The sequence below is a fragment of the Ursus arctos genome, unplaced genomic scaffold (assembly GCF_023065955.2).
Source record: "Ursus arctos isolate Adak ecotype North America unplaced genomic scaffold, UrsArc2.0 scaffold_31, whole genome shotgun sequence".
NCBI lineage: Eukaryota > Metazoa > Chordata > Mammalia > Carnivora > Ursidae > Ursus > Ursus arctos.
In genome coordinates this window covers 23,038,850-23,327,207 of record NW_026622997.1, presented here as the reverse complement: position 1 = coordinate 23,327,207, position 288,358 = coordinate 23,038,850, and the positions used below count along the sequence as shown (strand labels likewise).

Sequence of the window (288,358 nt, the reverse complement as noted above, 5' to 3'; positions counted from 1 at the left end):
TGAGACAAGGTGAGGTCAACGACTGGTATTATCAACCACAGCTGACTCGGGTTCGTTTCTAGCCTCGTGGGGGCCAAGCCTCACCACGAGGGTGAAGACAGGAGGCATGGAGGAAGGGAATGAAGGAGAGAAAAGGAGAAAGGGGAGAGACCTCCGGGCCACACTTCTTTCTAGTATCAACAAAAAGAGAAGCCGCATACTGACCTAAATCATCTCTCAAAGGCGCTTTATAAATTACAGGGACAAAGGGAGGGGGTGGCGGGTGGCCTGGGAATCCTACAGACACCCTACCCTCTGACCCGCCCCCCTCCCCCTCCAGCACAAGGGAAGGAAGACAGAAAACAGAGCTCAACTCGGCCATTGGAGAGAAGCCCCCCCTCCGCCTTTCGATCGCCCATCCATCGGCCCCCTAGGAAAAAAATACACGTAAACACCATACCCACCCCCTGGGGCGGACACTCCCGGCCCGAGGTTCCTAGAACCGGAGGCCGGGGCATTTACTTAGTTAGATTTTTCTTGCTTACTCATTTCCCTCAAGCACCCAACCCCCCGTTCCCACTCCAAAACCCCGCTCAACAGCCTACCCCCACGGCTTCAGCCCCCAACAGAATCCGGTGTCCCCGCGGCGGCGGCAGACCCCGAGCCGTCCCGGTCACTAACCTGCTGCTGTAAGGGCATTTCCGAAACCAGCCTGGCTCCGGGGGAGGTGGGGGGGGCCGGCTGGAGAGGGGGCCCGGAGGGCCGAACAGACCGGCGGCGCCGGGCGAGGGCGGGCGCCCGTGGCGGGAGGGGGGGTTAGGGAGAGCAGAAGGAGGGTGGCCGTGCCGGGGGCGGGTGCGAGGGCGCCGGGACCGTCCCAGGCCAGGGAGCCGGCGAGCAGGAGGAAGTGGGTGCCCCCCTCTCCCCCTCCAGCGCCCCCTCCCGCCGCCGCCTCCTCCCCAGTCACAGGCGCGTCCTCCGCGCACGTGTGCGAAACGTCACCGGCGGGTCCCGGGGAGAGGGACAGACCCAGGCGGCGGGACGGGAACACGGCTGCCCCCGCCCTCCGTCGCCGGGGGGCGGGGAGGGGGACAGGGCGGGGAAGGAAGGGGCAAGGGGAGAGGCGGGTCAAGGGCAGGCCCGGGGCCCGGCGAGGAAGGCCCGGGCGCTCGGGCCACGCGGGCGCCGCCGCTGCCACCGCCAGGATGCGCCCAGGCCGGGGCGCCTGCCCGCGAGTCCCTCACCCCCAGACAGCCCACGCCCCAGCTCGCACTCGGCTTCCAGCCCCACCTCCCCCGCCACCCCTCTCCGCCTCCCCCAGCCCCTTTGTTGCCGGGAGTTACAGATCCCAAAATGTGTCAAGCGCAGCATGGCAGAGCCCCTGCGCCCCGAGCACGCCTTAGGGACCCCCGGCAGCCAACGGGCCTCGGAGGCCGGCGGGGGGCGATCACCCCAACAGTCCCCCGGTTTCCAGCCCCCGGAGTCCCCCACTCCCCAGTTCACTACTCCCTCCCCCACCCCCTTCTCCATCCGGGGCGTGACCCCTTCCTACGCCCGAGAAAGAGGAAGCTTCGAGTTGGAGGGGAGGGGAGGGTGGGGGTAGGGAAAAGTGCAGGAAAAGAAGGGGGGGCCGCGAAAAGTTTCAGAGTGTTTGACGTGGTCCGCGCCAAGGCAATCCCCGCTGCCCCGCGCGCCTGGCGGAGCCCCCCGACCCTCCGGGCGCTGGCGGGGAGTGCACTAGTCTAACAATAAAGCTGTGTTGGAGGGGCAGCCGCCAAGGCCCACGACGCTCGGCCCCGCGCTGTTCCGGGGCGGCCCGCAGCGCGCCCACCACCCCGCGCGGTGCGATCCCACCTCCCGCCCGGGCTGGGGACGGTGGGAACGGGAGGGCATTACCGGAGGGCCGCCGCCGCCGCCGCCGCTGCCGCCGCGTCCCAGCGCTGGTGGCTGCTGCAGCAGCCCGGCTCTGCTGGAGGGTCCGTGCGGCGTGGTGTAGAGGAGGCTGCCGGCGGTCTGCTCCGCGCCGGGGGCACTGGGGAGGAGGGGGCCGGCGGCGACGGCGCCGCTTTGGAGGGAGGAGGAACAGGAGGTGGTGGAAGTGTTCGTAGTGAGGATCTGGATGTACGCGCCCGGGGCGGCAGCAGCGGCGGCGGCGGCGGCGGGGAAGCCGGGGCTGGCTAGCAGTGCCCTTTTGTCCATGGAGGCTGCAGCGGCGGCGGCGACGACAGCCGCCCCCTCCCCACCCCCGGCGGTCACCAGGTACTGCTCCAGGGCGGGCTGGATCCCCTTTCTCATCTCTCGCTCCTGCTCTTTTTATTGCTATGGTATATTAATGTATTGTTTTCAATTTCTTTATTATTTGCAGCCGGAGTTTCCAAGTCTCTCCTCCTTCTCTCCTCCCCTCCCGGCGCTTCCGAGCCCCTTCTCTCTCTTTTCTTTTTATTTTTCCGCACCGCGCGGGCCCCGGGGGCCAAAAATAATCGGGGCTCTGGAGAGAGGAGGGTCCCGGCCGCACGGATATCGGGCCCCGAGGGGGGATGGAGGCGTCGGGGGCGGCCGATGCAACGGATTGCGAGGCGGCGGCAGCAGCCCGGGTGCTGCGGCCGGCAGCTGAAAAATGGCTCCAGGAAGCTGCTGCTGACAATGAATGAAGGGATACGGTTTACGCGCCAAGGTCCTCCCGCGAAACTCAGATTTCCCGCCGGCTTTTCAAACCATATTTGCATATCCCCGCCCTTCAACCCGCCGAGGACCGTTCCCACAGCCCATTGGGCCTCTGCCTCCTTACTTAAGTCCCAATCGCGGCGCAGGGCCGCGACTTGCTGGTTTCCATTGGCTACCGTGCATCACGGTTACCGGGGCGACAGGGGCTCTATTTGCATAGGCCTCCTTGACTGGCTGGGGGAAAGCAGAGTTTTTTAGGAGGTGGGGCAAAGCCTTTCCTTCTCTCCCACGGAAAGCCACGCCTTGTCCAAGCTCCGCCCGGTCCCCGCCCGCACGCCGGGCGGGGGCTGCTGACCTGGGCAGGCGCTCAGCGCCCCGCAGACTCAGTGTGGATCTAGTCTGGAGCGCAAGTTTCGCTTTTGGAAATTGTCAAGGTGACCAAGGGGACACTTGCGGGAATTCTCTTTCCTTTGGCCAGTCAGTGTAATAGATGTACACGAGCTGGAGATTCTCCCAAATATGTTCCAAAGGCAAGTTGGACCATGCGGACGATGCCTGGCAGGTGGGAACTGAGCCCTTTAAATCGTGGGTTTCTCTTTTCCTGAAATCCAACCAATGCGGCAGCGAGAGCTGATCCCGAGGCCCAGGCTGATAGACAGAAGCATGTGGGCAGACGGGATCGTGGGGGCAGAAGGTTCGACTGACGTGATTGCGGGCACCACTTGAGTTAGCATTCCAGATCCTTCCTGGTAGCTTCATTATTAGCCTGGATGGGGTTTAAGTAAAAATTAACTCTGGAACGTTTTGAGCGAAACCTTACCACGAGTATTGGTTTGAGTCCAGCGGACACCCCCCGCTGACCCAGAAGCACCCAAGGCAGTTAATCAGGGCTAACCTAGGACTGATCTGCGGGTTTCTAATCCGCCAAGCAGTAATCCGAAGAAGTACACGCTTCCCACGATGACGTCTTGCTCCTAGCAAACGCTGCACGCCCAGGCACCACCGCTTTACAATCTCGGTTGCCTACCAAGTTCTCTGGCTGAAAGCGAACGCGATGATCCAGACTCATTCCAAAACATTTTAAACGACTTTTTTTTTTTTTTAGTAAACCAGAAATCGTCTCCAGAAGTCTATTAAATTATTGTCAAATTGACTTCTGTATTGATGCAACTGTTCATGGGTTGAGGATTGCTTCTGTGAGGCTGAACAGGAAAAGGGACCCCTGCAGGAATGTGGGGAAAGGTGTACGTGTCAGTCGTCATTTACAATTCCAGTCACCGAGAATTGTACAAAATAGCCGCTAAGCTGGTGTTCACCGGGTGATGAGGGTTGCGATTCTTCATGCCCTGATGCAAAACTTAATAATTGTTACTTATTATAATAACTTCCAAAAAGTCATATACTCAGTATTATGAAAGGCCTGGCCAGATATGTCCGTTGAGGCTCGTACTCCTTAATACTTCAGTCCTGTTACCTAGTCTGGAACAGGACGAGCTAAAAGTACCGTTAAACCCGGCACCGGGCTCAGGAATGTTTTGGTCTTGCATGCAAGCGAGTTGAGGACACATGGTCAAACATTTATTGACAGTCATAAAACTGACACTCTCTTTAGGGCGGATTAGGTGGTACTCAGAGGGCATCGATTCCTTTGGACTAGAGGCATAATGTGTAAGCGGTTCCTTGATCTTGTTGCTCCGATGTTGCTTTTCATCGTGGGTCACTACTGCGAACCCTAGTACTGCTAGGTGGATATTACCACCTGTAGAATATCACTGGCAGCATGCTTTGGGTGGTGGCCGTGAGGGTGGTCGGGGAGTCGTGACAGCCCTGCATTTTTAAAATTAGAGACAAGCCCAGGATTTGGAACTGTGTACAAAATCCTGGCTAGAGCTCCTCGCGAGTGATTATATTAAGATGAATGTGACAGTCACAAAGGAGTGTGTTCACAGTCCAGATCACACCTGTGATTCTGGTTTAGAAAGCTCTGACATACTCATTCTACTTTCGCCAAGTTATGTTTTTAATGTACGGTATTTGGTAGAAAACAAATGTTTCGACATTTTAGGTCTCGTGACAGAAAATAAGATGCTAAAATTTGAGGCAGGCTATTGATTTGTGGAGAGGCAGCGTGTTTTAGTAGAAAGATAATGGGCTTTGGAGCCACTTACTAGTTATATAACTTAAATCGTTAAAAGCCGGTTTTCTCATCTGTTCAGTGGGAACTGACATTGCAATGCCCATAACACAAGGTCATGATGAAAAGAGGCAATAAGAAATGTGAAGTGCGGGCATATAGCATAGCAGGTGCTCAATAAGTGGAAGCTATTTATGATTCTGTTTATTTGTGTGACTGTGCTTTGTAGGTCTGTGTGGTCCGGTCTGACTCCCAGCCTCAGACCTTCCCTATTGCCCTTGGATGTCCACTTGCTGCGGTAGTTTAACTCTGTCCCAGAGTAGGAGCACCGTCATGTCCTGGTTCTTAGGGATTCTAGAATCCTGACTCACAAGTTCAAGGTAATAACATAAAGTCAGCTCTGCTGCTCATCCCACTCCCATCTCAACTGTTATCGGCTCCTGGCTGGTTCCTAAGTCTGAGCTTTCCTGTCCTTCCCTTGGAGGTTAGACTGAGCTAGCCCCAGAGCCAGACTGCTCTTGCCAATCACCACCCCCTTTCTCGTGCTTTTACAGTGGCCCAGGCAGCTAGTTGTGACAAAATGGGCCTGGATAGTTGGGTTGAGTGGTGGCCCCTCAAAAAAAAAAAAAAAAAAAAAAAAAAAAAAAAAAAAAAAGGCGTGTCTTTATCCTTATCCCTAGAAGCTGTAGTGTGAACTTATTTGGGAAAAGGATCATTGCAGATGTAACTAAGAAGAGAATCTCAAGATACGATCCTTCTGAATTACCTGGGTGAGCCCTAAATCCAATGACAAATACCCTTATAAGAGACACCCAGAGGAAAGACACAGAGGAGGAGAGGCTTTGTGAAGGTGGAGGCAGAGGTTGGAATGAGCAGCTGAAAGCCAAGAAATGCCAACAGCCACCAGAAGCCAGAAGAGGCAAGGAGTAGAATCTTCCATAGAGCCTCTGGAGGGAGCAGAGCCCTGCCAACCTCTAGATGTAGGACTTCTGGCCTCGAGACCTGTGATAGAGTACATTTCTGTTGTTTGGAGTTTCCCAGTTTGCGGTAATTTACTATGGCAGCCCTGGGGGACTAATTCATCTGTTAGCCTGCCTACCCGAATCTCAAACCTCTTCTCTGCTACTCACCTTGGTTTGTGCTGCTGCCAAGAGACCATTCCTTGCTGGACACCAATGACACTAATTGTCAGCTCGGGCTAGAGCCCCTGTGGAAGACTTTTCAAAGTATGACTTGTTGCAGACTTATCCAAGGAGTTTGTAGAAATGCACATTCCTGAGCTGTCCCCAGTCCTAATGAGTCGGAATCCTTTGAGGCAGGGCCCGAGAATCTTATTTAACAAGTCCCTCCAGGTGATTTCTTCAAGCACTAGAGGAAGAGCCAGAGTCAGCTGCATGACTTTGGACTTCTTCCCATCATTTCCTATTCTAGCTACAGCTGGTGGTGCAACTCCTGGGCCTAAATGCCTTGATGGGCGTCTCTCATCCTCCTGCCCCTTCTCATCCTGCTGGTTAACATAACAAGCTCTGCATTCCTGTTCACCCACGTACACACACACACACACACACACACACACACACACACACACTATATGTATAAAGCTGGATGTTATAATCTTCTCTAAAAGTCTTCATTTTCAATTTCAAAATACAATTTTGCCAACGTCCATCAGCCCAATATACATAATTCCCAAGAAACAGGACTATTAAACAGTTTTGTGGCAATTCAATATTAAATCTTCAGATAGAAAAACTGTAGGTTCAGGAAACTAAAGAGACTGCTCATAAACCCAGAGAGTCCTTGGAGCAGTGAAAGTTTAAATTGTGCCTCTAATCCCAGTTCAGCCAAGTCTGGTTTTTAGCTTTAAAATGGGAGGGTCTGGAGAAGACTAGTTTAAGAATTTAAGGCTTTTGTAGTGCAATTCAATTAGTTGCCCGCGTAGAAATAACATTCTCTGTTTTATCTTCCTGGTTAGGAAGAGCATGTCCTTAAGCCATTAGCACATCACATGCTAATAACAAAATCTCTAGGTGCTTATCCTAGAAAATTGACCATTATAGTTATTATAGATGGTGGTTTAGATACCAGCGTAGTTTTGTCTTCAGCTCTTTGTCCAGGAAGGTACTGTTTGGATAGAGCTCTTGCGGTTTTTATTTATTTATTTATTTAAAAGATTTTTTTTTTTTTTAATGATTTTTTATTATATTATGTTAGTCACCATACAGTACATCCCCGGTTTCCGATGTAAGGCTCGATGATTCATTAGTTGCGTATAACACCCAGTGCACCATGCAATACGTGCCCTCCTTACTACCCATCACCAGTCTACCCCATTCCCCCACCCCCCTCCCTTCTGAGGCCCTCAGTTTGTTTCTCATAGTCCATAGTCTCTCATGTTTCATTCCCCCTTCTGATTACCCCCCTTTCTTTATCCCTTTCTTCTCCTACCGATCTTCCTAGTTCTTATGTTCCATATATGAGAGAAATCATATGATAGTTGTCTTTCTCTGCTTGACTTATTTCACTTAGCATTATCTCCTCCAGTGCCGTCCATGTTGCAGCAAATGTTGAGAACTCGTTCTTTCTGATAGCTGAGTAATATTCCATTGTATATATGGACCACAACTTCTTAATCCAGTCATCTGTTGAAGGGCATCTCGGCTCCTTCCACGATTTAGCTATTGTGGACATTGCTGCTATGAACATTGGGGTGCATATGGCCCTTCTCTTCACTACGTCTGTATCTTTGGAGTAAACACCCGATAGTGCAATGGCTGGATCATAGGGTAGCTCAATTTTTAACTTTTTAAGGGACCTCCACACTGTTTTCCAGAGTGGCTGTACCAACTTGCATTCCCACCAACAATGCAGGAGGGATCCCCTTTCTCCACATCCTCTCCAACAATTGTTGTTTCTTGCCTTGTCTATTTTTGCCATTCTAACTGGCGTAAGGTGGTATCTCAGTGTGGTTTTGATTTGAATTTCCTTGATGGCTAATGATTTTGAACATTTTTTCATGTGTCTGTTAGCCATTTGTATGTCTTCATTGGAAAAGTGTCTGTTCATATCTTCTGCCCATTTTTTGATTTGTTTATTTGTTTCTCGTGTATTGAGTTTGAGAAGTTCTTTGTAGATCTTGGATACCAGTCCTTTATCTGTAGTGTCATTTGCAAATATATTCTCCCATTCCGTGGGCTGCCTCTTAGTTTTTCTGACTGTTTCCTTGGCTGTGCAGAAACTTTTAATCTTGATGAAGTCCCATAAATTCATTTTATCTTTGGTTTCTCTTGCCTTTGGGGATGTGCCATGAAAAAGGTTGCTTTGGCCGATGTCGTAGAGGTTGCTGCCTACGTTCTCCTCTAGAATTTTGAAGGATTCCTGTCTCACATCGAGGTCTTTCATCCATTTGGAGTTTATTTTTGTGTATGGTGTGAGATAGTGGTCAAGTTTCATTCTTTTGCATGTAGCTATCCAATTTTCCCAGCATTCGAGAGACAGAGAGAGACAGTGAGAGTGGGGAGGGGCAGAGGGAGAGGGAGAAAGAAGCAGAAGCAGACTCTGCACTGAGTGCAGTGCCCGACTCCTGGGCTCGATCCCAGAACCGGAAGATCACGACCTCAGATGAAACCAAGAGTCAGATGCTTGATGGATTCAGCCACCCAGGTGCCCCTAGAGTTCTTGTGTTTTTAAATAGACCTAGGATGGGGCACCTGGGTGGCTCAGTGGGTTAAGCATTTGCCTTCTGCTCAGTTTGTGATCCCAGCGGATCCTTGGGATCCCCGGTCAGCGGGGAGCCTGCCTCTCCCTCTCCTTCCGCCCCTCCCCCTACTCATGCTCCCCCCCCCCCCCCGGCAAATAAATAAATAAAATAAATAAATCTAGGATGAACTTCTGGCACAGAGCATGGCTCTCAGTCACTTCTAGTGAATCTGCATGTCTGATTGGAGTCCAGGAATGTGCCTTATTATAAACAGGGTACTTGTGATGCAGACAGTCCACAGAATCCACCTCGAGAAACACCCACAGGCATCCATCCGTGACCTAGCAACCTCTGCCTTATACACTGGCTTCTTAGGCAACTGTGACACCGACCGAAGTCCCTTTTGTATGCTCCATCCTGATCACAGCCCCCTGCCTCCCACCAAAAGTTAACCATTGGCCTGATATTTTTAGTCTTCACTTCCTTGTATGTTTTTATAAAGTTTAATCACCCAAATATGCATCTTTAGAAATTATAGTTTCATCTTGCCCATTTAAAGAAAATGTTGATATGCCTTATAAGTCTCTTTAAATCTATGGTTCCTCATCCATCCTTTTATTTTCTTACGATTTATGTCGAAGCAGGGAGTGGGTTGAATGGTGGCCCCTTCTACAAGATGTGTCCCCTGGGACCTTTGATTTTGACCTTTGACTTTATTTAGAAAAATGGTCTTTGCAGAATTATTAAGGTAAGGATCTCAAGATGAGATGGCCTTGGATTAGGATGAGCCCTAAATCCAATGTCAGTTATTTTGTAAGAGAAGAGAAGAGAAACGTAGAGGAGATACGGGGGCAGAGGCAGAGAGTGAAATGATGTGTCCACAAACGAAGGCACACCAAGGACTGCCCACAGTCACCAGAAGCTGGGAGAGGGACATGGGGTAAATGCTCCGTCAGGAGCCTCCAGAAGGAAACAACCCTGCCGCCATCTTGATTTCAGACTCTGGCCTCTGGAACTGGGAGAGAATAAATTTCAGTTGTTTTAAGCCTTCTCGTTTGTGGTCCTTTGTTATAACAGCTCCAGGAACTCATTCAAAGACTTTGGGCCTTTTAACCTCATGGCCGGAATTTGGCAGAATGCACAGCCATGGTGCAGTTCACCATGCTGCTCTGTCTCCCGCATTTCCTGCAGATTTTGCGGCTCCATCCACAGTAGGGGCCAGACTCAGGTTTGATTCGTTTGGCAAACCTGAGGCATGCAATGCCACTTTGTCCCTTGTTCTGTGACCTTAAAATCATTCACGCTCCTTATTTTCTTTTTCCCATGATTTTTGTCCTCAATACTTTTCTGTATGTGAAATTTGTTTTCTTGGACTTGAGTGAGAAGGGTTCAGATAAGCTTGTCTGTCTTCACAGAGCTCCATCTTCCATTGTTGTCCTGAGGGTGGAGGCTTATTTTCTGAGATTTCCTTGTTGTGTCCCCTCCACCCCTATCTCAGTCTAGTGTGGACCTTCCCTTTCCTTCTTCTGCCTTGTCCCTGTCCTGGTCAGTTTTTGTTTTTGTTTTTTTCTTTTTTCAGAGAGAGAGCGCATGTAAGCAGGGTGGGAAGGGGTGTGGGAGAGAGAATTTTAAGCAAGCTCTTCGCCCAGTGCAGAGCCCAACTTGGGGCTCAGTCTCATGACCCTGAGATCATGACCTAACCTAAAATCAAGACTTGGATGCTTAACCGACTGAGCCACTCAGGCGCCCCCTTCCTGGTCAGTTTTGATTCCGTCCTAGCACTTCCTGCTTGGTGTCTCCCCATCTTAAAAGGGAACTCTGAGGCTTTTCAGAAGCAGAGGCTAGGCTGTTTCTGTGCCTCCAGACCATCCATCCTACCACTGTCCTTGCTCTCACTTACTCCTCGGGGGTAGAAGCCCCCACAGTTTCAGCTGTCATTTCCACATCACTCTGCTCACAGCTCTGTGAAGCTCTGTGAGCTCTTTGGGAGTTCTCCTGTTCACAGGTCCAACAGACACTACCCTATTCTTTCTTCCTCCCTTCCCCCATCTATCTTTCTTTCTTTCTTTCTTTCTTTCTTTCTTTCTTTCTTTCTCTCTCTCCCTTTCTTTCTTTCTTTCTTTCTTTTTCTTTATTTCTTTCTTTCTTTCCCCCTCTCTCTTTCCTTTTCTTTCTTTCTTTCTTTCTTTCTTTCTTTCTTTCTTTCTTTCTTTCTTTCTTTCTTTCTCAGACACAGGTGCTGATACCACACAGCTCTTATGGCAATTGGTCTGTTCCCTCTCATTTGTATTTTGGGACTCATGGGGTTACTCTGTCACCAAATTTTGTCATAAACATTGCTCATGGGTTTCTGGTTTTCCTATCTAGATGTCCTTTCTGGTTTCATACGGGGGTAAGGAGAGATTGAAGAACAGTGCTCCCTCATCACCATCTTCAATTTACCTTTCCTTTTTTTTTTAAGTTTATATTCCAGTTTTAGTTAACATACAGTGTTATAATACTTTCAGCTATACAATATAATGATTCAACAAAACCCATCACCCATTTCACCCACCCCCCCACCCCTCTGGTAACCACCAGTTTGTTCTCTATGATTCAGAGTCTGTTTCTTAATTTGTCTATTTCCTCTTTGCTCATGTTGTTTCTTAAATTCCACGTATGAATGCAATCAGAGGGTATTTGTCTTTCTCTCACCAACTTATTCTGCTTAGCATTATACTCTCTAGCTCCATCCATGTTGTTGCAAAAGGCAAAATTTCGTTCTTTTTTATGGCTGAATAATATTATCTCTCTCTCTCTCTCTCTATATATATATATATACTGCATCTTTTTTTAAAGATTTATTTATTTATTTTAGAGAGAGAGAGAGAGAGAGAGAGTGTGAGCAGGGAGAGGGGCAGTGGGAGAGCAAAAGAAGTAGACTCCCTGCTGAGCACAGAGCCCGACACAGAGTCTGTCTCTCGATCTGGAGATCATGACCCGAGCGGAAATCAGGAGTCGGATGCTAAATTGACTGAGCCACCCAGGCACCCCCATACCACATCCTCTTTATCCATTCATGTATCAGTGGACACTCGGGCTGCTTCCATAGTTTGGCTATTGTGGATGATGCTGCTATTAACATAGGGGTGCATGTATCACTTTGAATTAGTTTTTTTGATAGTCTTTGGGTAAATATCCTTAGCTTTCCCTTTAATCAAATTTATTTTGAATCCACCACGTTGGACTGTCATGAAAACAATGCCATGCAGCCACACATTTCCATAAGCATGAAGGGAAAGGAACGTTAGAGCTATTTCCTTTCCAGGTTATCTGATAGAACTTGAAAAAACAAGCTGAGGAAGAGAAGTGGAGTCAAGAAACTTAATTTTATTTTAGGCAGTGACTCCAGTGAGATCTAGAGTAGGAGGAAGCAGAGGAACACAGCTACCTTTCTACACTTGGTAGCCTGGTTGTACCTCTTTCTTGTGGGTTTTAAATAGGGAACGTTGTTGGCAGTGCATCACAAATGGGTCTGTGGGCAGAAAATGACGTTTTCTTTTCCACCTTGGTTTCCTTGACAGCATTCCCTCTCGTTTCCCATTCTACCCTCCTGACTTTCCAGAACTCTGTGATGGCTTCCTTCTCTTCATTCTTCTCTTAAAAATCTCTTTTCAACTTTCTCCTCCTCCTATTCTATACATTCTCCCTAGACAATATTTTTTAAATAATTATTATAATAAAATATATACAACATAATATTTATTGTTTTAACCACTTGTAAGTGTACAATTCAGTGACATCAAATACATACCATGTTGTGTAACCATCACCACTATCTATACCCAAAGCTTTTTAATTATCGCCAACAGAAACTCTGTACCCGCTAAATAATAACTCCCCATCCCCCACATCTCCCAGTGCCTGGTAATCCCCAGGGTCTTTGTGAATTTGACTACTCTAGGTACCTCATATAAGTGGAATTCTATAATGTTTGTCCTGGGTCTGGCCTGTTGCACTTAGTGTAATGTTTTCAAAGTCCATCTGTCTTGTATGAGATAGCAAAAGCTCATTCCTTTTCGTAGGCTGAATAACATTCCATTGGATGTATAGACCATATTTTGTTTATCCATTCATCTATTGATGGACTCTTGGGTTGCTTCTACCTTTTAGATATGGTAAATAACGTTGCCATGACCTGAGTCTACAAATATCTGTTCGGGTCCCTGCTTTTAGTTCTTTGGGATACATAACTAGTAGTGGAATTTCTGAGTCTTATGGTCATTCTATGTTTAACTTTTTGGGAGGCTTCCTGGACAGTCTTGACTTTAACTGTAACTTCAGCTTCAGACTAGATGGTGTTGTCCAATAGAAGCTGCTACAAGGATGGAAATGGTCTATGCTTCTGTACTCTCAGATACGGTAGCCATCAGCTACATATGGCTAATGATCACATGACATGTAGCTAGTGTGATGAATGAACTGCCTTTTCAAGATTTATTTATTTGTTTTGCAACGCAGTATTATTAACCGTAGTCACTGTGCCCTACGTTGCATCCTCATGACTTGTTTATTTTATACCTGAAATTTGTACCTTTGGACCCCCTTCACCCATTTAGTTAATTTAAATTCAAATTTATTTTTATTTTTTATTTATTTTTATTTATTTATTATTATTTTTTAAGTAGGCTCCACACCCAGCATGGAGCCCAATGCAGGGCTTGAACTCACGACCCTGAGATCAAGACCTGAGCTAAGATCAAGAGTCAGACGCTGAACCCATTGAGCCACCCAGGTGCCCCTAAATCCAAATTTAAATAGCCGTGCATGGGCTAGTGAATCAGATAAGATATACTTGCAGGCTGTGGCTTTTCCCAATTCTCTATCTCCAGCTTGGCCATTTTTCCCAAGTTTCAAGCATGAAACTTTCACTGTAGTTCCACTAACATATCCTCAATTCACATGGTCTTTACCTCTTTTGTGAGCTCTTGCTGCAGACTCCAAATTTATTTCTTAATGTGAAATCGGCATCAAACTCCAGTCAGTTCTACTGCCAAGATGATCTTGTCTCCTCTATCTCAGACACTTTAATTGGATCTAGACTACCTACATGGGCAATGAGATCTAAGTGAAGTTTCTAGAATGTCAATCCAACCAACTTTGTCTTTCTGAGGCTCCCCATGACCTGAGGGATTAAGCAAGACTGAATTTCTTGTCTCAGCCTACAGGGTCTCAGGTTCTCTCTCTAGTCTCACCTCACATCATTTTCCCACAGGTGACAACACTCCAGCCACACCACACCACCTGGAGTGCCTCAGATGCTCTCTCCCACTTCCATGAGGGCTACAGCTGTCTGCTTAGGAATGCCTGTCCCTTTCTGTCAAAGTTGTACACTGTTACTCACCTCTGAAGACTCAGCTCAGGGAACACCTCCTCTGCGTAGCCTCCTTAGAGCCAATGTTTTCATTCATCCAATAAATGTTGATTGAGCACCTACTTTGTGCCAGACTCCAATTTAGAGACTGTGGCTGTAAGTGAGAAACGGGTAGACTTAAAGGTATCTTCTCCAGGCTTGAAGGTAGAGGCTAGCTGATAGGGAATAATAACGGTAGAATTATAATTATATATAATGATAGTACATAACAAGTCTGCGATGTGAGGCAATACATGGTGCTATCAAAACACCACAGAAGGACACCTCACCTGGGCTTAGGGGAGAATTCAGGGAAGGCTTCCTGGAGGAGAACATAGAGGAATGAGTAGGAATTATTTAGGAAATATAGAATGGGAGTGGGGAACATGAATGTATGGCTTCTCGAAGGAACTGGAAGTGGTTCAGCAGGGGATTGTGGAGGACCTTTATAGACCAGGATCAAGACATTTGGAGTGTATCCTGAGGGCGATGAGAAGTCATTGAGGCAATGTGTGACATGATAAGATCTGGTCTAAGAAGGACTCCTCTGGCTGCAGTATGGGGAATGTATTGGAGGAACCAGGACAATGGGAATGATCTAGGTCAGCGAACCATGGCTCCAGGTCAAATCTGGCCCATAGTCTGTTTTTATACACCCTGCAATTGAAGAATGATTTTTAGCTTTTTATATTTTTGAATGGTCGAAAATTTTCAAAAGAATATATCCAATGACACATGAAAAATTAAATGGAATTCAAAGTTCAGTTTTTGTTAATAAAGTTTTATTAGAGCATCACTAAGCGCATTTGTTTTCATACTGTCTATGCCTGCTTTGGGGCTCCAAGGGCAGAGTTGAGTAGTTGCAACACAGTTTAACCCACAAAGCTGGAAAGATTTGTCTGGCCCTTCACAGAAAAGGTTGGCCAACCTCTGATCCAAGTGAGACATAGTAGTGAATTAGACCAGACAACCCAGGCAGATCGAGACGTCTCCTCTTTTCCATAGCATGTAACTTAAAATGATAATCTATTGATTTCTTATTTTCTTTTTTTTTCCCTTCCACTAAACTGTGAACATCTTGAGAGTAGATATTTTTTCTTCATTTAACTTTGTCTTTGGTACTTAGCCCACTGTACTTGCTTGGTAAATGTTTGCTGGAGAGATAGATGTATGTGGATTTACACGGGTGTGACGCTCTCGTGTAGACATACAGAAAGCATCTGCTGCTGTCGTTTGCTGACCCCTATTCCTCACTGCCAGGAACCATGTGATTTCGTTGCAACTGAGCCCTTTTACCCCCACTCTAGGGGGAGGAATGTGATCCAGGCCTGTCGAGTAAGTCTTTTTTAGGTCTTCGCTTTTATTACTTGGAAACTCATAGGGCCATGTTTCCCTTCATTTAGTATTGCCTAGAGTTGACCTTAACCTTCATCCTGTCCCAAACTGGTGGGATATCCATGAGGAAAAGTGAAAGTTTATCCCTCCGGCTACTTACTAGCTCTGTTCTTGTATGGTTTGCATGCACACACGTGGAACGTAATGTCAAGGGTGAGCGGGTGGATTAGAGTGTCCTGTGTGCTCTTTGGAATGCCCTTGGGTGGAGAAGGAGTGCTAAGAGAAGCAAACAGGGAAAGGAAAAGAAGAGCAAATGCAAAAAGTGCAAGGCAAGTGGAGGAAAAGAGAGAGGTACAATGTAGACCTGTGGCAGGGCTATGGACAATTGCCTCAAATGCCATTTATTTGCACATGTGAAATCTAAGAGGAGCGGTAGGTCCTCTGGAAGGAGTATTCATATTTTTAAGACATTGGGTATGATTTACGAGATATAAAAATATCTTAGTTTGTGAGCACTTTACAGATGATGAAGCCTTCTGCTTTTACATTAAAATATTTTAATTTTACGAGTAGTATATGGATACATTCTTGTTCAAAGTTTAACAAATATTTTATATATATAAAATATACATTCACAATAAACAGTGAGGCTATGTAGTTCCACCCTGTGTAATACGTAGGTGTTTTTACCCTCTCTAACACAGAAGACGACAGATGTATCATCTCGAGTCAGATGGCAAAGCTGAATTTCTCAGATGTTCATACTCTTGATTCTGTGATCTTTCTACCTGCCCTGACCCTCTAAAGGGGAGCCCAGTGGCCTATAGACACAGCTCTGAAAATGGAACATGAGTCTAACCTGAGTAGCCAGCTTCTCCTGAGAGCAATACCTGGTTTCCAAGTCATTCTCAAGTAAAATCACAGATCCCAAATGTTATGGGTTGAATTGTGTCCCCCTAAAAAAGACACGTCCAAGTTCTAAGCCCTGACATGTCAGAATGTGACTCCATTTGGAAATAGGGTCATTGCAGATATAATTAATTAAATTAGATGAGGTCATACAGGAGGAGAGTGAGCCCTTAATTCAATATGACCAGTGTCTTTTTAAGAAGATGGCCATATGAAGACACAGAGACATGGGGAAAATGTTCCTGTGGTGATGAGGGCAGAGATTGGGGTGTGTAGCTACGAGCCAAGGAATGCCAAAGATTGCCAGCCGACTACCAGAAGGTAGAAGAGACAATGAAGGATTTCCCTACTGTTTTAAAGAGGAGCACAGTCCCAACACCATCTTGATTTCAGACTTCCAGCCTCCAAAACTGGGAGACAACACATTTCTGTTGTTTTTAAGGTGCAAAGTTACAGCAGCCGTAGACACCACTACACCAGGTAAATTCTACATAACAGAGGGAAAAGCCTTTGCTAACAACCTAGTCATAAAAAGTGATCCTATGCTTTTGGTCTGGGTGACATTTTCTGTTTATATCTTAAGTCGCTCAAAACAAAGCAGAAGCTCAGAAAATGCCAGAAATATTATGATTTTTATCTTTCAGTTACTCAATGAGGATTTAAGAGGTCAAAGAAAAAGAATATGTCCTTGGTTTAAGAGCAAATAGTCAGTATTTAATCCCCGAGGTTATTTTCCTCAACATCTTATTATAAATTTTTTTTTAACTCTGAGGTTATTTTGTTGGAAACATAAAAAGAAATACTAACACATTATTGTTATATGAGAACCTTTTCAACTTAAGCGATGGCAGGAAATTTATAAAACATGAATGCTATTTGAAGTATATATTAATTTTTTCCTCTCCTGTGGAAGAGGCTTGCAAGAAGGTCACTGAATTTTTTTCATTGAGCTAGTTTTGTGCTGGGGATGACCTATATGTAATAGTATGAGGCGAAGGTCCTTCCAGTTTTAATATATCTCCTATCCTTCCTACCTTGACCTAACATTCCTTCCCTTAGAGTCATTTCTTTGGGCTAGAGAACAAAGGTGAGGGGACTGGCTTTAGAGATTGTAATAACTCAGACACCCGAGAGAGGCAAAAGATGAGGGTTTAGAGTTTCCATGGCCCTTGTCCCATTGGCTGGTGAGCATGGAACAGTTTACTTGATCTGCTAAAATTTAGCAGCAATGTCAAAGAATCTGGATTGGAGAGGTTCATTTTGGTGGTGGAGAAGGCACAGTAATAAGAACATGGAAGGTTGTTGGAGAGACCAGTAGGCTCCTTGTGTGCACAACGTCCTTATGTGGATCATGTCCTTCAGTGGATGACATTCTTACCTGGACAACATTCTTACTTGGACAGTGGTCCTTCACTATCTGGGAAGGTCATCCTCTCCCTTGGGCTAGCCAGCTTTAGGAGTGATGTTCTGGAGCAGTTAAGAATGAAGGTCCCCCTGCCAAGGAGCAGTTGCAACCGCGCCATTGATGAATGGAGGTGGGGATGGGTAAGAATACTACCTTCAGACCCTAGCGAGGAGGCAGGACGCGCGGTGGGCCTTGAGTAACAGTATTCTAGGAGCAGAAAGATGGGAGTTGGTGCTGATGAGCAAGCCCAGAAGAGAGAGAACAGGAAGAACAAAGGAGAAAAGGACACTCAGAGGACCACCTTCCCTTTAGATGGTTTTATCTAGGGCTAACCTTTTTCATCCTGCCCAAACCTGGCGAGATATCCACCAGGAACAGTGAGAAGTTGATCCCTCTAGGTACCCACTAGTCCTGTTCTTGCAACACACACACACACACACACACACACACACACAAACACACACACACTGTGTTCGCTCTGAGGCAGTCATCATTTTGGCTGTGGACTACAAGAGGAGATAATTTCCCTGTCACTTTTAACATCCTTCCTTCTCTTTTCAGCTGACTGCGGGGAGAGGGTGAGCCTTACAGAGCTGCCCTCACAGGAAGCTGGATAGGCTTCTTGAGAATGAGGACCTTGTTTTGTACGTTCAGGAATGTCTCCAGAAATATTTGTGGATTGATTGATTATGTCTACACAACCCATCAAATCAAATCTACCCAAGGTATGTCCATATAAACATCCTGCTCTGAGACCTATTTCTGACATGTCATATTGAATATAAAACAGAAGGAAATAAAGCCAGGGAACCAGCACATGTTCCGCAGACGTTCTTGTGTTCTGCACCGCCTGCTTCAGGACCAATGGCAGAGATAGGTGGGGACTAATATACTGCAGATGAGTGAACGTTGAAATCCGTGTTTGCAAATAAATAGAAATGACTTTCTGGAGGGAAGAGAAGGTGGTGGAAAGGGGGTGGAGTAAGAAAGAATGCATAGAATTATGGGAGGAACATCTGGTTCAGTTAAAGAATAAAACCTAGAAAAACAAAACCTGGGGGCCCGGATGTTCAGCTTATGTTGACGATAGCTTCATAAGAGCTGGGACTTTGTCCTTTTCCACAGCAGAGACCTGGGATATCATGATTTATAACAAGAAATGTGTATTTGGTCTTTGTCCCTGTTTCTGTCACAGAGCTCCCATTCAGGCCCACCCCTTGACCTCAGGGTGGGGAGAGGGGCTGCAGGTTGAATCAATCACCAGTGGTCAATGATTTAATCAAGCATGACTAAGTAACGAAGCATCTGTAAAAACCCAAAAGAATGGGGTTTGGCGAGCTTCTAGGTTGGTGAGCATGTGGGGATTTGGGGAGAGTGGGGGGCCTGGACAGGGCATGGAAGTTCCGCACCCTTCCCCTACACCTTGCCCTACACATCTCTTCCATCTGGCACTCCCTCGGTTACATCCTTTTATAATAAACCAATATTCTAGTAAGTAAAATGTTTCCCTGAGTTTTGTGAGCCGCTCTAGCGAATTAATGAAACCCAAGGAGGAAGTTGTTGGAACCTCAAATGTAGAAGCTGGTTGGTCAGAAGCACAGGTGACAACCTGGGTTTGTGATGGGCATCTGAGGTGGGGCAGGGCAGGGGCAGCCCTGTGGGACTGAACCCCTTCTCCCCAGCCACGCTGGAAGTGGGTGTACACCCTTCTAAGACCCTAATGCCCACAACAGGCATACAATAAATATTTGTTGAAGGAGCGGAAGAAACTCTGGAAACAATTTCCTGGTTATGAGGAAACCCGTTAGACCCATGGTTTTTTAAATCAAAGGGTTGTTTTGTTTTGTTGTTTTAGATGTTGAATTCTCTCTTCAAACAACATCTTGCTGAATGTAAATAATGGGACAGCCGCACTTGAATGCAAGTTCAAATGGGATGTCCAGTGATGTCATCCAAGCCCCTCCCCCAGTCTGCCCTCTTCATTCCAGACGCTCCAATTCACTAGACCTGGGGAGAAGCAGAGCTGGGTGTTGGGGGGGCGGGGCGGTTGCAGAGCCAGGTTTGGAAGGTGCAGCTCCAAGGCTCCCCTGGGCACTAGACTGGATGCCCACGAGAGCAGGGAGTCTACACCTTGTATCCCTCACAACTCAAGGGCCACATTCACCGGAAGTGCCAACACTCTGTTCCCTGCTTCTCCTACCACAGCTGCAGGTCTGTGGTCTTCCAAGCTTCCCTCAGAGCTGATTTTGGATTCCAAGGATTGTTGGCGTCATCATAGACACTCAGTGAATGTCCATTGATGTAGTCTAGCATTCTTCGGAAAATTTGGGGACAGGGCAAAAAGGTTTTTTTTCTTCTCTTCATCCAGATAGAGTTTTCTCCCTTTGAGATGTCTCTTCCTGACATTTTTCTTCACAGCATCCCAGTGGATGGGGAAAGACAAGCATTTCTTTCCCTTATTTTATAGATAGGGAAACCAACTAGAAAAATGTATCCGTTTACTCCTTGCCCAAAAGACAATTCAAAGCAGAGCTGGGACTGGCTTCCATGGACATATTTACAGTGATTGGCTCTCCTTAAGCCATAAAAATGAAGATCTTTTCTCACAAGAGTACATTAGAATCAGCCCTAATATAAATGTCTTCTACTCCACAGATAGCTGGTAATGTATGATTATGATACGATCTCATGATTTTGTTCAGCAACAAACACCATCTTATATTTTATTTCAGAGATGATAAACTTTACAATCAGATAATGTTATTTTATTCACTTTGGGTCCCTCAGCCCCTTTCAAAATACTACTTAGACTTTTCCTATCAGCAGTATTTATATACTGCATTTCCCATTTATTTTCATCAAGCCTGTTCTCTCAGGATTCTAAGAAGCTTCCTTTGTGACTGAATTCCTCTATTTCCTCTCCAGCACCTACTAAAGAACAGACCTCCTCTGGAAGGCACAACATTTAATGTATTAGCTTACACTCTGTTTCTCAGACTTTTCGAGATAACCTTGAAAGGGCATCCGCTCTATGGCGTTCTCTAATGAATATCATGGGAACGTGCACGTTTTGACCCAAACCACGAGAGGAGCTCCTTTGGAAGTTATCCCAGATTTGGGTCTGCGGGATCATAAGAATGAGTTTATTTATGGACAATGATTATGTGAAATCTTCTGTAAAAATACAGAAAATTCTAATCATTGCCTTACTCTCGAGCATCTCTCCTCAATCTGAGCATAATTTCTTTCAGTTTTGATCAGGATGTGTGATGCATAACTAATGGGCTTCCCACCGCCATCTGGCAGACTGTGTAAGTTCACAGCTCACACTACGGCAGAAGCAATACCACAAGCCAAATTTAAAGTAAAAGTGGGCTACAGGACAGTTCAGTCTGTAAGAATGAATTCTCATGTAGCTCCGGAAATTTTGTTGGTGGGACAACCGTTTGTAAATAGTGTGTAAATTTCCATAGCCTTTGGATAGGTCCTTTCCCTGTACTGACCAAGGTAGATCTGAGCTTCCAAATTGTTTTACCTAAGAAAAATTTGCTTATTTGTGGACTTTCAAAGCTTTCTTCCATTTGAATCGCTCATTCATCACTAGTTAGAAAACAATTTAATTATATTAGGAGGGTGAATTCTGAGGACTTTCTATGCTCATGTATATTAACCAATATACAAAATTGTATTTACAAATAAGAATTATAGGAAAACACTGTGATTGACTTGCTTGACACTATTGTCCCTTTCAGTCACTCTTCACCTCAAGGTGGGTCGCTACAGTGCTTCTGAGTAACAGAATAAAGGAAGACACTGGCAACCTCAATTATTTTCAGGGTAATTTATGCTCTTTATAATTCTTGCATGATTATCATTTTTTCACTTAAGAAATACTGACTGCCGGGGGGCCTGGGTGGCTTAGTCAGTTAAGCGTCTGACTCTTGATTTCAGCTTGGGTCATGATCTCAGGGTCGTGAGATCGAGCCCCTGTGTCACGCTCCGTGCCGGGTGTGGAGCTTGCTTGAGATTCTCTCTTCCTCTCCCTCTGTTTCTCTCTCTCTCTTAAAAAGGAAAAAAGAAATGCTTACTGCCATGTCTTTTTCACATTATCCTATTCCCAGGTCAGAACCTATCTTTCCATGGCATTCACTTATGCTCGTTGTGACTGTAACTCGAGCAAGCCAACTTGCATTTGCTTAGACTCCAAGGAGCAGTCGAGTAACTATTTCGTTGATTCTAAACTTCACATTACAATTTTTAAAAATATCTCTGCAGTAAAATGAGTCTAACACTTGATAGCACATTATGGTTTAACTGCAGGCGTATTTACATAACATACATGCTAACAAACTGGTGCTTCTTTTACTTGCCGGGGCCTTAAACTTGATCCTATAGGGAAGTCACGAGGAGGTTGCAATGCAGTGGAGTCTCTGGAACTACTTGAACCAGAAGCTCAAACCCTACTGGAACTTTCTGTCCAACTGTCTTCCCTCATTTGGGTGGGCTGCCTTTCTCTCGCTGCAGACTGCCTTCCTCGGCATGCGAGACCCAGGACTACCCACAGCCTCTTCGTTTCATATCTTCTGGGTTCCACGGACTGAGACACAAATTCAAAACTACCACTAAAGGCACTCCTTGTCTTAATTCCGGTCAGATGCCTGTCCCGAGATCAGTCACATTTGGTGGAAGAAACGTAGTTGTGAAAGAATCATAAGGAGAATAAATGAATAAGAAAGGTGCTCTAGGTAGCTCTAGGAGGGCTGGTGGGGAGTGCACTTGTCAGGAGCAGAGAAGTCAAGTCCGGTGTGGGGGGAGATGATGCCACTGATATCTACCACTGTTATATCGATATTAGCAGATGATCAATTACTTCTCTTCGAGAATGTGAATCTTTACTGGTCCCGTTCTGCTCTTTGTTCTCTTCATAGCTGGAGTCTCTGGTTCTCACCCTGCTCTCATGTTTAGGACAAATTGCAAGAGGGAAAAATTCAGGAACAATAAAGATATGTCTAGATCACATCTTTTTCTCCCCCCTTATTCACAGAGGGCCAAACTCTATGGAATCCCTAGGGAGAAAAAGTGTGTGCGCTTGTAGCGGAATCCGCCGTTTGTATGGAATGTACTCCAAACTCTTCTGGATTGTACCGCAGAGGCAAGCAAGCTAAATACCCATTTCTCAGGCTCCTTTGCAAGTAGCTTCCACCAGAAACTTGGAAGGTGGCATGAACAAGATGAACTGGCAGCCCATCGGGAGCTAGGATCCCGTGGCGGACACAGATGTTTGGAGAGCCACTGACACAACTGTCTGCTGTCCCATATGCTCTCAACAGCAGCCAAGAGGTTCCCTGGTGTCGGACAGGCTCCTAGTGTGGTTGGGTATTTCTCCTGGTGACATTCTTCCTGGCTGTGCGGCTTGGCAAACTTCTTCCTGGCCCTCTTGGAAATTCTATAAACCCAGATAGCAAACGATAAATCCATATCTGTTGAAACTAGCTCACGTGGATTCTGCCGTCTGCCACTCAGATCCCTGACTGATACTCTCGCCCTGTCAGCAAGAACTTTAGAATTTTTCGTTTCATCACAAAAATACTTAAAATGGGGTCTACCGGAGAAGTAGTCATATGGAACCAACTTTCTAACCTTTTATCCTTTGCACCCACATTTGAGCTCATACAGTATGTTCACCCACATTATCTCATAAGAGATGGACAGAAATGCATAATCCTCTATTATTATTGAAGATATAGGAAAACAGACACCCTTCCTTAGAGAAACACATGCTTAAGGACATATTTTCTGGAGACCAATTTACTAATCCATGACTTTGGTCAAGCTGTTGGACTTGTTTATGCTTCCATTTCTCAATAAAATGTAAAAAGAAGACAGAAGTACCTGTCTTAAAGGTCTGTTTTAAGGAACAAACTAAGCAATCCGTGCAGAATATTTGGCAAGTTTGCCTTGGGTACAATAAACTGTCAGTCAACACTGGCTATCATATCATTTACCTTTGCTGAGTATAAATCAGTATATCCTTATTGGAGGACAATTTGGCAGTATCTTTCAAACTGTCTATGTACTTTGGCTCAGCAGTTGTACTTTGTATCTAACCTACAGAAATACACTTGCCAGAATGTTCTTCAGTGGGGGATATATGTATTGTCCATTGATTCAACAAATATTTATTGAGGACTGAAGTTCGCCCAAACCATTCCAGGTGCTGAAAGTTAAAACTATTAAATCATGGAGTAGTCTACGCAGCATGACTGATGCGTGTTAGACAGTTATCTGTACCTGTGTGCAGATGTCTCCTGGGCTGAGGTCGCCTCTGCCAGGTGGTAAAGAGGTCTCAAGCTGGCTCTCCTCAGACCACCCCGTATGGATGCAGGGGCTTGCCTTCCCACGTCACCACCCCTTATGTATCCTGGCTCCATCTTGGAGGTCTATAAATGGCCTGAACGTTTGGAAAGGGCAAAGTTGTAAGGCGCGACCAGCCACCATATCTGCTGGACAACTGATGGCTCTCCAGCTGGCTGCTGTGTATAGAAAGCCCTTGCCACAGAACGACCAGAGGAACAACCAGAGTGTTTGGTGGCTCTGTTGACTCAGATAGCTGCGGGATCATCCGCAGGCGGTACCGCAACCCCCAGGAGTGCTCTGCTGCACCCAAGGGAGGAAGGTGGAGTTTCTCCTCTTGTATGGATGTGCTTGCTTCGTGTCCTGCCCTCGTCCTGACTCACACAGAGCCCCTGTCACATCCTGTCCCTCCTGTCACCCCACTTCCTAGCCAGTCTCTGGTGGCAAAGAAGTTGGCCTTTTCATGCATTCTATTTCCAAACTACTGTTTGCTGCAAATATTTCAGCGCTCTGATTTGGACACATAACACCAAGATTTGGGAATTGAGGATACTTTTATTTCAGGTTTTTGGAATTCACAGCTTTGACCATGTGTCATCTTGTTTCCTGCAATGCCCTGGCCTCGTTGTCGTGCTTTAATGCTGTGTGTACATGGGGAGTATGACCAAAAGAGTAAAAAAAAAAAAAGAAAACACAAAAAAAACCCCAAGAATTACGAAAAAGACCCCATCAGAAATAACAACAACAAATATGGAGGACAAAACCACACTGATTAATATACCAAAATAGTATTTCACCACCCATAGAAGAAAATCCAGGAAACCAGCCCGGCTGTTAGTGGGATTCACCTGTGAGGAATGGAGGGGGATTGATAGTGAGGTGAAAGCAGACCACTTTCACTCTGAAAATTTCTTTTGGTTTCTTTAGATTATTTATAGACATATTTTGATGATATCTTTTGGGGGGCTCCTGGGTGGCTCGGTTGGTTAAGCGTCCAACTCTTGATTTCAGCTCAGGTCATGATCTCAGGGTGGTAGGATCGAGCCCCATGTCGGGTTCCAAGCTGGGTGTAGAGCCCACTTAAGCTTCTCTCTTTCCCTCTGCCCCTCCCTGCTCTCATGCTCTCTCTCTCTCAAATAAAAAAAAAAAAAAGGTTTCTTTTGTAATTAAAATTAATGATAAAACACAACAGTTTCCCATTCGTGCCACAGTGTTTGGATCTCGGGGCTGGTGTCAGGTGTATGGGTCCTGTGCTTCTCACCCCTTTGAACTTCTCCTCTTCTCACTGTTCTTACACCCAAATCCAGGCCACCCTCCTTCCCCTGGCCTACTCAAGATGCCTCTCAGAGCTCACCTCCTCAGGAAGTCTTTCCGGATTTCTTTCACATTGTCTCCTCCAGCCTGGGCTGTCTTCAGTCTCCACAGACCGTCGTACTACAAGGATAGAAACTGTGTCTCATTCATGCCTAGGACTCCAGATCCTAGCACAATGCCGGACACGTGGGAGTGTTCAGTACAATGTTTATTTGAATTCTGTTCCTGCATCCAAGCCAGAGAATTGCTGTCCTGACATACTATAAATATGTGCAGATGCAAAAAAAAAAAAAAAAATTCTAACATCAACTGCACTTTCCCTGCAGACTCACAGTTCTTTTCTCTATATCTTCCATATCTCGTCTTTCACATCAATGGTTCCAACCTTCCTCACATTCCAAAGGCGAACTTCTAAATTTACCAGGAAGATTCAGACCCTCCCCTCTTCCCTCTAGTCCTAACCAATTATGAGTCGCCCTGTTGAGACTCATCCCCCACCTGTGCTTTTGGAAGCACCTCCTTCTACCTCCCCTTGAGCCTATGTTCAAGGAGTTCATTCATTACCACCAGTTTCTGTTATCTCGGACATAGTTGGGCATGACTTGGCAAACTGCAGCAAGATGACACATTCATTGGTTCGACCGTTACTGAGCACCTACTGTATGCCAAGTGCTATGCTGGATGTGAGGCTTCAGAGATAGATAAGAGGCTGTGTTTGTGCTTGTAGCGGTTAGAATCCCATCAGAAGAGAGATGGCACTTCGTATTGGGTCATTTGAGGAGAACGTAGACAGAGTTTAGAGAAGCCACGTGGGATAGAGTAGTCCCCTAAGGCTAGTAATAGTGGAAGTTACCATCCTTAGTCCTGAAAGGGGGGAGGATGGGAGGCATAGCTGCCGGACCATGGGAAATAAAGAAGTACCAGCAAGCTACGTAAAGGGGCTTCCCGACAGTGTGGCCTTTGGTCAAGGACACAGTCAGCTGATGGCAACCTGGCGAGGAGGGAGCTGGGGAATAAATACCTTGACTTCACTCTCCTTACCCTGCAGTGCCCTTTCCCAACCAATTGGAAGCCAGTGGAAGAGGAAGCCTGTTGATGCAGTCTATACATGGGCCTCCTGGAGCAGAGCAGGAAGGAGGAGGGTAGAGTGGACCTGGATGAGCAATAAAAGGTATTCTGTGAGTCTTCAAGGAGATCAGTATCTAACAGAAATAAAAACAGGTGCTTATAATACAGCATGGGATGTGATGGAGTAACTGTATAGCATACACTGGTGTGATTACTATATGCCAGGCATTATTCTGCATGACCTAAAAAAAACCTCTACCATGTACAAAGTACTGGAGAAGGAAACTAGTCTGGAAGGATCAGATAAGATTTTTGGAGGAAGCAAAGTAGAAATGAGTCCTAGAGTATGGGTGTGAGATAATCGGGTGGGGCTTGGTTTAGGGAGGGGGCGAGAACAGAGCCACAGAGAAATAAAATAGTGTGATTGGAACCTCATGAAGTTCATTGTTGAGGTTGGGGAAGGGAGCATGAAGGCCATATTGAAGAGGGAACCAAGGGTTGGATGATGGAAGGCCCGCGTAAATTTTATCCAGTGGATGATGGGCAGCTAATGGACAACTTTTTTTCATTGAGATATAATTGACACATAGCATTGTATTAGTTTCAGGGGTACAACATAATGATTTGAGATTTATATATATTGTGAAGTGATTGCCATGTAAGTCTAGTTAACATCCATCACCATACACAGCTACAAATTCTTTTTCTTATGATAGAGCTTTTATGATCTACTCTCTTAGTAACTTTCAAAAATGCAATGCAGTTACTATAGTCACCATGCTGTACACTACATCCCCATGACTTATTTATGTTACCATTGGCAATTTCTCTCTTTTGATCTGCTTCACCATCTGACCGCCCTCCCCCCTTTCTGGCAACCACCAATCTGTTCTCTGTATCAATAAGCTTGTTTTTTGTTTTTGTTTTTTGGACTACACCTATAAGTGAGATCGATGGTATTTATCTTTCTGTGTCTGACATTACACTTACCATTATACCCTCTAGATCCATCCACGTTGTCACAAATGGCAACTTTTCCTTCTTTTTTATGGCTGAGTAATATTCCATTGTACATAGATACCACATCTCCTTTACCCATTCACCCACTGATGGACACTTAGGTTGTTTCCATAGTGTTCCTGGATGAGGGGCGGCAGATGGATGGTTTTCAACAAGACAGTGAAATGGTGATCTTGGCCATCAGGTGACTCTGAGACTGTGGGAAGCATGGATTTGAGGGAGGCAGGACCAGAGATGGGGAGATCGATGACAGAAGACCACAGTGATGGTGGAAGAGAGAGATGATGTGGCAGGAACCCAGGCTGGAAAAGGGGTGGTGCACATGAGGAACGCGGAGGAACCAAAGTGGCAAGTCTCAGGGATCGGACATGCAGGTTGGAGGGCAAGGAGTTATCAAAGTTGACACACAGGTGTCCAGCTTGGGTAATTGTCAGATGATGGTGAGTTCGGCAGCACATTGCTTTATAAAGGGGAGAAGGAAGGGTTGCGTTGGGTCCGAGGGACATCCAAGTGAAATTGTTTAGCAAGTAATTGAAAGACAGAGAAAGAGTCTAAACTGCAGGAAGAGATTTGGGAATCAAGCAGGGACTGATGGCTGTGGGATCCAAAGGGACCTTTTTTCTAAAGGAATATAAGTTTCAAGAGGCTTGATACTTGGACACTTTTAACTCGCCCCTTCCTTCTTGCAACTCTACTGTCGTGGCTTCCGTGAACTTGTTTTCCCCTGGTCTTTCTTGTTTTGTCCCTCTGCTTCTTTCCTCCTATGATGTACCTTCACCTTCTGCCCTCTAAACATGCCCACACCTAAACTACTTAGAGACCTGTTGTGTTTCTTTTTTTTTTTTTTTTAAAGATTTTATTTATTTGTTTGACAGAGAGAGACAGCCAGCGAGAGAGGGAACACAAGCAGGGGGAGTGGGAGAGGAAGAAGCAGGCTCACAGCAGAGGAGCCTGATGTGGGGCTCGATCCCATAACGCCGGGATCATGCCCTGAGCCGAAGGCAGACGCCCAACCGCTGTGCCACCCAGGCGCCCCCACCTGTTGTGTTTCTAAATCATAGTAGCTCTTACTGACTTGTTCTAAATTCCATCTAAACACTCATGACTGCCTCAGGCGTGGCCGCAGAGGCTCCCAAGATGTGAGATCATTTCCCGCCTCAAGTCTACGTGCCTTGGGGAGGGCGTTTTAACTGTGCCAATATAACTTTCAGCCACTGTCCTCCATTCGAGGGCACTTGGACTCTCCCCTTTCTTCTCTTCACAATTAATACCCTTACATGCACCAGCAGCTGGGTGTGCCATAGATAAAGCAATAATGGTGATGATGACGGTGATCAATAAATATTTATAAGTAATAGATCATTGGAGGTAGAACCATAATCAAGTCCTACCCCTCCTATCCTCCCAAGTTTTCCATACATGCATACATTAAAAATTTAGAGAAGGATCAAGGAGCAAATAAGACAGAGGGGGTGAAGTGGGAGGGAGAATGTCACATTTGGGCCAAATGGTTTTGCTGCCTGCATGCTGCAGACGTTTCATGTTTCCCCCCAGCCAGGGGGGGCCCTTGCCCTTCTTTCCTATTCGTGATTTGGGAAGTTTGATACAATGGAGGTGCTTTCTTGAAGCTTTCAAAGCCCATCATCCTTCTCATGTGGGGATTACTTCAGGGCAACCAGCTCTAGCGTACGAGACACTGAGTCCAGATAGAAAGCTTCTAAATCACTGGTTTGTAGGCCAGATGGCTCCTCTGGAAGCAATATTGGGGCTTATTATTGAGCTGACTGTTAGTTGACGGAATATTATACTCCCCACCGTAAACTAGTGACTACCAGACAGATACCTCCCTTCAGGAATTCATTACAATACATGGCCTATTCTGCCTCCTGTTAATTTAATCTGCAATCCACCATGCGTCATGTTAGTATGCTCTGATAGAATATGGATGACTTCCACGCTTATGTAACTTCTGGTTGAGTCCTTTCTGCTCCAGCCATGCTTATTCGTGAGTCATAATTGTGTCTGTGTGAAAACGCTGCTGTAAGCCGTGTGCGCCTGTGTGGGTGTTTTATGTATGGGTGTAGTCTAGCCCGGGAAGCTAAACCTGTCGGTGAAGGGATTTTCACTTACGTGCGAGAACGATCTGAGCACTTAATAGAAATCAGATTAATTTCAACTGGTTATTTACATGTAAAGTAAGGTTTGTAAGCAAAAGAAAATGTAACCAGATGGCAGGCCCTTTGCTCCCCGCCCCAGCTGCTCTCTGGGGGAGAGGCGTGGACAGCAAAAATCAAAGAATTCTTCTCCCAGGCTGGGAAGTTTGTGGTCAGTTCTCCTGTCTACCTGGTAAACAAAAGGGGCTTCTCCAGCCCTAGAAGAAGAGCAAAACGTTCTCTCTCTTTTTTTGAGCGAAAGCTAGCACGTAGTATAATAGGTAAGAGGATAGAGTCTGGACCCAGAGCCCTCGCTGGCTGTGTGTGCCCGGCGAAGTTCGTAAAATGGGATGATAATAGTGACTATCTCATAGGGCTGCTGTAAGGATTAAATAACTTGATACATTAAAAAAAACTTGGTACCTAGCCCAGTGGTACTCAAATCTCTGTCTTCTCTCTGAAGGGTTCGGCAAGGGTCCTCAGCCTGGAGCTGGGCCCCTGGCTTGAATCACACGAAGGAATATGGACCCAGACCTCCGGAGCCGGGCCTTAAGAGGATGGGTATCCTCTCACTGACTCTCTTCTCTTTGATCCCTTCTCTTGAAGGCCCTGATCACTGGATGGCTCGGTCTCGTCCTTGAGCCTCTGCTAAGGGCAAGTCTTTCTTTTACTGGAGTCAAGTGTTCACGCAGGCCGCGGTGTGTTTGGCTTTTGTTAGACTCTGTTCTTTCCACCCCCACACCACCCCCAGCCCCGCGGGCCCCGGTGCCTCTTTTCATCTTGCTCAAGTTCGGGCAGCTCTGTCAAACCCCCTGTTTGCTCTGATGGAGTGTGGGTGACTTCGTGACTGCCTTCCCAACTTATCTGAGACCAGTTTGTTTTCCCCAAAGTGCTATAATTGGCAGGCTTGGTGTTTCCTGTTTTTCTGTGCCCCGCGGGCATGGTAGGGGGGCTCAGCGGGCTGCTGTGCGCGCTCTTCAACAGAAACCCGGAGCTCTGGGTTTGTTTCTATTTCAGAGAGTTCATTCCACCTGGTGGATTCTATTTCCACGGGCTTCGGATGCCTCCTGCCATTACAGGGGCAGCCCTAAAGCTTTCCCACCCGTGCCATTCCCGTTGAATGTTTCACCCGATCGTCATTCCCTGCCATCAGGAAAGAGAGAGACCACCGCATGGATGGGCTGTTTGCTGATGGGAGGGTTGATGACAATGCTTAGCATTTTGTGACCTCAGAGAGAAGGAGCTGGGGTTGGGAGCCTTAACAACTTGCAGCCCCGGTAAGCTCCCAAGTCTTGTGTCCTTCTGAAGTACCTTTTTTGAGGTTGACGGCATGGGAGTGTGCTTCTCTCCTCCTTTGACTGCTGCTGGGGAATTTCTGGAGGACTCGCTTTTACTTTTTTCCCATTATTTCTTTAGGCATTAGCTATGAGGCAGCTTCATTGCTCCAGTCGTCCAGAAGTTCTATTTTTCCCTTTAAATAGGAATGAGACCTATTGCATATGCAGTAGAAACCCTGACCTCATCAGGCTATACCCTATTTGCCTCTTTCCTGGCCTGGCTTCTTTCTTTACGGGGCTCCACACACAAGCCAGCCACACTTCGGCATGAGCCATCTGGTCAAACGGCTCCGTGCGTTATCTCCAGCTTTCAGATCTGTCCCCGGTGACCAGGGTCGTGGTGGAGCAGAGAATCATTTCAAGTGTGCCCTACAAACAGATTTGCTATAACCAGCCACAGCAGTTGGCCTCCCTCAAGAGCGTTGAGGTAGTAGAGAGATGACACCATGGGCTTTAGAGAAACACAGCTTCGGTTCAACTTCCGTCTCCAGCACTTAGTAGCTAGCCGTGCAAACTTCAACAAGTCACTTCATTTCCTGGGCATCAATTTCCTCATCTGTAAAATGGGATGATAGCAATTCATCATACCTGCCTATTAGAGTTCTGTGAAGCTTAAATGAGTGATTACGGGTGATGTGTTTAAAATAGTGCCTAGCTCTGGCGCCTGGCTGGCTCGGTCAGGAGAGCATGCGACTCTTGATCTCGGGGTCATGAGTTCAAGCCCCACATTGAGCAAAGAGCTTACTTCAAAAAAAAAAAAAAAAGGAAGGAAAGAAAGAAAGAAAGAAAATGGAGCGCTTGGCTGGCTCAGTGGAAAGAGCATGTAACTTTCCTCTCATGAGTTTGAGCCCCACATTGGGTGTAGAGATTACTTAAATAAATAAATAAGTTAAAAATAAAATAACCTAGTTCCTAGCTCATTTGGGATGTAGTAGCTACAATCTCCTTTTCTATTCCGTTGGTGTTGACGGTCTGACCTAGCTGTTTCCGGCAAGTCCTGGTCTTCGTTGACCAAGAGGAGCAAACATACTTTTATTGAGGAAGAGTGATGTCGAAATAGAACAGCTCTGCTGATAAAGATAGGCGTAGGAAGGGGAAGAGACGGAATAAAAGTGGGAATTACAAAGTGGGTGATGGGCACTCGGGTGTTTTGTTCATATACTATTTTCTCATTTCTGTCCATATTCATTGTCCATAGTAAAAATCTGCAAACAAAACGAGAGGTGCACTCGGAGCTGTACCAGTGTGGATGAAGTGCAGCGAGCTGGGCGCTCTCCTAGGATCTGGGTGGGAAGCCAGATTGCTACAAGCCGCCCGGAAAACAGGGACAGGATATATTAAGAACCCTAGAAATGTTTGTTCTAGTTACTATTGCTGCATGAAAAATTACCCGGAAATTAGAGTTGAAATTTTTTTATTTTTATTGTTTTATTTTTAGGTTTTATCTTATTTTTATCATTAAAAATATTTTTATTTTGATTATTTTATTTTTATTATTAAAATTTTTATTTTATTATTTTATTACTTTATTTTTATTTTATTATTTTATTTTATTTTCTATTATTTTATTTTTATTATTTTATTTTATTATCTTATTTTTTATTATTAAAATTCTTTATTATTAAAAAAAAAAGGCAAGAACAAAAACAAAAACCTGTATCATTTTATGAAGTTCATAGATTCTGTGCATCAGGATTTCAAACAGTAGGGATGGACAGTCTGTTCCATGGCATGTGGGGCCTCAGTGGGTAAGACCTAAAGGCCGGCGGGTGAGGGTGACTCAGCAGCTTGAGCTGGAATCTTCTGAAGGTATGTTTACTCACAAGTTTGGTGCCTAGACTGGTGTAAGCCAAAGAGTAGTGCCTTGCGGGACCCCCGTGTGGGTTGGCCTCCTCTTGGCACGGGGGCCTTGTGGTTGTCTGCATGGTTACGTGGTGGCTTAGGGCTCCAAAGGTGAGTGCTCCGGCCATCAAAGTTCAGAGGTCGCACAGCCTCACTTCTGCTCAGTCTGTTGGTTCAAGTTGTCACGAGCCTGCCCAGACCCAAGGAGAGGGAAATAGACTCCAGCTCTCTCTGGCAGGGGTGCCAGAGATTTGGGGGTCCCGTTTCAAAACTGCCTCTATGTTTATGTCTTCTGATCCAGTGATTTCACTTCAAGGAATTTATCTTAATGAAATAATTCAAGGGGCGCCTGGGTGGCTCAGTCGTTAAGCATCCGCCTTTGGCTCAGGGTGTGATCCCAGAGTCCTGGGATCGAGCCCCACATCAGGCTCCTCCGCTGGGAGCCTGCTTGTTCCTCTCCCACTCCCCCTGCCTGTGTTCCCTCTCTCACTGGCTGTCTCTCTCTCTCTCTCTGTCAAATACATAAATAAAATATTTTTTTAAAAAAAGAAATAATTCAAAATGTGAACAAAGTTTTGAGTGTAAATATGTACACATACACATATATAATATATTTCAGTATAATTTATAATAGTGAAATATTAGAAACAAACCTAATGACTCACAATCGAAAAAGAATAAATAAATGTTGGCAAACCACAAAGATCACGTAAAACCTTTAAATAGTGATAGTTATAGGGGAGGTGTCCATATTTTAATTTAAAACGATGAATGTAGGATTCATTCTGTATACAACATTTAATCTAAAATGTTTTTAAAAATCTAAATTGCTAAAAATTGCATAGACAAAGGCAAGAGGGAAACATATTAAATATTAACGATAACTATCTCCCAGCAGCAAGATTATGGGCACTGTAAATTTTTTTCTTTATCATTTTCTGCTTTTCCAAAAATTTCTGCAATTTGCATGTATTGCTTTTGTAATTACAAAAAGATATTCTAATTTATTGGATGCATTAAAAAAATAATAGTGACTCTTAACCATTATGCATGTTATATTAAACGGAAAAAATACTTGCGGACTTGATTAAATCTTGCCTTTATATCACCAAGCATACACCCGCTGGGACCAAAAAGGGGGAGGGATGTACTGAATAGTAGCAGTATTGGCAGCATTTTTCTGAGTCCAGCTTAGCCCCACCTAGGCCTCTTCCCTCACCCTGTCCCCTCCATTTTTGGGACTGAGAGAAGTTCTCCTCTCTGCTCAGAGTACCTAAGATCTGACAAGAGAGTATGTGTTAGACACAGGACATTTGCACCTTCCCTATCTGTTCAGTGAGCAGATGACAGGACCAGGAAGCAGAACCCCAGCCCCCAACCCCAGCTAGGAGTTTTCCTCTGCAATGAACTCTGGTTCTTCAGTAAGTCTGGCTTTTTTTCTAGGACACATCCTCCTTTCTACCCCACATGCAGAAGTCCTTCTATGCCCAGATCCTGCTACCCCTTTCCCTGGGCCTCAGGAAGTCCTCTGCTCTCCTGAGCACCTGCTCGGCATCCCTCTCCAAGGGCTGCAAACTGTCTGCCCTAGAGTCCCATCACCTCTTTTCATTCCCACCATGCCTGTTACACCTGCCAGCGAGCTGATGAGATTGGTTGTTAAGTGAACATTTGTGTCTAGGCTCATCAGAGGACATCTCTGGAACCCGTCTGCCTGAAATCTGTTGCTTCCAATAACGCTCAGTCGGCTACCTTTGCTCCCATCTCAGCCGCCACCCAGATGACTGTACTTGGTTCCAGCAGTACCCAGTGGCTCAGGTGAACCTCCCGTGATGACCAATGCCATCTTTCTTTCCCCAAGGCTACAGCCCCTTGGGACCCATCAATAAATGTAACAGATGGATAGCCCACCACGCAGTGTAGCCCCAGATGTAGTTTTCCCATAATCTTCATAATATATTACTTGTTTAAAAAGATCTCCAACATTTAATCAGTTAATACATTCAGTAGACAACACTTGAACTATACTGGCTCCAAAGCGATGTATTAGCACGGGTATTATCTTTATCATAGTCTCCTGGGTGGACTCACTGGTAATAGGGCTCTCATTTTAATATTAAATTCCTCAGGATAGTTTTAAAAACAGTTTAAGTAATCAAAATTACTCATATTTTGTTTTAGATCACCTAGATTTAATACCACTGGGCATTTTAGCATAACACGAAATTGTCTTCTGTGTGTTACCGGAACCAGCTGTCGGTGTCCTTACTTTCTGGTTTGTTTGATATTATATGAACAGAGGATTAGGGAGAGAGAGACGAAATATAGTTTAGGATAGAAAAGGAAATGGTTTATGATGCAAACTCTGACTAATATGGTTAAATCATTTGATCCTCTTAAAGGCTTTGCAAATCGGGAAGGATTTTATTCTCTATTCCAACCCAATTTCGACTACGAGTTGTTTATACACTCAAACAAACAAAGTGTCATCTTTGGTACTTGTCACTCACAAATATTTTAGTTCTTCTGAAGACATGGTAAGGTGCATGGCAGGGTTCATGCTTTGGTGATAGTTTGACCATGAGACTTACATTGGCTGATGACCTGTGAGTAGAAGTAACAAGATGTATCGCTTCTGGGTGAGGCTTCGGAAAGTCGGGTGTACTTTGCCACCTTTTATGCCCCTGCTGGGTTGAAATGGAGCTTTTATCACCCTGGTTCCCAAGTGTCTAGATGAGCTGAGTCTCCCCAACCTGCATTAGACGTGTAGTGGGATGGAGAAATGTACTTAGGAAGCCACTGAGCTTTCAGAATTGTCTGTTATTGGAGCATAACTGAATCCACCATGACTGGTAATATAGGTAGCGAACTAGCTGATGGGTAGGTGTGTATGTATGTAGACAGATATACAGAGAGATAAAAATTTAGATATTCTGGTAGGAGTTGTTCATGGGTAGGAAAGAAGGTCTAGAAATTATGACTCCAAAATTCCTACTCTAACATTGACTAATTAGTCTGCTGGTCACTATCTTTGTTTACAATTCATTTGAATCTCCTTACTCTGAGTTAAAATTATATTTCAATCCTGTCGCTATTTATTTAGAGTTTTTACAAGGTATTTTCAGTGGGGGGGGGGGAGGCAAATTGCAATGCAGGATATGCAGTATGGCTCAGTTTTTGCCAAGAAAAAAATTATGTCTGATTAGAGAGATGTCTGGAAGGCTATATACAAAAATATAAACTGTAGGGGGAATACAGGTGATTTTCATTTTCTTTGTATATGTTTTCTACTTAAAAAATATAAGCACCTGTCATGAGCATCTATTACTTTTTTGTTCTAATCAGTGTCCATTACTTTGGAAAAATACCCTGCCTTTGGTCCATGTGATTCTGGATGTCCTGAGAGCTAAGAATTCTCCCTTCCCACCTCCCTGCCTCCCTGCCCCACCCAGCATGAAGGTGAATACCTATCATCTTGACTTGGCCAGTCACATGCTTTCCTGGAAACTGAATGTCTGTACATACACATTGGATGGTTTGGGGAGTTGTATCATCTGGTGGGAATGTCAAAAAAAGAACCTTGGGAACTTCTTTGGTTTCTTCTTTCTTGAGGTTTTAGGAGTTACTTTAATTTTAGGGTTATGCAGTTTCTTCGGTTCATCTTGTGTTGTTTTTTTTTTTTTAATTTTATTTCAAGTAATTTCTATGCCCAACGTAGGGCTCGAACACATGACTCCAAGATCAAGAGTCATATACTCTTCCTACTGAGGCAGCCAGGTGCTCCTGTTCATTTCATCTTTGGTTTCATCTCTGGTCTGCATTGATTTGGGGGGTTTGCAATGAAACTATTTTTACTAACAAAACGTGTATTACTTGTTTGGTTTAAAAGATTAACAAGATACAACATAAAGAATAAATTGGTTTTGTCCTCTTGCCCATGAAGAGTTAAGTCACAGAAAGTTTTTGGGCTTTTTATTCTTGCTTCTTTCAAGCCGGCAGTGATTATTAGCAAGCTTCTTTTAAGAATGAACAAGACATTTATAATCAGCTAGCGCTGGATGTATGTGTGTGCATGCTTGTGTGTGTGTGGTGTTACATGATAACTGGAACTTAAGCTGAACTTATGTGAACTCAGACACACTGGAAATGTGTGAGTCAAGGTCATACAGGCATGGGTGTGCGATGGTGAGAATGGTGGGTCAATATCCTTCCATTCTAGCTAGTCACCCACCGTTTCATCCACACCTGCTAGTTATATTATATGAACATATTATTTCTGGCTCCTTTCATGTAGTGACTTGGACCGCCCCAAGCAATGGGCCACCCTTCCTAGCAATTTGGTCCTATGCTCTCTAGTACTTTTTATATAAAAGCTCTTCCAGGGTTAGTATTTCCTCTCTCATTCCCCATTCACTAAATATTTGTTGAGCAATTGCCGTGTGCCAAGAGATATACTATTTGCTAGGGATCTAAAGTAAGACAAAACTTTGTCTTAAGCCTCCAGCTTCATAAGGACCATGGGAAACATAACTAGACTCCTTAGGAAGCCAACCAGGATAACTCTGGAGACTCCCCAAACCTGAAGTCCGCTCCACACCCCCACTTCCAGCAGTCTGGTAGTCATTCATGGTTCCAAAATTTCTGGTTCTCCTCCTTTAGAGCTCACGGTACCATTGCATTTCCCTCCGTCTTGAAGTTAAGAGCAGCCATGCGACTTGCTTTGACCAATAAGATGTGAATCGAAGTAACCTGTGTCACTTCTGAGAAAAAGCCTTGATGAGCAAGTACATGGTTTTCTGTCAGTGACTGGCCATGTTCCACACAGTAGGGCTCTATTAGCCTGAGTTCCATGATAAGGGTGATTTGGAATAGAGCCCCCGACACTGACCCAAGATAAACGATTAAGTAAACATGAAAAACCTTTGTTGTTTTAAGCCACTGACTTTGAGAGTGTTTATTACCTCAGCAGAACCTAGCCTTTCCTGACAGAGACAGTGGACATCTCCCAGACCTGGCATGACGTTTTGTGGCCCTGAGGCAGGCTATCTAGTCTGCGTTGGGACTGGGGGTCCCAGGTGACCTGCAACACTAAATGAACGAAGGTGATACTGGACTTAGTCCAGCTGGGATTCCCAGAGGCAACAGTCCTTTCCAGTTGAGTAATTCCCCCTTTGCTTCAAAGGGGCCACCTCCCTGTGCCATCAGTCTTTGAAATAGTAAAACCCAAGGGCAGACCTACTTAGCAAAAGTAGGTCCATACCTGGTGAAAAGAAAGGGACCACCCCTGAGAATCAGGATTAAGACTGTCTGTAACAAAACAGACCTGAGGAAGGTGGGCAAGCTGGCGTGCCCCGCTGAGCGTCTGTAATCTTGAAATCTGGGCTTCCCGCTTCCCTCTGCATTTAGAAGCAGTGGCTGAAGCCACTTCTGAGATGTATTTCGACAGAAAAAAAAATGGTGCGGACATCACCAGACATTAAGAAAATGCAACATAAAATAGCACAATGATCATTTTCTTCTGTTATTAATTTGGCGAGATATTTTAAAGGCCCTGTGCTGGCAAGAGTGATGTCAATTGCTACAGTCTTTCTGCAGATTGATAAGGTAGCAGATATCAAAAGCTTTAAAAATAATAAAATAATAATAATAAAAGAAAAAGCCTTAAAAACATGTATGCTCATTAATCCCTTCTTGCGTGGTAATAGAATTTTTAGCTGAGCTACTCAGAATCAAGATGATATTCCCAGCTTCCCCTGCAACTGAGAATGAGCATATGAGTAAGTTCTGGCTAATGGGATGACAGCAGGAGGGATGTGGTGACCTCCACGTTGAGCTATGAAAGGCCAGAAGCGAGGTCTCTTGTTTCCCCCCCTTTTCTTTGTCCTGCTGTCTGGAATCCAGATCGCTTGGACAAGAGCATCATCTAGGGATTCCAAAGTCGCAAGGTAGAAAGAGCCTGGGTCCTCGATATCATGGAGAAAAAAACCCACCATCCCAGCTCTGACATTATCCCAGATACAAATACACATACATCAATTAAGTCCCAGCATGTCACACGTGTGGCCAAAAATATCCTAACTAATGCAGCAGAATCCCTACTTTTGGAGATTTATCCTAAGTCAATAATTGAGGATACGTGTAAAGATTTAAGCAACAGTGAAATTTATCACAGACCTTATGTGAAAGTTGCAAATAAGCTACTAGTGGCTTGGTTAAAGAAATGATACTTTATTTATAATAATTTATTATAGTTTACAATGGAATACTAGGATGCCATTCAAAATTATTACGTATAAGAATATTTATTGATGTAGAAAAACATCTATTTTTTTTTTTTTACCTGCACAGGTAGGATGAGGAAATGATTGCCCGTGTAAATAATCTCAGCTTTTCCCTCTCTCCACCTGCAAAGAATTCTAACTGAGCCCCGCAGGTTTCTCTCTCTCTCTCCTTCTTGGTGGAAGGACGTGTCTTGCCAGATGAGCTTTCTCAGGCTTCTGTCTTGAGAACTGAGAGGAAAGAAAAAGGGGGAGAAAGATATGAGGCACGTTGGTTAGGGCTAGGAGGATATTTTCCGAAGGGTTTTGAGAAAGGAGAGGTGAGCTGTTGCATGTGGGACAGTGGGTGGGAGAAGAAAAAGAGGATTTTGAAAAGTATGTCTGTGGACCATATGCCTCTTCAAGGTATTTGCGCTGAAATTATTTCAAGCTGCTATGAAATGCAGGCATTGAACCCTGGGATCTCTCTATCATGGGCATAGAAATGGGTCCTGAAGATATATACCAAACGCCCAGGGTTTTAAATTTTTGGCTTTTGTTTTTTAACCAGCTTTTCCTCTGGGTGAGTAAAATCCACCTTCTGCTTTTCAGTTTTCTGCTAGTACTTCTCCATTTGTAATTAAAAACAAATGCTTAGATTTACTTTTTTTAAGTGGTTGCTGAGCCTTGCTCATAGAAGCGGAAACACAAATTCATCCTGTCCTTTTTCTTTAGCACAGGGAGAGGTGAGGGGAGAGGAGGAGGTAAGTTCCCACCTTCCCTGTCTCCATCTCTCAGCAACACACACTCCTATCTGCTGGAATTGACCACATGCCTTCCCCCGCAGGCCCTGGGCTGGTTAGAGTCGGGTTGGGGGGGCATGTCCACAGTTCCCTAACCACCCGGTGGTGGAGAGGATGAGGGAGCTTGGTAGGAGTCCACTGCTTTGTTTCTGGGATGATGGGACCATGAACACTGTCCCGGGTATCTACGTAGACCCTCTCGCTACCTCACCAAATCCTCCCCCTACCCAACAGACTTTCTGCTCCAATTCCTGGTTTTTATTTTTGGCAGGACTCAAACTCAGCCTGTTGGAAATCTGGTCACCATGACTCTTTCTAGAAAAGGAATAAACTCAGCCTCTGGAATTCTTGATCTATAGCCGTGACACATATCTGATGGCTTGAAAATGATGGCTTCACAGAACATTCTGGTGCCCCTTTGCCCAACTTCAGGGAATACCTATGAGAGGCAATGGGGGAGGTCCCAGGTTCTGGTCATCTCAACGGAGAAAGGAAAGAGAGAATGGTGTTTTGTTAGTCCACGTCAGTGAGAGTTGATTAAATCCCATGCTTGACTATTTTTAGCTACCCATGTCCCCAGTGAGACATTCTGAAGTCTTCTGGGCAGCTAGAAAGATAGAATATAAAGACTATGGCAGGAACACTTGTGCACTGTTGGTGGGAATGCAAATTGGTACAGCCACTGTGGAAAACAGTATGGAAGTTCCCCCAAAAATTAAAAATAGAAATATTATATGCACTACTGGGTATTTACCCAAAGAAAACAAAAACACTAATTCAAAAAGATATACGCACCCCTATGTTTATTGCTGCATTATTTGCATTTGCCAAGGTATGGAAGCAGCCCAGGTGTCCATCGATAGATGAATGGATAAAGACGTGATACATACATATCACACGTGTACAATGGAATCTAAAAAAGCCACAGAAAAGAACAAGATCTTGTCATTCATGACAACATGGATGGACCTAGAGGGTATTACGCTAAGTGAAATAAGTCAGGCAGAGAAAGACAAATGCCTTATGATTGCTCTTACATGTGAGATATAAAACACAAATGAGTAAGCAAATAGCAGAATTAGACCCATAAATACAGAGAACAAACTGACAGTTGCCAGAGGGGACCTAGGTGGGGACTGGGCGACATGGGTGAAGGGGACTGGGAGTTGCAGACTTCCAGTGATGGGATGAGTAAGTCACAGAAACGGAAGGCAGAGCACAGAGAATAGAACCAATATTGTAACAGCATCGCATGGTGACAGATGCTAGCTACCCTCGTCGTGAGCGTAGCCTGACACATAGAGTTGTTGAATCACTATGTTGTGCACCTGAAACGAATGCTACATTGTGTGTCAACTGTACTCAGATTAAAAATTTAAAAAGAGGGTGGCAACCAAGGTTATTCCATCTATAGAGGATCTCCTTTAACTGGCTGCATTTTTTAGAGACTTCCTACCAAGGCTTCATTCCATGAAGGGTGTCCCAGAGATTGACCCAGAGCTTACTCTATGGGTGCAATTGTAGTTCTGGGGGAGATGGAAGGATGAACGAGAGAATCCGTAATTACCGTGGAAGGAATATTCCAGCAGGTCATATGGAAAGTATTAGTCAGCGGTGGGCCACGAACCTGCCCAGGCATCCGGGTGACATGTGGTCTGGGTCCTGAGTCACCGACTGCCAGCTCTGCTCATGCACTTAAGTGTCAGGGCGCAGGGGCTGGGGAGAGGACCCACAGACCCTAACAGCACGGTTTTATTATTTTTTTCTATGAGATTAACATTTATTTATTTATTTATTTATTTATTTATTTTTTAATTATATTATGTTAGTCACCATGCAGTACATCCCCGGTTTCCTATGTAATGTTCAATGATTCATCAGTTGCGTATAACACCCAGTGCACCATGCAATACGTGCCCTCCTTACTACCCATCACCAGCCTATCCCATTGCCTCACCCCCCTCCCCTCTGAAGCCCTCAGTTTGTTTCTCAGAGTCCATAGTCTCCCATGCTTCATTCCCCCTTCTGATTACCCCCCCTTTCTTTATCCCTTTCTTCTCCTACCGATCTTCCTAGTTCTTATGTTCCATAGATGAGAGAAATCATGTGATAATTGTCTTTCTCTGCTTGACTTATTTCCCTTAGCATTATCTCCTCCAGTGCCGTCCATGTTGCAGCAAATGTTGAGAACTCGTTCTTTCTGATAGCTGAGTAATATTCCATTGTATATATGGACCACATCTTCTTAATCCAGTCTTCTGTTGAAGGGCACCTCGGTTCCTTCCACGCTTTGGCTGTTGTGGACAATGTAACAGCACAGTTTTAATGAGGATCTGTAGGAGTCTCTCTGGGTTTGCAGTCATTCCACAGGGCTGGAAAATTCTCCAGACGGAGAAAGCCCCTGTCTTGATGACCCCTTGAAGACGGGTCCCTGTTATGACAACACGTGCCATGTCACTTAAAAAACAGAACAGAATGCCCTTGAAGATCCATGGGTAATAAAAGTCCAGGTTGTTTCTTGGCCCTGCACATGAATGGGTAATGCGAGCAGAATGCTTTTTTAAGCAGGACTGTCTGTATTATTTGCAGGAATCAGTGCAAAATAAAAATGAGGCCCCTTGTTGAAAAATCATTAAGAATTTCAGGACAGAAACAGATTCAATCAAACACGGAGTCCTTCTAAGCACGAGGCCACTCTCTAAGTGGTACGGCCATGAAGCCTGCTCTGTTTTAAAAATTCCCAAGAGAGTCTTCGAGATTGGCTGAAGACGGAGAGGGCCAAAGCGGGTTGAGCTGTAACAATAATTGCTGAGGTCGTTCTCTCTCCTGCTTCCATCTCTATGGGTTTACTAGGTATTTCCTCATGGACCGTAACATTTGCCCAAAGGCAAATTCGCCCCCCAGCTACCAATTCATTTCCCTCATTTTCTTCACAGCCGAACTTCTCAGAAGACCAGACTATAGTTACTATTTCTACTTTTATTCCGATTAGACAGTTGGTGATGGTTAAAAACCAAATTTTATCCTCCACCAATCTACCAAATCTTACCAGTAGGGCTTGCGTGTGTGAGGTAGGGGTGCTTCTCACCACAAGTGACAGATAACCTGGCATTCAGCGTAGAGACCAACAGGAGTGTATTAATTTTTCTTACATTCCAGGAGGTCTGGAGATAGACAGTTGCAGATGTTGGTTTAACAGACCGACCACGTCAAGATCAACATCGCGCTTTCGCCACACGCTTGTAAGGATTCCCTCACTCCCGCCCTGCTCAGCTAGACCCAAGGCTGGAAGCAGAGAGAAGGAGTAACGCCAGCCATATCCTCAGTCCAGATGTAGACCAAACCGCCCGAAAACTAAGTGGCCTCAAAACAACCATTTTGTTATGCTCACAGATTCCGTGGCCTGGGAGTTTGTACGGAGCACGGTGGGGAGAGGTCGTCCTACTCCACCATGTCTGGGGGCTCAGCTGGGAAGACTTACAGTCTCGATTCAATCATGGGGCTGCAATCGCTGAGACATGTCCTCGCTCCCCAGCTTCGTAGTGGGTGCTGTTGGCTGGAACCTCCACCGTGCCGTCATCCGGCACATCTAGACCCAGTCTCCCCACGGGGTCTCCTGGCATAGGCTGGTTTGGGCTTCCACACAGCACGGCCACTGGCTTCCAGAAGCAAGTACACCAAAGGAAGAGGTGGACACGCCTGGCATTTTTATGAGCTAGCCTCACACGTCACAGTGTCACCTTCACTGCACTCTGTTGGCTCTGTCTAAAAAGCACCTCACTCCGGGATCAAGGGAAGAGGACACGGACTCTACTTCTTCCTGGGAGGAGTTCTACAATCACATCATTAGAAGAGCACCGCCGGTGGGAGATACTTTTGTGGCCATCACTGAAAAATACAATCGACCCCAAACCCTTTTATTAAGAAAGCGCCACTTTCCCAGAAACCAGCAAAGTGACACTTTTATCTCATTGAACCCATCTATGTCACGTGGGCTCTTAGTTGGTGGGGAGGGTGAGAAAGGGAGCATTTGACTTTCAAGTCTACTTAGTGGAAGCTGGTGTGGGGGAGGGGAAGGGATGATTGTTAGGTAGGCATCAGCCAAGTCTGTCACACTCACGCCCACGCCAGCTTCAACCACTCCCTCCTCTCTGCTCTTTGTTCTTCACACAGGCTTCTAGATTGCACCTATAAAATTTTTACTGCATTTATTTATTTGTTTCTTTCAGCTATATTCCAAGCCCTTTATATGCAGACTGTGAATTATTCGTCTTAGCGTCTCCAAGGTCTATTGCTCTGCCTGGCACAGAGGAACATTTAATACAACTCTTCCTGAAGAAATGACAGGTGAGGTTCTAGAATTTCCTGAACAGAGTAACTTCCGGACAGATGGTTTGGGTCGAAGATTACGAGTAGTTTTAATGGAAAGACAGAAAGAAGTCCATCTCCTGTACCCATGATAGCTAAGTAGCCTGGTGGCTTACAGATCACAAAGGAAGGACCCAAAGGTCTAGAAGATACTTTTGAATAATAATACTCCTCCCTTGTTTTATATAAAGTGGTTTTACCAACATCATCCTATTTGTTTCTCATAACCACTTTGAAAATTCAGAAGGGCAGATATTCCCATTTTGTAAAAGTATCTCAGATTTAGGCTAAGTGACTTGTTCAGGCTAATATGTGGAGGAAAGCATGGTAATCTCTTTTTAAATTAACCACACATACAGTTTAAGTCTGGAAGGCTGTGTGATGCAATCAAAGCACTTACTGCCTACTTAGAGTTGGCTCTAATTGCGGTGCAGTTTCTGAAAATAACCACGAAGTTTAAAATTACAAGTTTACATACACACATCGAATATATATATATGTGTATATATATATATACACATATATATAGGCATTAGGATACACACACACACACATACGCACATAGAAATATATATAAAACCAAGTACCATTTACCTTGAAGTTATTTGACAGGGTTATGTAAAACGATATTCTAGAAAAATAGCTATGATTTTCCTTAAACATAATTTTCTCTCAAAAGTTAGGGTAGAGTGATGCCTGTTTGCAAATTTGGTTTCATCCAATTCTTGAATGTCTGGCTTCTAGCCTTGGCAGTGGTGGAGACCTGTAAGAACAATAGTGTCTCTCAGGAAGAAGGAGTGGGACAGAGCTGTGAAGGGTATTAACTCAGCACCACGTCCTCGTCTCTGCCAAGGGGCTAGGAAGCGTCCTCCCGAGCAGAGCCGAGGAAAGGAACAAAAGCTACCCAGGGTCATCCTAAAAATGTTCGTGCATTTCCCTAGGAGATAATCCCCACTCTGTGTAAGTTCAAACAAGGGATCTGGAAGTGGAGGCACGAGAATGATGGTTACCAGAAGGATGCCTCGGGGTTAATCATGGAGGAAGTAAGCGAGGTACCTAGGACCAGGTGAGTCAGTATTCCGTAGGCTCTGTTTGAAGAACAAGGGCTTAAAAATCTATACGTAGAGTCATTACTATTCCAAACAAATCACTTGGATCTTTACCATCGCAATCCAATCATTCAGAGTGAACGTCATGATGGCTCTCCACATTTCTTTTTTTTTTTTTTTTTTTTAAATGATTTTTTATTATATTATGTTAGTCACCATACAGTACATCCCCGGTTTCCGATGTAAGGCTCGATGATTCATTAGTTGTCTCCACATTTCTTTTACAGTATTTATCGTGGTGCTCCTGTGCGAGAGTATCCGTATATCAACCCTCACAGTTCCAGGACTGGGGGCTGCAGGGCTCGTGGTGGACGGGGACGTGTCTTATTTATCTTTGCGTCTAGCAGAGGCTCCGCACATGGCTTCGTACTTAGTAGCTCAGTAAATGTTGTTTGAATTGAATAGTTCTGTGTGGAGGCTACTAAGGCAGATAATAGAGAGCAGGTCCTTGACTTAATTAGGTTCAATCAATATATCATAAAATTCCTGGGGAAATTCAATTACAGGTCCAGGCTCTGAAGGTAAGAGCAGTGTCTAAAATGGCCAGGAGTATTATCTATCTCTTTTGGCATTCAGAAGAACTTGACCCCCATATACCAGTGCCTGCGGGAAGTCAAACAAGGATCTGGCTGGCAATTTAAGGGGCAGCCTTAAAATGCTTGAAATGCATTTTCAAGAATGCTCCATGCTTTTGGCTGCTTTTTAGGAGTAGCAATCTCCAACAAAAAAAGGATATTCCCTGTAGACCAGATCCTGGGTATGGCATAAAATATAATTACCAGTACCCAGAAGTCAGGCACGTCACATGCAGAATATCTTTATGCCCCTGACGGATGCTTATTATAATGTTGCATGACAACCATGATAAGGGTGAGTGACCCTTGAACCAGCTGGCAAATACAAAATCACTTTGCGTTCTCAGAAAGCCCTGGGTGGATGACAATGGCTCAGACTCCTGTCTTCTTCCTTATTTGAGCGTGACGACCCCGGGCACCTGAATGTTAGGTCGAAGTTTAAGAGTGTGCTTCACTAGAACTCAGGTTCGCTACCAGCTCCTAATCTTGCGGCATCTGGCTGATGGCAGATCAGACAGCCACCCCCTTCTGTTGGGGTCTTCACCATGGCATCAACTCTTACCCCTGAAAGTGGCCTGCATACTCCAAGCTTGTTACCCCAGCCTGAACCTCTGATCTGAGCTCAATTCCATTCAGTAATTCATTCCAAGTTGATTCACTGAGCATCTCCTAGGTGCCAGATAGTCTCTTTGGTGCTGGAGATAGAATAAGACGTGATTTCTTCCCTTAAGGAGCTTGCAGACTCCTAGGGAGACAGAAAAGCCCATATTCATGATATAGGGTTATCAGGGCTACAAAAAAAGCATAGCCGGAGGGGCACCTGGGTGGCTCAGTTAAGCACCTGACTGCTTGGTTTTGGCTCAGGTCATGATCTCAGGGTGGTGAGGTTGAGCTCCATGGCGGGCTCCATGCTGGGCGTGGAGCCTGCTTACGGTTCTCTCTCTCCCTCTCCCTCTGCCTGTACCTCCTCTTTCTCTTACAAAAAGCAAACGAACAAAACGAAGTAAAACAAAAACCCATAGCCGGAGGATTCTAGAAGCACCGGAGTTGAGGATGGGACTTTCCATAAGAGACGACCTCCCAAGTGGTCATTTCCACCTGCCTAAGACTCAACGTTTTAAATAAAGAATTCATAACTTTCTCCAAAACTTTCATCGCAGGCTGCCTGGGTGGCTCAGTTGGTTGAGTGACCAACTCTTGATTTTGGCTCAGGTCATGATCTCAGGGGTCATGACACTGAGGCCCACATCCGGCTCCGTGCTCAGCAGGAAGTCTGCTGGAGATTCTCTCCCTCTACCTCTGCTCCGCACCCCCCCCCACTCACATTCTCTCTCTCTCCCTTTCTCTCTCAAATAAATAAATAAAATATTTTAAAAAACCCTTTCATTGTTTCCTAATTTTTTTGCACTTTGGTACATAGTGCTACTATTTATTTCCCCTCGTGATTTAAGTTTAAAACCGGTGTTTGTATTCTTTCCCCCCACACCCTCCCCAAGAGCCATCAGCTGTTAGGTATTGCCAGTCCTTCCTGCATTTCAGGTCCCCAGAGCCCTAGGTACGGTAATGACCGGAGCCTTTGTTTTTTGCCTCTCCATCTCACAATCCCAAACACCTGGTGTTGTCAAAGTTAAAAACCCAAACAAGCTAACTAGCTTCAGCCACCCACTCGTCCACACCCCACCACCTCGCTTGCGGCTTACGGACCTAGCCCAGCAGCTAGCCCGGGCTTGCCGAGATGGTCACCCTGGATATGTGCCTGGCAACTGGCTGGCTTGATCATGTGGCTTGAAGGTGAAGGGGGCAGGAGGGAGAAAACGCCTCCGCAAACCGGGGAACCGGTATGCAGTCCATGTGCGTGCGTCCCACATAAAGAAGCAGGAGGGGACAGGAGGTACCTAGCAATTCCCGGGAAAGCCAGCCCGGAAGCAGCAATGACCCCAGGGACAAGACGCCCAGGTAAAGAGCAACGTAATTGTATTCATTTGCTGTGGCTGTTGTAGCAAATTACCATAAACCTGTTAGCTTACAGCAACAGAAATTTATTCCGTCACAGTTCCGGAGACCCAGAAATCCGAAATCAGTGTCAACAGGGCCGCCCGCTGTCCGGAGGCTGGAGGGGAGAATCCGGTCTTCCCTCTCCCAGCTTCCAGCGGCTTCTACTCCTTGGCTTGGAGCTGCCCCGCTCCCATCTCTGGCTCCGCGGTCCCACTGCCTTCGCCTTTTCTGTGTGTTTTCACCCTCTGCTTCTCTCTCATAAAGAAACATGTGGTTGCATTTAGGACCCATCCGGATAATCCAGGATTATCCCTCCATGTCAAGATCCTTAATTTAGTCACATCTGCAAAGACCTTTTTTGCCACATACAGTAATGGCCACAGTTTCCAGAGATTAGAGTGTGGATAACTTTATTTTATTTTATTTTATTTTATTTTATTGTGGTGTAGGGGAAGGCATTATTCAGCCTACTGCAGTGATAAAGTAAATTCGAAATCATGATCCCGGTATATACATCTGACCTCATGGTTATTTTAGGGCCAGAGCTGGGTTCTGGCAATGCGGATGAAGCACAGGGTATTTCTTTCCAGGGAAACAGCATGAGCAAAGGCCCCGGGGCAGCTGTGAGGATGTAGGGAAGAGAACAGGGACTAGGCCAACTGTACCAGAAATGTCATGTGTATTTTGTCAGAGTGCGTGCTCAGACTGACTATATAATTAAAGAGGGATGAAATAACATAGGAGTGGGTGCAGTCGGGGGCTGCTTCCGATAGAGGGAGAACGTTGTTGCTTCCTGCACGGGAAATGGCGTCTTGGAAGCCTTGTTGTAGGAGGACCCGTCTGCTCTCTCCTTGTAGAGGCCACTCCCTTCCTAACTGAGAAGCTGTATGCAGTAGCTTAAATTAATGGTCCATGTGCCCAAATGCCATCTCTGGACACCACCTCAGACATTCCTCTCCATATGTTACTAACACGTGGAACCTTAGACAAAACTGTGAATAAAAGCTAATCTCTACCACAGCCCACCTGGTCCTTTATGATTTGGCCTCTGGATGCCTCTTCAACACCAATTCCTATTTTTCTCATGCCCCACTGGCCCCGTTTCAGTTCTCTGAAGATGTCTAACTCATTCCTGCAAAAGGATTTTCGAATGTGCTGGGTTTTGTTTTTTTTTTTTCTCCTTCCAAATGGTCTTCCCACCCTGTGCAGGACTGGCCCTATCTCATCCTTCTAATCCTACCCTCAATGCCATTGTTTCCAGAAGATCCACTCCGGCCATCCTATTTGAAGTAGGTTCTCCATCACTGGCCCAGTCAGCTTCCTCGCAGCTCTCATCCCCATTTGTAATGGCGTGTATTTATTCTCGTACGTGGTTCATGTCCGCCTCCTACTCTTCATGAGGGAAAACCATTGCTGTGCCATCATGCACTCGGCAGTGTTTACTGAGCACTTGCAATGTGTCGGGGGCTGTCGCAGATGCTGGGAGACAGCAGGGAACAAAAAGGCGCCATCCCTGTTGGCAGAGGGCTCCCCTTCCTGGGGGCAGGCAATAAACGTGTGAATCTACAACATACCAGGTGGTGATGAGCGCCAGGAAACAAAATCCAGCAGGATAAGGGGATACAAAGGCCTGGGGCAGAGTGCTGCTTTTTTTTTTTAATTTATTTTTTTTTTTTAGATTTTGTTTATTTATTTATTAGAGAGCATGAGCAGGGGGAAGGGCAGAAGGGGAAGGAGAGGAAGAGAGAATCTCAAGCAGACTCCATGCGAGCCTGGACACCCATGAGGGGCTCAGTCTCATGCCCCTGAGATCATGACCTGAGCAGAAACCAAACATCGGATGCTTAACCGACTGAGCCACCCAGGTGCCCCCAGAGTACGGCTTTGACATCTGAGCAGAGAGAAACCTGAAGGGAATAAGGGAGCAAGCCATGCAGATATCTGGGAGACGCGTTTTCTGCAGAGACAAGAGCAAATTCAAAGCCTCTGAAACAGGAGCAGTTTGGCCCATGTGCTCAAGGAAAGCAAGGAGGCCAGAGTGGCTGCACTGAGACCCCAAGGGAGAGCATGGTGGCCTGGGAGATGTAGCAGATACTTTGGATTTCGCTTGGAGAGACACGGAAGTTGTTGCAGGTTTCTGAGCAGTGGGATGATAGGCTACAGCTTACATTTTTCAACAGTTGCTCTGGCTTTTGACCTGAGAATAGACTGTAGGGGAAGGCAAGAATAGCAGCAGGGAGACCCATCAGGAATCTATCGCAAAAATCCCCCATACGCGATGGCAACGGCTTGACCCAAGGGAGTAGAGGTTGGGATGCAGAGAGCGGTCAGAATGTGGATATTTTGAAGGAGAGCTGATAGGACTTGCTGACAGATTAAAAGTGGGATGTGAGAGGAAGAGGAATCAAGGATGATTCAATTTTTTTTTTTAACCGGAAGGATGCATTCTAAGTAGTCCAAGTTGGAGCAGATTTTGGAGGAGAAACCAGAACTTAGCTCTGGATATGTGACATCTGAGACGCCTGGGAGACAGCCAAGTGGAAATGTTGGAGAGAGAGGGATGGGTTTATGAGTCTGGGGTGCAAGCGAGAGGTTGGGACCAGGCCAGGTCAAGAAGATGAGGTGTTCTCCGCACACGGATTGTACTTATAGCCCTTGGAACAGAGCAGTAACCTGGGGACTTTGCGACAGTTAAACAGATGAGGTGTGAAAGGGGATGCCCATATTCAAAGATCAGGGCCAGTAGGAGCTAGTGAAGAGGATGAAGGACCTGACGGTAAAATGGGAAGAAATAATCTAGAGTCATGTCTCAGGCCCACGTGAAGCAAGCTTTTCAAGAAGGAAGGAGCCATGGGCTCATCCAATGTGGCAGACAGAGTCACTCATCAGTTTTGTTAGCTCTTCTCGCCAATGCTGGGGATATAGTCAGTGTCACATAAATGTGCGTTGAATGAATAAAGAGATGAGCTGAAGCTGGTGTCCTTATTAATCTAACGAAGGACGAACTTTCTAGTTTCAGAGGTGGAGGCAAAATGGGTTTTTTGATCTAGAAGAGAGGGTCTTCACACAGAGTTCTGAGCTAAGACAGAGAAGCACAAGATGCTTCAGGGAGACCCTATCCCTCCCTAGCACCAGCTGGGGAAAATACAGGGAGTTAAGAGTTTCTGCTTCTCAGGGATGGTGCCTGGGTGGTTCCATTGGTTAAGCATCTGCCTTCGGCTCAGGTCATGATCCCAGGGTCCTGGGATGGAGCCCCATGTCGGGCTCCCTGCTCAACGGGGAGTCTGCTTCTCCCTCTCCCTCTCTGCCCTGCTCATGCTCTCTCTCTCTTTCAAATCAATAAATATAGTCCTAATAAAAAAGAGTCCATTTCTCAACACAGGGAGGAACCGTAATGTGGTGATGGGGGGAAGGACTAGGAGAGCTTCTCAACTAAGTGAGGGTAAGTGTCTGACGAGAAAAGAGACAGCACTTCCCTGATGAATCCAACAAGGGGAAAGGGAATGTTCAGTGATCTTCGCCTAGAGCCATCACCCTCCCTCTTGCCACAGAAGCTGACCCCTTTGTGACCAGCCAATTGACAAATCATAGTGCGGGTGGCCAGACCCTCAGGAGCTGGGGCCCCTCGAACAAAACTGACTCATCAATTTGCCTAAAACAATGCTGTCCCATACAAATATCATGTGAGCCATGTATGGAATCTAAAATGCTTAGCAGTCCCATCAAAAAGTTTTTTTTTAAAAAGTGGAATTAGTGTTAATAATATATCTTATTTAAGCCAACATATCCCAAGTATGATCATTCCAATAGGTAATCAACGTACAAAGTATCAAAGAGACATTTTACATTCTTTTTTTTTTTTTAAAGATTTTATTTATTTATTTGACAGAGAGACAGCCAGCGAGAGAGGGAACACAAGCAGGGGGAGTGGGAGAGGAAGAAGCAGGCTGCCAGCGGAGGAGCCTGATGTGGGGCTCGATCCCAGAACACCGGGATCACGCCCTGAGCCGAAGGCAGACGCTTAACGACTGCACCACCCAGGCACCCCAGACATTTTGCATTCTTTTCCCCTTTTGTCACGAGTCCTTCAAACCTGGTGTGTATTGTACACCGACAGCACATCTCAATTCAAACCCGCCACATCTCGAGGGCTCGGGAGCCATGTGTCGCTAGGGGTTCCCATATATTGCCCACTACTGGTCAACCACATGGGAAGCCAGCCACACACATGTATTTCCAATGCACTACTGGTGCTGAAAGCCGAAGTGGCCTTAGCAGCTCTATGTCCATGGCTCACAGGTATTAGCTTCTTCAGGGGAGGCTGGAGACCAAAGGGAGAAGATCCTGGCAGTTGGGGCCCCAGGGAGGGGAAATTGTGCACGCACTGTCCCTCTCCCTACCTTTCTAAGACCATCTTTCCCATATCTAGATGCCTGTAGTAAACTAGCTCCTGTGAAACACCAGTGTCAGCAGAAAGAAGACAACAAACACTGTGTGAGCTTCTACCTTTTCCTGATTCTTTCCCAAGGCTTCATAGTCCTAAAAATGCTCCCTCTCCTTCCCTCGCGCTGGTTGCCTTGTGTCTGGGGAAGGTCAGGACCCACATGAGTCCTCTGGGGGAGTAGCAGGCTCTCAGCAGATGGAAGCCTGGACGCATGAATTAGGAGTGAGTGACCCAGTGTGTTCCATGTCCTCCAACGCTTACATTTAAACAGTTATGCTTGGGGAGAAGGATATTTCATTCAAAGAAATGAATTTATAATGGTGGAATTTTAGGTACCATGGATCCTCAATCTAAGGAGAGGAGATATTTTTAGGATGACAGTGTCCACTGGTGTCAGTGTAATGAGCCACTCGGTTGTCTAATCCCATGTTTTCTGCAAGGGGTGTATTTGGACCCTGCCTGTAGGCTCAGTGTTCTTTGAGCTCAAAATGAGGGCCAGTAAGTCAGCACCTCACAGCTTGTCCTTCTCTGCACCTGAACACCTGTTTTTAGAAGTCAAGCCCTTGCTTTTTCCATAGGACCCAGGCCACTCCTAGTCCCTGCCTGTGTCAGCACCACCCAGGTTTCAACCGGCAGCCTGAGAACCATCCGTTCTCCCATGGTAATCTGGGCCAGCCTGGCAGTGTAAGAAAAGTCCTCCTTGCCTCCCTCCCTGTAGGTGTGGTTTGGATGTAGCCTTCATGGTAGTAATAGTTCTGTTTATGGGGCATCTATAATGGCGGTGGGCACCGAGGGAGCTTGGTGCTTCACACACATGACGTCACCTAATCTTCACGCAACCGTGCCAAGTACATGTTGTTATCCCCATCTTAAAGATGAGGCAACCACAACCCAGAAATATTAATTAACTAGCTGATGATCTCACAGCCAGCTAATGGTAGGATCAAGATGACAACCCCAACTCATTTGAGTCCAGAGCACAGAGCAAATCCCACCACCACACGGTCTTGCTGCCCGGGCTGATATCCAGTAGGGCTGGGGTAGGTCCAGCACGTTCAAGTTCTCCTTCTCCCCTCACGTGCATGTGCCTTATCTCTGTGGCTGTACTCCCGTCCTGGATCCTGACTTTTTCTCCTGGGACCGAGGCTCACCCGGACCCCAGTCTACTTTGTTGAGACCCTTGCATCCTGCCCCAGGACTCACCTACCTCCTGTCCCCCGGGGCTGCACCTGTTCCCTCCGGCTGCTACATGGAGTCTTGTGAATCGTGGACCCCCCCTCCTACTTGACTAGCTTCATGATCCTGACCTGGAGATGGTTGCTGCCATGTACAATCCGCTCCTCTTTAAATGGCTCACGCCCATGTATGTCAGCCCATGATGGGACTGCTCTATGTGAGACCCCCCTCGGGGCTCACACTTTGTCATGAAATTGCTATGAGAGGTGTCCCGTGTTCCCTGACCCTCCACTCTTCACCCCGTTTGCCTCATTTCATGATCTCCCGTTGGACTCTAACTCAAAACCGAGTCTCAGTCAAACTCCTGTTTTATGACCCAGGGTTGGATTTGCTAAGATTTCACATGATTCCCAGGCTCTGCCTTCAACCTTGCGTCCTGTAACCGCTGCTGGGAAGCTGTCCCGGGCCCCGTGACCTACCCTCACTTGTGGGATTGGCCCCAGTGGATTTTGCTTGGCTTCTACCTATCAGAGGAGGCAGGGACCGGGCTCCTGCTGGCCGATTTGAACACCGGCACTGACCCATGTCAGACCCTTGTTTGTGGTTTGGACAGCTGGCTCGTCTCCTTGGGGCCATGCCCAAAACCAAATGAATCCCTCTAGCATGGTCGCTGCCAATGTTCAGCTCATTCTTCCAGTGCTCACCCACCGCTGAGATCCTCGCATGTCCCGTAGCCAAATCAGCCCAAAGCGCAGCGTCCACTTTCCCCTGACTTTCAGACTGCTGTGCCCTGTTCTCGCCTCAGGACTCCCTTTCCCTAGAGCTAGAGACTGCGTGGGCTTGCCAGGACCCAACGCCTAGCCCTCCCCCACCACATGCCCTCACTGCTGTCGGTCCGTCCACATAAGGGACCTCGCTGACCCCAACTGCCTGCCTGGACTGCTGCCGCGTGCTCCCCTGCTGGCGGCCATCCAGCTGGCCAGACACCCACCCAGGCTCAGCCCCTGCCTCCCTGACACTCACCGCCTCATAACCCCTGTTGCTCCAGTCATGGGTTCCACGCGCTGGTCTGTCTGGGGTCTGGTATGGCCCATTCCTCATCTGGCCTCTCTCCCTGGCTCTGATGGTCCAAATCCAATTGCCAAGAAGGGACGGCCAACCTGCAGGACAGAGCACCTGGGACCTGCCTGTGGCTCTTCTCATTCATCTCACAGCACCCGCCCTTCCCCACACACTGGCTTATATTGATTTCGAGAGGCTTCATACGTGTACATCATCTCCTCGATTAGGTTTTGAGCTCCTTTAGGTTCATAACCGTGTCTTATCCTGAACTAATGTAATAGATATCGAGCCCTTATTGAGTCTTTAGCCCTGTGCTGGATCCCAGGGTAGGGGGCAGTGGGTAGAGGGGGGGCGCGAGTGCAGCATCATGAATCAAAAAGAAGCCTTATAACCGGGATATGCCTTTGAAAAAAAATTTGCCCTTGACGCTTGTATCTGAGGTCAGCACTGGACTGCAGAACTTGCTGCTGATCTTGACCTTGTATCCAAGTTAACTGTTCCCTTGGTATATGTTCGATACCCTGTGCGTACCTTTGATTTGAACCCTTCATCCATGTGACTCGGTCCCTTCATGGCTGAGGTGGAGAACAGGTGTCTGGAAGAGAGATCCATTGGTTTGAGAAGCTGCGAGACGGTCAGGTTCTTGCTCTGTGCAGGGTATAATGTGTAAGAGCTGCCTGTTCCGGGATTGCTCCACAGGCTAGCAAGAGTCCTGACCCAGTTGTCGTTTTCGTCTTGCCGGTCTGACAGGATTGGGAAGGTCCAAGCCTTAGGACCCACTTTCCTTTCCTATTCCATGTTTTAATGCCAGCACATGGTGGGTTGTTAATTGCCTGGAGCTGGAAAATGGTTTGCATTTACGACAGTAAACGTATTCATACTTTTAATTTATGTAAGGTTTTTGTACACAGTTCTCAATTCCTTAAGAGATGACAACAAATTTTGGTTCGTTCCTGTCATGTGAGAACATTAGGCCCCAGTACTGCGTCACTGTGTGTGGGAAATAAAGTGCTGTAGCAGAAAAGAAAAAGAAAAGAAAAGAAAAGAAAAGAAAAGAAAAGAAAAGAGGCCTTATATATAAAGAGGTCATGTGATTGATCCTCCAAATGGGGAGACTTTTAAGAATGAAAGCGGTCCTAAGAATAATTAGTGAAGTGAACTGGTCTCCAGCAAATGCAAACCAGGGCTATCATGAGAAACTTGCAGGCTCAGTGCACTGAGTCGGCTTGTGTGCAAGGTCTGGTGAGTGGCAGTGCCAGGCTCCTGCCTCCCGGCTCTTGCTGTTTCTCTTGTCTTTCATTTCAATCTTTGCCCTTTGTAAATCTGTAATCTAGTAACAAACATACAAGAATCAGAAAAAAAAAAAAAAAAAAGCAGACAATGTACGTCAATTAAGTGCCAGTAAGTGATACAGGGAAGCACTTTTCAGATGGTGTTCTAGAATACCCCAGTGCTTCTCAGGCTGTCCACAGAGGGATGACAGGGCCGCCACAGCCCCACTTCTACCTCCCAGAGTCCCTCTGCTTAGATCTGCTTTCCATATTGGCTTCGGCTGGATTTTTGTCCTCGATGAATTTTATGGCCTTCAAAAGCGTGGAATCTTTTGGTAGACAATACAGAGAATGCAAATCAGAGGAGGGAGAAATTCTGCTTGTGTCCATAGGCTTTTAGAAGCCAGGGTACTTAAGCCAGGGCTTAAAAGATGGGCGTAATTTAGATACTTCTTTTTTTTTTTTAAAGATTTTATTTATTTATTTGACAGAGACAGAGACAGCCAGTGAGAGAGGGAACACAAGCAGGGGGAGTGGGAGAGGAAGAAGCAGGCTCCCAGCGGAGGAGCCTGATGTGGGACTCCATCCCAGGATCCCGGGATCACGCCCTGAGCCGAAGGCAGACGCTTAACCGCTGTGCCACCCAGGCGCCCCGTAATTTAGATACTTCTAATGTACTTCCAACCACATCCAACTCGATATTGTGATCAAAACTGTTGTTTAATAGATACTAGTTGACGTTTTGGGCCTCATGTACACACAAACACAGTTTGTGGTTTAAAAAAAAAAGGACTCTGATCATAGCTAACCAACATGACCTCATATTTTTTTCTTCCATTCCTGTTTCCTGAATCATTCCACAACCTCACTCTTCCTACCTTACTCCTAAGACACGTTGGGCATCGCTGTTCCCGAGAATGATAGTTTGAGGATCTTTCTCTAGTAGCAGTGCCCACTTTCCCCAACATGAAGGAATCCGGTTGACTTGCTTCCCAGTGGTCGTGATGGCTGTGTGATGGGGTGTCATGGCACTGCTTGTCCACAGGCAGGCGGGCTGGTGGGGGTCAGTGACGCAGGGCTGGTTATGAGTCTGATTGCAGCTGACTCCCACCCATAGAACACCATGGCCTTGGCCCCATTCACACAGGAAATGGCATTGCTAATGAGCTCCTTCCATGCTGTGACACCAGCAAGCTGCTCAGCCGGGAATGCGTGGGGCTCTATCCACCTGTAGCAGACTGAGCCTGGAGGGACGCGTGGGACGCTCACAGCAAAGACGGGCTAGTGGCAGCTGCTAGTAATTCCAGCTGCTTGGCTGGATGTAAGGAAGTGCAGATGGGCCACAGGGCTTTCCTACACCAGACAGAGGAGGAGATGGAAGAGAAACTGAGTTTCGGTCATGTCCAAGTCCTTATGGCTTGGCCGCCTAGAGTCACGGTGGTGTCAAAGGACACCTAATAAGCTTCAGTTCTGGTTCAGTCTTTAGTGGGAGATTTTTTTTTTTTCCTATGTGTCTTAACCCTGGAGCCTCAGATTAGATCACTTGCAAAAATAGTTAAGTCCAAGTTCATCCCATCTACAAAGGTTTTCTATTTAAGAAGAGGTAACCAGTGCAGTTCTCTAATCTTCAAAGATCCACCACTCCCTCTCTGTGACCCTGGAGGAGGGGGAAGGAACTCTGCCTCCCTCCTCTTTGTAAAGATAGGAAATCAATTCTCTCCTTTCTTACAAAAGCATAAAGCTCTACCACATGCAGACCAGAGAACCAGACTGTCTGTACTCATTCAAATTATAAACGGACACCTGGTGACTTGCTACTTAGTGCCTGATATATACCAGTATACATAAAATAAACAGAACACTCGGCAGAGGTCAAGTTATTGCCCACCATTAGTGACAAATTGCCTTGAATACTCTCTCACACACACGGGGGCAATTAATAGCCTTATTTATTTATATTTTAAGATTTTATTTTTAAGTAATCTCTACACCCACCGTGGGGCTTGAACTTACAACGCCGAGATCAGGAGCTGCATGCTTTTCTGACTGAGTCAGGCAGGCAACCCTAGCCTTATCTATTTTTAAACATACCTTCAGATAGTTGCTATTCATGGAGTATAATAAGCACTTTACATACCTCATCTTGTTTTGGCTTCCCCTGGATGCGAGGAAGTGGGTATCATCAGCACCGTTTTACAGGTGCAGAGACAAGCACAGGAAATCGAATGACTTTCTCAAGTCAGCAGAGCTCAACCCTGAATCCACATCTCTACAAAGCCCACTCTCTCAACCAACATGCTCTAGCCTCCTATCAACAGCTTAATCAAATATTGACTCTTTATTCTCAGGATTTGGTTTTCCCAATACTTTTTTGATTCGGGAGACAGCTCCTAGAAGACCCTGCATCCTAGAAGGTAATTAATGCTAAATAAATGCTTCCCCTCTTGGAACTTGTGATATGTTTAAAGAACAAATGATATGATCAGGAAAGTGTCGGTATTTAGCGCAAGCCATAGGCATTGTTGCGAACATTTTTTATTGCCCGTCAAAAGCATATCTAAACCCCAAAGATTCAACGTTTCTCTCGCCTCACTGTGACAAGGCATTGCAAAGACATTTCATTATAACCCCTTAGGGAAGTTACACTCCTGGGAAATGAATAGTTACTTAACACTGGCTAAAAAAATAAATAAATTTATCAAACTTAGACTTACATCAAGGTAGGGCAGACACATGCCTCCTGGAAATCCGTGCTGAATAGAATCAAACCTGTAGGGGCACCTGGGTGGCCCAGTGGTTAAGCGTCTGCCTTCGGCTCAGGGCGTGATCCCGGCGTTATGGGATCAAGCCCCACATCAGGCTCCTCCGCTGGGAGCCTGCTTCTTCCTCTCCCACTCCCCCTGCTTGTGTTCCCTCTCTCGCTGGCTATCTCTATCTGTGTTAAATAAATAAATAAAATCTTTAAAAAAAAAAAATCAAACCTGTACACTGGGCACCCATAAACCTTTCTTTTTGATTTTGCAACATTTTGTGCTCCACTTATCAACTTAACTGCATTTCAATGTATGTCACAAGAATTTTGGCTCATGTCTTTTAGCTAGTGAAATAAATGCACTCGTGAGCTTCAGGAACACAAACGGGAAATCAATTTATACTGAGATCCAACTAAGGATTAGAACAAAAAAAAATCTGGTGTCAGGAAGAGAACTGACATCCGGGAAGAAAATGAGAACAGGAGTTTAAGGAAGACACAAAGGACAACAGTGTGTCGAATAAAGGTTAATAGCCAAGCTGGGTGGGTCTTAGCCTCTAAAAATATGAGTAGGTGAAATTCTGGATCGACTGAGAATTGAAAGTGGACTTGATTCCCAGCGTCCTCTCTGATGTATGCGACTTTGAGAAACTCAATTATTCTGTGCCTCAATTTCCTTTATCTGTAAAATGGAGTCATTGACCGCCTACTCAACTCCCCTTGTGGTTATAAAGATTACCGAGATAAGGGTTACAACATCCTCTGATGAAATGCACTCCACAGGTACAGAATACTTCTGTTATCAGAAACAACGCTATATTTCACTTTCTATTTCCTCTGCCTAGAGTGTGCGAAAGTCGTATTCTAAGACAAATCATCGGGTGCTCTTTAAATCTCCCTATCCTGGGTCATGACTTCCCCATCCTCTTTGTCAGGTTCTTATTTGGAATGCCTAAGAAATCACGAGTTTATTAGTTACTCCAGGGTTCATGTATGATGCCTGAATTGGAATACAGGTCTACATTTAGGGTCTTACATTTCAGGTTTATTTAAAAGTGTATGGGTGGTGAAAATAGGAAATTGGATATTTTATCTTGTGGAGCACACTTTTTATGATAAAGATCGATCGTTGTTATGTACAATGTAAAATTTTTAATGAGCATTGATTAGGAAGATAAGAAAACATTAATTATTTTGGGAAAACAAAGGGGATTGCTGGCATCCTGTGACGCTACCTTGACATCTGAGTTTTATGATATTAGATGATTCAGTCAGTTGCAAGTACTTTCAGGGAGTCGTGGAACACTGCCTGTAAAACCACGGCAGCCTGGGATTACGTGTGTCTTCTCACAGATACATACAGGGCTTAGCTACTGACTTCTTGTTTCCAGGGCACAACATTTTCTGGTCAACTAGTACAATACCCTGAGATGAAACTTTACCAAGGCAGCTGTAAGTTGTTGAAACACCAATAGCTGCCATCTTGAAAAACCACTGGTCCTACTCTCAGGATTATCAGCCAGATACACTGTGGAAAAGAGGCCCCGGGCTGCTTGGGAAGAGGATGGAGTGGGGCATCTAGAAGATAAGGTTTCAGCTCTGGCATTCTTTTCCTTCCTGTCCTCCATCCTGGTGAAGCAAGGCACCCGGCCCAATTAGTGTCTCACCCAGGACAGCTCAGGTCCAGTTGAGTTCTGTGGACCAGGCCAGGAGGACACGGGCGTTGCCTTCTAAAGCGCTCTACCTCAGCGGAAAGAGCGTAGACTGGTCAGGATGCGGAGAACAGAAGGCACGTCGTGAGAGAGAGGAAATTAAGCCTCAAGTGCAGCTTACGGGGCCGGAGTCAGAACCTAGAGAAGACCAGCCAAAGGGAAAAGAAATCCAAGATGGGCATCACTTACCCACCCATACCATCGGGTGCCTGAGGCAGGGCACCGCTCCACGCACAGCTCGGCACCAGGCAGGACCTCCTCCTACAACAATAAGTTGAATAAAGCCTTCTGAGCTCCTATATGGGCCAAGCGCTGTGTTGGGTAGTGAGGATCCCATGTTACTCTTGGTCACTTACTACCCAATCCACTTTTTCTTGGGTAACAACTCCATGAATTTCTTTTAGGGAACCACTCCCACCGCCCTTGCTCAGCCCACGTCGTTTAGAGAGTCTCCACCCCCAGCGCGGGGGACAGAACAGATGTGTCAGGGCTGGCCAATCACCACACTGAGTCCCCCTGGCTGGTGATTGGTTCTGAGATGGCTGAGTCACTTGGGTTCTTCCAATCAGAATAAAGCCAGAATTTAAGATGGAAGAGCTGGGAAGGCGTCTTTCTCCTGGGATTGCTAACAGTTAAGAATGAAGTGAGCTGGAATTGCCAGGACCTACCACGTAGCGCCTAACCTACATCGTGGGAGGCAGAGCTAAGATGAAGAAAAATGGAATTCTGAAGATATTATTAGAGCGTCTGGATCCAGGCCAAATCAGTCTGGCACTAGCCCTGAACTTGACAATTTTGTGAGCCAATGGTTTTTCTTTTCTTTTCTTTTCTTTTCTTTTCTTTTCTTTTCTTTTCTTTTCTTTCTCTTTCTCTTTCTTTTTTTCTTTTCTTTTCTTTTCTTTCTTTCTTTCTTTCTTTCTTTCTTTCTTTCTTTCTTTCTTTCTTTCTTTCTTTTCTTCCTCCCTCCCTCCCTCCCTTCCTTCTTTCTCTCTCTCTTTTAACTCTTCCTTGGCTTAAGCCAGTTTGAATTAGATTTTATGTCCTTTGCCACCAACACTGAAAGAATTTTGATATAGAGACAAAAGACATCATTCCTGACACCCAGGCTGCAGAACTGTGGGAAGGGAAATTTAGAGATAAATTCCCAGTGTGGGGGTTAGAGCAGAGGGAGCAGCTGATTCTGGCCAGGGAGTAAGTTCCCTCAGCCTGGGGAGGGTAACAGTTGGTGATTTGCCCACACTCCCCCTGACCATAAGACGTACATTCTCTCTTCCTACACGCCTCAAGCTAATTAGTTCTAGGAGGACCCAGTGGTTTGGAAAGAATTTCTGGCAACTCCTTTTCTTCTCCAATTTCCCCTTGTCTGTGCATTTCCATTAACTGGTGGATATTGCCGAAGACCCTATGGTCAAGTCAAAGACTGAGCTGGTGAAAATGACAAGAGAGAATATTTTTCTTTCTGTAGGGAGGCAGTGATTGGCATTAAACCCCCATCCAGAGCAAGAACAGGTCATGTAAATTACCAACAACAACAAAAAACCTACAAGTTATGGCACTGTCAAATATTTCCTGGAGGGATAGAATCTTGGAGATACTACTGAAACCCACTAAAGTCCTGGATTCATACAGTTGTTGTGCCCTCCTCCAAGCTGGGCAGCCTACTTTGGCCTGTGCAATGACTGCTGTGGCTATGATGTGAATTGGCAAGATTTGCTTGAAAAGGCTGGCAATATTCTCTAGGACACAACGTCTCTGTAGTTGCAGGCTGGCATGGAGGAGGCAGGATAGTGAAGTGGAAAGAATGTGACCTTAGAGTCAGATGCATCTATTTTGATTTCTTACCGTGCCAATCAAGATAATTAACTTCTGCGAACACTGATCTCATTCATACAATGAAGATAATAGTAACTCACTCCCTTGGTCTCCGTGAAGCATGAACGGGACTGAGAGCCTCACACCCTGCTCGTCACATTCTGTAACACAGCCCAGCTTCCTTGCAGGGGTCCCACTAGAGTGCACGCTCCTGGAGGAGAGAGACCTGAGCTTTCATTCCTTGGTTGCTCTCAATGCCTAGACAGTTCCACGGCATTTAAGGGAGACATGCCATGAATATTTAGAAAGTACTGTGGAAGAAAATGAATCCAGAAGCCGGACTGCCTTCCCTTCCTCAGTGTCTCCCCAGAGCTCTCTGTCTGGATCTGGAAAAACACGAAAGGGCTGATTGGAATCCCCTTGCCGAATTATAGGGCTATCCTTCACCTGCTTGGCTACCCAGAGAAGCATCTGGAGATCTTAAACTGGCTCTAAAGGTGGAGGAGGATGCTTCAGTGGCTCAAAAGAGATTAGACTGGGCACGTGAAAAGGCTGAGTTGACCTTCTAGAGCTAAAAACCCTCAAAACATCTAATTTCCAGCTGGATATCCTATTTTATTATATTTATGTTATTCAGGGACAGCTTTAAACTCGTAGGAAGTGGGAACTCCCAAATCATAGTAGCTTAAGCAAGACAATTTTGTTTGTCTCTCAAATAAGAAAAAGGCTGGAGGCAGGTGGTCAAGGGCTGACAAGACAGCACCACAGCCGCATCGATATCCAGCCCCGTCGGGCTTTCTCCTCTGCCATCCTTAGCATGTGGCTTCCATCTCCACAAGAGGCTGTGGGTGCTAAAAACATCACATCTAAGTTGGAGGACGGACAGAGGACAAAGAGTACTTGCCAGATGAGAAGACCCCTTTCAAGAGTTTTCCCAGAAGCTCTGTGCCAAGTCTTCCATTTCCACTCCTTGGCCATTCATTCTGCAAAGGAACACGGAGATAGAGCATATGTTTTTAAAGCATGACATATTTATGCTTCCCAAATATAGAAGTGAGTGAAGAACAGAGTGAATACTGGCAAGGCAATTAGCACTCTCTGACCAATTATTGTATCAAAACGAGTAAATGAGGATAACAGAATTCATCCATCCTGGCAATTTATGGAGAAAGCCTTGGGCGGATGAAAACGCAGGTTTGGGGAGGCGATGCTTGGGGAGCTGCTCCTAGAACCACACTGCAGGACTGGCCTGCTCAGTTGGCTGCTGCTTCCAGGCCCCCAACCCCACGCGGCCTCTGCACCAGTCAGGATGCTGCTGGTCTCAGTGCGCTTGACAGGAAAAAAGCCTCTCTCCCTGGCATGGCTTCCTCCTTATGTGGCATCCTTTCTCCTTCCAAATTGGGCAAAGCCAGTTGGTCAGGACTAGTGTCCCGTGAGGAAGCACAGCTTCCTATAAGAGAGAAAGTAGGTTTGAACAAATGTTGAATAAATCAACGGGCAATATTTACCCGAATAATTTAACCTGCTAACATCATACACGAATTTGCCATTTTCAGGAACTGCATGTCCCTCCCTTTAGGCTTTCCTTTACTCACTTACTTATTGACTTAATCAACGTTATCAAGTGCATGCTTTGTGTCAGCACCTTGCTAGGAGCTAGGCATAAAAGATGAAGTTACAGTCTATACTGGGGGTGATGTGAGAGCCATTAGTGAAGTGATTTGTGGAGACCTGGAAGGTGCTGGCAAGCACTTCTCATGGCCAGTCGTTTGTTGCTGGGAAAGACTGCAGTCTCAACGTTTGCACATCTCCCCACTGTCAAGGAAAGCCAGAATTTGAACTTTCATGTGAACCCTTCACATTCTTAAAATCAATATTTTTTTAACGCTAGCTGGACTTCAGAATAACCTAGAGATCTTAAAAAAAAAAAAACAAACTCCCATCTAACCATGAGAAAAACATCACACAAATCCCAAGTGAGGGACATTCTACAAATACGTACCAGTATTCCTCAGGATGGTCAAGATGACCAAGACCAAGGTAAGTCTGAGCTTCTGCAATGACCAAGGGAGCCTAAGGAGACAGGACAGCTGAATGGAACGTGGTAACCTGGATGAGATCCTGGAACAGAAAAAAAAAAATCACTAGGGAAAAATGAGAGAAGTCTGAATAAAATATGACATCAGTGAATAATACTGGCTCAGTATGGCTCACTGATTGTAACAACCGTACCATAGCAACGTGAGATGTTAAGAGGGAAAACCGGCCGCGTGATAGAAGAAAGTAGTACTATCCGCAATAATTCTATGACTCTCACACTGTCCTAAAATGAACAGTTCATTAAAAATACATTCTGATATTTAGGACCCTTCTTAGACAAGTTAAAGCAGAATCGCTAAGAGGGTAGGACTCAAGCACTGACGTTTTTGGAAAGTTTTCCAGGCGATTGTAATGTGCAGTTAGGGTTGAGAATCAGTGCTTTGCATTTGGCAACTGACTCATATATTTTAAAAACACTGTGATGGTAAAACAAAACATCTGTGGGGCCATATGCAGCCTGTCACCACCAGTTTGGGAATTCTACTCTACGCTTTCAAGAAAATTATAGTATAGTTAGGGAGAAACACATATAATCAAATACAGAAGTAATGGCTGAAATTTGTAGAGCATATGAGTCTCAAAGAAGCCGTGGGGTTCAAGTGGGAGAGGGAAAGGTGTGGTGGTTGGTGGGACTGAGCTCCTGACATCTTTTCCCGTTGCTCACCTATTTCTTTTCCCTGTACCTTGTCTGCTATTCTTGTCCCAGGGAAGGGGAGCGGGGGAAGCACATACAAGCCGGTGACTGATCAGTCTTGCTTCTCCAAGAGTGGTCACTGGCCAGCCCGGCTAGCGAGACCCGGGAGCTTGTTAGAAATGCCGACTCTCGGGAATCTGCATTTTAATAGCATCCTCAGATGATTTATATTCACACCAACTTTTTTTTTAAAAAAGATTTTATTTATATGAGTGAGAGAAAGAAAGAGAGCATGAGCGGGGAAGGGAGGGAGGGGCCGAGGGAGAAGCAGACTCCCTTCTGAGCAGGGAGCCCCATGCAGGGCTCGATCCCAGGACCCCGAGATCATGTCCTGAGCCCAAGGCAGATGCTTCACCGACTGAGCCACCCAGGTGTCCCCGTATCCACAACAACTTTTGAACAGCACTGTGTCAGTAACGTTTCTAAGTCAGGAAGGACAATTAGAAACCTATTCCAGCACTAAGAGGAGACACGGAGGGGAGGGGGCGAAGGACAAGAATTTAGTCGTGAGTGTTGGACTCTCTCTTCAGAATTGGCAGAGGGCGTAGGAACAGCCAGGCAGGATTGAGGCAACCATGAATATCGGGGCAGATTTCTTGTTTCTTCGGGTATTATCTGGGGGTAGTCATCACATCATTACATCCAGTATGACGCAAGAACAGTAGAATAGCCCTGGCAGACCATGGGTCTAAATTTATGAGGGGGAGGCAGTGAGCAGGTGTCCGCGGCCTGCACACAGCACTGAGCACGCCCAGAAGCTCCACACGCCTCAGAGCAGGGCTGCTAATGGGCCAAAAATCCAGGGACTGAAAAGGTCCCCTGGGCTCAGAACGAGGAGGCTTCAGAACGTGGGGACATTGCCAGAGGTCATGGATTTCTGCAGTTGGTATCATCACAGCGTCCAAAACACCAAGTTGGACAAGCCATTATCCCAGCAGTTACCAGTTCGGTACATTCAGAAGCTTAATAAGGCAAGTGACGTGTCAGCACAGCTAGCGAAGAGATGGACGCGGGTCACCTCACTGCAAGGAAGAGCCGTGTGTCCTTGCGTGCGGCTGCCATCTTGTCAAGTGCTGGGCGCTGCATGCGTTCCTCTGAAAGGAAAGAAACTGATGAGGAGTGGGAACCTTCCCTATCTTCCTGAAAGCAACAGCTTCAACCTGAAGAGACCGCATTACCCTTCACTGGCAAGTTGGGGTGTTCCCACTCCACTGCTCCTGTCATTAGCAGGAATAATAGAACACAGAGAAGAGAAACACAGTAATGTATTTTTGGGTATCTGAGCTGAAGTGCAAACATTTCCTGGTATGTCAGGAAAGGCTTATAGGACAGCGAAGCTTGAGTTAGGTTTAAAAAGATGAGCAGTGTTTGTCAGCCGGACAAGAGGGTGGGGTAGGGCATTCTAGGCAAAGGCATTCGGTTGTCCACAGCATGAAGGACTTGACCTGACAATCATCCAGATGGTTAGAGCATGGGGTGTGTGTGAGGGAAGAAATACACTGGTAGGTTGGGTCAGATCTTGGAGGACTTGGATGCCATGCTGTTTGGATTTTATTTTTATGGGTAATTGCAGAGAGGGGGAAGTAGATTCAAGTTTCAGAATTAGCACCCTGGCAGCACTGGCGAAAATGAGTTGGAGGAGGAGGGCATTGGAAGCAGAGACCAGCTGGGAGGCTCCAAGGTGGGGGAAGGGCTGGAATAAGGTAAAGAAGGAAGTGTTCGGTTTCTCTGTTGGGTTACTGTGTGGGCGGTGCTGTCCTGCTCGGAGAGAAGGGCTTGCAATGAAGGGAGGCACTGTGCTTGGCATTTACCAGCATCTGCTTAAACATCTCCCCATTGTCGGGCACTCAGGCTGTTTGGAAAGTCTTGCTATTAAAGTACTGCCGTGAACATTCTTTTTTTGCTTTTTAAAGATTTATTTATTTGAGAGAGAATGAGAGTGCACAAGCAGGGACAGAGGGAGAGGGAAACTCTCAAGCAGACTTCTTGCCGAGCATGGAGCTGGACTGGGGGCTGGATCTCATGACCCTGAGATCACGACCTGAGCCGAAATCAAGAGACAGATGCTTAAGGGACTGAGCCACCCAGGCACCTTGAACATTCTTACATAAATTCTTATTTTTAAAGTTTGGGGGTTTTGCTTTATAAAAATTAAATTAAATTAAATTAAATTAAATTAAATTTGGAGGTTTGAGGAGATGGTATCTCCAAGTTATGACTATTTTGTCAACTTGCAAAACAATTTCATAATGCTTTTAAATGTTGTCAGATTGATTTCTAGAAAGACATACTGCATTATAGCTTACCAGCTATCGTTAATATGCCTCTTGGCATATGGTTCTGATGTATTGGATTTTTATGATACAGATCAGTTTTAGCTAATTTAGAAGGCGGATCCTATGATTTTCGTAATGAATGGTAAGCCTATGGATTTTGTATGTATTTTCGGCTGGATTTTTTTTTTTTAAGATTTTATTTATTTATTTGACAGAGAGAGAGAGACAGCCAGCGAGAGAGGGAACACAAGCAGAGGGAGTGGGAGAGGAAGAAGCAGGCTCCCAACAGAGGAGCCTGATGTGGGGCTGGATCCCAGAACGCCGGGATCACGCCCTGAGCCGAAGGCAGACACTTAACGACTGAGCCACCCAGGCGCCCCTCGGCTAGATTTTTTTAAGGCTATTTGTTCTTCTCTTTTGATATCTTCGATTGAAAATAGTGACTACCAACCCTCCATGGCTATAAAACTCTCATAGCTTAAGTTTTTAAGATAGACTTTCTTTCATTGTACAACAGAGGTAGTTAATTCACATAATTCTTAATATTGTTATCTAGTTATGCCAATCACATTCATTACATAGTGACTCCTCTCCTATTTTGTTTTCTCTTTAGTTATCATTGTTTTCTGGTTTCTCGAACAAACTTCTACACCTACTTCATTGGTTGGTTTTAAGCTATGTCACTAATTCATGGCAATTTCATTAAAATGTATGGCTCTCCTTATAACCTGCTTCTTCATGAAACTTACAATATTTTGTAAGAAGTGATATATTACTTTTCCCTTTTTCTATATTTGCATCTCTTTGATTTTATTTAAAATGGATGGGGTGCCTGGGTGGCTCAGTTGGTCAAGCATCAAATTCTTGGTTTCTGCTCAGGTCACAATCTCAAGGTGGTGGGATTGAGCCCCGCCTCGGACTCGGGGCTCAGTGGGGAGTCTTCTGGAGATTATTTCTCCCCTTTGCCTCTCCCTCCGCCTCCCCCCATGCTCTGTCTCTCTCTCTCTCTAAAATAAATAAATCTTAAAATAAACTAATGATGGACAACTTTCCTAGTAAAGTATTAAGATTAATGACAGGGAAATCTGACATGTTCCTATGTTTAAGCTACACTTTTCTAATGTTCTGCACTCGGTGATAGTTACTGTCTGCTTTAAATACGGAGTCTGTATCAAGTTAAGAAAAATTCCATTTGATCAAGAAAATACTTTGTATTGAAGCAAACACTTTATTTGTATCTATTCATATCATTATGCGACCTTACCCTTTCCTGTGAATACCGTGAATCATCCTGATGATGTTTTCTGTGTTATATTAACCTCTCGCTCCTGGATGTCCTCAGTGATAATTTGTTTTTAGATGCTTGGAATGATCTCATTTTTTTCTTCCTTCTTACCTTTGCTTCTTCACTTCCTCCCTCCCTCTTCCTTCCTCCCTCTCTTTCTCTCCTCCTTTCTGCCTTTTTTCCTTTGCATCTGTGCTGATAGTTACAATTTTCTTCTTTGATTTTGGCCTCCGGCCAGGGAAACACGTGCACGTGTCACTATAAAGTTGGTTCAGAAGCGTGTTGTCTTGCCCGGTTTTCTGAAACAGCACGTGATAGAATTATTTGTTATTTGAAAGATCTGCAGATCCAGGTGTCTTGTTTCCTCCTGCTCCTGTTTTTATTATGGTGTGACAGCTTTTCCTAGTTTTTGTAGTTAGTTCTGCTGGCTTTTTTCCCCCTCAACTATAATCAGTCTATTATAATAAGTCATCTTGCTAATGCTTCTTAAAGGGGTTCTCGGGAAACCTCATGAGATGTTCTTCAGGAGGTCGCCCCAGTGGGAATGAGAGCCTATATTTCTGCTTGTTCTCTTTGCTTGTGTATTTCATGTGTTTGAAAACTCAACCGTTTCATTTTGGTTATTATTTTAACATAAAATTGAAAATAATATTCCTCCGTTTCAGCAAAACAGAAAATTTTGGTTCAAATTATAATTGCTTTTTTTTCTTGCACTGAATATTACTAGTTTGAGTTTTCCTCTAATTCCCATGATTAATACTTTTTAAAAAATTGTCAACAGGGGCGCCTGGGTGGCTCAGTTGATTGAGCTTCCGACTCTTGATCTCGGTTCAGGTCTTGATCTCAAGGTTGTGAGTTCAAGTCCTGTGTCAGGCTCCTTGCTGGGGGTGGAACCCAATCAATCAATCAATCAATCAATCTACAGACCTCCTATTATTGATTTTACAGCTTTTTCCTACTTTATTTCTGCTTCGTTTATTAGTTCTCCATTTCTTTAGTTTCCCTTGATGATTTTTTTCCTTTTTAAAAAAGCAGAAAATTTAGAAAATTCATAAAATAAGAAAAATTATGGCTCAGTCCCAGAAACCAAAGACAACTATGATTATTTTTATGCATTTACTTGCATATTATTTACATAATTACGTGTCAGCTATATATACAACTTTACATATTGCGGATCATGTGTGTGTGTTACATGGTATGAATCTATTGTTTAAAATATATTGAAATTATGTAGTAGATTTTGGCTCTGATGTAGGTCATTATTTAAGAGATTAGTTTAAATGTTTAATCAATTCTATTGATCTTTATTTCAAATTGCACTCCTTTTTAGTTTGGGAATGTGATGTGTAGAAATCTCTTTTTTTTCTTCATGTAAAGAAATTTTTTGTACCTACTTTGGTTGATATTTCCGATGAACCATTACACTGTAAAAATGTATTACCTTCTTCTATGATTCTGCATGTCTGTTAATTCCACCCAATTTTATTATACTAATCAACTCCATACTTTCTTCATTAAATCCGGTTCCTACCAATTTGTCACGTGGAACATTGACGTTTCAAATTACAATTCTAATTTCTGCCTATTTTTTCCTTGCATGGTGCTCTGGTGTCCTCGGGCTTCTGTTGTTTATTGTACCTTTTACTATTACATAATGACTTTATTCATTTCGTTTTGAAATCAGACAGTGAGATAACCACCCTTACTTTTCTTATGATCAAACAGGCAAACCATGTCTACTCCTTCCACAGTGTTTGCCCCTAGCATGTTCCTTGGCCTATGTATTGGTTTCCTGGGGCTGCAAAGTACCACAAGCTGTGTGGCTTAAACAGCGGAAATTTATTATCTCATGATTCTGGAGGCTAAGTCCAAGGTCAAAGTGTTGGCGGGTTTGGCTTCTTCTGAGGGCTATAGGGAGAATCTGATCCATGCCTGTCTCCCTGGCTTCTGGATGTCTGTCCTCCCCCTGTGGCTCTTCATCTTGTCTTCTTTCTCTGTGTGTTTCTGTGTTCAAATTCCTCCTCTTTGTAAGGACACCAGTCAGATTGGATTGGGGTTCATCTTTATCCCCATTTTAACTCAATTACCTCTGTAAAGACTCTGTCTCCAGGGAGGTCACATTCTAAGGTCCTGGGCTTTGGGACTACAACATATGAACATAAAAAGTGAAACATTCAGGGGCGCCTGGGTGGCACAGTGGTTAAGCGTCTGCCTTCGGCTCAGGGCGTGATCCCGGTGTTATGGGATCGAGCCCCACATCAGGCTCCTCCGCTATGAGCCTGCTTCTTCCTCTCCCACTCCCCCTGCTCGTGTTCCCTCTCTCGCTGGCTGTCTCTATCTCTGTCAAATAAATAAAATCTTTTAAAAAAACAAAAGTGAAACATTCAGTATATGATGTTTTGGGGATACTCAGTTCAATTCTGTTCTATTCAACAAATCGTTAGTAAGTATTCCGTATGCAATGCGTCCAATGACTGAGCTAGTCATACTCTTTTTTTACATCTCCTTGTACAATGTATTTTTATTTTTACTATTCTTTTTTCATTCATAGGGTTTTAAAAAGTGTGCTTGGAACTCTGTATCTTCTTGAGATGGTGATGACGATGATGATCTTATTTGGTTACTTTTCTAACATTTTTGAAATTAATTTTTTAACACAGTGCTTATGATTTACTTCCATAAGTTTCTCATTCAAACTGGTGAGCTTTCTCTCCTGGGGAAGATAAGAAGTCAAAAAGTTTTCTGTGAAGGTGCCATCCATCAGCTGTGTGTGTGTGTGTGTGTGTGTGTGTGTGTTTTCCTTTACATCTGTCTTCTGGGTAAGATTTTATTTGAAGAAAGCCATCGATCAGTTCTCTGTCTAGATTCCCTTTACCAGGCCTGGTGCACCCATCCCCCAGCTGCTGTGACCATAGGCTCCTTGTGACCCCCAGCTGCCCCCTTGTACAAAGAATTGCCCTCAGCAAGGGGCTGCCTGGAGGTTATAACCCCACTCAGCAGCCCTCAGCCAATGGCCAACTGACAGGATGCACAAGGCTGGCCCTTTGCCTGGCGGGTCATGGACTCTGAAGTAAGGATTGGCTCCTGGGCTCCCTGGGATGAGGCTGAAGGTAGCTCCGGGCTGAGCCCACATCCTTATTCAGTGTTTCCATCTTGCCAGGTCCTGCTTCTCCTGAGCCTCTGCTCCAGGAGCATTTCCTCCACAAATCATTTGCACAAGAATGTCCATCTCAGGTTCCATTTCTAGACCAAAGGATTCCTTAGACAAAATGGTTCCACAACTAAGCACCATGTAAAAATCATGGGTCTAATTCAGTTGTATTATGATATATCTACCAGGGTAAATGAGACCTCTGGGGGCTCTGAGGAAAGAGGTTAAAATTCATCCTTCAGTGATTTTTCTGGTCGTCATCTCAGAAAGATCCCCCTGGAGATGGATTTTGATCAGGCTTTATAAGAGGAAAACCAACCATGATTTGGAGAACCTCCGGCCCAGGGGACACAAGCCAACTGAAGCAGATGCCTCAGACTCTGATGTTAAATGTCTTCTCTAGGGAGCACTGCAAGATTAACCCTTCTTGTTTCTTATGCCTTTTTTTTTTTTTTTTTTTTTTTTTTTTGATGTGCTTCCTCTGAAGGAAGACCAAGGTGGGAGGCATCAGACTCAGGAGTAAAGGGAACAAGGAAGGGAGACAAGTGGGTCAGAGGAGCATGGTGGCAGGTGGGCAGCTATCTCCGCTGGGCATCATGGGTCCCTCAAACTCAACACATATGACATAGAAACATCTTGTCCCTATGTCATTCTACTCCTCTTTCCTAGTTCGGTAGATGATGTGACCATCTACTCACTTCTCTTGTCAGACTGTCACTCTGCCTCTTTCTTCGTAGAAGACAACCTAACATTACTGTGTCAACTGTACCTTCTAAATATTTCTCAGATATATTCACTTTCCTCCATCCCTGATGCTACTAAACCTCTCTACGCTGCCCTCATGTCGTACCTGGGCTGTGTGACAGATTCCTGACTGACGGACGTTGCCCGTCCATTCCCCACACTGTAGCCACAGTGTCTTCTGAAACACAAATCTGTTTGTGCCTTTCTCCTACTTAAAGCCCTTTATGGGGTCTCCACTTGCCTCAGGATGGAGCCTTATCAAGACCCACGTGACCCCACTTCATTTGGCCTCACCTATTAACATGTCTTTTCTTCACAATAACTGAATCCCCCTCAACACATTCTGCTCATAAAGGCCCCTTTTCCTCAGTTGCAACCTTTGTCTTTCCACCACACTGGTGGGTCCCTCTTCCTTCTCACCCTGCGCTCTTCACCCGGCTGACTCCCTCCCACTCAGCATTCAGGTTGCAGCCTCTCTTGACACCCACCAGCCCACCCTGCTGCTAGGCACTCTTTTTTTCAAATTATTTTTTTGAAGTTTTGATTTAAGTTCCAGTTAGTTACATACAGTGTAATGTTCGTTTCAGGTGCACAATATAGTGATTCATCACTTCCATACATCACCCGGTGCTCATTATGACAAGTGCCCTCCTTCATCCCCGTCACCTATTTCACCCATCCCCCCACACCCCTCCCCTCTGGCCACCCTCAGTTTCTTCTCTATAGTAAGGAGTCTGTTTCTTGGTTTCTCTCTCTTTTTTCTTTGCTAATTTCTTTTGTTTCTTAAATTCCACATAGGAGTGAAATCCTGTGGTATTTGTCTTCTTGGACTGACTTATTTCGCTTAGGATTATACTCTCTAGCTCCATCCATGCTGTTGCAAATGGCAAGATTTCATTCGCTTTTATGTCTGAGTAACATTACATCGCACATGTATACCACATCTTCTTTATCCAGTCATCTGTTGATGGACACTTGGGCTGCTTCCATAACTTGGCTATTGTAAATATGCTGCTATAAACATTGGGGTGCATGTATCCCTTTGAATTAGTATTTTTGTACCCTTTGAGTAAATTCCTAGTAATGCAATTTGCTGGATTGTAAATAGTTCTATTTTTAACTTTTTGAGGAACCTCCATATTCTTTTCCAGAGTGGCTGCACCGGTTTGCATTGCCACCAACAGTGCACGAGGATTCCCCTTTCTCCACATCCTTGCCAATACCTGTTGTTTTCCATGTTGTTGATTTTAGCCATGCTGACAGGTGTGAGGTGATATCTCATTGTGGTTTTGATTTGCATTTCCCTGATGATGAGTGATGTTGAACATCTTTTCATGTGTCTGTTGGCCATCTGGGTGTCTTCTTTGGGAAAGTGTCTATTCATGTCTTCTGTCCATTTTTTAATTGGATTATTTGTCTTTGGGTGTCGAGTTTTATCAGTTCTTTATATATTTTGGATACTAACCCTTTATTAAATATGCTATTTGCAAGTACCTTCTCCCTTTCCATAGGTTACTTTTTAGTTTTATTGACTGTTTTCTTCTCTGTGCACAAGCTTTTTATTTTGATATATTCCCAATATTTTATCTTTGCTTTCATTTCCTTTGCCTCTGGAGCCCTATCTAGAAAAATGTTGCTATGGCCCATGTCACAGACATTACTGCTTGTGCTCTTTTCTAGGATTTTTATGGCTTCAAGTCTCACATTTAGGTTTTTAATCCATTTTGAGTTTATTTTTGTGTATGGTGTAAGAAAGTGGTCCAGTTTCATTCTTTTGCATGCTGCTGTCCAGTTTTCCCAACACCACTGTCTTTTTTCCATTGGATATTCTTCTTGCTTGGTCAAAAATTAATTAACTGTATAAATGTGAGTTCATTGCTGGATTTTCTATTCTATCGATCTATATGTCTGTTATTATGTCAATATCATGCTGTTTTGATTACTACACCTATGTAATATAAACTTCAAGTCCAGAATTGTGATGCCTCCAGCTTTGCTTTTCTTTCTCAAGATTGATTTGGCTATTTGGGGTCTTTGGTGGTTCCTTACAAATTTTAAGATTGTTAGTTCCAGCTCTGTGAAAAATGCTTTTGGTATGTTGATAGGGATTGCATTAAATGTGTAGATTGCTTTGGGTAATATATACATTTTAACCATATTTGTCCTTCCAATCCATGAACATGGAATGGCTTTCCATTTCTTTACATCATCTTGAGTTTCATCATTGTTTTATAGATTACAGGTTTTTCACTTTTTTGGTCAGGGTTTATTCATAGGTATCTTGTTTTGGGCGCAATTATAAACAGGATTGATTCCTTAATTTCTCTTTCTTCTGCTTTGTTATTGGTGTATAGAAATACAACAGATTTCTGTACCAATGTATCCTGCAACTTTACTAAATCATGTATCAGTTCTAGCCATTTCTTGGTGGAGTCTTTCAGGTTTTCTATATAGAGTACCATGTCATCTGCAGATAGTAAGTTTTAGTTCTTCCTTGCCTATCTGGATACCTTTTATTTCTTTTTGTTGCCTGATTGGTGTGACTAGGACTCCCAGTACTATGTTAAAGAGCAGTGGTGAGAGAGGACATCCCTGTCTTGCTCCTGACCAGAGAGAAAAAGCTGTTTTTCCCCATGGAGGATGATATTAGCTATGGATTTTTCATACACAGGCTTTATTATGTTGAGGTATGTTCCCTCCAAACCTACTTTGTTGACGGTTTTTATCATGAATGGATGCTATACTTTGTCAAATGCTTTTTCTACATCGATTGGCAGGATCATATGGTTCTTAACCTTTCTTTTACTAATGCGATGTATCATGTTGATTGATTTGTGAATATTGAACCACCCTTGCAACCCAGGAATAAATCCTGCTTGATCATGGTGAATTTTTTCTTTTTTTAACTTATGGTTGGATTTGGTTTGCTAGTATTTTGTTGAGGATTTTTGTGTCTATGTTCATCAGGGATATTGGCCTGTAATTCTCTCTTTTTTTGTGGTATCTTAATCTGGTTTTGGTATCAGGGTAATGCTGGCCTCATAGAATGAATCTGGAAGTTTTCCTTCCTTTTCTATTTTTTTGGAATAGTTTGAGAAGAATAGGTATTAACTCTTCTTTAAATGTTTGGTAGACTTTGCCTGTGAAGCCATCTGGTCCTGGACTTTTGATTGCTGGGAGATTTGATTACTGATTCAATTTCATTGCTAGTAATCAGTCCGTTCAAATTTTCTATTTCTTCTTATTTCAGTTTTGGAAGTTTATATATCCTAGGAATGTATCCATTTCTTCTAGGTTGTCCAATTTGTTGGCATATAGTTTTTCATAATAATTCTCTTAGAATTATTTGTATTTCTGTGGTGTTGTTATTTCTCCTCTCATTTGTGATTTTATTTCTTTGGGTTTTTCTCCTTTTTTTTTTGATAAGTCTGGCTAGAGGTTTACCAATTTTACTAATTTTTTTTTGAAGAATCAGCTCCTGGTTTCATTGACCTGTTTGTTTTTTTTTAAGTTTCTGTATCATTTATTTCTGCTCTAATCTTTATTATTTCCTTCTGCTGGCCTTTGTCTTTGTTTATTGCTCCTTTTCTAGTTCCTCTAGCAGTACATTTAGGTTGTTTGAGAATTTTCTTGCTTCTTGAGGAAGGTCTGTATTGCTATACACTTCCCTCTTAGGACCGCCTTTGCTGCATCCCAAAGGTTTTGGACCATTGTGCTTTCATTTTCATTTGTTTCCATGTATTTTTTTATCCCCCCCCCTTTTTTTAAAGTAGGTTCTATGTCCATGTGGGGCTTGAACCCACGACCCTGAGATCAAGAGCCGCATGCTTAACTGACTGAGCTGGCCAGGTGCCCCTTTTTTATTTCTGATTTTATTTCCTGGTTGACCCATTCATTGTTTAGTATGATGTTATTTAACCTCCATGTATTTGTGGCCTTTCCTAATTTTTTCTTGCGGTTGACTTCTAGTTTCATAGCATTGTGGTCAGAAAAGGTGGATGGTATGACTTCAGTCTTCTTGTGTTTGTTGAGGCCTGTTTTGTGGCCTAATATGTGATCTGTTCTGGAGAATGTTCCATGTGCACTTGAAAAGAACATGTATTCTGTTGTTTTAGGTTGGAATGTTCTGAATATATCTGTTAAGTCCATCTGGTCCAGTGTGTCTTTCAAAGCCAGTGTTTCCTTGCTGATTTTCTAGTTAGATCATCTGTCCATTGATGTAAGTGGGGTGTTAAAGTCCCCTACTATGATTGTATTATTATCGATTAGTCTCTTTATGCTTGTTATTAATCGTTATATATTTGGGTGCTCCCAGGTTGTGCGCGTAAATATTTGCAATTGTTATATCTTCTTGTTGGATCGTCACCTTTTCTATTATATGGTGCCCTTCTCTGTATCTTGCTACAGTCTCCGTTTTAAAGTCTAGCCTGTCTGATATAAGTATTGCTACTCTGGCTTTCTTTTGACATCCCTTTATATAATAAATGTTTCTTCATCCCCTCGCTTTGACTCTGCAGGTGTCTTTAGGTCTCAAATGAGTCTCTTACAGGCAGCATTTGGATGGGTCTTTTTTTTTTTTTTTTAAAGATTTTATTTATTTATTCGACAGAGATAGAGACAGCCAGCGAGAGAGGGAGCACAAGCAGGGGGAGTGGGAGAGGAAGAAGCAGGCTCCCAGCAGAGGAGCCTGATGTGGGGCTCAATCCCAGAACGCTGGGATCACTCCCTGAGCCGAAGGCAGACGCTTAACCACTGTGCCACCCAGGCGCCCCGGGTCTTTTTTTTTTTTTTTAATCCATTCTGACAACTTATGTCTTTCGATTGGAGTGTTACTCCATTTACAATCACAGTAATTATTAATAGATATGTATTTATTGCCATTTTATGATTTGGTTTTGGGTTGTATTTGGAGGTTTTCTCTGATCCTTTCTTTGTCTCTTTCGTGTTTTGCTGGTTTTCTTTAGTGGTACATTTGGATTTCTTTCTCTTTATTCTTTGCATGTTTATTAGTGGTTTTTTGATTTGTGGTTACCATTAGCTTTGTATATAACCTCTTCTGTGTATAGCAGTCTCTATTAAGTCATTTATGTTTGAACCCATTCTAGGCACTCTTGCCTGTGCTCCCAGAGCCTTGACATTCCCCTTCACCCCCATAGTCACACATCGTTGCTTGCTGTCCTTCTGCCTCACAAGACTGCAAGAGCTAGGAAGTCAGGAACCACGTGTCTCCTTTTGTCCACTGTATCCCTAGCATAAGGGCTACAGCGAAGACACTGAACCGTTGTGCCAATCAGAAAAAGTCCCCTCTCCAGGCAACGGGTTTTTCTCTCATCTTAGCAGGAGCCACATGCCAGAATATTAGAACTTGGGCTAGATTGGGCCTTCCTTTGCCCTGCTTGCTTAGGTAATTTTGTGCAAAGCACAGACCACACAACCACACACAGTGGCCTGGTAAAGCAACAACCAAGTGCTTTGTGGGACCTAAGAAAAGATGTCCACAAGTAGATTTGGGTTATCACTGAGATATGTGTAAAAGGATTGCTTATTCTCCCTCTATACTGGAATGCACAGCTGAAAAGACTGGAAAATCCTTCAGAACAAGTGAAAGAAATTTCAAAGCAAAAAAGAGAGGTATTAGGCCTGACTCCCATATCTGAAGGGCTGTCATGGCATTGTGTTATAGTATAATTGGCAACATTGTTTTCTTAATAAGTTGTGCACAAAATAATGGTACATCTTATAATCTACAGCATCCTAGATTTGATAATATATGAACATCAGTTGGGGATTATATTCAGTTGCATGTATGAGACACTGCACTGTATTGGCATAACCAAATACAGTTTATTATTCTCACATGTCAAGAACCATGGAGGCAGGCAGTCTGGACTGGTCTACCAACTCAACGATGTCATCGGTCATGGTTCCCAACAAGTAGCCAGGCTCCATCTATTTTCCTTCTATCCTCAGCCTGTGGCTGTCTCGTGATTCCCTCAAGGCTCACAAGAGTGGATACTGAATTGGCCACTACCAGTGTCTGGCACCCAGTGGCTTCCATTACGGCCTTACCTATTAGGTTGTTTCATTATCCTTAAGTTGGTTCTTCTTATTCTTTATTTTCAGTTTGCCATTTGTTTTGTTTTCATTCTAATCAGTTGCTGTGCTATTTAGCCAAGATTTTTGTTTTCTAGGTAGACCATCAATGCTCCATTAGTTCTATTCTTTATGAATTCCTGGAGTTGTTTTGTTGTTTCAGTGTTTACACATTTATTGAGATCTTTCTGTATTGCTGTATATTCTTTTTTTTTTTTTAAGATTTTATCTATTTGTCAGAGAGAGAGAGAGAGAGAGCACAAGCAGGGGGAGCGGCAGGCAGAGGGAGAAGCAGACTCCCAGCTGAGCAAGGAGCCCAATGTGGGACTCAATCCCAGGACCCCGGGATCACAACGTGAGCTGAAGGCAGCCACTCAACCGACTGAGTTCTCCAGGCGTCCCATGTATGTTCTTTATTTTATAGCCCTACTCTCTTCCCTATCTCTCATAGCCTAGTGAGTACCAGATGATTTCTTCTCACCTTAGAATCCTTCGGGAGGATCTCCAATCCCACCACTGTGCATAGTTCGTCTTCTGTGATTTTGCTCTCCCTTTCAGTTTTGTGATTCTTTTTATTTGATTTTTGTTATTAAAATATTTAGACTTACTTATTGCTTTGGGAGCTTGTCTTTTTGGGTTTTGTTGTTATTGTTGCTGTTGTTGCTTCCATATTTTTCTTTATTCCCCCAGAAATTGTAACTCTGTGTGTGTGTGTGTGTGTGTGTGTGTGTATTTTAAGGATTTTGTCAGAAGCAAGTCACCTGCACTATTGCTCATTGATTTTGTATGGATATCTAATGGGAGTAATTGTGTAAAAATACACAGATGTTGAGGGCAAGATTGGAATCTTCAATTCTTTTCCTTTGTCTCTCATCTAGTGTCAATTACTTTAAGTAAACAGATTGTATTTCTGAGGTGCCCGACTGGCTCAGTCAGTAGAGCGTGCGACTCTTGATCTTGGGGTTGTGAGTTCGACCCCACATTGGGTGTAGAGATTGCTTTAAAAAATTTTTTTTAAAGTTTGTGTTTCTTACTAGAGTTTTATCATTTATCATCAGGAATTGACAAATAATGGCTTATGGACAATATCCAGCTCATCACTTGCTCTTGTGAGTAAAATTTTAGGGGGACACAGCTATACCCATTCATGTAAACATTTTGTGCCACAAAGGTAGAGTTAAGCAGTTGTGACAAAGACCATATGGCCTCCAAAGGCTAAAATATATACTGACTCTTTAAAAAAAGCTTGCTGACCCCTGTCCTCAAGTAATGAATTTAATTCCACAGCAGCCCAAGAGGTATGTAGCATAGCATCGTTTAAGCTGAGAGAGGTTATGCCATCGGCTGAAAGTCACAGAACTCGTAAGCAGCAACGCCCGGATCTGATCCCAAGTCAGGACGCTATTTATGTTATGCCTCTTTTACATCCATAAAGCCATTTTAATCTCAAAAAAATCCTCTCATTCCTCTTTTGCAGATGAGGAAACTGAGGCTTAGTAATTTGTCCAAGTTCATAGAGCTGGTGAACAGCCGTGGCAAGATTTGAACCCACATCAGTCTACAGCCTAATGGTTCTGCTCTTTCTACCAAGCAACGCTGCCTCTAAATATTATATTGTTAGATAGATTGTATTACTTCTCAAACATTCTCTGAGCAGCAATGATTTGAGCCTAACCTTATTTATTTATTTTTTATTATAATAATATTTTGTATTATGTTATGTTAGTCACCATACAGTACATCCCTGGTTTTTTATGTAAAGTTCCATGATTCGTTACTTGCAGATAACACCCAGTGCACCGTGCAATACGTGCCCTCCTTACTACCCATCACCAGCCTATCCCATTCCTCCACCCCCCTCCCCTCTGAAGCCCTCAGTTTGTTTCTCAGAGTCCATAGTCTCTCATGCTTCATTCCCCCCTCTGACTACCCCCCTTTCTTTATCCCTTTCTTCTCCTACCGATCTTCCTAGTTCTTATGTTCCATAGATGAGAGAAACCATGTAATTGTCTTTCTCTGCTTGACTTATTTCACTTAGCATTATCTCCTCCAGTGCCGTCCATGTTGCAGCAAATGTTGAGAACTCGTTCTTTCTGATAGCTGAGTAATATTCCATTGTATATATGGACCACATCTTCTTAATCCAGTCATCTGTTGAAGGGCATCTCGGCTCCTTCCACGATTTAGCTATTGTGGACAATGCTGCTATGAACATTGGGGTGCATATGGCCCTTCTCTTCACTACGTCTGTATCTTTGGGGTAAATACCAAGTAGTACAATTGCTGGATCATAGGGTAGATCAATTTTTAACTTTTTAAGGGACCTCCACACTGTTTTCCAGAGTGGCTGCACCAACTTGCATTCCCACCAACAATGTAGGAGGGATCCCCTTTCTCCACATCCTCTCCAGCAATTGTTGTTTCTTGAAATTACGGTCCAGGTCCCTTCAGAAGTAAAAGGAAAACTGCTGAGAGGGGTTGACAGTTTTTTTTTTTTTTCCTAAAGATTTTATTTATTTGACAGAGAGAGAGACCACAAGCCAGGGGAATGGCAGGCAGAGTGAGAGGGAGAAGCATGCTTCCCACTGAGCAGAGAGCACAAGGTGGGGCTCGATCCCAGGACCCCGGGATCATGACCTGAGACAAAGGCAGACGCTTAACCGACTGAGCCACCCAGGTGCTCTGGGGTTGATGGTTTTTTTGACAGGTCCATTTTTGTCCCTTCAGCACCAGGTTTTTCTGAACCTTAAAGCATGTGGGGATATCATTTACCTAACAAAGCAGGCATTGCAGGAACTTGCTAAACCTGAGCTAATTTGCTACATTCTAGCACTACCATCCCCCTAATTTCCCCCCAGATTAGCAGGCAATAAATGCAAAATTACTCCTTCAACAAAGTCACTATGTAACCCATGAGGTTGATTGCAAGCCTACGTTTACAAAGGAAACTGGATCAGATTCTCCCTCCATATTTCTTTTGACCTTTGAACATGTAACACTAAAAGGTAATCATCATTTTATGATGGTCAAAGATTCTCGTTTTATCAAAGTACCGATAGGATGCATAAGACAAGTAGGTACCCACACTCAAACTGTGCAGGGTTGGGTTGTAATTCCATCTGGCTTTGTGGGAAGGAATTGGCAGCCAGATGGAAGTTAGTAGAACTAGAGAGACAGGATCAGCAGCAGAATAGGAAAAGAGGATGTGATAAAGACAGAGAAAGAAACAGAAATCCCTTTTGCAGATTTCCAAGGGGGTCTTGCATGCAGACAAGCAAATGACGTGACACAGACATGGAGACATGGCTGAGGGGCCAGTCCTCACTGGCACACCTGATGTGTGAGGTTATCATTGTGCTTGTTTCACATCTGGAAGAGCAGAGCCCTCCTCCGAAGCCTCACCAGGAAAGTACTCGGGGAGAGAAGAGCACACGGCAGGACTGAAGTGTTTGAGCACCTGCCATTATGTGACAGAAGAGCCCCTAAGATACAATCTTTCATCCGTGACTTCATAGGCCTGGTAATGCATTTTGTTTCCATGTCAGTTTGTTTGTATCCCGTAAGAATGAACAGCGTGGGCTTGCTTTGTGTCACAAAGAGTGCATTTGCCCATTCCTTGTTAGGCTTCTTCTAAGAGGCAGACTTTTTCAGGCTGAGAGTCCATTCTACAGAGAGCAAGCAAGAAATAGAAAAAAATACTTGTGGGACAAGGGGGTCCCCTTTTAATTATATTTCTGCGAGTCTCCTGTTTACTTCCCAGGCTGCCCCGAATCAAGCTCCAGGGCACTAGCAAGCCACAGGTGAAATTCACACCAGGCACTCCGTGGGGGGTTGGAAATTGACACCAGTAATCCCCAAGGGGCTATTTTTGCAAAGGTGTAAAGTTTATTTTCTTAAATTACTTGGAATACACTTCCCCATGATTTTAGAGGCTGTTTTAAAGGACCCAAAATGTCTAGCAGAAGGTGTGAGAGGAGATTGTGATTATAAGGACTTTTTGAAATTCGTTATGGCATCAGTCCTAAGTACTCAAAACATTGCTATTGTCACTGTCATGCTTGTCTCTTCATAAGCCACTGCAACAGGACAAATAATAGATTGCTTATTCTGCCAGCTTCCACGTACCACTGAAAAAAATAACTTGCAGAATTGGTGGGGGAATCTAATGGTACACTCAATGAGGAAAGAACCAGGTGTTCTTTCGTTTGTATGAGACTAAAGAGACTAATTCATTCATGAAACAAAAATAGAGACTAGGTCATAGTAGAGAAAATCCATGCTCTGAGAGACCAGCTGGATGACCTTGAGTGACCCCTGGAGAGAGCCACTGATCTGAAGGAAAGTGACCCAATGGGCTGCTTTTCTGGCTTGTTTTGACAGAAAGTCGTGCCTGCGGGTGGTTACAGTGGCATGGTACAGGTCAACTGGTTTAGCAGATGGGAGAGGACAAATAAAACATGTACAGGTTGCCTTCTTATTTTGTTATTTGCAAGTACCACAGTTACCAAAAACGTCTCACACGAGCGAGAACACAGAGGCTCCCTCAAAGGGGCAGGCTGGGTCTCAGCACGCATGGGGTTGGTGTCCCCGCAAACTGCCTCCCAGCAGCCGTCCCTGGAGCCCGGAATAGTAGCCCCAGCTTCATTCCTTTGGGTTCGGGGTTGGTTATTAAAGGACCAGTGCCCAGACAGTATAAAACCTTCAGTGGAGCCTAGCATACTCATGAGGCGCACTTTCCCCGGTGTGGCAGACGATCAGCTGGGGATGCCTGTGTCTAGACTTTCCTGACGGTGGTTCTGGGCAGGCAGAGCGTCACCAGGTGGCAGCCGGGAGAAGAGGAAGCTCTGAGGGTGCTAACGGGTGTTCTCACAGAGCCAGGGAAAGCCAGCTTCACCCGTGTCACAGCGTTTCCCGGGCTGGTGGTAAATTCAAGAACGAGGACAAAATATTGTTCACACATCTGCCCTGCTGTTTCCTGCAAAGCTGGGGAGGATTTCAAAGGCCTGCGAGCCCTGTTATTTGTAAGAAGCAGAGGAAAACCACAAAGCATCTAAGCAACGACCCATTGTCGGCAAGATCTTGCCTTCCGAATTGACTCACATTGTCACTCAGGGAGCTCGGGCCTCCGTGTGGCAGCACAGACTGAACCGTGATCTCTGCAGAACGATGGAGGCAGGGAAAGCCAGCAGATGGTTTACCGCGGTGTGGCCCAGGCGCTAATAGCAACAGAGCCCAGCGCCGGCACTTGCTTAGTCAGCGGAGGCCTTCACATACCGCCCAGACGAGGGAGTGGGCTGTTCCAGGGTCGTGTGAGGACAGGAGTGGAGCCCGAGTCCTGGCTGGACTAAGCAGATTTCTCCTAATCTCCTCAGCACGTCGTCACGGGGGGTGCAGCCCTAGAGAGCTGTTCAAATTCTCCAAGAGTGTCTCTAATGCTTTGTCTGATGTCGTGCTCCTAGGATAGTGTCTGTGATCTTTTGGTGATATTCGGAGCTTACCAAATTAGAGAAGTTTCCATGTGGATGGAAGTTGTCTTTGTATACCAACGTTCTAGGGGTTTTTTTCCCTTTTTTTTGATGTCAATCTTTCTTTTTTTTCCCCCTTAAATTCCAGGGTAGTTAATATACGGTGTTATATTAGATTCAGGGGTACGGTCTAGTGATTGAACAACTCTATACATGACTCAGTGCTCATAGTAAGTGTGCTCTTAATCCCCATCACCTATTCACCCCTCCCCCACCCCTTCCCCTCTGCTGACCACCAGTGTGTTGTCTAGAGTTTAGAGTCCGTTTCTTGGTTTGTCTCTGTTCTTTTGTTTCTTAAATTCCACATGTGAGTGAGATCCTATGGTATTTGCCTTTCTCTGATGGACTTATTTCGTTTAGCATATACTCTCTAGTTCCATGCATGTTGTTGCAAATGGCAAGCTTTCTTTCTTTTTATGGCTGAGTAATAGTCCATTCTTCTTTATCCATTCTTCTATCCATGGACACTTGGGCTGATTCCATAGTTCGACTATTGCAGATAACGCTGCTGTAAACATAGGGGTGCATGTATCTCTTTGAATTAGTGTTTTCATATTTTGGGGGTAAATACCTAGTTGTGCAATTGCCGGATCATAGGGGAGTTCTATTTTTAACCTTTTGAGGAACCTCCATACTGTTTTCCAGAGTGCCTGCACCAGTTTGCATTCCCACCAACAGTGTAAGAGGGTCCCCTTTTCCACATCCTCACCAACACTTGTTTCCTGTGTTTTTGATTTTAGCCATTCTGACAGGTGTGAGGAGAGATCTTATTATAGTTTTGATTTGCATTTCCCAGATGATGAGTGATGCTGAGCGTCTTTTCATATGTTTTGGCCATCTGGATGTCTTCTTCGGAGAAATATCTATTCATGTCTAAGGCCCATTTTTAAATTGGATTATTTGTTTTTTGGGCGTTGAGTTTTATGATTTCTTTATATATTTTGGATACTAACCCTTTATCAAACATGCTGTTTGTAAATATCTTCTCCCTTTCCTTCGGTTGCCTTTCAGTTTTGTTGATTGTTTCCTTCACTGGGCACAAGCTTTGTATTTTGATGTAGTCCCACTAGTTTATTTTTGCTTTTATTTCTCTTGCCTCAGGAGACATATCTAGAAAACATGTTGCTACAGCTAATGGTAAAGAAGTTACTGCCTGTGTTCTCTTTTAGGGTTTTTATGGTTTCAGGTCTTTAACCCATTTTGAGTTTATTTTTGTGCATGGTGTAAGAAAGTGGTCCATTTTCATTCTTTTTTTTTAAATAATATATTTTTTATTATATTATGTTAGTTACCATACAGTATATCCCTAGTTTTTGATGTAGTGTTCCATGATTCATTACTTGCATATAACACCCAGTGCACCATGCAATACGTGCCCTCCTTAATACCCATCACTGGCCTATCCCATTCCCCCACCCCCTCCCCTCTGAAGCCCTCAGTTTGTTTCCCAGAATCCATAGTCTCTCATGTTTCATTCCCCCTTCTGTTTACCCACCATTTTCATTCTTTTGCATGTTGCTGTCCAGTTTTCCCAACACCATTTGTTGAAGAGACTTCTTCCCATTGCATGTTCTTCCCTGCTTTGTCAGAGATTAATTGACCATATAAATGTGGGTTCATTTCTGGGTTTTCTATTCTATTCCATTGATCTATCAGTCAGTTTTTGTGTCGGTGCCATACTGTTTTGATGACTACAGCTATATCTTGATATCTAGGATTGTGATACCTCCAGCTTTGTTCTTCTTTTTCAGGATTGCTTTGGCTATTCAGAGTCTTTTGTGGTTCCATACAAATTTTAAGATTATTTGTTCTAGCTCTGTGAAGAATCCTATTGGTATGTTGATAGGGATTGCAATAAATGTGTAGATGGCTTTGGGTAGTATAGACATTTTAACAATATTTGTTCTTCCCATCCATGACCATGGAATATCTTTCTATTTCTTTGTGTCCTCTTCAGTTTTTGTTTTTGTTTTTTTAAAGATTTTATTTATTTATTTGACAGAGACAGCCAGCGAGAGAGGGAACACAAGCAGGGGGAGTGGGAGAGGAAGAAGCAGGCTCCTAGTGGAGGAGCCTGATGTGGGGCTCGATCCCAGAGCGCCGGGATCACGCCCTGAGCTGAAGGTAGATGCTTAACGACTGCGCCACCCAGGCGCCCCCCTCTTCAGTTTTTTTAACCCATGTTTTATAGTTTTCAGAGTACAGGTCTTTTGCCTCCTTGGTTAAGTTTCTCTAGGTATTTTATTTATTTTTTTGGGTGCAGTTATAAGTGGAATTGTTTTCTTAATTTCTCTTTCTGGTGCTTCATTGTTAGTGTATAGAAATGCAACAGATTTCTATGTATTGATTTTGTATCCTGCGACTTTACTGAATCCATTGATCAGTTCAAGTAGTTTTCTTTTGGTGGAGTCTTTAGGGTTTTCTATATATAGTATCATGTCATCTGCAAATACTGATAATTTTACTTCTTACGTACTTTACTTCTTACTTGCTTACTACTTTGGATGCCTGTTACTTCTCTCTCTTGTCTGATTGCTGTGGTGAGGACTTCCAAGACTATGTTGAACAAAAGTGTTGAGAGCGGATATCCTTGTCTTTTTCCTGAACTTAGGGGAAAATATTTTTCCCATTGGGTATGATGTTAGCTGTGGGTTTTTCATATACGGCCTTTATTATGTTGAGGCATGTTCCCTCTAAACGCACTTTGTTGAGGGTTTTTTTCATGAGTGTATTAAGGTGTTATTTTTTTCATAGTTGATTGTTGCTGTATAAAAACTGAATTGATTAAGAAAACCTTATACGAGTAGTTCCTAATTGGAAGAGGAGGTGTTGGGTACTATTTTATATATATATATAATATATATTAAAATATATATAATATATATTAAAATATATATAATATATATTAAAATATATTATATATATATAAAACTGGGCCCTACCCATGAATATTATACATATAATATATAAATATATAAATTATACATATGACTGGGTCCCACCCACAAAGATTCTGATAGGTTCCATCCCAAACCCCAACCCTTTTAACTTGAGTTATCTCATTAGTATTTTGGTTACAATTGCATTTAGATGTGGGAAACAGAAAGTATATCTACAGTGGCTTAAACAAAAAGAGAAGAATTTTCTCACACAACAAGAAATGTGGAGTTGGCGGATTTGGTTCAGCGGTTAGGCAATGGCAGGGGCTACACCGTGTGGTTCCCTTGGCCTTTTCCTTCATAAATGCAAAGTAACCATTGTCATGAGCCATCCAGCCCATCAGCAGGAAAGGAGACAGGGAAGAGGGGCATGCCAACTTTCAAGCAGCTACCTGCGAAGACTTCTGCTTATGTCTCTTGGGTCTGAACCAGGCTGCAAGGAAGGATGTATAGCAGGAGGGGACAAGAAGAAGACATTGGGAAGGGTTGGGAGTAGCCATTCCATGAATCCACCACAATTGGTTTCTGGGATGGTGAGAAAAATTACCAGGTCCGGCTGGTTGACTATCACCATCGAGATGATACTTTATTCTGCCCCTAATGTAAGATTTTCATTGTAGGAATTGGTTGTTAAATTTTGGTCCTTAAGGACACCACCTAATAATGGTTTTCTATAAAATAAGAAACTCATCCAAGAGGAGTCTGTGGGTCGTATCAAAGCCTGGACCTTCAGTCTCGAGACACCAATGGCTATACTTTTTAGGAATGTGAATTCTTGGATGTCAAATCTTTATTCTCAAGCAGTTCCCTCCATCTTCAACCAAGAGGTAAACTGTGCTGAAATGTAAAAAAGAGAGAAAACTCAGTGTCTGACAATAGCTTCACTGGGTAGAATAGAGCGTACCTGCGATGTATCCAGGTGGCTTTGCTCTTGGTCAACTTCAGTGCAGTCATGATGAGCAATTGTTTTTAAAGTGCCTCCGTTGCATTTATGTATATATGTATGTTATGTATGTATTTGTATTTTATTCCAGTATAATTAACATACAATGTTATAGTAGTTTCAGGCGTACAATATAGTGATGCAGCAATTCTAGACATTACTCAGTGCTCTTCCTGAGAAGTGCTCTCTTAATCCCCTCCACCTACGTCACCCGTCCCCCACCCACCTCCCCTCTGCTGACCCTCAGTGTGTTCTCTACAGTTAAGAGTCTGTTTTTTGGTCTCTTTTCTCCTTCATTCATTTGTTTTGTTTCTTAAATTCCACATATGCGTGAAATCATATGGTATTTATCTTTCTGTGATGAGCAATTTTGAAGGAGTCCTTCCAAGGATAGACCAAAAACAGAAATCGAAACAATTGTGCATAATTATGAACTACTTATGCAAAAGGAGGAGCCTGTCTAGTTCTGATTCTCCCACCGTCCTGCTGTGTGACCTTACGCACCTCAGTGATGTCTGTGGGATTTTATGTCCGCAATTTTATGTCCACATATGTGAAATGAGGAAGCTGGATTAGGGGATCCCTTGTAACTATAAAGGAAAATGATGTTCCCAAAAAGGCTGAACATTAATTAATTGTTGAATTAGGTGGATTACAGAATCTATGGCTTCCGGTTTGGATATCATCAAAATTGACCCACTGATAGTGACACAAAAAAAGGAAAAAAGAGTAGCATTGTTTTACTTTTTAAAAATAGTTTTTTGGGGACACCTGGATGGCTCAGTCAGTTAAGCATCTGCATTTGGCTCAGGTCAGGATCCCACGGTCCTGGGATCGAGTCCCGTGTCAGGCTCCCGGCTCAGCGGGGAGCCTGCTTCTCCCTCTGCCTGCCACTCCCCCTGCTTATGTGCTCTCTTTCTCTCTCTCTCTCTGACAAATAAGTTTTTAAAAAATTTAAAAAAATAAAATAACAATAGTTTTTTAAAAACTTTCCTGCTTTCCATACACAGTTTTAAAAACATGACCACCTTGGCTGACCGAAGCACGAGTCTGAAATTAATCAGTAGCATTGCACATGTAAGGTTAAGTACTTCTTCAAAAAGTGTAACCTCCAACCAACCCCTGCTCAACAGTTATCAAAGGTTCACCAAGATTTCACTTGTGAATTGCTGAAATGATATTTCTAGCTTGGATCTCTCTGCTGAATGTATGTAACTGCCCCTGAACGTCTGCAACGAAAGAGTTTAAAACGGAGCTTACTTCCCTTGCAAACCCGCTCCTCCTCCTGAGTTTCCTAGCTCAGCGAATGAACCCTCCGTCCAGCCTCTTGATGCTCTCTTCTAACTATCTGTGTGCCTGAGCCTCTCTGTGTTCCCACTGCCACCACCCCGGCCATCTCCACCCCTCGTGTGATTGCCACAGCAGCCAGCCAGCTGTTCTGTGCCAGCCCTGCAAGCCATTCACACGATCTTCCAACGCCAATGTAATTCTTTCACTCAGCAAATATTTATCGAATGTTTCCTACATGAGCGGCCCTGTCCAGTCACTGGGGATTCAACAGTGTACACAATAAAGTCCTTGCCTTTGCGGAACTTACATCACAGAAGAGGCAGACGAGAAGTAACTTAACAAATGGCTATCTACTAAAGGGACGGAGAGGGGTACGTGCAATAAAGAAAAGCAAGGTAGGAATGTTTTTAGGTAGGGTGGCCGAGGAAGATATCTGAAGGGTGATAATGGACCAGAATGAAGCGAAGAAGCAAACAAGGTGAACATCAGGGCAAAGAACGTTCTGGAGTGAGAAAGCCCTAGAGGAGGGGCTTGCTTAGTGAGTTCCAAGAGCGGCAAGGAAGCCGGTGGAGTTGCAGTGGAGGGAACCAGGAGGAGAATGGACATGAGCCCATTGTGGTGACAAGGGACCAAGCGACTAGAGGCCCGTCAGCTACTGAAAGCTCTTCTGCAGGGGAGTGACGTCCCCACATTCGCGTTTCAAAATTCCCTCTGCTATGTAGAAAATGAACCGTAAAGGATCAGGAATGGTCGCAGAGAGATCAGTTAGGAGATCAGGTGCCTCGTTTTGGAAGATTTATTTCATTTTTTTTTATTGTGGGAGAATAAACGTAACATAAAATTTACTATTTTTTTAAAGATTTATTTGTTTATTTGAGAGAGTGAATGAGAGAGAGAGAGAGAGCATGAGTGGTGGGGGGGGGACAGAGAGAGAGAGGGAATAGCAGACTCCCTGCTGAGCAGGAAGCCCAATTTGGGGCTTGATCTGGGATTCTGGGATCATGACCTGAGCTGAAGGCAGACACTTAACTGACTGAGCCACCCAGGTGCCCCATCAAATTTACTATTTTAACCACTTTTAAGTGCACAGTTGAGGGACATTATATACATTCACACTGCTGTGCTCCATCACCACCATCCGGGTCCAGAATGCTCACATCTTTCAAACTTGAACTCGTTAAGTACCCATTACTCATGAATACCCATTAAACAGCAACTCCCCACCCCCACCTCCCCCAGCATTCTACTTTCTGTCTCTATGAATTTAACCTTTCTAGGTACCTAATATAAGCAGAATCACATATTTGTCTTCTTGTCTCTGACTCATTCACTTAGCAATAATATCTTCAATGTTCATCCACGTGGCAGCAGGTGTCCGGAATCCCTTCCTTTTTAAGGCTGAATAATATTCCACTGTAGGACTATATATTTTGTTCATTTATCCATTGGTGGACACTTGGGTTGTTTCCACCTTTCGGCCATTGTGAACAATGCCGCTGTGAACATCGGTGGACCAGTATCTACTCAAGCCATGCGCTGCTTTCAGTTTTTTGGGGTAAACGCCCAGAAGTGGAATTGTAGGATCATACGCTAATCCCTGTGGGTCTGTTTCCAATGGCGGATATGGAAGGAACCTAGAGCTCTGCTTAATATTTTTCAGTGGTTTCCCTCTGCCATCAGGACAAAGTCCAAAGTCAGGTGGACACGGTTCAGACATTCCATACGGTCTCATCCTGGCTCATCCTGCACAGTCCCCACCACCTCGTTCTAAATTCTAGCCAATTTCTTCCAATCCCCAGAATAGGCCACACAGTTTCTTCTTCTGAGAATTGCTCTCTCTCAAATAAATAAATAAATAAATGAAATCTTTAAAGGGGGCGCCTGGGTGGCTCAGTTGGTTAAGCGACTGCCTTTGGCTCAGGTTATGATCCTGGAGACCCGGGATTGAGTCCTGTGTCAGGCTCCCTGCTCAGCAAGGAGTCTCCTTCTCTCTCTGACCGTCCCTCCTCTCATGCTCTCTGTCTCTCATTCTCTCTCTCTTTCTCAAATAAATAAATAAAATCTTAAAAAAAAAAAAAAAGAATTTCCCCCAAGTCGCAGCTGACTTGTGTTTCTTCTTCGTTCTCCCTTATGGGGGACTTCTCTGCCCACCAAGTTGAGGGTAGGTTTCCTAATGCCACCACCCCACGAGTTCCCCGAGGGCCTTGCTGTCCCCACCATAAGCATGGCCTATCCATACAGTGCTGTCCTACCTGGCTCCGTGTTGCCCTTGAGGGGGTAAGTGCTGTGTCTGACACAGACCTGATACCTCCAGGTAGGAGGAGTAGTTATTGAATAAATGAACAAAGGCAGATCTACAATAAAATAACAACCTGTCCGTTCCTCGAGATGCAGTGCTTTGAAGCATGAGTTACAGACGAAAACACCTCCAGGGGCCTGATAACCCAGATGTGTGATGTGGAGAGTGGAGGTATAATAAAGTAGAGAATGGGGACAGGGGACCCGTGGCTTTCCAGATCTCCTCTTCTAGAGTTCTGTGCAATTGGGTACCACCAGCCACGCATGACTATTTAAATGAAAATTTATTAAAATGAAATAAAATTTAAAGTCAGTTCCTACACCAAACTAGCCCCATTTCAAGTACTCAGTAGGCAGCCACATGTGAGTGTTGGCTACCCCACCGCACAGGGCAGACATGGAACATTCTCATTGTGGTAGGAAGTTCTATTCAACGGGGCTGTTCTAAGGAGCGTATATCCCACCAGGGGCATTCAGGTTTAGAAATGTTGAACACCATGCTGGCCAAGCAGAATACTTTGGTACCCTCGTTTCAATACTCCACTCCCAAAAATGAATCATCCGATAAAGCCAGACGCTCGGGGATTGCAGTGCAGGGACTCAGTTGTGCAGGAATGATGGTCAGTTCCACGGATGAGACAATGATGTTTGAGGACATTGCTTATTACCCACTTTACATAGCAGCCTTTTTCTGAAAATCCTGGAGGAAATTGCTCTCTGATCTTAGTGTCAGGAATAGTCGTAGGTTTCTACATCACAGTCTAATTCGGTAATTGATCAGATTTCCATCTTCACATTCGTGTCTAAACGTTAAGAGCCAAATATGACCCAGTGCTAGCAAGTGAGCCAGACCTCATTCTGTGCATAAAACCCTCAGCGGAATCTTATTTTTCCTAGTGCTCCTCCCTTAAGAAAAATCCCGTGACGTGTGTTTTGTCAATATGTTTTTTTCCTCGTGAATCGGATGTATTTATTTGGTGCTGTATAGTATCCCATTGTATATACGCACCAGAGTTTACTTCTCGATCCCTTGATTGATAGGCATTTGAGTTGTTTCCAGTTTTCCCGGTAAGGGACAAAGCTAATGGCTGTCCCTGGGCGTCTGTCTTTGCGCTGGTGCCTGGGAGTGCACTGGGGAATGGAACCGCGGGCTTGTAGCCTACCCTAGCTCTTCGCTTTGTGATGTTGCTCAATAGCCCTCCAACGCTCTTGTCCCAACTTACTTCCCCACCAGCGCCCTCTGAGCATCTCACTTGTGCCCCCCCCCCCGCCCCCTCGCTGGGAACTGTTACAATGTCTGTCAATAGAATGGGCTGAAATGTCTCATTGCCTCAGCCGCTCGTGATCCTGTGTCTGTTTCCATATCTATGTGCCTGATTGTGTTTCCTCCTTTGTTGAGTTTCCAGGACACATCCTTGGCCCATTCTCTTCCTCCCCTCCCCCGGGTTTTGAATGCATTTAATTAACATGTAGAGAAACAAAACTTTCTAATTAGCTTGTAAACTGATAGCAGAAAAAGTAGAAATGTGTTGGATCAATTTTGATAAAGAACTTCTGTGTAGCTGGTAGATGTCATTTGCCCATTTTCTACTGGGTTGTTTATCGTCTTATTGACGGAAGGGAACTATGTAAATCTGTTTTTAAAAGTCACAGCTTTCTTGGGATATTACGCCCATAACCATAAAACTTAGCCTTTGAAAATGTACAATCCAGTGGTGTTTAGTATATTCCCAGAGTTGTGTCACCATCACCACTGTCTAATTTTAGAACATTTTGTCACCCTAAAAAGAAGTCCTATAAGCATTAGGAGCCAGTCTCTTCCTTCCTACCCCCACCTCCTGGCCCCAGGCAACCACCAATTCAAATTTTGTCTCAATGCATTTGCTTATTTTAGACATGTCACATAAATGGAATCATATAATAACATCCATTTTGAAATAAGATGGGGGTCTAAATAAATACTTCAATGAGTTATAAGACAATTTTGCCTTTTTGAATTATGTAAGTGGCCTGCCATGCTTAGATGCTTTATACTTGCATCTAAATCTATTTTCTTTTTCCTCTAAGTTATGAATGATAAATATATACATTTTACAGTCTGCCTTCCTGATCCCTGGCATCTTTCACCTTCAAGGATTTCCAGAGATCAACATCTTCCCTTTGAAAAGGATTGGCCTGAAGCAAATCATAGTCTAAACACGGCTCTTGGAAGAGCAGAGCTAAAATTCAGTTTTGTTTACATTTGGCTGAACTAAAAGGGGTCATTTCAAGAAAGAGTCAAGGACTAGAAAAGGAAATGGCCCGGAATGAGTTTAAAAGATTTAATGTTTAAAAATTGGGGAACTCTAAGGGAACTTCCAGCTACTAACAACTGCACGATTAAAAAGGAATCATACAAAGTCTTAGGGTGACGGGCCAAACCAAAGTTCTTTAGGGGCAAACATCAGAAAGTATATATTTCTATGTATATGTAATACCATGTACAATGCAAAAGTGAAAATGCAGACCATAAATTTCCTCTAGGAAATAACATTCCTTGAGAGTTGAAGGTGGGGGCTGGGAAAAGAAAGAGTGGGCCGTATTGAATGAGAAGCTTATGATCAGAAATTTTCTGCCCATGAAACAAAAAGAATTGAGTCAAATAGAACTGAAAGTTAAATCTAACCAGTAAGTCAACTATAATGTTCACGTGTTTTGTTTTTCTAATCTTTCCAAAGCAAACAATGGTGGTGGTTATTGATTTTCTCTGTACGTCCCGAGAGGCACAATGGTGGTTTTAATTTTATGGATTGAAAGTTCCATATCGTGTCGCTTTCAGTGAATGTATTCTTCCTAATTTGCTGTTGGGTTTTAGAAATCCACATTATTTGAACATATCTTTCCAGGTGAAGCTGGTGTTATTTTTTCCCCCTAAAATGTAAACTCTTATAGAGGCTTTTTGTAAACACATCCAGCATTTCACACATGCCCACAAAGGCCTAACAAATGGTATTTGCTACCAGACACAGAGAGTGACCGTGGGTAGTGTTAATACAGGCTGGCATCTTCTCCCAGGAACTATGTGTATATCAAGATCTCTGGGGACGTGTTAGATTTAAGCATAAATATGATTATAAAATAAATGCAATATGTTTTTTTTTTTACTTGAAACTTCCAGTTATTTCTCGCTGGTTAGCCTCTTCTGTTTATGCTGCTTTTAAAGACAAAATTGTCAAATCCTCTAGTGGTTTCCCGAAGAAAGAATAAGGAGATTCATGAAATGTAGTCTAACACTTCAGGAACCCCCACTCCCTGTGGGAGCACAATCCAGACCTGAGAATATTTTTAGGAACTGCGGTTTATGACTTTCAGGCACATGTAAACTGGGGCTGGGGGATAGGTGTTTGCAAGCCAAGGACCTCCTGGTGTGTGTTTATGTCTCACTCGTGATGGGCAGTGCAGACACGAACAGCGCTAATGCGCTCCAAGCACATTGTTTGGGCAAATGGACATGAAAATGGGATCAACATCTTTTCTTGATTAATATGCTTATCAAGAGTTTTTGAGGACAGGAGCCATCATACAGCTTCTTCCATGCTAACATACTTCAAAGTATTTAAATTAGAAAGATTTAGTCAACAAAGAGAAGGTGTGTACCCCAGGCACTTTACCAAAGAACTCAGCTCTTAATTGGCTGCCAAAAAGCACCGTGGAAGCAATTAATATCCACAGAAGCTGTTGAAAGGACCTGTTAATTATTCATTTTCCTAAATCTCTCCATTTTCTGTTTCTGCATTATTACGTGGCCTAAGAGCAGCCATACTTTTCCATATAAGTGTTTCTCAAACTTTCATGTATCAGGTACCTGGGCCCTGTTCTATGCCGCACCCCCTCCCACCCCATTTTGATTTAGTTGGTCTGAGACAGGGCTTAGGAGTTTGCATGCATGTCACGTAGCCCTAGGCGATTTTGACCCCTCTGTGATACCACTGACCACATCTGAGAAATCGGACATGAACGCGTCAAAATTTTCTACGTGCTGTGTTCTGATAGCTGATGCTGCACATGGATACAAGGCCATTCCTGTGGGGGAGCCTGGCTGGCTCAGTCGGAAGAGCGTGCGCCTCTTGATCTCAGGGTTGCGAGTTCGAGCCTCATGCTGGGTGTAGAGATTTCTTTTTTTTTTTTTTTTAAAGATTTTATTTATTTGACAGAGAGAGAGACAGCCAGCGAAAGAGGGAACACAAGCAGGGGGAGTGGGAGAGGAAGAAGCAGACTCACGGCGGAGGAGCCTGATGTGGGGCTCGATCCCATAACGCCGGGATCACGCCCTGAGCCGAAGGCAGACGCTTAACCGCTGTGCCACCCAGGTGCCCCGGGTGTAGAGATTTCTTAATTAATTAAATTTTTGGGGCGCCTGGGTGGCTCAGTTGTTAAGCGTCTGCCTTCGGCTCAGGGCATGATCCCGGAGTCCTGGGATGTAGCCCCACATCAGGCTCCTCTGCTGAGAGACTGCTTCTTCCTCTCCCACTCGCCCTGCTTGGGTTCCCTGTCTTGCTGGCTGTCTCTGTCAAATAAATAAATAAAATCTTTAAAAACAATTAATTTTTTTTTAAAAAAACAAGGCAATTTCTTATGAAGAAATTTGCATCTCTTGCAAAACTGTTGTTTCCATGTTGTTATTCAATATTTCTTACGGGTCTTTTATGTAAGAAATGATGTGACAAATTTTTTTCAAAGATTTATTTATTTATGAGAGAGAGAGAGAAACCCAAGCAGACTCCTCCCTGAGCACAGAGCCCAATACAGGGCTTGATCTCACGACCCTGAGGTCATGACCTGAGCTGAAACCAAGGGCCAGACGCTTAACCAATTACATCACCCAGGCATTCCTTATGTGACAAATTTATCTGAGAATTTCCCGAGTGACAGAAAAAAAGTTTTCCTCTCCTGAAAAACTGATTTTCTTCCAACTAACAACAAAAGAATAAAAATTATCTCCCTGCTCCCTGCTCCTGGAATATCCAGGGGAAGCTCAGAGAACAAAAAAGCATGTCATTTGAGGTTCTCAGTGGATATTTTCCTTGGTTCTCTTCCTCAATATGCTTCTGAACTTTTTTTTCCCATTTAGGTTTTACCCGTTCTGGTGCAAATCACTTTTTATTGGTTATAATGCTTTCTGAGAAGCAGGGAGGAGAAATTATAAAAATGTAAGTAAAATATTTAATATAATTGTAGCTTCATAATATTACCAGTAATTCTCTTGCATTCAACTGGAAGCCAAAGCCCTGTGTTGACCTGGGCTGCCTTTCTGGCTCAACGTGTTCCTCACACACACTTTGGGTTTCTCTCATTCCCTGAGGGTGCATTACCCTGACTGAGCTGGCCCCATGGCGCTCTTTCTGTCTGCGTCTGGTAACCCTTCTTCACTGGCTTTCTCAAAGTTAACAATGTTGCTTAAATGAGCTGCTTCAACAATGTCTGATATTTTGTGTTTATTCATCGTAAGAATTGCATTTATTTTCCTAAAACTCACATTGCCAAAAACCGGAAGCAATTGAAATGTCCTTTAGTGGGCAAACGGGTATGTACATTGTGGTATATCCATGTAAGAGACCACTGTTTGGCATTCTACTAAGTGAAAGAAGCCAGTCTCAAAAGATCATATAGTTTAAGATTTGCATTTATTCAAGATTCGGAAAAAGGCAAAACTATAGGAACAGAGAACAGGTTGCCAGAGGTTGGAGTGGGGACAGGGTCTGACCAAAGGGAAACCATGAGCAAATTCTTTAGGGTATTGGAATGTTTTGTGTCACGTGTGTGGAGGTGGTTACAAGACTCTGTGCATGTGTTAAAATTCATAGGATTAGGCATGCCTGGGTGGCTCAGTCGGTTAAGCATCCGTCTTCAGCTCAAGTCATGATCTCTGGGTCCTGGGATCAAGTCCCCCGTCGGGCTCCTTCCTCTGCCTGCCACTCCTCCTCCTTGTGTGCACTCTCTCTCTCTCTCTCTCTCTCTGACAAATAGATAAATAAAATCTTTAAAAAAGACCTCGTAGGATTGTACACAATGTGAATTCTATTGTATGCAGAGTATTTAAAAAAGACAAACCACAGACTAGGAAAAAATGTTTGCAAAACATCTATTTTTTAGAAGATTTGTACCCAGAATTATAATGAATTCTCAAAAGTCAATAATAAGAAAACAAACAAAGCAGTTAAAACCAACAAACGATTTTTAAACATTTTTTAAAGATTTTATTTATTTATTTGACAGAGAGAGAGAGAGAGAAAGCAGAGGGAGAGAGGAGAACCCAACTCCCTGCTGAGCAGAGAATCCGATGTGGGGCTCCATCCCAGGACCCTGGGATCATGACCTGAGCTGAAGGCAGACGCTTCACCAACCGAGCCACCCAGGCGCCCCAAAAATGACAAATGATTTGAATAGACTTTTCACCAAAGACAATATACAGATGGCAAGTAAGCACGTGAAAATGATGCTCAACATTGTCGTTAGAGAAATGCGAAGTCAAACCGCCATGAAATATACCTGTTCCCATCGGTAAAATAATAATAAAAAAGAAAAAAACTGATAATATCAAGTGCTGGTGAGGATTTGGAACACCTGGAACAGTCCTGCCCTGCTGGTGGGAATGGAAGATGGTTATAGCCACCTTAGAAAACAGTTTGGTGTTTCTTTAAAAATTAAGCTGGGGCACCTGGGTGGCTCAGTCGGTTGAGCATCGGACTCTTGATTTCAGCTCAGGTCATGGCCTCGGGGTCATGAGATCAAGCCCCGTGTTGGGCTCTGCAATGGGCATGGAGCCTCCTTAACATCCTCTCTCCCTCTGCCCCTCCCCACTTGCTCTCTCTCTCTAAAAAAATAAAAAAAACAAAATAAAAATTAAGCATGTCACATACTCCAACAATTCCACTTCTATGTACTTATCTAAGGAAAAATGAACACAAACGTTTGCATAAAAACCTATACATGAATGATTATAGCAGCTTTATTCATATTGCCCCAAATTGGAAACAATCTAAATGTTCTTCAGCTGGTAAATGGATAAGCAAACTGGTCCATCCATACAGTGGCAAAAGGAACAAACTATTGATACATGCAACAAAATGGGTTAATTTCAGTTACATGATGCTAAGTGAAAGAAGTCAGACTCAAAAGCTCATCTACTGAATGATTCCATTTATATGACAGTCAGAAAAGGAGAAAAGTACAGGAACAAGAAACAGATCAATAATTGCTGGGGGCGGAGGGAGGAGTTGACTCTAAGGTACAGGAGGGAATGTTTCAGAGTGCTCTAACTCTTCTGTGTGTTGGTTAGGACGGGAGTTACATAACCATATGCATTTATCAAAACTCAGAGAATTATACACTATAAAGAGCACATCTTACTGTATGTAAATTATACTTCAAGGAACCTGATTTAAAAAAAAAATCAATATGGCCCTCCATATTGGAAGGCCATAGCTGGAAGAACTTGGCATTATGTACATTTCACTTTTTCTTTCAATGCTCTTTTCTTTTCTAATCAATTCAGTAATGTATCACTCACCACGCGAAGCATTTCTTGGACTACAACAGAAGTTTAAAACTAGGTTTCTGATCTCAAGTTGTTAAAGTTAGGAGGACGGGCATTGCTTTTAGACTTTATCTGGTAAGTAATAAACGGTCATTACAGAGTCCTTAAGTACGAAGATGACTAATGAATGCACCACCTTAGAAAGGTCAATCAGAAAGTTTTGCATTGTATAAATTATAGCTGGGAGGTACTGAAGGGGGAGACCCCTAAGAAACAATCGAGCTAACCTAGAAGTAAGGTGGGTGATAAGCATGCAGACAGGGGCGAGGCCGTGCTGGATACCTGAGAGTCAGATCAAGGACACACTCAGGGACAAAGCAGGGGCACCTAAACATGAGAAATGCCCAGCTTTGTAAAATTGTACAGACCTTGGCGACTTATAAAGAAGGGCACCATACATTTTTCAGTCTTAGGGCCAAGTTGTGATCTGTCTCTGTGTTTCTTTCCCACAGAGATGGAAAGAAAGGGTAAATCTAAAGACACTAAAAACAACAGCAGCAGCTAATAATAATAATAATAATAATAATAATAATAACAACAACAACAATATGTCAGGAATGAAGTAGAGAAGGAATGAACAAAGTTATGATCTTGGAAGAATGTGCCATTAATAAAGAGGGAAAATATGACAGGCTCGAAAGAAGGATCCTGGGTTTTGTTTTGGACCTCGTGTCGGTTGATGTGAGAATGCGTCATTCGGTTTGGAGATGTTCTCTCTTTTCCTGCCCTGGGCTCCTTTGCTGCTGTGGGAAAAGCCAGGCACATTGCTGCTGCAGAGCCTTTGAACTGGCTGTTTCCTTGGCCTGACATGCTCCCCCCCACAGTATCTCCCACACCTTCTCCAATTCTTTACTTAAGCCCCACCTCTAACTGAGGCCTACCTGACCGCCCTATTTCAAACTGTAACTGGCCTTCTCCAGTTCTATATTCTGCTTTCTTATCTTCTTTTTCCTAGGGCTATTATCTCCGGCCTTCTAGCATATGTTATGTACTTAGAATGCCTCTTGTTTGCTGTGTGCCTTTCCTCGCTGGCATGCAAGCCCATAAAGGCAGGGATCACTCCCAATTTGGCTCATGGATGCATCCCAAGCACCTAGAATAGCACCCGGCACACCGTAGGTGTTCAGGAAATATCTGTGAATAAATGAATTATGATAATGAACATTTAGGGAGCATATGCTTGGATGAAGCACTTTACCTAGGGCTTTATATTATTTATCTCATTGAATCCTTCCAGTCACTCTCTGGGGGAGGTCCTATTACTATTCCCATTTTATAGATAAGGACACAGAGGCTCGGGCAGATTACAAAACTAATCCGAGGTTACATAGCAAGAGGTGGGGCCAGTGTTCAAGCACAGAAATGCCTGACCCCAAAGCCTGCATCTGGCCCACCACCCCTCACACCACCTCTTCACTGGGAAGCACTCGGAAGCCCGCACGTTCTTGGTTGACAGATCAGATCTGCAAGGACGGATTTGTCAGTGGAAGCCATTTGAAGGAATGAGTTATCCAAGGGAAACCTTGTACCAGTGACCTGGAGAGACAGAGGCTGAGGCAGCTGCTATGCATACTTTCGAAAGATAATAAAACTGGAATTTGAACCCAAAGTTTCACTCTTCAGTGGTTTATAAGGGCTACAAGGTTTAAATTCACATTTCCCCCTCCCTTCCTCTCTAAAAGGGAAATGCAGCCTGAATCCCTTTTATCCGCCAATTTTTGGCAAAGTCCACCAAAAATAAGAGTCCCTTAATGCTGGCACTTGGCTGGAATTGTTTTATGTGAACAATTCATTTGGTTTCTGTTTTACCATACAGACCAGGCAAATTTACCATTCTGCATATCATTGCCAATTTTTGGCAAAGTCCACCAAAAATAAGAGTCCCTTAATGCTGGCACTTGGCTGGAATTGTTTTACGTGAACAATTCATTTGGTTTCTGTTTTACCATACAGACCAGGCAAATTTACCATTCTGCATATCATTGCTCTAAGAATTCAGTATAGAAATGGGATTGACAACACAAAAGTAGTATTGGAAAAAATCTTAATTTGGATCCTTGTTTTACCAATTCTAGCAGCAGCCCCGGGTTATAAAAATATTCTTAACCCGTTTGGACAGGGATTTACTCTTCCGGTGCACATATAGGGCGGGATGACCTTTCACTCCCTTTGGATGAGCGCCCTCTTGCGGTGGGTGGTGAGTTTGCACGTCTCGGTCCAGCTTCAAGGTTCTTTGTGAGCCACGAACAGAGTTTTGTCTTGATGATTCTCTGGTATTCCTTGTAAAAGGAAGTACACCCTGTCGGATTTTACTTCTTGAGCGGTCTCTGGTGTGCTTTAAACATAAGGGCAGATACGCCGTTTTTATTTCTAGACTTTTTCACTGTGTATTTGTATGCCAACTGCTGTTACTGTGACCGATTTTAGTCATAATTGGTTTCTCCATTTTATGGAGGGTAATTGGTGAATGAGAGTAGAATAGCATTTGAGATAAGTTTAAAAAGGCTTCACATTTTAAATGATAAACTCGTCCTTTACCCAAACAACTCTGCATTTTTGTGTTAAAAGCGTAATATGAGTGTTAGCCTGAGAAATATCAGAATGTTTTGGAATTGGGAGTTCATCTCATTTCAAAGCTGTCGTAAGGTCAGGGAATGGCAAGATTTGCCGAGAGGCAAGAGGGTGAAGATTGTGTAAACCTTTGGAACGTGTCTGTCATGCATGGGTGCTTGAGGGTATGCCTCCTGGAAAATGGTAACAGAGAGTAGGTATCGATCTTGATTTTAATTCTCCTATATGATGGCTGCCATTTTAACTTCAATACTTTCAAGAAATCAAGGGACAATGTCTTATACTTATTTCATGATATGTTGAAAAGGTCCTGGGTCTTTGGAGTTAAACAGAACTAAATTTGGATCCGAACTCTGATACTTAGCAATATGACTGAGCAAATTGCTTCATCTCCCTTATTGCAACCAGGGGACACCAGCCACCATGTTGTGTGGTCAAAGGAGGTCATGAGTGTAAAGGGCTTCACCTAGTGCCTTTCACTTGGAAGTTTACCCACTCGAGGCTGATTTATTATAGTCTAGTTGGGATGACAAGACACACAGTAAAATACTGAACAGGCAGACAGGGTATAATAAATGGAAAATTATTTGATGTGTACAACACATTTTCCTTGTTGTACTATCAGTTTGTCTTTATGTTTGGAGGCTATCTCAATCAGTGTGTATAAATTTAGACTTGTTGTATCTTCCCGGTACATTGAAGCTTTAAAAAACATCCCTGTGTGGTAACCCCTAATAATGTTGTTTCCTTAGAACCTATTTTGCTTGACACTGCCCCAGGTATGCCAGTTCTTTTGGCTAATATTTTCTTGGTTTAAGTCTATAATTACATATCCGCAGTTCTGAAAACTGGAAAGCTCCAAAAACAAAGTTTTTCTCATAATTTATTTGACAGCAAGATCTGCTCCATGCTGAGGTGAAGCTATTTATAGTCTTATTGTACTTCCTGTGAATATTTATGTTTCTTTCAGAAATACTACTGTTTGATTATGAGGTGATGCCTCAAACCCCAATGAGAGTGTTGCATGAAATACAACACGTGACCTATATTAATTTCTTAAATTAAAAAGTTAACCTGAATTTGGAAACACGTTTGGTTCTAGGGTTTGGATTAATATATGCGTTTTGGGTTTTGGTTATATATGTTCATTTTTTCCCCGCATTCTTATGGTTTGGATGTATATCTTTCAGTGGCATTTAGCTGGATTTGTGCTCAACTTGAAGTAAAATCTGTCTTTTAAGTGGAAGATTTTGTCTGTTTCCATCTATTTCTAATGTATTTGGATCTTTTTCCCGTCCTCTCATTTATTTTGCTTCCTAATTGTCCCACATTATCTATACTTTCCTCTTTTCCAGCATTCTACTGAATTAATTGACCTTCTCTTTCTCTTTTTTCCAAGTTTTTGCTCAATTAGCTAGGAAGTTATACCCTCTTTATCTCTTAGTTGTTCCTTTTGAAATAATTTCATGCATATTTAATTTACAAAGTCCAAAATTAATGTCTTTAGCTTATGCCTCAAAAATTCCAAAACATTTCATTGCTTTAACTCTGAACACTCTCCCAGCTTACTCTATGTTTTATCTTGCTTGTTTGTTTGTTTTGTTGAAGCGTAATTAGCATGCAGTGCTACATTAGTTGGAAGTGTGGATATAGTGATTCAACAGTTCTTCGCATCACTCAGCGCTCACCACAGTAAGTACACGATTAATCCCCTTCACTGATAGCACCCATTGCCCCACCCCCCTGCCCTCTGGCGACAGTTTGTTCCTATAATTAGGAGTCTGATTTTTTGCTTGTCTCTTTTCTTCTTTGTTCTTCCATTTGCTTTGTTTCTGAAATTCCACAGTTGAGTGGAATCATATGGTATCTGTCTTTCTCTGACTGACTTATTTCACTTAGCATAATACCCTTCAGTTCCATTCCTGTTGTTCCAAGTGGCAAAATCTCATTCTCTTTTAGGACTGAGTAATTAATATTCCACCGTATATACATACCACATCTTCTTTATCCATTCATCTATCGATCGACCCTTGGGCTGTTTACATAATTTGGCTATTGTAAATAATGCTGCAATAAATGTAGGAGTGCATGTATCTTTTCAAATTAGTGTTTTTGTTCTCTTTGGGTAAATACCCAGTAGTGTTACTGCAGGATCGTAGGTAGTTCTATTTTTTTAACTTTTTGAGGAACTGCCATACTGTTTTCCACAGCGGCTGTACCAGTTCGCATTCCCACCAACAGTGCGCGAGGGTTCCTTTTTCTCCACGTCCTCGCCAACGCTTGTGGTTTCTTGTGCTTTTGATTTTAGCCATTCTCACAGGTCTGAGGTGATATATTAGTGTGGTTTTGATTCCTGATGAGGAGTGATGTTCAGCATCTTTCCATGTGTCTGTTGGCCATCTGGATGTCTTCTTTGGAGAAATGTCTGTTCATGTCTTCTGCCCATTTTTAAATTGGATTATTTTTTGGGGGGGGGTGTTGAGTTATATCAGTTTTTTATATATTTTTTATCCCAAACCCTTCATTTGGATGTCATTTGCAAATATATTCTTCCATTCAGTAGATTGCCTTTTTGTTCTGTTAATGGTTTCCTTCACTGTGCAAACCCGTTTTATTTTGGTGTAGTCCCACTAGTTTAATTTTGCTTTTGTTTCCCTTGCCTGAAGAGACATATCTAGAAAAATGTTTCTATAGCTGATGTAAAAGAAATTACTGCCTGTATTTTCTTCTAGGAGTTTTATGGTTTCAGGTCTCACATTTAGGTCTTTAATCCATTTTGAGTTTTGTTTTTTTTCTATCATGTAAGAAAGTGGTCCAGTTTCATTCTTCTGCATGTAGCTGTCCAGTTTTCCCAGCATCATTTGTTGAAGAGACTGTCTTTCCCCTGTCGTATGTTCTTGGTTCCTTTGTTATAAGTTAATTAACCATATAAGCATGGGTTTATTTCTGGGCTCTCAATTCTGTTCTATTGACTATGTGTGTTTTTTTGTGCCAGTACCATATTGTTTTGATTACTACAGCTTTGTAGTGTATCTTGAAAATCTGGGATTACGATACCTCCAGCTTTGTTCTTTCTCAAGATTGCTTTGGCTAGTTGGGGTCTTTTGTGGTTCCATACAAATTTTAGTATTATTTATTCCAGTTCTGTGAAAAATATTGTTGGTATTTTGATAGGGATTGCATTAGATTTATAGATTGCTGTGGGTAGTTTGGACATTTTAACATTATTTGTTCTTCCAATCTATGTGCATGGAGTATATTTCCATTTGTTTGGGACATTTTCAACTTCTTTCATCAGTGTTTGTATTTTTCAAGTACACGTCTTTCACCTCCTTGGTTAAGTTTCTTTCTAGGTATTTTATTCTTTTTGGTGCAATTATAAATGGGATTATTTTCTAATTTCTCTTTCTACTACTTCATCATTAGTGTGTAGAAATGCAACAAATTTCTGTATATTGATTTTGTATCCTGAGACTTACTGAATTCATTTATCAGTTCTAGTAGTTTTTTGGTCGAGTCTGTAGGGTTTCCTATAGAGAGTATCATGTCATCTGCAGAAACTGAAAGTTTTACTTCTTCCTTACCAATTCAGATGCCTTTTATTTCTTTATATTGTCTAATTGCTGTGGCTAAGACTTCAAGGTCTATATTGAATAGAAGTGGAGGGAGTGGATAACCTTGTCTTGTTCCTGATCTTTACGTAAAATCTCTACTTTTCACCATTGAGGATGGTGTTAGCTGTGGTTTTTTTCCTCTGTGGCCTTTATTACGTTGAGGTTTGTTCCCTCTAAACCTCGTTTGTTGAGAGTTTTTATCATGAATGGATGTTGTACTTTGTCAAATGCTTTTTCTTCATCTATTGATATGATCATATGGTTTTTATCCTTTCTCTCGTTAATGTGATGTATCGTGTTGATTGATTTGAGAGTATTGAACCATACTTGCATACCTAGAATAAATCCCACTTGATCATGGTAGATGATTTTTTTAAATGAATTGTTGAATTCAGTTTGCTAATATTTCATTGAGGATTTTTGCATCTATATTCAACAGAGATATTGGCCTACAGTTCTCTTTTTTTGTAGTATCTTTCTCTGGTTTTGGTATTACAGTAATGCTGGCCTTGTAGAATGAATTTGGGAGATTTCCTTCCTCTTCTATATTTTGGTTTAGTTTGAGAAGAATAGGTATTAATTCGTCTTTAAATGTTTGGTAGAATTAACCTGTGAAGCCATCTGGTCCTGGACTTTTGTTTGTTGGGAGATTTTTTGATTGCTTGGTTCAATTTCATTGGTGGAAGTTGGTCTATTCAAAATTTCTATTTCTTCTTGTTTCAGTTTTGGAAGATTATATGTTTCTAGGAATTTATCCATTTTTTTCTAGATTCTTCAATTTGTGGCTTGTAATTTTTAATAATATTCTCTTATAATCTTTTGTATTTCTATGGTGTTGATGGTTGTTTCTCTTCTTTCATTTCTGATTTATTTATTTGAGTCCTTTCTCTTTTTTTTCTTGACGAATCTGACTAAAGGTTTACCAATTTTGTTGATCTTTTCCAACAACCAGCTCCTAGTTTCATTGATCTGTTTTATTGGGGTTTTTTGGTCTCGATTTCATTTATTTCTGCTTTAATGTTTATTATTTCCCTCCTTCTACTATCTCTGGGCTTTGTTTGTTCTTTTTCTGGTTCCGTTAGGTATATGGTTAGGTTGTTTTTTGAGATTTTTCTTGCTTCTTGAGGTAGGTCTGTATTGCTGTAAACTTCCCTCTTCGAACTGCTTTTGCCACACCCCGGAGATTTTGGACCATTGTCTTTCATTTTCATTTGTCTCCATGTATTTTTTGGTTTCCTTTTTGATTTCTTGGTTGGCCCATTCATTGTTTAGTACCATGTTATTTGGCCTCCATGTATTTGTGTTCGTTCCAGAATTTTTCTTGTGATTGATTTCTAGTTTTATACCACTGTGGTCAGAGAAGATGCATGATATGATTTCAGTCTTTTTGAATTCTTTGAGACTTGTTTTGTGGCCTAATATGTGATCTGTTCTGGAGAATGTTCCATGCGCACTTGAAAAGAACATGTATTCTGTTGGTTTGGAATGCAGTGTTCTGTATATATCTGTGAGGTCCCCCTGGTCTAACATGTCATTCAAAGCCTGTTTCCTTGTTGATTTGCTGTCCGAATCATCCATCCATTGATGTAAGTGGGGTGTTAACGTCCCCTGCTATTATTGTATTACTATCAATTTCTTCCTTTATGCATGTTAATAGTTGCTTTATGTATTTAGGTGCTCCCATGTTGGGTGCATAAATATTTACATTTGTTATATTCTCTTGTCGGATTGTTCCCTTTATCAGTGTGTAGTGCTCTTCTTTGTTTCTTGTTATAGGTTTTGTTTTAAAGTCTATTTTCTCCAATATAGGCATTGCTACCCCAGCTTTATTTTTGCTTCCATTTGCATGGTAAATGCTTTTCTATCCCTTCACTTTCAATCTGCAAGTGTCTTTATGTCTGAATTGAGTCTCTTGTAGAAAGCACACTGATGGGTCTTGCTTTTTGTCCATTCAGCCACCCTAAGTTGTTTGGAGCATTTCGTTCATTTGCACTTAAAATAATTATTGATAGGTATGTACTTATTGCCATTTTGTTACTTGTTTTACAGGTGTTTTTATAGTTCTTCTCTATTTCATTCTCCTCTTGCTCACTTCCCTTGTGTTTTGATGGCTTTCCTTAGTGTTTTCATTAGATTCATCTCTCTCTCTCTCTCTCTCTCTCTCTCTCTCTCTCTTTACCTATTATAGGTTTTTGATTTGTGGTTACCATTAGGTTCATATATAGCATCTTAGGTACATAACATTCTATATTAAGTTGATGGTTGTTTAAGTTTGAACCCATTTTAAAAGCACTAAATTTTTACTCCCCTCCCCACATTTTATGTACATGATGTTATAATTTACATCCTTTTATTTTGTGAATCTCTTGACGGAGAGAGATTTTTTTGGTAGATATAATTGATTTTCCTGCTGTTGTTTTTTAACCTCCAGACTGGTTTTATAAGTGATTAATATACTACTTTACCTATGAAATTTTTTCCTTCATAATTTTCTTATGCCTGATTATGGCCTTTTCCTTCTACTCTAAGAATTCCCTTTAGCATTTTGTAAAGGCTGAGTTAGTGGTGATAAACTCTTTTAACTTTTGTTTCAGAAATTCTTTCTCTCTCTTCTTCTGAATGATAACCCTGCTGGGTAGAGTATTCTCGGTTTCAGGTTTTTTCCTTTCAGCATTTTGGATATATCATGCCACTTTCTTATGGCCTACAAAGTGTCTGCTGAAAAATCAACTGATAGCCCAATGGGGTTTCCCTTGTGTGTAACTATTTTCTCTTCTCTTGCTACTTTAAAAGTTCTCTTTGTCACTGCTTTTGTTGACCTTTTAATTATTATGTGTCTTGGTGTGGGCTTCTTAGGTTCGTTCTGTCGGAGGATCTATGTGTCTCCTGGATCTGGATGTCTGTTTCCTTCCCCAGATTAGGGCATTTTTCAGCTATTATTTCTTCAAATACATTTTCTGCTCTTTCTCTCTCTCTCTTCCTTTTGGAATCCTTATAACGCAAATATTATTTTACTTGATGGTGTCCCTGAGTGCTCTTAACCTAGTCTTCATTTTTGTTACTCTTTTTTCTTTTTGCTGTTCAGCGTGGTTGCTTTCCATTATCCCGTCTTCCAGATTCCTGATCTGTCTTCTGTAGCCTCTAACCTGCTATTGACTCCATCTATTGTATTTTTTATTTCAGTTTTTGAGTTTTTCATCTCTGACTGGTTCTTTTATGCATTTTCTATCTCTTTGTTGAAGGTCTCGCTGAGATCCTCTTCTCTTTTCAAGTCCAGTGAGTATCTTTATCACCATTACTTTGAATCCTTTATCAAGCATATTGCTTATCTCCATTTCATTTAGGTCTTTTGATGTGATTTTGTCCTGTCCTTTCATTTGGGACGTAGTCCTCTGTCTCCTCATTTTGTCTAACTCTCGTGTTTGTTTGTGTACTAGGAAAGTCAGCCACATCCCAAGTAGTGGCCTTCTAAAGAAGAGGTCCTATGGTGCCTTAAGCACAATGTCCCCTGTTCACCAGAACCTGCTGCTTCAGGGTTGTCTCCTATGTGTGTTGTGTACACCCTACCATTGTGGCTGAGCTCTGTTTGCCTTCAGTGCAGTCAGGGGCAATGGCTCACTTGCCAGGCAGGGTTTGGTCCCTGTGCTGTTCAGGGAACTAACTGGGGCTATGTGCTTGATTTAGGTGGTGTTAGCAGTCAGACCAGATGCCTGCCCTTAGTCCATCTGGCAGGGCTGCAGTCACACAGGCCTGCAGGGTGCTCTGCTTACCTTGTCTGCCGAGAGACGTTCATTGTTGAGCAGGGCCGGCAGTCAGACCAGATGCCTGCCCCCAGCCTATCCCTGGGGCTCTAGTCACACTGATTATTGAGGCACTTTCTCTGTACTGCCACCTATAAGGTTAGCTGCCTGGACTGTGGGTGCACTGGTGTGTGTAGTTATCTTTCCATCTCACCAGGGCAGGAGTCACTTTGGAGCAGCTCTGGTCCCTGCTGGGATTGCTTAAAAGATGTGTCAGGCAGGAGCCACTTTGGACAGACACTTGCAGAGCGGGGTGGCTTGGATGGGGTAGATCCACAGGAGAACACAGGGATGGGGCTTGTGGTATTAGCAAGATAGGTGGAGAGGGTTTGTTCTGGTTTCCATAAGTGTCTGGCTAGCTAGGCTGGGGGTGGGTTGGGGGAAGAAATGGTGTCCACCAGCTCTTCTGTTATTGGAGAAGTCTTCCAAAGATCTCTGTTCTTCCAGCACATGTTCTAAGGTTAGTAATAAATCCCCTTCTTGTATCCCCTGGATGATTTTCAAACTGCTGCTTCAGTGCTGTATCTTTAAGGGCAGAGACTCAATTTCCTATTGCCTTCAGCTTCTCTGGAACTAAGCCGACTGATTTTCAAAGTACCTGGAGTTTCAGGAAAAACAGATATTGGCGAGGATATGGAGAAAGGTGAACATTTTTGCACTGTTGGTGGGAGTGCAAAATGGTGCAGCCATTCTGGAAAACAGTAGGGAGGTTCCTCAAAAAGTTAAAAATGGAACCACCCTATGACCCAACAATTGCACTATAAAATATTTATCCAAAGGATAAAAAAATGCTGATTCAAAGGAGCACATGCCCCCAGTGTTTATAGCAGGATTATAAACAATAGCCAAATTATGGAAAGAGCCCAAATGTCCATCAATTGATGAATGGATAAAGAAGATGTGGGAGATATCTATCTATCATCTATCTATCTATCTATCTATCTATCTATCTATCTATCTATCATCTATCTATCTATCATCTATCTATCTATCATGGAATATTACTTGGTGATCAAAAGGAATGAAATCTTGCCATTTGCAACAATGTGGATGGAGCCAGAGTGTACTATGCTAAGCAAAACAATTCAGTCAAAGAAAGACAACTATCATATGATTTCACTCATATGTGGAATTTAAGAAACAAAACAGATAAACATAGAGGAAGGGAAAGAAAAATAAGATAAATACAGAAAGGGAGGCAAACCATGAGAGACTCTTAAATATAGAGAACACACTGAGGGTTGCTGGAAGGGAGGTGAATGGGGGGATGGGCTAAATAGGTGATGGGCCTTAAGGAGAGCACTTGTTGGGATGAGCACTGAGGGTAATATATAAGTGATAAATCACTAAATTCTTCTCCTGAAAAAAAAAAAAAGTACCTGGAGTTAAGATGCACTGATTGTAAAAATTTGCAAAGTTAAAAAGTGAAGCCCTGATGGTTTTCAAAGCCAAAATATTATGGGGACTCATCTTCCCAGTGCTCCTGTTCCTGGGGTTCCTGATATGGGGTCTGATACTCTTGCCTCTCTGTGTTTATGGTGTCCCTCTTGTTTGTTGTTAGTTTTACCAAGGATTTGGTTCCTAACTACATCTCTGCCCCTTTTTTGATGTGGCCTCTCTACAATTCAAAGTCTCTTCTGCCAGGCTTTGGGTCATTTTCAAAGTTAGTGCCACTGATATGGCTGTTATTTCAGTGTGTCCATGAGATGAGGTGAGTTCAGGACCCTCCTACTCTGCCATCTTCCCAGAACAAGATATTTAGTTGTTTTAAACCATACAAATTAGGTATTATTTTTTAATGAAAATGTTTATTTTGATTTACATCTCTATTTACCAATTTGTTTGCACATCAATCATTTATCTAACGCATATATTTGAAGGCTTACTATCGGTCTAGGGACTCAAGAAGTGAAGAAAACAAAGTCCCTGAGTTTCAGAGACCTCCAGCTCAGGTTAACTGTCCCTTCCTACACCTCCCATCTTCCTCCTGGGATCATTTTCCTGCTTCCTGCACATCTTTTAGAAGTTCCTTTACTGGAGGTTTGTTGAATTGATTATTTTTGCTTTTTAGATAGCCCTTTCTGAGATATAATTCATGGGCCATGTAGTTCTCCCACTTAAAGTATATAATTAAGTGGTTTTTAGTACACTCAGACGTATGTGCAACCATCACCACAGTCAGTTTTAGGGCATTATCAAAAAGAAAACTTGCACCTGTTAACAGTCACTCCCTATCGCGGCTTGAATGGTGTCCCTTAAAATTCATGTCTACCTGGAACCTCAGAATGTGGCCATATTTGGAAAATCTTTACACATGAAATTAGTTCAGATGAGGTCATACTAAATTAGCAGGGGTCCTAAATCCAATGACTAGTGCCCTTCTAAGAAAAGGAGAGTGCACACAACGATAAACAGAAAAGAAGGCCATTTGAAGGTGGTAGCAGATTACATGATGCGGCCACAAGCCAAGGAAAGCATAGGATTGCCCAGAACCACCAGAAGCTAGGAAGAGGCAAGGAAGGATCCTTCCCTAGAGCCTTCAGAGGGAGTATGGCTCCTTAGATTTCTGACTTCTAGCCTCCAGAACTGTAAGAGAATACCATTTCTGTGGTTTTCATCCGTCCAATTTGTGGTAATTTGTTATGAAATGAATACACCTCCCATTCTTTTCTCTCAGCCCTTGGCAACCACGAATCTATTTTCTCACTCTACGGATTTGACTGTTCTGGACATTTCATCTAAATGGAATCACACAGTAGGTGGCATCTTGTATCTGGCTTCTCTAACTTAATGTTTTCAAGGGTCATCCATGTTATAGCCTGTATCAGTGCTTCATTCCATTTTATGACCAAATAATATTCCATTCTAAAGATATACCATATTTTGCTTACCTATTCATCAGTTGATTGACATTTGGGTTCTCTCTACTTTTTGGCTATTGTGAATAATGCTGCTATAAACATTTATGTACAAGTTTTTGTGTAGGCATATTTTCATTTCTCTTGGGTGTATACTTAAGAGTGGAATCACTGGGTCACATGGTAACTCTACATTTAATTGTTTGAAAAACTGCCAGATTATTTCCCGAACTTGCTACAGCACTTTACATTCCCACCAGCAGTGAATGAGGTTTCCAATTTCTATACAACCTTACCAACAACATGTGTTGCTGACTTTTGGACTCTAGTCATCCTAGTGGTTGTGAAGTGTATCTCACTGTGGTTTTGATTTACGTTTCTTTGATGAGTAATGATGTTGAGCCTCTCTTCATGAACAATTGGCCATGTGTATATCTTCCTTGGAGAAATGTCTATTCAGATCCTTCACCCATTTTTTAAATTGGCTTATTTTCTTTTTTATTTTTGAGTTGTATATGTTCTTTATATAGTGTAGGTAAATGACCCTTATCAGATAATATGATTTTCAGATATTTTTTCCTATCTGTGGGGTGCTTATTCATTTCTTGATAGTGTCCTTTGAAGCGCAAATATTTTTAATTTTTGTGAACTCAAATTTATCAATTTTTTTCTTCATTGCTCATGCTTTTGGTGTCATATCCAAGAATTCATTGCCAAATCCAAGGTTATGAAGACTTACTCTTATATTTTTTTCTAAGAATTTTATAGTCATAGCTCTTACATTTAGGTCTGCCCTTCATTTTGAGTTAATGTTTATGTATGTTTGTGAGATAAAGGTTCAACTTCATTTCTTTGCATGTAGCTTTCCTGTAGTCCCAGCATCATTTGTTGAAAAAACTATTCTTTCCCCATTGAGTGGTCTTGGTGCTGTTGTTGTGAATCATTTGGCCATAGACACATGGTTTTATTCATGAACTCTCAATTCTATTCTATTGATCTATATGTCTGTTCTTATGCTGTATGAATTGTGTTATCATTGCTTTGTATTACATTATGAAATCACTTAGTGACTCTTCCAACATTGTTGTACTTTTCAAGATTGTTTTGGCTATTCTGGGTGATTTATAGTTCCATATAAATTTTAGGATTGACTTATGAATTCAAGTCAGATGGAATTCTGTTAGAAATTGCATTGAATCTGTAGATCAATTTGAGGAGTATTGCCATCTTAACAATATTATGCCTTCTGATCCATGAACATCAGGTGTTCTTCCATTTATTTAGATATTTAAAATTTTTTTCAACAATGTTTTGTAGTTTTCATAGTATAGTATTGTACTTCTTTTGTTAAATTTATTCCTGAGTGTTTTATTCTTTTTGATGCTATTATAACTGGAATTGTTTTCTTAATTAAAATTTCACATTATTCATTACAAGAACATAGAAATACAATGGACTTTTTATATTGATCATGTATTGTGCACATTGCTGAACTAATTTGTTAGTTCTAATAATTTTAAGTGGAATAATTAGGGTTTTATATGTACAAGATCGTGCCATTTTCCAAAAAGAGATAGTTTCATTCTTTCCTTTCAAATCTGGATGCCTTTTCTTTTTCTTGCCTAATTGTCTTAGCTAGAACTTCCAGTACAATGTTGAATAGAAGTGGTGAGGACAGACATCCTTGTCCTGTTCCTGATCTTGAGAGGAAATCCTAGTTTTTCATTATTAAGTATAATTATAGCTGTGAGTTTTTCATAGATGCCCTTTACCAGGTAGAGGAAATTCTCTTATTTTCCTATTTTATTGAGTTTTTTAAAAAAAACTGATATATGGGGCGCCTGGGTGGCTCAGTTGTTAAGTGTCTGCCTTTGGCTCTGGTCATGATCCCAGCGTCCTGGGATCGAGCCCTGCTTTGGGCTCCCTAGATCTCACCTAGATTTTCTCCTTTGTTATCTTCTAGAAGTTTAATAGTTGCATTTTACTCTTTAGATCTGTGATCCATTTTGAGTAAATTTCTGTAACAGGTGCACGGTCTGTGTCTAGATTCTTCGTCTGTTTGTGGATGTCCAGTTGTTTTAATATCATTTGTTGAAAAGACAATCCTTTCTCCATTGCGTTGCCTTTGCTTTTTTCCATTCAATTGTCTTTTGTTACTTTTTTTTAGTGGTTCCTCTAGAGCTTGCCATATATTTCTGACCTTATCAGAATCAGCTTCAGATTCACATGACTTAATTCCAGTGAGATACAGAAACATTAATCCCATTTAGCTCTATTCTCTTTTCTTCCTTTTTTTTTTTTTTGTGGCATTGTCATTATACATATTACATCTATAATTGTTATAAAACCAAGGATACATTGTTATAATTATTACATTATATAACATATAATATTTTATGAAATAAATATCAAATTATATAATGTAATATATTGTATGTCTTTTAAAGAAGCTGAGAGTAACAAAGAGAACAAGTATATATCTATAGCTTTTGGCATGTTAAGCTTATTTAGCATTTGTTGTACTCTCATAAGCATGTTATGATTTCTGGTTCTTTCCATTTGTTCTTGTGGAATTACCATCTGCAATCATTTTCTTAGTCCAGTTCTGCTTTGCTCCCACTCACTTTTTTTGTGCTCTTATTGGTAAATATATTACATTTCTGTATGTTATAGACCCAACAATACATTATATAAATATTGTTTTAGACGATTGCTTTATAAATCAATTAAGTTTATAAAAAGAAAAAAATGCATTTATTAGTGTCTTTTGTAATTACATAGTTAGCTTTCTCAATGCTCCTTGTTTTTCACATCGATTCAGATTATCATCTGGAATCACTTCCTTCCAGCCTGAAAAATTTCCGTTAGTGTTTCTTGCAAAGCAGGTCTGTTGTCAACAAATATTCTCATTTTTTGTTTATCTGGGGATGTTTTTATTTAGCCTTCACTTTGAAAGGCAACTTTGCCAAATATAAGATGATTTTATTTTAACTGAAGTATAATTTCATACAATACCACATTAGTTTTGGGTGTACATCGTAGTGACTCAATATTTTATGCCTTATGAAATGATCCCCACAGTAAGTCTTATTACCATCCGTCACCATCCAAAGTTATTACACTATTACTGACTATATTCCCTATGCTATGCTTTCCATCCCTATGACTTACTTATTTGATAACTGAAAGGTTGTACCTCTTAACCCCCATTACCTATTTTGCTCACCCCCCAACCCCTCCCCACTCTGGTAGCCAAGGGTTTGTTTCCTGGATCTATGAGTCTGTTTCTGTTCTGTTTTGTTTGCTTTGTTTTTTAGATTCCATATAGAATATTCATCTTTCTCTGCTTTATTTCACTTAGCATACTACCCTTAGGTCCATCCATGCTGTTGCAAATGGCAAGCTTTCATTCTATTTTACGGCTGAGTAATATTCCACTGTATGTATATACAAAATCTTCTTTATCTATTGGTCATCTTTACCCCTCCATGGCTGGACACTTAGGTTGCTTCCACATCTTGGCTCTTGTAAATAATGCTGCAGTGAACATAGGAGTGCATATATCTCTTTGAATTTGTGTCTTTATTTTCTTTGGATAGATACCTGCAAGTGGACTTGGTAGATCATATGGTAGTTCTATTTTCAATTTTTTGAGGAATCTCTATGCTGTTTTCCATAGTGACTGCACCAATTTACATTCCCATGAGCAGTGCACAAATGCTCCCTTAGTCCCATCTCCTCACCAATGCTTATTTTTTGTCTTTTTCATAGTAGCCATTTTGACAGGTGTGAGCTAATATCTCATTGTGGTTTAATTCACATTTCCCTAACGGTGAGCATCTTTTTATGCTTCTATTGTCCATCTGTGTGTCTTCCTTGGAAAAATGTCTATTTAAGTCGTCTGTCCATTTTCTAATTGGGTTGTTTGTTTTTATATTAAGTTATGTGAATTCTTTATGTATTTTAGATATTAACCCCTTATTGGATGTATGATTTGCAATTATCTTTTCCCATTCAACAGGTTGCCTTTTTGTTTTGATTGTTTCCTTCACTGTGTAAAAGCTTTTCAGTGTGTTATAGTCTCATTTGTTTGTTTTAGCTTGTGTTGCCCTTGCCTAGGAGACTGGTCTAAAAAAATATTACTAAGACTGATGTCAGAATGCTTACTGCTGATGTTTTCTTCTCAGAGTTTTATATTTCAGGTCTTACATTCAAGTCTTTAATCCATTTTGAGTCTGTTTTTGTGTATGGCATAAATGGTTCAGTTTTGTTCTTTTGCATGTGGCTGTCCAGTTTCCCCACCAACATTTATTGAAGAAACTGTCTTTCCCCTTTGTATATTCTTGCCTCCTTTGTCATAGGTTAATTGAGCATATCTGCATAGGTTTATTTCTTGGCTTTATGCTCTATTCTATCGATCTATGTGTCTGTTTTGATTAGTATAGCTTTGTAATATAGTTTGAAATCAGGGATTATGATACATCCAGCTTTGTTCTTCTTTCTCAAGATTGCTTTGGCTATTCAGTGTCTTTAGGGGTTCCATAAAAATTTTAGGATTATTTCTTTTAGTTCTGTGAAGCATGTCATTTATATTTTAGTAGCGATTCCCTTGAATCTGGAAGTTGCGTTGGGTAGCATGGGCATTTTAGCAATATTAATTCTTCCAATTCATGAGCATGAAGTATCTTTCTATTTATTTGTATCTTCTTCAATTTCTTTCATTAATATCTCAGAGTCTTCAGACTACAGGTCTTTCACTTCCTTGGTTGAATTTATTTCTAGGTATTTTAATCTTTTTGATGCAATTGTGAATAGGATCTTTTTTAAAATTTCTCTTTCTGATAGCTCATTATTGGTGTGTAGAAACACAATCAAATTCTATATATTAATTTTGTGTCCTGTGACTTTACTAAATTCCTTTATTAGTTCTAATAATTTTTTAATGTCGATTTGTTGGTGTAGTTATTTGTACTAGTCTCTTATGATCCTTTTTATTTCTGTAGTGTCTGTTATAACTTCTCTTTCATTTCTCATTTTACTTATTTGGTCTTTTCTCTTTCTTTCTTGATGAGTCTGGTTAGAGGTTTATTGACTTTGTTATCTTTTCCAAGAATCAGCTCTTGGCATCACTGATCTTTTTGTATTGATTTTTTAGTCTCTATTTCATTTATTTATGCTCTGGTCTTTATTATTTCCTTCCTTCTACTAACTTTGGGCTTTGTTCTTCTATTTCTAATTCCTTAAGGTATAAAGTTAGATTGTTTATCTGAGAATTTTCTTGTTTCTCGAGATAGGCTTGTATTACTCTGAACTTCCCTCTTAGAACTACTTTTGTTACATCCCATAGATTTTGGGGTGACAGTGGCGTGGGCCCTCTGTGACTCTCTCTCTCTGACAACTCGTTGTTAAATTCTATTAATTGCTGGCCAATTGCTCTAATTTCCTTCCCCCCAGTGCCCTGGAACATAAACTGCTCCATAGACCAAACAAATTAAATGTGGGTTCCTTTGAAAAGATAGTTCCTGAATCAGTGCTTGAAATTTTTTCTAGATCCAGGAAGGGTCCTCCCAACTGCCTCTTTCTCCAGTTCTCTCAGGTAAACCAGTCAGACTGCAGTTTAGCCTATAGGTCACATGTATTTACCACTCACCTCCTAATTGCATATCAATACAAACTCCCCTGTTTTTGCCAGTACCTATAGGCTTGAACTTCTCCCCACTAGTGCAAATGAAGTCAGGACCTTTAGGAAGAGATTAGGAGCTATCTGTCTTACGGCCTGCTTCTCTGCAAATCCCTGAGCCTGGTTCTGGATAAAAGGGTTGGGGGCAACAGCATACCTCTCTCTGCATGACACCCCCAATTCGAGAGCTGAATTCTTGGTGGTAGAGGGGGGACAGTAGCCCCAATTGTTCTTAGCTTGTCCTAGCATGGAATTGTGATATGAGAGCTGAGTCAAGGGCAATCAGGGTCTCGGTATTATCAGCAGTGCCACATCGAAGATAGAGCCCCCACCCCACAAATGGAATTTGGGTAGAAGAGAGCCTCACCTCTCAGCCACTCTTGTCTAGAACTTTGCCTCAGTAACAGGTAGCAGGGGGCAGCAGGAAAAATGCTGACATCCTGCTTCCACTGAGAGGATAGACCTCCGGCTGGGATCTGGGGCAAGAGTGAGCCCCATATTCTTGGTGGCACCAATCCGAAGTGGAGTTTCCATCTTGCTGAGTTGGGGTAGAGTAAGGAGGCTATGTTCAAATAGCACAGACTCTCACTGTTCTTACTGAATTTTAGTAGATTTTCTTGAGAAAATGTTTCTTTATTTGCTGTACATCCTTGGGTCCATTTCTAGAGACTTTAAATGGTTAGTTGTTTTTCTTTTTCTTTTTAACTGTCTATCCAGTTTCACAAGCTGGGAGTGGGTCTGCAAAGTTCCTCACGGGTCCCTCTCAATGCCCACTAAAGGTTAATTCTTAATTCTCTTTTAATCTGAAAATTATTTCACCCTCAGGTGTGAATGATATATGTTTTTTGAGGGAGTGATACATAATTCTAGGTTGCTGGTTATTTTCGCTCAGCATATGTTTTTCTACCGTCTTCTGGACTTTCCTATTGTTAAGAAGTCTGCTGTCAGTATAATTTTAATTGCTCTACAGTGATCTGTCTTTTATCTCTGGATGTTTTCCCAACCTTCTATAAACATTTAAAAAAATAAAGTTGTGTTTAACATAATATAATATAAATGCAATATATTTAAAGTTCTATAAATTTTGGCAAATATGTACAACTCATCAGCTATCACCACAATCTAGATCTGGAATATTTTCATCCTCCCCAAGATTTCCCTAGTCCCCCTTTGTAATCAAATTTCTTCCCCTCGTTCAGAGTCCCTGCAAAGACTGATCTGTCCCTATAGTTTTGCTCTTTCCTGGATATCATGTGAATGGAATCAACTGTATGTATTCCTTCAGTCTGGTGTCTTTCATTTAGCATAACGTTTTAAGATTTATCCATGTTGTTGTATTTTTAATTTGTTCCCTTTTATTGTGAAATAGTATTTGATCGTGTGGGTATGCCTCAAGTTCAATATCTGTTCACTTGTCGAAAGACGTTTTAGGCTGTTTTCAGTTTGGGTGATTATAAAGCTGCTATACCTATTTACATATAGGGCTTTCGTAGATGCATATCTTAATTTCTCTTGAATAAATAGCTAGGAATGGGATTGCTGGTGTTACAGTACGGGTATGTCTCACCATAAGAAGATGCCAAACTGTTTCCTTAAGTGGTTGTACCAGTTTGCATTCCCTCCGGCAAGGAGTGCTTTTGACATCTTTCCTATCTTTGATTTTGTAAAGTCTTACTACACTGTATCCAAGGGTTGTTCTTTTTTTCCCTCCCCAAATATGAGAATGTATACATACCTGTTATCATTTACAGGAAATTCTTAGCTATTATGTCTTCGAGACAAGACTATCATTTCTACTCTCTTCTTTAGAACTCTCGTTACACATACCGTAGGCTCTCTTACTCTAAAATAATTGTCTCTTAACCTTTCATATTTTTCAGCTGCTTTTTACTCTGTACTAAATTGTGGGCAATTTCTTCAGCTCTGTCTACCAGTTAATTGTCTTTTTGTCTATACTTTATCTGCTACTTAAATGCCTATTCAGTTTCTCCTTTCAATGATTAATCTTTTCTAGAATTTTTGTGAGGTTCTTTTTCAAATCTTCCTAGGTATGCTTAATTGTATTTCTTCCTTTCACATTTTAAAATTCCAACTTTTACATCTTTGAACATTGTGTGCCGTTATTTTATGCTCAGATAACACAATATCTCATAATTCCAACCTCTTAAGACATTGGGAACTCTATGCCTTTTGTTTGTTGTTTCTGCCAAATCTTGTCTGTGGGACTCCCTCCTTCAAGTGTTTCATGCATTTTGATTGTAAACTCATATTTGGCAGAACTTAATCTGTGGGAATGTGGGGAAGCCTGATGGGAGGCTGTTTTCTCCGAAGAGGATTTGCATCTGTTTAGTTTGACTTTGGGTGGTACTAATAACCTGGGACCATTTAATTGAATGCCTTAACTTGTGATTTAGCATCTGCACAAATATTTAAATTCAAAGCTCAGATCTACGTAGATAGACTTAGTAATACAAATTCTCATGGGAGTTTTTGTCCCCCTTTTTTCCTTGGTAGATAGATTTTCTTGTTGACTTGCCTTGCAGACAGTGTTTCTTCTGGTCTACCCTTTCACAGAGAGCAAGGACCATTCAAAGTCCCACATTTATTTGTTTAGAACTCTTCAAGCTACCTTTTGAGAGACCATAGCCTAGTATCCTGGTCCCCAGGCCGCCAGCTGTTGATCCTCAAAGCTTTACATTTCTGGAATTAGCATTTGCCCCCAGGGAAGCCCCAGCTTCTGTATTCTCCTACCACTCCAGGTTTGGAAATGTCTACATTTTATTTCCTTGGATAGGGAATGCCCTGGGGATTTCTTTTATGTTTCACAATTTAGCAATGCGCTGAAAAATATTTTTGATAATTAGTCCAGTATCTGGGCGTTTTTCAGCAAGATGACTTTTTAGAATATCTAGATGGCTGCACTCCTGTAAATAGGAACTCTACAGTTTATTTATACATTTAACCCAATGGATATTTGGGGCATTTCAAATTCATTTTTTCTTAATACTATTGTAAACATTATGGGTCTTGTCTCCTTGTGCAAATATTTGCGGAATTTCTCTAAGTTATGTGACTAAGAGCAAGATTGTTGGAGCACTGGGATGACATGTTTAGCTTTCTGAGAGATTGCCAAATTTGGCTCCAGAATGCCTGTGACACATTATCAGGACATCGTTACCAAAACTTGGTACCACCACACTAATTTTTGTCTATCTGATGGGTAGGAAATGGCACCTGATTTTTGTGTAAATTTGCATCTGTCTGATTAGCAATAATCGAGCATCTGTTCCCATTTATTTCCCCTTTAGAATTCTTTTCTTGGATATTAACAGTGCATATCCTTTGTTCATTTTATATATAGTTGGTTTTTTTCTTGTTGATTTATTAGACATCTTTATATATCCCTTTTCAGTTATACACTAAATATCTTCCCATTCTGTGTCATGTCATTTCATTTCATATACCCATGAGATGAATCAGTTTTTTTCTTTATGGTTACACTTTTGGGTTTTGTTTATGGACTTCTTCCTAACCCTGAAGTCAAAAATATATTCTCCTATATTCTCTTAACACCTGCTTGGATACTTACTGATGTAAAGATCTTTACTTTTAGAGATCTGTGATTTAAATCCTCTGCCCCTTCCCCAAGTTTTTACTATATAAGGAGAGAGCATTTTAATTTGGGAGTGGGGAGAGGTGTCAGGATGGTTAGTAAATTTAGCCCGTGGCCCATTTGTCACCTTGAAAATTCTTTTACCGTTTGAGTCTCAGCTCAAAAGCATTCTCCCCTGTGAAGCCTTTACAAACTTCCTCAACTGAATTTAATTCAATATACATTTACATTGAGCACCTCTTATATACCAAGCCATTTCCTAGAAGCTTAGGACACAGTGTTGAATAGAGTTTATATTTCAGTGGAGAACTCAACATGTGAGCCAGATCCAGGCACGAATTCTCTTATGGTTCTTCTGTATGCTGTAAACCTTCACCACAGTAATTATTATCTTAACAGAATAATGCATGCATGCGGGTGCCTGAGTGGCACAGTCAGTTAAGCACCCAGCTCTTGGTTTCAGCTCAGGTCATGATCTCAGGGTCCTGGGATCAAGCCCTGTGTGGGGCTCCATGCTCAGGTGGGAGTTTGCTTGGGACTTTCTCTCTCCTTCTCCCTCTGCCCACTCTCTCTCTCTCTTTCTGGAATACATAAATAAAATCTTTAAAAAAAGAATAATGCATGCATGATTTTCTCTTCCATCCACCCATCTCATGGGCTCTACCTTCACAATATAACCAAAATCTGACTACCTCTCAAGATCTTCAAATGAGTTCCATCTTGTGCCTGGATTAGGTCATACCCTTCACCTGATCTCCCAGCCCCTGCCCATCTCTCCTCAACACAACATCCCAAGTGATTTCAGTTGGAAAGATCCTAGGAAAGAGGTCAGACGGTCCAGACAGGATTCTGATACCCACTTCCTAGACTGTCACTGTGGTTGGGAAGTGGGCTCTCTTTGACCCATCTTGGATCATGCTCCCTTCTTTGGGCAAGAGTGAGAAACTTCTGTGCCAGATGGTGGCTTAGCACAGACATGACCACTGATACATTTGTTTGCATTGGACAGCTCTTACATCAGGCCCCCCACACGCATACCACTTTCATTCCTTCCTAATACCTCACCGAGGAGGAGGAGGGATGGGCATTTACTATAAGAACCCCACCCTGGGGTATGTGAGTGTGCACATGTAAACAGACCGACTAGGTTCAAATGGCTACTCTACCATTTACTAGCCAAGCAATCTTTCAATGTATCAGTTTTCTTGTTTATAAAATGAAAATAATAAGAGTACCAACTCTATGGGTTTGTTAATACAATTACATGACTGGTATGTAAAGCCCTTAGAACAAACCCGGAATACGAATTCTTAGTGTTCACTATTACTAACATATAGCTCACTGGAATAAAACCATAAAGACAACCTTGTAAATAAGGACACTTTTCCTGATATCTTCATGCCCTTTATGGACCACGAGGTCTGTGAAGCCCCTTTCTGCTTATCATCTTTCGCTCACTAGAAGATGCTCCGTGGGGCGCTGAGGCTGCTCTGTCTTTCTGGGCTTCCACCTTGCGTGAGTGTCTTCCTCATTTTATGATCCAAAACAGCTTGTCTCAAATAAATGAACTTTTACTGCAGAGTCCTTATAAGGGCTCGGAGATAAAGCCTCACTTGAAAGGCCACAGTAGGGGCTCCTGGGTGGCTCAGTCGTTGAGTGTCTGCCTTTGGCTCAGATCATGATCCCAGGGTCCTGGGATCGAGTCCCACATTGGGCTCCCTGCTCAGTGGAAGCCTGCTTCTCCCTCTCCCACTCCCCCTGCTCGTGTTTCCTCTCTCGCTGTCTCTCTTTGTCAGATAAATAAATAAAATCTTAAAAAAAAAAAGAGAAGAAGAAGAAGACGACAATGACGACGGCCTGTAGTAGGCAAAGCAGTGTGACGTGCTTGGCTAACTTGACCTGGTCAGGTCACCATATTTCTGAGCAGCCTCCCTCTACTTTGCAACAATGGCTCCTTGTGGCTTCATGTCAACCAATTTGTCATCAGACACTCTTACACATCACAGACTTCTCATTCCTAATAGTGCATTTCTAAAGCCTAATGGCCTGTTTACTTCCCCTTAAACTTTTCATTTTTTAAAAAAAGAAACGCTTTTCTTTGCTTCATTACACAGAACTTTAGGTTCCTTAAATCTTGGTTCAACCCCACTCAACAAATACCGTCTGTGATTCTGCTCTATACCAGTTACTGTGCTTAAATTCACGCCCTTTACTTCCTTTTTCTTTTCTCTGCCTTTGATTCTCTCTTCCTAAGAGTCCTCGGTAGAGGGGATCACAACTTAAATACACATTTTAATATGGAAATAAAATTATCTCCGTTGTTGAAAATACATTCCTAAATAAATCTCCATGCAGTAAAACTTTGCGTGAGAGCAAATTCCAGTTGGGAAGGGATTCTATATATTTGACTCTATCTGTTTATATGTCTGTAGTTAATGAATTCCATAGTATGGATTCATTATTCTCAACTAATCTTTTGGTTGCATTTATACAGTCCTGAGTTTTGAAGTAATTCTTCATATACTTTTAATGAGAGCTATCGGAATCAGATAAGGCCCTCACAGCATTAGGGTCTCTAATTATTTGCTGAAGGTAGTTAAATCAGTCGGGAACAGACTCACAGAAAAGTCTATGCACCTCCTTGCACTTTCCTGGATTCTTTTTTTTTTTTTAAGATTTTATTTTTTTAAGTAAGCTCTACACCCAGTGCGGGACTCAAACCTGCAACCCCCAGATCAAGAGTCACATGCTCTTCTGACTGAGCCAGCCAGGGCCCTACATTTTCCTGACTTCTTAAGGTGAGAAGAATACTACCTCATGAGTGGAAGATAGGTTAGATGCCAGTCAACTTCTTTGAATATGTTCCTATGTAACTAAAGAAAGACATGACTTAAATAATTTATCATAATCATAACCATTGGGAGGGCAAGGAGCCACAGATAGAGACCATACTATGTTTGCGGACATTTACCTAAATACATGGCCTCTCATTCTTTTCAGAGAGAGTATTAGAATGCTGAGTCAATTTCTATAAAATGGTACCTATTTAATAATATTTATTTTCTTGGATGACAAGTTAGGTCTTCTTTAGAATCAGAAGAGAGATGATCGAGGGAAAAGGAGAAGGGACCACACCCTGAATCTTCTTTTTAAAAATCATGTTCACTGGACATTCATTAATTCATCAATCATTTGTTGAGCAGATGCTCTGTGTCCAATACCATGGTAGGAGCTGAAGACTCAAAGATGAATAAGTAAAGCTTTGTCCTTGCAAAGTTGGCTGTACTATTGGGGGAGACAGACCTGTACATGAGTAATGCAGTGAATAAGTACTAATAGACAATCGTCGTGAGAAGGGGAAGCGAGGAATGACTCACTGTGCATCGTGGGGAGTCAGGAACATCCTCATTCATGAGTCTTAAGGGATTCACTGAGACGTTGGGGGCTAGAGAAAGGCAGTTCTGGAAGAGGAAACAGTGCAAAGACCACGGTGATTTGAACGAGTGTGGAGATGTTCAGAAGTGGGAGGGGAGCTCAATGAGACCCACAGGTAGGATCATGCAGGAGGAGGACCTGAGAGTGATGCTGGGAAGGTGCCACATTTCATGCTGGGGCTTTCAGACTTTCTCGTGGAAGAAGTGATGTAATGATATTACATGGGGAAATGATTTGATCAGAATCTAAGAGAAAATCATCGAAATGCTTAGTGACACTGAATCTACAGAGGTAATTGAACAACTGTCCTTCAGAGTAGCTTTTTGGGGATGCTCATTTAAAAATTTTTGTTCAAATAAGTTTGAGAAAAACTGCATCCCCATTTCCTCCTGGAGAAATTTTATATGCCAGAGCTTACTAGTGGCTCCACGAAGACCAGCATTAAAGATGTTCGTGTTACTTTATTTAACTCGGAATTTCCCAAACCTGCATGCACTAAAATGACTGCCAGAGGAAATACTGGACATCTGGTTTAAAGTTGGATTTCAGATGAACAACGAATAATTTCTAGTAGAAGTAAGGGATATTGCATGGGACATGGTATATGGAATCAGAATTCTAAGGGACACTTGAACAGTGCTTTACAATTCAAAGATTTTCTGGTGTGTTTCTGATGAGACAAGAAAAAGACTACACCCCCCAGAACTCTATGCCTCCCTAAGATCTGCTTGATGACATTTAAACCTGTTTATATGAATTGTGGTAGGTACTAAATATTTGTTATCTTTTGTATGTGTGTGATGAAAATTTTAAAATCTACTCTCTTGGCAACTTTCAAATATACAATACAGTATTATTAACTATAGTCTCCATTCTGCATGTATGCTATATCCTCATGAATTATTTATTTTAGAACTGAAAGTTTGTACCTTTTGATTCCCTTCACCCATTTGGTGACTCGCCCTCTCCCTGTGCCCCACTTCTAGCAACCACCAGTCTGTTCTCTGCATCCATAACTTTGAGTTTTGCTTTTGTTTTTGTTTTTTTCTACATAAGTGAAATCATATGGTATTTATTTTTCTCTGTCTGACTTATTTCACTTAGCAGAATGTCCTCAAGTTCCAACCATGTGGTCTCAAATGGCAAGACTTTCTTCTTTTTTGTGGGTGAATAACATGCCATTGTAGGTATATAACCACATCCTCTTTATTCATTCATCCATTAGTGGACAATTAGGTTGCTTCCATATCTTGGCTATTGTGAATAATGCTGCAATAAACATGGGCGTGCAGGTTCTAGTTAGTGTTTTTTCCTTCTGGTAAATACCCAGAAGTGAAATCACTGGATTATATGGTTGTTCTATCTTTAATTTTGTGAGCAACCTCCATACTGTTTTCCATAGTGGCTAGACCAATTTACATGCCCGGCAGAAGTGCACAAGCGTATCTTTTTCTCCATATCTTAGCCAACATTTGTTACTTCTTATCTGATAGCAGCCATTCTAACAGGTAGAGAGTGATCTGATTGTCATTTTGACTTCTATTTCTCTGATGATTATAGATGTTGATCACCTATGCATGTACCTGTTGGCCATCTCTATGTCATCTTTGGGAAAATGTTTGTTCAGATCCTCTGCCCATTTTTAAAACAGACTTAATTTTTTTGCTGTTGAGTTGTGTGAATTCTTTATATATTTTTAGATACTAACCCCTTAACAGATAATAAGATTTGCAAATATCTTCTGCTATTTCATAAGCTGACTTTTCATTTTGTTGGTGATTTCCTTTGCTGGGCGTTTTTTAGTTTGATATATTCCCACTTGTTTTTGTTTTTTTTTTTTTGCTTTTGTTGCCTTTGCTTTGGTCCCAAATCCAAAATCTCATCACCAAAAACAATGTCAAGGAGCTTATTGGCTATATTTTTTTCCAGGAGTTTTATGGTTTCACGTCTCATGTTCAAATCATTTATCAGTTTTGAGTTAATTTTTGTGTAGAGTGTAGGTGGTCCAGTTTTATCCTCTTCATGTGGCTGTCCGGTTTTCCCACCAACATTTATTGAAGAGATTATCATTTCTCCATTGTATATTCTTGTCTCCTTTATCATAGATTAACTGACCGTATTTACGTGGATTTATTTATGGGCTTCTGATTCTGTTCCGTTGATTTATGTGTCTATCTTATGCCAATACCATACTGTTTTCTAAAGTGTCATAGAAAATATATCATTACTCTTTTTTTCCTATTTTATTTTCTAATTTTTTGAGTTATAATTGACTCCCCATGTTACGTTCGTTTCTCGTGTACAACATAGTGATTCAGCACGTTTATACATGATGCTATGTTCACCACGAGTGTAGCTCCCATCTGTCACCATACAACACTATCACAATACCATTGACTATATTCCCTATGCTGTACCTTTTATTCCCATGACTTGTTCCTTCCATAACTGGAGGCCTGTGCCTTCCACCCCTTTTCACCCATTTTGCCCATCTTCCCACTCCCTCTCCTCTGACAACCATCAGTTTTCTTTATTTTTACAGGTCCGTTTCTGGTTTTTGTTTATTCATTTTTTTTTTAGATTCTACTTATGAGTGAAATCATATAATACCATCATATTTTGATTACTGTAGTTTCATAATATAGTGTGAGAGCAGGAAGTGTGATGTTTGATGTCTCCAGCTTTGTTCTTCTTTCTCAAGACTGCTTTGGCTGTTCAGGGTCTTCTGTGGCTCCATTCAAACTTTAACATTGTCTGTTCTATGCCTGTGAAAAATGCCATTGGAATTTTGATAGGGATTGCATTGAATCTGTAGATTACTTGGAGTACTACGGACATTTTAACAATATTAATCCTTTTAATCCATGAGCATGGAATATCTTTCCATTTATTTGTGTCTTCTTCAATTTCTTTCATCAGTGTCTTACAGTTTTCTATGTACAGGTCTTTCAGCTCTTTGGTTAAATTTATTCCTAAGTATTTTATTCTTTTTGGTGCAATCATAAATGAGATTTTTTCCTCTTCAATTCTCTAATAGTTCACTGTTCATGTATAAAAATGCAACTGATTTTTGAATGTTAATTTCGTATCCTGCAATTTTACTGAATTCATTTATTAATTCTAACAGTTTTTTGATGGAGTCTTTAGGGTTTTCTATATAAAATATTATGTCGTCTACAAATAGAGACAGTTTTGCTTCTTTCTTTCCAATTCTGATGCCTTTTATTTCTTTTCTTGCCTAACTGCTGCTAAATAACAAAATCCAACCAAGTACATTTGAAGATCTAATTGGCTTTATTATGTGACTCATGAATCGGGCAGCACCCCATCTAGCAGGTAGAGAGGCACCCCAAGGAGTTGCACACAATGGAAGATTCTTATGGATGGGGGTGGGGGCAAGAAAGTTATTAGTACAAGAAAGGATTGTTCCAGAGGAGGCTGTTTACGAGGGAAAAAGCCAAGTGTCTTATCTTGCGGATGACCTCATCTCTCTTTGGGGGATGGAGAGGACCCAGATGACAGACTCATTGGCGCGGATGGAAAGACAGATTTCCTGACTGACCGGTTAAGGCCACATTTCTGAGGAGGCTGAAACTGCAATTACATTGGGTATTAAGTCCCAGTTGGGGAATTCAGTCTAAATGACACCAATTTGGGCCCATAGGTTTGTGTGGGTTTTTTTGTTTTTGTTTTTTGTTTGTTTTTTTTAACAATTCCCTCCTTTTGATCAGACTCTCAGTTTACTGAGAGATAAGATCAAATCTTAAGGCATTAAAACCACTCTCAGCTACAACTCTAGTTCAGGTTTTGTTGCTCCTTTCTTTGGTATCTACAGATCATAATGTTTTTACTTAGCCTCTGTGATAGTCATAGGTCATGGCTTCTGGCTCACATTCTTCAAATTGGTTATTTTTTTTCAGTCCTTTGATGTTCCAGTGTTAGGGAGATCACTTGCTTGGTGGGTAGTGGCTGCAAAACATGCATTTAAGGCTTTTGAGAGAATACGATGCACCGGGGTGATTATTATGATTACTATAAGCAGGATAATTCCTAATATTTGGAGTGCACTTTAGACCACGGTTCTTAAGACCTAAATCATTCAAAATCAAATAAGTCAAAGAAAGTCCCCATGGAAGAAGTCACTTTTTAAAGCCAAGCAGCTTGTTCTTATGTAATTGAATTTTAACTTCCCCAGAAGCTTAATCCAGGCATACACAGAACAGACACCTCCTTGCTCAGCTAAAAGATAATCAAGAGATATACTATTACCAAGGACAACTTTGGCCAGAGAGTCAAAGGACTTTTGGGCTGCTATTGCTGTAGTTTGTAATGATTTTAAGAATTAAGGAGGTTTTTGAGGTTTTATTTATTTGAGAGAAAAAGAGAAAGACTGAGTGGGGGCTGGAGCAGCGGGAGAGGGACAAGCAGACTTCACGTGGACAAGCATGGAGCCCAATGTGGGACTCGATCTCCTGACCCTGAGATCATGACCTGAGCCAAAATCAAGAGTCAGACACAATGAACTGAGCCACCCAGGTGCCTCAAGAATTAAGGAGTTTTTGATCATAGCCTCATTTACATTTATCCCTAACCAGCGAAATAAAGACCTGCCAAAAGAAGTGCCCTTTTTAAATTCAACAATGTGAACTTAGGGGAGTGACCAATGAGATGTCTTATTTTGTTTGCGAAAAGTTAGAGGCACAGTTAGGTTTTTTCCCAGCCTAAAATAGAAAAGGTTACCCCAGCTTAGCAGTGGCCTGGGAGACATGGGAGCCATCCTTCTAGACCAATGTCAGAGTAAAGGAAAGGAAAAGAAAGAGACTATGTTGAAAGTATAGAGTCTCTATCTGGTGTTTTGTTTTTTTTTTTTTTTAAGATTTTATTTACTTACTTGACAGAGACAGCGAGGGAGGGAACACAAGCAAGGGGAGTGTGAGAAGGAGAAGCAGGCTTCCGCTGAGCAGGGAGCTCAATGCAGGGCTCCATCCCAGGACCCTGGGATCATGACCTGAGCTGAAGGCAGACGCTTCACTGCTGAGCCACCCAGGCGCCCCTTGATCTGGTGTCTTGACAGAAGCAGGCGACTTCTTCCCCGTCAGTTTGAGGTGGAGCTCTCTAGCATCTTAGGTTTTGCAGCAGTATCAGTGGTCAGAAGCACTTGGCAAGCTTCCTTCTAAGGGCATCTCTGATGATGCTTTAGAATGCCGGTCACCAGGCTCTCGACTTTGACTTACAGGTTCCTTTGAATTAGGATCCAGGAAGGCTTCTTTAACTGTTGATGACAACCTCGAGCATAAAACCTTAGAGACAGTAGCTGGTCATACTAGCAAGAGACAAAAAGGGATCAGTAGAAGGTTCCATACTGGTAGAATTGCAAGAATTTCACAAGGTTTCTGTTAAGACTCCTATGATTTATCTAGTGAGGTTCAAGCTTTGATCACTGGGGATAGTGGAAAGTGCACCCCAGTTGGGAAACAAATTTATTATTATTATTATTATTATTATTATTATTACTACTACTACTACTACTACTACTACTACTACTACTACTACTGTGAGGGCATCAGCCTTGTGACTTTAATCTATCCAGAAAACACACACAGAATAACAAGAACATATTAATAACTCATACTAGTTGGTAGTTAACATTTTTTAGAAGTCTCTACACCAATGTCTATTCATAATTTGAGTCATCTTAAATGTACTATGGTCAGTGAATGAATGCAGAAACCAAGAAATGAGGTTTGTTAGGGAGCTAAGAAGAACCAAGTAGCCATCTTGGACTTCTCATGGCCCTGTTTACTGAATTTACAATCATTATTTGTCTATATTAATGTTTTTCCTCAAACAGACTGTAGCCATGTCACAATGACATTAGGACAAAAAGGCCTGGCAATGAGAGGAGAGTTTTTCACAGAAGCAGAATAGGCTTTATCTACACGTACTACAATTTTATAAGTATAATCTAAAAAAGTCTTAATATTATTTCTTTGACAATATTTTCTGTGTAATTTACATATTTAATAAGCCTAATTAGTTTGAATTCTTTTGGAATACGCCAGGTCCGAAGACTTTTTTTTTTAAAGTTGATTTTGGGAAGTTTGTCAAAAATATCAGAAAAGGTTTTAAAGCACTTATCTAAATAGGATCATAGATCATTATAAAACTTAGTATTTAAAAGGCCAAGAAAATTGGGGCACCTGGGTGGCTTAGTCATTAAGTGTCTGCCTTCAGCTCAGGTCGTGATCGCAGGGTCCTGGGATCCAGCCCACGTTGGGCTCCCTGCTCAATGGGAAGCCTGCTTCTCCCTCTCCCACTCCCCCTGCTTGTGTTCCCTCTCTTGCTGTCTCCCTCTCTCTGTCAAATAAATAAATAAAATATTTTAAAAACAAGCAAACAGAAGTCCAAGAAAACAGAGAGAAGACCAAATTTTAATTTCGTGTAACTGAATGCAAGGAGGTTGCTGCTTGGGAAGCATGAAATTGAGCAAAACCCAAGGAAGTATTGGAAGCCAAGAACCTTTATTACTTAATACAAATAAGAGACAGGGAGATGGCTGTCAAAGCACTGTCTTCCTGTGGAGTTAGCACAGGAAGCTTTATTCATAGTATTCGGGGGCAGGGGCTGGCATATACATTAAGGAACTCACACGTGTTCTACCACTTGGGCACTTTGGCTCGTTGTACATGTCTAGTGTCTCAACATGCTAGTGCATACGTCATATGTCCAAAACATGGCAGGAAACCCAACCCGTAGGAGGAGATCTTTGTATTATAATGACTAAAGGTAACTTCAGGACAACTCGGGGGGGCTTCTGCACAGGTCTTCAGCTCCAAATCCACACAAACTGGCTCATGTAGGAGGTTATCAGGCAAGACACACCTAGCAAGGGACTATCAAAAGAAACAACATTGCATCTCCTTGGTGGGAACTGCTGGTGTTGCAAGACAAAACACATTCTTTCTCTGCTTTTGTCCCTTCCTCCCCCTCCTTTCTGCTAGTAATTTTCAACCCTCTGATTTGAGTAACTTCCAGTTGCATCCTAGCTAACATTTGCACCAGCTTAATTTGGATATTAAAACTTACTGTAATCTTAGCCAGCTTGACCACACATTAAAATTCAAATTTTTTAAATAAATTTCTATTTTTTTCTATATTCTCATTTTGTCCTCAGTTTTCACTTTAAACGAGCTTCATTTTAAGGCAAAATTATTATTATTTATGTATCTCATATCTCATGTTCTGGCATATGAAGGTTTAGTAGTTTTAATTACATATCAATTAGAATTTTTAACCCTTAGTAATCTTGGTTTCTAGTGAAAACTAAGCAATTGTGAACAGTCTGTCACATCAACATTTTTTAAAATTGCAAATTTATGAGTGCATTAAAAAATTTTTAGAAGCATATGCCTTTTTAATTAATTTTAATGTAACACTAGCATATCTAAATATTTTTAGTTTCTCTGTAATAAGAAGCTAAAAGTAGATAAACCTATACTTAGTAATTAGTATTCTAGTATTTTGTCTTATTTGGAAATGATTTAGATATTTAATGAATTTAACTCAATTCATTATTTAACTTAGCAAAACTTTTAAGATTTTTAAGTTACCAAAAAGATTTGGGAAAACAAGTGTTGGGGAGGAAGAAATTTTATTTTTCCTTTAAGGTCCTGGACTAAGAATCAAATTGATGTGAGACAGATTTATGGGAGAAAATCAAATTTAGTTTCCAACATGCAGAGACTCTGCATAGACATGAAATATTAAGGTCAGGCAATATAAGACTAACAGGACAACTTGAGCTAAAGAGAAGAGGAGGAGTCTGGGGATACAGGAAGACCATTAGCAGGAAGAAGAAAGAAGGTGTTTGGAAACAAAGGTTGTCCTGCTATGCAGGTAAGTTTCTTAGATAAAGAGGAATCTCTATTAGTAGGTCTTTTTCTGGTATAGGTAGGCAGTTTTGGCGGGGGGGGGGGGGGTGTATAAAGAGCTTTTCCTGAATCTGCTGGGTTTTGACTGCTTTTAACTCAAAATAATCTTCATGCCAAAGTGGCCCATCTTGGGGTGGTCGGCCCTTGGTCCCTACACTATTTGGAAAATTTACCTAAAATTTTTTATTTAAACTACTTGTTTTTATTTTTTTAAGTTCTATTTATTTATTTATTTATTTATTTATTTATTTATTTGTGGGGGGGGCGGGGAAGAGCACACAAGTGGGGGGAGAAGGGGCAGAGGGAGAGGGAGAAAGTACTTAAGCACTCTCCATGCTGAGCATAAAGCCAGATGCGAAGCTTGATCTCATGACCCCCAAGATCACAACCTGAGCTGAAACCTAGAGTTGGCCACTTAACCACCTGCACCACCCAGGGGCCCCTAACCTACTTGTTTTTAATAATTGTGTTTAGATTACTTACAAAAGCTTTATTAAACATTAGACAAAGTCAGTCATTATTCTAAGCTATTATTTTTTTGTGGATAAGTCTTATAAGAGATAACATAAACTGATTTGGCTAGTAAACTCAGGTAGAAAAAATTTTTTTATATTTAATGTCAACAGCTTCAACGACGTATTTATATTTGTGGGGGCCAAGGGAAGGCAGCCCCAAGATGGACCACTCTGACATTGAGATTAATTTGAATTAAAACCAGTCAAACCCCAGCAGTTCAGGAGAAAATCCTTATCTCCCCTTTGACTGCCTGCTTTGCCAGGAAGAGAGTTATTAACAAAGATTCCTCTTTACCTGAGAAGCTTATCTGCATTATAGGGCACCTGTGTTTTCCAAATACCTCCTTTCACCCTCCTGCTAGTGGTCTTTCTCCCCTTGGTATCCTCAGATCCCTAGCCCTCTCTTTAGCTCGTATAAGTCTTGTTGACTGACTATTTTTGGAATTTTCATGTCTGTCTGGATTTCTTGTACATACACTATTAAATTTTATCATCTCCTGTCTCATGTCAATTTGATTCTAAGTCCAGCTAGAAGAATCTTCAAAGGCAGATGAAGTTCTTCCTCCACAACATTTTGATCAAACCATCAATCACAGACTAGCTTTTATATCAAATATTTTCCCAGATCACATGAACTTGAAAAGCATTTGGGTTAGTTTTTATCGTTTTGAAGTTTAGAACTCCCAATCCTTGCAAATGCTTGTGTTCAAAACAACTAAATAGAATTCTTTCACAAATTAATTCTAGCAATATCATCACAAGGTAGGAACACATTTACAGCACATAGACACACGTGAATATACAGATAGATGCAGACTTTATAGCTACTTTTTTTTTTTAAAGGTTTTATTTATTTATGTGACAGAGATAGAGACAGCCAGTGAGAGAGGGAACACAAGCAGGGGGAGTGGGAGAGGAAGAAGCAGGCTCATAGCGGAGGAGCCTGATGTGGGGCTCGATCCCAGAACTCCGGGATCACGCCCTGAGCCGAAGGCAGACGCTTAACTGCTGTGCCACCCAGGCGCCCCAATAGCTTCTATTTTATTTATTTATTTATTTATTGAAATATTTGATTTTTTAAGTAACCTCTACACCCAGTGTGAGGCTTGAACTTACAACCCCCAAATCAAAAGTTGCATGTTCTACCAGCTGAGCCAGCTAGGCACCCCCAATAGCTTCTATTTTGAAATCACTGCCTTGAAATAGTTACAGAATTTACTAGGTATGAAAGTCGAACCTGAGTTTGCTTTTCTGGTGGATCGAATAAGTTAAGGTTATTGATCTAGATGGCTAATGCTTTTTTTTTTTTTTAATATTTTTGGAGAAAACACTTAAGATTTGTATTTGTTCTTGGCAAGTCAAATTTTAAATCACCTGTCCGCTGTTTTTACTTGATAAGATTTAGCTCCCTGGAATTTGAACTTTAGAGATGGGCTAGATAAAGAATTCCTGCAGAAGACCAGGCAGAACATTGTATATTTAGATTGTAAAGGCACAGGGGGAAAAAGCAAGCACTTTCTAGAAGGACTTTTATTCTCTTAAGGACAGAAGTTTTACAATACTTATACGCTCCTTGAGATAAATACGGAAGATTTTTGGAATTAGTAAAGAGGATTGGTCTTTGAATTATTTTTGGAACTATACCTCTGGTCCTATAAAGACTAGATTTGTAAAACACGGCTGTTTTTAGTTTCTCAAGGAATCAGGCTGTTGCCTAAAGCATATCGAATGACTCACATATCCATCTTCCTATGAGAAAGTCTTCTTTTTTTCTGGGTACATTTAGCTTAGGGCAGAAGACCTAAAAATTTTTTGTTGGGCTCTGAATATCAGCTTTTAATTTGGCCAGATTTTTTATTATAGTTTTTATCTAAAATCTTTTTAAAATATCTTGTTAGGTTTTAGCTGGGACAAACAGTAAAGATTTCTGGCAGTATATAACAACCTCATGGGCCTAAGAGGCATCCTCAAAGAGGGTGTAAAAGATGCTATTTTTATAAGATCTAGAGCCACTCCCAAAGAAAGCCAAAGAAAGAACCAAGGCAGGCGGAAAGCCAAGCCATGTTCTCAGAATGTAAAACAAGATGGTCAAGAAGGGAACAGCTATTCCCAGGAGAAAAGGATCAATAACCAGTGGTTCGGGATTTGGAAAGGAAGGAACACCATGAATTTTTATTTCCCTTTCTCAACTGGGCTCAGATGGTAATCTATTTTTAAAACAACTTTTGAGGACTCTGCCTGGGTTTAAGAAATTAACTGTGGCCCTTAGTTAGTCTTTGACCAGGGAGTGAAAGATCTCTGAGGAGGGTCACCTGTAACCTCAGGTGGTTTTATTTTAAAAGGTAACCATCACTTCCAAGTGGAAAGGCAGTTCAGAGAGATAGTAGACTTCCTACTCAGGAAAGAAGGACAGAGAGGACCAGTAGGAGTCACAGCAGTGTTATAGCCTTTTGTCCTAGGTACCTCTTGTGCTTTTAATTCTTTCATTAGCCTTTTGTTACAAATCTTTCGATTAAACTATTTTGGAATCTTGAAGTCTTTTGGAAGCTTCTGCATACCAATTGAAATAGGCATCCCATTCTGTTTACTTAATTTAAGAGCCTTTGCTTTTTTTTTTTAAGATTTATTTATTTATCTGAGAGAGAGAGCGAGTGCATGCATGTGCGTGCATGAGTGGGGGGTGGGGCAGAGGGAGAGGCAGAGAGAGAATCTCAGACTCCCCACTAAGTGTGGAGCCCAATGCGGGCCTCGATCTCACAACCCTGAGGTCATGACCTGAGCTGAAATCAAGACTTGGACGCTTAACCGACTGAGCCACCCAAGCGCCCTGGAATTTTTTTTTTTTTTTTGAGTCTTTACTTTCAAGTACACTTATTTAATGAATAATCTTGTCTAATTAGAACAGTCCCCACAATGGCCACTGTAATTCTAAGTTTTTAAAATAATTTCTTTTATATTCCTAGATACATTTAACTTCTGGAGCTTAAGTGCTTAGGCATAAAATAAGCAGGTGTGCTGGAGAGCAGTGTGCTCTTTAGAACTTGAAGATCTCATTAGCTAAGTCTTTGGGTTTCTTGGAGCTGAACTAATAACCTAAAAGGGATGTGCCTCGGGGTTGGGGATTGTGCACTTTACAGGGTACCTGGTGGCAAGGACGTTTTCCTGAGGTTGGCAGGTGACCCAGTGTCAATCTAACGTGTTCCATGACCCATTTATCCTATCAGGGGAGTCTTCTTGAGGTGGTAAGCACTATAACAGCCATTAAATGCTTGATCCATGCCCACTGATTTTGTGCTTTTTGGCCTCTGAGATCCCACTAGCAATAGCCTGTTATTTACACAAAACAAGACAAGCAAACATGTGCCTTTAATAGATCAGCGGTATTTCACCCTGATCCTGTGCACACCACCACCAATTCCCGCGGAACCTTGCTGAGGTTTTCTACCGGAGGAATTGAGACCTGAAGGACTAGGGGCTTGGCTCCAGGCAGATCCTTCTGCCAGCTCAGTTAGGCTCCAGGCAAATATGCCAGCTCAATTGGCTTTGGGCATAACTGTCCTCCAGCTCAAGCTCGCCCACTCTGTAAAGGAAAGCCAAGTAGACCAGGAGCTCAAATGCAAAAAGACAGTTCAGATGGAGAGAAACTTAATCATAGACCCTGGAAACTATGAGAAAGACAGTGAACTCAGAGAGTTTGCAGGTAACATGCCTGTGTTTCTCATTGTCCCCAAATGCTGCTGGAAGTTTGTTTCCAATGTCATCACTGCCACCAGTTCTGTTAAATAACAGAACTCAAACAAGTACATTCGACAATCTAATTGGCTTTATTAAGTGATTCATGAATCAGGCAGCACCCCATCTAACAAGTAGAGAGGCACCCCAAGGAGTTGTACACAATGGAAGGTTCTTATAGACCCAGGCGGTGGGGGCAAGAAAGTTATTAGTATAAGAAAAGGATTGTTCCAGAGGAGGCTGCTTGCTAGGGGAAAAGCAAGGTGTCTTCTCATGCAGATGACCTCATCTTTCTTTGGGGGATGGAGAGGACCCAGGTGGCAGACTGATTGGCAGTGATGGAAAGAAACATTTCCCAACCGACTGGTTCAGGTCAAACTGCTGGTCTTGTAAATGGGTTCTGAAGTGTTCCCTCTTCAGTTTTTGGGAGGAGTTTGAGAAGGGTTAGTATCCATCCTTCATTAAATGTTTGGCAGAATTCAGTGAAGGCATTTGGTCCTGGACTTTTGTTTGTTGGGAGTTTGGTTTTGTTTGTTTGTTTTGTTTTGTTTTTTTGATTACTGAGTCAATGTCTTAACTAGGAATCGTGTCTTCAGATTTTTCTATTTCTTCATGATTCAGTCTTTTCTTTTTTTTAAGATTTTATTTATTTGTCAGAGAGAGAGAGAGAGAGAGAGAGAGCAAGCACAAGAAGGGGGAGCAGCAGGCAGAGGGAGAAGCAGACTCCCTGCTGAGCAAGAAGCCTGATGTGGAGCTCGATCCAGGACCCTGGGATCATGACCTGAGCTGAAGGCAGATGCTTACCCCACTGAGCCACCTCCCCCAGTCTGATTGCATGCCCGCTTTTTGTACCGCAAATATTCCTCCCTATGCCAATATAGCTCTATCAGAATATTTGCCAAATAAACTTGCTGTAATTGCTGGTTTACTTGAGTCTTTTTCCCACATTAAACCATTAGCCCCTGGAGACCAAGGTGTAAGTCTTCTTCCATTCTATGTAACTTTATATTCTTAGCACCTAGCATCAGTCCAGCCGTATATTCTGTAAGTATCTGTTGAATTATACATTGAGAGTCACTGTCTTTCCATCTGATATTAGTAGAACCTCGTCCATATTCTCTTACTGTCACCACAATGCCGAATGGTCCTGAAATGAATTGTCAGGAAGAAAAGATCATTATTTTCCATCTTGAGAGCTACAACAGTACATCAAGTTGAAACACAAGAGAAAGACTTTACCCTCTGAAGAAAAGTTTTAAATAGTGCTACTTGTTGGTTCTAAGAACCATAGACAAGGCTGTGCCTGAGGTCATTAGGAGGGGGCAGCTTGACCCACAAGGGCTCTTTGTCGAAGAGGCTGATTTATAAGCAATCATGATGATTTTGCAAATGGCCACTGTGGTCCCCAACAAGACATAATCCATATCTCCTCAGCGTGGTAGGATGGTTGGGCTTGCTTTGGTCCATGTAGTCATCCCTTGTGCTCAGATAAGAATAGTTCTGAGTGGTATCCCCTACAAATGCCAAATGCTAGAAGGAAAGTTGGAATTCTCCTCCATTTAAGGATAACAAAGTTATAACTTAGTTAATTATGGCTTTGTTGGAATAAGAGTTAAGAATGAGCATGGTAACATCTCTCTTCTGTGTCTTGTTCTTTTCTTCCATCTCTCCTAGTTCCATTTTTACCACCCAACCTAGGTGGAGAATAGATGCTGTGGGACCTTAGTTTAAAGGCTGAAGCCCTTCGGATGGAAAGAGTGGCTTCCACAGCAGGCATTTGATGCCGTGTCCCTCAAGAATCCGAACAGAAACATGCTTCCCCCTCCTCTCCTAGTCACATCCCTAATTTTGAGTAGCTGTTTTAAAATCTCAGCCGCAAAGATGAAAATGCAACCTAGCCACCCAGAACAAGCTGCCTGTGCCCTTGTGATAGACCAGGTGATGAGGCATTTTCCTTTGATCATCATTTGGGGTTGTTGGGCTGGGAAGATGGGTGAAGCCTGGGGAAGAAGATCAGTAGACACACACTGTAGTGTTGAAAGATGCTTTGCTTTAACTTTGGAGGTTCCGTTTAGTTAAAGGACCAGGTGCTAGAAAGATAATAGTTTGCAAAACAAATACAATCCCCACCCTCATAACAAGTCCCTTGCCCTTGTGGACGAGTAAATATAAGGAGATACAGACTAGTCTTATGATAAGGGACTTAGAAGATGCTAAAAAATTATCCAGGAGGAGAGGATCGTATGTAGCCTGCTGATCGGAGGAAGTAAGTGAAACTGTCCAGCCCATCTGTGTAGACGGGTAGATAGCTGCCTTGACTCCTCTTGCTCCAGGGCAAGAGTGATGTCAAGGATCTGCCTTGGGCAATGGAGAGTCTGTAGCCCAGGTGTCCCTGCTTTTTGCAGCTTCTTTAAGTAACTAATATGGTGAGAGAGTAGAGGCAGTGGTGGTAGAATCAGTGAGGGCTGGCAGGGTCAGAGTGAGGAATGTCACTGTCTATCAGGCTAGCTGGGACAGCCTTGACTGTGTTCCATCCATCAGGAAGTAAAGGTCGGCTTGCCATCCCACTGGTGAGGCAAGGCCATTAGCAGCCAAGCGAGGTTGCAGAAAGAATAAAAGCAACATGGCACCCAAGGGCAAGGAAGAGCAGCCTGAACAATATCTCGGGTTTGTGAAAGGAGTTACTTGGGGTCCATGCACTTGTTTGGAAGGGGAGAAATGAGGGAGGACCTGTCCCCCTGTCTTCTGAAGTCTTTGGATTGGACTGTGGTTGTTTGTCACTGGAAAGGAATTGTCCTTAGAGGGTCTCATCTGGACAGTGAGTGACCTTGTATTCTTTTCAGGTTGTTCTTTTACCGTTAGACTTTGCATGTCCAAACCAATAAGACAAGGGAATTTAATATCTATTTCAAATAGTTAAGCCCAAATAATATGGTGATGGAGCCAGGAAGAGTCAAATATACTCTACCCCTTTTTTAAAGACATTTTGAAAACATCTGTATTTGTGATCGTTGGCATTTTACAAGGATGCTGTTGCCCAAGATTGCCGTTAAGACTGGAGCACAGGCAGGATCCTGTGATTACAAGGTTCCTTGGCAACTAAGTGCCTTAAACAGTGTTAGAAACAGACTATAAAACAGAAGTCTGTGCTGTGTCAGGATGCATTTAACAAGACTTCAGTGTCTATGTGGTATTTTTATGATGTGCAAAGCAGTAAGGCAAGTGAGCCTGACAGCCCAACATAGTTACTATAGTAATAACCAGTGTAATTTTGAGATCTACCAAACATTTTTTTAAAATTAAAGATGTTTAGGGGCACCTGGGTGGCCCAGTTGGTTAAGTGTCTGCCTTCAGCTCAGGTCATGATCCCAGGGTCCTGGGATCGAGCCCCACAACGGGCTCCCTGCTCAGCAAGGGAGTCTGCTTCTCCTTCTCCCTCTGCCTCTGCTTGTGTTCTCTCTCTCTCTCACTCTCTCTCTCAGATAAACAAATAAAATCTTTTAAAAAATAAAAATAAAGATGTTTAAATATTTTGATAGGGCTCCCTCTAAAATAAAATATATCAAAATATAGAATATTCATTCGTTTGCTAAATACTCAGACTTCACAAGGTCCTTTTATAAAGACTCTTAGGAAAAAGCGTTTAGAAATTTAAATAAAATGAGCAGCTGTCACTGGAGTGATTTCTTGAAACCATAATCCAATCTGACACCTTAATTTTCCTTTGCACTAAAAACTATAGCCTCTCTTCTGGTATTGTCAAGAATTATTGACATGCAGTTAAAAATGACTCTAGCATACAGAGCATAACAATCTCTTTGACAGACTGAAAAATTGATACGTATCAAAGAAACAGCCCTTCACTACTGACCAAGTTCAAACCCCTCTTGTCATCATAAAAGCAATAAATAATCAATCTTAGATTGAAATGCATGTTGTGCTCACCCCACTTCTAATATTTTCAGGGCCCAGTAGGGAATACAAAGAGATGCTCACATGCCAAAGGTCTAAAAGTCATAAACCAAGCTAACAACTTGCTCCCCAAAATGTGTTCTATCCTTCTGTATTAACAAATATACTTTCGTGATCAGAAAGGCAAGCTCAGATTTAGAATTCTTGGACCCCTTAGTGTTGTATGCCTGTAATTCCCCTCTCCCAGGCCACCCTCTCCTCTTCTCACCACCGGCTCCATCCTGTGCTGCAGGGCCTTGTGGAACGTAGTCCATGTGGATGCCCTAGCCTTCAAGCTCTGTCCACCTCTCACCACTTCCCCAACAGCCGTCCATGGCCACTTGCAGGTCTAGGAGTGGGTTTCCAGCTCTTCTGTCCATCCTTGGGCCGGACCCAGAGAAGAGACCAGTGAAGGTCCTGGAGGAGGGCTCAGGGTCATTGGGGGAGGGTATTCCAGGGTCTTGGGTACCTGGAGTCTGATCTAGAAGAGAGGTCATGGGTGCCAGTTTGGTGTGTCTCTTTGATCATGGAGAGAGGGCGTGGCCAGAGAAGAGCAAGAGTGAGCTCTCTAAAGTATCGGATCCAGGGTGGGAGCCTCTCTTGCCTACAACACAGGGTGGGTTCCAGGTGACTTCTTTGCACTTAACTAAGGCTGAAACCACCCCCACTCCTATCTAACAGTGTTTTACTCTCCCACAGTGCCTTGTCTATTTCCCTAGAATAATTTTTATAGACTTCTGGACAAACACTAGGCTGTGCCATCATTCATGGGGAAAATAGCCAAAGTAGTTTCCAGATATTACTGGAAGTTTGGGCCATATAGAGGATATTGAAAGCAGGGAACTGAAACTCTCCTCTTGCATTTGGAGGCTTCTTCAACATGGCAAACTTTCTACAATAAGCAAATGCATTGACTCCTTTTGTCAGGCCCCCCTTCCCCATGTGACCTGTACGTCTTGCTCCTTCTTGTGAAGGATGCCAGAAGGGCTGAGGGCCCTGTATCACCTTCGCCTCTGTCCCATGGTTCTCTCAGCTCCTGCCCTTGGTATCTCTCTGTTTGCCATCGAGAGTTTCTTTGTGGGTCAAGGCTTGACCTAGATCTCCTGAATCCTGGTATGTGCCGCTTTGCCCACAGAATGCCAATTCACCCCCCCCCCTGCCTCCCGCCTGCCGAGTGATTCATCCGGGGGCGGGCGGAGTGGGGGAGGCCAGCCCTACCTGGAAAACTGTGCCTTGTGGATCCTAGAGATTTGGTTGCTCTGTGCTTCTCATTTGATTTTGCCACTTCAACCAAAGCAATCAGAGAGATAAGAATAAAGCTACTTGTTGACATTTTCTCATTTCATCTTGGGAACTAGAAAATGAAAAGAAAAACTATCTTTTTTTTTTTTGGAGGGGGCATCTCCCTTCCTCTTGTACTATGCTCCTTAGCTCATTTCCTGCTGGGGCAATTTCAGGTTCAGGTTTTTTAAAGTTATGAATCCCATGAGTGACTCAAAACCAATTTGGGGAGAGGAAAAAAAAAAAGCTAAGCTGGCTGTCTATAAAGTAGTGAATATGTGTTATTATTCATGGAACTTTTGGCGAACACCCACTAAGGCCTTATTCATCCATTCATTCAGCAAAAATATGTTGAGGCAAAAATATGCTCCGTGGATGGTGTCATATATAAAGGCAATTAAATACTCTTTTCTGTGAGAGGCATAGGTTTTTTTTTTTTTTAAAGTCAGATCCTTATTTTTCTCATGACAGCAACAAAACTTAGAAGTTGTAGTTACTATAAATTTGTCAACTGTGTTGCTATTTTTTTTAAAAAAAGGAAATTATAGAGTTCTGTTAACCCAGATATACTATGATAATGAGCTGGTGTGTTAAACAGTTACTTTCCAAGTCACAGAGCTGAGAGAGACCTCAAAGATGATACGCACAAGTTTTCAATTTCACTAATGAGAAAAGGGAGTCTCAGAGAGGGTGAATGGCTTAGCCTGTGGAGTCTGGAGCTTCCACCTTTTCTTTTCTTTTCTTTTCTTTTCTTTTCTTTTCTTTTCTTTTCTTTTCTCTTCTTTTCTTTAAAGATTTATTTATTTATTTGAGAGAGAGAGAGTGCACACACACGAGCAGGGGAGATGGAGAGAGAGATAATCTCAAACAAACGCTGTGCTGAGTGTAGAGCCTGATGTGGGGCTCGATCTCACAACCCTGAAACCATGACCTGAGCTGAAGCCAAGAGTTGGATGCCTAATCCCTGAGCCACGCAGGCTCCCCTGGATATTTCATTTTTCTATGTGCAAGCACCTTCTCCAGCAACAATCGTGATAGTTATTATTTATGTATTATGAGAGCACGGCACTACTGATATTCACGCATCTTTGTAAGATAGGCATTATCATTCTTAGAGACAGAGAAAGCAAGGCTAAGAGAACAAGCCACTTAGGCAACGATGTCCTATCTGGTGGTGGAGCCAGAATTGGAAAAGCAAGAATCCAACCCTCAAGGTCACATTCTTTCCACACTCCCACCATACTTTCCACCTCTTTTCCATACCCCACGCTGCCAGGAGCGTTTTCTTCTCCTTGTCATCTTTTCTTGTATAACCAAGACCAAATGGGGATGAATGACAATCTGTCTCTTGATATATTTGTCTACTTCGTCATTTGTTCCTTCCTTCCTTCTTCTCTGCATAAACACATTGAGTCAAGTGCAATGAAAGATGAATTGGTAACATAGGGACCTGACCCTTAAGCTATTCAGTGTCTAAAAGGGGATCTAGGACTTGCTCACAAATAACTGTGGCGTAAGATAGAATGTAACAACAAATTATCAGAAGTACAAAGTGTTATAGGCATTCCTGTGTTGGAGGAAAATAATATAATTTGATACAGTTTGGAAGGTTTAAGCATTCTGGGGAAAAAAAATCTTGCAAAGATTATGAGTTGTTTCACTCTTTGGCCTGTAGGGGGAGGGCACAGGCTCATGGAGATTTTCTTCTTTGAGAAAGGGTGTAATGCTTTATCAAAGAATAATTTGAATTAACAAACTTAAGGGAAGATGAGGAAATTTGGGTTTTCCAAATGGGTTCTTGGAAAATAAAAAGCTTCTAAATTTCTAGACAGTCCAGGCTTCTAAGATGTGAAAATTTTACATGCTAACTAAAATTTAGTTAACAACTAAAAATATATAGTCATTACATTTGCTGGGCTCTCACCCTGAGTTATATAAATTTGAATGAATTGATACATAACTAAACATTCAAATTTTTATGGAAATGAATAAAAACTCAGTTGAATAGGAAGAGATTCAATTGGGCAAGAGCCACACTTAGTTGTTTTGTTTTTGGTTTTTTAAGATTTTTGTTTATTTATTTGAGAGAGAGCTAGAGCATGAGCTGGGAGAGGGACAGAAGGAGAAGCAGAGGGAGAAGCAGACTCCGGGCTGAGCAGGGAGCCTGACATGGGGCTCAATCTCAGGACCCTGAGATCCTGATCTGAGCTGAAGGCAGCCGCTTAACTGGCTAAGCCACCCAGATGCCCTCACACTCAGTTATTTTTGCAGGGGTATTTCCAACCCTAAATGGCTATTCTATGGGGGAAAAATATAAAATCGGGGCACCCAGCTGGCTCAGTCAGCAGGGCATGTGACTCTTGATCTCACAGTTGTGGGTTCAAGCCCCATGTTGGATATAGTGATTACTTAAAAATAAAAATCTTTAATATATATATGTATAAAAATACATATACATATGAAATCAAATATCTTAACTTGTGAAATTACACAAGATCTTCATGATGTCTTAGGGCATTTTAAACTTAAATTACTTAGACTGAAGGCAGGTAAGAATTTCAAAGCAAATTTAGATCTTTTTTGTTCACAACCCAATAGCCTGGTGAATTCTAATTCTGGTTTCGAGATTTTTGGAAAAATGAAAAAGAAATGCACTATGCATGAGAAGGAAAGCATGCTCTAAGACTAAGTAGGTTAAAGCCCACATAGCAACAGAAGAAAATTATTACTCAGCCTTTGAATACTGTCTTCAGATGTATTACTCCTGTGCTCACAACCTGCTATTTAAACTAAAAGTTAAGGGGTGCCTGGGTGGCTCAGTCAGTTAAGTGTCTGCCTTAGGCTCAGGTCATGATCTCAGGGTCCTGGGATCGAGCCCTGAGTAGGGCTCCCTGCTGAGCAAGGAGCCTGCTTCTCCCTCCCCCTCTGCTCTTCCCCTCCCCCAGCTTTTCTTCTCTCTCTCTCTCAAATAAATAAATAAAAATTTTTTAAAAGTTAAAAGAATACTCATAATAACTGCAACTTCAGGACAAGGTGTAAGGAAGACTTTGTCTATATCTGTGATACTGTATTTCCTTGAGCTGTCAAGTAAACATGGGGAAAATGAGAACAATCAGGATGATGGTGACTAAGAGCCTGTTATTTTGTTCTCCCTCCTTTATTGTCTGTTTGAAATGCCTCATGATAAAACACCTGCCCACAGGCTTTAGAAAGACTCGATCATTTTTATAAGTCATCAAATCATTCTGCACACCCACTCTGACATGGGTGTTTTGATTCACCACTGGGGAAATGACACCACAAAAGTGGCAGTATAAAGTGACTAGAACTTCCAACCAATTAGTGGAGGTAGGGAGAGCAACTGGTAGATGGAGTGGAAAATTTGGAGGGGTGAGAACTTCTCTGTTCTTGGCGGTGGTGCTGTGGGCAGGTGTGTGGTGGGGGCAGGGCGGGGGGGTGAGATGTGGGTCCTCCTCCCTCAGAGAAGGTTGCCTTACCACTCGGTGAGGAGCTGCTGGGCCCCTTCTGAGGGGATCTGGCTCCCAGAGAACCAAAGAATGCCTTTCCAAGGGTCTAGGAAAAATGTCCCACCCACAAAACCCGTCAATTACTCTGTGAAACGTCACATTCGTTGAGTTTTGATTTTCAGAGATACAGGGAAGGAAGGCCTGTATGATACCAAACTAGGATACTTGACCATCTTTTACTTATAACTGTCTCCTTCTGTCTCATAGTGTGGTTTTGGTGTGAAGGCAGAAGCTTTAGCTGAAGACAGCCTTACCTAAAAGGACGGTGGTTAAGGGAAAGCACTTTAGAAAGTGTCTGAATCTTCCAGGATATTCTCAGTCCAACACTAGTATTCTGTGACTTGACATTCGGCTGAATAGAATGTATTATGGGCTAGGCTTGGGGGTCCTCATAGCTATCAGAGTTTCAGGCAAATTTGCAAACTAGGCGAGGAGGGTTCTTAATATCTGATGTGAGAGACTGGGTTCTTCTCCTTCTCCTTCTCTTCTCCTCCTCCTCCTCCTTCTCCTCCTCCTCCTTCTTCTTTTGAGAGGGTGGGGAGGGCCAATGGGGTGGGAGAGAGAGAACCTTAAGCAGGCTGCACGTCCAGTGCGGAGCCCAGTGCGGACGCTGACATGGGGCCAGATCTCACAACCCTGAGATCATGACCTGAACCTAAGTCAAGAGTCAGTTGCTTAACCCACTGAGCCACCCAGGTGCCCTGAGACTGAGTGCTTCTAATAAGACGGTGACTCTGCTAAGCTTTTCCTTGTGTGCATTATTTTTTTTTTTTAACTCTCACACCATCCTTTAAGATACAAAATTACTTCCCTGTTTTGATTATAAGGAGATAGGGTCAGACGTTCAAGTAACCTGACAGCAGTCACTTGGTACACAGTAGAATCAGGGTTGGAACCCAGATCTGTCTGCTATCACAGGGTTTGCTCCCTTAAGATACACTAGACTGCCTCCCCTTTCTTTATGCTCATCTTTGGAGACTTTAATCTTATTTTACGTACTTTCTTTAGAGATATGGGGGGTGGGGTATATGGAGATGTGGTAGAAGGGCTTGATGGCTGCTTTAGGGCTAGAGTAACATGTCCCTCCCACTCTCCAAGTCAGTCCCTCTGGATCCTATGTCCTCATATGTCCTTGGGGACATCGTTCATCACCATGTAGAATGCACTGTCCATCTACATCAGCGTACAAGCGTCCCTCAGTGTACAATGTGTGCAGGTGTCCCTTATCCTTTGAGAAGCTCCCCTGGGACCCTGCGTTTCTCTTTACTTAGCACCCAATATCGTAGCTACTAGCCCTGTGGCTGGTGTGTACCTGGCATAAGGCTAGGGTAACTGAGGACATGTATTTTTCATTTTATTTCATTTTAATTAATTTTCATTTTAACTTAAAGCAAAGCGGTGTAAACTATTTCCCCGTTAAATACAAGCCCACCATTTTTGGCTGATCTATATTTCACCTGAATCATAGCAACACATAAGGGACTGTTTTGCATGTATATAATGCATGTATGTGTCATCTAATATTACACATAAATATGTCACCTCTCTAATCGGTCAGTGGGTGGATTCAGTTTGAATTGCTTTTTACATGCACAATGTAACCCTGCAATGTGTTTGACTATTTTATGCAGAGAGCCCAAGTTACAGTGATACTTACGTGCATCCTAATTGGGAAATACCTTTAAATATTATTTAAAATTTTAATATCTTTAAGTCATTTTTCTAGCGTCTACTTTATAGTTACTTGTGAATATATTTTATATCCTCTATTAAACATTGAAAATCTAAAAAAAAAAAAAGGAACATCTTAAGGGGCAGATCTGTAGGTATGGAAACACTTGAAATTTAAAAGGAAGGCATCGTGCTGATAGAGCACAGAACAGAGCCGTAGAAGCTAGTAACCACAACTAGAACAGTGATGAAAAGCAGGCTAGAAGGAGGTAGATCCCGAATTTCACAGGGACTAGTACTTGCAATTAGCTGAGGCACAGCTAAAATGAAAAAGCTGTTAGGAAAAAAAAAAAATTCATGTGTGTTGTTTCCATCATATCATATTAAATAGTACTTCCTAAAATGACTTCCAGAGAACATTAATCAGGAGAGATGTTTGAAAAAGAAAAAAAAAGGGCGGTTGGGGGGTCATATAAGTTCTGGGGGTGATGGATATTTTATTTCTTTATTGGAGAAGCACAGTGTAACTTAGCTTAGTAAAAGCATTGCAATATCTGGTAGGAAAAAAAAAGAAATTTTTAAAACTCGATTGAACCCAGTGTCCCCTGAACTTATTTGACCATGAAAACTTGTGTTCTATTTTGTTTTCTCTGTTCTAATCACCTGCGGGAACCTGACACGATTATTGCGGCCAAGTTTGGTGACTCTCGTTCTTACGCAGTGGAGCTCTGGGCAGGGAGTTCTTGGCTGGCTCACTGGCAGAAACTGGGCTTGTCCCCTTCTAAATAATGCAGGCAGAATTCCCTGGCCTTTGATGTAATGTGAGCAGAGCCCAAACTAAATAAATAAGTTTCCAGGAAGTTGAGACTATGGGGATTGCTTTTGGCAGAGTCACTTGGAGGTGACGGTCATTCTGGAGGATGACCAACAACTTAAAAAAACATGCCCTCGGATGCCTGAAGCCTGGGGATTTTACTCGTGGAGTTGTGCAAACTCCTTCTGGAATTATCTTCTGGTTTGGATGGTGTTTGGTATGGACAATGGAGTTTCTGTGTCCAGCTCTGATAAGAAGACAGGGGCCAACATGCATTAGGTGGAAAAGTTACCTTCTTAAATTCAGAAAGTGCTTAGAGACAGCTTGAGAACCATAGAACAATCTGGAACATTTTACAAACAACATCAATAAAGGTAATTGCAAAATGTGTCTATCACACACTTTTAAAGATACGTCTCTGCGGCTCTCATTCCTTTACATGTTATTCCCAGGGGCGTTCGGGCCAGACTCTAGCTAGGATCTCCAGGAAGGACGGCACAGACGACTGGGGACCAGAGGCAGAGGAGAAGAAAGCAGCCTTCCAGGTAAAGGTCAGCCTCAGTTCAAAGGTCAGTTTTTGGCAGGTAGGCTCAGGCGACGTCTGTAGGGAGCGGCTGAGCGCAGGAGTGAGGGCGCGCCACAGCTCAGGCAGGTCGGGTGAAGTCTGGGCCAGGGTTCTGCCTTTGGACAGGCTCCTACGTGGTGCTTGCAGTTCAGTTTCTGAATCAGTTGTCTTTCCCAGGGTGGCTGTCAGTCTCTCAGCGAGCTCAGCCCTAATCTCTGCCAATTTCATCTCTCGTATCCCCGAGCTTGCCTTCCGTGGAGAGGGCTGTTTTCCAGCACGTTTCGACGCTTCAGCTTGTGGTCCATCCGTCTGATCTGCTTATCCATCTCTCAACAACAGCACTTGGTCCTCCCAAGCCCCCCACAACCACGACCACCACACAGGTCCCTTCCCCTACTTCTGAGCTGCCTCTCTTGTCATGGGCTGAGAGTGTGGGGGCTAGAGCTCTCCGAGCTCCGCTTTCTTCTCTTTATCCTCGAGCCCCAGTGTGTAATAACCTTCCAATCTCTCCGTCTCCTCCAAAGCTTTCTGAGCCTCGTCTCGCTGTTGCGGGGTGGTAGCCAGGCACTCATGAGCTTTCGAGAAAGGATTTTTAAATGACGCCTGCAGCGTGTAATAAATAAATCAGTATTTTCATTTCGTAACGCTTTACTTTGAGAATCTACACCAATATTCCGGGATGCTGCCACTTGTTCACATTGTTTTAGACTCTCCTTCTGAGCCTCTGGCATATTCTTTAGAAATCTTTTCAACGGTAAAAGACCGTTGTTTGTGGGCAGGCCTAATTTTTAGAATGAGAATGACTTTGAGCCCAGAATGGCAAATTAAGTTGGTAATCAAATGGGTCGCACACACAATTGAGATACAAACAATAAAGTGAGGCTTATATGATGCTACGTGTGTCGGACTGCCCTTAGTCCTGGGGAGAGGGAGCCCCGATATTGGGCGCATGATTTAAAGGGCCCTGCAAATGCCACACATACACTAAAAATAAAGAACAGGGTGCCTGGGTGGCTCAGTCAACTAAGCCTCTGCCTTTGGCTCAGGTCATGATCCCAGGGTCCTGGGATCGAGCCCCACGTCAGGCTCCCTGCTCAGCGGGGTGTCTGCTTCTCCCTCTCCCTTCCCCTGCTCATGTTCTCTCTCGCTCACTCTCTCTCTCAAGTAAATAGTAAAATCTTTAAAAAAAAATAAAAGTAAAGAACACATGAAACCTCTATCACTTGGCATCTAGGGCTCAGCCCTGGTACAGTACAACTCATACCCTTGAAACGTCTGTCCTTGTGATTTATAGCGTTCAGGGTGCGGGAAGCTGCTTCTCGATGGTTTCTATACAGTACCCTCGATGTCTTTGAAATAAAAGGTATGTGTCAGTGCCGCTGCCCACACTGCTTTGGAGAGCCAGATGGTTTGGAACAGATGTACTTAATAGAGAAGAGATAGATTAATAAACTGATTAAATACATTTTCTTGCAGAGCTGAATGCGATGGCTTCTTACTTCAGGAACTGTCATTTCCCAGTGAGTGTCCGTGTCTAATTTCACCCTTCTCTTCGTGTTACTATTCGTGATGGAAGAGTCAGTTCACAAAAATTGCACGTGGTGAATGAGGACAATTTCGCAATATTAAGTATGAAACAATTCATGTTACTTTTACATATCTATGCAGGTCTAGATATAACACATATGAAGTGTGATCTTAATTCTTTATGGCAGCTACAAATGGACACTCCAGACTAAAATTGTGAGGAGCTATATTTTTACAGGTATTTAATCATGTTTAATGAAAATCTCAAAAACTAAACAAAAATTTCAATTTCAAATATTTGTTTTAAATTTTAGTATTCACTAGTTATAGTTTGCAATCTGCCATTCATATCAAAAGATGATTTTAGAAGTGTGGAAGAAAAATGACTTCTCTGGAAAGTATATATATAAATAATTTTCATTTAACTGTTACTTTAATTTACATTCTCATGAAAATGTATTTAAATTATATATACTTTGATTACAAATTCACTTCATTTTTTAATCTTTCCAATCATTACCATTGATAGAACACAAATGACGTGAAAATCTTGATTAGTACAACATAACCAGTGATTTTTTTACTGATCGGAAGATAAAAGAAATGTTCTGAAATAACTTATAAATTATATGTTTTCCTTTTTTTGCTCATCCAAGTTTGCCAACCCCTCAGCAAAATATCCAGGCTTATGAGATAATAATGAAACTCCGTTGCCTTTGATATATCATTGATTTTCAAGCATATGAAATCCAAGGCTTTACATATAGGGTTTTTTTTCTCCTTTTATTATGAAGGTATATTTGTCAAGTGAGAAAAATGGGACATATTTTATTTAACTGCAGGTTTGATTTATAACTTTTAATTATTTAGGCATATGGCATGTGGGTCTCAATTTGCACTCTTGCTCCAGGCTCTGTGAATAGTGGGCGTGATCAGGGACTTTGGAAGAAAATAGGTTTGAATACTCCTTTGAGCACTGCCGTCTTAATGGTAATACTTCCAAAGATGACCACTAAGGACAAGGCTCACTCACAGATACACATCTATTTAAAAAGTACTTATTCTTCTTTATGGCAGTACTTCCCTATCACTGGTCACATGCTTCGGCATGAACAATATATATATATATTCCTAAAAGGTAATGCATAAATTGGACTTCTTGAGTGATCTACAGGGCTCTCTATTTAAAAGACTGCTTGTGATCAATTTTGTATTTTAGAGCAAAGACGCTTTACAAAGCAAGTTAGCATCTTTTTAATTCATATATTTTTTTGAAATCTATGCTTGCTTGAAACAGCGGTTCAACCCTGAACACACATTAGAATCATTTGGAAAGGGTTTAAAAAATATCGACATCCTGTCCTACCCCAGGAGATTTTTATCTAATTGGTCTGGAATAGGGCCAAGGCATCAGTATTTTATCAGTGTATTTTTATTTATTTTTTGCTTCAAAGTTTTACTTTGAAATAATTATAAATTTGCAAGAAATTGCAAAAAAAAAAAAAAAAAGAGTACATGGAGGTCCCACGTACCCTTCGCCCAGTTTCCCCCAACGATAATCTTGCATAACCAAAGAACAATATTAATTCCAAGAATATGGTATTCTGCTGAGTTTATTCAGATTTCATCTGTTTTACATATCCTTGCACGCATGTGTGTGTTTCTAGGCAATTTTACCACGTGTGTAGTCACGTGACCACCACCACACTCAACATACAGAGAACTGTGCCCTCCCCACAAGGCTCGCTCATGCCCCCCCAACACCTGGCAACCACTGTTCTCCATTTCTATAATGTGATATTTCAAGAATGTGCTATAAAGGGGATGACACAGTATATGCAGTAGGTAACATTTGGAGGTTGGCATTTTTCACTCAGCATAATTCCCTTGAGATTCATACAAATTGTTGCAGGTTATCGACACTTTGTTCCCTCTAGTCCATGGTATGGATTTACTGCAGTTTATTTAACCACCCACCCACTGAGGATATATTTGGGTTGTTTCCAGTTTGCGCCTATTATGAATAAAGCTGCTATAAACATTCATGTAACAGGTTTTTGTGTAAACCTTAATTTTCATTTCTCTGGCACAAATGACCAAATGTGGAATTGCTGGGTCATATGACGAGTGTGTGTTTGGTTTTATAAGAGGCTGCCAAACTATTTTCCAGAGTGGCTGTACATTCCCACCAGGATTGTATGAGTAGCCCAGTTTCTCCCCATCCTTGCCAGCATTTGGTGCTATTGCTATTTTTTTTTTATTAGCCATTCTGATAGGTGTGTAGTGATATTTCCTGGTTTGAATTTGCAGTTCCCTAATCGCTAATGATATTGAACATGTTTTCATGTCCTTATTCACCATCTGTATATATCTTCTTGGGTGAAATGTCCCTTCGTGACTTTTGCTCATTTTTCAATTGGATTGTTAAATTTGAATTTTAAATTTATGAGTTTTTGAGAATTCTTCATATTTTCCAGGTTTCCTTTATATTGTCTAGATATTTTCTTTTGTCGGATATGTGGTTTGCAAATATTTTCTCTCTGTAGCTTGTCTTTTTATTCTCCTGAGTGTCTTTCACAGAGCAAAAATTTTTAATTTTAATGAGACCCAATTTTTCCTTTATAGATGGTGCTTTTGGCATCAAGTCTAAGAGCTCTTCACCAAGACCTAGGTCCTGAAGATGTTCTTTTATTTTTTTTCCCAAAAGATTAAGAGTTTTATATTTTATATTTACACCTGCGATCCATCTTGAGTGAGTTTTTGTATAAGGTAGGATATTAATCTGAGATTCATTTCTTGCCCACGCATGTCCCATTGCTACAGCACCATTTCTTGGAAAAGCTATCCTTTCTCAACTGAATATCCTTTCCATCTTTGTCAAGAATCAGTTGGGCATATTTATGCGGGTCTATTTTCTAGATCCTTTTTTCTGTTGCCTTGATCTGTGTATCTATCCCTCCATCATTACCACTGTCTCGATTACTGTAGCTATATAAACTTTAATATCAGGTAGAAGTGATTCCTTCCACTTTATTCTTCTTTTTCAAAATTGCCTTAGTGATTCAAGGTTCTTTGCCTTTCCATATAAATTTTACAATAAGCTTGTCTATATCTTGCTGGGGATCATCTCAGGAAATTTTGATTTAATTGGCCTTCAATAGAGCCTTGACCTCAGTAATTTATAAAAGCCACCTCCCCGCCTGCCTGATGATTCTGATGTTTATCCAAGGTTGTGAACTTTGGTTTAAAGCTAGACACCATTAAACCAAAATTGTTTTTGGAGAATGTGTAACCCAAGTGCTGGCTTGAAATTTTGAATAGGTGGGATCTTCTAAGAAAACAGATCATGAAATGGAATTTAAAGAAGTGAAAGGATGAGAAATAACAATCTCTTAATGGCCAGGTAGTCTTTATTAAATGCTCATCCAAGGAGGTGGAAGCCTACATTTGAAAAAGTAGCTCAACTAATCTTTTTTTTTTTTTTTAAGATTTATTTGTTTATTTTAGAGAGAACTAAGAGAATGAGCAGTGGGGAGAGAGAAACTTGAGCAGACTCCACCCAGAGCCCAACTCGGGGCTCGATCCCACCACCCTGAGATCACGACCTGAGCCAAAACCAAGAGTCTGATGCTTAACTAACTGCCCCACCCAGGGGCCCCTGCTCAACTCACCTTGACGAAGCCCCAAAGAATGCTCCCCAGCCACAGAATTCGCACTTGGCTTGAACAAACGGAAGACTTAGGCGCAGTCTTGGCCACACCTATGGAGGCAAAATACTCTAGACAGGTGTGGCGCAATTTAAGAATGTGAAAGCATTTCCTCCTCCAGGAACCTGGTGATAAAAAGAAGGGCTGAAAGTTTAAAGGATTTTAAAAGGTGGGCCAGCTCAACCAGGTATTTTGAATCCTGAGCCACATTCGGAAGCTTATCTGAAAATGAGATCAGTAATGGCAGATATGGTAATATATTTCTTGTTGTTTTCTTTCCTCTTTTTTTTTTTAACATTTATTTATTTATTTTAGAGAGAGCGCATGTATGTGAGTGGGGGAGGGGCACGAGAGAGGGAGAGGAAGAGAAGCAGCCTCTGTGTTGAGAGCGTGATGGGGGCTCGATCTCACCACCCCGAGACCATGACCTGAGCTGAAATCAAGAGTCAGGCGCTTAGCTGACTGAGCCACCCACGGGCCCCACTTTGCTTTTCTTTTTTTTAACTGAAAAAATTTTTAGCTATATCCGGAGAGCATCAGTGTTACTATTTTTCTTACAATTTCCCTATAATTTAGAGCAGTCATTTGTGGCTACGTGGATACATGCCTGAGGGGATATCTGCTCCCTTTCAATGCTATTCGTACTCTATCCACCCCCTGCAATTAATACAGACATAGGTATAGAAATGACAGAATTATTAAAATAATACCATTTCAGCAAATTATAGTCCTTTCCCTATCTTCAAAAGCGTACCAGGTAGCCGGCATCACCAAAGTTTGGGTCTGAAAACATAGTTTGGGGAAGCGGAATGTTGGTTTGCAACTACATTTATATTCCTCGAGGCTGCCTTCTGCAGGGGCCACAGAACCAGGAAAGAGAAGTCTTTTTCTTCACGTTTTCTTCCGCTTGCCCAGTTCATTACCTTTCCCTGCTGGTGATCTCTGTCACAGCGAGGGAAACTGTGTCGCCTGCTCGCCCAGCCCTCACTGTCACACCCTTGGAGAACCTTGCTCAAGACAAGGATTCCTGGTCTCCAACTCCAGCCATTCTGAAGGCCTGACGCAAAGCCCCCAAGTCTGTGTTTTGTTTTGTTTTATTTTTAAAGAAATGTAATCCTTGATTAGGTATCTGGTAATGTAGGCCAAAATGTTCGGAAAGCAAAATTTCTTTGAAGTCTTATTTAAAATCCTTCTACAGTTCACATCATCCTAAGTCACAACATATATGTATTTGCTTCTGTTGACCGGGCATTTCTCCCGAATCTTTAACACAGTGACCCAGTGTGACAATGTGTCATGCGGATACTGTGGCTTTGAGTGTCTCCACCGTATGTGGCAACAGGTCCTCTTTCATCTCTGGTGCCCCAGTTCAAAGACAGTGCTGAGAGGCTCTCTTAGCTGTCTGCTCTCTCCAGCGGCCTCTCCTATGGAATGTTCTCTGTTCTGTCAGCAGCCACAACAATCCTCCACTTTCATTTCTCCCGACTTCACCGAGAATGTGACTGACGGCCTCGGTCCCCAGAGACGTTCCCCTTTTCTAGACTTGCTATCCTCACAATGCATGAGACAGAAGCATTCTGAGGGCTTCATGAGGAAGCTTCCAGGCTCTGGCCAGCCCACGTGATGTCTTTACTAAGAAATGGTTCTTCCCCTGACGTATCTCTGCTCCTGCCTCAGTCTCTCTCTGTCAGCCCCCCTGCCCTCCCACCTCAGCCTTCGCTGCCTCTGTGGCTTTCCCCCTGCCTCTTCCTCGGCCAGGCCCCTTCCTCCCCCGCCTTGGGATGTCACTGCCCAGCCCCCCGAATCAGTTCCATGCCCTCCTCGTTCGCATTCAAGGAATTTAAAAGTTGTTTATATGAGCACAGCTGTGATAGAACTAAACATCAGTACCGGGGCTTCCACAGCGAGAGACTTTGTAAACTGAGTTAGAGCTGTGGTGCTGTGACGGGCTCGTCACCACAGACCCAAACTGACTCTTGTCCTTTATGTGAGGAAGTCTTGCTCCAACTCCACTAGGAGATCCTGAAGAGCGGGGACCGTGTCTGCTATTTTGTTCCCACACTTGCCATAAGCTTCATTGAGAATTGAGAAGGCTGGGGGCTCCTGGCTGGCTTAGTCGGTGCAGCTTGCCACTCTTGATCTTGGGGTGGTGAGTTCGAGCCCCACGTTGGGGATAGAGTTTACTTAAAAAAAATTGAGGAGGATGTCAGAGATGCAGCAAAAAGAGAGATGATAAAAGAAGAGAGCATGGGCTTTGGGGTCTGTGTAGGTAGAATAATGGCCTCCCCAAAGATTGGCCACATCCTAATCCCCAGAACCTGGGAATCAAGGTTGCAGGTGGAATTAAGGTTGTTCATCAGCTGACCTGAGAGTATTATCCCGGTGGGCTCACGAGAATCACGAGGAGCCGTTGAAATACAGAGGCAGAAGAATCAGCGGTGAAGTGAGGTGATACGAAAAAGACCTGACCAGCCATTGCTGGCTTTGGGGACGGAGGGGACCCACAGACCATGGCCAATGTGGGCAGCCTCTGGAAGATGGAAAAGGCAAGAGGATAGATTTTCTAGAGTCTCCAGAAAGGAATGCCGCCCCGCTGACACTTTCATTTCAGCCCAGTGAAACTCATTTTGGACTTCTGAACTCCAGAATTGTAAGATAAAAAGTATCTGATGGGGGCACCTGGGTGGCTCAGTCAGTTAAGCCTCTGCCTTTGGCTCAGGTCATGGTCCCGGGGTCCTTGGATCGAGCCCCACGTTGGGCTCCCTGCTCAGCGGCATGGTCTGCTTCTCCCTCTCCGTCTGCCTGCCGCTCCCCCTGCCTGTGCTCTCTCTCTCTGTCAAAGAAATAAATGAAATCTTCAAAAAAAAAAAAAAAAAAGTATCTGATGTTTACCTTCTCCCTCTACTCCTCCCCTAGTCACTCACTTTCCCTCACTCTCAAATAAATACATAAGATCTTTTATAAAAAATATCCGATCTTTAAAGCCACAAAGCTTAGGGTAATTTGTTATAGCCACAATAGAAAACTAATAGAGTCTGCCAGTTTCCTTACTGGCACCTTCGAGCTTTCTGTGAATTTTGGCTGGCTGCATGACCTTCTCATCTTCAAAGCAGGTAGAAAGACACAAACTTGGAAGGACTTTTATCAGGATTCAGGGGATAACAGTAAGTGTACCTCTGGCACAATACCCACACGTAGCTGATGCTTGGCGAATGTTAATTCTCTTTCCTATAGAAATAATCATTTCTAACTTGTACTTGATTGAGGGATTTCTTTCTTTTTTTTTTTTAAGATTTATGTATTTATTTGAGAGAGAGAGCGTAAGCGGGAGCGACGGAGGGAGAGGGAGAAAGAGAGAAGCATAGATCATTCATGGTGAGTCAGCCTTTTTCTTGAATACCCCGAGTGACATGGAGCTCACTCCACGCTCTTTGTTTTCCACGTGATCATTATTGCACTCTTCTCCCCCATTTCTAGGTACTAGTTTTATTCCGTCTTTTGGAGTTAACTGGAATAAATAGCCATGTGGACACTGCTAGCCTCTACAGTGCTTTTGTGCAAGTCAGAAAAGAGACTATCTTTTTTTTTTTTAAGATTTTATTTATTTGACAGAGAGCGAGAGAGAGAACACAAGCAGGGGGAGTAGGAGAGGAGGAAGCAGAGGGAGTGGGAGAGGAGGAAGCAGGCCTCCCACCAAGCAGGGAGCCCAATTCGGGGCTCGATCCCAGGACTCCGGGGTCATGACCTGAGCTGAAGGCAGCTATGTAACAACCGAGCCACCCAGGCGCCCTGAGATTACCTCTTTTCAAGGCTCTTTACTTTCCGCTGTTGGATAATCGTTACAACGTACCAATTTTGTATCAACAGGTGCTTTGCTGCCACCAGTCAAGAAATTGTTGCACTAGGTGGGCAGATCCGTGGTGTCTGTACAGCAAACGGTGCCCCTTAAATGCAGCCCTATGTGCTGGGCGTCGTTGCACATCCCATCGTGGCACCTTGAGCGACCACGGATTTATACAACGCTTCACATTTAGATACGTTTGCACAAAAGCGATCTGATCTGCAAGATAGGTAAATAGGATCATCCTAATTGTATTAAGTGGGGAAACAGATTCAAATGTCTAACAAATGCCAGAGATCACAGAGCACGGTGGTGGGAAACCTTCATGACCTCCCGCTTTCATCCCATTCCTATTCCTTTAGTTTCATATCCTTTGTGAATCAAGTGAATGTCTCCATGATTTTAGACACGTGATTGATACAAATGTTCATAAGGTCAGGCCTGTTGGTTGAAGAAGGGGAATCCTACTGAGGGATTCTTGGTGCCAGCAGCTTTATTTGATACAATCCCATTCTCTTGAGAAAAAAAAATCATTATAGCCATTTTATACATTAGGACATAGGTTAGCAAATTGTTCAAATTCCTGAAATCAACAAATAGTAAGTATAGAGATGGTCTTGCATCCATTTCTGTCTACATTCAAAGGCCCGTGTTTTCCTTCTGTACCCCATGCCACGTCCCACACGGCAGGCCTCAAATCATCTGGGTTTTAGACTTCCTGTTATTTCTTACAGGTCAATGTCATGTTTTGTTTGTGCTTGGTTGCTTCCTCTCTTCCACCTTTCCTGGGTATCTTTTTAAAAATCTGAGTTAAACAGAGCCTGCAATTGAAACTATTTCTTTAGACCCCCTACCTCCAACCTCTACCCCTTTTGGTAATCATTTGCAATTATGAAATCAGAATTCCTGTCTTGAATACATCCAAGAGCCTTTTTCCATTTAGAGGAGTCCTTGCTGATTAATTGACAGTAGGCACTCAATGAAGATTTTTAGAATTTAATTTAGGGATTCCCAGGGAGCCAGCATACTTGATAAACCTTATAGCCACAGGAATTTTAATTTTATCATTGCTTTCATTTGAGAATACATTTTAAAGTTTTGTTTTCCTCCATTCATTTAACATATGTATCACGAAATGAGGGAAGTAAGGGGGGCACATAGCGTTGGTGATTATTTTCACCTCCTACTCTCCTCCATTTTACAATTAGCAAATTAACTCAAAGGGGTTGAGTAATTAAACCAACCTGAGCAGCTAGCTGGTGAGGACATCAACACTGGAAAGAGAAAAATGGGTTCAATTCAACAGGGATAAATATATCTGAAATTTTAGAGCTGACATGGACATTTGTGCTTATTAAAAGTCTGATATCCATTGCTCCTTCTTTTGGTAAGAGAACACTATTTTTTTTTCTTTGAAAATTACTCCTCCCTCACTTTTCTTTTTCCTTTACTCCCCCTTCCACTTTCAGTCTGAGGGTTGGATGGAGTTAATTCAACCCCAACTCCACGGATGGGCAGGGGGGATAGGCCTGGCCAATCAGAGTGGTGCATTCCTCCTTTGGGTCAGGGGAGACCCAGTGATCCATCCTGAGGTGGGCCCGTGAGACTCAGTCCTGGGATTTCTGGTAAGAGGACGAATCGCCCTGGTTACTGCGAGGTAGGACTTTTAGCCTGGAACTGCAGGCAGCCGTCTTGCCATCTTAAGGGGAGCATTGCACAAGAATGGGGCCATCCTAGGGAAACACGAAGCCTAGATATGATGGAAGACCAATCCTGAAAACACTGAAGACACTAGATCTAGAGGTCTTTGAAGTGTGGATACTCTTAGACTTTGCAGTTATCCGACTAAGTAGTTATATGAGACAGTGAGTCTATATCCTGTTTGTTGTTTGTTTTTTTTGTTTGTTTGTTTCAGTTGAAATGAGATTCTGTCACTTGCAACAGAAAGAAACAATGAAAACTTGATCAAAAAGCCAATTGATATGTATAGAATTGGGAGGCATCACCTAATAAATATTCATGTGGAAAAGGATCTTAGTAGAAATTCTTAACTCATATTTAGCTGAAATCTGATTTCCTGAAATACATAATATTAGGTCTCAGTTCTATACTGAGGAACCAAATGAAATAATGTAAATTTACTTCTACATGTCAGGGATATTATTAACTTCTAGAGAAAGCTGATGATAGTTGCCATCTACACCACACCAGCCATTTCTCATTTGGAAGATTATTTTCATTTCTGTGAAATGGTTTTAAGAGAGATTGGGGAAAAAGAAGAGGGTCTCAGGAAGAGGGGGGCTAGGATGGGATGGGATCTTAAAATCACACCCTTATTGAAGAAATAGAAGTTTGGACAAGAGGGGCACCTGTGTGGTTCAGTCAGTTAAACATCCAACTCTTGATTTTGGCTCAGGTCATGATCTCAGGGTTGTGAGATCAAGCCCCCCTGCACTGGGTGTGGAACCTGATTAAGATTCTCTATCTCCTTCTGCCCCTCTCCACCTCCCTCTCTTAAAAAAAAAAAAAAAGGTTTAGGGGCACCAGGGTGGCCCAGTCTATTAAGTGACCAACTCTTGGTTTCAGCTCACGTCATGATCTCAGGGTCATGAGATCAAGCCCCACTCCATTGGGCTCCAGGCTTAGCTTGGAGTCTCCTTGGGACTCTCTCTCACTCTCCTTGTGCCGCTCCCCCTTGCTCACGTGCACAAGTTCTTTCTCTCTTCCTTTAAAATAAATAAATCTTTTTTTTAAAAAAGGAAGTTTAGACAAGAAAATGAAGGCTTGGGGGGAATAAAGAGGGATCTTTACATAGATTTTTAACTGCTGTCAATTGGAAGAAAATTGATTTTATCATTTTTTTTCCTTTGGCAGAACTAGGAATAGTGGTTAAGAGTTTCAGAAAGGCAGATTTTAACTCAATATGAGCAAAATTTTTAGAGAATATTCTCTTTCCCCTGTGTCTGTCGTGGGTTACATATGAGCCCCGTATGTTGGTTATTTTCTTAGAAGAACCAGTTGACACAAAAGTGTTCTCACTGTTTAAACAGAGTTCCTCCCCCTCCTCCAGTTAATAACTGAAAGCAGACTGTGTTTGTCTGTACATCCTTATATCTGTATGGTCTGAGACAATATTGGGTAGAGTGTTATAATATATATTCAATGAATGTATGAATGAAAGTGTTGTTGGTTTTTTTAGAGTTACTTCAAAAACAATGTTCTACCCGTCTTAAGACTTTGTTAATTTATATAATTGACTTAGATTAGCAAAATATTAATTTATACTTTTATGCTACAATGGTAAGCACATAGCAGGACTTGACCTCTGTCTACTAAGGAGGAATTAAATGTGGCCTCATTTAGTTTCCGTATACTTTATATAAACTATCACTATGTCCTGTCATACTATACATATTGATGGGCAAGCTTCCCCCAAAAAAACACTTCTTGGAGAAGGACTATGTCTTACCAAACTCCATGTGAAAGTACTGGGAGGTTCTAGCCTGCTCAGTAGGATGAGAATAAGAAATGGAAATAGAACAATGAGAAAGGAGGAAATAAACTGTAACTTTTATTTTTTGTATTTTTATTTTTTTAAAGATTTTATTTATTTATTCGACAGAGATAGAGACAGCCAGCGAGAGAGGGAACACAAGCAGGGGGAGTGGGAGAGGAAGAAGCAGGCTCATAGTGGAGGAGCCTGATGTGGGGCTCGATCCCGTAACACTGGGATCACGCCCTGAGCCGAAGGCAGACGCTTAACCGCTGTGCCACCCAGGCGCCCCATACACTGTAACTTTTAAAAGAAGATGATATGATTTTCTACATGGAAAACTCAAAAGAAGCTATATACAAATACATTAATAATAAAAATTTAGAAGGTTCTATATATAAGATGATAAATCAATTTTAAGAGTAAATTGCAGCAAACAGGACATGTAAGGTAAAAAAGAAAAATTTGCAAGTGCAACAGAAAACATATAGAGTTGTTGAATCACCTTTTGTGCCCCTGAAGCTAATGTAATATTGTGTGTCAACTGTATGCAAATTTAAAAAATAATAAAAAAAACTATAAAACTAAAAAAAATAAAATTCAAATAATTGTTACCTTTGTGTGGTGGTGATACACTGAGAAGGGGCACACAGGGCTACATAAGGCACTGACTTTCAAATATTTTGTTCTCTTTTTCCCCAAAAGAATTTTGAAAAACCATGCATTTCCTTCTTAACATTTAAAAGTTAAAATCAAAAACGTTCCATTATAAGTCGAAAAGGTTGCAAAGAATGTAATTTCCAACATGTTGTAAATATTGACATTTTAAAGTAAAACTGTTATATTTTGCTCTTAAAAGTATTTAATAAAATATAAAACGGTAATAATTTGATACTGTCACCACCAACCATTTAAAGCACACACGAACAAGCTCTTCCTATGAAAAAATATGCAAATCTTTCCTTTTCCTCTTTGAATCATAGGTCTACTCTACTTCCTCTACAAACCTTTGTCTTGATATGTACGTTCGTATGCTTGAAAGTTCTGTACTGATTACCCTTTCAAATTTTCCAAAACAAGATGCATGTAAATGTAATTCTTGACATTCACCTAATTTCCTGACGTCATAAGGCTATAAGATTTAAAAAAAAAAAATCTTTTGGGTGCCTGCGTGGCTCAATCGGTTAAGCATCTGCCTTCAGCTGAGGTCATGATCCTGGGGTCCTGGGATCGAGTCCTGTGTGAGGCTCCCTGCTCAGAGGACAGTCTGCTTCTCCCTCTGCCTGCTGCTCCCCCTGCTTGTGCTCTGTCTCTCTCTTAAATAAATAAATAATATCTTCAAAAAAAAATTCTTCTAGAAGGAGTTATCTTTTATAATTATTACTGTACACTTGATCAAACTCAAATATATTATAAATATTGATAAACAATAATTTAATGTTAAAATTTACTAGAAATACATCTCTTTGTAAGAGTCATGATCTTATTTCTATGCTTTTAATGAAGAGAAAGTTTTCTGCTGGTAAAAACTGGTAGGACTAGCAGTTAGTTTATTTAAAAATTTTTATTAATAGAAGCTAGAGGGGCGCCTGGCTGGCTCAGTTGGGGGAGCATGTGACTCTTGATATCAGGGTCGTGAGTTCGAGACCCATGTTGGGTGCAGAGATTGCTAAAAAAAACAGAAAGAAAAAAAATGAGGAGACAGAAAATTATAAGCATTTTATCAGATGAAATAAGATGAGGAATCTTGGTAATTACAAAAGAATTCATAACGTAATCGTTAAAATAGGTTTTAATTACTCCATTGAGTGCCACATATCAAGATGGAACAAAATTACATAAAAGTTTTTTCTTTGGGTTTTACCCAAAGTTATCCTGAAAATGTTGGCTGTCTCAGAAAACATTCCAGTTACACTGAAAAGAATCAGAATCATTCTGCTTCTTTCGCTGATCGAGATGTTTTTATTTCCAGCAAATGACACACCCTGGGAGAGAGTATTGAGAATAGCTGAAAATAAATGCTTATTTTTAAAATATGAGGGGAAAAGTCCAAATTTTGAGTGTTGAATATTTCTTGTCCGTGTTCTCTTTGTTTTCCCCATTCTTTGAAAATGGGCGGAGGAAGGAAGAGGTGAAAATCATCGTTGCTAACCCTCCATCCTTATTATCACCGTCCATCTAATTTCATAGCATCTCCACAGGAGCCAAAATATTCGATTTTAAAACTCATGCTTTACTCTTAATGGAAATATGTATAAAATAAGAAACAAAGAAAGCTCTGTGGGTTTACTGTACCTTTAATCTTCCAGGAGACCTGGCCGTCTGGAGATGAGAAGGTTTACAGCCCAGGAGGGTGGTCCGCTGTGAGATTTGCAAGGGGTGCTCTGGTCAAGTGGAAGGGTTATTGTGAACTCAAGAGTCCTTAGGCAAATTGGCTTTAGGAAGAGTATAGATGGAATTTGGGTATCTAGAAATAGACTTCCTGAAACTGGTAAGTGCTTAGGTATCCTGGAAAGTCCTTATGGACCCTCGGTGGGAGAGAGGGTGAGGTGAGGGGTGGGAGGCTGAGTCTCCCTTTGAAGAGGACTGTTGATGGTTTTCCTGATGTTCTGTTTCTTAGAATGGGTTGAGGGAACATGCATACACACCTTACTATTTTTATTTAAATGACTATTACTATTTATGATTTTTATTTAAATTAAATATATAATAACATCTATACATTATGTATCTTTCAATAAGTATAGTTTAAAAAATCTATGATGTTTGCAGACAGTTTTATTTCTCTCTTTCTCTCTCTCTATGTACATATCACACACACACACACACACACACACACACACACACACACACACAGGGGAACTGAAGCTTAGGAAGATTGGGTTCATAGTAAGAGAGGGACTCCATAAAAATCTGTGTTTTGCTCCTTATCTTGCTCCTATTCTTGCTGGGCCCTGCACCTCACCCCACTTTACACATGCCTCATAATGCAGATAGTGTTTGTCCTCCTTGTAAGGGACAAAGAGTTAATGATTTCTTTAAAATAGATAACATCTAAGGGAGGACCAGGTGAGAATGACCGGCTAAGGCCATCATACGCATGTTCCAGACTAAGTGCACTGGACACCTTGACACGAAGGCCCCATGGCTCCAAGGAACAACACCTGGGCCTTTGGTTTGTTCTAACCAGTTTCTGGATGCCGGAGGGGACACACACACCAGACTACTGTCCTCACTGAAAACTTCCAGACCCTGAGCAAAGATGAGACTCCCTCCTTTCCTTTCTGAGTCTCCCAGACACTCTGTACCTGCACACTCTTTATACCTTCATTCAATAAACTCTTTCGTCTCCTGCTGCCTCGGTTTTGATTTCCATCCTGGGCAAAGCCTCAAGGACCCTCTTGGTTGGTCCTGCAGGGAATCCCCTCTGCGTTCCTGGACCTGACCTGCCTTCATCAATAGGCGGGTGTTATGTGAAAGGGCTCTATATGCAAAATGACCTCCAAAGGCCAAAGGTAGCTGGAAGACTGAGGGAAAAGTTCGATAAGTCTAGCTTGATGAGAAATGGCTTATTAGAGGGACTTAGGGACAGAAATATGTCTTGCCCTGCTGCAACAGGAATAGATCTTTGCAACCCCGCCTCCTGCTAACACCTGCTTTTATAGTCCTAGAGGCTGGGAATACATGCTGGGGACCACCCAGCAGGAGAACGTTGGAGAATAGGTGTGTGTCGCAGTCATATCTCCAAGGCACAAGCATGTTATGCCACCAGGGAGTACTTAAGGATGTGCTTAAACAAAAGGAAAGGATGTGCAGCGGGGGGCTGTGCTCAAGAAGGTTTTAGGTCACAGAGAGGCCGCCATAGCAGATTTGTCCAAATGGTGTTCGTCTGGTTCACAAGACAGTGTGACAGTTGGGAAAAATGTAAAATTTTCATAGCTGGCAGGAGAGTTCATCTCAGGGAGAGAACTGTCTTTATGTAGGAAAATAATAAGCCCTTTTATGGGATAGATTTTAAAGAACTTGGTAAGCCAAGTGATAGTTCAATAGTTTTATATTAAAAATAAAGGAATTTGGATAAGCCATTGCGTATATGGTTAAATGGTATTCCACATGGGTGTCAAGACCACTCAACGGGGAATGACGGTCTCTTCAGTGAATGGTGTTGGGAAAACTGGACATTCACATGCAAAAGAATGAAGTTGGACCCTTATCTTCCACCATATCCAAAATTTAATTCAAAAGAATTGCAGACCCAAACGTAAGACCTAAACTAAAAACTCCTAGAAGGAAACATAGGGGAAAACTTAATGACATTAAACTTGGCAATGGAGGTGTCTGGGTGGCTCAGTCGGTTAAGCATCTGTCTTCAGCTCAGGTCATGATCTCAGGGTCCTGGGACTGAGTCCTGCTTGTGCTCTCGCTCGCTCTGTTGCTCACTCAAATAAATAAATAAATAAATAAATCTTAAAGGAAAAGAAAAACAACTTGACCACGTTTTCTTGGATACCATACCAAAGCATAAACAACAAAGTACAAAGAGGTAAGTGGAATTACATCAAACTTTAACACTTTTGGGCATCAAAGGACACAATCAACAGAGTGAAAAAGCAACCTATGGAATGGGAGAAAATAATTGCAAACCAAATATCTGATAAGGAAGGGATTCATATCCAGATTATTATATAAAGAATGCCTACAACTCCAAAACAAAAAAATCAAACAACCCGACTTAAAAATGGGCAGAGGACCTGAATAGCCATTTCTCTAAAGAAGACATCCAGATAGCCAACAACCGCTGAATACTCAACATCACTCATCGTCAGAGAAAGGCAAATCAAAATCACAATGAGACCTATCACATTATACCCATTAGGAAGGCTACTGTTTAAAAAAAAATACAGAAAATACTAAGCGTTGACAAGGATGTATAGAAATTGGAAGTCTTGGGCACCATTGGGGGAATGTAAAATGGCACAGCGACTATGGAACACAGGATGATGGCTCCTCAAAAAATTAAACATAGAAGTATCAAATGATTCAGTAATTCCGTATCTGAGTATATACACAAAAGAATTGAAAGCAGGGTCTCAAGGAGTATTTGCACACCCATTTTCATAGCTGCACGATTCACATTAGCAAAAAGGCGGAAACAAGTGTCTATCGATGGATGAAAAGCTAAAACGTGGTATATGCATATAATAGAATATTGTTCAGCCTTAAAAAGGAAGGAAATCCTGTCACATGCTATTACATGCATGTACCTTGAGGACATTATGTAGTATGAAATAAGACAGTTACCACAAGACACACACAGTATGATTGCACTTATATGGGATATCTAAAGTAGTTACATTCACAGAAACAGAAAGTAGAATGGTGGTTACCAGGGACTAGAGGAAGGGGAAAAAGGGAGTGATTATTTCAAGGGTATAGACAGCCCTGTGCTCAAATCCCTGCAGTGGCTCCCCATTGAAATCAAAGGAACAGTAGAAATTGTTATAATGGTCTCCAAGGTCCCCATAGCCTGCTGCCCAACACCTTGCTGGCCCATCTGCTTTCTCTCTCCCCTCGCTTACTCTGTTCCAGCCTTCCTGGCCAGACTGATGTTTCTCCATCCTGCCAGGCCCATTCCTGTCTTAGAGTCTTTGCTCTAACAATTCCTCCTTCTGGAATGTTCTGTGCCCAGAAATCCTTGGCTTCCTTCAAGTCTTCGTTCAAATGTGACTTTCTCAATGCAGCCTACTCTGACCACTCTATTGAGCACTCTAACGTACATACATTGTTTACCTTGCCATACTTTTCTTTTATTCTATGTACTCCTCATCTTCTGGCATACTAATATTATCTTTTGATATTTTTTATGTCTTCGCCTGTAAGCTCCATTGGGGGAATGATTTTTGTCTGTTTGTAGCTGATGTGTATTCCAAGTTCCAAGCACCGAGAATAGTGCTTTATAAATAAAGTCTCCTTAATGAATATTTGCTGAGTGTTGAATCAATCTTCACAAGTGAAAGCACTGTTTCCCCAAGTGAATCTGGGGAATGCTAATTCTGAAGGATACATCACATATACAAAAAAAGTCCTGTGGTCAACTAAGCTTGATGTCCATTTCTCGGAGATTGACGATTGACATGAGTAATATTTTTGGGAAAAACCTAAGCTTGTTTCACAGGACACTCTGTGAGAATTGACCAATAAGGATCGAAAAATGTTCAGAAATACATAGAATTTGCAGAAATGGCACATCAGAAATACAGGAAAAGATCCAAGGGAATAGGGCCAAATACCTGCTTCAGTCCTATAAATAAAGGACTTCACTGTCCACTCAGCATTTAGGGCTTGCCAGCCTAATGTGCTGACCAAAGGCTGCGCAGGCTCTGAACAACATGACAAGTCATGAGGATAAACTATTGGAAAAGAGAGTCATGAGTCCCGTTGGCTGCATTGATTGCTAGGGAGTCATCTACCCGTTCAGTCCAAAATATGGTTGTGCAAAACAATTAAAAAAATATGGTGGTGCTTGGCACTATCACTGGATCAGGTGCAGAACAGAAAGTGAAGAGGAGGGTGAAAAATAGAATAGTTGAGAGAGATTCCAAGTGGTCTCCTAGATGAATACAAGGACTGGGCTAAAGAGTTAATACTGTGGAGTTCTCCGAAGCCTATGATGAAGGTGGCCTCAGCAGCCACACCCACAGTGAGGCTGCCTTGGGGGGATAGAGAGAGTGGGGGCTGAGGGTGGCAGCATGCCCAAGGCTCCAAGGCCATCAGGCAAGGCCCTACCTTGCTCTCTCTCTCAATCTCTCTCTCTCTTTTTTTTTTAAACTGCGGCCAACCAGAGAATCCTGACAGCATAAGCAGATAGGTTTCTGCCTATCTCTGTATTCTCAAGTATTATCTTCGATCACACTTTATTATTCATAGAACACTTCTTTGGCAAGTGTAAGTATTTGGAACACAGCCAAAGAAGCAGGAAGTAAGAGGGGGGAGAAAAGCTTCTGAATATCCAAGATAGACAGTATGAAGTTTACTTAAGATTGAAATACTTCACTTCTTTAAGAACTCCTTAGGCACTGAGCCAAAGCCTAGTGAAGGCAATCTATGGAGTTGCCCAGATCATAGGAGAACCAAAATGGCGGGCAAGGCAGCGACAACTGAAATATGAGAGCAGAAGAGGAGACTGAAAAACTAGAACAGACACAGAAATTGAGAAAGTTTACCTCTTCCGGCATAATTTTAGGGCAAGGACAAACTCTTGACGCCTCAGTGGGCTCCAAGACGTTGCTGTATTGCAGCATAAGTCACCATAATGCCCTGACTCACCAATAAAAATTCAGTTGTGATCACTAACTCCATTTAAGTATGCGGGGATGCATTTTGGGAAGCTCTCATTCCCAAAAGTTAAAAATAAAATGTCAGCTCGTAAAGGGGAAGCTTCAGCTAAGCAGAGTTAATTAATTTGTTAATTAATCTGTTCCTCTTCTAAGTTCTAGGCTCCAGTCCTGACGTTCAGAAGTTGGATAAAATATAAAATCATAGTTATAAATATCGTTCTGAGTATTTTTAGTTAATGGCGTTTTGTTAGCAGGCTTTATTTCTGCATTCCATTATCAGTGATTAATTTCTGCTTTGTATTTCTCATGACTGATTTCTTTCAGAGGTTGGGATATTATTTTGGTGTCTTTTGTCTTTAGACATAAAAGCATTTCTTGGTGCACACATAGGTTAGCACAACGAAATGATACGTGTCGATTTATCCCGAATGACTAACTGGTATACTATCCTTAGGGAAAAATGCTAATACTCAACAGTAATAGCTAAATTTGGCAGGTGCTCAGCTATTTTAATTTCTTCGTTTTCTGAACATGTACACATATACAAACAATGCTTAACTGTGATCTCAAGCCTGGAAAATATGCTAGGCAGGTAGGTGGCAAAATACCTTCCAAGCACGGACAGGCTGAGCTAAAATGTGAAGAAAATGGAGCACTGATTGCAAAATCTGAATTCCCTAAGGTTTTGTGGATGATGCTGAAAGAATCTGCTCTCAAAGCAAGAGCGATACTCATCACGGGTCAGTTTAGACCATTCTGGAGATTAGCTCTCAAACGTTAAGTGTGGAGTGTCATGTCCTATGCAGGCAACAATTTCTGCTATTTTCCTGAAGGTGGACTCCTTGTATAATAAAAAGATTTCTGTGTAATAAAAACAACAATGGAATAACCAGGTTTGAATCCTCCTTTCACTGTTCATTAGCTCTATAACTACCTGCAAATTACCAGAAATTAGTATTATGGATAAAAATGGAGAGGATGATGGTGACATAATAATAAAAATGATGATATTGCCTGGCCTTCCAACTTCATCAACTTTTGGGAGGATGATACAAATGAATATGCTTTGTGAGTATTATGTAGTATTACTAAGACGGCAATCTTATTTTTCCATGGGTTAAATCACTGTAGATGGTGTTTGGTCGGTGATTATCTTCAGTTGAATCTCTTCTGAATGGATTACTAGAATTTTATCTTCTCAAGGGGTAGGTTATACTTTTGTAAACTTTGGAGACTGTTTTAACTCAGTTTTGTTGGCGTATCTTTGGCTGGTTCTGGGCGCGCATGTGACTGGTTTTGAATTTTTATCAGTCCCTAGTATCACTCTGCCTTCCTGAAATATGCCAGAATTTTTTCCATTTCTTTTTGTCTGGCTTTTAATTTTAAACCAGCCGTCAGGATGAGCACTGGATCTTCTGGAGGAGTTCACAGTTCTGTAAGGGAGATTAAATGACCGATCTTGGTATCAAGACTTGTTCTACTGCAGACAGAAAACAGGCAAGACAGGGGCGCCCGGCTGTCCCAGTCGGTTAAGCGTCTGATTCTTGATCTCAGGTCAGGTCTTGATCTCAGGGTGTTGAGTTCAAAGCCTGCATTGGGCTCCATGCTGTGGGTGGAGCCGACTTAAAAAGAAAAAAACCAGGGGCGCCTGGGTGGCACAGCCGTTAAGCATCTGCCTTCGGCTCAGGGCATGATCCCGGCATTGTGGGATCGAGCCCCACATCAGTCTCCTCCGCTATGAGCCTGCTTCTTCCTCTCCCACTCCCCCTGCTTGTGTTCCCTCTCTCGCTGGCTGTCTCTATCTCTGTTAAATAAATAAATAAAATCTTAAAAAAAAAAAAAAAAGAAAAAAACCAAAAAAGCAGGCGATACCCCTGCCACCTCATTTTTGAACGGTAAATGTAATTCCCGTCCACAGGGATGACAGGCCCATGTCACATGTGTGGGTGGGCCTCCTGATAGAGAAATGCTTGGTTTTAGAGGAAGCAATGCATTGTAATGACTGAGTACCCAGGCTCTGGAATCAAGCCATGTTTTTGCTTCACCTCCCTAAACCAACCATGATACTTAACTTTGTAAACTCAGTTTTCTCATCGGTAAAATAGAGATTATAGTAACATGGGCTATTGAAACAACTTTTGTGAAGTTATAGCTAATATATAATAATCATTATGATGAATCTACAGTTGACAACACATGGGAACAGAGATAAATGGGAGGAAAAGAGAGCAACGTGTCCACGGCGGAGCTCTTCAATGTCTTAGAATCATAGCCTCTCCTTCAGAAGCCTGTTGAATTAATCTATAGTAGAACTGTTCCATTCGCTTGTACCATCTGACAGTTCTTCTAGCATTAATTGTATTATAGTATCAATAGAACAGAACAAGTAAGGTTTAAGTTCTGTAACGTTTTGTTTTCAGGATCTGAGCATAGTTACTGCATTTTTAAGGGAAATTTTAAAACTAGATTAGAACTGGTTTTGTTGAGCAGAAGAACGTCTGTAGAGGGCTACTCTTCTCTTCACATCTATGTCAATGTGAAGACCGTTTTTGGGAGTCAGAAGAACATAGATTTGTTTGTAGGAGATTATGAGTGGTCTGAGTACTTCCTCATAAATATTACCCAAACTGGTCTACTTTTGCTTTCTGGGAGTTCACATCAAAGTGTTGGTATTTTTTTAAAGATTTATTTATTTATTTGAGAGAGAGATTGAGAGCACGTGCATCTAAGCGTGGAGGGGAGGGGCAGAGGGAGAGGGAGAGAAAGTCCCAAGCAGACTCAGCGCTGAGTGCAGAGCAGGATGTACGTGAGGCTCCATCTCACCACCTTGAGGTCATGACCTTGAGGTCAGGATCTGAACCGAAACCAAGAGTCCCATGCTTAACCCACTGCGCCACCTAGGCCTCGGGGTTTTTTTTTTAACAGTGCTTTCAAGCCCCTTCTGCCCTGAGACACCTCACTTCAGCTGTCATCCTGCTCAGGGTAAGAGGAAGGCTGCTTCCGTTCTGGGCAGTTTCCAGAACTGTGTGATATCTAATGAGCCTGTCTAGCCTCGCTGATCGGCAATCATGCCTGTGTAAGTGTGAATGTGGGTGTGATGAGAGTAGAGCAGAGATTGTCATCTGCTGTTGGTGGCCTCCTATAACATCTCCTTGGGGACAGGGAGTGGGGGTAGGGACATTTATTTATTTTTATTTTTATTTTTGGCCCCTCGGTGGGGGAACGTAGGCTGAGAAACTCAGGCCTGGCAAGCTTGCAGGTGATGAGTTCCTCCAGAAGCAAGACTGAGGGCCGAGCTGTGGAAGGGAAGTTGCTAACCAGTGCCTGGCAGGCCTGCAGGTGGCTCTGAAGCTGGAGGCCACGTGGATAATCATACAAAGTCGTCCTGAACGTCACTGCCCCCCTGTCTGGAGTCGGCTTGGCTCAGTAACAGCTCCCAGGTAAACTGTGCTGATGCAAAAGCTTGGGCCTCATTTCTGCTGGAATCCTGGGGGTTCACATCAGCTCCCTTTCCCCTGGTTTTGTACCCAGCAGCTCAGCGCCCTGCCTTCCTGAAAGCTTGCTTCATCAGCGGGCACACAGCAATTCCTGGGAAGAATCTTCAAGACTTTCATGTTTCTGGAAACCCATTAATCAACTGGAACAGTTTTCCCAAGTGCCAGTGATAACTTTGTCTCCATCTGGGGACAGAGAGGAAGTGTCTCCCTTTTGAGAACCTGTGCACGAAGAACATGTATCAGAATGCACCCAATATAATAGAAGCACCGTTTCTTACAGAAGTAAAATAATTCTCAATCCAAAGGGATGGGAGGGAATGATCAGAGGCTAGCAGTCCTCTGCATTTGCTGGTGTGACACAGATCAGGGTGGAGGAAACTATGTCTTGCTCAGAAGAACGTGAAGAGAGGGAGTCTGGGTGCCAGGGCGCTGGCTAGCAGCCCGGGGGGGAGGGGGCGGGGTGGCTCCTTGGGCTTCCAGCCTCTGGCAGGTTAACCCTCTGCAGCAAGGACTGCGAGGGAGAAGCCTCGAAAGGAAAGCGCAGGGAATGCTAGCGGGCGTGAGGACAGGGAAGGGGGGAGCCGAGACTGCAGCGAGACCAAAACAGGGTGCGGCCCCGGGGGGAGGGGCTTCCCTGGGGAAAGGCGCCCGCCTGGGTGGCCCGGGTGGAGGTGGCTTCGTGGGGCGGGGAGGGGAGGGAGGGAAGGCCGGCGAGCTCGGGAGGAAGAGGACGGGCGCCTCCCGCCCCCGGGGCTGCCCGCCAGCAGCCGCACGACGAGGCGACGGCGCCCACTGGCGTCGCTTTCCCTCTCCCGGTCGGCCGGGGTTCAGGCCGGGCTGGGCGGGCCGGGTGGCGCTCGGGGCCGGGCTCCGCTTCCCCACTTTTCCTCCCTCCCTCCCTCCTCCCGGGGCCGTCCCGGGCGGCCGAGCCAATGAGCGCCGGGAGGAGGGCAGCGGGAAGCGGAGCGCGCCGGGCCGCGGCCCTCCTACCGCGCCCGGGGCCGCCGCGCCAACGCCAAGTTTGCGCCCCTGGAGTTTGCGCGCGTCGCGGCCCCCGGCCTGGTCGCTCGGTCCCCGCGAGGGAGGCGGCCGCGCGTGCCTGGGGCAGCCGCCTGTGAGCACCCGGGCTGGAGGACGGCGAGCGGGCTGACGCGGGCTGGGGCCGGGGCAGCCGCCTCCCGAAGATGCAGGATGGCAGCAGAGCCGCCGTCCAGCCTCTCCTACCGCACCACGGGCTCCACCTGCCTGCACCCGCTCAGCGAGTTCCTGGGCATCCCGCTGGACCAGGTAACCGCGGGCGGCCTGGCCGGGGCTGGGGCGTGGGCGCAGGGACCCTCCTCCCGAGCCACTGCGGGCGTGCGGGCTGGGGGAACATCTTAGCCACAACGCCCCCCCCCCCCCGCCCAGCAGATTTTATAGCTACATACACTCGACAGGTGGGCTTTTTTTCTGACTTGATGTTTTTGTCCTGTAAGTGTGAAAAAAAAATTGGTATATCCTGCAAGACAGGTTCAAATGAACTTTGTCTTTTTGAGGTTTTGGGTTGCCTCGTTTCCTGTAACCAAGTTCTAAAGTATTCTGATAAATGAATCGAGTGTTTTTTCCATCAGTGTCGTCGAGTCTTTATTATTTTTAATTTAGATATCTCTACTTAAAAGATAAGCTTGATTAGTCTGTAGGCTGTAGCCTATAGCTTTGGAACAGAGACCTGGGTTTTAGACTTTGGCGGTGAAACTTGTTAAATCAGGGGTGACAGTTATTTTGTACCATGTGCGATGTGCATCGGAAAGGGAGGAGTTAACACAAGGACACTGTGGTTTTCCGAGGGGCTTTGCTTTATTCAGTGGACTTATCCTTGAGGTCCCAGACTCCTGAGTGAGTTCGGTTTGTGGGAGAAGAGAGGCACATGGAAGTTAGTTGGACTGTTCAGGAATTGTCTGCTACTATTAAAAAAAAATGCAGTAATTCCTGGTAAGAAATCTGCCTAAGGGTTGAGGCTGTCTTACTCATTTTCGTCTCTTTAGGTGCTGCAGGCTAGATCTGCTATGTATTTCATAGTCAATAAATACATGCGGATTTTAATGGAATGGGGAGTGCCAGAGGCTGGCTCATTGCATTCTCGTTACTAGTGATCTTTTTTTTCTTTCTTTTCTTTTTTCTTTTTTTTTTTTTTTTCCCAAACGGGAGTATACCCGCAGCCCTCTCCACTCACATTTCTTCTGCAAGGAGGAAGTGAGAGCTGGCTATTTGCCTTATTCAGATATTGTTTGTTGAACCACCCTTCTACCTGGCTCCCTCCAAGGATCTGATGCAGAACTCCACCTTGCCCGGCCAGTTGCCTGCTCCTCAGCTGCAAAATCCAGAAAGTTAACAAATCGGGAGAGGTATCAGATGCCCCCTGCTGCTTCTGCACATTACTCTTCAATTTGTAGTGAGAATGGGAGAGACCCAGGGACCTGGGTAAAGGCAGAGAAATACTAGCAAATCCTTTTGCTCTGAAACTACCTGAAACTCCCAGCTGAATTTCCTTAAGGGGAGTGTGTTTAGTAATACCCCTTCAGGCCCAGCCCCACCCCCATCAGAATTTATTTTAATTACATTTTCTGTTTTTTTTTTTAAGATTTTATTTATTTATTCGACAGAGATAGAGACAGCCAGCGAGAGAGGGAACACAAGCAGGGGGAGTGGGAGAGGAAGAAGCAGGCTCATAGCGGAGGAGCCTGATGTGGGGCTCGATCCCATAACACCGGGATCACGCCCTGAGCTGAAGGCAGATGCTTAACCGCTGTGCCACCCAGGCGCCCCCTACATTTTCTGTTTTAAGTTATTAGGCATTGCTAGAGAGAGAGGAATCCAGGGAGGCATTTTGTATGGAAAGGGATAGTTAGGGGACCCTGACCAGTTACAACCGGGAGGTGCTAGTATGATGTTATTAAGTGCTTTTTGACTGTATCCACCCCCAGCCCTAATCTCCTGGATTTCTGTTTTTAATTAAAAAAAAAAAAAAAAGAATAGAAGAGCCTTAAGGATGTTTAAGGCTGGGAGAAAGGGATTTCTGGGATAAACTGCAGGAGAAATGTGGATGAAGGAGCCCTTGTGATCTCTTAGACCTTCCGATGGCTCTAGCACTCTCTGGAAGGCTCACATCTGAGTGACTCTTGAGAAGCACGTATAGGGCAATGCCCCAGCCGCTCTCATTTAAGGCCCGGTTTGGGGAAAATCCCAAACCATAAATAATGTGGTTTGAGGCTAAACTGTGGCTTGGGAATTTGGAAGCTTGATGTGTTTTTCTCCCTCACACTTTCAAGGCCTTTTTAAGGTCTTAGATGTCAGACTGGACCCGCTCTGCCAGCAAACTTCTTTTGTGACCGCCGGCTGGTATTCAACCTCTAAGAGCCCCAGTGTCCTCATGGGTAAAATCAGAGCCACATTTTGGAGTTGAGAAATTTTATGTAGATATAAAATGCTCTACATCCGAAAGGTCCTTCATTCAGACAGGGTCCCAGCGGGAAACAGAATTTAACTCAACGGGTTGTAATGAAGGAATTTTAATGAACTACCTAGAGGGATGTGGGCAGCATTCAGGGGATGGTGTTCAGGTGGCCGCGGAAGGGGAAAGGGGAAGATGTCCTGTGACCATTGCCCAGAGAGAGTTGGATCCAGCGCCTGCTGGGATGCCGGTGGGAAGCAGAAAGAGAACCTCAGCCCTTCTCTCCACCCCACATCCCTTCTGTCTCAAAGTGGTCAGACCCTGCCCATGGGTGGCTGGCCTGGGGTGCCCCAGGGTGGGGGTGCGGTCTGCAGGGTCTCCACCCCCGGCATAGAACTTGGAAGAGAAAGGTAGAGCCATATCTGGAGGGCAGGCCAAGGACAACAGCACAGTCCTTAATAAATGTTTGCTTCTGTCCCATTTAGGAGTGACTAGTTACTGGCCTACAATATGCTGAAAATGATAAACTGTATTTCTGGTTACTCAGCTAGCTCTTTGTATGCCCCTGGAAGACGTTGTGTCTTTTTCCCCATCTTCACATTTCATGCTTATATTAATAATTTCTGAATTGAAGGCCCTTCCGAGAATGTCTTTGGCTTCTGGGTGTTTCCATGTGGAGTAGCTTATTATTTGCAAAAACTGAAACCGTTGAGCATCCTACTATGTGAGTGAAGGACTCTTTTCTTATTTTTCATTTGCTCCTTTCGTTTGTCTGTTCTGTGAACTCCTGGGGGAAGCTTGTGTGGGATCGTGTGGAAAAGTCTATGGTTTTCATTTCCAAGGACTTTACTAGGCTGACATCCTCCTAAAGACGTTAAATGTAAAATCATCTTCTTTAATTAGAAACTGAGCAGAACACAGAATTCAGATGCCGAGGGCAGGACATGAATTATGGCGTAGGAACCTCCCCACGTGCTTCACAGATGAGTTTGTTGGAAGTGGCATGTCTAAAACAGCCCATCTCTGCCTGTCTAGCAAGTATGGTGCTCGGCAACTAGTAAGATTATTCAGCTAGAAAGCTTCACTTACCCAGGATAAATTCGGCAAGAGCATTTCCTTTCCCATTTAGAGTGAATCAGGGAGCAAAGGATAAGGGTTTTGCCTTATTTTTTAAGTCATCTGCTCATGCCCTCTCGACTTGGTTTTGGTTGTGGAGTGTGTCATGATCTGCCTTTAAACTAACCATAGCTTTCAAAGTTTGCAAGACGGGTTTAGCCCCCGTGATGGATGGAGGGTGTTGACGTTATTCATTCGCGTGGTGTGTGATCATATCCTAGGAGTTGTGAAAGCTGAGAAAGAAAGTTTGCTGGCTTTAAGGAATTTACAATTGAAAAGGGGGGGAGTGGCGAGGAGCTCTGGGTGCCAAGGCTGTTTTTACCCACCATCACCCCAAACTTTTGCGTGTTTCCATGAAGTATCAATTCGTTGTTGAATTAGGATTCCTTGTCTGGGTTTCATCCCCCCACCCCCCCAATCAGATAAAGGGGAAAGGGAAAAATAGCCCAGGACAGAAGAACTCAGGAAATGGTCTTGAGATGAAAGCAGCAAAGGTTTAGGACAATGAACGTAAGCTTGCGTTATAGTTTAAAAGGCTGGGGGAACAAAGACCTGCTCTAAAGACCTGGCATTCTTGACCAGTGGTGAGACCAGTAGTGAGTTTCCATTATTCCGCTGGGGCCTCTGACCACAAAGTTTCTTTCCTTGCCTGGAGCTTTTCGTCACTGGTTGGTTCCCTTGTCCATTCTTGGAAAGCCCAACCTTCACATCTCTTCTTACCTCAATCTTGCCCTTGGTGCAAAGCTCAGCTCACATTCCACACTCATTATTCAGTCAATTAAATATTTATCTAATGCTCTCAGTGCCCGGTCCCTGGCCAGGCAGTAGAAATACAAGGATGAAAAAAATCCAGGTCCCTGTCCGGGAAGAGTTTCTGTACCAGTAGAGGAGACAAAGGACCCGTGTAAGTCACAAGTGCTGTATACTCACCAGCTCGTGCAGATGCTAACAGAGGTTTGTAGATGGCACCCTGGTGGAACCGAGAAAAGAAAGGCACAGGACATGCGGGATTCCTGTAGAATTTACTATTTACCTTTGACACGCTTTACATTTGACACTTAGGAAGCATTCTCTCCTATTTTGAATTAGCTTGCTGTGTTTATATGCTGAATTTCCAACTAATTTAAAGCCTCCTCGAGGTAGAGATTGTATTCCTCCTTGTGTTCCAAGGAAATAGTGGGTACTCAACAAATATGTATTATTAGTAACAAATGCGCCAATGATAATGATATGCATTATCAAACGTCAGCATACAGAAGCTTGTTTTTAAAGCCGACAGCGGATCGGCCTTTGTAGGGGGAAGGGTCCTTTGCCTAACCCACCCCCTCCATTGATGCTGCCTCCAGGCTGTTCCCTTGGGTTTCTGACTTGAACAGTCTGCTCTGCCCCTTGGGGCTTTCCAGTTCATCCCAGCTCAGGTTGGGTGCGGGCTCAGCCCGGCAGAAAGCTACTTTAGTTTTCTTTTTTGGCCTCAGTAGTTCCTGCAAAGTCAGGTCTGCTCTCCCCTTAATACCTCTTCATTGCCTGATATTGAAAATGATTGGCTAGCAGGAGAAAAATACGTTGGTGGGACTGCAAACACATAGTGAGCTGTGTTCCCCCAGAATTCCTTTGGGTGCTTTGGGCTGTGATGATTCGAACGGGAATACAGTGGGGCTCATCCTCAAAAATCTCGCTGGGTGAGGCAGGGACAGATGCGTCAACTGGTGTAACTCACGTGCTGTACCTGGACCAGCATCAGCCTGGACACTGGTTAAAAATGTGCATTCTCTGCCTAGTGCCCCCATCTGCTGCTCTGGGGGCAGGCACTGCCCTGGGTGGTTTAGTGAGCCGCCCCACAGTCTGAGAACCAGTGCTGCACTCAGCTCACTGGGATACAAATTAATCGAGCATAGTGGAGGCAGAATGGAGGGAAAGATCTACTCTGCTTTGTTGTGGGGAGGGGATGAGGTGTGGTTGTCAGGGAGAATCTCACAGGTGAGGAAGGCACAAGTCGGGTCTTGCAGGGTGGAGAGTTTATCAGGCACAGTGGGCAGAAAGAACAGCACATACAGAGGTGTGGACCAGTGAAACTGTGCTTTGTTCTAGGACCTGAGAGCCCACTGAAGTGGGTGGTGGGCTGCTGGGTGCGGACTGAGGGATCTGGGTTGGGGAAGGGGGGGATCACGCCACCAGGAAGCTGAAGGACTCTGGTGAGGTGTTTGCACTTCATCCTGCAGACCAAGGGTCTGTAACCCTTTTCTGTAAAGGGCCAGACAGTAGATATTTTGGCTTCACAGGCCCTGCAGCCTGTTAACAACTACTCAACTCTGTCATTGCATGAAAGCAGCCATAGGTAATAAGTAAATAATTGGCCATGGCTGTATTCTCACGAAACTTCATTAATGGACACTTCTGAAATTTGAGTTTCATATTTTTTTTTTTTTTACGGCTCTAGAAAATTATATGTCCTTTTTTTTTTTTTTTTTTTTTAAAGATTTTACCCACCCATTTGACACAGAGAGAGAGCACGCACACAAGCAGGGGGAGCGTCAGGGAGAGGGACAAACAGACTCTCTGCTGAGCAGGGAATCCTACCATGGGGCTTGATCCCAGGACCCTGGGATCATGACCTGAGCCGAAGGCAGACACTTAACTGACTGAGCCACCCAGGCATCCATGTATGTCTTTAAAAAAATTTTTTTTACTTAAATTCAAATTAGTTGGCATATACTGTATTATTAGTTTCAGGGATAGAATTTAATGATCCGTCAATTACCTATAACAGTCAGTGCTCATTACATCAGAGTTTCATCTGATTTTTAATGCATCAGGAAATTTTCTTCTCGATCATTTTCAACCCTTAAAAAATAAAAAACACTTTTTTTTTTTTTTTTAAGCAGGCAGTCCACACAAAAACAGGCGGTGGGCAGGATTTGGCCCGAGGACTGGAGTTTGCAGACCCTTTCTAGAGACTCATTGTCCTTAGATTTTGGTGCATGTTTCTGGGATCTGGCCCAGACTGGGGAATGCAAATGTCAGGGTGGAGGGGCTCCCCAGGTGATTCTCAGGCCAACTGAAGTTTAGGGCCACCGCTACCATCAAAGGGAGGGCCCCAAAGGGCTTAAGTCCTGCAAAGATTTTCACTTTGTGACATTTTGTGAAGTGGTGTGGGACTCCTGGCCGAAGGCTGCAGGGAAGGAGGCGGGGCGGGGTCCGAGGGTGAGTGAAGGTGTGGGGCCGTCTTTTTGGGGCAGCGGAGAAAGAGGCGCCCCAGGTCAATTTAATGCGCTGCTGAGTGTAACCAACCCACTGAAAATCACACGTTTTTAGAGGCACGAGTTTGTGCCAACATGTGATTTTTCTCTTTCCTCAGCTCCTCCCAGGAGCAAAAGTAAAACCGTTGGACGTTTGCAGAGAAGGTTGCTGGAAAGTTAAGAAGGAAAGGTGTTGAAAGATGCTGACAAGTACTTGGAAGGGATGGGATGAGAAGGGAAACAGCCCCTTCTCATTGGAGTTTGGAGGGACGCTGAGGGGCAGGTGGAGAGGAAGGGAGGCAGCTGGGGGCTGGTGGAGTGGAAGATTCTAGGGAAGCTTTTCTGGGCAATGACGAAAGTCTGGGTGTGGACGTGGGAGGAGGGCTGACAGTGGGGCTCAGCCAGCCCTGGGAACCGGGGGATTTGGCAGACTTCCTCCCAAAGATCGAAGCAGGTGAACTGGGGGATGTGAGCTGGAGGAAAAGGCCGAGCGGTAGCGAAGCGCTTGAGGTTGGTAGATTCTGAGAGTGTGAGGCCAGGCTGGAGAGGGCAGTGCCTGCTCTCAGGTGCTCGAACACCTGCCCTGCTTGCACCACCAAGGCTAGGAGGGAAGGAAGAGAGCTGGGAAGGCACTGAGGGTTTTGGGTAGAGCAGAGGGAGGGCTTTGCGGAGGTCAGCAGAGGGAGGGAGGTCTGCGGTGGGATGATGAGTCATGGAGGAGGAGGAAGTCAGGAGTGGCAAGTGGTTGCAAGTTGACAAGGGGAGCTTGGTGGCTGGGCACTAGGGTTGGGATGAATGGCAGGCTTCTTTCTGGGCAGGTCGGGCTGGCCCCTCAGGGATCCTGGACCGATCCTGAACACTGCGGTCTTTCCTGGGTCTGTGCATGAATGTGGTAGAAAGTTCCGTGGTGGTTCAGAGGAGGTAGAGGGCATCTTGCAGACACGGTCTGAGAATATCAAGCGATAAGATGTGTTGAGGGCAAGACTCTTGAGGAAGAAACTCCAAATTCCATAGAATCGAGAGGACAGGGCTGGTGGAGTTGGGGACTGTCCCTCAGTCCGGCCCTGCAGGAGAATGAGCAGTCTCCATTCGAGGGGACTCTGGGGGAGTCCGGGAGTTGGGTGGCCCCACTGGAAAGTGCTGACCGCTGTCTCAATCTGGTGGCTTAACTTGACAATAATTGAAGGGAGAACGGGGAGAGTGCAGGAGTGACCATAAACTTCCCGGCATTTTAAGCAGAAGCCTAGTGCGGCCCAGGGCTTTAGGCTTCCTGTTGTGGAACAAGAGGTGGTTCTTCACAACCTGGCCTCAGTTTACCTGTCTGGCTTAATGACACCAGCAACTCTGTATATTGAATGCTTGTGCTATCAGCCATCCAGTCGGCTGCTCTGCGCACATTATCTCATTTAACTGGTATGACCACACTGAAAGCTATGCCAAACGTTTCCACTGAAGCAGTGGGCCTAGGCAGAGGTGGGATTTGAACCCAGGGCTGTCTGACGGCTGTGCTCCTAGGCACTGCACTGCAGGCCACCCACCACTTACTGCCCCGTGCACCGTGCTGTCACCGCAGGGGACTGTTGATGTCTTGCACCTCAGTGCAGTGCGCCTTTCGCACCTGCCGGCTTCCTGCCCGCACCCTTCCCTCTCTCCGAGCCTCGTCCTTCCCGGTTCTCATTTCCTAGCTCACCTCCTCCTGCTCTCTGTCACCCTGGCCTTGCTGTCTCCCTGTGCTCCCGGGCCAGATGGGTCCCTTCTTTTTTTTCCTGTCTCCCCACAGCACTCTGCATACCACATCACGGGTCTTACCTTATGTCTTTGATATGTATTGGTCTTTCTGCCCTGCCTGGCTTGGGAGGCTTCTTTCAATAGGTCCTTAGTAAGCACCATATGCCAAATACTGGGTGAGAGTGGGGATACAGAGATTAGTGAGGGTCTGTGCCCGGGGTCTAGCCAGGCGTGGGGTAGTGGGGACTCCTGGGAGCCGCTGCCTTAGGAGGAGAAGGGGAATGTGCTGGGCTGGGGCCAGGTGGGACGGGCAGAATATTCCAGGAAGAGGACGCTGTTTGAGCAAAGGTACTGACTGGGACTTGACTGGAGAAAAGGTGCACATTCTTTGTGGGCGGTGACTGAAGATGAATCTTCGTCGTCTCGGTGTGCTTAGTACAGTGCAGGAATTTAATAAACGTTTATCGAAGTGGAATTTTATTTACATTCTTGCATTGGAATGAAGGAGTAAATTAAGTTAGACTTGGGAGCCAGTTCATTTTACCAACTGGTTAGGTCTGTATCTTGTTATTTGGAACCTGCATTTCGGTTGATAGGCCTGTCTCTGATGGAGAAGTTAATGGAAGGCCCGGTTGCGGATAGTTGGAGGTCATGCCTGGCTTGTTGAAACGTAAAATTCTCCATTTTCATTTTCATCACGTGGAGTCTCTTGATGTATGCATTGCTTGGAGTTATAAATGCAGATAGTAATGTCAGTTCGGGGCCAGTGTTCTCAGATTTGTGTGAACAACCCGGGGAAGTCTCCTATAGCAGCCCATGGTCAAGTCCCATGTGTCAAAGGTGCCACATACCCAAGAACGTCTAGGAGTCTTGCAGCACGGCCTCTGAATTACATTTGTCAAGAAAGATTTCTGAAAAAGATTCTGTCTCAGGAGATATAATCTGGAAATATGTTTTGTAGCAGCAACTTGTAAAAGGAATTCAGAATGTGTAACTTAATAACAGTACTTGGTGATGTGCTTTCCAGAAGCTTTCTATTTTAAGTAAGTCAACCCTTTCAGTAAACAAGATAAAGGGGAAACTTGCTGCAGTCTTATTAATGGCAATTTCTTGCAGTTTCGCCAAGGATCAGTGTAATCAGTGGGGAAAGTAACTTCATGTAGTTTATACTGGTTAAAAATGTGCTTTATCGAAAGACCACCATCCCTTTGGGCTTACGAAATGTGACCACCTACCAACAGGATGGACTCATGGACCCGTCTGTAATGCGTTTTGTAGTTATCCAGAAGATGTGCCCTTGGTGAATCAGGTGTCGACCCCCATGTAATAGTGGGACAACTTCTACGGTTCTGAGTGGTTAATCTTTTATGTGTTAGTAATATCAATCTGATTAGAAGCAGGGTTTGGAAAGTCCGTAGCAGCATTAAAGCAATTTTAAATGTTGAATGCAGATTTCTGCGCTGATAGTGTTGGGGATTTCCCAACCTTCTTATTACAAATATTCCATTCTCAGGTGTATTTACCAAACAACAACTCAGAGCTCAGGTTCTAGTCTCATTTGCAAAAGAGCGAAGGAGGGGGGTGCGCTTGAACAGTTTTTGTTCCGGTGGTTCTAACTTCTTACTTCAAACAAGGAATGAAAATGAAAAAGACAGTGGTTTGTCTCCCCCCAGCACCCCCAGTGAGCAGAGGTAGTCAGCAGGAGGTTGCTAAGGCCTGGAGGAAGTTGCTAAATTCAAAAGTCATTTTGTGAAATTCCATGAAGTGGTTTAACTGTGAATGTCACTAAGTTAAAGCCTATTCTTTTTTTCCCCCTCGGCATTATATTTTACTCTTTGTTTTTAATTAATTAATTAATTAAAATCTTAACAATTATTTTTAACTAATTTTGTGCTTTTTATTTTGTATAAGTACAGTAAAAAAAATTAGTTTTCTGATGTGGTAGCTTATATGCTTAGTATCAAAATCACAGAAAAGAGGATATAATGAGGGGTGTCCCCCCCCCCCCGCTTCCCTTCCTTTGCAGCTGCCTGGATCCCCTCCCTGCCAGTGCCATCCTTTCAGAAGCAGGCTGTGCACACTCATGCACAGAATCTTTTTGTCTGTTTTTCTGATAGTGTACGGCTCTTCCACTCCTTGCTTTTTTTTTTTTTTTTAACTTAACAGTGGTCTCGTAGGGAGCGATTCGTATCTGTATATACAGAGCTCTTGCGACATTTGACTTCCTTTCTGCCTTTTACTGAGAGTTCTGTTTCTATGCTTCCAGGAACAGCGTTGTCCCTTAGCCAAGGCTGACAGTGTTGGTGGGGGTGGTGGGCGAGGAGGTTGGGGAGGGGTCTTCCCACGTTGGCACCGCCTCCTCTGGTCTCATTCCCAAGGACAATGGTACTAAACAGCAAAAATTCAACCGAGTGAATTTAAAGATCAAATTGGTTTTATTCAGCCTTTCATGAATCGGGCAGCATCTCTTCTAGCAACAGAAAGGAGCTCCACCAAGCTGTGGAAGAGGGAAGATTTTTAAATGCAGAAAGTTGGGGAGGACAGGAGAAAGAAATTATTATCAAAGAATGCATTGTTTCAGGCAAGGTCCCCTTCCTAAGGGGATCAGAAGGGTCTCTTGGGAGGGATTATCTCACTAGCGCTGACCAGATAATTCCAAGTTGATTGATTAAAGTTTACATTCCTAGGGAGTTGAAACTGCCCTTAGGTTCGGTATTAAGTCTTTGCTGATTGGGACTTAGCACAGGTGACTCCAATTTAGGCCTGCTTTCTCCTTTATAATGACAGAAAGCGCCAAGGACCCCTTCCAATAGCTGCATGTGGTGGGGAGAGATTGGGGCCTGTTGCCGGTTTCCCCTCAGATGGAGAGAAGTACACTCTGGAGTGAGGATGAGAATATGAAAGATCCCCGCAATCCTCGAGTCCCAGGGATGAAAATGGCTCTGCCTCTAACCAGCCTGGCATGGGCTGCACTTGCCCAGACCTCTTGGTATGCCCATCTGCCAGAAACCTATTTAAGGTCTCAAAGTCTGTGATTGCAGAATCTTCAATAGTAGCAAGGACGGCTTGGTTTTACATCACAAAGAAACACTTTTTGAGGGTAAAGCCCACAAACCATGGTCTTTATTTTCCACCTTTTAGTGGATGTAGCTACAAGGATTGTACATATATAATTTACTTTCTTATTTCTGCAAATGAAATGTGTGCATTTTGGTGCACGTTGGCTGAAGTGAGTTAACCTTTGGGGTTCTGGAATCGTCTCTCTTCTCTCACCTCTGTTGGGGTGGAAGAAATTTTCTTTGCCCTTCACAGACCTTCTAGCTGGACTAGGAATCAAATTGACATGAGACAGATTAACAGGAGAAAATCAAATTTAATAGGGTATGTACAAGGAATCCATACAAACATGGAAATTCCAAAGACAGGCCGTATGAAGAGGGGCTGAGCTATATGACATCCTGAGCTAAGTAGAGGGGTAGGGTCTGGAGATTCAAAGGGGAGGAAGACCATTAGCAGGAAGGGTTGCCCTGGAATGCAAATGAATTTCTAGGTAAAGAGGAATCTCTGTTAATAGCTCTCTTCCTGGTACCAGCTGTCCTTTCCAATGTAAATTTAGGCAGTGGAGGGGGAGGTAAAGAGATTTTCCTAAACCTGCTGGATTTTGATTGCTTCTAACTCAAAATAATCTTCATGCCAAAGTGGCCTGTCTTGGAACAGCCCGCCCTTGACGACCACACCCCCTTGTTAGAACAAGATCAGAATTTAGGAATTTGTGTGCTTTATCCTAGAAAAGAGATCATGTAAAAGAGAACTGCTATCTCTTGTCCACTAGGGCTGCTGAGCTGTTTTTACTCCTGTATCCATTCTTCTCCAAACAATACATGTTCACTTGTCTGTAGATTATTTAACAAAAGGGAAGCAAACGAACATTTATATGAAATTATATTCAGAGAGCCATCTTATACAAATGTGGAGCAAAGGACAAAATGATTTTTTAATTTTTTTAAATGTAAAGTGCCTGTGATGTGGGAAATAAGGGCAAAAAAAAAAAATTAAATTTCCTTACTACATATAACCCATTGACAAGTCCTTGAAACAGGCAGAGTGACCTTCCTCCGGGAGCTCAGCTGCCTCGATGTTGACACTTTGCTAAGGGCAAAAGGCAATCTTAGCCTGATTCCCCAGGATCCTGTAAGTCTACTTTAACATTTCAACATTCCTTTGGAAACTTCCTTTATCTCTTACCAACACCCCCCTCCCCAGATATATGTTAGCAATCATCCTGCTAGCATATGGCCCACTGATATTGATCTGAGGGGTCTCATGACTAAGGTTCACTAGACAGTAATAAATGACCTTTTCCTTACAATAGCTAGCCCCTTCAAGGTCCTGGGAACCTTGTTTCCAAAATACCTTGGAGGTTTGTGCTGTCCCTAACCCCCACCCAACTTGAAAGTATATAGTGAGTCACCTGTCACAACCACAGTGCAGCTCTTTCTGCCCAGGGGTCCTGTCCCCGTGCTTTAATGAAACTACCTTTTTGCACTGAAGATGTCTCAAGAATTCTTTCTTGACCGTTTGCGCTGGACTCCATTTCCATATCACCTGGAGGTGGAGTTTACAAAAGGGTATAGTAGTAGACTATCTCACATTTATTTTCGTAATCTCAGCCTCATTGAGTTAACATTTACCTCAGTTTTATAGTTAGCTTTACTAAGTTGCAAAACTTAAGTTGATTTATGTGGTTTTTATCTTTCTACTGAAGTATTCGAGCGTTTTTAGACCTGTCTTTATCTGATTGCCATTTCTGTTATCTTAGTTTAAAAGAAGAGCAAAATGTGGTTGTAAACTAAAAATAATCCTTTCATCAAGATTTAGGGTGGGACTCAATTTCTTCATACCAATGAACAATGAATTATGAGTGTGCATCTTAGCGCGATGGAATTGTAGAGAGAATTTGAAGGCAGGCAGTGAGCTATAAAACAATTTAGAAATTGACCACTTACTAGTTGTTTTTTTTTTTAAGGTTTTATTTATTTGAGAGAGAGAGAGCATGAGTGTGGGGCAGGGAGAGGGAGAAGCAGGCTCCCTGCTGGGCAGGAAGCCCTCTGTGGGGCTCGATCCCTGGACCCTGAGATCACGACCTGAGCCAAAGGCAGACACCCAACCGACTGAGACACCCAGGAGCCCCCCACTTACGAGTTTTTTTGAGAGCTGGAAAACCATATCTTGTATACTTGGCAACCTTCAAACCTTATTAGAGTAATACGTGTCTAGCTTTGGTCCTCTGTTGGAAAGTTTCCAGAAGAATTGGAATGTTAGAAAAGAGTGATGAAATGGTCATAGGAACAACTTAACTTCACAATTACATGAAGATTGCTAAACTTTGGAAATTGAGTAAGAAAAGTGACTAAGGGTAGCAAAAGCCAGGGCATGGCAGGGCCATCAGCGAAGACCTTAAAATGCTGGTTAGGCAACTGTAGGTGGGGTGCACCAGTCATGCATCTCATTTCCCCAAGAAAGCCTTGAACATGGTTGCCCCAGAGAGCTCCTTTGTTGTGTTATTTTGTAATTAGCCTTCAGAAGCTCAAGTGGAACTACCAGGGGTGTCAGCAGGATTTTAGGAAATGACTTGCACGTCTTTTAAAGATTGCCCTTCGCTTCGTAGTAGTTGGGTCACATTCTTTGGTAACCTTTTTTTTTTTTTAAACTTTTTGTTTTGGAGTAATTTTAGATTTATAGAAAAATTGTAATGATAGTCCAAGGAGTTTTTATATATGCCTCAGCCACTTTTCCCCAGTGTCAGCATTTTACATTACCATAGTACCTTTGTCAAAACTAAAAAAATCAACATGGATATGTAACTATTGAATACATTTCAGACTTTTCAGATTTCACCAGTTTTTCCACTAATGTGCTCTTTTGATTCCAGGATCCTGTACCTTGCAATTCACCCATTTAAAGTGTACAGTTCAAAATCTTTTTTATAGTGTCGTCACATAGTTGTGTACCCATTGTCACAATCTAATTTTGGAACATTTTTGTCCCGCCTGCCCCAGAGAAATCCCCGTATCATTAGCAGTTCCCACTTCTTCCCAAATCCTACCTCTTCTTGTCTCCTCCTGCACAGTCCCTGGCAACCACTAACCTACATTCTTTCTCTGTAAATTGACCTATTCTGGCTGTTTCCTATAAATGGAGTCATACAATATGTGGTTTTTTTTGTGATTGGTTTCTTTAATTTTCAAGGGTCTTGAAATCTCCTTGCAGAATCAAGAGTTTTGATTGGGTGCTCATTCTCTGTTGTATTTTAACTGTGGGGATATTTTGAGACCTAGATTTAAAGCACAATCCTTTTAAGCAAATTTGGGTTTCCTTCTGCCAGGGCACCTGGGAGCACTCCCAATCCGGGCTCACTTAAATTGCGTTTTCTGCTTTGGATTTTTTTTTTTTTGCCATACAGGGCATGTAAATTTAGGCCTCCAAACTCATTCTCAGGGGAGTCTTTGTACATTTTGTCTCTCCACCGAGAGTCACAGCCCATATAAACACACATCCCACTGTCTTGGCTGGGAAGAGCGATTTTCCCTAGTGAGGGGTTGCCTTTCAGGAGTTTAAGAGCAGTCCTGGCTTCCCAGCATGTCTTCACTTCACACAGAGTCTCCAGTTCTTCCTCCCACCTCTGCTTTTTCAGCTTGCTTTGTCTCTGGTGCCGAAACTCTGGACTCTCTGGAGCACATGCCAGTGTAATGTCTGATTTCTGCTTTTTTGCATTTCTGCTTTCTTGCATTTCTGGCTTCTGAGGAATTTTCTTCCTTTCCCACCAGTTCAGCCGTGCATGAAAATGATCAAACATGTTAACAAGAGCTCATGTGTCCCTTAATAAATATAGATGATTTGCATGTAGGAATATTTTCGGATGTGTGTCTATTCAAGAGTCAGTGTATTCACGTATTTCCTTTCGCTGTCGGCTGGAAGGGTCTGCAGGGAGTGACAATCCATTAGCAGTGAGAACACCTATACCCAGATCTTGGTTTCTAATACCTTTCTCCAAAACAAAATAAAAAACAAAAGCTCCTAGTGATGAGAATGTGTCAAATGGACATAGGAGCCCCCCAAGAGAGCTTGGAATGGCGAGAGCCGGAAACATTTGAGCAAGAAAGTGAAGAAGCCTTAGATTATAGAAGTATAAATTATTGATCCATAATCTATAGACTATAAGGCAAAGTATAAAACAAACATCGGTGAGTTCATGCTGATATAAATAAATAAGAGAATAAGTAAGTAATTGGGGGGAAATAGACACATCTCCTTGCAGAAGAATTCCAAATAATACTCTTCCCTCAGGGAGGGGGTAGTAGAACTTTCCACTCCATGAGTGTGACTTCCTTCTAAAGAGGATAGTGTGGAAAGGGAAGGCGGGGGAGAGTAGTTGGACAGTGCAGGAACTTAATAAGCCTCAGCCTTGTGGCAAAGGTCAACATCAGCAGTGGTCATTATATTGGTAGTGTGTTACCCTTAATATGGTGTAGGGAAAGGGACACTTCTGTTATCTTTCTTTCCAAAACCCAATACCCTTGTCTAATTATGAGAAAAACATCAGGCAAATCCCAGTCGAGGGAGTCTACAAAGTACTAAATGAGAACTCCTCAAACTGTCAAGGTCATCAAACGCTAGAAAAGTCTGAGAAACTGTTATAACCAAGCGGAGCCTAAGGGGATATGACGACTAAATGTAATGTGGTTTCCTGCACGGGATTCTGGGACAGAGAAAGGGCATTACATAAAAACTGAAGAAATCTGAATAAAGTATGTACTTTGTTAATACTAGTGTATTAACATTGGTTCATTAACTGTGATGAATGTGCCATAAGATGTAAGGTGCTGGTAACATGGGAAACCGTGGGGTATATGGAGTCTGTACTGTCTTTGCAATTTTTTTGTTAATCTAAAACTGTTCTAAAAAAATAAAGTTTATTTAAAAACTGACGCTTTTTATTTTTATTGATTTACTTGTTTTTAATCCCAGGAGAGTTAACATACAGTGTTACGTTAGTTTCAGGTGTACAAAAGAATGATTCAGTAATTCTGTACGTCACCCGGTGCTTGTCACGGTGTGTACTCTTACCTCCCCTCCCCTGTTTCACCCATCCCCCCACCCTGATGCTTTTTGTACTGAAACTAGGATTATTTGTTTTGCCGTAACTGTAAATATGGAACTCCCCATATTGTCAGAAATGGAAGCTGGGACCAGTATGCTTTAAGAGAATTTTCTAGTCAGAAACAAGGAAAGAAAACATGCTGTTACACTGGTATGTGTTCGTGCTTTAGAATTACTTTTTGCCTTAGGGTTGGCTTTATGAAAATCTTCGCATGCACCTAAGTCACTTTCAGTAAAGATGTGAAGGACTTTTGGTTCATCCTGAACCCTCAGGCTCCTCATCAGGTAATTTTAATGAATGAATGGTTGTTCCGTGAGATAAATATTTCTCTCCCCCTAACACCAAACAACAGAACCACTCCCGGGCAAAGCTCTCGATGTGTTCACCATTGCTCACTGAGACAGTTCCTCATTAAGTTTTGACCTTGGGAGGCGCCTGGGTGGCACAGCGGTTAAGCGTCTGCCTTCGGCTCAGGGCGTGATCCCGGCGTTATGAGATCGAGCCCCACATCAGGCTCCTCTGCTGGGAGCCTGCTTCTTCCTCTTCCACTCCCCCTGCCTGTGTTCCCTCTCTCGCTGGCTGTCTCTATCTCTGTCGAATAAATAAATAAAATCTTTAAAAAAAAAAAAAAGTTTTGACCTTGGAAATGCTGTTCTGCTTGTCACTTCTCCATTCACCAGCACAAGAATCTGTGCAAAAATCTGCTTATAAGGAATGATGGGATACTAGCTGTATAAAAGTGGACCGAAGTTTAGACCCTGCTGTGCAATTGACATTTGGTTTCCCTCTGAGATCTGCCCTGAGAACTCACCCGGCTCTAGTGCAGTGGGAAGAATGCTGGAATGGACGGTGGGGGGCTGCATTCTAGGCTGAGAGCTAGTATTTCTTAGACATGTATTGGACAAGCTGTTTAGACGTCCTGGGCTTGATTCCTGGTTTGTAAAATAAGCTAATAGTGCCTACAGTAAGGGGTTGTTGTGAATATCAGACGAGGTAGGGGATCCCCGGGGAAGGTTAGCAGACTGTTCGGTAAACACGGAGGTGTTGTTTGCTCTCGTTTCCCCATTGCCAGCTCTGTGCCACTTTTGAATCTAATGGGGAAGAACGCTCGTGTCACAGAGCCGAGCTTCAGTGAGGTGGGTGTGGGTGGTGTTCTGCTAGTATTCGATGCACAGGAAAAAGACACTTGACTTTGCAGATGCTAGGGGAGGAAGGAGTTGGGATTCTGCAAGGCGGAAAAGATGGGGCAGACAGAGTCAGGAAGTAAAGGTACGGGTGACAGGTGGAAGGAAAGCTTTAGTTTTTTGGACCATTGTGAAATGGGAGGGCGACGATCTAAGCTGATACATGAGTAGGTTTCTTTGTACCTAGGAAGTGTGAAAGAACCTTTTTATCAGGTAAACATTACTTATCAACTGAAATGCTGGGGTTGTTAGTATGGGTGTGTTCTTAGCCACCGAGTGGTTTTGCATGTGGGAATATTAGGAAAATCACCTGTCTTCTAAAGCAGACCCTGAGGCAGTTTTTTTTTTATTATTCAGAGAGGTGGGTATATAAAAGATACAACTTCTTTCTATCTCGTCCGATGAGAAGGAAAATAGAGCTTAAACCCTGGGGAGGGATGGGTCCTAGATATATGCTTACTCTGTCGTCTGGCAATATTTCTACTTTCAGCTTCCGGGCATAGTGCTAATCTAGCTATAAATAAAACTTTTTACAATGAGTGCTTCCTATATACTCTGTTAAATAAACACTCTGCACGAATTATCTCACGTAAGCCACGCAACACCCCTATGTGGCAAATCATATCCCCACCCTGAAAAACTGGGAAGACGTATGTGACTTGTGTGAGATCCCATGGCTGGTCAGCAGTACTGCTGGGATTTCGACTCAAGAATTTTGGGTTCCACCCTGGACTCTTATCTACTCTTATATTTTATGCCTAAAGGTATGAAGTGCAGCCTCAAAGCAAGTGTGGTTAGGAAAATATTTGGGAAATCTGGGAATGAACTAGAATACAAAGCAGTTTTGCAACTGCTCTGTTTGGCTTGTGCAGTGGGGTACCATGACCCGGGGGACATGTTTTGCTCTCCTGTCCATAGCAGGTGATACTGTGCAAGGGCAGGTAGCCTCAGTCCACTCTGTGCTGGGGCAGTCACAACTCCCACCACCAAGGTGTCAGCTTTGGAAAACTGAGGTATAGATAAAGGAATCTGAGCAGCCTTGTACCTAGTTCATATGAGAATCGTTGAAGGAAGAAGGGTGTTTAACTTAAAGAAAAGCCTTTCATATGATATGATAGCAGTTTTCAGATATTTAAAGGATGTAATTATGCTGTGTCCTCAGCAGAATTAAACTCAAGGGACAGAAACTTTAGGGAGGTAGGTTTCCATTCATCACAAAGTTCCTTATTCCTGAGAGTTGTGTAGATAAAAGAATTGATGACTCCTGGAGTTCATGAGACGCCCATCCCTGGCAGTATTCAAGCAGAGTCTGTATGATGACGATTCCTCTCATCAGGAGCTATGCCCTTCCTTCCTGATGTCCCTACCTGCGTGCCTGCGTCCTGTTTCTTGTCCAGTTGCCACGCCACGTGATTCTCGGTTTAGCATTAGTTGACAAGTCAGTGGTTTAAGGAGCAACCTTGCTCGGTGGGCATTTAAAGATCACAAGATCTGTAAATGTTAAGCAGTAGAGGAGTAGTTAGGGTAAATCATGGTATTTTCAAGCTATGGAACCATATGCCAGTATTAGAATGAAGGCAGATTTGAAGGATGTCCGTCACATTGAATAAAAGCACGTTGCTGAACGACATGTATATTATGATCCCATGTCTCATTTAAATTAAACAAAAAATCAAAATGCTCTTTCTCTCTCTTTCCAGTTCTCGAATGATAGTTACCAAAAGGTAGCTAGTGGTCACAGTGACCTTGACCCTCTCAGTACTCATCCAGATTATTGGGGAGGGCCAAGGAAACCTTAAAATGTTTACATCTTTCTATTTTTTTTAAACATAGTATTTTGGCATTTAAAAACCTTAACAGGAAAGAGCTTCAAGACCCAAAGGAGTGAAATAGTTGTGCAAAATAATAGTGTGGTATGGTGGTTGCTTTGGGGCTCTCCTGGTCACGAAGCCCACAGGGTTGCAGAGAAAGGTGTCAGGAGAGGAAGAAGGTGGGGTTGTTACACACTTGGAGTCCCAAGCATCTTGGCAAATGGGACTATGACAGGAATGAGGAAAGTAGAAATGGAGGCTGACTAACAAGGTGAAACAATGTGACTTCTGCTTGGGCCATATTAAGATGAGAGTAGGATTTCAAAAATGAAATGTCCTGAAGGGAAAGTGAGCTGTGAGCTATCAGAGCTGGGAAGATGGAGGTTTGGAGGTTACTGGTATCTGAGGGCAGATGAGGGAGGGAGGAGGTTGATATGAGACCACAGAGACTTGCTCTGGCTAGCGCTCCCGCTGAGCACGCATGGAGGAGCCAAGAGGGGCAGGTTAGGAAAGATAATTTAGACTAGTAGTTTGGAAATGGGTGAGGATGGGAGGGGTGTTACAGGGGGTCAGGTGGGAGGAAATGGACACATGTGTAGACCAGTCATGAGAGCAATCTGGTGCCTTCGGAAGAGAGACAAGAAATAATGGCAGAAACGGTCAGGGGGAGTTTGGTGATTGTTTTTTAAGATGGGAGTTGTCCGTGTTTGAAGACAGTGGTGAAGTTGAAACCTGGGGAGAAGAAGCTGATAGACGTGATAGCACCCAGGGGATTAAATGTGAGCCCGCCAGGTCAGCTGAGGACACCGACAGAGGCCCCTTCTCTGCCCAGGATGGGGATGGGGATGTGTTTGACTTACTTCAAGGTGGAGACAGGAAGAAGGTGGGGTACTCCTGCTAAATAGCCTTGGCTTTGGTTTTTGGGTGAATATATGAAAACTAATTTACCAGGGGCGCCTGGGTGGCTCAGTTGGTTAAGCATCTGATTCTTGATTTCAGCTCAGGTCATGATCTCAGGGTCCTGGGGTCAAGCCCTGGATCGGGCTCCACGCTCAGCGGGGAGTCTGCCCGAGGATTCGCTCTCTCCCTCTCCTTCTGCCCCTCACACTCACTCTCTTTCTCTCTAAAATAAATACATCTTTAAAAAAAACCCCTGATTTATCAGTATTTATTGTTCTGAAGTGGACAGGAGCCATCGAAAGGGTGGAATGGTGCTCAAAGTGTCCAAAAGACATAAGGCATCGTTAAGGGCCTAGGGCATTCTAAGGCAGTTCAAAGTATCTGTGGTTGACAGCACTCATTCCCAAACAGTGGTCACCATCGGAATCACCTGGGTGGCTTTTTAAACACAGGGATGCCTGGGACCCACCCTGATCTTTCGGAGTCCGAATTTCCTAAGAAGTCCCAGTCTAAGACTCTCAGGAATTTAAAGAATCAGTGTACCCTTCAGGAGCTGCCTGGGATACGCTGGCGGACTTTAAGAGAAAACATGACATTCCAGAGCATGAATACTCACTCTGAGTATTGTGTGAAGGGTTGCTTGTCTGAGCGTTGACTCCTTGAGGGACTTGTTCTAAATTTTTGCTCGCTTGGGGACTTCAAGTCTCCCACGGTGATCAGGAAACTTGCCATTTCTCAGGCTGAGCCAGCCTCTGTATGTGTGGATACGTGGTTGTTCTTAGCCTACCATGTCTTGTTCCGCCATGACTCCATGGCATCTCTGACTACCCCTCAGACCTTTTCTCGGGGTGGTCTTCCCATTCACAGGGTTGCCTCTTACGCTTCCTGTGGTGTTCCCATTTTACTTTTAAACGTAGGGAGAAAACCAGTGTTCTGTTAAATTTCTTCCATTTTTGACCTGACCCATGGAAATGATCCTTCTTCTGCTTACTCTTTCGTCTGAATTCATCCAGGAGTCTCACTCTTAGGGGTGTGACTCTTTTCTTTCTTCTCTTCTTTGTTGGAGATAGAGATTGCTCTTCTGGTTTGGTAAATTATTTTAAATTTGTAAAAATAAGAATTTGGAACTGTTTTCACAGGGGAAGAGGGAAGAAGAAAGGGTCCTCTGCGGGACCACAGCAGACACTTGCCCTGGAGAGCATTCCCCAGTAAATGTGTGTGGAAGAGCCATTTAGATACTTGTGCTAAATATGTTACACATATTTTGTTATGGAATTTTCTGGATTATCCTTACAATAATCTTCTTCCCTTCCTCATTTGACAGACAAGATCCAGGCTCACTGAGATTAGATTACTTGCCCAAGGACACCCAACGAACTAGTAGCAGAACTGGTTGTCTCATAGATGTCCACGTATGGCATGCTTACTACTTTGTTCGAGTCTTCAGAAATAATAAGATGTGCCCATGGTAAGAAGACTAGACCTTTGAATGAAATGGTTCTTGCAAATGGAGTTGTGGGCTTTTAAACATTCCAGACAGTTTAGGAATCCTCTTATGTCCTTAGGAGGACTTTATGTTAATATCTGAAATAAGCAAATTGTGATGGTCAGAGATGTTTCAGAGGAATAAACAGAGGTTATTTTTATCCCGAAGATGTTTAAGTTTGAAGTAAATGTTTCCAAACAACTTGGTAAATAGTTTTATGACCATGTTTACAGGCTGCAGGTTTTGCTTAAAGCTGAATGGCTTCTCCTTTGCTTTCCACATGTCAGAGTGTGGAACTTGTTCAGTTAACTAGAAATTAATCATTGGGAATAACTCAAAGCTCTGTGGTTTTTCTTCTGAATTTCTGGTTAGTTTATTTACTTTCAGAAGTAGATGGCTTTTTTCTCGTGTGGTTTTCTTAAGTCCTAGACCCAGTTAGAGTTTAAACCCCATTACATTGTCTGAGATGTATCTTTGATAGACTATTCCTATTTGTGCTACTTCTTCAAAGACTACCCCAGGGCACTGCCTCAAAGCCTTGGCAGTTCAGGCTGGTGTCTTTGACTCCAGTTTCAGACCAGCGGCCAGCCAGGGAAGAGTTTGTGCGGTAAACTTACTTCAGACTGCAAGTTCGTATCCGTTTTCTCCTTTCCTTCCCACCCCTCCCTCCCTCCCTCCCTTCCTTCCTTCCTTCCTTCCTTCCTTCCTTCCTTCCTTCCTTCCTTCCTTTTTTTTTTTTTTTTCTCTCTCTCTCTCTTCCTTATAGCCTCTCTTTCTGCTTCTCACTCCCTCACCCTGGGTTTTAGGAGGGGTGATGAAAACCAGGGCCCATGGGTTTTTAAGTGCTTAGGATTGGAGAGTGAGGACAGTGGGAATGGTATACCAGAAGCACCATTGAAGATAGACTCCCTGCTGGTACAGCCACTGTGGATAACAGCATAGAGAGTCCTTAAAAAACTAAAAATAGAACTACCCTATGATCCAGCAATCCCTCTTCTGACTATATACTCAGAGGAAATGAAGTCACTATCTTGAAAAGTTATCTTCACACTCCCATCTTCATTACAGTGTTATTCATAATAGCCAACACATGGAAACAAACTACGTGTCCCTTGATGGATGAATGGATAAAGAAAATGTGATATATATGTGTGTGTGTATACACACACAGTGGAATATTATTCAGCCGAAAAAGGGAAGGAAATCCTGCCATTGTGACAACATGGAGGAGCCTTGAGGATACCATGCTAGGTGAGATGAGTCAGACAGAGACAAATACTGTATGGTTACACTTATGTGTAAATGTAGAAAAGCTAGATGTCTGTAATCACATTGAAAATCTATAGATTCTTGTTCTGGAGGCAGAGAGGGGTGGGGTGAAGATGGAGCACGTGCAGCATGAATGGCATCCCTGCAAGTGCTGAAACTTTCAGCAAATTCCAGCCGTCTTACCCCCCATTTCCTTCCTCCTAATACCTGATTGATGTGAGGCAGTAGACAAAGGTAGGGAGTCAGACACAGTTTGTATTAATTGCCTGGGAGGCCTTGGGCAAGTTACTAACCCTCTGTGTTGGGCACTGTCCTAGGTGCTAGGTTTACAAAGATGAGTAAAACTTGTTCCTTGCCTATAGGAACTCAAGCTTAGCTAGAATATGGGCACACAAACAAATAATTGCAATTACATGTGATCATTAAAATATTAGATACATACAGATAGTGCAGAGCTAGCATAGAGGCAGACGCCTAGCCCATCGTGTGTATCCAGAGGTGGGAGTAGGAGGGTGGAGTGGGGGTCAGGTGATGGTAGGGGTGGGGGTGTGCCTGAAGGGCTTGGGAGAGACATGGCTGGATTGTTCTAAGCGGTTCATGTAGTATAAGATGGTTTGAGTAGGCACGGGTACAGACGAATTGCTCACCACAAAATTTGGGAAGCTTTTTGTTTTGTTTTTATTTTTGTTTTCTGGTGGAGGGGATTTAGCTTTGTGATCGGAAGTATCTTCCTGCTCATGCCCAAAGGGAAGTACTAGAGGAAAGTGGGTCCCACCACTCGGCCACACATGTCCGTATGCTTTTGCGAGGCGGCTGTATCTGTGTGGACAGCCACGTCCTCCATGTGCTTATGGTGGAGAGGTGAATTGGTAGAGCCACTTTGAAGGACGGCTTTTGGCAAAATCCATGAGAATTAAAAAATGCACGTGGATTGACACAGCAAGTTCACTTCTCAGTATTTATTCCCAAACGTGCACAGGCGGACATGGGTGACGATGCTCACTGGAGCAAGCTATGATGAGAAGCTGCGAGCCCCTGCTCTCCATCCATGCTCGTGCCATACCATGAAATATTATGCATCAGGTTAAAAAAGCAGTTGCTGTATATGGGCTAACGTAGCTCTCCACGGCATAGCTGTGAATGGAAAGAAAGCAGGTTGTAGAATGATAGCTACAATGTGGTACCTCCTTATGAAAAATAAAACAGAAGGCTCTATCCACTTAATGTAAAGAAAAGGTCTGGGGAGACAAACACTTCAAACTGATCCCTCCTCTGGGAGGAGGGGAAAGACTGGGATTGGGTGGTTAGAGGAAATCAAAGGGGACGTGTCCGTAATGTTAACGCATTTTCAACCAAGGAAAAATTACTGATATATTATATGCAAAACTAAACTTTAAAAAAAGCACTCTATAAAATAGCACAGGCTATTTTTGGTGCAGTAGATAAACTGTTTCCCAAACCTGCCTGAAGATAGGAATGGCCTGGAATGCTTGTCAAAAAACCCCCGGATTCCCAGCCCCAAGAATCCGTATATTTAATAAGCAACCCAGGGGATCCCTATTGGCAAAGCTGGGAAACTTTAAGCTAGAACCAGCCCCAGATATCACTCTGGAATTTTACTTTTCCTGGGTATTTCTCAGTCTCGGTCATTAAAGGAAAGCAAGAGTCATTGCTAAATGCTGCTCTTACTTTCTTCCCTGGGGGTCCGGTGGAGTAAGAGAAGATCCAGCACACCTCGGTCCATCTCTGGAATCTAAAATGGGGAGGTAATGGCACCATCTGTGCAATATTGAGGGCTGGCCCGAATGTGGGGAGTCTCGTGGACACGCAGGGGCTAGGGATCCATCTAGGGATTGAGTTAGCCATCAGCCTTGGCTAAGTGACTGAGGGTCCTGCTTTCCGAGCATGGTTGCTCCTTCCTTGTCTGCCTTCCTGCCAGCATGGGCTTCCAACCCTGGGTTGCCATCAACTATTCTCTGTCTACTTGTGAATGACGTCACTGTAGACAGTGTCCCATCCTCCGCCTGTCCTCCCATCCCCCCATCTGCAAGATGACCAGGGATGCTGTGGTCATCAGACCTGCCTTTGCCAGCCAGGCTGGACTTCCCCATCAGCACCACACCTGTACAGACCCCCAGAGGCTTCCCTGATGTTAGGTGGGGGCTCTTCCTGCCCATCTTGCTGTGAGTCCCTGGCTAGAGACCCCCTGGGGTTCCTAAGATACATTTCAATTTTAGGGGAAGTGATGTCAAAGATTTTGGAGCTGGGTGGCAGGCCTTTTGGAGAGCGCCTTGCTGGCAGCAATAACTCAGGGGTCACAGCTCTTCAGGGCCTTGTCCTGAGCTTTGCTAATGAGCCCAGAGTCTTGATTTTGGTTTGGGAACTTACACTTGGTGGGGCTCCTTGATGGACTCCAACCACACAGAATACCTTTTTATCCATTCGCCGTGACTCATGCAACTGATAGGCAGGATGGAAATACCGATGTTGGACAGTCATTCTATTTATATCCCATACAGGACACTTTCCCTGCAAATTCAAAGTATAATCATAAGCAAAGGGAGTCAGCTGGGTGGGCGTCATGGTGGCGGTGACTGAGCTGTGCTGGTCGGATGGACCCAGGTGGGTCATATGGCCGTACCTGGGTCGGCTGGTTGTGATACTTGCTCACCCATAGCGTGCTCACGTGCTCAACTTGTTTTTCTTTTTCTTTGCTTGTTTAATAGAATCCTTGCAGACCTCCCCTTTCTGTAAATACATCATCTTTTCCAGGTAGATCATAGTACCGTGGATTAGATTATGCTTTGCTTTAGTTACATTCCAGCCTCAAGGACGGGGCAGCCTGCCAGCTACCTTGAGTGAGAGAGTAACAACGGGGAACAGAGGACAGGGAGTTCTCTGTGGCTGTGGTCCTAGCCTCGCCTCTCTGGACAGGAGTGAGCGATAAGGCCTGGGGACTTTTAGTATTTGAAGAGTGCTTTGTGTCACCTTGTTTCGATAAATGTAATACCAGCCCTTCCCATTGTGTTCTTCAAATTTTTTTCCATCGGTGATAACTTCTCCATTATGTTCCAAAGTTATAACAACTGTTGGGGTGTGAGGGTGTCCATTTTCACCCCTGCCTGGGTGAAAGGAATCAACTGAGAAATATCCACAGGTCTCAGTTGGATGCTGGGTATCAGCTTGAATAACTGCGAAAGCTAACATGGAGATGTCAGTATGGCTCCCGGCTAAGGAGGAGCACTTGCAAATCTGGATGGAACGGATTTATCCCAATGGGCGTGGAGCTAAATCTCAATGGCGGGTGGAGTGGCTGCCTAGGGGGGCTTGCCTGATGGTGGGAAGAAGTGGGGGAGACTGAGCAGCCTTTAGGAGGCATCTCAGGAGAGAGTCTGGATTCTCAAGCTATTGCTCCCTCCCCTCGAGGGAGGAAGGGTCCCCCTACTGTAGCCATACCCTCCCTTGGGCAGACTGAGTGAGAAGAGGGGAAAAAGGATTGGGTTTCAGCCCAGTGTTCTGGAAAGAAGTCTTTGATTACATGTGGGCCCAGGAGGAAAGGTTATCGGCTTGTAAAAGTTTGAGTAAACTGTGGCTTGAGTAAATATTCAGATTCTCTTAGCAGCTCTGAAAGTAGGCTGATACTCCCATTTTATGACTGAGGGATGTGAGTCATTTGTTCATGGACCCCCAGGTCTATGTGGGAAAGCAGGGACTTACACCCAGGTCCCCGACGCCAAGTTGGGGATAGCATGCCAAGCCATGCTATCACTCCAGGTTGCCTAGGAGATGTGTGTGCTGCTCTCCCTTCCTTAAATTCACCGCGAGTGTAAAATCATCTCTCCATACTCTGGGGCACTGGTGGTACGTATGTGTACCTGTGCCCTTTAATCGTGTCCTACACTCACAGTGTGCACTTTGCAGGACCCCTTCTTCCACATCTGGTTCTCGTGCAGAGGTGAGCTCCCTCTGATGCTCACGGGACCCCTGTCTCACGTGTGTGGGGATCAACGATGCCTCGTGCCTGAGTGGTCTGTGGTGCTTGCTTCACCCCTTTCTCTAGAAGGCGGGTTTTGCACAAATAGTAGCAGGTAGAAAGAAATTAAATATTAAAGAGGGAAAGAGGATAGGAGAGGTCACACTGCAGACATTTGACTTGGGCCAGGATCTTGTGCATCCTCCTCCCCCTGAGACAGTCCTGCCCCTTTTGGGGGGCTCTGGCCGCCCTTGTCTCTGGCGGTCATTGAGGAGGGACCGGTGTGGCCTCTTCTGTTGCCAGAGTGTCATTCATAATTCATCAGAAGCCACCACCCAGATTGGAAATGCCCTCAACAGGCAGGTGCTTTGGTGGCTGACAAGTAGCCCAAGTTCAATCACCTGATTTCTATTTTTAGCTTGCTTTTAGCACTGCCTAAAGCTGACTGGTCCAAGGTAATCATTTGCTGCTTTATTCTATTTTAATTATATGTCTCATGAAACTCAGTTTCGGCTGTATCACACTGGTTTCTGGTCATTTCCCTTTAATTCTTGAATTTCAAGTTCTAGATATTTCATTGTATTTGGTGCACCCATAAGTGGGATTGTTTTCCTAATTTCACTTTCTGCTGCTTCATTATTAGTGTATAGGAATGCAGCAGATTTCCATACATTGACTTCGTATCCTGTGATTTTACTGAATTCATTGAGCAGTTCTGGTCATTTTTTTAGTGGAGTCTTTAGGGTCTTCTGTCTGTAGGATCATATCGTCTGTAAAGAGTGAAATTTTACTTCTTCCTTACCAATTTGGATGGCTTTATTTCTTTTTGTGGTCTGATGGTGTTGCAAGGACTTCCAGTACTATGTTGGATAAAAGAATAGGGACACCTGGTGGCTTAGTGTGTGGAGTTCCCTACTCTTGGTTCCGGCTCAGGTCATGATCTCATGGTTCTGGGATCGAGCCCCGCGTCAGGCTCCATGCCCAGTCCAGTCTACTTCAGATTCCCTCTCTCTCTTCTTCTCCCCCTCCCTGTTCATATGTGCTCTCTCTCTCTCTAAAATGAATAAATAAAATCTTTTTTAAAAATGTGGTGACAGTGGACATCCTTGGCTTGCTCCTGACCTTAGGGGAAAAGCTCTCAGTTTTTCCCCATGGAAGATGATGTTTAGTGTGGGTTTTTCATATAAGGCCTTTATTATGTTGACTATGTTCCCTCTCAGCCTACTTTGTTGAGGGTTTTTATCACGAATGGATGTTGTATATTGTCAATGTTGTTTCTGCATCTATTGAAATGCGCATATGGTTTTTATCCTTTCTCTTATTGATGTGACATATTATGTTGATTGTTTTGCAAATATTGAAGAACCCTCACATCCCAGGAATAAATCCCACTTGATTCTGGTGAATGATTTTCTTAATGTACTGTTGGATTCTGTTTGCTAATATTTTGATGATGATTTTTGCATCTATACTCATGAGAGAAATTGGCCTATAGTTCTCTTTTTTGGTAGGCTCTTTATCTGGTTTTGGTATCAAGGTGATGCTGGCCTCGTAGAACGAATTTGGAAATTTTCCTTCCTCTTCTATTTTCTGGGATAGTTTGAGAAGAATCGATATTAACTCTTCTTTAAATGTTTGATAGAATTTGTCTGTGAAGCCGTCTAGATGCTCCTGGACTTTTGTCTGTTGGGAGTGTTTTGACTGCTGATTCAGTTTTATTGCTGGTGATTGGCCTGTTCAAGTATTCTATTTCTTCATGCTTTAGTACGTTCTATGTTTCTAGGAATTTATCTGTTTCTTCTAAGATATCCAGTTTGTTGGCATATAGGTTTTCATAATATTCTGTTACAATTGTTTGTATTTCTGTGGTGTTGACTGTTACCTCTTCTCTTTCATTAGTGATTTTGTTTACTTGGGTCCTCTGTCTCTCTCTTTTTTTTATGAGTATCTAGAGATTTATCAATTTTGTTGATCTAGTCAAACAACCAGCTCCTGCTTTCATTGATTGGCTTTTTTTAGTTTCTGTATCATTTATTTCTGCTCTAATCTTTATTTTTTCCTTACTTTTGCTGAGTTTGGGTTCTATTTGTTCTTCTTTTTCTAGCTCCTTTATGTGTCAGGTTTGCTTGTTTAATTGAGATTTTTGTTGCTTCTTGAGGGCAGCCTCTATTGCTCTAAACTTCCCTCTTAGAATTACTTTTGCTGCATCCCAAAGATTTTGGACCATTGTGGGTTTTTTTTTTTTAAGTTTTTATTTATTTATTTGAGAGAGAACAAGTGGAAGGGAGAGGCAGAGGGAGAGGGGGAAGCAGGCTCTCTGGTGAGGGGGCGCCCAACATGGGGCTCGATCCCAGGGATCCGGGATCATGACCTGAGCCAAAGGCAGACACTTAACTGAATGAGCCACCCAGGCGCCCCTGGACCATTGTGTTTTCATTTTCATTTGTATCCACGTAATTTTTTATTTCTTCTTTGATTTCTTGGTTGACCAATTCATTGTCTAGTAGCATGTTATTTAACCTCCATGTATGTATACTCTTTCCAGATTTTTTTCTTATGGTTGATTTTTAGTTACATAGCATTGTGGTCACAAAAGATGCATAGGAATAAACCAAAGAGGTGAAACTTCTACTCTGAAAACTATAAAACACTACTGAAAGAAACTGAAGACAATGCAAAGAAATGGAAAGACATTCCATGCTCATGGGTCAGAAGAACAAATACTGTTAAAATGTCTATACTAGATTCCAAAGGAATCTACACACTTAATGCAACCCTATGAAAATACCAGCAGCATTCTTCACAGAACGAGAACAAACAATCCTAAAATTTGTATGGAACTACAAAAGACCTTGAATAGCCAAAGCAATCTTGCAAACGATCACAGTTCCAGGTTTCAAGTTTTAAAACAGTATGGTACTGTCATAAAAATGGACACATAGATTAATGGAATAGAAGAAGAAAACCCAGAAATCAACCCACAATTATATGGTCAATTAATCTTTGACAAAGTAGGAATGAATATCCAGTGGGAAAAGGACAGTCTCTTCAACAAATGTGTTGGGAAAATTGGACAGCAACATGCAAAAGAATGAAACTGGACCATTTTGTTACACAAAAATAAATTAAAAATAGATTAAAGACCTAAATGTGAGACCTGAAACCATAAAAATCCTTGAAGAGAGCACAGGCAGTAATTTCTCTGATGCAGGCCATAGCAATATTTTTCTAGATATGTCTCCTGAGGCAAGGGAAATAACAGCCAAAAGAAAAAGAAAAAGAAAAAGAAAGAAAACCTATTGGGACTACATCAGAATAAAAAGCTTCTGCCCAATGAAGGAAACAGTCAACAAAACTAAAAGGCAACCTACAGAATGGCAGAAGAGATTTATAAATGACATATCTTTTAAAGGGTTAGTATCCAAAATTCATAAAGAACTGATACAACTCAACACCCAAAACCCAAATAATCCAATTAAAAGATGGGGAAAAGGCATAAACAGACATTTATCCAAAGAAAACATGCAGATGACTCAACATCATTCATCATCAGGGAATGCAAATAAAAACTACAATGAGATCTTTCTTCATACCAGTCAGAATGGCTAAAATCAAAAACACAAGAAACAGTAAGCGTTGATAAGGATGAGGGGAAAAAGGAACCCTCATGCACTGTTGGTGGGAATGCAAACTGGTAAAGCCACTGTGGAAAACAGTATTGGAGTTCCTCAAAAAATTAAAAATAGAACTAGCCCGTGATCCAGTAACCATACTACTAGGCATTTACCCCAAAAATATAAAAACACTAATTCAAAGGGATATATTTATTGCAGCTTATTTACAATAGCCAAGCTATGGAAGCAGCCCAAGTGTCCATCGATTGATGAATGAGTAAAGATGTGGCATGTATAGACACACAGTGGAATATTACTCAGCCATAAAAAGAGTGAAATCTTGCCATTTGCAATAACATGGCTAGAACTAGAGAGTATTATGCTAAGCAAACCAAATCAGAGAAGACAAGTACTACATTATTTCACTCATATGTGGAATTTAAGAAGCAGAACAAACGAGCAATCGGGAAAAAAAGAAAGACAAACCAAGAAACAGACTCCTCACTATAGAGAACAAAGTGATGGTTACCAGAGGGGAGCTGGGTGACGGACGCTATGGCTGAAGTAGGTGATGGGGATTAAAGAGAACACCTATCATGATGAAAAACAGCCGCCACCACCACCACCACAAAATAAAAACAAAAAAAAACAAAACACAAAACAAAACAAAACCCTCACTTGCAAACCAACAGGGAGTTCAGGATTTTGAGCATTGGCTCCCCGTTCTCCTGGGTGGTGCCACACCAATCAATCAATCAATAAAAAAATTAAAAATACATAAAAAATACATAATAAACAAACAAACAAACAAATCAATCAATAAATAAAAATTGCCTTTCTTCACTGCCAAAAAAGAAAAAAAAAGGTAAGTTCTAATTAAGCCTTTTGGTGCCTCTAATTTGAAAAACATTTTACAAGTTTACATAAGGGATGCCATTTATTAAATGAAGTTTTCATTTTATTCACTCGTCCATGGATACATTGTATGTTTTCAAATTTTAAAAAAGTAACAAGTCATTGGTGTTTGTTAAGTGGTAGAAGGGAGAGTGGGTGCCATATTTAAAAGCCAGAAAATCTATTTAAAGGCCAGAAATTCACATAATGGTTAGGGCAGCTCACAGTGGAATTTTGTTGGACTATTGACCAAGTGCAGACAACTCTTGAGTTAACAAAAAGATCAGAGCAGCTGATTCTGTGAGGAGAGTAGGGTATAGATAGTCCGTGGCCAGTGGTGTTTATTGGAACAAGAAGTGGTTAGTGAGTGCCCCAGAGGTCTATCTGAGAGTCTGCACTGGGTCGTCTCAGGGAGGTGATAGGAGTGAACAAAGATGGAAAGTTACAGGGCTGTGTGGGGAATGATGGGCACATGATTGGGAGAGGAATGCAGGAACTGAAGCAGGTTGGAAGATGTCAAGCTACCTCACAGGTTTGTTGAAAGAGCCCAAGGAGTGTCTGTTTTCTGGGCAGTGCTAAGGTCAACCAGGTGAGGCTCCTCTCTTCAAGGAGGACACAGGCTACTAGTGGAGGTGACCTGATACTTCAGGTGCAAGACATGACGTGATGGGTGCAGCTGGCCCACATGAGCCAATTGCAATGGTTGCCAGAGGAGGGGGAGATTCAGTGTTTGCCCCTCCCCAATTCTTTGAGGGAAAGAATTGTTTTGTTTTTTAACAAAACATGGTGGGCGGGGCTTGAACTCAAGACCCTGAGATCAAGACCTGAACTGAGATCAAGAGTTGGACGCTTAACTGACTGAGCCACCCATATGCCCCTGGTTTTTTTATTTTTATTAATTTTTTTAAATTTATTTTTAGTCCAACTGTTGGCAAGACCCTGTTACCAACGAGACGTCCAGTGTCTGTCTCTTGGGCTGAACTTAGGGGAGGAGTGGCTGGTAAGATAGCCTTCCTTCACCCATTATGTTGATGGCCATCTATTAATTTCTCATGCTGTCTGTATGGTTACCAGTGACTATGCGAAGTCAATCAGTTAATCATTAGCTGGCAGATGCCACTCTGCCTGCTCCCTGAGGCTAGTAATAGGTAGCCATAGCAAGCTCAGCATTCACTCTGGAGGGAAACAGTCTCATTTGGGGGGCCTAGAAGTGTATTCATTGAATAAGCAAGCTATGACGGTGTGCACATTATGTACAAATTTTAGGAACTTTCCTGTTTCATTACATGCAGGTACCCTTCAGCCTCCCCTTCCCCATAGAATTTATATCCCTGGGAACTAGTAGCAACAGGCAGTAACTTCTGCTTTATATTTCTGAAGTAAAACAAATTTATAATAAAGATAATAATGAGTCCTTAGATTTGCCTGCACCATTCTAAATATTAATGTTTTACATCTCTTAATTCACTAAAACCCCACAACCACCCTAAGTGGAAGGGCTTACGTCTGTGGTGTAGATAAAGACATTAATAAGTAGTGGGTGGATACAAAATTTGGATCTGAACCGGCCCCAGGCTGTGCTTCCAACCACAACGCTGCACCATATTAATCCTAAAACAAACCAAAATGCACCCCTCACACTCAAGCTCCAGAATTACCTCTTGCAACAACCCTTATGATGCTATTTGGCTCCTCGATATGTGTTGCAATTGTATATATGTTTTTTGACAGGTAATTTTTTTTTTTCTTGAATTTGTCTTGAAGGGGAACATAAAAATTTCACGTAAGAGCCAAAGCTTAAAATTCTCCCCTTAAGAGGAAGCAGTGACTGTGCTGAAGATAGTTTCCTGCCTTGGGCCTTTCTTGCTTTATTATTTTTATTAATTAAAGAAAAATTTGTTATGGGCCCTTAAAGGGGACCAGCTGCTAGGGGAGGGAATGGCATTTTGATGCTTCTCTCGGTTTCCCCCACTTGCCTACAGAAGTCTTCATTTTGCATTTCAAAACTTCATAGACAGTGGCTTTGCTGGAACTTTCTTTCTTGACTGTCTAAGTAGATTTCGGTGTTCTTCTTTATGTCTTCTGTGCTTCTTTACCATTAGATTTGGATTATATTAATTACATCTAAATGCTTGTACATTCATTCATTCTACAGAGATTAAGTGCTTAGTATGTGCCAGGCACGTGCTAGGTGCAGGGATCCAAAGAGAAACAGGTCAATAGGTTTCTGTCCCTGAGATCCTCACATTCTATTGGAAAACAATTGGATTTTGTCAAGAATCTTAATTGTTTGTGCTGTCAGTTCTGATATCTGAGTTCTACAGTGGTGTGGTAAGAAGTGACTTTAATCATATCCTTTTGTCTTTTCCATTCTTATTTATTTGCACTTCCCCAATTTTTGTCTCTATCATTTCTCTGTATTTTAAGCCCAAGATTCTTAAATATTTACCAGCACCACCTAGCTCTGTGTGTGGTACTCAGACTTAAACAGTTGTCCGATTTTTGGTCCATCTCTTCCTAAGTCAAACAGAATTTTAAATCTTTGTGTCCTCCATTTGTGAACAGCAAACTGTATTTTGACTCTATTTCAGATATTTTCCAAAATTAGTCATTAATCATTTCTGATGACATGCTTCCATTAAGTTGTGGGTTTTTTTGTTTTTTTTTGTTTTTTTTTTTCTAGAGAGAAGGAGAGAGTGTGTGGGAGAGCATGCACCTTCGCACCCGAGGGGGGGTGGGGAAAGGGCAGAGGGGGGAGGGGCAGAGGGAGAAGGAGAGAGAGAATCTTAAGCAGACTCCACGCCCAGCACATCCTCGCCGGTCGTAGGGCTCCATCTCATGACCCTGAAACCATGACCTGAGCTGAAATCGGAAGTTGGTTGCTTAACTGACTGTGCCACCCCAGCGCCCCAAGTTGTGGTATCTTTTAAAAACCTGTTTCAATCTCTATGATTATTTTTTTGGAATTTTAAGATTTAAATTTTAGATTAACTTTCTGAACTATTTTTCTTCTGTGGGAGCCAAGGTCTAGAGAATACCAGTTTCTATTACTCAGAGGCCACAAAGTTCCAATTTTGTGCGACACAGGGTAAGAACGTACCTTTTTTTCAGAGTCCCTCTGAGGAAGCTACACCATGTTCATATATTTCTGCCTGCTTTGCCTTTTTCCCTCTATGTTTTTATGTATCTTTTCATGTTGAAGTGTTTATTTAATACACTACTGTAGCTTATACATGCAGATGCATATTTTATACTTACGTGTTTGCAGGACTTTTGTCCTCCTTGGACTTTTCTTGGAACAGAAACTTAGGCACACAGGGCACTTGCTAACTCAGATTTGGAAAGACAAAAAGGCTGACTTCACATTTTGTTTGGTCTCACGGCAGAAGTTGAGAAAGCAAAGCAGTAGAGCCTTCTTTGATTTTTGTAGTTTGCGTAGCCATGCTGCGGAATCAGCTTTTCATGGCAGTGGGTACCACAACATATTTATTATCTTCTCTTTTGTTTTCCTTCTGTTAGAGAATGTAAAAGAGTTTCTTGCTGTCAGTGATGCTGCTGGGGTCAGATTAAAGGGCTTAATTTGTTTCCCGTTGTAATTGGGGGTGAAGATTAGTTGGGAGAGACCATCAGGTTTGGACTGTATTAATTACATCTAAACAGTTGTACATGAGATCATTGATTTGTGTGATTATTTATTTATTTATTTATTTAAAGTGTGCACATGCTCAGGGTGGGGGGGGGTAGGGGCAGAGGGAGAGAGAAACTTAATTAGGCTCCACACCCAGCGTGAAGCCAGATCCATTCAGTCTCACAACCCTGAGATCATGACCTGAGCCGAAATCAAGGGTTGGATGCTTAACCTACTGAGCCACCCAGGTGCCCCAATGTGTTTGATAATTTAAAGAAGTAACACCTGTAACTGGAGGGACACCACTTCTTGAAGTCATCCATGGCTCCAAAACAGTCCATTCTTGCATCTCAAAATGCCTTCCAGTAAACATTTTCTGAATGCCTAGCAGAGGTCTGACACTATGTTTGTTACAGAGTAAAGAGTAAACGTAGTCTTCAGAGCCTTCTCTGCCCTGCCTTTCATTATCTACCTTTTCTTATTCTCCTAATATGCTGACCACTCACCCCCTTGGTCCTGAGCATCCCATTCATTCGCTTTTTCATTCATTCATTGCACTATTGAGAACTGAATATATAGCAGGCACTGTGCATACATTGATCAAAAGGATAGATGTGGCCTCTGCTTTCTTGAAGCTGTTGGTCCAGGTAATGAGGTCATTAGAACAGAGCACAAGAAGTGATGTGATTGTGGAAGCCGAAGGTGTAGTGGGAGCAGCAGGAGGGAAGGCTTCCCAGAGGAGGTGACCTCTAAGCTGAGATCAAAAGGACCGAGGAGGAGGGGAGGGAGAGTGGGGCATGGTCAGAGGCAGGGAGATTAGTAGATGGCTGTTGACATTGTCCAGGTGAAATGAATGGTAGGTAGATGTGGAGAGGGGAGCACATGGATTTAAGATAGATTTAGGAGGTAGAATTAATAGAGTGAGGAGATTGATTCTATTTGGGGGACATGGAAGACAGAAGTACAGTTATCTGTTTTCTGGCCTGAACAGTCTGGTGATTGAAGGGTCTCACCCTTAGAGCAGACACCTGCACAGACCTGGCAGGAGGAATAGATGGAGGGGAAAGAGGATGAGCTAGGTTAGGCACATACTGACGTTTAGGTATCTGTGGTTTATCCAAGCAAGGATTCCAGTAGGCATGGGGCATATGGATGGGAATTCAGAGGTGACATCTGGGCTAGAGAAAAAGATTTGGAAGTCACCAGCTGGTATCTGAGGCACAGGAGTAAGAGAGGTCATTTGGCATATAATGTGGCATGAGAAGAGGAGCTGGCCTGGGATGGCCCCCAGAAAGGCACTGCTTTAGCAGGAATGGATGACAGGGGAGCAGCTCTCAAAGTAAAGAGGTAAGGAGTGATCAGAAAGGTAAAGACAACCAAGAGAATGTGGTGTCAGGGAGTCAAGAAGAAAGAGCATGGTGTAAAGCGCAGTGTCAAATGCGTTCCTGGTAGGCAGACTGGCTATGGTTCCTTGGCTTTGGCAAACCAGGACATGGTGGTGACTTGGGCTGAGTGGCTGTGGAGTATAAGGGATGTGCCATGGTTTATGGCATGAAGGGGAGGTTATGAAATGGAGGATGACTTCAGGAATTCAATTACCACCTTACACCAGTTAGAATGGCAAAAATTGACAAGGCAGGAAACAACAAATGTTGGAGAGGATGTGGAGAAAGGGGATCCCTCTTACACTGTTGGTGGGAATGCAAGTTGGTACAGCCACTTTGGAAACCAGTGTGGAGGTCCCTTAAAAAGTTAAAAATTGAGCTACCCTATGATCTAGCAATTGCACCACTGGGTATTTACCCCAAAAATAAAGATGTAGTGAAGAGAAGGGCCTTATGCACCCCAATGTTCATAGCAGCATTGTCCACAATAGCTAAATTGTGGAAGGAGCCGAGATGCCCTTCAATGGATGACTGGATTAAGAAGATGTGCTCCATATATACAATGGAATATTACTCAGCCATCAGAAAGAATGATTACCCAACATTTGCAGCAACATGACGGGACTGGAGGAGATTATGCTAAGTGAAATAAGTCAAGCAGAGAAAGACAATTATCATATGGTTTCACTCATTTATGGAACATAAGAAATAGGAAGATCGGTAGGAGAAGGAAGGGAAGAATGAAGGGGGGTAAACAGAAGGGGGAATGAACCATGAGACACTATGGACTCTGGGAAACAAACTGAGGGCTTCAGAGGGGGTGGGGGATTGGGATAGGCTGGTGATGGGTAGTAAGGAGGGCACGTATTGCATGGAGCACTGGGTGTTACACGCAAATAATGAATCATGGAACATTACATCAAAAACTAAGGATATACTGTATGGGTGACTAACATAACATAATAAAAAATTATTATAAAAATAAATAAATAAATCAAATCCCAACCCCTCCCTTTTCTCCTATGACTGCATAGGTGGAAGAATTAATAGGCACTGAAGAAAAGCATGCTTACTACTTGAAAAAAAAATTAACCTATAGTTGGGAATTTATTTCCTACCTTTGAGAACTGTGTATAGTTTGCTGTTGAGTAGGCTAAGGTGTTTCTTTGTTTTTTTGTTTTTCTAAAACAGGATGCAGTTTCTTTGACTCATGGTCCACATTGCAGTTTCCCTTTTGTCATAAGCACATATTCTAGAGAAGGTGATTACATAACAGGAACTGAAAATAGCTTCGTTCCTAGGGACCAGGCAAAATCACAAGATTTTCCTGTTATAATGGTCCCCCATGGTACAAGGTCACCAGCCCTTGGGTCTCTCTATCCTTGGAGCTGTGATGTCTGTGTTGTATCCCATCTGGCCCCACAAGGTCTCTGTTTTATAAAAGCTAAATGGCGATGTGTTTTGTTTTTTTCTTTTTCAGTATAAACTAAATTAAAATTATTCTGCTGTGAGACTTTGGAGAATTTCATAACATGCTCAGATAATTGGTCACACCCTAGGGAATTGCATAAGAAAATATAGTCCTGGTTCTGCATTTTCCGTTGTCCCCAAAGATCACACCCAGGGTAGCATCTTCAGTAGCGAGAAGTATTATGGCTGATAGGAAAGTGTATATTTCAATGGGGGCATCTTCTTTGGAGTGGTGAAGTGTTTACTTAAGTCCACCGGGAAAGAAGTTGTTCAAATCAAATTTTTTTGTTTAGGAAGCAATATAGGTTGTGGGGGAGTGAAGTGAGTTGTGAGTCCCTTTCCTTCCCTCTCGTTAAATAACCTTATTTAACCTCTCCATTTTACCCACTGGGAAAACACTGATGCTATTTGTACTCACAGCCTCCTTAGTGATGTGAAATAACCAAATGCAGTGTGTGTGTGAGTGTGTATGTGTGTGTGAGAGTGCATGTGTGTGTATAGTTACTTTTTAATAAGAAAGATGACACTGAGGTATCATATAATTAATTCATGCTCCATGCTGGTTGGGCTTCTCTTTCTTCATTAATTCTATTTCCAATGTGTATGCCTTAGAATGTTAAAATAAATACTGAGATTTGAAAAAAAAATGTTAGGAAAAAAATGAATGTGGGCTTTTTAAAGCGCAGTCATAAACTCACCTCTCATTTGGGAAAGAAGATGGGTTAATTGTGTTTTTCATCTAGGACAGGTCTTTTTTTTTAAGATTTTATTTGTTTGAGAGAGAGAGCCTGAGTGGGGAGAGGGTCAGAGGGAGAAGCCGACTCCCTGCTGAGCAGGGAGCCGGATGCAGGACTTGATCCTGGGACTCCAGAATCGTGACCTGAGCTGAAGGCAGTCACTTAACCAACTGAGCCACCCAGGTGCCCTAGGATAGGTCTTTGACTATACAGGAGTGCAGTATGCATTTGGTGGCCATCAGTGCTTTTTTTGGGGGGGGTGTTTCATCATTTATATGCTTTCTATTAAAGGATGTGTAGAGACATTGGTCAACTATATTAGTACTTAAGCTTTTCTCCTTGCTACTGTGTTGGGAAAACAGCTTGATGGAAATAAAAAAAAGAGATAATCTCTAGCATGCCCTGAACAGGCAGTGTGCTAATCACGTTGACATGTATTAACTCATTTAAGTCTATGAGGGTAGCTGTATTATCATGCTCACGTTATGGGAGAATTTGAGATGCAAGTTAGGTAACTTGGCTAAGGTGGTCCAGGCAGGGGTTGAGTTAGGGGACCTGTCTTCAGCAGGTTGACATCACAGTTTGTGTTCTTCACTCCGTACTAGCTCTCATCACTGTTGATTAAATCTATGTGCTTAATTCTTCCGCATAACTCTCCCTTTTTATAGTAAATACTTAAAAATGTCAATGTAGTGGCCAAGAAAGTCATTGGCCAAAGGTCAGTAATAAATGGAAAGGTGCTCAAGTAGCAGTCAGGAAAATGTCGGTTGAATTACTACAATACCAGTGTTTTACCATCTGGTTGAAAAAATTAAACAGATTCTCAGCATCCAGTGCCGGCGAGGGTGAGGGATAAAGGAGACCTAGGCATATATGATGGTAGGAGTAAAACATGGCTTCAACTGTTAGAGAAAGTATCTGGTCATATTTATTCAAATTTTAAATAAATATACCATTTGACTAAACTCCTAAGACTTTATTTTAGAGACATAGAATCTCCAGTGCATAAGGATATATATGTACGAAGATTTTTTTTATGGTGCTATTTGTAATGGCCAAAAAAACCCCTGGAAACCACTTGGAAGTTGGAAATGGCTTGAGTAACTTTTGTCACATACACAATATTGAAAATTTGGAAAGCTAATAAGACCTTTTTCTTCCCTCCTGGATGTGGACCAACTGGGAAATAAGACCCAAGAGACAGAGGAAGATCAAAATATTACCTTTATTAATGATAAAGCTGATTGACCACAGCAGGTTGGTTCCCTGTCTCTTTACCCTTGAATGAGACTGACTTACCCACCTCACCACTGGTAGCTGGGCAACCACACAAGACCCCCTGGAAAGGCCAAAGCACGGAGCGTAGAGCAGAGAAGGCCTTTTCTAAATGCAGACCTGCCCCCAAAGAGAGAAGGCCCAGAAGGTCCGAACTAGGCATGCTCAGTGTCCCCTCTCAAATTTACGAGTTGGCTGAGTCATTCCTCCTTCCTATGGGAGGAGGGACAGAGGGGGTCGGGGTGGAGACCTCTCATATCTTCCCTTCTGGGGAATGGAGTGGAAATTATCTTATTTCTATGGAAATCATTCTATGGAAAATAGAAAACATTCCCCACTCCAACACCTATTATAGAATATTGTGCAGCTTTAAAAAGTACATACTAGCTCGGTATGAATAGATGTGGAAAGATGTCTGATATTTTGTTAAGTAAAACATTGAATTACAGGGTACTTTTTATACCATGATTCTATTAAAGGAGAAACTGATGTGAATGGGAATGTCTTTATAAACATAGAAAAAAGTAGTAAAAAATTGACTCCAGTTTGCGAAGAAGTATGGTGGATGGTGTGTGTAGAAGGCTGAGGATAGGGGGACCATGAGTTTTTTTCAAAAACCATATATCTCTGTACCTTTCAGTTGTTAAAATAAGCATTTATTTTTTGTAAGAACATAAAATGAGATGAAAAAGAACCGCCACATCTTCAACTGACTTCATTTATGTGTAGTTTTGTGGGATGCTTGGAAGAAGAATCTGAAGTTCCTTTGACATATTTCATTTAGTCCTCACAAGATAGGATAATAGTCTGATTAGTTTGGATGACTTCTGTCTGTTCTGTATGAATCCATTGGTTTTCCTATTCGTTTTTAAATCTTCTATGAAAGGTAAGGTGTACTGTGGGCTGGACCTTTCTAATAGCTCTTCTGCTAGTTGACCAAGTTCTTCTGTGATGGGGTGGGGAGTGTTGGAGCCATAGCCAGTTAATCAGCTAGCAGGTAGGTCAACAAATTATTAATAAAGACATCATAGGACACATTGGGCATGGAGCTCCGAATCCGTTTATAAGGCAGAAGCAGATCTGTCTGTAGAGTTAGGGGCCTTCAGCCATAGTCCCCCTGTGTCTGCCCTCTGTGGACCAGTTTCCTTACCTACAAAATGAGGGGCTTGCACCAGGTAATTGCTAATAGTCTAAGATTCTCTTGTCTAGTTTATGCCTGATTTAAAATCTTTAATTACTCCAAAATAGACTTATTAAACTGCCCGTTACCTCCCACTTAGCAATATAAGCTGTGGTTCTCAGACCTGGGCTACACATTAGAATCATCCAGGTACCTTAAAAAAAAAAAAAAAAGATGAGTAGCCTTCCACCAGCTCCCATCCCCCCAAATTCAGAGCGGGGCCCTAGAATCAGTCCTTTTTATTTTTCGTTTTTTTTAAATAGCTCCCTCGTTGATTCCAGTGTTTTGTGTCAAGAGTCATTGCCTTAGGTCTTGGTAGTAGCTGACTAGTGGGCAAAATAGCATCAAGTAGTCCATGCAGCAGCTCATTAGCTGACTTGACAGTTTGCAGCTAACCTAATAACACAAAGTACTTTCACCTCTTGTTTAGTGCCCATTACAATCTTGTGAAGTGTATGTTGTTATTATCCCATATAACCTTCTAAGTGGTGGGAGGCTCCTAGTGGAGGTTACTTTTCACTGTGGAACCCAATTGACAGAAGGCAACTGTAGGCCAGCTGAGTGGATTTGGGTCATGTGAAAAATTATACACATACACACACACATACGTACACATGCACACATACATCGCCACCAGCCCCCCTCACCTGCTTCTGGTGGTGATCTCTATCTGTGTATAAAACTTGACATACCCCGGCCCTGGTCAAGATTATAAAGCCATAATCAAATCAATAATCAAAAACCTCCCCACAGGGGTACCTGGGTGGCTCAGTTGGTTAAGCGTCCAACTCTTGGCTTCAGCTCAGGTCATGATCTCATGAGTCGTGAGATTGAGCCCTCCATACTCAGCATGGAGTTGGCTTGAGGATTCTCTCCCTCTGCCCCTCCTTTCTCTCTCTCTCTTTCTCTCTCAAATACATAAATCTTTAAAACACATACACACACAAACCTCCCCACAAACAAAAGTCCTGGACCATATGGTTTCATTGGTGAATTCTACTGAACATTAAAGAGGAGGATTAATAACAGTCCTTAACACATTCAAAAAATAGAAGAGGAGAGAACACTTCCAAACTCATGTCATGAGGCCAGCATTACCCTGAAACCAAAACCAGACAAGGACACCAAAAGAAAAGAAAATTATGGGCCAATATCCCTGGTGAACAGAGGTGCAAAAATCTTCAACAAATACTAGAACCAAATTCAACAATATGACAGAAGTCAGACACTGTGATCAAGCGGGATTCATCCAGGGATGCAGGGATGATTCAACATCTGCAAACCAGTCAACATGGTTCACCATGTTAACAAAATGAAGGATAAAATCATATGGCCATCTCAGTAGATGCAGAAGCATTTGACAAAATTCAGCATCCATTTATGATAAAATTGACAAATCGAGTATAGCGGGAACAATTCTTACAATAAGAAAGGCCACAGCTAATATCATATTCGATGGTGAAAAGGTAAAAGCTTTTCTTCTTAAATCAGGAATAAGGCAAGGGTGCCTGCTCTCACTACTTTTATTCAACATAGTACTTGCCTAGCCAGAGCTATTAGGCAAGAAAAATAAATAAAAGGCATCAGAATTAGAAAGAAAGAAATAAAACTGTTTCTAATCACAAATGACATGATGTTATATAGAAAACCCTACAGACTGCACCAAAAACCTGTTCAAACTGGTAGAAGAATTCAGGAAGTTGCAAGATATGAGATCAATGTACAGAAATCTGTTGTATTACTATACACTAATAATGAGCTATCAGAAAGATAAAATAGTTCATTTACAATTACATAAGAAAGAATAAAATACTTTGGAATAAATTTAACCAAAAAGGTGAAAGACCTGTACATTAAAAACTATAAGACATGATGAAAAAGATTGAAGAGGACAGAAATAATTAGAAAGATATTCCATGCTCATGGATTGGAAGAATGAATATTGTTAAAATGTCCATACTACCCAAAGTACTGTACAGATTTAATGCAGTCCTTATCAGAATTCCAATGGCATTTTCCACAGCAATGGAACAAACAATCTGAAAATGTGTGTGGAGCCACAAAAGACCCTGAATAGCTAAAGCAATTTCGAGAAAGAAGAACAAAGCTGGAGGCATCATTCTTGCTGATTTCAAAGTATATTACAAAGCTGTAGCAAAACACTATGGCATTGGCATAAAACAGATCAATGAAACAGACTAGAGAGGCCAGAAATAAACCCTTGCATATATGGTCAATTACCTGATAACAAAGGAGCCAAGAATGTGTAATGGGGAAAGAACAGTCTTCAATAGGTGATGATGGGAAAACTGGACAGCCACATGCAAAAGAATGAAACTTGAACATTGTCTTTCACCTTACACAAAAATTATCTGAAAATGGATGAGACTTGACTGTAAGACCTGAAACCAAAAAACTCCTAGAAGAAAACACAGGCAGTAAGCTCCTTGACATAAGTCTTGGCGATGATCTTTTGGATTTGAGGCCAAAAGCAAAGGCAACAAAAGCAAAAATAAACAAGTGGGAATACATCAAACTAAAGAGCTGCACATCGAAGCAAATCATCAATGTGAAAAGGCAGCCTATGGAATAGAAGCTATTTTGCAAATCACATATCTGATAAGGGGTTAGTAGCCGAAATATATAAAGAACTCATACAACTCAATAGCAAAAAATAATCTGATTGAAAATTGGGCAGAGGAACTGAATAAATATTTTTCCAAAGAAGACATACAGATGGCCAACAGACACATGAAAAAAGGTGTTCGACAGCACTCATCGTCAGGGAAATGCAAATCAGAAGCACAGTGAGCCATCTCCTAACACCTGTCAGATTGGCTATAACAGGACAAGGAATAGTAAGTGTTGGCAAGGATGTGGAATTTGTGGGAATGTAAATTGGTGCAAACTCTTTGGGAAACAGCATGCAGGTTCCTCAAAAAATTAGAAATAGAACTACCATATGATCTAGCAATTCCACTTCTGAGTGTTTATCCAAAAGAAATGGAAACTCATAACTTGAAAAGATACCTGCACTCTGATATTCACTGTGGTGCTATTGCACTGGCCAATGCATAGAAGCAATCTCAGCGTCCATTCATGGTTGAATGGATAAAGGAAGTGTGCGCGTGCGTGCGTGCGCGTGTGTGTGTGACGGAATATTTAATATTATTCAGCCATAAAAAAGGAAAATGGCCATTTGTGACAATATGAATGGACTTTGAGGGCATTTTGCTAGTGAAACAAGATAAAGACAAATATCACTTACATGTGGAATCTAAAAAACCCCCAGAACTCACAGATACAGAGAACAGATTGATAGTTGCTAGAGGCGGAGGCTGTGGGGCGGGCATAATGGGTGTAGGGCGTCCAAAGGCACAAACTTCCAGTTATAAAACAAGTCATGGCGACATAATACACAGCACAGTGACTGTAGTTAACAATACGGGATTGTGTGCTTGCACGTTGCTGAGAGATCTTAAAAATTCTTATCACCAGAAAAAAAATGTGTAACAATGTGTGATAATGGATGTTTACTGGACTTATTGTGGTGATCATTTCATGATATATACAGATATCAAGGGTGCCTGGCTGGCTCAGTCAGAAGAGCATGTGACTCTTGTTCTTAGGGTCATGAGTTCGAGCCCCATGTTGGATGTAGGGATTATGTAAATAAGTGAATACATAAAAACTTAAAAAAATAGAGAGAGATATCAGATCTCTTTTATACACCTGAAATTGGTATGTTATATGTCAATGATATCTTAATAAGAAAAGATTATAAAGTTGCCCCACACATTGCGCCTCCTAGGTCAGTGGTGTTTCCTTCTGCAGGGTGTGTCCTTTCTTCCCGCTGGCCGTCTAAGGCTCCTCACTCAGACCTTATTCTGAGATGGTCCTCTCTGACCTCCTGCATTCCATCTTACTCCCCTCGCACGTCCAAGGCTGGTAAAGAAAGCAGGTGCACTAGGCTAGAGTCAGGACACCTTAGTTCTTGTCCAGCTCTGACACTTGGTGGCTGTGTGACCCAGGCCAAGTCACTGACAGTCTCTGGGCTCCACGTCCCTCACCTGGAAAAGGAGATGCTGGGATTACAGGTGGAGGTTTAACTAAGGGAATCCTTCGTGGTGGCTCAGCAGGCGGATTCCAGAACCAGATTCCCTGAGTTTAAATTCTAGTGTTGCTATACACTAGGTATGTGATGTTTGGGAAAATGTCTGAACTTCTCCCTGACTTAATTTACTCTTTTGTAAAATGAATGCCTCAAAGAGCCTCAAGGGGTTGTGAATGTTGAAGGAGTAACACAGAAGGACTTAAAGCAGTGCCCAGGAGCTTGTACACACCCTGCTGCTAGTCATGTGTTGCTGCTGTTGTCACTTTCACCTGGCTATCAGTGGAATTAATTCTAGTGGGGCGATCATATCTCCAGAGGATACGGGTGGGTGTTTGTGGACAGGGTTTGCAGGATTCCTCAAATGGTCCCAAATTCTTTTCAGTCTTCCCTGCCTCCTTGGCCCAGGATTAAAAGGATATGATTTATGGGGTGGGAGGCCAGCTGGGGGCAGATCCTTAAATACCATGTCACCCACATATTTGCAGGTTTGACTCTGCCATGGCTAAACAGACAGCATAAACATTTTTTGCCCTTGTATCCACCGGAGTTCATTTTTAAAGGGTTTTAATTCTAAGTTATAACTAATATATGACATGATATTTACAGACTAGGGTAAGCCACAAGTCTTCCTGTGCTATCTAAACGAACCAAGTACACAGGATGTTTTTTTTTTTTTTTTTCCTGCAAATTAAGAGAGGGATTATCTCATTCCAGAGGGACTGGATGACGCACTCTGAACTGGGGGAAGGAGGCTTCTGATGGGAGTACACAGACTCCGGAGAGAAAGTCTGTGTAAGCCTCAGAGAACTGTTGTTGGAAAGGGTTTGGAGCCCAGCCGCTTGATCCAGGTCCCTGCTCCCCACCCTACAAGACTGAGATCTTGAGAAGCGATCTCAGGCAATGGCCACGTTTAAGTCTCGGTGCTGCTCTGTGCCTGAGAGGCTTTGGGGCCCTTCACTTTGTGTCTAAGATTCCTCAGTAGGACACTGAGGCTTGCTGAGAACATTAAGTGAGGTAATGCGTGTGAAACATTTAGAGTAACAGCCAACAGTTGTTGAGCTCAGAAAATGTACACGCTCTATCCATGCCTATTATTACTTAAAACTTGTGCGTTTGAAACAAAGCCTAAGGGATAATGAACTGTCTCACATTGTGTAAATCCACTGTAGGCCTATGAGCTTTTTGGGGGGGAGGGGATTTTATTTATTTATTTGGGAGAGAGCCAGAGCCTCAGAGCAGGCGTGGAGGGGGGAGGGGCAGGGGGAGGGGCAGAGGGAGAGGGAGAGGCAGACTCCCCGCTGAGCGCGATCAGTGAGTGGGGTGGTACTTGATCTCAGGACCCTGGGATCAGGACCTGAGCTGAAGGCAGACTTTTCTTTTTGTTTTATTACATAACATTTTATCTTTTATTTTTTTATTTTTTATTTATTTAAATTAAATTAGCCAACATATAGTACATCCTTAGTTTCTGATGTAGTGTCCAATGATTTATTGGTTGCATGTAACACCCAGCGCTCATCATCACATCACGTCCCTCCTTAATGCCCTCCCAGTTACCCCATCCCCCACCCACCTCCCCTTCTGCAACGCTCAGTTTGTTTCCCAGAGTCAAGTGTCTCTCCTGCTTTATCTCCCTCTCTGATTTCTTCGCATTCATTTTTCCCTCCCCCAAAGGCAGCCTCTTAACCGCCAGGGCCACCCAGGTGGTCCTGCCAATGAGCTTTTGACAGCTGTGGGGGGAGGGGACACAGGGGAGGCGGGGCCGGCAGCTGGGAAGCCCCTCTCCTGTGTGGTGGGCTGAGAGACCCCTCCAGGGAGTAGGAGGCTCCCAGTTATGCCAAGACTCACAGCTTCCTCACCGCCTTGCCTGTAGGGCTTGCGCACTTTCCACACGTGGGAGCAAGGAAAATGAAGTCTGTTTCGTTCCAGGTGTTTGAGTATAGACGATTTTTACTGAGCGGTGTGATGGGTTGAATTGTGGTCCCCCACCAAATCCAAATGTTGGAAGTCCTAACGTTAGTACCTCGGAATGGGACTGTATGTGGAGGGAGGGGCTTTAAAGAGACAGAGTTACAGTGAGGTCATTTGATGGGCCCTAATCCAGCGACTGATAGCCTTATTTTGATAAGCCTTATTTTGATAAGCCTTATTTTGATAAGCCTTATTTTTATTTTTAGAGGACATTTGGACACAGACACCACGAGAGGAGAGCACAGGAAGACACAGGGAGAAGGTGGCCCATCTCCAAGAAAAGGAGAGAAGCCTCAGCAGAAACCAAGCTGACACTTTGATTTATTTATCTATTTTAGAGAGAAAGAGCACAGACGATGGGGGGTTGAGGGGCAGAGGGAGAAAGAGAATCTCAAGCAGACTCCATGCTGAGCTTAGAGCCGGACCTGGGGCTTGATCTCATGACCCTGAGATCATGACCTGAGCCGAAACCAAGAGTCGGCCGCTTAATTGACTGAGCCACCCTGGGCGCCCCAACAATAACGTTCTTTTGTTTAAGCCTCCCCGGTTCGTGGTCCTTTGAGGTGAGGGGAAGAGGTACGGTGTACTGAGTGAGAACTAAGGTCAGGTTTTCAGCCCCAGCTCTGGCACTCGCTAGCTTTGTGAATCCAGCCACCGGGCGTAACCGTTTTGTTTTTCCTTCTCCTCATATGTATTCCCAGGAAGTTGTTACAAAGTTTCAGTGACATCATTTATGTAAGGCTTAGGATCGTGCCCCACACGTGGTGAGCACGCAATGAATGACATTTGTATTTGCTTATCTATAGGCTTCGAAAAAAAAAAATCAGCTCATTACAAATTTTAAAGCATTTCTTGCTGAGGTTCCAAACTGCTTAGCAATGAAAGCGTAACAGGGATCTCTTTGAAAAGCACAAAGAAGCCAAGAGTATGGTACAAACACGTTTTGTTCTGTGGTTCAGAAGGGAATAGCATTTCTTGCAGTCTTCTCCAGCCACATTTATTTGTAGGAGGCCATGCAAAAGAGTACTGTTTGTGGAGGAGGAATGGCTTGCCTTTGAAGAAGGAATTGTTTAATTAGATTGGTTTTGTCCGGGAGCATATAAGGCAGTGTTGCTGAGAGAAACATTCCAGGCCTGGACGGCCGCCTGCGCCTCCTTGGTGAGCCCGGGTCGTAGAGGAAATAATTTTGGACTCTTAATATTTGCTCTTAGTTAAAAATAGACAGCTCACATCTCTTCATTAGGACGAAGGCAACGTTTTTTGCTCCTGGCAAAGTTTGTTTCTTGGAAGAATAGGAAGGCCATGGAACAGACATCCCCAAATAACGCTTTTCTCGCGGCCCATTTCAGCAGAGGGATTTAAGACGTATATTTGAAAATTGCAGCACAGTTTGGTTGTGCTTTGGTGGAATAGGGAGTCAAACCCTTGGGCGTGTGTTTGGTTTTCTTGCAGTGACTTTGAAATCTTGCAAGAGCCGTAGAGATGCAAGCCATCTCCCAGGGCTTGTTGAATCCGAGGTATGTCAGGCTTGCGTGTGATGAGAGTCTGATCAAAACAGCTGTGCTCTACTGTTCCCTCATGCATAAGGACCCACACAATGCTGTAATTGTGTGGGGCATATTGTTGGATATCACAAATGAAAGTGCAGCTTTCTTTTCAGCTCGGGAGGGGGTGCATCGGCACAAAAGTAAAGGCATCGCCCGTGTTCCTTTTACACGGGAAGGGTTATGCAAGAGCACTGTGGTACATATTTTTATTCTCTCTGGCCATCCCCACAGTTACCCTTGACATTTCGCCCCCTATAAAACAGGTTTTTCTTTAAGAGGAAGCTTGTGACAGGTTGGTTTTTTACTCTTAATGCCTAATTCCCCCCTCAACTTTATCTGCAGTAGGTGCTTATAAGTGCAACCTTGAAGCTAGAGTACGTAGAATTAAATGGAAATTTCTAAGAGTTTCTTAGATTGCCTTGATTGTGTGTGTGTGAGAAATTCCACATGGAGTTGACAACTATAAATCGTAAAAAAGAAATTTTACAAAAAAGTGTCTTGGATTCCTGTCACCCTGCAAAACAGCCCTCGATTCCATTTTGCATGTTATGTTTGCCTTTTTCCTAATGCCACTATTGTTTTTTTTTAAACCCAGCTGTAAGCATACATACAATTTTATATTCTGTGTTTTTTAATTAGTTATAACAAACGCTTTTCATTTTATTACAGGTGCTTTATAATGCCCGTGTCTGATACTGTTATACTGCATGGCTTTACCATTAATTACCATCCTTCTTGTCCTGTGTTTGAAAGGGAGATCTTACTTTTTGTCTTATAAATAATAACCTTCACAACTTCTTTTTTTTTTTTTTTAAAGATTTTATTTATTTATTTGACAGAGACAGAGACAGCCAGCGAGAGAGGGAACACAAGCAGGGGGAGTGGGAGAGGGAGAAGCAGGCTCATAGCGGAGGAGCCTGATGTGGGGCTCGATCCCATAACGTCGGGATGACGCCCTGAGCCGAAGGCAGACGCTTAACCGCTGTGCCACCCAGGCGCCCCAACCTTCACAACTTCTTAGCATTTTGCTTCTTGTCATCCAGTGAATCGATCTCCAGGAACTGGTTGAAAGTACAGCTCCTAACAAATTCTACCACAGTACTTTCAAAAACGATTATAACGCGAGGCGCATCCTTGAGTTGTTTCATGTGTTAACCAATGTCTTTACCAGTTGTTGAACTTTTAGGTCCCTTCTTCTTGCTAGTAGAGATAATACTGAGGTAAATTTTTTTTGTGTGTAAAATTTTGTGCACATTTCTGACTGGGGTGATGACAGTGGGTTGAAAATTTATAGCCACGGATAGAGATGCAAGAAATGTAACGGTTCACTTCTTCCCGGCTAAACTTAATTTAGCCGTCAAGCTAAGTTTGCCAGTTATAGGCAGCTCCCTTGCTGTTTAAGGCGGGTTATGTTCAAGGTTTGTCTACCTCTCCCGCTAGGAATAAGCTAAGCCCTGAGGGGTCTACAGACATTTGTAGCCTTGGTGAGGGCCTCGGGTCCCTGTGCCTTGATGCCCTGCTGGTCCCTGCTCAAGCGGAGCCTCTCCTTTTGGTTTTGGGCGTTGGCTTCTTGCGCTGCTTGTTGGCTCTACCCTGCAGCTCCCGATAGCAGGTTCATGCTACTGTTCTCCTCCGTGCAACTGCAAGAACGCCCCCGGCCTTCCAGCTCCCTGCTGGCCTCTCTGCTATCCTCAGAGCCTGGCAGAGGGGCCGGAGTGATGCCTCTGGTCCATGTACTTCATCACACTCTGAGCCTCTTGGAAACAGTGCTGGCCATCTCCCAGGGCTGCATTCCGAGAAGCCAGGCGACCAATCTCCTACAGAGATACCCGCATCTTTCCTCCAGACTCCTTTCCTAAACTCGTAGAGGCTGCTTTGACTTTTTCAGATTTCTCTCTACTTTAGGTTTATGAAACCCTACTTGGGAGCTGGAAAACCCTGACATTGACTCTTTGTCATGAGCTGCATTGTCTCTGCCTGCAGAAGAAAGGACACGTGGAAAATTCTGGCAGCTGCCTGAACGTTGGGTGGGAAAGGGCAGCAGGGAAGAGACTGAGGAAGCCAGTTCATAATAGCTCAACAGAAGTGACTGTGTATTGAGTTATTGTATGCATAATTTGTGTGTTAATGTAGTGGGTATAGAATAATATTAATAGCAGGTGCTTATCCTTGCAGGCACTGTTTTAAGTAATCTTAATATAGTCTTTAGTTCCAACAACCCTGTGAAGTGGTACCCCTGTTATTACCCCCGTCACATGGACTAAGAGTCAAAATGCAGCAAATTCTCGTAGCTTTTCAGCCAGTGAGTGGTAGATCCTGGTCTTGCCAGGTATTTGGCTCTGAGTTGACTCTTGTAACCACTGGATCTGTTGCTGGTCTAGGATGGGCGGTCACAAGTACTTCATGTGATGATGATGATGATGATGATGATGATGATTTAATTTGAATTCAGTTAGCCAAGAAATAGTACATCAGTAATTTCAGATGCGGTGTTCAGTAATTTGTCAGTTGTATATAACACCCAGTGCTCTTCTTCATGTGATGATTATTGAAGGTAGATCTTCTCTCGTAATTGTTATCATTTGACACTCTTATGGAAGTTGGATCATTTCATAAAAGGTGTTTTTTTTTTTTTTTTTTTTACTATGTAAGATGACATGATCCCTTTATTGTTTTGGTTTGTTTCTGTGTGTGTGCGTGTGTGTGTGTGTGTGTGTGTGTGTGTGTGTGTATCCTCACTCACTTAGGTGTTTCTCCAATTTGGATAAAGAGACCTTCCTAGTTTCAACTGCTAGGAGTCCCCAGAGTTTAGTATCTGTATCATCTCAGGCCAGTGATTTGCTTTCCAGAGTTGTGTAATTTTTAAAACCTGTTTATTTTGGAAAGGCTCAAACATACACAGAAGTGGAGAGATTAGTAGGATGAATGTTCGTGTGCTCAGCACTCGGGTTTCACCTCATTGCCAATCTTGTTTCATCTATACCGTGATCCATGATTTGTTAACTCCGGCTCCCCTGACATGTTGGGCCGGAAAATTCTTTGTTGTGGGGGCTGTCCTGTGTCTTTTAGAATGTTTAGAGGTAGTCCCAGCCGCTACCCACTAGATGCCAGGAGCCTTCCCCTACCACCTCTCCTGATTCTAACCACCAAAAACATTGCCTGGGAGGGCAAGTCATCCCTCGTCGAGAACCACTGATTTATACTCACTCCACTCTCCCCATCCTTTCAGCATTATTTGGAAACAGATCCTGTACATCAAATCAAACCCATTGTGACTTATATTTCTGAGAAACAGTGTCTTCCATTTTACTGGTCCTATATAGAGGAAAGAAGCAAAGATCTCGTTCAGTTCCTACATGAATTGTCATGGCAGCCTGCCACTGTTGGCCACAGAGATGGTCATAGTTCATACCAGCTACTAGAGTTGATATGACGTAGCAAATGCAAAGAAATTGGTGTCATGCTTCAGCCCGTATTTTTTAAAAAATTGTGGTAAAATAGTTAAATGCGAAATTTTCCATTTTAACCATTTTTAAGCCTATAGTACAGTTCAGTGGCATTAAGGACATTCACATTGTTACACAATCACCACTACCACCCACCTCCAGAACTCTTTTAATCTTGCAAAACTGAAACTCTGTATCTGTTAATAATAACCCCATTCCCTCCATCCCTCAGTCTACTATGAATCACCATTCTACTCTCAGTCTCAATGAATTTACTGTATCCTAGGTACCTCCTTTAAGTGGAATCATACAATGTTTGTCCTTTTGTGACTGACTTACTCACTTAGCATAATGCCCTTAAAGTTCATCCATGTTGTAACACAGGTCAGAATTTCCCCCATTTTAAGGCTAATATTCCATTGTGTACGTAGACCACATTTTGTTTACCCATTCATCTGTTGATAAGACACTTGGGTTGATTCCACCTTCTGGCTGTTGTGAATAGTGCTGCTACAAACAGGGATGAAGAAATATTCCTTCCAGACAGACCTGGCTTTCAGTTCTTTTGGGCAAATACTCAGAAATGGGATTGCTGGATCATATATAATTGTATTTTTCATTTTTGGAAGAACCGCCATATTGTTTTCCACAGTGGCTGCGCCATCCTACACTCCTACCAGCAATGCACAAGGGTTCTAATTTCTCCTCATCCTTGCCAACGCTTATTATTTTGTTTTTTTTAAGTAATAGCCATTCTCATGGGTGCGAAGTGGTGTCTCACAGTGGTTCAGCTTGTGCCTTTTAAGATGTACATCTGGTAGTTGAAAGCAATTCTGTTAGAAGCCTCCTGTAGAACTAAGCGGCGCTGCTGTGTTTCCACTTTTGCCTTGGAACAGTTTGCCAGGGAACAGATAGCCATCCATGACTCACTCCCGGCAAGAGGACAGGGGAGTGGGTTGTGTCTGTGTGTGGGAGGAAGCTTTCAGTCCCTATCAAAGTCTTGCGTTTAGGCTTTAACTACTAACAGTTAAGGGAAAGGATTTGGATTAGGTTAGAATCAGAGGCCATTAGAGCCAGAAGAGACATCAGGAGATCAGGTCTCCCAAATCACACATTTGGTCCCTCCCTCCCCCCAAAATATTGAAACCTGGAGCACGTAAGTCTTCTATTCTTGACTTGCTTGTAGCGACAGTGTCTTGCCCGCTGTCCCCAGTATCTGGCATACAATGTTAACCAGTAAATGTTTGCAAAATTAATCAATGAATTGCCTAAGGTCACCCAGCTGACCCCTGAGGGTCAGAAGGAGGGCATTCAGATTATGATGGCAGAAAAATGGCAGATTCTGTCAGTGACCTAGTGAGCCTTTCTTTCCTCTTTATTGATCACTGGGGTGACAAGATCAGATGGAGTGTTTGTATGGTGAGCCTTATTCTTTCTTGGAGGGTTGCAAGGACCCACCTTCTTTTTTTTTTTTTTTTTTAAGATTTTATTTATTTATTTATCAGAGAGACAGCACAAGCAGAGAGAAGGGCAGAGGGAGAAGCAGGCTCCCTGCTGAGCAAGGAGCCCCGATGTGACTCGATCCTGGGACCCTGGGATCATGACCCGAGCTGAAGGCAGGCATTTAACCAACTGAGCCACCCAGGTGTCCTGGGACCCACCTTCTTTAAGAGAAGCTCAGCTGAGGAAGTCTGGGCAGCTGAGTGACAGCCACCAAGCTGAGCAGGGAGCCTGACACAGGACTCGATCCCAGGACCCAGAGATAATGACCTGAGCCGAAGGGAGACACTTCACCATCTGAGCCACCCAGGCACTCCCATAACTTTGACTTTCTACTTGCCAGTTCCTTAATGTTTTGAACCGTGCTAAAATGGTTATTTTTCTCTCCCTTGTGTGTGTGTGTGTGTGTGTGTGTGTGAGAGAGAGAGAGAGAGAGAGAGAGAGAGAGAGAGAGAGTTGGTGATGGTGTATTTAGGCTACATAAAAAGGTATGACCGTGGGGAGGTGGGTGGGGAGATGGGGTAACTGGGTGACAGCATTAAGGAGGGCACATGATCTGATGAGCACTGGGTGTTATATGCACCTGATGAATTATTGAACTCTACATCTGAAACTAATAATGAGCTATATGTTGGCTAATTGAATTTAAATTAAAAAATAAAGGTATGACCCCCATGATGTAGTCTAGGATTACAATTCCCCTCCTCTCTGTCTTTCAGGGTAGGAAATGATGGTGGGCAGTAGTGGGACTAAGTTTTTGGAGAGACCGGGGAACACGAATAATCTAATAGAGGGGGAAACGCAGCACGGCCAACTTTTAAAAACAAAACAAAAAGGGAGCCTGAGTGGCTCAGTCGGTTAAGCAGCCAACGCTTGATTTCGGCTCAGGTCTTAAACTCAGGGTCGTGAGTTCTGGCCCTGCATGGAGCCTACTCAAAATAATGATAGTAGTAGTAGTAGTAGTAGTAATAATAATAATAATAATAATAATAATAATAATAATAATAATAATAATAAAATAAATAAAAAATGAAACAAAAAATTCTCTGAAAGTATTTCTGTGAATCATCCGGGTCCGAAGTCGTCTTGGTTTTTACTGGGAAAACAAAGTGAGCTCAGGTGGGCGGAGGCTACCGCCTCCAGCCCCACCTCAGAGGCAGCCCTAATGAATGTCAGTAACAGCTACGGTTTTCTGTAGTGTGAAAAACTGTGGAGGCTGAATTTGAGGCTCTATTCAGATATTTATATCCTCCACCCCTCTTCCATTAAGTGTCTTCTAAAAGTGAAGTTTTCACTCCAAATATTCTGCGAAGTTTGAATCGCTTTCCCAGGTGTCGTTAATGGTTACCTCACTTGATATATTTTGGTTTGGGGTTAAATCAGCTGATCTTTCCCATGGGCATCAGGGAAATCTTTTATATTTTCTTTCAGGTCCAATATTTTTGAGAGACCAATGAGATTTTTCTAAGGCAATTTGTTGCCCGTTTTGCATAAGAGGGCAGGGTAGGCTTGGAAGTTGAAGGCGGGGCTGTTTCTTCTCACGTGTGGATTTTTACCGCCACCCCTTGAGCTCGAGCAACGCTCGTGTTAATTTGGTATTAATTTAAAATGAGCAAAATTAGAGTCAAAACAGCTGATGATGACTTTGGAGAGAAGCACTTAGTTTCTTACGTGTTCAGTGAAGGAAGCTTCATGGATTTGGTGCATTTGTGACTCTGGGAACAGGTGCTTTATCTTAGGATAACGTTGGGCGTGGAGGGGGCGGCGCGTGGGCGTGGACAAAAGAAACCCGGCAAACTGACCCCACAGTCACTGAGGCCCTTGTACATTAAAAAGCCCTCCGTGGGTGGGTGGGAACGCCACCTTGGCTAGCATTAAAGGATGGGAGACTTTCCTCGCTTCTTCCAGCAGCCGAGGGCATGGTAAATTTTCAGTCTCCCGAACCTTTTTCCACACGAACACTCTGCTGAGGAAACAATCCAAGTCCACGTCTCAGAGGCACCTTGGGGTGGAAGTCTGGAGAGAGTAGAGAGAATTTGCACACGGGTAAAAGGGTAAAGGTTTTGAGTCTCTCTCGCTTCTCCCCCCGCACAGGTGAATTTCGTGGCGTGCCAGCTCTTTGCTCTGTTTGCTGCGTTCTGGTTCCGCATCTATATGAGTCCTGGTAAAACCAGTCCCGATGTCCGGCATGCGTTTGTCACCATTTTCGGCATCTATTTCGTCATCTTTTGTTTTGGCTGGTGAGTATGAGCCTCAGAAATTCTAATCTTTTGTCATTCGGGTGTCTTGTGGCCGTATTCTTGGCATTTCCCAGGCACCGAGGAAAGAAATGTATTTACTCCTATCGTAGAATAATGGGAATGTTCCAGGAATGTCCATTTGCTGAAAGAACCTAGAACCAATCAACTACCCGTTAGAACTCAGTTGCTGAATTTTTCTACAAATGGTGCTTCTCCTGGGTGGTGTAAATAGAGTGCTGTAAGGTTTCAGTAAGGAACCTTTCCTCCCTGTTGTAGATATTGGTGTCTTTCTTGCATTACCGCTAGAGGTAACTGGTGTTAGTCCTGTGCCTGGAGTAGAACAATAGTTTTAGTGCTGGTTTGAGGAAATGCGAATCATTCCTCAACAGGGAGAGTCTATAGATGGCACTCTCCTCTACTTGGTAAGCTGGCCAGTGACCCTGGGAGTGGCTCTTCTCTGGGGGAGGGGGGCAGTTTTAGGAACCATCCTTTCTAGAAGTACAGCCTAAGGAAATTTGTGAATTTATTCGGGATACTAGAATACTGCTCTTCCTCCTCCAATAAAAACGTGAGAAAAGATGATGAGTATTTTGAATCAGCTCCCAGGTGAAAGTCGTGGTGTCTGGGGAAGGTCAGTTTGGGTCCTGGTGCTTTAAAATTAAAAACAAAAACAAAAAGTTCTAAAGAAAGAAGGTTTCTGGACTCTTGGTTGTATGTATGCGAAAGCATAAGTATTCCATTTATGGAACGACTTCCTGCTGCCATTTCAAGATCCAGTACCTTAATTACACAGAGCAAAAACACTTGATTTATTTTCTCTTCTAGAAACACGATTTCACAGCTCACCTGCTTGTCGGCGGGGGCGGGGGCGGGGGTGGAGCAGTGGCATGGGCGTCCAGTAGGCCTGTTAATTTGAAATGCATTCAGTGCTCCTCCTTCTCTCCGTGATGTCTTAAAGGTACTCCGTACACCTTTTTGTGCTGGTGTTTATTAGCTACGGAATCATGGTCACCGCAAGCGTATCCAGTATTCACAGGTAAGGTTCTGGGAGCAAACCAGGCCACGTGAGGTTTTTCGTGACCTCTGAAATGTGTTCAGGGTAAAGGGGTACCTTCCCCATTTGGCCGGCCACAGGTAGCATATCCTAAGTCCTCTGGGGTATCAGAAGGAGAGGCGGGGGCCCCTAAATGCTGGGAGTATTCAGAGGACGCTTTGCAAAGGTGTCGGAGTAGAAGCAGCTTTGGTAGCCTCCAAACTGGAAACCACAGCCGGATACTACTCCACAATAGAAAGGAGGGACTGACTGATAACACACAGGCACGTGGATGTATCCTCTGAATAAATAGGCGGGATGGAGGACCCCACAGAAATTGTGTTCTGGGCAATGCAAACTAATCTGTAGTTGCAGAGATCAGATCGGAGGTTACGTGGGCTGGGACAGTCCCCGGAGATGGGGAAGGGATCAGAGAGGCAGGAAGAAGCCTGGGGGGAGGGGGCAGAGAGGGTGATGGATGTGTCTGTTTCCTTGATTTTGGCTGTGGTTTTCTGGGTGTGTACCTATGTCGAAACTTCATGCACTTCAAATATGTATTATCAAAGGTTAACAGAGGAAGTATTCTTACTGTGATATTTTGATTTAAGAGTTACAGAAGTCACTTAATTCTGCCTTGAAGGCAGCATGCTGGGATCATCGATTGGGACACCTGGGTTATCTGTTTAGCATCGTCTGTGTTTCCCGGAGTCTGTGTGAAACCTCAGTAATAATTCTGCCGTTCAGTAGTGCTGGAATGTAAGCTCTATGAAAACAAAGTTCACTGTTGTGTCCTCAGAGCCTAGAACAATACCGGGCACAAGTAAAGGGTCAGTAAATATTTATGGAATGAATGACTGAACACCTTTGAAAAGACATGTGCTCTGTGATGACTTCTTTTGTGATGGCTTTTCTGAAAAAGCAGATGGCCTTCTTTCAATTTCAGAAGGCTCTTTGATTAATAAGACGAGTAGCACATAGTTTTCCTTCTGAAAATCATTGAAATTTAACTTTCTGGTGTATAATCTTGTAAATTACTTGCAATAAATGTCTGGTTTTCAAGGGAAAATATTTTTGCATGATTCTAAATTTTATTTTCACCCAACTCTGTGTCCAGATGAACTTTGAAAAATTGACTTGTGATCCTCTCTCTTCTGAATGCCTTCCTTGAGAGGGATTGTGTCACTCCTTCATAAGGGAAAGAGGAAATCCATATTTCTAAGAACGGGTTTTGGGAATGCTTCATATTATAGCAGAATGCTGTTTTTAGTGTGTGTGTGTGTAGAGGTGAAAATGTCTGGCTTTTCCCAAACTTGAGTTTCGAAGCAATTCAACAATCGATGTTGTTACGTCTCTGTAGCACATTTTTAACGACCTTACAAATTGTGACCTGTCAGCTCTTGCCACACTTGTGTGATGCCGATGGGGTGTGGACCATGTTTCAGAAGGTCAAGAAACTCCATGCATGCTCGTTCCATGCCGGGCCGAGTGTTCGTCTCTGGCCAGGAATGGAACACTCCAGGCTTGGCCAAGCTGAGCGGTTTACAGACAGGCTATGACTGTTCCACCATAATATTGTGGTAGCAGAGGGCCGTGTCATAAGACCAGAACGGACGCCAGAACAAGTTCTTCCCCTCTTTCTTTGCTTGTGTGGTTGCCAAGATTGCAGAAGTAGGGAGTGGTTCGTGGTTCCTGATGGAGGGAAGTTACTTCCTATTGATGCAGAGTAAGAACATCAGACTGGAAATCTGGCTCTTTCTAGCAGTGTGACTGCAGACAGTTGACACAGCTTCTCTGGACATCAGATTTCCCACCCATAAAAGGTGGGATTGAAGTTTTCTTCAGCATCAGGATTTTATGATTCATTGTGAATTGTTTTCTTCCCCTGGCTGAGCCAGTTTTGAGTTCTGTCACTTGGCTGGGAAGCGGAGGGGAGGGTCAGTCTTTGCTGCAATGGGGAGTTAACCCGTTTCTGGACACATCGTTGTCTTTGTCTGGAGAATGCTTGGGGCACGTGCTCTCTTTCCTTCCCGAGCCACTATATTGCACAGAAATCGTAGGTGTTCATTTATTACGTCTGAACCACCTGGAACAGAATGCGGTTTGTATCTCCTCAGACTGACAGCCTCGTGTCAGGATGGGACAATGCAGTGACCAATTGTGGGGATTCCTGCTTTGTGCCCAGTGCTAAGCCAAGCTCTTTTAAATAGTTTTCATTGCTTTTAACATATAAAGTCTTATTGAGTGTATCATTTAATATATTTAATATTTCATATTATTATTGCAAATATATTCTTTCTAGGACAATTCTATGGGATCCAGATATCCCCCCCACCCCCTGCCCCACCAAGGTGAGGAAATGAAAGCTCAGAGAAGTAAATACGTATACAGATCAATGAATTTGCACAAATTGAATACATCCATGTTACCACTGCCTAGATCAGTAGGGGAGTATTGTCATCACTCTGCCCCAATCTCTCTCACACCCCTCCTTCCTAAAATAACTACTCTGGACTTCTCACATGAGTTTTGCCCTTGCTGGGATTTGAAATCATGTTGGTCTCTCTCCAGAATATGTACTCTCTCTGCCATTCCTGGGTTCCTTAGATTTTTCAGGTTTGTCTAGAGCATGAATACATTGCCCTGTTGCATTGGGACACAGTACTTGACACCATCCTTGATAAGTAGCTCTTACTATCACAAGTGAATTGAACTTGCTTTTCTCTCTGGGTGGAGGAGCACGGGAAGGTATGGATCTAACTCCTGTTGAGGAGAAAGAGGAAGCAGGCATGGTTGCATTCAAAAGGGCCCTGGGAGAATTTGTCTTTTAAATCTGCTCTGTGCTTTTGCCTTGGCCCTCGTGAGCTGGCTAGAGAAAGAAAGAGAGGCTGGAGGCAGAAGGGCCTCACAGACTCCATTCTGCTTCTGCTCTGCACTTCAGAGAGCTCCTTTCTCTTAGTCACTCACTTTGTTTGCCATCTTCCTGTTTTGGAAAGGGTTAAGGATGAACCTGAGGCTGGGAAAGTGTGTGCTGTGTCCTAACATCTTTGTAAAGAACAGTAAAGAGAACATAAAAACATGTAGTGCTTTCGAGTTTACAGAACTCTTTCACACCCACTGTCTGCTTCTCCCTCGCTACCAAATGAGTTTTTATTATTTCTACTTCACCATTCCGTAGGTCGTGCTAGTCATCATGAGTTATTTCAATGTGCATTTGTGAAGCTCAGTATAATTTAATATGAGAAAATACTTCCCTGTTTTATGACCCATGTTTAAATGCTATAGCTTCTGCATTCGTGTCTGTTTTGAGGGGCTCCTGAGCCATTTAAAATGTTGGATGTACTCCTTTCAGTTCATTTCAACTAACAGTACACGAACCCCTTCTATGGTCAAGGGTGGGACGCTCAAGGTGACAGGGAGTTGGCGTAACAGACACACGCGTGCACTTTCAGCATTGTGATAATGGATGTCAGCATGCAGGGCTGGAGAAATGCTGGCAGTGGAGCAATGAATTGTGCTGGAGGAGGGATGGGAAGGGTGGGGTGAGCCTGAGCCGGGGACTGACTGGGAGCTGAGCCTTACCTGGTAATTAGGCAGTTCGCAGGTAGCCTAGAGGATGGGGAAGGGGGTTGCAGGCAAGGGAAGGGGCATGTGGAAGACCTTTGGCCTGAAACGGAGACTGTTTGTGGAGAGTGAGTAGCTGGTGTAGTTTGAACATAAGGTGCACATGGAGTGTGGCTGGAGAGGAGTCCAGAAGGGAAAGGTAGAGCTCAGTGCGTGAAGCACATCGCATGTCACGTTCGGGAGTTGTGATGTGACTGGACAGTGGGACCCATTGGGAGCTTTTAAGCCAGGTCACACTGATTTAGTTGTTGGTTCACGTAGCACACGGTCGTCTGCTCTTGTGAATGAAACACGTGGACTCACCAGACTGGGGCTTAATACCTAACCTCACTGCAGTTTTCAACCTCCCCCAGAAATGTAAGTCTTCCCCAGTCACCCAGGAATTTTCTGGGCAGCACCAAGGAGGATCTGTCACGTGGGCCCTCTCCATCCCCCAAAGGGAAGATGAGGTCATCTGCATTTTAAGACGCTTCCCTCTAAGGGAAAGTGGCCTTGCCGGAAACCATCCCTCCTCTTTTCCTAGTCACGTCCTTATTCCACCCTTCTGCCTGTAAGAACCTTCCATTTTGTCCCACTCCGTGGAGCTCCCCTCTACTTTCTAGATGGTGTGCTGCTGCCACATCCAATTAAGTGCCAATTACTTAAGATAATGAGATCTTCCAAATTTACTCAGTTGAATTTTTGTTTTTTAATGTCACATATGTGTAATTACAAATTGATGAGTGTTCTGAATGGCATGCGTGTGCGTGTGTGTGTGTGTGTGTGTGTGTGTTGCCGGTTTATACCATGTGGTCAGGGCCAGTCTCCGTAAGGAGCTATGGAATGATCCTGAGTATGGTAACTGAAGCCTCAGGCTTGGGCAGGAAGGGTTCCAAGCAGAGCGCTGGGAACACTAACACCTAAGGAGTAAGCGGAGAAAGAGAAGCTGGGTAAGAGCCGTGGAAGAATTAACCAGAGAGGCGGGAAGCAAACAAGAAGAACAGAAGCCAAGAGAACAAAGTGTTCGAGGGAGGGAGTGGTCGGCAGTGTAACGCTGGTCCGTATCTTACAAAGATCTGGTGTAAGCGCGATGGTTTGTGAAGAGGAGAATCCGAGGGCAAGACCTTCCAGGTCAGGGGCTCCCGGCTCCAGCTGCGCGCTGGAATTCCACCTGCTGGGTGTACCCTGTTCCAACGAAGCCCAAATATCGGGGTGAGGCCCAGGTGTCTGCAGTTCGTAAAGCTCCTGGGGTGACCCTGTTGTACTGTCCTGGTGACAAAAGATGAAGGGTTCCAGAAAATGAATGCTCAGAGGAGGGGAGCACAGGGACTGGGTTTGCGGTGGAGCAGAGAGGACTTTGGGATGGATTGCGTGTGGGGAGTGAGGGAGAGGAAGAGGAGAAAATGGACTGTGTTGCTGCCCCGCGTAATCCTCTGATCCTGTTTCTGGTTTCAGATACTCCTTCTTTGTAGCAATGGGATACCTTACGATATGCCACGTCAGCCGAATATACATCTTCCACTATGGAATCCTCACTACAGATTTCTCTGGGTGAGTACCTTCATTTGGGCGGGGGTGTTTGACTGCAGACTTTGACTCAGTCTCTTGCAGTCTGCACGGGAGGCTCCCTGGTGGTTGGTTGAATCCGTGGGGAAGACCGCGCTACCCTGCAGTTGGGGCTGAAGGTTGGATTAGCTCTGCCGTGTTGTCAGGTAGGGGTTGCAGGCTAGGGTGCGTGCGCTATGTCTGTCCTGCCACCTGTTTTTGCAGAGTTACACCGGGTCACGACCAGGTGCCCTGACTCATTGACGTCTTATCTCTGGCTTCTCTTATACTACAGTGCTAAGGTGTGTGGTTGCGACGTAGGACCCTCACAGCCTAAATCTTTACTGTCTTGCTCTTTGCAGAAAAAGCTTCCCAACCCCTATTCTAAGGCTCTTAATACAGAGTTGGTGTTTATCTCATAATAATTTTTAATACTAGAGAAATTCTACCATATTAGTGGAGAAGCAGACCCCCTTGGGTGGCCCCTGGCTGCCCCGGCCCCTCCCCCAGATTCCCTAGACTTCTGGCAACTAGTAGGTAATACCCATCATGGCAAGCGTCTCCATACTAGTTGTAAAAATTTTGTCTGTCACCATGGCCTTAACCTAGTGGGCCACTGGTCTCCTGATGGTCACCTGGCCAAGACTGTGGGCAGAGCACTGACAATTTTGTACTCTGTTGATGTTTGTTTGGGAAGAGCTTTTTATGAATCTTGAGGAATGGACACTAATGCAGAGTGATTCCTCCTCACACGTTGTAGAGTAGCCTTGTTACTTCTCTAGGAGCTTGGGTCTGTTCTCCGCAAGAGTCTGAGGTTAGGGAGAGCCCGCCTTCCCCCCTCGGGTTGGCTTGCACTCGATTCCGTGAGTTACTGGAGAACAGGTAATGAAATAAAGGGGTTGCAACTCACGGCTCATTTCTGTGACCTTTGCCAGGTGCATGACTCAACGGTCCCCCCACGAAGAGGCTTAGGAAGGCAGAGGTGTTGCTTTGAGGCACAAAGACTGTTGTCCTCAAGTTTCTGTGTCTGTGGTTTGCTCCTTCATGCGTCCGTTCTTCCTACCCTCAAGCTCTTGGGTTTTACGTTTCTCATTGACTCGTCTCCTTTCTGCGTTCTCCTCCCCATAAGTTGTGGAGCACAGTTGCTCAGCTTTTCTAAAATAAATTCACAAAATGTTTTCCTTCCTAATGATGTATGTGGGAAAATACGGGAGCAACAAAGATAACAGTAGAGCCAGGAAGTTAGAGCATTAAAAGTAATTTTTAAACAGTTGGGATCATAACTCTCCCTGGGGTTTAATCCACAAACTTCACTTTTTGTGTCACCCCAAAGCTGTACCCCCCCCCCCCCCTTAGAGTTCCTGGCACTTATCAGGTGTTCAGTAAATGAATGAGGGACATCCTATAGTTAATTCATCAGTTCTGTTTTCAATGCTTCCAGCAGCCACAAAGAGCCCCTCCAGCCCTATTGGGTTGGGAAAGGAAACAAAGAGTTTGGACTTCAGCCCAAAGTAGATAACTACCAGTTTCTCATCTATATTATCTTTTCCTTTTTGGGACACAAAACACATATTCATTCATTGGTTTCTGCAAGAGTTTTTGGGGCCCCAGTATGCTAGGCTCAGGGCCAGGTGCAGGGTAGGAGGAAGGGTGTCTAGGCAGAGGGAACAGCTCTATAAGAAAGAGCACGGGATTGTGACAGGTGCTTGTGGGGCTCCCAGAAACCTGCCTCCCGCTGCCTTACCTCCCACGTCCCTGTGTCATCAGCTCCAATGGGGTCGGCAGCCTGATTGTCACTAGGCTCCATCCACTGCTCTGCGCATCCACTGCCACCACTTGGGACCACCACGTGTTTGGTTGTCTGTCCTTCCACCCCGCCCCTTGTCTGGTCTGTGCTGTCTGTACCACCCAGAAAGAGGTTCTGAAATATCAAAGCAGGTGATGCTCTGGACTGGATTCTTCTGCAGTCTACTTCCACCATGCACTGAGTATGGCAGCTTTGCAGAAAAGCTTCTGGTCCGCGCACATGCTGGGTTAGCTCACGTCCCTGTGCCTATGCCTTGCTCATTCGTCTGCTTTTTTAGCCTTGTCTGGGTGGGAATCTCTTCCTTCCCTTTCTACCACCCGGCTCAAAAATCACTGCTTTACAGAGTTTTCCCTGATTGCCACCCTATCCCTCCCCTGTCCCCTTCCTCCTGCTGATCACCACATTTTGGGCCCTGCCTAGGGGGAGGGCTCTCAGATGGCTCTCATTGGCTGGTGCCGCCCATCCCCCACCCCCTGTAGATCCTATTCCCGGGATCCCGGGGGCCACAGGGTGTGGAGTCAGGGGACAGAGGTGCTTCTGCTCTCACCAACTGACCTGTGTGCTTGTCTAATGTCCCGTGCGTTTTATTCCCAAACGTGCCTATCCCAGTTTGTACTTGCACAGAAACTGATTCTATATGGACGTGAAAGGAGAGACCGTGGTTTCTCTAAATCTCAGTCGAGTTTTTTGGAAAGAGACCAAAGCAAGTTCAGTGTGTTACAGGTAATGGGTGATGAATGTGAAGTGGGTGGGAGGCTGGAGAGGTAGGGGGCGCACTAGAGCCGGGCAGGGTTCTGCACTCGGGTCGCTCTGCAGTGTGGGCATCTTGATTTTTCTTTTACCTCCTTAGTCCACGTCAGAGAAAATGACCCTGGAGGTGGCAGGCAGGGCTTATGGAAGAGAGAGGCTATCACTCAGTAGATCCCTGCTGCAAAGAAGGGCTTTGGTGCTGAATCAATAGGTTCATTCATGCATCAGTCAGCAGATGCTGGCTGAGAACCCCCTGAACCCGCCAGGCGGGTTACAGGAGGCAGGGGTGAGCGAAGGCTGTGGAATGCACTTACCGTTACCGACTGCCAAGTTTGTATGGGAAGTTCACCTGTGAGCGTGTCACGGTGTACCGGATTGATTCATGTCCCCCCAAACTCGACCTCAGAACATGTTCTTCTTTGGAAATAGGATCTTCGTAAGGTAACTGGTTAAGATGAGGACATACTAGATTAGGGTGGGCTCTGCATTCATTATGGCTGGTGGCGTCCTTCTAAGGAGGCCATGAGAGTCACAGATGCCGGGGTCCCATACAGGGAAGAAGGCCGTGTGAAGACATAGGCAGAGGTAAGGGTGAAGTAGCCACAGGCCAGGGAACTCCAAGGATTGCCAGAAGCCACCAGAAGCTAGAGGGGAGCACGGAGCAAGTTATTTCCCAGGCTCCAGAAGGAGCCAACCAAGTCTGCCAATGCCTTGATTTCAGACTTCTGGCCTCCAGAAAACAGTGAGATGATAAGTTTCTGGTTTTAAGCCACCCAGTTTGTGGGACTCAGTTATGGCGGTGCTGGGACAGCAATACATAGTGTTTTATGACTGCATACCTTTTGATGGGCTAGCAGCTGTCCCCTGCTCCTGATCACGCAGGGTAAGAATGCCTCCAGTGTCCCCAGTTCTGCCCCTTCTTGTCACACCCCCTTCTCCGTCAGTTCTTTCCATAACATGTAAACTCTTGAATGATCATTTTTTTTTTTTTTTAAAGATTTTATTTATTTATTTGACAGAGATAGAGACAGCCAGCGAGAGAGGGAACACAGCAGGGGAGTGGGAGAGGAAGAAGCAGGCTCATAGCAGAAGAGCCTGATGTGGGGCTCGATCCCATAACGCCGGGATCACGCCCTGAGCCGAAGGCAGACGCTTAACCGCTGTGCCACCCAGGCGCCCCCTCTTGAATGATCATTAATGCATTTTTAGTATAACCAGAACTGGTGGAAGTTACCAGTAGAAAAAAATAAAGGGCATTCTTGGAAAACAGCAGTGTGCCTGTGAAATGTGGATCTGGTGACTTGGATGGCAGGGGACAATGGACATCTATCACTGCCAGCCTGACTTCCAACAACAGGGTCGGACGTATTTCCTCAAGTGATGTCTGTGCTTGGGCGTTTTTTAGATCTCCTTGTATTAAGAAGTTTCTGACTTTACAAACACAACCATAGAAAGCTTGGGGGCACCTGGGTGGCTCAGTTGGTTAAGCGTTTTGCTTTTTTTTTTTTTTTTTTTTTTAAGATTTTATTTATTTATTCAACAGAGATAGAGACAGCTAGTGAGAGAGGGAACACAAGTAGGGGGAGTGGGAGAGGAAGAGGCAGGCTCATAGCGGAGGCGCCTGATGTGGGGTTTGATCCCATAACGCCAGGATCACGCCCTGAGCCGAAGGCAGACGCTTAACCCAAGCGTTTTGCTCTTGATCTCCACTCAGGTCATGATCTCAGGGTCGTGAGATTGAACCCTGCATCGGGCTCTCTGCTCAGCTTGGAGTCTGCTTGAAATTCTTTTTCCCTCTTCCTCTGCCCCTCCCCTGCTCACAGCTTTCTCTCTCTAAATAAACCTTAAAAAAGAAAACCCACATAGAATGTTTGAACTGGAAAATACACTGTGGGAAAAGATACAAAAAAGGTTTGTCTATTACCTGTAGGTCATGTGAGACTTAGTTCTCAGTGCCCGTACTGTTTGGTTCTTAGGCATATCTTTTTTTTTTTTAAATTATAGAACATTCTTAAGCAGCATTATTTTTTCCCTCCCATCATACATGCATAAATGCCTCACTGACGTAAATCCATCTTCTTGGAGAAACAAATGGAGAGGTCCATACCAACCTGAAATAGACAAGATGCTTTAAATCTCAAATTGTCAGTTAGAGATTCTTGACGAACATCTATTTTAACGATGAGCGTGCAAGCAACCACCAGTTCCCCTTCAGAATGGAATTCGTTCCACGCGGCCATTTCAGTTTTAAAATCTTATTTTGTGGAGGAATAAAGTCATGTTTCAGAGGGAGAAGCAGGCTCTCTGCTGAACAGGGAGCCCGACGCAGGACCCGATCCCAGGACTCCAGGATCATGACCTGAAGGCAGACACTTCACCGACTGAGCCACCCAAGCGCCCTGAATTCTGGTGTTTCAGAGCAGCCTGAGGAGAGAGCTGTTCTCTCTGGAGCGTGCATCCAAGGCTAAGTGCTTAGCATACTTTATTACATCTTTGGAATAAGAGCCCAGACAGGAATTGAATGGGATGAGATGGGATCGCTGTTTGTGTCCAACAACATATATATGTTTTTAATTTGGGGAAACCCATAAACTCGTGCTTTAGATCATTCTAGGGCCTAAAATTTTATTTATCATTCTGAAAGTAATCAAGTTTTCATGGGCTAGACCAGCATTAATAGTGAGGGTAACACACAAGATACAGTTTTATTATTTCTGCTAATACAGTTTATATTAATACATGCAGTGGCGGATGTCCTTTGTGTTTTCTCAGTGAATGCGGGCTATTAAAAATAGCAGAACATTTACGGTTCTCCTCGGGGAAACTCAACAATTGCTTGTAATAAAGCTGGTACTTGATTCCTTTTAAGTTTGTGGTGGTGAATGGGTTCTTTTTTTTCTCACAGAAGGGTACAAATGGAGTTTTCTGAGGGAAGCAGCAAGAAGAACATTTATTTCCTCATTGCAGGCTAGGCCAGATTCAGGCCGATAATTGCTCCCTATCATGTTGGCAATTTGAGTTGCTGGTGTGTTTTCGAAAACAGTCTGAAGTGAGAAACTCTTCCACGCTGATAGAGGGAGTATAAATCGGTACGACCCTTCTGGAAGGCAACTTAGCTGTAAAATTTCAAGCCAGAATTTTTTCTTTTAAATAAATCATATTCTAGGGGCTTCTGGGTGGCTCAGTTGGTTAAGCATCCAATTCTCGATTTCAACTCAGGTCATAATCTCAGGGTCATGGGATCAAGCCCTGCTTCGGACTCTGTGCTCGGCAGGGAGTCTGCTTGAGATTCTCTCTCCCTTTGTCCCTCCCCCTGCTTTGCACTCACACTCTCTCTCAAAAAACTTTAAAAAATCCTATTCTATGATAGGATAAATTCCTAGGAATTGAATTACCTTAAGGAAATCAAATTTATTCATACGTGTGTTCAACTGTTGTCAAGAGTACTGGAAAACTGGAAGCATCCTAAATGGTCCAAAAGAGGTGAATGATTAAATTGTGGTACTAATGTGTGTCCACTGAAAATGATGTCTTCAAAGAATGTTTAATGACACTGGAAAATGCTTACAATAGAATGGAAAATCAAAACTGCAAAGCTAATACACGACTTAAGACTCCCATTTTTTATGAACGTGGACATGCGTAGGAGAGGCTGGAAAGAGCTAATCAAAATGCTAAGACAGTGTTGGGGGATCTTTATTGGTGATTTTAATAATTGGTTTTTTTATATGATTATAATGAAAAATTCTAGATATTATTGAAATATATTTGCAAGTATATTACAAGTGCATATTATGGTGAACAATAATCCTCTGTGTTCCCTGTTACCTTATTGGGGCATAATGGAAATATCATTGGCTGCACCCCTTGCTGGGGGAGGTGATCATTTGCCTGTCCATGGAAATGTGTTTTCCTCTGTTGGTTTATGACATCCTGACCCTCCACGTGACCAACCGAGTAGGTGTGAATCATTGGGTTCGATAATAGGGGCAGAGAAGTGATATTTGCAGGGAGATTTCAGGATTTGCTTATTTCATGTTTCTTCTTCAGGCTTCCGCCAGCTTTTTGATAACTAACACAGTCACTTGGAATATAATTCCGAGGACATGAGTTTAAGTCCTACTGAGTAGATTTGATGGGTTCGTATTAAAATGGAGAACTAGTGATTTTGTTGTTATTGTTGAATGCCAAAGTATGGACATGACAGCTTTGAAAAGATTAGTGGGAAGGGTAAAAGGCAATTCTCCTCTGATTGACCGCTGGATGGTTCCCAGCAGATACTAGGTGAACTTTGAAATGAGTTGAGAGGAGTTCCCTCTACTTTCAGTTGTAGTCCTAGGGAGCTTCATGGGGGGAGGATGTATTTTGTTTGCTGTGAATCCTGGAGTCCTATTTTCCTCCCTGATGCTGGCACAGTTGATAGTGGGAGCATTCCACTAAAGTTGTAATATCATCACCTCCCTCTTCAGTAATCTAGGGAGCAGGGGTACCAGTAAGGCAGAAGCAATAGGGAGGTGAGAAGGTACCGGCTGAGGCTACTACTTGCACTGTTCATGTTGAATTTCGTGCCCCCGGTTGTTGTGCAAGAGGGCGGTCCCAGCCGATGTTGCTTCTGATTGCAAGTTTGTTATAGTCCTGTTCTCCCACCCTGTCAAACTTATAATTGCCTGACTCTTTACTTTCCTAATGTATTAGCATTATAAGGGGACTTTCGTTATAAAGAAGTATTAAAAATACAAAATATAGCTTTTTGGATCTAAAATTACCTGTTGGGGAAAAGAAGATCCCTGAATGCCAGATCTGGCTGGATGCTGGCCAGCCAGCTGTGTGATCTCGCTTCAACCTCTGAGGACTGCATTATATCATTGCTCCATCCCAGTTTTACCAGGACAGAGAGTGTAACCACTGTAGGTCCAGAGGGTAAGGTGAACTAGGGAGGTTGTATTGGAATATTCAAAATTGAGTTTTTGCTTAATTTTGTTTTAAAGACAGGCTATTTTTTGTTAGGAGTTGATATGAGAAATAGAATGGGTACTACTTCTGGTAAATTGCCCAGCGTCTGTCAAGAGGCATTGATTTTCTGTGTGTGTGTGTGTGTGTGTGTGTGTGTGTGTGTGTTGGGCAGTGTGGCATTTTTCTTTCTTTCTACCCTAATCACATCTCCATTTGCCTATTTTTCCTTATTTATTTTCCCCTATATTTCTTTATTCAAATTCGAATACTAGCATTAGGCTCAGGAAAAAAAAATGGTTTTGTGTGTGTGTGTGTGTGTGTGTGTGTGTGCGTGTGTATATATAAATAATTTTATATGTATATGTAATTTTATATATATACACATATATACATTGTATATATACAAAAGTTATTATAAACATTTTTATAAACATATATTATAAACTATAAACTTATATAGAATCTAAACTATTATAAACTATATACAATATATATAATATATAATATGTATGTTATATACTGTCTATGTAATATACGATATATAATATATACAATGTATAATTTTTTCTTTTATTGACTTATTTTTAAAATTCAAGCATAATTAACAGAATGTCATATTAGTTTCAGGTGTACAATATAGTGATTCAACACTTCCCTACATCACCTGGTGCTCGCCACAGCAAGTGCCCTCCTTCATCCCCATTACCTATTTTGTCCCTCCCCCTCCCCCTTCCTCCTTCTGGTAACCATCAGTTTGTTCTCTATACTTAAGAGTCTGTTTTTTGTTTGTCTCTCTTTTTTTTGTTCATTTGTTTCTTAAATTCCAAACAATGTGTGAAATTATATGGTGTCTTTCTCTGACTTATTTCACTTAGCATTATACTCTCTAGATCCATCCATGTTGTTGCAAATGTCAAGATTTCATTCTCTTTTATAGCTGAATAATATACCACATCTTCTTTTTCCATTTATCTATCAGTGGCCACTTGGGCTGCTTTCGTATTTTGGCTATTGTAAATAATTCTGCAGTAAACATAGAGGTGCATGTATCCCTTCAAATTTGTATTTTTGTATTTCTTTGCTGAATACCCAGTCGTGGAATCACTGGTTCATACGGTAATTCTATTTCTAACAATTTGAGGAACCTCCACACCATTTTCCAGGGTGGCTGCACCTGTTTGCATTCCCATCAACAGCGCAAGAGGGTTCCTTTTTTCCCACATTGTCGCCAACACTTGTTTTTTGTATTTTGTATTTTAGCCATTCGGACAGGTGATATCATTATAGTTTTGATTTGCATTTCCCTGATGATGAGTGATGTTGAGCCCCTTTTCATGTGTCTGTTGGGCATCTGCATGTCCTCTTTGGAGAAATGCCTGTTCATGTCTTTTGCCCATCTTTTAATTGCATTATTTGTTTTTTGGGTGTTGAGTTGTATCAGTTCTTTATTTATTTTGGATACTAACCCTTTATGAGATATGTCATTTGCAAATATTTTCTCCCATTCTGTAGGTTGCCTTTCAGTTTTGTGGATTATTTCCTTCACTGGGCAGAAGATTTTTACTTTGATGTAGTCCCAATAGTTTTATTTTTACTTTTGTTTCTCTTGCCTCAGGAGACCTATCGAGGAAAATGTTGCTATGGCTGATGTAAGAGACATTTTCTCCATGTTCTCGTCTAGGATTTTGATGGTTTCAGGTCTCACATTTAGGTTTTTAATCTGAGTTTATTTTTGTATCTGATGTGAGGAAGTGGTCCAGTTTCATTATTTTGGATGTAGCTTTCCAGTTTTCCCAAGACCATTTGCTGAAGAGTCTTTTTTCCCATTGCATATTCTTTCCTCTTTTGTCAAAGATTAATTGACCGTAATCATGGGTTTGCTTCTGGGCTACTTTGTGTTCTATTGAAATAGGTGTCTATTTTTGTGGCAGTACCATACTGTATTGATTACTGCAGCTTTGTAATTTAATTTGAAGTCTGGAATTGTGATACCTTCAGCTTTGTTTTTCTTTTTCAAGATTTCTTTGGCTATTTGAAGTCTTTTGTGGTTCCACACAAATTTTAGGATTATTTGTTCTAGTTTTGTGAAAACTGTTGGTATTTCGATAGGGATTGCATTAGACCTATAGATTACATTGGATAGTATAGACATTTTAACAATATTTGTTTTTCCCATACATGAGCATGGAATATTTTTCCATTTGTTTCTGTCACTTTCAATTTCTTTCATCAGTGTTTTATAGTTTACAGAGCACATGTCTTTCACCTCCTTGGTTAGGTTTCTTTCTAGGTATTTTATTCTTTTCGATGCAATTGTAAATGGGATTATTTTCTTAATTTCTCTTTTTGCTACTTCATTATCAGTGTATAGAAATACAATGAACTTCTATACATTGATTTTGTGTCCTGCGATCTTACTGAATTCGCTTATCAGTTCAAAAAGTTTTCTATATATGGTATCATGTGATCTGCAAATGTGAAAGTTTTACTTCATTACCACTTTGATTGCCATTTATGCCTTTTTCTTGTCTGATTTCTGTGGCTAGGATCTTTAGTAATATGTTGGATAAAAGTGGTGAGAGTATACATTTTTGTCTTGTTCCTGATCTTAGGGGAAGAGCTCTGTTTTCACCATGGAATATGATGTTAGCTGTGGTTTTGTATGTGTGTGTATGTATACATATACATACATAAATATATACACACATACATACATACATATATATATGGCCTTTATTATGTTGAGGTATATTCCCTCTTGACCTATTTTGTTGAGAGTTTTTATCATGAATGGATATTGTAATTTGTGAAATATTTTTTCTGCATCATGAAATGATCACATGGTTTTTATCCTTTCTCTTACTGATATGAGGTATCACACTGATGGATTTGTGGATATTGAACTATTCTTGCATTCTGGGAATAAATGCCATTTGATTGTGGTGAATGATTTTTAAAATATATTGTTAGATTTGGTTTGCTTATGTTTTGTTGAGGATTTTGCATCTGTTCATCAGATACTGGCCTACAATTCTCTGGGGCTTTATTTGTTTGTTTTTTGTAATGTCTTTATCTGATTTTGGTATCATGGTAATGCAGGTCTCAGAATAAATTTAGAAGTTTTCCTTTCTCCTCTGTTTTTTTGGATTATTTGAGAAGAATAGGTATTAACACTTTTTTAAATGTTTGGTAGAATTCATCTGTGAAGCTGTTTGGTCCTGGACTTTAGATTCAATTTCATTGCTGGTCATTGGTATGTTCAAATTTTCTATTTCTTCTGATTCATTTTTGGGAGGTTATATGCTTCCAGGAATTTATCCATTTCTTCTAAGTTGTCCATTTTGTGGGCATATAATTTTCCTTATATATTCTCTTACAGACCTTTGTATTTCTGTGGTGTTGGTTCTTTTTCCCCTTTCATTTCTGATTTTGAGTTTTTTTTTTTTTTTTGAGGAGTCTGGATAAAGGTTTATCAATTTTGTCGATCTTATCTGGGAAATTCTTAATCTCTCCTTCTATTCTAAATGATAGCCTTGCTGGATAGAGTATTTTTGGCTGCTGATTTTTTCCTTTCAGCACTTGAAAATATCATACTTTTCCCATTTGGCCTACAAAGATTCTGCTGAAAAATCAGCTGAGAGCCTTATGGGGTTTTCTTTGTATGTAACCATTTTCTTTTTTCTTGCTGTTTTAAAAATTTTCTCTTTATCACTACATTTTGCCATTTTAATTGCTTGTGTCTGGGTGTGGACTTCCTTGTGTTGAATTTGGTGTGGGGAGGGGGTGCCCTCTGTGCCTCCTGGATTTGGATTTCTGTTTCCTTTCCCAGATTAGGGAAGTTTTACTATTTCTTGAAATAAATTTTCTGCCCCCTTTTCTCTTCTTCTGGGACTCCTGTAATGTAAATGTTGTTGCATTTATGGTATCACTGAGTTCCCTTAATCTTTCATTTTTTTATTCTTTTTTCTTTCTCCTGTTCAGCTTGACTGCTTTCCTCTGTCCTCCCAGTTTCTGATCCATTCGTCTGCTTCCTCTAGTCTACTATTTATTGCCTCCTCTATATTTTTAATTTTAGTTATTGAGTTCTTTATCTCTGATTGGTTCATTTTTATGTTTTCTGTCTCTTTCTTGAATGTCTCGCTGAGATCCTCCACTCTTAAGTCTAGTGATTATCATTATGACCATTACTTCAAATGATCTCTCAGGCATATTACTTATCTCTGTTTCATGTAGGTCTCTTGCTCTGATTTTGTCTTGTTCTTTCATTTGGAACATAGCCCTCTGTCTTCTCACTTTGTCTAACTCTCTGTTTCTCTGTGTTAGGAAAGTCAGCTATGTCTTCTGCTCTTGATAGTAGTGGCCTTATCAAGAAGAGGTCTTGTAGTGCCCTGTAGTGCAATGTCCCCTGTTCACCCGGACCTGGTGCTTCCTGGTTGTTTCATATGTGTGTTGAGTGTACCCTGCCATTGTGGCTGAGCTGTGTTTGCTTTCAGCCCAGTTGTCTGCAATGGCTCTCTCTGCCTGTTGTGGGCAGGATTTGGTCTCTGTGTTGCTAATGGGCCAGTTGGGCTGCCTTGGGCTTGAGTTGGTTCAGACCAGGCATTTTCCAGAGCTGTGGTCACATTGAGCTGAAGGGAACTCTTCCTGTTTTGTTCCCTGACAGTTGGTGGGTGGGGCCTTTAGTCAGACCAGATGTCTGCCCCAGTCCACTGCTGGGGCTGCAGTCCCAAGGCCCGAGCCATCTGGAGTGGTGCTGGTCTCTGTTGCAGCTGCTTGCACAATGCCAGCTTGTGGTGCTGTTCTGAATGGACTCCTGCGAAGGGCAGATTGGATGGGGCAGGAGAGTGGGGGTTGTACAGTATTAGCAAGCTAGTTGGGGGAGTGTTTGAGCTGGTTCCTCAGGTGTCTTCTTTAGGCAGGGGTGCAGGAGAGAGAAATGGCACTTTTTCTTTTTGGAGAAGATTCCTAAAGATTCTCTGCCACTCAAGCACACATTCTGAGATTTGTAGATAAATCTCCTTCTGTATGCCACAGGATATTGCAGGTTTTTTCAAACTGCTACTTCTATGCTGTATCTCAGCAGGGCTGTTTGTTATGCTGTCTCTTTAGGGTCCGGGACTCAGTTTCCTATCACCCTCCACCTGTCTGAGAGCTGAGCCTGCTGATTTTTAAGGTTCTAGGTGTTAAGCCCTGCTGGTTGTAAGAATTGGCAAAGTTAAGCCCTTGTGGTTTTCAAAGCCAAATATGATGGGGGTTCGTTTTCCCAGTGCGAGTCCCCAGTGCTTGGGGTGCCTGGTGTGAGGTCTGCTCCTGTCCATGCTTGTAGTGTCCCTCCCTCCTACAGACAGTCTGATGAGTCGGTTTGGTTCCCAACCATGTCTCCACCCTTCCTACTCTTTTCAATGTGGCTTCTTCTCTGTGTTTAGCTGTGGCAAGTCTGTTCTGCCGATCTCCATGTCATTTTTTGGATTATTCACTTGTGTGTGGTTATTTTCTTGCCGCATCTATGGGACAAAGTGAGCTTAGGATCCTCCTTCACCATCTTCCCCAGAAGGTGACCTGATTATCTTTTTTTTTTTTTTTTTTTTTTTAAATCATGAAAAAATGTTGTAAGACAAGAGAAATGGCCCTACCTCAACCATGCTGGGCTCAGACCTTGACTTCAGATTGATGAGATGGTTCCCATCGATTCAAGTGCAGCACCTACTACTAGTGAGTGTGCACAAGCATGGACAAGGCCTGCTTCTCGGGGGTGCAAAGTCTGAGACAACTCAAGTGTTAAGGCCTCATTGTTCTGAAGAAGTTCTTTGGCTACACCAAGGAGCCTTTTTGTGTCCTTCCTGCACTCGTAGCATGTGCTCGTGTGTGCTGGGGTTTGCAGCTTTGCACAAGTTAGCATGAATTCTAATCATAAACCATCAGACTCATCTTGGATGATTTTAGGTTTTGACTGAAATACAACATGGATGGTATTTGAGTTTCATCTTTTAAGTCAGTAGCTCTTTGGATTTGACTCTCAAATCTCACAACTCGGGCATTCTAAATTTGGCGTCTGATCTACTCCTACGTGTAAGTCAATTGATCAATGAAAAAATGTTGAGAGAGGAAGTCTCCTGAGCAAGAGCATCTGGCACCCCTTCTTACACCCCTAGAGAAGTGAGTAGGTAGGAGGATGCTAACTCCATTTCCTCCTGGGGAACAGGTTCTAGTTCTAGTTTGCAGATTTTAGATCTGCTTTTTCACCAGTTATTAGTGCATTGTGTTTAATAAACCCACGACCACATGTATGAGTTGTTTAAGTTGCTTGAAACTTCTTGAGATGTTTAAAACAGAAGCAATATATTGTTGAATGTATTCCAGATGACAAGTAATTATATTTGGTCCACAGCTTTTTTCCTCTCCGGAAGGGACATTTTCCTCCCAAAATAATGACAACAATATAAGTTTTTACGTAGACCCGATAGTGCAGACTTCATATTGAATAACTATTGACTAGAAATTCAATATTATGTATTGTGTTAGTCCAGGTTCTCTGAGGAGCAGATGCTAAGATGGGAACAGAAGTAAGAGATTTGTCATGTGAAATGCCTGTGAAGGGAACTGGGGAGGCTGGAATAGCCATCACATTCAAATGCATGTCTGACCCCTGAGATGAGAGAGGGAAGAAAGGAAGGAAGGAAGACCGCAGTGCAGGTCCAAAACAATTTTGACAAATTCAGTGAGAAGTCCTCTAGCAAAACTTGCCCTGGGGAGGAGTACCATGCCTCCTTTGCAGGGACCCGCCTCGTTACCTGCCACGCTCTGTCATAGGCTGGAGCAGCTTGAGATAGAATCGGCAGCAGCTGTGGCTAATCATTGATGCCCCCACCCCCAAAGCCCATAGGTTGGAGTGACTTCTGCTCATGGCCATTGCGTATATAAGACTACTTAATGCATTATTGAACATGAACCTTATTATGGAATACATTAAATGTAATGCCAGATAGAGGAAAACAAGTGTTATATTTCTATAGAGACAGAAAGGTAGGCTAATTCTGTAACATTTTTCTTTTTTGATATATCTGTTTTTTAGACCCTTTAAAAAATGAAGCTATGAATTAAGTGGAAAGTAGGAACTTACTTGGTTTGCAAATTGCATAGACACCAGGATGTGTGTCTCAAATTTTAAAAAATGTTGTACTGGATTTTGTGTAAGGAAAGCTGGGGGTGTAAGTCCTGTTACTGATTCCTAGGACTTCGCATCTTGCAGAGGAAAAAAAAAAGATAAAAAGGCTTTGGAAAGAAACTGTTGCGCTTTGAAAGTCATGTTTGGAAACTACCTTGAATGTGACACTTAGAGTGAGCCCCTTTCAAAAAAACAAAACAAAACACTACAAAACAAAAAAACCATGGCTCTTGGCATCTGTTCTACATTCTGGGTCCAAAGTCTTGTTGACTATCAGGAAGGTGAGATGCAAAATTATGTTGGTCTGTAGGACCCCATTGTTGTAGAAAGCTTCAATGTAGCTCTTATTCTAAGGCCCAAGCCTCAGTGCCCTGGAAGAGTGGTTATTATTATTATTTTTTTTTCCAATTTAAAAGAGCATAGTCATAATCAGTATTAGCTATGATCATGTCTGGCTGTGCTCAAATGACCACCTGGCTGGCTCCCTATTTTGCTACACCTACTTCTCCCCAGTCCTGGTGGAGTATGGCAGTCCCATGCATCTGCAGTCAGACCCCCTTTCTCTTCTGCTAGCCTCCTGTGCGATATTAGGAATCTTGTTTCAAAAAGTGGCCATTGGGCTTTTGCCAATAAGATACAAAGTTGGGCATAAGTGTTTAGATTTCTAAGGGTATATATTGGTACTTTAAAATAGTTTATTAGTTTATATCGATAGTTTAAAATGTTACATGGTTATTTATTTTATTTTTTAAGATTTTGTTTATTTGAAAGAGAGTATGCACATGAGTAGGGGGAAGGGCAGGTGGGAGGGAGAGAAACTCAAGCAGACTCCACGCTTTGTGTGGAGCCCCTGCCTGGGCTTGATCCCACAACCTGAGATCATGAGCTGAGCTGAAACCAAAAATGGGACGCTTGATAGACTGAGCCACCGAGGTGCCCCACATGCTTATTATTTTACAGAGATGGAAAATGGGAACGAGAAGGGGAGGAATTGAGGAAAAGGGACTCACAAGAGGCAGAGTGCAGTTGTCACATATCAGACTTGGCCTAAAATGGTCTGTGTCCCATCCCATCCTCCCACACACTTGGCCTGAGCTCATGGGGAGTGTGGCATCCCAGGATCACCCCAGGGGTGCTATCCTAGCTATCTGTGTAAATGAGTCATCAATCCATGGGGGTCAGAGACAGCAAATATCGTAGGAAAGCTCAACAATGTGGATCAGAAAACCAGGCTAGACTAAGGATTGAAGGACGTTAGGGTAGAGCAGTCGGGTTTTATCTTGTCTGGTTGGGCAAGAACGGAGCTCTTAAGGGTACTAAATGGGGGTGGATGATTGGAAAATAGGTGCCATTTATAAAAATTGCAGCTTTGTTGAGATATAATTCACCTGTTTAGAGAACACAATGTAGTGGTTTTGGGCATATTCACAGAGTGGATTTACAGGTGCTGCCATCAGCATAATTAATCATACAACATTTTCATCACCGCCCCCAAGAAATCTGTATGCATTAGCCATCAGTCCTGACTTCCTCCCAATTGTGCCCGCCCTAGGCAGCCAGTAATCTACTTCCTTTCTCTATAGATTTGTCTATTCTGCTACTTCATATAAATGGAATTGTACAATATAGGACTTTTGTGTCTGGCTTCTTTCACTTAGCGTAATGGTTTCTAGGTCCATCCATATTGTATCACGGGTTTATTGCTGAATAATATTCTATTGTATAGACATACCACATTTCATTTATTCATTTATCAGTTGGCGGGCATTTGGGTTATTTCTTTTTGGGCTATTATGAATAATACTGCTTTGAACAGCTGTCTACACATTTTTGTGTAGATATATTTTTATTTCTCAAGGGTATATACTTAGGAGTAGAATTGCTTGGTTATATAGTCACTCTGTATTTAACCTTTTAAGAAACTGCCGGACATTCTAAAAGTGGCTGGACCTTTTAATGTTCCCACCAGCAATGTATGAGGGTTCCAGTTCTCCACCTCCTGACCAACACTTATTACCTTTTTCGATTCTAGTCATCCTTGTGAAGTGGTATATGATTTGGTTTGCATTTCTCTGATGGCTGATTATTGTTGAGTATCTTTTCATCTGCTTATTTACCATTTGTATATCTTTTTCAGCAAAAACTTCCATTCAGATCCTTTGGCCATTTTTAAATTGGGTTATTGTCTTATTTTTATTGAATTGTAAGAGTTCTTTATATATTCTAGTACCAAGTCCCTTATCAGATATATGATTTGTACATATATTCACACATTCTGTGAAATGTCTTTTCACTTTCTTGATGGTGTGTGTCATTTGAAGCACAGAATTTTAAGTTTTAATGATATCCATTCAATCCACATTTTTCTTTTGTTACCTGTGCTTTTGGTGTTACATTTAAGAAACCATCAGCAAATCTAAGGTCATGAAGATTTATGCCTGTGTTTTCTTCTAAGAGTTTTTCAGTTTTCGCTCTTACATTTAGGTCTTTGATGCATTTTTAATTACTTTTGTATTCTTTTTATGTGGCTATCTAGTTGTGCCGTCACCATTTTAAAAAAGCCATTCTTGCCTCTGTCAAACTATCTTGCCATCCTTGTCGGCATGGGTGCCATCTCTTAGGCAAGTTTTTATTTGATGTCTTTTTTCAAATTAGGATTGGTCTTATTTTTTTGTCACTAAGTGGTTTATGGACAGGTGGCTGCGTTTTACAAAAGTATCTCTTCCTATGTGTGCATGGAAAAATAACCTTCACTAGAACAACACGCGTTAGAACATTTTAGGATGAAGAAGCCAGAATATGTGTCTCATCCAGGTGGAACTGGGGCACTGAATTAGGTGTCCCCCAAACTGGGGCTGCTCAGACTTGAATGTGTATCTGAGTTTCCCTAGAGATCTTGTTAAAATGCAGGTCCTCCTTTTCTGGTTCTGGAATGGAGTGTGTGAGAGTCTGCATTTTTAACGAGCCCCTGAGGTTGCTGATGGTGCTGGCCCAGGAACTTTGAGTAACAGTGCAAGAGGGGCTTTCTGGTGTGATCTCATTCAGTGTTGTTATATCTACTTATTTAAAGTGATTTGGAAGGGAATTTTGAGTTTTGGGGATTTTTTTTTTGGTGTTTTTTTTTTTTTTTTGCATTTTATTGAATAGCCTTCGAGATGAACCACCACTGCAGGGAACTAGAATAAATGTTTCTTCTAGTTGTCCTTCTGCCAATCGATTCTCTTCTATCTTCCTTTTAGGCCTCTGATGATTGTCACACAGAAGATCACGACCTTGGCATTCCAAATTCATGATGGTGAGAAAAACAACTCTCCTTTTGGTTCTGAGAGTGAGAAAAACGACTCTCCTTTTGGTTCTGAGAGTGAGCCTGACGTTCAGGGCTCTTCGTTTAGACTATACCCATTGTCCAGAGCTTAGCCAAGTGTGGGCAGATCTTCTATGACTTGTCAAAGATTTGCAAGCTTCTTTAATCAAAGCTCTTTACTTTCCCAGCTACTATTTACTACTTCCCTGCTGAATCCATAGTCTAAATTTGCTGAAGTATTCACACCGAGAACAGTTGGTTTTCTGTTTACCTTTATAATGTTTTAAATTTATGGCGCTCTCTGCCCTTCATTTCCAAATCTGTTGAGAAGAAATGGCGTCCTTTTTCTTTGATTTAATCTGAGAAGCTGAGATGCTCACACGGTAAAAAAAAAAAAATAGTATTGGCTGGTCAACCATTTTATTTTTAATGCTAGCTTTGTTTTGTTTAGTGTTTTTGTTTTGTTTGGCTTGGAAAATTATCTAATGAGATTAGCCTGACCCTTCTCCTTGGAAGAAGGAAGAATCTTGTATTTGTATAAAACTGAACATTTTCTTCACTCATGCCCTTCCTGAAAATGACCAGAAAGTGTGATTGACACGATTAAAACCTGGTTCCAGGGAAAGGAGGACGGCGCTTTCAGCCGGGTGGAAGATTTCAATATGGGCGTAAGAGGTGTCATGTGCAATTAGTAAAAGTATGCTCTGCAGATTTGTACCGGTCTGGCAAACGCATTTGGACTGTTGAAAGCTTCTTTATGTGCAAACAGGTCAAGACGATTTACAGTCTCTGTTGGCTAGTCTTACTTTCTTTAAAGCTTGGGAACTGATTTAATTTCATCTTGACCTTGGGTATTCCTGGTTCATAGTTGGCAATTTAGTCATTCTGTAGAGAACTGGGTAATTTTACACCAAGGATGGAGTCTTTCTAGGGTGACCAACTGTCCTGGTTTGTCCAGAACTGAGCAGTTTCCCACGACATGAGACTTTTAGGGCCCTAACTGGGAAAGTCCAGGGCAAACTGGGGGGAGTTGCTAAATGTTTTTGTACCTAAAAGTCTAGTTGGTAGAGGTGATAATAGACTAACATTAGCACATAAACCGATAGCTAAAATCAATTTAATTTCTAGGATTGCCAGAGATGTATTGTTGACATTGTAGGAAAAAGTGAGTGTGATTTTAAGACAACAACAAAAAACAACACTGCCTTTTTTTTTCCTTTTTTTTTTTTTTTTTTAACAGGGTTTTGCCTGAATTTACTTTGTAAAGCATTCTCAGCTTACCTGATTTTCTGGAACAACCCTTATGTGCAGACAGATGTATATTTGCTATTTCTTTATTTCTCGTGTGTAGTAGGAACAAATTCCAGAAACACTGTCTTCCTTTATGCATATTTCTGAATTGCCTTTATGATTGGTGACCATCATCTGGGTCTTAGCTGGGTATCCAGCTTTGTAGTCCCATGTCTATAGCTTATTAGACGACACTTCAGTTTCTTCGGCTATAAGTTAACATATAAATTTTATGAGAAGTACAAAGGCGATTTGGTTGGGTTGTTTTTTTTTTGTTTTTTGTTTTTTTCCCTGGCATGGATGAATTTTAAAAGAAGAATCACCTGATACGTCTTTTGTATTTTCCCTGCGTTCAGGATTACATTTCCTGTTTATTTTGGGAAGAGGAAAGTCCCCTGTTCCTTTCCCCATTCTACACGCATGCTCTCAGCTGGTAGCAGGTGCCTGCAGCCAGCGTAGCGAGGGAGGTCTTTGAGCGGGTGCAGGCTGCAAAGGCGGGCTTCTCTCTCTCGTGTAGCAATGAAGACACGTGCACTTTGGTAAGAGCGGCGATGTGGGAAGTTCTCTGGGATCCATGTCATACCCGTGCAGTTTAAATAGGAGTCACCCCTGCTCTCTCCCCTCTTCACGAGAACCTGCAGAGAACTTCCTTCTCACACGTGCACTTGTCGGTAGCTCCTTAATCCAGAGCATTTAAAAAAATGATTTTATGATTTATGAAATAAATGAAATGTGGAATAAATCATATTTTTCCAAATGACTTTTGTAAGCCTCTTTTAGAATTTTCTACTTTACTTCAAACATCTTATTTGTACATTTTCTCTTTTTTATAGGATTAGGTCGAAGAGCTGAAGACCTCTCCGCTGAACAACATCGACTTGCTGTAAAGTAAGTTTAACAATATATCCTCAGCCTTTTGTATATCAGCGTCTAGAAATTTTCCTCATTTTTCCACTATATGGATGTATTATTATTTACGAATAGATCTATTGATGGATACTTGGGTTGTCTGCCAATCTTTGGCTTTTACAAACCCTGTTCCTAGGTCATTTTAAATACATTTGAGTATAGCAGGGGGATGGATTCCCAGAGCGGGATTGCTGGGCCAGAGAGTACATGGGTCTGGAATTTTGTTAGTTTTGCAAGATTCTCCTTCACTGCCCTTGTTATGTCTATTACAGTTATTTTTAGTGGGCATGTGTCTGAGGGTCCTCAGGAAACTATTATCAGTGCACATCAGTATGATTAAATGCCGCTATGAAAACGGGTAGGAAGCAGGGCTGGAGAGAGGACGGTAGGCTGGGGAGTAGGAGGCAGGAAGCAGGAAGCGGGCTGAAGGCAGAATGTGGCTGGTGTGGGTGTTGGAGAGGAAGGGAGGCTGCAAGGGAGGAGAATAACACCGATAGGGAATGCAGGTGCCTTGTGGGGTAGCACATAGGAGAAGGACGGGCAGCCACAGTGGAGGGTTCCAATAGGGGACTTTCAGGGGGTAGTCGGGGTAAGGAAGAGAGAGAGGGTCCTGAGTGGTACGGAGATTGAGTGCCTCGTTTTCACATTAAGGGATCGGGACTCAGAAGCAATGGAGACTCAACTGCAAAAGACTAACGAATCAGATTCTTTGCTCTGTACTATGGGGGTGTATATGTAGGGCGTAATTCCAGTGACTGGTTAGCCGTGGCATTTTAGGGAGCCTTTCCCCACCATACTATTCTGCCCCTTTACATGCCATTCAAACACTACCTAGAACTGGTCTCTATAGAATTTTTCCCTGCCACTGCTTTTGTCTGTGGTTGGGACCTCACGCCTGGATGCCAGAGCAGACAGGAGACTGCTAGAGTGCTGGTTTCGTGTGTCCTCTTCCAGTGGAAACTGGTTCCACCCATCATTTGTTTTGTGTTTATTTTGGCAGTTGGGAGGGAGTTTTCCCATTTCACAGCATCTCAATCAACTCACATTAGGTCAGGTTCCCACCCTGCCTCATGTTTATTACCTTCATTTTCTCTTGCAGGCAACTAAGGTTGCTGAGAAAGAACATGTCCCAGCCTCAGAATGACTCAACCTCCTCGCCCTCCGTGTCTATAGCCGCCGTCGGCCAGCAGAGGGCGCGACGGAGCGCCGCGGCTTCTCTATTAACCCACCTCTCTTAACTTGTCCTTTCCGCAAGGTTTCTAGCTCAGGTGGATGTTGAGAGAACCAGAACAGAGAAAGATCACGTCATGCTTCATCTACAACGACAACGCCTGTGTTTACGATTGGCTTCTCTGCGGATCTAAAAGAAAAATCCCAAGACTGAAGGCTTTTCACCTTTTTTTCATGTTATTTTCACAGAGTAAAACCCACTTTTTTGGAATACTTAAGCTACCTTCTCAACTTCATGAGTGTCATAGCTGGCCCTTGCAACAATTTCAAGGATTATATAGCCTTCATTGAGGGGAGACACATACCCACGAAGTTGCTGGAAGTGAACTGGAAACAGAGAGGTTTCCACAGCCTGCCAGAGCCTTCTCCCACTGTAAGTGTTTAGTGCCAAGTATTTACCCAGAGCTCCAGAAAAATAGAGCTCTGTTGCCAGGGCTGACTCTCACTAGTAATTGTTCTAATTAAAAAGCCAAACAGTTTACCAGAAAGCTTGGCCAGTAACTCCCCTTCACCCCCGTGTGCCTCACAGCGGAGCTCACTGGCTGGAAATATTAAAGCCATCGATCCAATAGTCAAGCAGCCAATAGCCAATATTTAATGCTTACAGCGCACTCAGCACTGTGCTAGTTAACACATTCGGATTTATGAGTGCTTTTTTTGTCTTTATGAATAGAAATTCATATCCAGCCAAAGGATAATGTCATGAAAGGGGGATGGGGAGGGAGTGGAAACCAGAATAAATGTGATTGTTTTTTATTGCGGAGCCTGCTTCTTGTGCGGGAAACCAGTTTTAGGTTGGCATGCTTAGAGATCGGTTTTATCGACTTCAAGAGTTTAAGATGGTTTTTTGGAAATCGTTTTAATTTTAACCTGAATTTTGTGAATTTCAAATTAGTCAATATTAGGATAATGTATCAAACTTCACAAATATGCTAAATTTCTTCAGGTCCAATATCAGGGGAGTTTGCAATTGGTTGAAGGAATAGGGAAAATTGGAAAAAGGAGAAAATGAGGCTAATTGAGATATTTTATAAATGCTAAAATCTAAGCAAAGTTAATTATTTGAAAATTTAAGTGACTTACTAAGCGTGAATTTTCAGATGGTTTTGACACAGTTGGGTCTTCAACAGGTCATGGTGTCAAACTGTCTCAGCTCTTCCTGCCTTGTTGAAACAGTGTGGTAGTGAGGTCACCATGGCCATGAGACATCGAAGGAATCACAGGTGTCTCTTGGCAGAATCTGCCAGGGTGCTTTTGTGTTTCACATGCTCTTATTTAGAGAATATGATCACAGCATCTTAATCTCACTCTCCTGGGAGACCCTTGCATTTTCGTGCACAGAGAAAGCGAAGTGGTCAGGTGGTATTTTGGCTAAAGACACATCGGTGGGGGGCGGCTGCTACTCCCAGGCTGGTGCTTCCTCAGTGTGTTGTCACAATCGCGGCCAGGCATGGTGAGCACTTGACTGGGAGCCCGATGCTGTTCTTGGTACCTTGCAAATACATTCACCTGAACCTCAAGCCGCTCTGAGGAGGTGCTATTGCTATCCCATCTTAACAAAAACAAAATGCCCCCCCCCCTTTTTTTCTTAAAGACTTATTTATCTGAGAGAAAGCGTGTACGAAAGAGAGCAAGCATGAGTGGGGGGAGGGGCAGAGGGGGAGGGAGAGAATCTTAAGCCATCTTGGTGCTGAATGCAGAGCCTGAAACTTGGCTCGATCTCACGACCCACGAGATCACGACCTGAGCCAACATCAAGAGGTGGATGCTTAACCGACTGAGCCCCCAGGCGCCCCCGAACGTGGCCTGTTTTTATAAAGTCGGGAACTATAGTTGTGTTGATGTTGAATGACATTCCCTGGAATGTTTTCCTCATACCGGAGTCTTGCGTGGTTACACTGATTTTCCCCCCCCACATTTTCAGAGAGCTGTGATACACAAGTTGTGCATGACCTTGGTGTCTCTCCTCCTGTTTTTGACGCTCACGAAGTCCTTCCCCGTCACCTGCCTGGTCGATGACTGGTTTGTTCATAAAGCAAACTTTCTGACTCGACTCTCCTACTTGTATGTTGTCATGCAAGCCTCGAAGCCCAAGTATTACTTTGCCTGGACATTAGGTATGTTTGATGGAAGGGCCCTGAGTGAATGAGGGAAAGTGAGACTCCTTGGATGGCCTACCCAGAACAGCATTTTGGATCACCTAATCAAAAAAATTCCATGCATGACGGAGGCAGCTGAACGAGTATCATTGTGTACTCTCCAGCAAAGCACTCCTACGTCCCGCCATCCATAAACTCAGTTATTCGTGATAAGAGAAAAGCAACCCTTTTCTCTCGTCACTTCAACTCAATGATATTAACAGATGTTCAAACTTGGAAGCTTCCTTCACCAATCAGAGCTGCCCAGTAGTATAGTGGAAAGTTAGGGGAAAATTCCAGAATGATCTGGCTGTCTTGTCATTTTTCTGGGTTGTGCATAACAGGGGGCGTGCTTGAAGAAATTTACCAACACACATGCTGATTTAGGTCACGCTTTTTCTTTAAGAAATTGTGGGTTTAAAAAAAATTGTCGGTTAAGCTTGATGCCTTAGAAACTGATTTCAAGTGACTTTTTTTTTTTTTAAGGTAGAAAGTTCAACTTGATTTGCTTTTCTCTTTCCTTGCAAACACTTTTAGAATGGAAAAGTTTAAAGCCGTGCTGGAGTGAGCAGTAAGCCCTCCTATTCACTTACCGGGAATGATAAGGGATTTTGATAAGGCACGCAGCTCAGGAATGGAAATTTAAGTGCTTAGCTGAAGGTGACCTGGGGCTTGATGTCAGGGAGCCCTGATTTGGTTTATTAAGTCAAACAGATGATTAAATTCAGTGCCTAGTGCTTAGTCCGTGTTCCGCGAGTGAAGACGTAGCCCTTAATTGAGTTCCTTTTCTCTCATCTCATGCTCCAAGTTTTTATCCCCAAATTAAAGCTGGTAGCTACTAAATTATTTTTTTATTTTTTATTGTAGTAAAATAGAACATAGAATTTATTGTTTTAACCATCTCTAGTGTACAACTTAGTGGCACGAAGCTCATTCACGGCGTTGGGCAGCCGTCACCACTCTCCATCTCCAGCAGGGAATTTTCCCATCACCCCAAACAGGAATGCTGTACCCATTAAAAAATAATAACTCCTCATTTCTCTCTCTCCCCAAGTCCTGGTCTAAATTATTTTTAAAGGTGGAAATGTTCGGGGAGAAGTTCAGTCCAGTGTGGTATTTACGTGACACCTGGACAGAAAGATCGAACTGAGGGCTTTTAAAACATTTGTAGTGTGGGGAGTTTTGTTTGTCCCCTTTGGTTCAGTTCAGGGAGTTTCTGTCGAGTACCAGGTTCTGTGCCAGGAGGAAAGCGAAGGTGAGTGAGCCGTCTTCTCTGCCGTCAGGATTGTTAACGGTCTGCAGGCACAGAGATGGGCATACCGACCAGGCAGTAACGTGGAGAGCTGTCCCAATGCCAGCAATCCAGAGGGGATGATGAATATAGACCGGTGGTTTTGGAAGGCTTCAAAAGCCTTATTCCTCTTTCTGCACTTGCTTTATGACTTAAGAATGGTAATTTCTTCAGTAGGTAGGCATGACACGTACTGTGGTTGGAACCCTGCTTGGAGCACCTGGCCTATTTTCCTACGTGAAATACTTAATGTTTCCACTTTGCTCTAACCTGGGTGTGTGTGTTTGCGAATGAGAGAATGAGAGAGAGAGAGAGAAAGAAGAGATAACAGCTCACTCCCCTTGCTACTTTCTACGTCTTCATTTACCGTTCCTTTTCTCTCCTCTCTCCCTACCTTTCCCGCTCCCATATTCTGTATCCTAGGGCTTAAGGGCTGGCTTCTGGACTAAATCAGCTCCTGCGTTAGGAGGAAGGCAAGGCCCTGTGTGGCCTCCTAGGGAAAGTCTAATGCGAGGTGGGTTGTGCTGGGGGGTGGGGGGAGTGGTGGGGACTGGGTTCCAGGCAACAGGGGGCGTCTGGCATCATTCTGCGCTTTTGGGAGTGCCCCAGATACTGGGAGTATCCTTTTCTGTGGGTAGCTTTCTCTGCGCTTGGCTCTTTTCTATACCCCCCTTCCTTTTTTTTTTTTTTTTTTTCTTTTTTGGTGGGGGGGTAGCTTCTGAGAACTACCTCATTAATTCGTATGGCCTCAGTTTGAACTTTGTTACTGTTTAGATTGCACGGGCTGGTCTGAAATTAACCTTTGTATTATTTATGAATAAAGAAGCAATGACTAGTCTAACAGGGAATATTTAAACTGCGTAGCCGAATAATTGTTTTATCCAGCTCCTTAAACATCATTTACATATAATTGATGCACTAATTATATGTGATTATGAATTTAATCCTTAAAGCTGGCCTCTTCATGAATCTCGGCTGAGCTGCACCGTGTTAGCCTCGCTCTCGTTACTGTTTATATTGAGATAATTAAAGCAATTTTCCTTGGACTTAGTGTACAATTCTGGTTGTTTTTCCCTGACTAATTAGTACTAATTAGTGAGACTCAACTTCAGCCCAGGCTGTGTTCCAAGGATCACAACCTCCCAAATAATGGGTGTCCAAGTTACTTTATCTGTCATAGTACAATAGACCCTACGAGTGAACCCAGTTTGGGGCTGGTGAACTCAGAACCCCTAACTGCTCAGAGACAAAACCGCGTCACCGATAAGTGGTGGTGGAATGAACGAGGGGGAAGCAGGCACACTCCCTAGCCTCTCGGCCCAACACCTGAGAGCCACTGTTCTGGACTTTTCTTTGGTCTTTCAGAGATTCCTAGCCCCTCAGGTGGTGGGATCAGAATCCTTTCTAGCATTCAGAGCCTGGCACTGTTTACCACCTGAGTGATCCGAATGTTAGCCTCACTAAGCTTTGGCAAGTGGGTCAGGGGGAACAGCAGCTGACATTTCTTGAGTGCTGACTTGGGCTAGGCACTGCACTATGAGCTCCACTTATGCCTTGTTTAATTCTTTCAACGTGGCTTTAAGATAGGTACCACTCTAATATCCATTTTCTTCTCAAGGGAATGGGTTTCTAGACGTTAGTCAACTCTCTCGAGGCCATATGTTCAGTATGTTGCTCAGTGGAGACCCAGAAGCAGGGGGCTCTGCCCCTAGAGCCCACCCTCACCCAGCATCTTCACACTGCTGGGCGTGCCGAAGGAGAATGCTTATAGAGTGCTTTATAAAGTCCTGGAAAGATCGTAGGCACCCAGAAGAGAAGTTGTTCTGGGTTTTAGACAAGGCTGGAGGTAAGAGAAGGAGTTGAAGGGCTGCTGGTCCCATACTGTCTGGCCAGCCCTGGTTTTCGTTTCCAACACAGACCCCAAAGAGCTCTTCTTCTCCTGCTTCAGCTTATCTTGTCATTCACAGTTTCTTCCCACACATTTAAAACTTCATTTCTTTAGAAAAGTGTCTGTTCATATCTTCTGCTCATTTTATGATTTATTTCTTGTATATTGAGTTTGAGAAGTTCTTTGTAGATCTTGGATACCAGTCTTTTATCTGTATGGTTTCACTCATTTATGGAACATAAGAAGTAGGAAGATCAGTAGGAGAAGAAAGGGAAGAAGAAAGAGGGGGTAAACAGAAGGGGGAATGAACCACGAGAGACTGTGGACTCTGGGAAACAAACTGAGGGCTTTGGGTGGGGGGGAATGGGATAGGCTGGTGATGGGTATTAAGGAGGGCACGTACTGCATGGAGCACTGGGTGTTATATGCAAGTAATGAATCATGGAACTTTACATCAAAAACTAGGGATGTACTGTATGGTGACTAACAATATAATAAAAAATATTTTTAAAAAACTTCATTTCTTAATGGGCACACCTCTGCTTAGTTTTTCCTTTCGTTTTCCACTGAGTTTCCATCCAGTCGGCTTGGGAGAATGACTTAGCGGCTCTCAGTACTTCTCATCCTTCCTTCTAAAAAGAAACCAGATCATTTCCCAGTGAGGCCAAGCATAAGATAAGCAGTGTTAAATCACCAGCTATGCCAAAAGGAAAGGGGACAAACACAGAACAGGTTGTTTTTCTTGAGAGTAACCCTTCAGAAGTCGCTCTGGAGCTGGACCTGAACTTCTATGGAGAAGAATGACTAGAGCCTCAAGAAAGATTTCTTGAAGATCTCCCCAGATCTAAGACCTTAAGTCTAAGTGCTGTGCTTTGGTTTACTTTTTACTTAATTCCAGTATAGTTAGCATACAGTTTTATTGGTTTAGGTATGCAGTGCAGTAATTCAACACGTCCATACGTCACCCGGTGCTCATGACAAGTGCACACCTTAATCCCCATCACCTAGTTCCCCATCCCCCACCCACCTCCCTTCTGCGAACCATCAGTTTGTTCTCTGCAGTTCAGAGTTTGTTTCTTGGTTTGTCTTGTTTTTCCTTTGTCTTCTTAAATTCCACATAGGAGTGAGATCATATGGTGTTTCTTTCTGACTGACTTATTTTGCTTAGCATTATAACCCTCTAGATCCATCCATGTTATTGCAAATGGCACGATTTCATTGTTCTTATGGCTGGGTAATTTCTATTGTGTATATGCATACCACATCTTCTTTATCCATTCATCTATCGGTGGACACTTGGGCTGTTTCCATAGTTTGGCTATTGTATTAATGCTGCTATAAACATAGGGGTGCATGTAGCTTTTAGTATTTTTGTATTTTGGGGGCAAATACCCAGTAGTGTGATTACTGGATCACAGGGTAGTTTTATTTTTAATTTTTTGAGGAACCTCCATACTGTTTTCCACAGTGGCTGCCCCAGTTTGTATTCCTACCAACAGTGCAAGAGGCCTCCTTTTTCTCCACATCCCCACCAACACTTCTTTCTTGTGTGTATTTAGCCATTCTGTCAGGTGTGAGGTGATATTTCATTGCAGTTTTGATTTGCATTTTCCTGATAATGACTGATATTGAACATCTTCTCATGTGTCTGTTGGCCATCTGAGTGTCTTCTTTGGAGAAATTATCTGTTCATGTCTTCTGCCCATTTTTTAATTGGATTATTTGGTTTTTTAGGATGTTAAAGTTTTTTTTTTTTTAAAGAAAATATTCTAACGGAATTAACTTGAACTAAGTGAAAAGAGACAGCCTTCTGGTCATCATAAAAGTATATTGATTTCATCAGGTCTCTATTTGATTACAACATCACATAATTAAGGAATTAGAAATGTTATAGTCACTGCAGGGGGACATTTTCTTATCGTTCCGTGAAGTGGAATAAAGTTGGAAGCGGGAGCTATCCCAAACTGACTTCATGGGTAGGATACTTTGGTAATTGGGTCCATGTGTGGTCTCCGTGGTGGCTGGCCCCAAATTCACATCTCTAGCTCTGCTCTTTGTCTTGTGCTCTAGACTTTTCTAACCGTATCTTGGCAGCCCTGGCTGATACCTACTGGCATGTCATGCTTAATATGTCCAGAATGAGCTCCAATTTCTGCTTCAGAGCTGGTTCTCGTCCTGACTTAATGCTATCCGTTCATGCCGTGCCATCTTTAATGACAGCTCTTGGACCTGTCCAAGTCTCCTGGCTCCCCTGTTTCTTCTGGTCTCTGCTTCTGAGCTTAGATGTTATGCTTACCTTCTTGCCTTTCTCCCGTCTTCCATCAAGTTGGTCACTAAATCCTATTGCTCGGTGCTGGTTCATTTTTCTTTTATTTTCATTTTGCATTTTAGGAGCACCTGGTCCCTTTTATTTAGCAGCTGCTCACTAAATGCTAACGAACGAATAAAAATGAATGAATAAAAATGAAGGCCACCAAAGAGCCCAAAAGATTTCTGTGATTTATAACGGTACCAGGTCAATTGTTTTGGTTTCTTTTCCACGGAGAAACTACTGCCTATCTCTCAATCTTAAAGCTAGACAGACGTTTAATATCTTTTAAAGCTGCAATGTGACTTTTGTTCCACATCCTAATGTGTTGTTTTAAAAACCATAGCTGATGCAGTGAACAACGCAGCTGGCTTTGGCTTCAGCGGAGTGGATAAGAATGGAAATTTCTGTTGGGATCTGCTTTCTAACCTAAACATCTGGAAAATTGAGGTGAGTCTATTATGCTTTTCAATCAAGCTCCCACGGTGAATAAAGCAAGTGGTTTGCTTTGAGTGTGGTACCCCCGGAAGCTCTTCCTCAGAGGGTCCAAGGCAAAGCGATCGGGGAATGCCAGATCCAGCAGCCTCCGGGACATTCCGTGTCTTAGGATTTTTCCTGTTTTTTAAAGATACCTACTTTCTTGACAGTTGTAATGGTTCACGGAATGACATGCAGAAATCTGAAAGAGAGCCAGGAAAATCTTTCTGTTGTTTACATTCCTGTTCTCTCAACTAGAAAGTACAAATGTCATTTTCTCCTGTTTCATGTTCTGCTTTCTTCAGTCAAGAATACAGACGGGAAGCTCCTGTATTTAGGTTTGTTTTTTTTTTTTTTTTTTTTTTAAAGATTTTATTTATTTATTTGACAGAGATAGAGACAGCCAGCGAGAGAGGGAACACAAGCAGGGGGAGTGGGAGAGGAAGAAGCAGGCCCATAGCAGAGGAGCCTGATGTGGGGCTCGATCCCATAACGCCGGGATCACGCCCTGAGCCGAAGGCAGGCGCTTAACCGCTGTGCCACCCAGGTGCCCCTGTATTTAGGTTTTTAATATTGCAAGCATTCTCTGCTGTTCCTTTTGAAACATTTCTAATTCGTTTGCTTTTACGAAGAACGGTCACGGCACATAGCTTTTAGGCCACTAGAATCCGTGTGGTTTTTGTCTTTCACTGGCTTTGTGTTTGGACCGTGGCTCTCAAGATGTCCTCATCTTCAGAGGTGGGCTCTTTGGGACCCATCATTCTCGGTTTTCCTGGCATTGTGAGCCCTCAGAGCGGAGTGGAAGGCCCAGTGTTTGACCCTTCCCTCCTTGCTGCTGGGAGGAAGTGAGGACAAGGTTCTCACTTAGAGAAGGGCCGATTCTGTAGCCAGGTGACTCAGATGTGCTGTTGGTTGTGGTTTCCTGCCCACCACAGGGCAGGCAGGGTGCCATTGGAGAGTCTGGGTGGAAGGGGATATGCATTTAGAGCAAGAAACCAGGGAGGTGGAGACTGACCACCTGCTTCCCGTTAGGTGGGCATTCGGCCAGGAGGAGACATGAATGTTCTTTCTCCACCTTCTGAGGTTCTCTTCATCTTAAATGGCTTAAATTGGCCACCTTCAGAGGTTCTCTTCATCTTAAATAGCTTAAACCAAGTTGCAGCCTCCAGAACGACCTTTCTCATTTTTGGAAAAGCCATGTAGATAATCTACAAGCTTCTCCTTTCTATACAGATGACGATCCGAGAGAGTCCAAATGTGTTAGGACTTTGCTCCCTTTTCCCACTAAAATTCTTCTCTTCCTCAAAAATCTGGGATCAGCTGGCTGCCTGGGAGTGCTGTGGATACATGTCCTTTACAGCCCACCAGGATACCAAGACACAGTCCTTTCACTGTGGGTATGTGGTCAGGGTAAAGGGCTAGGCTATTAAGTTATATCTTTATTATTAAAGAAAACCAGAAGGAGGGATTTTGCATGTTCAGTAGAGTTGAGAGCAAATAGCTAAAGAAAACCAAGGAAGTCTGATTTAGTTAAGGTACATTGAAGCTGTGCATATAACATTTTAAGAGCCAGAGAAGACCTAAATAACACCCCTCAGGGTTTTGAAATAAAAAGTCATCATACGATATCTCTCCATCTCCCTATCTACCCATCAGTCAATCCATCCATCCATCCATCCATCCATCCATCCATCCATCTCTCTCCTTCCCTCCAAACATACTATGTTAGGCCAGTGTGTGGTGTAAGATTTTCTTAGCGTTGAACTAGAAAAAAGTGGCCCCTCTACAATTAGGAATTCTGGTTCTTGAATATTTGCTTTATGCTTTCTACTACCGGCCTTTGATCAGATCTTTTTTAAAAAAATTTTTAAATTTTTTTTATTTAATGAGAAAATTCAAGTGATGGCTTATTTTAGAATCTCTCTTCTTTGGTACCCGTATCATTACCAGTTGGGTGATGTTTGTTTTCTTTTTGGTATTGAGACCCCTTCACGCATGAAATCTCTCACTGTTCTAAATACAACTGGAAGCATTTGAACTTGAGCCGCTATTTGTAGAATAACTTCACAAGACTGACCTAGTTTATAGACGGCCACATAGTGAACGAGGACAAATTTAGGCTGTCCTCAGAAAGGCCCTAAATTGACATGATTAAACTTTTCCGGTGGCAAAGCCCCTTTTAGAGTATTTAGTTTTAAAACTCAGATGACTGAAAAAAAAAATTTTTTTTTTTAACCGGAGTGGAAGAAAAACCTACAAGACATTCCTTTCCTATAATTTGAAAATAAATTTTGAGGGAAATGAAGACTTTGCAAGCCAAGTTTTGGTGCAAAGTAAATCTTATAAATACCAGAAAATTTTCCTGCGTAGGACGGAACAGCTGATCTACTCTCGATGGAGGAGTCTCTATTGAAATAGCACATTTCATCTGCCACCAGGGAAATTCTGGGGACGACTTTCCATTACTTGGGGTATTTTTAAAGCTAATGATAGGTGTTATTTTCTTCCTTCTAGACTGCCACAAGTTTCAAAATGTACTTAGAAAACTGGAATATTCAGACAGCTACTTGGCTAAAGCGGTAAGAAAAATACAAATGACCTCATTCCTCATGGCACTGGGATATGTTTAGATGGGAGTCACCAGACGAGCGGCCGCGCTGCCCGTCGTGCTGTCACCCGACACTTTTGTTTTGTAGTAACATCTATGCCCTGGAAATGGAAAAGTAGAAAGTAGTGATGTGAGAAGGTCACAGTGGAGCACTTCATAGTGCCGTTCCTGGGCATCAGCCTCTCGTTTCAGTTTGCATAGCAATCCCATGAGTGGTTGGTAGTTAGCCCCATTTTATAGATGAGGAAAGTGAAACACAGAGAGGTTACGTCGCTTGCCCGAAGTCACACAGCTAATGAGGATTAGAGAAGAGCCCCAACAGCCAGGCTCTGTGTTGTGCTGCCGCTTCCCTAGAGGAGGGTACATTGCTCAGATGTCAAGGAGGGTCAATGTCAGCATCGAATCACTGACGATCTCCATTTATCCCTCGTATTAAAAGCTTTTTAGTACCCCAGATATTTATGCTTTTTAACTTTGTGTTCTTTGTTCCTGCTTCTCCGTCCTTTTGTTTCCCTACACATTCCAAAATTGGAAAGTTGACTTAATACGGAACTAACAATATGCTATCCTTGAAGCAACAAACTCTAGCTAGTGACTGTTCCTATCATATGAGTGCAGGGAGAGTCTGAAACTATCAGGCTGGAGATTCTGTTTTTGATCCACAGTGTTTTTCACGGGTCACAACATGGGGGTAAGAGACCATGTATAGTAACACGTCCAAGGTAAGCTCATGCACTGTTGTCCGGAAGTTGATCTGAACACGCAATTTTGGAAAATTTGCACCTATTATTGCTATTAATTTTGTCAATTTTTATTTTTTATTTTTAAAGATTTTACTTATTTGACAGAGAGCAAGAGAGCACAAACAGGATGAGTAGTAAAGAGGGAGAGGGAGAAGCGGGCTCCCTGCTGAGCTGGGAGCCCAATGCGGGACTCAATCCCAGGACCCTGGGATCATGACCTGAGCTGAAGGCAGATGCTTAACCAACTGAGCCACCCAGGCGCCCCGTATTTTTTCAATAATTTTAGCATAAAACTCTATTTCTGTAAATTGGGTAATCCCAATGTACCAAGAGTCCTGTCTCCAGTAGGAGTTTATGTTCTAAGATGACTGAACAACGTGAGCACATAATAAATGAAAAAAAAATATTAAAGCATCATTTAAAAGATGAAATATCTTATTTGTACAAAAAGATACAGAGGGTAAGAAACAAATACCTGGGCAAACTACCCCATGTCAAAGAAACATTGCAAGTGGTGTCCCAGTCCTATGTTTCTGTCTCCAAATGCATTCTCTTTCTTTATATGAAAAGGGAGCCATAATCCTTAGTTTGGGTTCAAATCGGTTACTTTTAACAACCCATACACAGCTGGAGTGAACTATTTGAATTCCTATTTTTTTATTTGGGTCCTCTTGTTTAGTAAACCACATAAGTGCCATTGGTGCTTTGTAGATTGAATTTGTTTTAATAAACAACCAAGAGTCAAAGATCTCCAAGGTATTTGCAGACAAGTTCTAAATCCTCACACTATCACTTTTTAAAGCAAATTCATGGATTATAATCCAACGGACACTGTAAGAGATGAAAAGTCATGTAGCCGACACACTGATTTTGTGCTGGAGTCATTGCCAAGAGAGATGAAAGGGTCTGCAGCTAGCTAGGTGGCATAGGGGCCAGGCTGGAAAGATGAATTAACTTTGACTACATGAGGATATCTGTGTCTAAAGATGCTCTCCTGATTTTAACATTCGTCGTGCTAGTGGCACTTACCCGTATGTATTCCCAGTAGATCAGGGTATTGGTGGAGTAAGCTTCACAAGGCAGGAGCTCTTACTGCGTAGAGTGACCACTTGGACTTTAGTAGACATAGTATGATGGTGTCTAGATCATTTTGTTCCGTGAGGTTAAAACTTCATATTCCATTCCCCAAATGATTGGACTGTGAATTGCCTGTCTGATAGCATTCAGGACATGGAGTTCAGGCAGCTGGGATGGCACTGAAATCCCTGACAGACAGTGGACTGATCAGGTGATTTTTGCGTGGTCTGAAGATGGAAGTGTAGGTAAACGTTTCTAGTATGTCTGACCTGCGACTCGTATCTTCCTGTCTTCATAGAGTATGCTATGAACGGGTTCCATGGTACCCCACGGTGCTAACCTTCGTCTTGTCTGCCTTGTGGCATGGTGTCTATCCTGGATACTATTTTACCTTCTTAACTGGAATCCTCGTCACAGTAGCAGCCAGAACGGTAAGCTTCTTTTGGTTGTAGGAGCTTTTCCTTAATAATCTGATGCCTTTATGTTTGCCATTAGAGAAATACTTCGATGTATAGGAATTTTTGGTCATAAAATGATGAACTATTTTCATGTTATTTATAGACGGTGTTTGCAAAAAGGAATTTTAGCAATAATGAATGTTTAATACCTTAACAGATGAAAAAAAATTTTTTAAAGATTTATTTAGAGGAGAGAGCACGAGTGTGTGAGTCAGGGGGAGGGGCAGAGGGAGAAGGACAAACAGACTCTATGCTGAGCACGGAGCCCCACATGGGGCTTGATCCCACAACCCTGAGATCATGACCGGAGCCGAAACCAAGAGTTGGATGCTTGACTGAGCCACCCAGGGGCCCCATCTTTATAGAGGTGAAAACATTTTTAATCATTAAACAGAAAGTCTACCAATTACAGATGAAGATTAGTAATTGAGGCTCTGTAGGCTTCATTTTCCTTATTCTCATCATCACTTCTCAGTTCATTATCCTAAGCTTAGAAATCAGTCTCTGCAGCCAGTAGGAACTGTGTTGTTAGAGATTGCTCTAACTTTTCATGCTATCATGCCTGATCCAGTAAATTACTTTACGTGAAATTCTTCGTGAATTTTATAAATTCAGTTCTCTAGGTTTTGGGGGTAGGCTTCAGTTTGTCCTAGAGTGTTCCTATCATCTGCTGGTTGTAGAGCAGGGTGATAAAGACATAAAAAATATGCTTGGCCTTAAAGAATGAGACAAGCATTGATGTTAATTGCAGCTCAGCGTGCTGATTGTCAAATAGTGTTTTGTGGCTTTCCTTATTCAGGTGCCAGGAATTTTTTTTTTTTTTTTAAGATTTTATTTATTTTGACCACCAGTGAGAGAGGGAACACAAGCAGGGGGAGTGGGAGAGGAAGAAGCAGGCTCCCAGAGGAGGAGCCCAATGTGGGGCTCGATCCCAAGGCAGGTGCTTAACGACTGAGCCACCCAGGCGCCCCTAGTGCCAGGAATTTTTAATGACATGTGTCAGACCGTAGTTTGGATGTGAATTTAGGAGCCCCAACAGAGCTGTTCACTCATTCTTGAATTCATGTACTCTATGAATATTTCAGGAGCCCACCTATGTGCCAGTTTGGGTTCTGGGCACTGGGATACGACAGTGAACAGGAGTCCCTTCCCCACGGAACTCCTGTTTTACTTAGGTGAATGTTTGCTAGAATAGATGTGTGAACAAGAATGATAATTGATTATTTTAAAAGTACACTCATCAGCATGAGTCATAAAGTATATATTGTACATGGGTAGCAAAGAACACATTTTCTCTTCTCCCATTTATCTACCTACTTAGATTATAAAAGTAAAGAGCAGATGGCCGGGACAAACTAAAACAAGGACCAGAATTTTGTTTATTAATATATCCAGAGTATTCTTCCTGAAGATGTCTTTAGCTCTGTGATCTCAGTTGGTATAAAAGCACTGATTTCCTTTTCAGATGGCCTGGAAATATTTTTCACAAATGAGGTAGGTAGGGGGTAGAAAGGGTTGATAGAACAGGATTCCCAGGAGAATGAACTCAGTAATGAAGTGTCTTATGCGCTGATACTGCTCATGCGTCCCGAAGGGATGGAGCTCAGGCTCTATCTTGAACGCGGGGCCAAGGAGGAGTTGGTTTTGTTTTTTTTTTAATGTCTTTTTATATTATGTTAGTCACCATACAGTATATCCCTGGTTTTTGATGTAAAGTTCGATGACTCATTAGTTGCGTATAACACCCAGTGCACCATGCAATACGTGCCCTCCTTACTACCCATCACCGGCCTATCCCATTCCCCCACCCCCGCCCCTCTGAAGCTCTCAGTTTGTTTCTCAGAGTCCATAGTCTCTCATGCTTCATTCCCCCTTCTGATTACCCCCCCTTTCTTTATCCCTTTCTTCCCCTACCGATCTTCCTAGTTCTTATGTTCCATAGATGAGAGAAATCATATGATAGTTGTCTTTCTCTGCTTGACTTATTTCACTTAGCATTATCTCCTCCAGTGCCGTCCATGTTGCAGCAAATGTTGAGAATTCATTCTTTCTGATAGCTGAGTAATATTCCATTGTATATATGGACCACAACTTTTTAATCCAGTCATCTGTTGAAGGGCATCTCGGCTCCTTCCACAATTTAGCTATTGTGGACAATGCTGCTGTGAACATTGGGGTGCATATGGCCCTTCTCTTCACTACGTCTGTATCTTTGGGGTAAATACCCAGTAGTGCAATGGCTGGGTCATAGGGTAGCTCCATTTTTAACTTTTTAAGGGACCTCCACACTGTTTTCCAGAGTGGCTGTACCAACTTGCATTCCAACCAACAATGTAGGAGGGATCCCCTTTCTCCACATCCTCTCCAGCAATTGTTGTTTCTTGCCTTGTCTATTTTTGCCATTCTAACTGGTGTAAGGTGGTATCTTAGTGTGGTTTTGATTTGAATTTCCCTGATGGCTAATGATTTTGAACATTTTTTCATGTGTCTGTTAGCCATTTGTATGTCTTCATTGGAAAAGTGTCTGTTCATATCTTCTGCCCATTTTATGATTTGTTTGTTTCTCGCGTATTGAGTTTGAGAAGTTCTTTGTAGATCTTGGATACCAGTCTTTTATCTGTAGCATCATTTGCAAATATATTCTTCCATTCTGTGGGCTGCCTCTTAGTTTTTTTGACTGTGCGGAAGCTTTTTATCTTGATGAAGTCCCACAAGTTCATTTTATCTTTTGTTTCTCTTGCCTTTGGAGATGTGTCATGAAAAAGGTTGCTGTGGCCGATGTTGTAGAGGTTGCTGCCTATGTTCTCCTCTAGGATTTTGATGGATTCCTGTCTCACATCGAGGTCTTTCATCCATTTGGAGTTTATCTTTGTGTATGGTGTGAGAGAGTGGTCAAGTTTCATTCTTTTGCATGTAGCTGTCCAATTTTCCCAGCACCATTTATTGAAGAGACTGTCTTTTTTCCACCGGATGTTTTTTCTTGCTTTATCAAAGATTAGTTGCCCAAAGAGCTGAGGGTCCATTTCTGGGCTCTCTATTCTGTTCCATTGGTCTATGTGTCTGTTGTTGTGCCAGTACCATGCTGTCTTTGTGATCACAGCTTTGTAGTACAGCTCGAAATCTGGCATTGTGATGCCCCCAGCTTTGTTTTTCCTTTTCAACAGTTCCTTGGCGATTCGGGGCCTTTTCTGGTTCCATACAAATTTAAGGACTATTTGTTCCAGTTCTTTGAAAAGTGTCATTGGTATTTTGATCGGGATGGCATTGAAAGTGTAGATTGCTCTGGGTAGCATGGACATTTTAACTATGTTAATTCTTCCGATCCAGGAGCATGGAATATTTTTCCATCTTTTTGTGTCTTCTTCAGTGTCTTTCAAGAGTGATTTATAGTTTCTAGAATATAGATCCTTTACGTCTCTGGTTAAGTTAATTCCAAGGTAACGTATGGTTTTTGGTGCTATTGTAAATGGGATGGATTCCCTAATTTCTCTTTCTTCGGTCTCATTGTTCGTGTATAGAAATGCAACTGATTTCTGAGCATTGATTTTGTATCCCGCCACATTACTGAATTGCTCTATAACTTCTAATAGTTTGGGAGTGGATTCTTTTGGGTTTTCCATATAGAATATCATGTCATCTGCGAAGAGAGACGTTTTGACTTCTTCTTTGCTGATTTGGATACCTTTTATCCCTTTTTGTTGTCTGATTGCTGTTGCAAGGACTTTCTAGTACTATGTTGAATAATAATGGCGAGAGTGGGCATCCTTGTGTTCCTGATCTTAAGGGAAAGGCTTCCAGCTTTTCCCCATTGAGAATATTTGCTGTAGGCTTTTCATAGATGGTTTTTATGAGATTGGGGAATGTACCCTTTATCCCTACACTCTGAAGGGTTTTAATCAGGAAAGGATGCTGTATTTTGTCAAATGCTTTTTCTGTATCTATCAAGAGAATCATATGATTTTTGGCTTTTTCCTTCTGGATAAAATCTATGACACTGATAGATTTGCGAATGTTGAACCACCCTTGCATCCCAGGGATGAATCCCACTTGGTCATGATAGATAATCCTTTTAATGTACTGCTGGATTCTATTAGCAAGGATCTTGTTGAGGATTTTGGCATCCACATTCATTAGGGAAATCGGTCTGTAATTCTCCTTTTTGATGGGGTCTTTGTCTGGTTTGGGGAGCAAGGTAATGGCCTCATAGAATGAGTTTGGTAGCTTTCCTTCTGTTTCTATTTTTTGAAATAGCTTTAGGAGAATAGGTATTATTTTTTCTTTGAATGTTTGGTAGAATTCCCTGGAAAACCATCCGGTCCTGGTGTTTTGTTTTTTGGAAGGTTTTTTATCACTGTTTCAATCTCTTCATAATTAATTGGCCTGTTTAAGAAATCAATTTCTTCCTGTTTCAGTCTTGGTAGTTTATAGGTTTCCAGGAAGGCCTCCATCTCTTCCAGATTGCTTAATTTATTGGCATAAAGCTGTTGATAAAAGTTTCTAATAATCCTTCCAATTTCATTGGTGGTGTTGTCCAAGAAGGAGTTTTTAACCTACCAAGGCAGCCTCAGGAAGCCTTTCCTGCTTTGGGGCTAACTTACCTCTAAGCCAGCCATTGTTTTAGCTGGGCCTTTGGTTCTTGGATCTGGGAATGAGGTGTCTTTCTGGAGGCAAATCTAGTCCCATATGTCAAAAGGCCTACCAAAAAAACCCCCCAAAACTAACTTTTCCATAATTAAAATTATATCAGATTATTATTTACTGACCTGGAATAAGATTTTTGATACATTACTAAATGAAAAAACAGGCTAGAAAATCAATCTGTACCACCAATGAAAATACAAATACGTACAAATAGAGAAAGGCTTGGAAGGATATGTGCCAAGTTAATAAACTGCTTTTCTCTAAGGAGAGGTCAAAAAAATATTTTTGCTTAGTTCTTTGTTCTTTGAACAATTGTCTACAGTGGACATAAATATTTTGATAATGAAAACCATAAGGGTACTTTTGATCGCCTCTCTTGAAGTATACGGCCTTCCTGCACAAACTGATGCCTTCCTTGGCTTGCAGGTGCGGAGCAACTGCAGGCGTTACTTCCTTTCCTCAAGAGCCCTCAAGGCTGTGTACGATGTGGTCACCTGGGCGGTCACTCAGCTGTCCGTCTCTTACACCGTCGCACCCTTTGTTATGTTGGCAGTTGAGCCAACCATCAGCCTCTACAAGTGAGTTTCCATTGTTCTCAACTGCCGTTTCGTACACTCGTGTTTTCTCTGTGTTTGACCTGGGAGTGGGTGACTCGATCACTCCGTATTAAGAATATCTAAATACAGCTTCGAAATGAAAATGTCCATAGACAGCTCTGGGAGGAAAGGGTTATCCCAGGGATCCCAGCAAACACATAGCAAGATATCCGAATGAAGTTGGCGGGAAGCCTTTCAGACATTCCTACCATACTGAAGGGATGCTAGGACCATGAATTTTGAAGGGCTAGATCTGATTATAAACTCTAGAGGGTGAATGTGCTGCCCTTGCCTCTTTTTCCCAGGGTCAGGCTATGTTGGAGTCTCGGGGGACATCCTGAGAACAGGACAGACGTGGGCAGTGCTGATGGGCACATGGAGGATTTATGGTGTGAGCTGCAGGGGTGGAGGGATGAGATGGCTCAGACCAGACACAAGAGGCCTTGAAGGAAAGGGCGTCAGGCCTTTATCTTCAGCCCCCGGTGGTCCTGTGGAACTGTAAACCTATTGCTTACTTTTATTGTTTCACTCAGGTTGATGTAGTGTTTTTCTGTTGGCAACGGGTTGTGTGACCTGTGGCAAGGGATGACCCTGTCTTACCTGGCTTTTCTCACCTCTACGTGAGGTTAAGAATAGACTAAACTATCACAAAGCACCGTTTTAGGATTGAAATGATGTAAATGTGCAGAGCTGAGCCCAGTGCCTGGCATATTGTCTGTACTTGGTAAAACACTGACTTATAGTATGGAATGCTTGCACGGGCTTTTATAGGTTATTCTGAAATCGTAGCTAGGCTCCAGTGCATACAGTGCAAGGATACCCTGTTCATCAGTGGGGAGATCCTGGTAGTTGTTGCACTGGTCAGCAATGATCAAAGCAGCTTTTACTACTCACTATACAGATAGCAAGGCCTGGAAGTAGAGAGACACCCCCCCACCCCAGGTTATAGGAAAAGAAGGTGAAGGAAATATATAATACTAGTGAAGTCTGTTTCTGTACCACCAATTAGGTCCTAGAAGTTATGTCCGTATAACGTGGAAGTTGAGCTGGTTTATATACAGATGTTTCTAGACAAGGGATGCTGGAATAGTGGGAAAGAATTCTAATCTTCAGCACAAGAGCTCTCAGTGAAGCTGCTACAGAAGGGGGGGGGGGCACGAGCCCCTTCAGCCCTAGAGCAAGAACATTGACATTGCAGGTCCCTTCACTGAGCCCCCTGTTCTGAGAGGTACCCTGCCCCCTTCCCCCCCACACACCTGCTCTGCCCCGGCTCTCAGCCGGTTTTCCTCCTCCATGCCCACCTTGAAGGCAGTCCCCCCCCCCCCCGCCCCCGTGCCTTGCACACAGCTCCATCTTCCTTCCCCTCGTCTCTGTGCCCTCTGGCCAATATTTGCCCTCTCTGGTCTTCTACATTTTAACATCGAGCGATCTGCCCGGCTTAGGTGCTGTTTTTCTTAGTGCTCTGGTTACAGGGTCTCACGGGTTTTGAGTTGTCTGACCCAGTATTTTAAGTGCATGGTACTGCTGAATGGGAGATTTTTTTTTTTTTTTTCACGTGATAGCAGAAATGGCTGCATTCAACTCAAAACCATTTAATACCTTTTGTTTGCTGGGCACCGTTCTAGAAGCTGGGGATAAAGTGGCGAGAAAAATATAGGAATCAGTCCCAGTCCCACGGAGGGGCTAGCCTGATGGAGACAGGCATTAATGGGCAAATTGGTAAATACACACTGAGAGCGTTCTCTGAGTGAATGGTACAAAGATCTGACTCAGCCTGGACATCCAGGGCGGCTTTGGGGTGAAAGTGGCATTTGAGCTAAGACCTGGGGGCTGCAGAGGGCGTGAAACAGGCGTAGTGTGAGACAGGAGGGGAGGAAGGCGGGTGGGGTGGAGCACTCTGCACCATGCTCCAGACACAGGAAACAGCATAGAAAAGGCTCCCTGTGCTAAGAGGAGAGCTGTGTCCTGAAGCCCCAAGTACCAAGAGTGTTGGCAGAACATCGACTCTGGTACACAGCAGTGAGCTGAGAGAGAGAGAAGCAGGTATCACTATCCTTGTTTATCCCTGGAGGAAGCTCAGGGGAATTGAACAAAACTCAGCTGGACTAGAGTTTCAGACCCAAAGTTCCCTTTACAGCCAGAACAGTAGAAAGAACATTTCTTCAGGAGAAGCTACTTGGGAAGAATGTAACTGGCCGAGGGTCATGCTAAATAAGGATTTGTTTGAGATGACATGCATTTAACCGACTAAAGTATGCTGATTCCTACACGCAGGGGCTCCAGGGGAAGAATCAAATCGTTACCCAAGTAGATTTCCGTTTCTTCTCACACACAGTCATTCCCTACCCAGATCAGCTCTGTCCCCTCGAAGTGTCTGCAGTGACAGAAATGCCAGCCGACGTGTCAGCCACAGCGCATGTGGCCACGGAGTATTGGAAATGGGGCTAGTGTGACTGAGGAACTGAATTTTCAATTTCACCTCCTTTTAATAGCCACATGTGGCCAGCAGCGATCCTAGTTGGCGTCTCAAGAAGTGTTTTCAGCCTCTCCTAAGAGAATCACTGAACCTGATGAAAGAAATGAAAATTGAATTATCTTTTAGTGGAGGAGGGTCTGGTTGCCTTCTACATCTGTTCCCCACCTGGGACTAATTCTAAACCCACAGTGAATGGGAGGTGTATGCAAATCCCCTTCCCAGCCTGTCCTTCACTGCTCAACATTTACATTTCAGACATGATTTTTAAGTGAGTTAGTTTTCAATCTATCGTGCCTTCATAGCTTTAAATTCCTACCTAATCTTTAAGCTGTAAATGAGTCTCAAGGGAACACGTAAATGTGTTATGAAAGAACCTGTCTTAGCTCGGGGTGCTAGGACTAAGTACAGACTGAGTGAGTTCAACAACACACCTTTCTCACAGTTGTGGAGTCTGGGAAGTCCAAGATCAAGGTGCCTGCAGATTCGGTTTCTGCTGAAAGCGCTCTTCCTGGCCTTCTCTCTGTGCCCTCACCTGGCAGAGAGAGAGAGGGGGGGGACAGCTCTGGCTCTGGTTTCTGTTTATCTTCTTATAAAGGCACTAATCCCATCATGGGGACCCCACCCCGACCAGATTACCTCTACTTCTCCAAATACCATCATATTTAGTTCATAGCAGAACCTTTCTGTGAACTCATTTTGAAAAGCAAATCCATATACGTTAATTTAAGTAGATGACCCCTTCTTAAATTCAGTGTGTGAGGATGTTAGAATTCGTACAGGCATTTTTGCAGATAACAAAGTCCTTGAGAGTGGGGGCTATGCCTTATTCATCCGTGCCTCTGGGGTACCTAGTTCAGCCCTAGTGTGCTCAATAAATGTTGAGTTTTGCCATAGTAAAAAGATGAAATATTTCTTAAAATTTTAGAAAAATATGCCATGTCAGAATAAGTTTCTAAACTTTGCAAAGGGAATGAAATATTTTTCCCTTGACTCCCAAAATACTTGGCTTTAATCTAATTGTTCCAGTATCGATCTGGCCGCATAGGAAGGGTTGTGGCAGGATGCAAGAACAAAGTACATAGGTGCGCTAGGGTGCCTGTGGAGAACTCTAGCTTACACCTGTTGAGCCAGTGCGTCTGTCTGTAGAACTTTTTCATTCTCCGTGTTCTGGTTTAGACACTAATTGAGTTGCTCACTTACCTGGGGCTGGCTCAATTATAGGAGCCCCCTTATCCCCAGTTTCACCTTCCATGGTTTCAGTTATGCATAGTCAGTGGCTCTCTGGAAGCAGATGACCCTCCTTTTGATGTATATAGGTCAGAAGGTCAGGAGTAGCCCCACGCTACTAATTTAATTATCTCCCATCATCACGAGAAGGGTGAGTACAGGACTGTTGTACTGGATTTTGAGAGAGAAGAGCCCACATTCTCATAACTTATTACAGTATATGGTTATAATTGTTCTATTTCATTATTATTGTTAATCTCTCCCTGTGCCTAATTCAGAAACTGTACCATAGGTAGGTGCCTATAGGGAAAAACATATAGAGGGTTCAGTACTATCCACAGTTTGAGATATGCACTTGGGGGTTTTGGAACGTGTCCTTCAGCTCGGTGGGTGGGGGGGAGAGGACTACTGACCCTTCCCTCCTCTACTTGTCTTGTTTCCCATTCCACTGAAGAAAGAGATGGGGGCTGTGCCTTCTTGTAGATCCCAGTTTAATGCTTTGTACATCTGAAAGAGTAAATGCTTATTGAAAGAATAAGTGAGTGAAGATGTGTTAGCTTCTGTTAGAAGTCTTGACTATGTAGACATTTTCGGGGCAAGTTTAGGGGCTATGTGAATTATCGGATTCTTTTGTGTCTGAACTTGTGATCCCAGAAGCTGAGGTATGATACATGAATCCATTGTGGGGTTTCCCCCCTCCTTTTAACATTATTTTTCCTTTGATCATCAAAGAGCATTGGAGAAGGTCTAAGTTCAGCCTTTCCAAAAGGCTCTAGAACAACTGTACAAATGTGAGCTGTTTCTAATTACCTGCATTTACAGATATGCCCGGTATTTGTCTACACTGTGCTCGGCGTGCTGAACACCACGCTTGTGCAATAAAAGTCCACACACTTAAAAGCAACACTTGTTTCTTATTAGTCTGGATGAAAGCTATTTTCAGAGTTATGGAGTAGGTTTTGAAAATCTGGATTCGTCTGGCTCCTAACACACACGAGAAGAACCCCTTACACTTGAGTACGTCGGCTCAAGTAGAAGTTGCATTTGTGTCTGGGGAACAGAATGTAGGGTTTGCATTTTCCCGTGTGTCCTTGTATTTTGAATATTTATTAGGGGATTCTGGCTGTCATGGGATTAATGTTCTTAGTCTGCTTATGGCAGTGGGACAGCACTATGGGTCTATCAGCAGATGGGCTGATGGGTTTGCGCTACTCAGTCCTGTGGTTTTGGTCCATCCCTGGCCTGCTCACCTACTGGAGTTTTCCATGGGGTAGATTGAAGCAAGTCACTTGCCAGACTGCAACTGATGGAATCACATCCGTGTGACATTTCCCATTTGTATCCTTGTGTGCAATTAATTTTTGTGTATGTTTTATTCTAGGTCCATGTATTTTTATTTACACATCATAAGTCTCCTGATAATACTCTTTCTGCCAATCAAACCACACGCTTATATTCAGAGGCAGCCTCAGACTCTGAACTCCGTTAATAAGAAACAAAAAGACTGATACCTCCAAGGAAGCCCAGCAAGTAAAACTGCAAGATGTCAGAAAGAGGAGATCAAAGGCTCAAGGGTTCGCCAGGGACTTAGAAGTGATGTTTACATGCATTTTTTTTTTAAGAGCAGGGAGTATTTTATAAAGCCTTTTATATGAGTAAGTCAGCCACGTCCAGTTGATTTAATATTTCTGAGGACATTTGAGTGGTGTGGAGTTACGTGGAGACGGCGTCAGTGTTGCAGAGACCGTCCATACTGGGCTGCTGGGTCTTTGCTTTTCGGGCACGATCTCCAGCCACTGGAACCCGGGCATCTGCTCCAGAAGGCCGAAGGTGGTTGCTGACAGAGCTTGTCTTCCAGAACATACGCAGACACAGTTGTTCCTTGGGAAGCCCCAGACCCTTTGACCACAGGGACTGCACAGAAGTCTATGGAGGAGAGGGATCCTGCAAGGAGGAGCCAGGAGGACTTGCCGTGAACACTTGAATGGACTGAAAGTCAGGCATGCCCTGAAGTAGGCTGCATTTTTCTTTCCCCCAGGGATAGGACTCTTCCCTTTTTTCTTTGAACTGAGCCAAGATTGGAAATCCGAAAGTCTCCTGTGCACGTACCCCAGGAGTCTAGGAAGGGCTACTGTTTTCCGTTTCACATGCGCCGTCTGCCTTGCCCAGGGATGGCCCTGAGAAAACACCCAGATGGTTGCATCATCAGAGGCAGCAGAATGTCTTTTAAATAAGTGATTTTTTTTTTTTAAAGTAACTTAAAGTTAGTTATATAGAAGCCTGGTAAGAAGCAACAGATATCTTTCTCTTTGCTCCCCTTTTTCGTAGAGGTGTGAATGATCATGGCTATGATGCACACAGGGGCTGATTTTCACTTTTCTGATTTTGCAGCTGATGAAATCCGACTGTTTTAGTTGAATCATCATATTGGAAAGCAGACATTGAAGGCCATTTTCTGTCTTTGTTATGAATATGCTGTGGTTCCTTTCAGGGACTTCTATTGGGTGATAATTCTATGTGGGAGAAAGAAACATGGTATTAAATATGCAAAATAATAATGATGCTGATAGTTCTATGTTACAATGGTGTGCCCTCAAATAAGTGCCTTGGGAGGAGAGAATTTGTTCAAATCAGATGGTCAAAATTGGTTTCATACAGAATGAATACTGTGTTTCTATATAAAGCAAATATTTCGGAACAGGTTTTTTGTTTCCATGTGGGCGGACTCGGCATTCTGAAGCACGTGTATATTTGTATGTTTCTTTGTTTTAACAAATATGTACAAACTTAAGGTTTTACTTGTTTCAAATTTGAGCATTTCTAACATGTTCAGTTTGTCCTCTGTGTCAGGCACTTGGACAGTTTTGATTCGATTTCCTATCTTCATTCCCAACTTTGCAGGTAGGCTTAAACCCCCTTTAACAGATGAGGAAATGGAGAATCAGAGGGATATTTGTTAACTGCCCCCCCCCGTCACTAAGTTAGTGAAGGAGCAGAAATTAAAATCCACAGCAGTCCCAAGAGAGCTGTTGGCAGTTGGCATTTCCAAGAGGTATCCTGCTGCTGCTTCCTTTAGGACAATGAAATGCGAAGTGATGTGCTTGTCCGTTGAAGAGTTATAGGGTGCTGGGGGAGAATCCCAGAACCTGAACTCTAGGCCTTGTGTGAGATAATGAAAGTTAAAAAGTAGTACATTTTGGCCAGTGTTTGAGGCTCACCCCAATTTAACCAGGTAACCTTGAGGCAATCCTACCTCTCTGGTCCATGAGGGATGCTATGGGGAAGAGGACATAGGTGCTTTAAATCTGAGTCTTCTTCCAACATGACATTTTGAGGCTCAAGACCAAGAAAAATGCACACTAATAAAAATAGTATATATCACCAGGGGCACAAAGTATATCGAGTAATCCATGTTACAGTGAGATCTTTGAACTTGCAATATGATTTATATTCAGGTTTCACTGTATTTAAACATCATTTCTGAGAGACGACTTTTGGTAACAAGAGGAGTGGTGATGAGTAGGGTGACCAACCATCCTGTCATGCTAGTGACTCTGCAGACCCTTCAGTCCCGGGCAAAGATGGACCATTTGTCCCTCTAGTGTCTGTCTGCCAAGGATCACCTGTTCATTGCAGAATGGAATCAAAGTTAAGCCTTTGGAATCTGCGCTGATAGATGTTATACATCAGACAGTGCTGGGCCCTTAGGCACGTTTTTCTTATCATGGGGCTTTATTCAGTGCAGGCATATTTCCTTTTATGCATTTCACTTCCTTGTGCTTTGCCAATACTGCATTTTTTACAAATTGAAGGTTCATGGCAACCAGATGTCAAGCAAGTTCATTGGCACCATTTTTCCAACACCATTGCTTACTTCTTATATCTGTCACATTTTGGTAATTCTCACAATATTTCAAACGTTTTAATTGACATTTGTCCTGGTGATCTGTGATGTTACTATCAGAACTGTTTTAGGGTGCCATGAAGCACGCCCACAGAATACAGGGAGCTTAGCTGAGAAATGTGTGTGTTCTGACTGCTTCTCCAACCAGCTGTTCCCCATCTCTCTCCCTCTCAGGCCTCCCTGTTCCCTGAGACACAACAGCACTGAAACTAGACCCATTCATAACCTGACCATGGCCTCCAAGGGTTCAAGTGAAAGGAATAATTACACATCTATCACTGTAAATCAAAAGCTAGAAATGATTAAGCTCAGTGAGGAAGGCATGTTGAAAGCCAAGATAGGCTGAAAGGTAGGCCTTTTGCACCAAACAGCCAACTTGTGAATGCAAAGGACAAGTTTTTGAAGGAAATGAAAAGTGCTATTCTCGTGAACACATGGATGATAAGAAAGCAGAAGTCTTATTGCTGATATGGAGATAGTTTTAATGGTCTGGAGAAATCAAACCAGCCATAACTTTCCCTTAAGCCTCATCCAGAGCAAGGCTCTGACTCTCTTCGATTCCATGAAGGCTGAGAGAGGTGAGGAGGCTACAGAAGGAAAGTTTGAAGCTGGCAGAGGTCGGTTCATGTGCTTTAAGGAAAGAAGCCTCCTCCATTACAGAAAAGTGCAAAGTGAAGCAGCAAGGGCTGATGGAGAAGCTGCAGCGAGTTCTTCAGAAGATTGAGCTGAGAGAGTTCATGAAGGTGGCTGCAGGAAACAACAGATTTTCAATGTAGGTGAAACAGCCTTAAATTGGAAGAAGATGCCATCGAGGACTTTCATAGCTACAGAGAAGTCAGTGCCTGGCTTCAAAGCATAGGCTGAACCTCTTGTTAGGGGCTAACACAGCTGCTAGGTTGAAGCCAAGGCTCGTTTACAATTCGGAAAATTCTCGGGCCCTTAAGAATGATGCTAGACCTACCCTGCCTATGCTCTAGAAGTGGAACAACGAAGCCTGATGACAGCACACGTTTACAACATGGTTTTCTGACTATTTAAGCCCACTGTTGAGACCTATTGCCCAGGAAAGAAGATTCCTTTCAAAACGTTACTGCTCATTGACAATGTACCTGGTCACCCAAGAGCTCAGGTGGAGATGGACAATGAGATGAATGTTGTCTTCATGCCTGTGAACAGAACATCCATTCTGCAGCCTATGGATCAAGGGGGTAATTCAGACTTTTAAGTCTTATTAAGTAATACATTTCATAATGTATAGCTATTGTGGTTGGTGATTCTTCTGATGGATCTGGGCAAAGTAAATTGAAAACTTCTGGAATTCTGGTTCAAGATGGTGACAAAGGGAGGCCCTGAGCCCACCTCCTCCATGGATGCACCAAATCTACACCTATTTATAGAGCAATTCCCCCTGAAGAACTGAGGGGTGACCGAATAGCTTCTGTACAGTGAAAGATAAGACCACATAGAGAATAGCAAAAGAGATGGAGACGTGATAATGAAGAGAATCCCCCTTCCTCAGTGTTGCAAACCGTGGTGGGGAGGAATGGTATTAAGGGACCTTAAGCAGATTTATTTGCTATGGGGCAAGGAAAAAAAAGCAATGGTTTAAAAGACCACCTAGCATATAAAGGAACTGGTCGTAGACCCTGCCAAATGACTGAGGAGCTTCTGGAACTTTCTCAGGGTTGCTTTGGCTGGTGAGTACGATGGTCTGCATTCTCCTTCCTTCTTGACAGCACAGATGGGAACAGGGTTCTGGCACCATTGCTGACCTGCCACTTCAGAAAGCCCTGGACCCCAAGGCCCACACCAGCCCTGAATGCCTTGCAGCACAGAAAAAGAGTGGTTTAAAAGAGCAACTAGGCTATAAGAGATCCAGCCCTAAAACGCTTCCAAATAGCAGATCTGCTGGAGCTCTATTCAGGTTGGAGGGGCTGTGTGCACCACGGTTTGTTTACCATACACCTTGAGAGTGTAGAGGGAGAGAGGGTTCTGGGCACCATACCTGGCCAGCCACCTCAGTGAGCCCTGGGCGCCTAGTCCATACCAGCCCCAGATGCTCTGGGGCACAGGGAAAAAGCCATGGCTTGAAGAATCAATTAGAATAGAAAGAAGGTAGCGTTAGAATACTGCCAAATGGCAGGGGAGCTGATGGAACTCTTTAGGTCACAAGGCTTATGAGCACCATGGTTAACATTCTTCTGCCACCATGATAGCATGGGTAGGAGCAGGGTTCTGGGCATGCTGGCCAGCCTACTGCCTCAGTGATCCCCAGGCACCTAGCCCACACCAGCTCCAGGCATCCCACTAAGGCGGCCCCAGCATGGCATATGCCAGGACACCCTTGGTCTGCATTCACTACAGCTTTAGCCTTCTCACCAAGGTGGCACAGGCAAAAAGCACCCCAGAATAATCCAGGCCTGAGAAAAAAGAAAACCTACAACCAAGAATACTCTTCCTGGCAAGGTTATCCTTCAGAATTAAAGGAGAGAGAATTTCTGATACAAACAAAAATTTAAAACCTTCGTCACCACTAAACTGCCCTCAAGAAATGTTAAAGGTACTTCTTTAAGTGGAAAATAAAAGGCCATAATTAGAAGAAAATTATAAATAAAAAGATGTAAAGTGGGACAACATATACATAAAATGTGGAAAAGGGAATAAAAATGTTCTTTTAGAATGCATTCAAACTTAAGTTACCATCAACTTAATATAGAATGCTATATACTTAGGATGTTACATGTGAACCACAAACCCAAAACATCATGTACATACAAAGAATAAAGAAGTAAATGTGTAACACTATAGAAAGTCACCGATCATAAGGAAAGAGAGCAAGAGGAGAAAGAAACATAGCAAAACTACAAAAAAAAAAGAGAGAGAGACCAGAAAACAATGAACAAAATGGCAATAAGTACATACCCATCAATAACTACTTGAACTGTAAGTGGTCTAAATGGTCCACTTAAAAGACATAGAGTGGGGGAGGCGTGGAAAGATGGCGGAGGGGACCCTATTTCAGCTGGTCTCCTGAGTTGAGCTGGATATCTACCAGACCATCCTGAACACCTACAGAAGCAGCCTGAGACACAGGAAGATACATCTGGATCTCTACAAATGAACATCTCCAGCGCTGAGTTATTGAGGCACGAAGTGGGAGCTGTGAATCCGAGCACAGATATTGGAAGATAAACAGAAGGGGGAGTGAGCCTACGCACTCAGGCACCGGGAAGTGGTAGCCACCTGCACTAGGGAGCTGGCCAGACTCGTGGACCGGCACCCGTGAGAGAGCAGACTGAGACTGTGAGCTGGGGAACGCACATGCAACCAGACTGAAAACCAGAGCTCTGGAGCGCTCACTGGAACCACACTAAAACTGGGAGCTCGGGAGTGCGCGTGCAACCAGACTGAAAACCAGAACTCTGGAGTGCACACTTGAACTAGACTGAAACTGGGAGCTCGGGATTGTGCACATCCAGACTGACAACTGGACCTCCGGAGCGCACACTCGAACTAGACTGAACTAGACTGAAACCGAGAGCTCGGGAGCGCGCCTGCAACCAGACTGAAAACCGGCGCTCCGGAGCGCACACGAACCACACTGAGACAGGGAGCTCGGGAGCGCTGGCATGAGAACCGGGGTGGCTGGCGGTGCTAGAAGCACAAAGGACAGAGACGTGCTGGCCCTGGAAGTGAGGGCTGGGACACCAGCTGTGGAGCGCACATCCCAGAACACAGCAGGGTTTTTAGCAGCACCAACAGAAACAGAGTTAAAGTGGCCAAGAGAGGTCAGTGGAGAGCGGACTGCGATCTCTCTGTTCTGAGACAGAAGCTGGGATACGGCCACTGCTGCTCTCTCAGAAGAGTCACAGAAAACTGCCAGGGAAAGCCGCCAGAGAACAAAAGCCTGGAAATACTGGTTCACATTGTGCCAATCCCCATCCCTCCTCGCAGGGGACAGGGCAACTCTACCCAAACAGGGTTGCCTGAGTATCAGTGTGGCCGGCCCCTCCCGCAGAGGGGCAGGCTGAAAAAACAAGCAGCCCACGTCCCTAAGGTCCCTATAAAATAGGTGCATCTTGCTTGGGTCCTGGTCAATAATTTGGACTCTGTATATCCCCGCAACCACACCTCATCAGAATGACAGGAGGAGGAACCCCCAACAAAGGAAAGAAACAGAGACTGTGGCCTCTGCCATGGAACTAATGGATACGGATATAACCAAATTGTCAGAAATGGATTTCAGAGTAACAATTGTCAAGATGACATATAGGCTTGAGAAAAATATTAACGAAAATATAGATTCTCTAAGGGCTGAAATGAGAATGAATCTGGTGGAAATTAAGAATTCTATGAATCAAATGCAGTCTACACTGGATGCTCTGATTGCCAGGGTAAATGAGGCAGAAGAACAAATTAGTGAGTTAGAGGATAAGAGAAAAGAAGGAAAGAGTGAAAAGTGGGGAAAAAAACCTCCATCTTCATGAAAAAAAGCTACAGGATATTACTGACTCAATGAAATGTTCCAATGTCAGAATCATCGGCATCCCCGAGGGGGTGGAGAAAGAGAGAGGTCTAGAAGAGATATTAGAACAAGTTGTAGCTGAGAACTTCCCTAATCTGGTGAAGGAAACAAGCATTTGTGTCCAAGAAGCAGAGTGAACCCCTCCCAAGACCAATGAGAACAGACCAACACCACGACATAGAATAGTACAATTTGCAAATCTTAGATCCAAGGAAACAATCTTGAAAGTGGCAAGGGGGCAGAGATTCCTCATGTACAGAGGGAGGAACATCAGAATAACATCAGACCTGTCTACAGAGACCTGGCAAGCCGGAAAAGGCTGGCAAGACATATTCAGAGCACTAAGTGAGAAGAACATGCAGCCAAGGATACTTTATCCAGCAAGGCTGTCATTCAGATGGATGGAGAGACAAGGAGCTTCTAAGACCGGCAGAAACTGAAAGAATATGTGACCACCAAGACAGCCCTGCAAGAAATATTAAGGGGGGGGGGGTTCTATAAAATTAAAAAGACCCCAAGAGTGATACAGAACAGAAATTTACAGAGACAATCTATAGAAACAAGGACTTCACAGGCAACATGACAACATTAAAATCATATCTCTCAACAATCACTCTCAATGTGAATGGCCTAAATGCTCCCATAAAACACCACAGGGTTGCAGATTGGATAAAAAGACATGACCCATCCATATGCTGTCTACAAGAGACTCATTTTGAACCTAAAGATACATCCAGACTGAAAGTGAAGGGATGGAGACTCATTTTTCATGTCAATCGACCTCAAAAGAAAGCTGGGGTAGCAATTCTCATATCAGACAAATTAGATTTTAAGCTAAAGACTATAGTTTGAGATACAGAAGGAACTATATTATTCTTAGAGGTTGTATCCAACAAGAGGATCTAACAATTATAAATATTTATGCCCCAAACAGGGGAGCAGGCAACTACATAAGCCAACTCTTATTCAGAATAAAGAGACATATAGATAATAATATGTTAATAGTAGGGAACCTCAACACTCCACTCTCAGCAATAGATAGATCATCTAAGCAGAAAATCAACAAAGAAACAAGAGCTTTGAATGACATACTGGACCAGATGGACCTCATAGATATATACAGAACACTATATCCTGAAACAACAGAATACTCATTCTTTTTGAATGCACATGGAACTTTCTCCAGAATAGAGCATATACTGCATCACAAAACAGGTCTCAACCGATACCAAAAGACTGGGATTATTCCCTGTATATTCTCAGACCACAACACTTTGAAACTGGAACTCAATCAGAAGAAAAAA

The 288,358-nt window shown here is 42.9% G+C and overlaps 2 protein-coding genes and 3 long non-coding RNA genes across 6 annotated transcripts in view; 2 read left to right on the top strand and 3 right to left on the bottom strand.

The window, feature by feature from the left end:
* Positions 1-576, bottom strand: part of LOC130542216 (uncharacterized) — a 6,665-nt gene extending 6,089 nt beyond the window's left edge. Inside the window, exon 1 of the long non-coding RNA XR_008956592.1 lies at positions 1-576. This exon is cut by the window's left edge and continues 1,706 nt beyond it. This is a non-coding gene — a long non-coding RNA (uncharacterized LOC130542216).
* Positions 1-901, bottom strand: part of E2F3 (E2F transcription factor 3) — a 72,062-nt gene extending 71,161 nt beyond the window's left edge. For both annotated transcript variants that reach the window (XM_057304868.1, XM_026511572.4), the window contains exon 1: positions 661-901. In XM_057304868.1, coding sequence (XP_057160851.1) covers positions 661-678 — 18 coding nt within the window. In that variant the 5' untranslated portion in view covers positions 679-901. The remainder of the gene's footprint in view (positions 1-660) is intronic.
* A 2,135-nt stretch (positions 902-3,036) lies between these two features.
* On the top strand, positions 3,037-47,081 carry LOC123001739 (uncharacterized). Its single transcript, XR_006410975.3, has 5 exons — positions 3,037-3,205; positions 18,080-18,243; positions 43,893-44,010; positions 44,973-45,097; positions 46,702-47,081. It is a non-coding gene; the product is annotated as an uncharacterized LOC123001739 (long non-coding RNA).
* On the bottom strand, positions 38,900-43,330 carry LOC123001738 (uncharacterized). The gene is made up of 4 exons (XR_006410974.2): positions 43,145-43,330; positions 42,713-42,827; positions 40,459-40,576; positions 38,900-39,112 (listed from the first exon to the last, which is right to left on the bottom strand). It is a non-coding gene; the product is annotated as an uncharacterized LOC123001738 (long non-coding RNA).
* A 125,581-nt stretch (positions 47,082-172,662) lies between the features above and the next one.
* MBOAT1 (membrane bound O-acyltransferase domain containing 1) lies at positions 172,663-281,323 on the top strand. The gene is made up of 13 exons (XM_026511569.4): positions 172,663-173,103; positions 228,966-229,111; positions 230,070-230,147; positions 235,200-235,295; positions 253,204-253,259; positions 255,392-255,446; positions 256,887-257,070; positions 258,622-258,814; positions 264,669-264,772; positions 267,314-267,378; positions 269,526-269,658; positions 274,753-274,904; positions 280,007-281,323. Exons 1-13 carry the CDS (start codon positions 173,008-173,010, stop codon positions 280,131-280,133), a joined length of 1,485 nt encoding a protein of 494 aa, XP_026367354.2. The 5' UTR covers positions 172,663-173,007; the 3' UTR covers positions 280,134-281,323.
* The last annotated feature ends 7,035 nt before the right edge of the window (positions 281,324-288,358 follow it).

Excerpts from the sequence above, each read along its gene's own strand:
- MBOAT1 (XM_026511569.4), top strand. The coding sequence starts at position 173,008 with ATGGCAGCAGAGCCGCCGTCCAGCCTCTCCTACCGCACCACGGGCTCC. Across the intron at positions 253,260-255,391 it reads GGCATTCCAAATTCATGATG|GATTAGGTCGAAGAGCTGAA; the intron begins GTGAGAAAAACA and ends TCTTTTTTATAG. Across the intron at positions 258,815-264,668 it reads TTACTTTGCCTGGACATTAG|CTGATGCAGTGAACAACGCA; the intron begins GTATGTTTGATG and ends TAAAAACCATAG.